Consider the following 264,543-nt stretch of genomic DNA (forward strand, 5'->3'; position numbering starts at 1 on the left):
GAGCAGGACCTGGCCAGCTGGCTAAACCATAAATCACAGGTTTGATCACATTTCTTTTTTTTCTTTTTCTTTTGTCAGGGTTTAAAATACAATTTTCGTGCTTTTACTCCTCTAAATACCTCCTATCTCCTGTTAAAACCAAGGTACCTTTGATGTTAATCATATCTATATCAATACAGCAGCATCCAGTTCTTCTTCTTCTTCTTCTTCTTATTATTGTTGATATTTTTTTGTTATAAACACATATGTTGAAAGCTAATGGTTTGACATGTCAAGCCATGCGAATAGTTTTGTTTATTACTGAAACATCCATCCGAATTTAAAAAAATTAAATAATATTATGTGCTTATATGAATACCTGAACATTTTCCCTAATCATTATCAACTTCCGTGTGTCTCCAGTGTTCAGGAAGGTTGACAGGATGTCCGAAGAAGAGTCCGTCTACAAAAAGAAGATCAACAGCGTTCAACAAGGAATAGATGGTAAATTAGCTGATTTTAGTTTTATATTGTTTATATTTTATTTCAATTGTGTTTTACTATATCATTCATTATCTCTTCAACAGCCTCCAGCCATCTTTATATACAGCTTATTCATTTTAAATTGTTAGCAACTAACAGGTCAGCTACAAGCTTGTATCTATATCCACTGTCTGTCTTTCATCCCTGTCACCTCCCCTCCTCATCCTTCGTTCTCTGACTCCTCCTCTCAGACCTGAGCTCCACCTCTAACTGTTCAGGATGTCTCGACGTGACTCTGTACAGCGAGGAGATCAGCAGGCTGAAGAGAGAGTTTGAAGACATCCAGAAAATGATCCTGGGACAAGAGCAGGTTTGGTGGATCAGTTCTCTGAGTCTCTCGCTTTGGTCAGCCAAAAAAATCAATGAAGTAAAAACAAAAGGTTTACCGCCTGATGCCTCTTTCTTGATCCCCGTCCAGGTCCTGGACCAGGCCTCCCAGTCTCAGGCCACTGTGAGGACCACCTACAACCGGCTGATGCGCGACATGCAAAACCACCTCACGTCAATCAAACTCCTCAACCAGTCCCTGGTGGGATACCTGGATCGGGTGGAGGCCTGGAAGGATGTGATCGAGGAAACTGAAGAGAAGATGAAGACTCTGACGGAGGATCAGTACGACATCAAAGCTACGGCACATCAAGTTAACACCACAGTGGCTCTCAGGTGAATGAAAAGCTGACAGGAGAGACAGATGAACACATCAGACATAATATACACTTGTACTTGTATACAGTGGTATAAAACATAGATATCGACCTGTTTCTCTCTCTGCTCTCTAGTACAATGTGGATAGACGCCCTGCAGAGGAAATCCGACGAGGAGACCCTGGTCCTCCAGAAGCTGACCAGCGACTGGCAGAACTACAGCCGAGTTCTCAGCGCTATTAAATCCAACACAAGCAGCACCACGCAAACTATGCGCTTCCTCCAAAACAACATCGCAGCAGACCACCAGAGAATCGTCATGTCCTCTGAGGTGTACTACGACCTGACTCAGCAGGTGGGGATGTGATTGTGTGCTTAGAATGAAAGGGTCTATCAGCAGTTTAGACTTTGACAAAACCCACCAGATGAATCCTGTCTTTTCTCGTAGCTGTCTTCTTGTACTTGTAAACCAAACTGGAGAACAATTTGAAAGTGCCCACAGTTTTGTAAAATAAGGATGTTTGGCTAGTTCTGACTTTGTTTACGTCTACATTTCGCATTAGTTTTAGGTTCAAGCTGAAGAAAGGGTTTGTAGTTACAATGGTTAAGTGCCAGGCAATGCTAAATGTCTAAATGAGGTCCCTCACAAGCTCAAAGCTACTGTGCATCATGTATGTGTCTTCTCCAGGTGTTGAACCTGCAGATGCAGCTTGACAACGTGACGTCTTTCATGGACGAACACGAGGAGAACATGCACGACCTTCACTATCATTCCAGGTAACACACACATGCACGCAAGATTGCACCATTATACTCGCAAGAACCTGGTGTATAACCAGCCCATGCTGCCCCGCTTAGGTACTACGAGAACCGCACAGGTGAACGTTTCTCTGCCTTGGACGGCCGTCTGAACTCCATTGAGATGGAGATCGACACGGTCTCCTCCAGCATCAATGCCACCGTCAGCCACGTCCAGAGCATGTACAAGTACATCAACATCGAGAGCTCATCCTGCCAGAGCCGACTGGGCAGACACACGGAAGATCTACAGGTTGTAAACACACAATAGCTCTGTCCTGACACAGCCTAGACTGTTGATGAAACTGTTGTATATTTGATAGTGCTAACTTCTCCATCCCTTCTTTATTCCCTTATTATCCTTCAACTCTTCTATTCCACGTCTTCTCTTGATCCTCACAAACTTTCTGCAGAATCTGAACAACACAGTCTTGTTGCTCCTCCACTTAGCTGACACGCTGAGGCAGCAGAATATGTTGTTGAATGTCCGACTGGATGTGGATGTCAGGAACCTGTCCATGGTGATGGAGGAGATGAAGCTGGTGGACGTTCATCACATCCAGCTCATTAAGAACTTCACTATACTAAAAGGTACAATATATTGTCGTGTAAAGATAAAATGTGACCATTTGTGTACACTCTTCTTATTAAAACGTCACCTTCCTGTCTTTTATCAACAGGTGCTCCTGGACCTCCAGGCCTCAAAGGGAACCGTGGTGAAACCGGTCCAAAAGGCCCAGTGGGACTGACTGGAAGCAAAGGTGACAGAGGCCCCGTAGGAAGCCGTGGATCCCTCGGTGAGAAGGGGTCTTTTGGACCCAAAGGAGCCACAGGTGAACTTGGGCCTAGTGGCAATAAAGGAGCGGTAGGGATCAAAGGAGCGAAAGGGGCTCTTGGTGTACCAGGGCCACGCGGTGAAAGGGGCCAGAAAGGTGACATGGGCCCCTCAGGTGAAGATGGCATCCCAGGATCCACTGGGTTTTCAGGCCTCCCGGGTCAAGCAGGACTACCAGGCATCATTGGGCCACCAGGACCAAGGGGAAAACCAGGGCCAGTAGGACCACCTGGACCACCAGGAACCCCTGGGCCTCCAGGCTTGCCATACCCTCATGATCAAATCAACACCCAGAAGCGGACCATGACACCTCCTGCTGGGCCTTAGAGGCAGTAGAGAGGTGGACAGAGACATGGACCAGAGACGATTTTGTTCAAGTACAAACAGACTTAAGAAACATAGTCTGATATGAACTGAAGTAGTTCATCATCCATTGTGACTTGGAACGTGATAACGTGAAGACAATGGAAAACTTTATGAACAAATTGGAGATGGGGCTTTAAAGGAGGCACTTCCCTGATGAAATAACATGGCCACAAGAAATGAACCACGGGGAAGAAAAGTAGCAAGCAGAACTGCTGCTGTAGATTGAACTGCAGCAGCACGTGAAGTTTGAAATGAAAGTACTCAAGGCGAAAAGTGGACTGTGTTGCGACAGACTTTTATATGGTGTAACTGTTTGTTGGTTTTTTTCTTGTATTAGACCCAAATACAACAGACCTTCCCACCTGGTTGTGCACATGCAAATAACAAAGTACAGAATGAACTTATAGCAGAGTTAGAAACGTGTCTAAAATGATGAGATTAAAAAAGGAATCACATCCATTATTGAATTTGAAGTGTTGCCTAGTTGAATGTACTGGAATTAAAGAATGTGTTTGTGGTTTTTGTTGAGCCACCAAAATCCCATGAGGCTTAATGAAAAGGAGTGCCATTAACCACAGATTTGGACTAAAGTGGTGTTTTCCCATCCAGACTGCTCAAAGGTTTACATTCCCATGCTCTGCCACATGGGCGCAGAAACAAAATTACTTTTTTGTTTTTACATTCTGTACCCTATGACACATGCTTTCTCTGGTGGATAGCACTTTATTGGGTTTTTTAAAGTGTAAAAAAATGTAGGTCAGTTTGCTTATATTACCATATGTCAGAGCAGGTACTCTGGTTTTTTGTGTGGTTTTTTTTTCACCTACTGGGCAAAACTGTCTTTTTATTGTCTGTGTTTGACGAAGTAACGTTGCAGCAGGGAGTATGGAGCCGCAGCCAGGAGGTGCTTAGCATATAGGCTAGCAAGGGGGAAAAGCTAGCTTGGCTGTGACTAAAGCTAATGAATATGATGTATCTTATTTGTTCTACTCTGCAAACATGGAAATGTAAAAACGAGTCACATGCTGGTCCTATTACTTCATGAGCGCCTTTTAAAACCACATGAAGAGAGCAAGGCTAGCTGTTTCATTTCGCTTCAACTTTGCTTTCACCATGCTAAGCTAAGCTAAGCTAAACTAATTTCCTCTGGCCCTAGGCTTCATACCCTATTCACTGACATGAGAGGGTTTTCCACCTTCTCATCTAACCCTTGAAAAGGAAGCAAATAAGCATATTTCACAAAATGTTGGACTATTCCTAAAGAGGTGTGAAACTTATTCAAAACAAAACAAAAAACGATGCTGGTACAGAATTACCGGTCAGTTAGAGATTGTCTTCCTGCAAAACAACATGTTTTTTCCCAAAAATATAATTGTGATTGTGGAGAGATTACTTTTGGGGACTTTGGGTCTTATGATACACACATAAATAACCATTTATTATCAAGAAAAAAGAAAAAAGCTTCACAAAAAGGGACACCTACATACTATTTTTGTAAACCTGTGTGTTGTAATGAAATGCGACTGGCTTGCATTGAACTTCAATAAATGCATTTTCAAAACCGTCCCGCTCTTAGTTGTCAGTATCCTACTGTACCAGGGCAGATTTCTATTGTGGCCCCCCGAAGGAAAGGGGGTGTTTTTTTGTCATTAATTCAAAACACATGTGGACCCCTCCCATCAAATTTTTGAGGTCTGCAGCCCCTGACTCAATATTCAATTGTCTAGATTCATTCCTGTTGTTTTAACATAGGCAATCCCCCATAAAAGTGGCCTATAATTTTTTATTTTTTTGCAGTTTATAGTAAGTATAGGTTACACAAAAAATAGGATTGAAAGGAATGGCGGGCGGGAAATCGCTATCTGTCATCATTAATGTGTGAGAAAGACTTGTGCAGAGGTGTCGTTGTAGTAAACAGCTGAAAACTTCCTGCGGCAGGTCGCGGCGACATCCCCTACCTCCAGCTGAATGCTACTGTCACAGCAGTGGGCTCCTTCTTAGAGCTGTAATATGACAGGGTTTGTGAGATGTTAGAAACCTGATCTCCAACAAAAACTTCCATACGGAATCCACTCAAATCCCTTATTCCTGCAAGTCCCCGTGGCTGAATCACTCGCTGTATTCACCTCCGCAAACTGAAGCAAGGCATAAAATTCCTGCGGGTTCTCAACCACGAAGCAAGAAAATGCAGTCAGACTCTTATTCTCACTTTAGACATCCTTTAGTCTGACCAGCACCATTTCTATACTGTTGTTTTAGCAGAATTGTGGTGAGGGGAAACCTATATCAGACAAAAACTATTACCAGGACTCTTGTCAAACAGTTGGGGGACAGATTTGCAGGGACACACTTTACCATAGATGTCACCACAAAGTGAGAAGGGGGGGGGGGGGGGGGGGGGGGAAGGAAAGGACAAAACTCCACTTAAATATGACCAATAACTGGGGATCATCCACCTTTACACATAGATATACACAGCTATGCAGTGAGTGCATTTAAGTTTAAAGACAGGAGTAGCCTTTAAATATGTAGTGATCACAAATCAGAAATATATGCATCATCATATATGATAGTTTGCAGGATAGTGGTCTCAGACTTTTGGCATCCATTGTAGGTCTCAAAGTTTCCAATGTTGATCAATGTCGTTGCTGATGTCAACTATCACCATTTAGACCCAGACTGGCCCAGACACAAGCAGACAACTCCCTAACCTTGACCAGTCTCAGCACTGTGTAAACTTTCACATCAGTAACAGAAACACACAGTGCTTCGTGTTTCAGAACATCAGACAGCCACAATCAACCTGAGGTTCACTTGAGTAATATGGGAAAAAAAAAGGGGGCAGGCGGACCGAGGCCTGTTTAAATTGGCAGGAATCACCTGTTCATTTTGGTTTGCCCTGCACACCGCACGCTTACTTGCAAAAATATACTTGAGAACTTCAACAATGCCAAAGGTCACCGCAGGGGGGACTTTTGGAGGAGTTTAATTATTGTTTTTCTACACATTACAGTGACTCGGCATCTCTAATCCTAGACCCCTGTAAACATGCTAAAAATACAAAACGCCACAAATGTTCATCAACAGTTGCCGTCGTATGAGAACCTCTGTAGTGTCGCCGTTCTGGCGTGTATTTGCCTTTTCAGCTTCGAGCTGAAGCCAGTTGTATAATTTTGTGAAACTTCAGCAGCAAATGAAGTGAAAACACTTGGATGTCCAACATGGACACGGACCAGCTCGTTTTGCCATGTCGAAGGAAGTGATGTGTGAAGTGTGAGGGGAGGCCGTGGTCCGGCCAGCATAAACCCTGCAGCCAGATGTGCTGTCAGCAAAACCTCTGGCAGGTCCGACTTCCCCAGGTGGGACATATTTCACCGTTTCATATATGTTCTTTTCACCCCACGAGCTTAGCGACACGCTGAAGGCCGTAACTTCATAATTCACATGTTATTCTTTCTCTGTAAATCATTAATGATGGGATGTAACACTCACTCCCTCGCTCCACACGGGCACTTCGGGGCTGATTGGCTGCGAAGTGGATTGAGTAGCTGTGATGTACTGTAACAGAATAATGGTTTGTTGCCTGACGTGGGGCCACAGTTGCTTTTCTGCTGACTCAGTCGTGTGACGTCATGACTGCACATTGCTCAAATCGTACTTCAGACTGTAATTGAGATTTCATCGCAGGGTTTTTTGTTTGTTTTAGACATTTGGACGGAGTGTTGGTCTGTCCATCCGTCAGTCCAACACACTCTGGTCCACAAAGACTCAAGCGATCCCAAAACTTTATTTCGCTTCATCTGCATCTACTTAACGGCCGAGCATCAGATGTTGTAGAGACATTCAGAGTGATGATGAATCGCACTGACTTTGGTGTGTCCCGTAGCCAATCGTCAGAGTTTCTTGACTGTTGATCGAATGGTTTTTTCGTCAAGGCCCCTCCCTCAACACATTTCTTGATATCGCAACAGAGTGGACCATTTTCCACAAATGTTTATAACCTTTTCGCAAACTCACTTCATGAGGTTGTCCAGCTGTGGGGAGGTGAGACAGAAGGTACGGCTGAAGAAGAAAAGTAGGTGTTACCTCTGTCACTTTTCGTGCCGGTGCACTGTTATATCCTCATATTTAAACTATATTTAATATATTACAGGTATCATATCTTCCTGTGACAGCCCTTGAGACAGGTCTGGATACCACGGCACACAAACCTGTCTTGAGTGGAATGTCTTGACAGCTTATTGGATGCATGCCAAGAAGAGACAAGTCTCCACTTCAGTTTTTCTAAATCGAGATTAAAAAAACGTCAAATCAACATTCACACGACGTCATCACTCTTCAAATTCCCTGATGATGTAACAAGTCGTCCAACTCATCCTACCAACTCTGCCGTATGTGGTAAAAACGAGCCGCGTCGACGAGATGAAGATTTACTGCTATTCACCGGGGAAAACAAAAGAGAAAAAAATAAATGACTTCTCCGTGTACAGTATTCCCCTTTAAAAGTTCATGCTTTCTCTCAGCTCTCCGTCACTTGAATTCCCAGGTTAGGTTGTGCAATTTCAGTCATAATGACATTAAAATCTGCCCCCGGAGAGGCAGGTGGCACAGTGAGACGTTACCTAACCCTCACACTCACACACACACACACACAAACATATATGCACATATATACACACGTAGGATTTGAGACGTGAGCTAACCGTTTGACTTGACAGGCCCCCGAAGAGCTCATTATGCGGACAGCTGTAAAAACACCCTCGGCCTTTCACTGTGGCTCAGGTAACTGTTATTGTGTGCGTGTGCGAGGACGGGGATCACACCTGTGTGCAAGGGAGTCGGCAAGGAACTGTCCAAATAAACAGGTTGTTGTACGCGTTTCTTTGCCCTTCATTTGCAGACTGTTAATCCCCTGACGAGTGTGCGTTCTCCCACCCCGTGGAAATCTCAGGCGTCTGGCTTCCCAATGCGGCGGGAAGTGGGACATTCCTCAGAAATCATCCGACGCAGTGCTGATTCCTCAAACACATTCATCCCCGGTGTTGGATCTATCGTCTCGTCGTCTATTGTCGCTGTCGATTCTTAAATAGCCATTTTTTTCACTGCACGCTTGCGTTATTTTTGTTTTCATTGTCGACTTATGAGGGTGTGTATATTGTCCAGAGCTCCAAACAGTTCTGCCCTGAACTTGAAGAAAGGCCCGCTCAGACCTTTTGAACCGCCTAAGTCATCCAGCCAGAGGCTCTATTTCTTTTGGCAGTGAGGCCAGCGAGGAAGGGGGGGAGGACTGGAGGCTCGCTCAGTGCACGAGAGCGCGTCTGCAGAATCACTGCGGACAACGGAGGAGCAGTGTGACCCCTGACTTTGTCTGCGAGGAGGCGCTCTACAGGTTTCCCTCTTGAAGTTGGGGAAAGGGAGTGGGCGTCGTCATTGTTTTTATCATGTTAGGGCGAACGTAATATACAGTAGAAGGCGGATGAACTTGTTGTTTTAAAGGGATAGTTCAACATTCCTGGGTAATGTGGTTATTTGCCTGGGGTTCTTTGCTCTTTTACATGCACTATGAAGCCCATTTCGCCTCCTAACTACGACCCTAGACTTTACATTTCTGTTTTTCCTATGAATTAGAGATACATGTTAATAACCCTAACCATAGAGGTGCTGGTGGGCAAGCATTTGAGAGAACCAGGCCACCAGCTCCCCACTATTTCCAGTCCTTATGCTGAGCGAATCTACTATTCACGCTTGGGCTCCGTACTAAAATGTTTGAACAATCTTCTTCACGCGTCTCCGAAAAAGGTTGAACTATAGTTCCTCGACTCTGACATTTTCCATCAACATTACACTGAACGTTGAAAGTGCAGCTGCAGCGAGACGCACCGGTGTTCCCTGGCCCCGCTGCCACGCCACGCCGAAACCCTCTGCGGTGGGATGCCTCGCTGCCTGAGAGCTGCTCCTTTCTCTCGTCCGGTCTGCTTACTTTCACAGGCAGATTTCACAGGCTTTATGTCTGTGTCACCGAGTCCCCAGACAGATAGAGTCGATAGGATGGAGCGCCGCAGAAAGAGGAAAGAAAAGCCAAACGCACGTGGCTTATCTCGCGTCACACACCTGTTTACCTTGAGCACCGGCCCAAAATCCCTAATCCCCCTCTCTTGGACTGCTTTTCCTCCACCAGGGGAAAAATGACTTTGCCTGCAGATCAGCTTCCTCCGGGCGCAGCTCCGAAGTGGAGCTATTTCAATGAGTAGCCTGACGTTTAAATACAGGGACTAGATCAAAATATATTGTGTAATGTTTGTTTGTTTTTCGTGGCAGCGGAGAGGGGAAAGAATGAGGTCTCGTATTATCACAACCATGTGTTTGGAGTTTGGAGTGAATGAGGAAGACAAGTCTAGGGATCATCGGCTGATTTGTTTTCCTTCATTACATCGGGCCAGTTGGTCCAGTTTGTCCCGTATTGGCTAAGATGATCTGGCTTGATTTCTTTTTTTAATGCGTATCTTTATTCAACACATTTTTGTAAAGCTTCTTCCTGTTAAGCCTGGCGAGAAATTGTAATGAGTAAAGCCTCAGAAGCATAAATCTGAGTCACCTGTTCGGTCGATTGAGGAAGAACAAATAAAACAGTTTTTCTTTTCTTATGTACAATGGAAAAGAATGACTATGATTCTGGAAACAGATAAGTAAATAAATAGTCCAACAATCTATGTTTGCTTTTGCAAAACTATATCCCAGTTATGGATCAATAATTCCAGAAATAAGTTGAAGGACAGATCAAATTCCCCCAAAAGTGTTTGGCTTACAGTGGAAGGGCGTCTTTTCTGCAAAATCTCAGGATGGTGTCAAGTTAAGTTGGACGATGATTCTCTGATCCTCTCTTTTGCAATCGGAGATGATTTTTGTTGACGGACTACATTCGCCATTCGTCTCTCTTCTCCAGCTTTACCAAACAGCCAGTTCAAGCTCCACAGCTCACACTCTGGGTCAGGGACACCATCATCGCAATTCAGCTGCAACACGATGGTGGTCTTGTTGTGGGTTGGTGGGTTTTCGCTCATTGCTTTTTCCTGTTTGGTAAAACGGGCCAAAACTGTGTGAGTCATGTGGGACCCCACATGGAAGACAGCTGTGGTAACCGAGAGGACCCGTCATGACGGTCTCTCAACATTAGGAACCAGAAATGTGGTTATTGAGGTAAAAACATATTTGTTTTTTCCTCTTTAACTTCATCTATAAATGTCCCTCAGTTTAGCCAACGTTTATTCATGACAGTTTACTAAAGTCTGGCACTGATCGATACAAAGAAGCAATGGAAAAGATCAGCGATTTCTGGTCCTGCTGTTTCTATTATCCAAGAATATTTTATCATCTCATTCCTCTTCTTTGTGTGTGTGTGTGTGTGTGTGTGCAAAGTAACTCAGTATTTTAACTTGGGTTTGTATCTCCAGATGATTAAGTCTTGGAGTGTATTAATATTTTGATGTTAACAGCTGATCACATCAGTATGTGTAATGCACTGCACTGTCATTATACTGAAATGACACTGCCAGAGATCATACGCATCACAAGTCTCCAACTAATTAGATCAACAGGTCATTCTTCATATTTAATGAACTGGTTTCTGCTTTTTACATTTTCGATCTCACTCGATGGCTAAACTGACAGCTTCGTCTGGATAAAACATGTGTTGCCTCTTAAAGAGGTGCACTCAACACATGACCCTGCGCAGACACACACTCGGGCCCCTGGGTCATTCAGTGGATTCAGGAGGAGCTGCAGTATAAGATCCTCTCTTCATTTCCCTCCTTGTGTTTAGAAAAACAGAAATCCAGCTGCACCGAGTGGAAACTGCTGCTTTCCGACGCTTTCCTCTGCTCTCACTGGGCTCTCTGTTTCACATCAAGAGAGGGATGTAGGCCATTACATATTTAAATGACCCCCCCTTTGTGTTACACTACCAGGCTATAGATCCTGCCTCGTACATCGCTGTTCCTGCAAACTTGGAACCCACCCTCGGTTTCATTTGCACAAGCTGGGGGTACAAGAAGCCAGAAAATCTGAATTCATAATATGATGTAATGAGTCAAAATTAAACGTAATCTGTCAAACAGCAGTCCAGAACCACACAGGGATTCAGGACACAGATCACCCACCTTGCTAATGTATAATTATACTCACCGTTTTCCTAAGATATGGTTTGTGTTTTGACATTGTTAAGTTTTGTTTTTTGTTGTATATAAAATAACAAATGTAGCTTTGTATTTGTCCTGTGAGCATGTATATTATGTTTAAACATACTCGTGTCTAATCTAATGGTAGGAACCAGGAATTGGGAATAAGATTTTTTTTTTTTAACTGCAACTGACTGTAAAGTTGCCCTCTGGTTTTCACTTCTATTATCGATAGATAACAATGCGGTCTTCCGCTCGTGAAATGAGTATTTTCATTCATGTGTGTGTTTATATGTCTGCAGGAACAAATCCAATCTTTAGTAGAACCAGATGTGATGTTTGCTGTGTGTTGCAGTCAGAACAGCATGTACTGCACAGTGTCAGTGTTTTGCACACTCATATTGATGATGCATTGTGTTATGAAAACAGTCGTTTTTGGTGCAAAGTACAAACGTGACAGAGGAGGGTATTATTTCACCCACGTTTCAATAATTATCTCCATGGGGAGCGGATTACTGCAAAGCTGTAAATGTGACAGGGCCTCAAATGCCGTGATAGCAGCTGCGGGTTGGTAGGAGTCAGGGGTCCCCGAGGCAATCAGAGATAATTATGGGATGTTTATAACGTCACCAACATGCACGCTCACGCAACTACCCACCTACACGACACATTCTTGTACTGTACAAACACACTCATGTAAACACAGAAAAAAGGACTCCAGACTGTCCTCTGAATGCAGTCGAACCCATTTTATTTGGGGAAATGGTTTTTAAAGGGTGTTTAGGCCGAAGTCTTCTTGATTGTTAAGGCCTCAAAGTGCCAGTATTCGTATCCAGAAGACCCTTGTATTCCTCAGGAAGATGGATATCCACTTACTGTACAGAATGGTTAATGAAAAGCCAAATTGAACCTTTTTTTTTTTCCGGCAGGAAATTCCTTGGTTGATGCGTCACACATCAGATTTTCCTTCATATTTGAACTCCGTCCTCGCTGTCCAAACATTCCTCCTACAGACTCGCAGGACCTGGCTCCCATTAGCATTTGGAAACTGTTCAGATATTTGTATCTGTGATTGATCGAGAAGGCCTGTTTACCCTGGAGAAGTCACGAGTTAAAAGTGTTGACGCATCCTTTTCTGGACCGAAGCTCCAGGAGGATGGAAGTGAACGTTGGCCACAGTCTGCAGCCCCCGCGTGACCCGCGCAGCCGCTATTACACTGTCAGAAAGATTTAGCAAATAAATGATCAAGTGTCATTTTAGTGTCATTTTAGCTGGAGGTGAAACACTAACTGGCTACACAATCACACGGGGAGTGTTTTTTGGAAGGAAACAAAGTATGTTTGTGGTGGATCTGTGCATTCTCCGTCGCGCTCACAGGATTTCCAATTCTGAAACATCAATCCACCCATCAAGTCCAAAAAAAAAAATGTTTTTAATGGGTCTGTCATGTTAAGATTTTCCCCAGAGAAAGAGAATTTATTGCTGTTTCCTACCTCAGTTGGGGGATTTGAGCAGCGGCATCAGGTTCGTACGGTGGCGCAAAAGTGTCGAACGGAATGCAAAAGCAAAAGCGACGAACACGAGTGAAAGCATTTGTTCACGTCTGAAAAAAGAGCTCATGATGCCTATCGCTGCGTGACAGATGAGCATGTTGTTCATGTTTGTATGTCCTCTGCCAATCTAATGATGGGCTATTATGAAGCTGTCATGTTGACATAAGCATAACGCAATTTTAGATACAGAACAGACAGATAATCCGCGCTATACTTTTAGCGATATCAGGGTTGATCCTCTAAACACTTTTGATTGAGTTATGTTTGACAGGACTTCAACAATCACCCGTCACATCTACTATTCACTTCGCGAAGTGACGAAAGAGCTGGCTCTGGACACAAAAGCTTCACCACGCGCGCCGATCACAAAAACGGAAATACGTTGCATGACATTGTGCAAGAGCCGTGTGAACATCTGTTGTCACCCACTTGTTCTGCGTTGGGGCTTTTTGCATTACGGGGGCGCGACCTTTGCATTCTGTTTGACACTCCCGGGCCACCGTAGCTGTATTTCTCCGCAGGAGGACACAACAGATTAAAGGTAAACGTGGTCTTCATGTACTATTTTTCGAACATCTTCCCCTTGGTCCCCCTTGTTTACATGCACACGCAGGGCGAACGTCACGCTTACAGACAAACTCGAACTGGGGCCAGATTGAACAGCAGGACGGCACATGCCGAGAAGAGAGACGGTCTCTCTGATCGTAAACATGGAGGAAAAACATGGACCGAAAAAAAAGTTAAGAAATAGAACTTTTTTCGGATGTTGAAACACAACTCTTCACCAAGGTGCAGGAGGAAATATGAATTCTTTAAAGTCGGTTTACTGTGTTAAAACGGTATAGATTTCACAGGGGATGGGGGGGCGGGGAACAGCGTATTTTTTTTATTACATTAGGGAGATGGTATGTACTGACGCTGGAACCTGGGTCTCATTTGTATACTGTACTGTTATTACCTCCGCCAAGGAGTTTGTCTGTCTGATTGTCAGCAGGCCTTCGCAGAAACTGCTGAACCGAGTTCCGTGAAATTTTGTGGAGGGCCGGGGATTGACCCGAAGAAGAATCCATTAAACTTTGGAGTGGATCTGGATGAAAGTGCGGCTCCAGGAATTATTTTTTTCACCTTCTTCAGCGTGGCGAGATTGGCCGTTAGCCTTGGTGGAGGTATGTGCTCCGAGCACCCTTCTCGCTATTTATCATATTTGCTTTTGTCATTTAATCATCCAAGTGCAGACATTACAAGGATGATTGAACCAAGGGTGTTGTGGTGAAGTGGTATGGGCCTTTGCTATTCAACTCAGATCTGTTCTATTATTATTATTATATCCTCTTTACGGCTGTGACAGTTCGTTTGTTGAACCAATTACAAGTATGATTTGATAACCGTGACTGCTTTAACTAAGCTGCACCTCTGGGACAGCTTGTGTTAGCAGTATACGGGGAGATTAAATCAGTGGTATTTGTCGATTCTTCTGACCCAGTCAACACCCAATTTTCTCATTACTGTAAGTAGTACTGTCGTAATTATTGTTGTAGGAAAGATGAATTTCTGACTGGAATCTGCACCGGTAAGGTGACACGCGTGAGCAATAGAGCGGTAATGTGTTTCAAAACGTATGAGTAAAAGGTTAAATAAAGAAGTGTTCAGGGACTGGGAATTATTTTATAGACCAGTTCGTCAAGTTTCGTTTCCGAGTTTTAATCTGACTTGATGTGGACAACATCATTTAGGAAAAAACAAATTTTCACCAGAAACACACAGTTGGCTGAAACAAGTGAGGGTCGACCTTTTAGACTCCACAAGGGCGACTGGTTTGCACGCACAATGAAGCATGTCTGTACACACACACACACACACACACACAAAAGCAAACACTGCTGTTAAACACAGATTGGTAAAGCACGAGTGTGTGCGCGCGCGTGTGTGTGTGTGTGTGCGTGTGTGTGTGCGTGAGTATGTGACACTATGTCCTGGTGTGAGGTAGGTCAATCTGGCCCGCACATGGGGTCGGAATGAATAATGACTTCCTTGAAGTGTGAGACAAGATATGCAGAACTACTCGAGGTATCCATGGTATTCGTGTGTGTGTGTGTGTGTGTGTTTGTGTTATCACAATGAGAAACACTGATTTAGTTCATTACACATACATGTCCACTTCACACGTGTGTGTGTGTGTGTGTGTCTGTGTGTGGTCCTGTTCTAACATATTCAACCACCAGCAGATGTCACGGTGGCCAACAGTGCATGCTATTTCCATTTTGTGTGTGTGTGTGTGTTTGAAAGAAAGAGAGAGAGAGACCACCACAAGGGTTATAGAGGTTATTGTGAGTAAAACAACATGGCTAACTGAGACCACCACAGACTCTTTCTCTCTCTCTCTCTCTCTCTCACACACACACACACACACACACACACACACACACACACACACACACACACACACAGTGTGTGACCTTTTGGCACGATGGGTAATTTGACTTTTTTACAAGGGTCAATTGAAAGAAATTGTTTTCTTTTGCTTTTGCACAAGTTCTCTCTGTCTCTCACTCCCTGTATGCAGTATGCTCTGCAGTATGGAGAAGGTGACAGCATGTTTCCTATACTGTACATGGACACAGACACACACACACACACACACACACACTGAACACACACTGAACACACACAATGAAAATGAAAAAAGACTGAACGCTGCACAATGAGTGAGACAGTCTTCAACCAGAGTAGAAACGCAACTGTCCCCCTCAGAACTTTTCTAATACATCTCTGGCTTTTTTTTTAAATTCCTTCTTAAAACTTTTATTTTTGTTGGCATTGGCTCTTAATTTCACTGAAAATCCCATTTACACATTTACATGATTTTATCTGTTATCCTTCTATTTCCTCTGCTCATGTTACATTTAGTGTTATTCCCACTTTAACTACCTGTCTGGCGTTATTTCTTCTTTGTGAAGCACTTTGTAACTTTGCCACTGCAACTTCGACTTGACCTTCTACTTTTACTGTTGCCGGTAATTCAAGCGAAAACATTACGAATTAAGGAACTTTATTTTTACAGGACTCGTCCAAGTGGCAGAGAGGGCCCAAAAATATCAAACACACGAGGAGGAGATGTCATTATGAAGCACTGAGATAAAGATGAATTAAGTAAAACAAGCAGTTGGATCAGGTCAAGAAAAAGACTTCATTTCAATTCAACCATAAATGTTCTGTACTTCAGCTGCTGGAGCCGACGCCCTGCGCCACAGAATGAAACCTTTCTTCTTCGCTTGTTCAGGTGAAAGTCTTCTCCACTTTCCTATTTCTGGCATTTCTGGATTAGAGGTTTTCCATTGGAGAGTGGCCACTATGGTAGACCAGACACTGACCCTGGGCTGAGTCTATACTAAGGTTTTTTTTTATTATTTATTCCTTAATTTACTTTGGACGAGCGAGTTGATGAGTGTCCCTGAACCAATTGCAAATGTGTCATAATATTATTATTAAAAGAAACTATATTGAGAAATAAACAGTGGGTGAAATCCATTGTGTAATGTTGGTTTTATGTTATGTATGAAGAACTAAAGCACTGAATATTTCCTTACTATCATTTATTCCTTCTTCAAATAGATCAGCTATATTTTAGCATATTTACCTGACATCTAATGAATTATTTCTATTGGAATTTATTTGAATTAATAAATGTAAGTGTACAATTTTTTTCTTTATTATGTTCCCCATTATCAAAACCAGATTACTTTTTCCCCCTTCAAATTAATGAGGGTGTGTTGCCCGATGAAATTTGATAATCATAGGGTCAAATGTAAAGAAAATATATAAATATAAGGTAAAGGAAGTGGGAATCAAACATGTATGATTCCACTGATAAATGACAGAGTATTGACTGTAATGAAAAATGGGCCAATATATGATCACATTTGATTAAAAAATCCATCATGTAGTCATCAGGCTGAAATTTTCAATATTTCATACAGTCATATAGAAAGATATAGTATTAGTATAAGTACACAATTGTGGCAGCAGTAATTATTCTACAGTGAATACAGTGATGTAAAGGAAAAGGCAGTAATAGTTGAAATGGTAATGGAAAGTGTGTTGCTGTAAAATTGGTTGTGTTTATGGAAGTGGCGGTACAGTGGTAGCTTCCTCTGGGAGGGGTCCGGGTACCGCATCCGAGATCATGACTGATCTCGGATCTCTCATGAGATATTTTTCCCAATTAAGTCTCAGGATTTCTTCTAATCCGTTCTGTGTTGCCATACGGGTGGAGGTCAGTGCTTTAGGATATTGGCTTTTACATCAGTTTGAATTGGTACCTGTCAGTCAAAAAACAAGCTATGAAATACATAATACTGCGAAGATCAGTTTGAAATGAAGTTAATTAACAGAAATCTTCCCTGACAGCTACCAAAATATGGCCTTATAGTGCTTCTTATTCTGATGTCTAACATGCTCCAGTGTGTAGTGGGGAAAAATAACTGTCCATAGGCAGAATAACATCCTGCTCTTACAGCAGTAAAATACTGGAAATGAGGAAGGGGGCTGGCTGATTTCCGGGGGGGGCAGTAAAACTCAAAATGACACGTTGTACAGTACATGCGCTGGAGACGTGCATTATGGAAAGTGTGGGTGTTTGACAGGACATCTCGTCATTGCCCCCCATGAATATTGAAATTAAGTGTCAGTGGCAGAGCTGGACCTGCTCCCTGCTGGGGGAGCAATTTGTTCTACCAGACCTCTGTGGCCCTCTCACAGCCACTGACAACACTTCCATCGAGACTAATTGGTAGCGGCCGTTTGCCCTCCTCGCGCCACTATTCTCAAATGCAATAAATAGTGAGAGTGACAGCTTGTTTGTAGCCTTGTTGCACCTTTTATGCCCTTTTGTCTGTATGTGTTTCTCCTGTATTTCTTGCCACACCTGCATTTCCCTCTCGGTCCTGCAGGAGGCGCCCTGCTCACCATCACCTGCTCCCCAGTCGATGTACCTGTCCTTTGCCAGATCGTCAATTGTTTTGTGTCAGATGATCTTTGATGATGCTTTCAACAAAAACATTTTTTTTATCAAGTTCTGGATTTGAATACCTGTTTTTAATAAAATGATTATAAAGAGTTTCCTAGATCTAGCAAAGTAAGAAAACTTAAATATACTCAAATTAAAGTTTTTCTGCAATAAAAATGAATCAAATGACTATTTGTAATTTCACTCATTGTAACAAGCTCATAGATTCCCAGATATTTACTTTCAGGAGTTGGTGGAAACCCGATTTGAACAGATTTAAAAAGCAGAGTGGATATCATTGGCCGGATGAAATTAATAATTCTCCTCTCTTGTCATCTGGATAGTCGGCAAATCTTTGCCAATACATCAACATTATGAGCTGTTAATGTGCAGCTGTATGATGTTATGGTAACAGCAGCTTGTTGCACCTTCCCCAAGTGGCCCCAAATCCAACTAATGCAGGACTAAAGTAACGAGTTGTGTGAGTTGTGTACTCGTGAAGCAATTTAGGTTCGGGTTTCTTGTAGAAAGTGGTTAACAATACTGTAAATGTTGTGCCCTACTTTATACGGAAATACTAAATTCACGCATATAAGCTACAATAAAATGTCAGAAAACAGCATATTAACTTATTCAAACTTATTTTTTCTCTCTGAACAACAGTGAAAAACCCAAAGCTGTTAAGTTCACGATCATAAAACATTGAAAATATTCACATTTGACAAGGCTTGTTTGGGTGAAACATTACCCAAAGTATGAATCAAATTATGCAAAGTTTTGCCAGTTAATTTTCTGTCCATCAACTCACAGTCATAAACATTTCTGGTTCATAGATTACATGTTTGGTTTATGGGACGCTGAGGAAATAATAATACTGACATGTACGGCGGGGGTCATGTAGGGCACAACAAATCTTTGCCGAGGCCTCCCCCCCCCCACGGGAGGTAAATCAATCCCTGCTCACAACGTCAACTGCTGTAACATAAATAATATTAAAGCCTTAAACGACAGTGTCTGTGAAGTGCAGGGCTCAGATTAACCCAAGGGTAAATTTAAAGGCTTTGCACGGCCGCACAAGTGTTTTCACTTATCTGTGAGTGGAGCTGAGGTCTTATATATAAAATAACAGAAAACACCTGTGTGCGTGCGTGCGTCCCTCTGCCTGATGCACGTGGTGCACACGCAGTCTTCAAAATAACATAACAAAGATATGATAAGAACATTTTTCTTTTACGGTCTCTTTTACGCTCTCTCTCTCTCTAAAAAAAAAAGAAGACATGAATCTCAGAATTTAAGTCTCATAGTGATGTGAATAAATGCAATCTTACTTAAAAAAACAGTTACTGTACATTTTACTACAATCTGGATGTGATTTCACAGTATGGAAAGCTAGGAGAAGATTGTAGTTGTAAAATTGCATAGTTTTGCAGTATGATTGTGGTCAAACTTAGTACATTAAAGGGAAGTGCTCCTATTATCTTGTGATTTATTTTCCATTCACTGTATATATAAAATATATAGCAAGTCTGCAGACAGCTTCTATTGAAACAATGGATTCCACAGCTCTTCAGTCACTAACGAACTACAAAGTGAACGGCAGGCACCAGTTTTGACTGAAATAATCCAAAACAAACTGCAGCGACATTCTAATTTTATGATGTTTTATAACCACATTTAGAACAAAGACCGTCTCTGCAGCCAGAATCAGATGCACAGATGCATTTCAGTGCTTTTCATATTTATGATTTAATATTATGTGCACTCTCTGTCTTTGGGAGAAACTGAAAAACATATAAATAATGAACCAGACACTTGAAGACTTCAGTTCAAGTGTCTCTGTCTCTCGTTGTCCTCTGTGAACTTTCTATAAAGAATTCCTGCACCACCTACTGTTGAAGGAGCAGACGCTACAAAAGTTGGAGGAACTGAAACCTGAATATATGTAGCTTTAGGATATCAGCTTCTCTTTTTGTGACCTACATTTGATTAAAAATTGGAAATAAAATATACTGGATTTTCATATAATCCATAAGAAAAAAAACATTTTTTAAACTCTGTACTTTATCACCTGCAACCCCCAAAAAAGCTTCAGACAATATAAAAGTCTTTCTGAACGTCAGCGTGCTCATCAGTTAATCTTTGCATGAGCCAGCTTCTTCCAGTAAACGCAAGACTGTACAGCGCGGTGGGAGCTGAGTCACAGAGCAGATGGAGGCTCCGAGAGGACTTGACCTGCAACGAGTGGATATCTTACTACAGACATCTCTGACGGACACTGAGCCCTAAGTCCCAAATTAAACAAATTTGGCCTAGTTTTTATACTGTAAGTGTAGGATTTAGTGTTTTAAGTATGTTAAAGGAATGTGTGAACCATTATTGAGAACTAGTTGAGTTGAGAGAGCTTTCTAATGAAGCACGCTCATATTCTTTCAAGTCTGTAACACCTGGTGGTTCACTGAGTTCATTTTACATTTCCACGTCTGGTACTATTATGTTAATTACTGTGAAATAAACGGCAAATGAATATGCATCCTCGTGAAATAACGGTTTAATCTTCTTGGTTGTTCTGTAGAAGATGTTCAGCCTGCAAACACAAAACACAACAGTGAGTAAGAGAACTGCCGTATTGGTTCACTGAGTTTGTGCGATTTCGCGGATCTACGGTGTAAAACACTGAGTAAGTTACCAGGAAGTCGACGGGGTCCTCCGGTCTGACCTTGCAGCCTTCTAACATGGCCTCGGAGAGCGAGGGCATCACGTACTTCATCAGGTAGTTCCTCAGGGGAAGAGAGTGAGCCTCCAGCAGCTCGTGCTCCTGTCTCTTCACCTCGGCCACGTTCTTCTTCTAATGAGTGACAAACAAATTGGGTGGACAATAACGTCACGTACACATAAAAAAATTTAAAAAACGCCAGTAGAACAACGCAGCTCCTCTCAACGTACGTACCCACTCCTCGTACGGAGCGGCCATCGCAGCCAGTGCGGTCTCGTTCCTGCGTTTATTCTCGGCAGCCTCTGCGGCCATCGTCTGCCTCCTCAGCTTTTCTTTCTTCCTGTCCACCTCCTCCTGCTCCTCTGGACTAAGCCCGTAGTTCTTGGGAACCCCCACCATCACTGTGATTTTCTTCACGACATCTGTGTACTCAAGGTCGTCTGTGGTGACCTCTGCAAGAGGAACGAAACACGGTTGCTGGTCAGGAACAGACAGTTTTCTACAATTTAATTTTCTAGATCTGGATATGGGTTTTCCTTTTTGCATCCTGTAATAATCTTTGTTTCTTGTTCGTCTACAGTACTTCCAGCCCCCCCCCGACATGTACGACGTGGCCTTTGGGGACAGTACCCATATGTTCTGGGTGAATCTCAAGCTCGTCAAAGAAGTCCAGCAGGGATTCCTCGGCACCACTGAGCTGTCTGTATCTCGTCAGCCGAGGGAGGAACTCGTCCTGCGTGTAACGCATCTTCTCTGCTACACTCTCCGTAAGTCCTTGTACTCTTTTGGTCAGGAAATCGTCAGATGCTTCCAAGGCGATCACATGCTCTGCAAAACACAAAACAAGTCGGATAATATAGAGCTGCAGTCTGGAAAGTCTAGATTAAGATGGTTCTGAAAATAACATAGAATTCGTATTATTTTTGCTAGTTTGTGGTGAATAAAAGTAATGAGTCTAGAATCAACCTGGAGTGATCTTCTTGTTGTAGCCTCGTTTTTTAATGATCACATCCTGGTCCTCTGTGTCCTCGTCCATTTCGTCCTCTAAAACAACAAGAGCACACCGCACACAATAAAAGGAAAGGAACAATATTAAGGATGATACAGTAAACGAGTGAATGGATGGAACTCACCCTCGAAAATAAATTGTGCTTGCGCATAGGTCTTAGGGAAGCCGTCAAGAATGAATCCTTGGTTCCTGCACGGCTTTGAATTCAGCTTCTCTCGGAAAATCTCAAAAACCAGGTGGTCGTCCAGTCGACCTGATGGATCAGAACACTGATTTAAAAAGAAACTAAAAGGCTCTCAGACATGTACTGTATGTAATATCAATCTATAAAATAAAACATCTTGGCCCACGACCAGGATTCTAACAGAGTACGTGTATAATTGTTGCCCACCAAAAAATATCTGCCGGCTGCTTTGCTCATTTGACTGAAAAATTAAGTCTAACTTTCTTGTATTTTATAACTAACCTGCATTCTTTTCCATGCTTTTGTTGATATTGTCCAGTTGTGCCTGTGCAGCAGCTGCGACCTCTTCACTGACATGTTCAGCGTCATTTTCATTCAATAGCTCCTTCTGTAAAAATACAGACAGGAACATGGCAGCAGCACTAAGGCCTTCAAATCAACATGTTCACTTCCATCACTTGAACTTAAAGAAGGGGAAATTCCACAAGAGGGCAGTATATTTCCTTTAGCTGAATGACAACAGAGTCAAATGAAAGTCTTGGCTTCTACTGACCAGTTGTGTGATCTTTTCCTCAATGACCTCTTTGAGCCGAATGTGGTGTATCTGGTAATGACGACAGAGCCTCTCTGCGACAGTGGTCTTACCCACAGATGGAGGTCCAACCAGGAAGATTCTAATGGGCTGGAAAGAAGGAAAAAAGGAAACTCAATTTCATGAACAATGCATAATTGTGTATGACTTTGTTGATGTTGCTAAACGTCTTTTCCACTGTATCACTGGCTGCCTTGTAGCCTGGTATATGTCCAGTGCTAACAGAAAACAAATGCAGTTTGAGATTTCCCCCTCATTCGAATCACTCGAACACTCACATGCAGCTGCCTGGTGTTTTTGTATTCCTCCACGACGACGTCCATGTTCTCAACCAACCCAGACTCAGATGTCCACTGGATGTTGAAGGACTCTTTTAAAATTTCAACGTCCAGCCGGAGGTTGACGCTCAGGAACTGCAGCTCCTCTGGCTGAGGAGACAAGACACAAGATTTGAAGGATTAACACCACAGCTGGTTTTATACGGAATAATTGCAAACTGAATATGCACAAAAACGTGAGAGATAGTGGCAGCAATAATCCAGACAAGATTGTAATTCCTGAATTTTAAAATAACAAAAAAATGACATGCTTTACCTCAAAACCCTTTGTGGCGATGGCTTCCTGCTCGGGTACATTGATAATTTCCCCTGGCCCAAGTGTATTACTGATCATCTAACAGTCGGAGAGAGGTAGAAAAAGAGAGATATATTATTTTGTGCAAGGCTGGATTCAAATCTGTGTTGGACCACTGTGGGGTTTTTTTTACTAATGTAATTTTACAAATGTATTGAGTATTTTCTTTAATATACATTCAAGGTTACCTTTATTATTTCCTCCAAAGTGTTCTTGGAATCGTCGACAGCAACAGTGTACTTAGACTTTGGTTTCAGTTCAATTATGTTTTGAATCACTCTGAAAAAAAACAAACTCAGTTCTGCTCTGCACATACAAATACTGTAAATGTATATTCTAATACATACACGTGTGTGTGTGTGTGTGTCTATGGTAAAATTACCCGGCAAGGTCATTTACATGAATCATGGGGATGTTATTTGTGCCCTCTCCAAATACAGGAACTTTTGGAAACTTTCCCATCCAAGATACCTGTTAGACATCGATAATATTGCAAATTGTAGTTGTAGTATACACCGAGAAATACAGTATATTGTGTGAAATTATAATTAATATGGTTAATATCTACCTTGAAAAAGTAGTGGAAGAGATTCTCCCCCATTCCGTACTGAAGGCCACTAGCTACAACATAACCGGCGAGTTTGGACTTTTTCTGTAAAATTGAGAAATCAGAGGAGTTTAATTCTTGTGAGGTCACAGACATTTTCCAGGCGCTGCCATCAGCTCAACCATTCAGTAAAGCTAATTCTAAATTGCCACTGTTGATGGAATATTTCTTGAAGAACGTCGAGTATTCTTGCATCCCCGTACTCTACGTACCCCTCTGCCTAATTTGAGCACAAGTTTCTCCACATCGTTGTGGTCTTTGAAGCTGGGATGAGGCCTTCTTCTCCTGAACTCTTCTTCCGATAGCACATAATCTGTCTCATCCTGAAGAGAGAAATTATAATCATGTTTTGTTTATGTTATTTTATTACACAGGACAAGTCGAAAGCTACTCTTAATGTTCTCTGTGCTCACCGGATCCTGTGGCTTTGTCATGGCCCAGGTCATCAATGTCGAGACTAAGATGAACATTTTCTGAGACTTAAAGTTTTCCTGCTCAGCATGGAGAGCTGAAATAAAAGTACAGGGAGGACAAAGGAATGAATCCTATACATTTTAGCCACATTAATTGGATTCAAGGGGATTAATCTCTTTCAGCTGTAAGAGATAAAGTTATACTTACAGTTAAGTGAATCCACCAAATGATTGAACCTACCTGTTATCGCCCAGGATGCCTTTGCAACCTGCTCTTGTGTGGCATTGTCTGAGATGTTGTACACGACCACATCACACTCCAGCAGGTGCTGAAGGAGCTCATCTTGACTGGGCGACTGCCAAAGAAGATCGTAAAAACTATAATGCTTTGTCTTTTAATGGCATCACCCAAGAAATAGATAGAATCATTTGTAAATTTCAAGATGTTCCCTGTGTGCTGTTTTGTAACAAGTACTCAGATCCATTTCAAGTCTTGTAATCAGATTTACTCATGTAAAATATTCTTAAGCATCCAAAAGTAAAAGTACATTATATGTATGTGTGTGTGTGCGTGTGTGTGTGTATAGTTAGATTATATATATATATAATACAGTTTTTTGGTCAACTATTTCACTCATTACTGGGCGGTTTAATATTGCAATTAATCCTATTGTACAACCTGATCTAATGCTTTGTGGTGTAAATGATTCAAAGAACAATATTTTATTTTCTCAATAGAAAGTTTAAAAAATGAAGTGACGTATATAATGGCATTAAATTGTAACAGTAGCTCAAGTAAAGTGTACGTAACTATATAAAGTAACTATAAAAGGGAACCTGAAATTTGAGTACAGTCCTTGAGTAGATGCACTTGTGTAGAGCTGCAAAACGTTATCGATTATGAAATTAATCGCCAATTATTTTGATAATCCATTACTGGTTCAAGTAGTTTTTATGGAGAAAAAAGTCAAAATTCTCTGATTTCAGCTTCTTGAATGTGAATATTTTCTGGTTTCTTTGCTCCTCTGTGACAGTAAACTAATCATCTTTGGTGTGTGAAGGAAACAGAACATCATCTTGAGGTTTTGGGAAACACGATCGCCATTTTCCACCATTTTATGGACCAAACAACTAATCGATTAATCGAGGAAAAGAGTCGAAAGATTAATCGATTAGGAAAATAATCGTTAGTTGCAGCCCCTAAACTTGTGGCTCACCTGTGGAGTAGGTGACCGGCGACTTGTGTATTCATCGGTCAGGACAGGAAGCAATACAAACCAATTTTTCTTTGATGGGCACATTTCAATGTAACGTTTGATGACCGTCTGACTCACTCACCACATATTGTTCCTGTACAAAGCTCGTCCTGTCCCTTTTGGAGGAAGAAGACACAGATCCCACTACCCGGAAAGCAGGTTCGCCCGGGGGGGAGGCCTCGTCCTCCTCCGGGGTCCCTTCGGTCAAACACGTCGACAAGAACTGCGGAAGTACAGTAGGCCAGACTCATTACTGTAAAAGTGGCGCATGACAGTTCATCTATTCTACACATGGTCCATTGTTGTCGTTCACTGTACCTTGGCGATGTGTTTGGAGGAGTACCTGTCGACGTCGCTGACGAAAATGCGTTGGGGGCCAGTCTGCTGCTGCTCGTCCCCCATTTTGGAGCAGGAGTGTTTGTTTACGGTAGTGATGTTACCCGCTTTGTGTCACCATGGTAACGCACCCTCCGCAGCGGTGGCCCTGTACTCGCGTTATCGAGGTAACTTCCGGTTTAACTCCGGGTTTTTCCGTCCTACGAAGCCGGTTCTCTTCTTACCGGGGGGTGGGGGGTCACCAGGGTAACATTTGGCTGAACGGTTAACCCCTCCGGAGCAGGTGAAGTTCGAGATAAAGAGATCGAAATCAGTCACCCTGTCCCAGCTACTGACCAATCAGATCACTGGAAAACGTCAGCGTCATCTTTCTACAGGATCCTGACCGGGACAAAAGAGTCGAGAGGAACGTGACAAATAATGAAAGCGCAGCTGATATTAATTGAGCTCAACAGCGACCGCCCACTTTTAGGAGGGCTCCGGTTCCGGAAGTGAATTTCCGATCCACTGACTTATATAATCGATGTTATATAAAAAGAGTTTTAAGCCAGGATCCAAGCCAATAATAGACAAAAGGAGTTGGTAAAATAATACATTTTATTCTGAGAAAAAAAAATTGTAAAACGTAAAAAAAGGCAAAGGTACAAACATTGTGAATGCCTTTCCTATAACTTCCAACAAAACCAGAGATGTCCATGTTACACTGAACTGACTCTTGCAACACCTTGAGTTTAATTTCACAATAAACACAACATTATTACATCTGGGTTTATTATTGCTATTATTATCATACTATTAAATTATTGTTATATTCACATATTCACTATCTTACTAACAATTTTTATTGTATTATTTACAAATTATACTACTGTCATACAATACATGTGGTCTTCCTCTTGTACTTTTTGTATGTGGTGTTGCAATAACATTCCTCCAATGCTCCTGCAGTTACAATGATCCCTTGCGCACAACTCAATTCAATCCAATTCAATTCAATTGTATTTATACAGCGCCAAATCACAATATACATCGTCTCAAAGCACCTTACATAGTGAAAAATAAACTTTAAAGTGCTAAACAAATTACAGAAAACTCACACGCCTAATCAGCCTGTAGAGCCCCTCATGGAGCGGGACAATGGAAACTTTAAAGAGCCCTATATATTTATAGAGCTGACACTATCTGAGAAAGAGCTCACAGTACTTGTCTGCTCTACACGGGTCTCAGCACTCAGTCAAACACACCTTGTCATATATATATATTGTGCATGGATGGTCTGTTCTTACCATGTATAGTAACCAAATGCATTTAAACTATCCAGTTGTTTTAATCAGTGTGCCACTTGAGAAAGTCTGTTCCCAACAAGGAAAGTTAAGCTATTTGATGAGGATTACATGGGAATTTTAAAGGTTATATATTTTTAACTGGCAACCGCATACAGTAGTTCATCCAATAAATAAGTTGGCCAACATCGTCACCTAAAATTAACTTATCTGAAATGTACTAGATAATATATGCACTTTAGTGGGCATGTCTTCTTTATATATGTCCACCAGATAGCAATTTTAAGTTTGTTTTTCAGCTGTAATAATGTTCCACTTATAAAATTTCTTGGTCGCAAGTAATTCTTTTCAAAACAGCTTAATGTGCATTTTTTTTTAATGAATGAGAAAAAACTGATTTTTTTCCTCTAACCCTAATGTTCAAATACCAACGCTGGCCTCAAAAAGCCAATATTTGTCAGGTTCTTTGAATCATATTTTTAAGTGTTGACAACGTTCGGATTAATGGAAGTGTATACCCCTGCTGTCACATCCTATTTCCTTTCTGGACCTCGCGTATAATAGTTTTAAATTACAAAACAGCTCCTGATGTGATTATCATGTCTACCAACACGCAGGTCATCAAACACAGCCGAGCCATCAGCTGTTTACAGCAGGCATGTGGCACGTTACGATGGCAGCTGTCAGTGCCGAGGGCTGCGCGGCAGCTCTACTGAGAATAGGATATTGTTCATTGTCAGGGGCTGTTTATCCCAATTCACTTCTCTGCACTTACAAGGAAAAACATGGTTTGCTTTAATAGTTAGTTAAACCCCCAGTTGTCTGAAATCTTCTAATTATGTTTGAGGACATTACCATTACATCTAATCCACAAATTTGAAAACCATTGAAAAACAATATGTAAATTCTAAGGTGCATCTCATATACAGTTGCTTAAGTCTGTCGTGAGCCATTTTGGCAGAAATATGGCAGAAGATGCACCAGCTTGGTTTTCTTTTGCAGTTTTTTTTTTCTTATTAGAGGCAACTTCGATCTTATGCTTCAGCAAAAACATGCATTGCAAATGGTAAACAAAAACTCTGTCCGAGTTGGACAGACTGTAAAGAAGCAGTTGTTTCTAACAGCTGCTTAAGTGTGTGCATGTGTGTGTGTGTTGGGGGGAGTGGGGGCCTGGTGGGGGGTGGAGAGAGGTCAGCTGTCAAGACAGACAAACCCGTGTGCTTCCTACAAGACCTTATAAGGACGAATGTCCCTCAAAACCATGACCCATTTAAGACCAAACTGCTTTATCCTGATAAAGACCTGGTGATAAAGATAGCGCGCTGCCAAAAAGTGCTCCTTTGACTTGAAGGGAGCTGTTGACAAAACACAGCACCAGCTTCACCCAAGAAACTAATGGGACGTCTCTGCTTCACACTTAAACCCCCCAGTGTGAAGAAAGTTGTTCTTTCACCGAACACAGAAAAAGTGTCTGCACTTATTGGGTTAAAATAATTCCGTATTAAAAGTAAATTCGTTTGGTTTGGTGTAGATGCTGACAAACTCGGAGGGTGAATTCTGTGAAAAGTATGGATTCAAAGCATCAACAAGTAGGGCTAAAAGAAATCGTAATCAATAATTCGAGCTGTAATTCTAATGAGAAGGAAATTAAGATGATGGTAATGTGCTCATGGATTAAAGTCAGTGGCCTGTATTGACTGCTGTAGCTGATCATCAGTACCCCTGAAAAAGTATATGTAAGAGAAAAACATTTAGTCTGACCACATACAGTATAATCCACGAGTAGCATGTCTAGCATCACCACCACAGGTTTGTCACATCATGCCTGTTTCGCTCTCTTTCATTAGGATTGACGAGATCACAGGCCATCCCAAACCGTAAAAGGATAGATTGTAATTTTATCAGAAATTTGTTTTGGTTTTAATGTAAACTTTCTTGTCTTGACTCATAAAAGTGGACGATGAAACAGCCTCTTGTACATGGAGATGGGATTAGCCAAGCATGAACCAAAACATGAAATCCTATTTACCTGTCTGAATTAGACACATTTTTTTGTTTGTATTAGGCTACTTTTTGTCTACACTTGGTCAACAAGAGAGACGACATGAGGTTATCCGTTACGTAGAAGCTCTGAATAGAATCAGACAAGTAGGTTAGTAGCGTCTCTCTGTGCGAGGTACATTGCAGCACATGGCTACAAATGGAGTATTTCAAAGTGTTGATGGTGTGGGGGGGTATTTACATTCTTACTGCACTCGCAGTGGCCCGACAGGCCTCCAGCCTGGGGGGCAGTACGAGGTGACGAATAAGGAGTCCTTAGCCCTCGTCATTCTACCCTCCATCTCTGGCGACATGCCGCCACTGGCACCTGTTACACTCCATTTCCCTAAAAGGAGACACTGGAGCCAATCAGAGCTGAGAGCCGGGCACTCGTCGCCCCCCGCACAGGCCGCCCCCGGGGATCTGTCGTCTGCTGGAGGTCTGGGCACTGGCCTTTGCTGCCTACCACCCCCTCTTACAGTATTTTGCCTCTCAGCTGTCTGGCATGTTTTTTTGGCCCCCCTCCCTCTTCACACATGCCACGACACTGGCAGACCCACTCAGCCAGGTTCCCCTTAGACGGCTCCTGAACCAAGTTGCTCTCAGACGTGGTCTCGGATTTCCTTCACACCCGCCGATCACCCACATCCCGAGTGCCCCGTTTGAGCTTAGTCATATTAACACATCCTTAGGGACCCAAAGGGCATCGGCACAAAGTATGAGTGGAAGCCAGATGCTGCAATGCATGAATGAGGAATTTAAACTTTTCATTACTGTCCCAAAATCTCTTACAGCTTTGAATTCAAAAGGCACAAGTTGATTTAAAGGTGAATATTCAATTGATATACTGAAGTCTAGTGATTTGACGTGTAAAATACAAAGATAAAGTGGGATAATGTACAAAGCACATATTTGTCTCAAATGTCGATATTGTGATTTTAAGATATCACCGAGCTCCAGAGTCACATTCAAATGAACATCAAATATTTACATCACATTTTTCATCACATATAACCCATATTTTCTATCCTAAATCAACCGCCCAGTCCTCATTCAACAACCCCCTACACGCATGTTCTGACTGTTATCTTTCATCTCCAAGGTAACTTTTCTCCAGTTTGGTGTTGTCCCTGACGCAGGAGCCACTTTACTGAACCATTTTGCTAAGCAGCACTTAATTTGGGCTTGTGTGAACTCCTGAGCCCGCCCACCGGCCCCCGGCCTCAGGACGCCGGGACGTATTTAAGGAACCCCCTTGCACCCTCGCACTTTGTCCCAGTGGAAATTCCAGTCTTGTGGTTTCAACTTGGTGAGTGCTTTTGCAATTTTGTGGCCGCGCTTCGGCCGTTGGTTCGTGGTGCACGGGGAAGAGGGAGGATGCTGTACGACACACGACTGCTGCAGAATGGATATTTTCTTTCTTTTTTAAGAGTTTGGAGTTGTTTCTGTTTCTGTGAGCAGAGTAGGTGATTTGTTGTTGGGAGAAAGATGAAATCTTAGCATAAGGGAGTACGAAAATTGGAAAGGTGGAACTTGGTGGTGTTGAACTGTTGAGAGACTATTGCTTTATATGAACATATCATCATTGGTTCATAACAGTGGAAATACTCAGATCAGGTTTGAGGTGCAAGGATGCTTAATGTGCAGTGGCAGGGATGCAGCTCTAACAGAGGTTACATACAACCTGGGGAAGTTTATGTAATTTAATAGGCCAATAGCAATACAGATCAATGAATTTGACAATTTGAAAACCAAAAAAGAAAAAGAGATGAAAATCCTCTGCAGTAGCATTTATAGCATTGTGGGAAACTCGAATTCTCCACTGAAACTAATGGGAGTCTAGTCTCTGGTCTAGATAGACACATATATCTAGACTCTTGATTGGGAGATTTTGAATCAAATAAAGTTAAAATACAAATTTCAAAAGAAAATATTGGACAAACTTAGAGTGACAAGACAAGACTGTGTTCACTTGTAAGCGAGTTGAACTGCATTCAGTTTTAATTGGTGAATAACAGTATAATGTGTACCTACAAAATTGAATTAGAATATGAATGTCATGGTCACGGTAGGACCTCACTAACATAGATATGGAAAAGTACTGATACGTCAGAATAAGGAGGGACTGTCAAGGTTTTTTTTGCAAATCACAATTGGATTATTACTAGAACAAATATCTTTGCAGTATTGAGGCTGACCTCCGTGACACCGTGTGCTAAATCCTACGGCAGCCAATCACATTGTACTCACAGATATTGATTTGAATGGAGGACGCCTGTTTGAATGGGGCTGAGATGATGCCACTTGGGATGCAGACTGTGGTCAGAGACCGTGGAGGGATCACGACACATGTTCTGGCTTCCAACAGAGGAGTCGTCTGTGTGGCGACAGCTGACAAGAGACCAGGGCCACTTGTCAAAAGACACACTTTACCTCAGCTGTTAACAGGCTCCAGCCCAACGATGAGATACAGAGGAGGGGTCTGTGAGGGCATGGGGGGTTGACAAGGGTCCCGAAGCTGAAAATAGACCCGTGAGTGAGTGTGTGCGAGTTTTAGCTCGTCTGGCAGCTGTGACACTCACAGATTAGATTAGTATTCAAACTAAACATAGTGCCACATTGTTTCTCGCCATTGCATGGCTTTGTTTTTTCAGGTGAAATGATCCTTTAGACATAATAAAGGTCTTATTTCTTTTCAAATGATCAGTTTGATCTTACAAAGTTTAACTGAATACTTATTAAGAACCTCGACACGTTAAAAGCATTAACTTCTCAGTGCTTTAATGTCAAATAGACAGATTAAAAGATGTCTATGAATATCGCAGACCAACGTTTTCCCCATCCTTCCGTGTGATATAGCAGGCCAGCCCAGAAAAGACCAAAGATGTGCGACGACGACGAGACCACCGCCCTGGTGTGCGACAACGGCTCTGGCCTGGTCAAGGCTGGATTCGCCGGTGATGACGCCCCCCGTGCCGTCTTCCCGTCCATCGTTGGACGCCCCCGTCACCAGGGTGTGATGGTGGGTATGGGCCAGAAGGACAGCTACGTGGGAGACGAGGCCCAGAGCAAGAGGGGTATCCTGACTCTGAAGTACCCCATCGAGCACGGCATCATCACCAACTGGGACGACATGGAGAAGGTGAGCATCGCAGATACTGTACATATGCCGCATATATAGGCGTAACAACAGTACAATTCCTAATCCCTGTCCTGGATTTGACAGATCTGGCACCACACCTTCTACAACGAGCTCCGCGTGGCCCCGGAGGAGCACCCCACCCTGCTGACTGAGGCCCCCCTGAACCCCAAGGCAAACAGGGAGAAGATGACACAGATCATGTTTGAGACCTTCAACGTCCCCGCCATGTATGTGGCCATTCAGGCTGTGCTGTCCCTGTACGCCTCCGGTCGTACCACCGGTGAGTCTCCATCCAGGATCTATTAAACTCCTTCACTGTGCAACAATGCAGGCTGATAAAAAAAAATGGCCCAGTTTATATGTTGTCTTCTGTCAAACTGATGTTTGTTTTGTACTTTTGTGCACAGGTATTGTGCTGGACTCTGGTGATGGTGTGACCCACAACGTGCCCATCTATGAGGGTTACGCTCTGCCCCACGCCATCATGCGTCTGGATCTGGCTGGTCGCGACCTGACTGACTACCTGATGAAGATCCTGACTGAGCGTGGCTACTCCTTCGTCACAACTGGTATGAAAAAATTATAGAAGCCAGAGACGACTTACTGGAACCAAAACGTGGAACGTTTTTGAAGGTTTAAGACATTTTTTTTTCTGGAGGTTTACACAACAGCAACTTACCATCGTAGCAACCGAGAGATCCTTACTTGAGTACATAAGCATTGCATTACATATAAGTATTTATTATAGAGATTAATCCCATTCAGGGGTTGCAGCTGGTTGAGATGAAGAACATTTTAAAGACTTTACATCCTGTTGGATATTGTGATTTAAGATTGTGCCTCAAAATTGTATTTAAGAACAGTACTAAACTGAAGTTACATAGACTCACATTGACCAAAATGTGCCTTTATAAACTCCTCATTGGAAACATAATAAAACACATTAGTTATTTCCACTTTCATAAATTACGGTCTCACTTTAAACAGGGAAATTGAGGTGATAAGGGATATAAACGTGCTGAGGACCTCCAGAAATGAAAACAGTATATCTGATGGTGTCTCATCTACCAGTCCGTGTTGTCATGGTGGACTGAACTGTGAAATGCCCCCTCCCTCACTTCCCCTCTCCAGCTGAGCGTGAGATCGTGCGTGACATCAAGGAGAAGCTGTGCTACGTGGCTCTGGACTTCGAGAACGAGATGGCCACCGCCGCCTCCTCCTCCTCCCTGGAGAAGAGCTACGAGCTGCCCGACGGTCAGGTCATCACCATCGGCAACGAGCGTTTCCGCTGCCCCGAGACCCTGTTCCAGCCCTCCTTCATCGGTGAGTCATGACGGTGATTAAGTCTCATGCATGCAGTGGATGGCTATATGTGTTTTTTAGGGCAGTAATCTTTAAGAATATAAAATAACATTTATTTATATTTAGAAAATATTTGAAGAGCTGAAAAAGAATCATATAACTGTGACCTTTGAAAGGCGATAATAAATAAAGAAAAAAACAAAACAATTACTGTACTATTTTTGTCATTGTCACTGGTGTAGTAGTTCCATATCAGCACGTTGTGTAAACACCTTTTCTTATCTCACCTGTCCAGGTATGGAGTCTGCCGGCATCCATGAGACCGCCTACAACAGCATCATGAAGTGCGACATCGACATCCGCAAGGACCTGTACGCCAACAACGTGCTGTCCGGCGGTACCACCATGTACCCTGGTATTGCTGACCGCATGCAGAAGGAGATCACCGCCCTGGCCCCCAGCACCATGAAGATCAAGGTGAGCCCTCGCCGACCTGTTTGAATCCAATTTGACATTTGTTGTCGTGAAATACTCTGGTACCAACATGCTGTGCCTCCGCTCCTCCTCCCTCCAGATCATCGCTCCCCCCGAGAGGAAATACTCCGTCTGGATCGGCGGCTCCATCCTGGCCTCGCTGTCCACCTTCCAGCAGATGTGGATCAGCAAGCAGGAGTACGATGAGGCAGGCCCCTCCATCGTCCACAGGAAGTGCTTCTAAATCCCCAGCCAGCCAGCCCCGAAAAACCCCAACACCAAACACACCAGCTCTCTCCTTCCGTATCTCCATTTCTACTGTGCCTTTTGCTGTATATACATGTACTGTTGTAATAAAAATAGTTGCTTTTAACAGTAATATGGAGCGTTTGAGTCTGTGTTTCTAGTCTTTCAACGTCCCGTTTGAAATCTGACCCAAACTATTTCAATAGACTTTCAACAAAAATGATTCACTTTCTTGCCAAGGGTTAGAAAAATTCAAAAAGTATATGGCTACGTATAATGAGTTAGTAGGTCCTGATATAATTATTTTTGTATCTTTTGACAGATTATTAATGTTATATTATTATTATTATTTATTTAGCATATTTACCAGACATATATTGATAAAAGTGGTATCAATCTGCTCAGGCAAGAAAGCAAATAAACATAGTTACCAAAATATATAACTGCTCCTTTAAAATGTTTTATATAAGGTTTAATCTCTCCTTATTATCAGAAATTTTAAAAAAAAAACTGTATATTTGGTCAAGAATTCTAAATGAAAGTAGCATGAGGTCAGGTACTGGAATTAAGAACAATTTGAAATTTCAATTTCAATCTTATACCCTACACTATATATGCCTCTGGAGTTCTGTGCCTTAAAGACTGATTTTCTTTCTCTGCATTTCATCAATTCAGGTTTTAGTTTTAGGATGGACATAGTGTTTTAAAGTATGTGTCTTCTACTAAACTACTTTTTCCACAAAACGATATTAAAAAATAATAGCAGCAATTAGTAGAATTAAAAAAAAATGGCTGTTCTGCCTCCTGAAATCTGAAGCAAGCTGTTTTAGCCTGAAAGCTCATATGTGCCTCCTTTTCCCATGTCACCTGAATGCACCACCTTTCCCTCAATTCTCACTTCCTGTGCCACAGGTGATGTGGATGAGCATAATAGGGGCTCACCTCCTCCACTCACCAGTGATCCTAACAGATCAGTGAAAGTTGCATGATATTTGAGTCATGAAGATTACAGACAGTAATGTGATCCGGTTCCACCTTCAAGTCCTCTATGGGATAACTGTGAAGAGCTCGGAGAAGAGAAAGGAGCGACTGTTCATCGGCGGCACAAAGATCTTTGGCGTTCCTCTAGAAAATGTGCCCAGGCAATACATCCCCGAGTTTGGACTCGTGCCCTGGTGAGCAGGAAGTGTGCTTAAAAACTTCTAATGCTATTTAAGACGGATCAAATGCCAGAGATGAACCACGAATGTGATTTGTGCTTCAGTTTTTTGGTGGACGCTTGCTCGTTTCTCCTGGAGCGTGCTGGGACTGTGGGCCTGTTCAGAAAACCAGGCTCTCTTCCTCGCATCAAGAAGCTCAGGGTAAGATACATCAGTATAATATGTCAACAGGAGCAATATAGTTTCATCAGGCGGTTTCTTTCCTGTCGGCTGAGTAGTTTAGACGGTACGTCTTGCTGAAAACAAGACCTGAACCGGCCCGCGTCCTTTTCCGACGTCTTGCCACATAACAGCATATTTATGACAGTGAGCAAACGATAATGCCACCTGTAAGCACTTTTTCCATCAAGTGTATTAAATAAATAAACTGCCATCTGAGGGCTTTGCAAATGGAATATGCGAATAAACATTCTGTGACGCTACATGCTGGCCAGTATTTCCCATGTGTCGTGTGAATCTCTGTGCAACGTCTGGTCTGTTCCAGGCCAAGCTGAACAGTGGCGAGGGGGGTCTGTCGGCGGCCATCTCCTACGACGTGGCCACTCTCATCAAGCAGTTCTGCAGGGAGCTGCCGGAGCCTCTGTTTCCCGCCGAGCTCCACGAGGCTCTGCTCAGGGCCCGGTCGCTGTCCGTCGCGCAGGACAGGACCTCGGCCCTCCAGCTGCTGTCCTGTCTGTTGCCTGCCAGAAACTCCTCCTGTCTGCACTACCTGTTCAACTTCCTCTCCAAAGTTTCCCAGAGGTATATGACTGCGGGGGTCATGACCCCCCAAGACCAGCTACCACTGGTCTACAGTGAAATGACCGCCTGTCTGGCTATTTTAACCATCTTTCATTTTGTTTTCTGGCTTAAAGGTTTTGGCTCTAGTTTTATATGTTTATCTCCTCATTCAGGTGCACTGAAAACCTGATGACCAGCTCCAACCTGGCTACAGTCTTTGTTCCGTGTCTTTTACCTCCTCCCAACAAGGCCGAGATGTCTGAGGGGCGACTGGAACTCAGAGTGCTCGTCCTGCGCACCTTCATTGACAGTCCCCAGTTGTTTGGTAACAAACCAGTCACTTTGTGTCGACCCTGTGCTTTGATTAAAATATGTTTGTATAGAATGGACATCTGCTGTGTTTTCATCTTCACTTTATTGCCCAGGCGTGATTCCCAAGGCTGTGATGGACAGCATGGAATTTCTGATGAACTTCGACTTTCCGAAAAATGCTCCTTCAAAGAAAGGTCATAGAAAGAGACATAGTTTAAAAGGTAAAACAAACAAAAAAACTCTTCAACTTTCAAACACAGATCAATGTAAAGGGAAAGAAAATACTCTTGAGCAATAATGGAGCTGTCAACCTTTCATCACATGCAGCGACGCGGCCTGTGAAGACGGTGCCCTGGATTCAGGGGAGGTCAAAGGCCACGCCTGCCGTCCCTGAGCAGAGCCAGGGGTCCACACCAGGAGGCAGACCCGCCCTCAGGAGAAGCCTCGGCTTGGAGACTTTCCCCAACGTCCTGCTGTTCAGGACTTGTATGCCTTGTACAGGTGAGAAGAAAAAGAAACCATCTGTAATGTTTACGAATTGTTTAAAAACTAACATGGTGCCAAATATATAAAATAAAATCCTTTTTATAGAACAAGGTTTGAGTCCTGCAGAGGCCTGCTGCAAAACACCGCAACAGAGACTCGGAAGGTAAATTATTAACGTCCATTACCTCAATCAAAAAAAACCTTTAGGGTATGTGATTTACTTAAAATCTGGCATCGTTGCCTCCGCCAAGGATGTCATGGGTTTGTTTTTTGGAGGATAACTCAAAAAGTTATGAAGGGATTTGCATGACAATGTCCTTGATTACATTTTGGGAGGGGATCGGGATCTTGATTTAAGGATTTATTTTGAAGATTTCTTCAACATTGTGAGATGAGGCAAAAACAACTCTGTGCTCATGTTTCATTTGAGAACTAAATGGAACATACGAGGACCTTGTGCTGTTGTGCACTTTTTCTGCTTTTTAGAAATTATGCATTGCACATTTAGTTGTGGACTCTGCAGATATCGGACTGTGGCAGCCATTTTGCACATTGTGAAACTGTGGTTTTGTCACCAGTGTGTCATGTTAGAAAGCTACATTTATCCCTCTTCGAACATTCTTGGCACAATGTTGTTGTTTTTTTTTATTTTGTTCGTTTCCCTTTTTTCTTTGCAGCGATCTGCGTTTGGGCCATTTCCCCCGGTTGACCAGAGGGCAAGGAGAGGACAGCTTGCCTGCGCTCACTGGCGTGGGGAAGCTGCAGCTCATGCCCTGGAGAAGACGCATTTCACTCTAATGTATATATCACGTATTAAGAAGTTGCCATGTTGGTTACCTCACGTCCGTTCAGCATTTTTAGGTTATGATTTGGCTGTCTTAGTTCAGATCACTAAACTTGTATTTTAACAGTCAACGTTTTAATCTTTTATAGCTATTTATTTCACAACAGACCTCTTTGTATGGATAGAAAAATGTACCATACGTTTTATATCAAGTGAATAAATATTTTTAAAAAAGATTCTCAAGTATATCTCATGTTACACATTTGTAAGTTTTTCTGTCTTCACTTCATCTTTAATGGAAATCAAAGCTCCAGACTCATGAAAGCCATCCAGATAAATTAAACCAGTAATAGCAACACATATAATAACTGTTGATAATAATAATACAAATAAAAACCAACATAATACTAGGAACAACTAATGAGCAGCATATTGCCGAGGTGTCAGGATGAAATGAAAAATATAAAAAAATGGACGTTTGATAAGGACTATAGTTACTGTGGTTAATTATTGTTTTCATGGCGCATGATGCGGAGACCCGTTGCGAGCAGCGTCTGCTCTCGGTGCACGGTTGTTGCGGAGCATTGTGCGAGGAACTGGCGCTTCAGCCAATGAGAAGAGAGGATTTTTTTTTGGTGTCCTAGCAACTGCATCTGAACCGTGAAGCGAGGCGGATCGCGCTCTCCTGCAGGGTTGCATAAGAGACGACGATGATGACACCGGAAGTTCAGCGTTGTTCCTTAAAAAAAATAAAGGAAGCAACTCTCTATTAAACCAGTAATTTTGAAACGATACAGTGCAGAAATGAATTATAGGATGTCAAATTAAGTCGAATCAGACTGGGCTTTGATTGAAAATCTTTTTTTGATTAGTTCTTTTTTTCATCGTGTTTGTAAAGGGATGTAACATTTTATTTTGAAAACCGGAAATGTACTATATGGGCAGCGTGACAGATTTCTGGTGCTGAGAAGTCAGGTCCCACCACCACCACCACCACCACCACGGTAAGAACAAACAAACGAGAGCAAAATCCATATTTGTGATCCCTCGTTAATTTTCTAGAAATTAAATCAAGTATATCATCTAATGCATTTCATTATATGCAGCTTTTATAGTCAATGTCATGTATTTGTCTGTTCCATAGATGTATCCTGTGCTATTTATAGACTATTTACATTTGTATTAATGGCTCTGTTTACAGAGGATTTATTCCATCTCAGACGACAGGCTCCTTTTAATAAATCATGACAGACATAGAAACCTCATAGAACCATACTATTGTCCATTATTATAACCTGATCATCCTGGTCCTGATCATCCGTCCGTGGCAGTAGACTGCAGCTGTGTTTGCACATGATCTCACGCCTCTCCTGCAGCCTCATATTCGTCTGCGTGTCTTTCCTCGTCCCCTCCGCAGATGACAGAGATGTGCTCGGCGGTGCGCCTGTCGTTGCTCGGCCTCCTGCTGTGTCTGCAGCTCGGCAGGGCTCCGGCGCGCAGCCCGCGCACGGCGGACCAGGTGTCCGAGGCCGACATCCAGCGCCTCCTGCACGGCGTCATGGAGCAGCTGGGCATCGCCCGGCCCAGGGTGGAGTATCCAGCACACCAGGCCACCAACATCGTGGGGCCGCAGAGCATCCAGGGTGAGTGGGAGGGGGGTTGACAAAAAAAAAACCGAATCAAGTGAAACCAAGACACAACAAAATTGTAAGTTTTAGTCAATAAAAGTGGACAGAAGTGATGGTTAAACACGTGTGAATTGTTCTCGGTGTGTGTGTGTGTGTTTGTGTTTCTTTAAATGTACATTTTATTTGTCCAAGATCATCTGTTTTTGTATTTAAATTAAATATACAAAGGCCTTTATATTTTTGTGTATGTAACCAAATATTTAGATAAATTCACAGTAAGAGAAAATCTGAGAGAAATTATATTACCTAATTTTTTTTTTCACACACTCAAATGTGGATTTCAAGTAATGTCATCAATACGAGTTACCTCAAAGATGATAAAGATCCTACTAAATGAATCAGGCATTGAACTAACTTATTAAATCTCACATATTTTAAACGCTACTGTAATAGGCGTAAAATGGAATACACGATGCAGGTTAATAATGTTCTGCAGCATCTTTGTCAGACCCGTGGTGATCGCAGTGTCTGTGTTCCTCCACCAGGGGGTGCACACGAGGGGCTGCAGCACCTCGGCCCTTTCGGAAACATCCCGAACATCGTGGCCGAGTTGACGGGCGACAACGTCCCCAAAGACTTCAGCGATGACCACGGATACCCGGACCCTCCGAACCCCTGTCCCCTGGGGAAGACGGGTGCGAACTCTCGCTCTATAACCACATTGTTGTTGTTTTTTGTAACTTATTAAATGTATGTTGAAGCAGCAGATTAAAGGACAGTATGCATCATAAATGTACTACTGAAATTGAAATCATGGTATTAGTCCCTGTTAAATACAAGAAGCACTTTTTGCTGATATTTCCCAGCATGCAGGGTAAGGTGATGCACTCTCAATCTTTCTGTCTTTGCCACAATTTTCTTTTGCACAGAGGCAGACGGTTGTTTGGAAAACGCTCCGGACACCGCCGAGTTCAGCAGGGAGTTCCAGAAACACCAGCACCTATTTGACCCGGAGCACGACTACCCAGCCCTGGCCAAGTGGGTGAGTACACCGCCGGTCTCCTTCCCAGATTTATCATCTCAGGTGTGAAAGTAAGGCATCTGTAAATTTTATCAAATTATTAATCGATTATCAAATGGCATCAGTATCACAGTTATCCAGCGTCCTTCACCTGTAAATCAGGTATGTGTGCTTTTAGCCACTGGAATACCTGAGACACTACGGTGTTCATGGGAGCCATCTCTGCTTAGAGGTTTTTAAAAATAGAATTTCTTTCATCTCCACCCGATCCTGTTGTTGGAATAACAGCAGCAGCAGCAGCAGCTTCCACATCTCTTCTGTCTTATTGTCCACTCATGCTGCTAAGTGCTGTCAGATGGAATGAAGACCAGACGTTTTCCATTAAAAAAGATCAAACAAAACTTGTTCACAATTTTTCGGCTTGTTTGTCGGAAGGGGTTTGGCTCAAAGAAGTCGCCACTTTTGAGGATTTTTATGCCTCTCGGCCACTTGGACTATAATTTAGGAAGACAGTGACTGGCTGAAAAACAACAGATACATAATTTTGATGTCATAAAACTGTTTTTTTTTTGTTTTTCTTCTTTTGCATTTCCTCTCAGAACAAGGAGCTTTTGTACCAAAAATTGAAGGGAGGACCGAAAAGAAGAAAAAGGGTATAGTGTTTCTTGGTTTGTCTTTTCCAGTGCAAGATTGTCTTAGAAACCACATCACCACATCAACTCCCGAGAGCATTTTACTCTCACAGAATTTCAAGTTTGCTCATATGTTAAGTCTTTACATTTACAGTATATATACACTCATATTTTTGTCCGCCTGTTTGCAGAGCGTCAACCCATATTTAATGGGCCAGAGGCTGGACAACGTGGTCGCCAAGAAATCTGTTCCTCACTTCTCTGAGGAAGAGGAGGAGGAAGCACCACCGACCGTCTCCGCTGCCACCAAATCCACCACCTAAACTCCTGCACCCGCAGCCCTCTCTGTAATATTAAAGTATATACTCTCAGATACAAGATTTTAACACCACATACTCAAGCATTTTGGCATAGCAATCAATTTAATGGCGAATCCACTGGACTGAAATAAGGAATGGTAAAATAAAGGCAAGATGAGCAATTTGAAATGTTGTTTTTTTCCTCATACAGGGGCGCAATAATTCGGATTTGGTCAACAGTTACACAGGGTTTGCGGGTTGGTCTAATTCAAAAAATATTGCTGCAGTCATCACTATGCCGGTTGCAATAGGATAAAAACCTTTATTTATCTCAGCTAATTATCTCAGCTGCTCGTCCTTATCAGATAAGTTCCCACCTTCACGCTGGTACTAAAGTGAACCTGCCTCTTCTCGCTCCCTCGCTATAACCTTGAAAGATGAAGCAGGAAAGGCTTTAAAGAATCTGTGGGTCAAGATGATCTTTTCTCTTCTCTCCGCACACTCAGGATCAAAGTAATACTACTTTAATATTACTTTATTGAAAACACATCAAACATCAGTTTCCTTCAACACTCAATCTTATTATTCCATGATGGGAGTACTGTAAAGTTATATTACTTTTTTTATGAGTGGGTCTTATCATTTTTTTTTTCTTTAACAATTAATAGATTGCAAAGAAAACTAGGATTTTCAAATTAAGGAACATATTCAAAGGACTGTTTCTGACCAGCAGAAAGAAAAACACCAAAGTGTTGAGTTTACTGTCATAGAAAACCAGGAAACAAAGACATTTTAATATTTGAGGTGGTATAAGAGCTTAAATGATTAATCAACATGTTTGCCAACTGTCTCTGAAAAAATCACAAACTTACTACAAGTATGTTGGACTTTTGTTGAAATGTCTTTGGAAAGCTGCATTTTTTGTTTGAAACATCAGAAAGTCCGATCCGTACAGCACAGTTTTAACTTCAGTAAACTGTAGGAATCTGATTAACCATAAGATGAGGTATAGTAAAAAAGTGGTTCTCAGTTTATCTTCACATCAATTCCTTACTTTTTCTAATAAATGACAAATAAATGGTGTAAAATAGTCCAATAACCCTTTGATTAAACCGTTCAAGCCAAAATACTGTAATATATGGTGTTAAATTCTGAACCTGACAGTGTAGCACATATCTACCACTGTATCATATAAGTTGTACAAAGACATATTGATGTTTTCGGAGGTTGAATCTGAAAGTTTATCATTATCCATGACTGTAAAAAGATCAATCTACTTACACTGATGTTTCACTTTTGTATGTGTTGATATGAGCAGCTGTTCGCCTCCTGTGCGTCTTCAAGCAGATTCAATGTTCGTTAAGTTAATAAGCTTTGCTTTGTCACGTAAGGGATGATTGTGAACCGTTTCACTGTACAGTGAGATGGGGAAAACTTTACAGATGATTCATGCCTGGGATTTTGGCACGTCACTGTACAGCATCAAACACTGAGTCTTCACTGAAACAGGGATCTCTTCATCTTGCCAAATAATCTTTGTGTTCTGTCTTTGTTCTGTAAAGTCAAATAAACGATTTATCTGCATAGACAAACTTTGGAGGAGGGTTTTTCTTCTTTTCAGATCAGTGAGGATCAGAGTTTAGGGGGGGCGTGTTCTGCTGAAGCTCTGAAACTCAGAGACAGTTTAGAAAACTCCTCAGTGTCTCATTCATAAAGCCACCGGAGAGAGAGACCTGGGACCTGGAGAAGAAACAAGTGTCTGACTGGATGAAGTTTTCTTGTGAGGCGTTTATAAATAAACAAACAGGTAACTCAGCTTTGTTTAATTTGGACAGAAAAGCTGATTAGATGGTGTTTTCGGCGAAAATGATTGTTTTACGCACAGGTTTTACGCACGCAAAAAACCTATGCGTAAACGCTCTCCATAAACAAACTGATTTATTTTTTGCTTTTCCTTCTCAGCTGCGATGATGAGGACGACACCGGCGCTGGTCCCCGTTGTGGTTGTGGCCCTGCTGCTCTGCACACTGCCGAGTACAGACGCCGCGACCTTCCAGGGCGCCTTACCGCATCCGAACAAATACAACCCCAACGACTCGGAGCGGTGTCAACAACAACAACCGCCCATCGGCGGACTAATCTCCCGCGGGCCGGGGCCCGTGACGTCCACCGACGAGGTGCTGGAGTCCAGTCAGGAGGCGCTGCACGTCACGGAGCGCCGCTACCTGCGGCTCGACTGGTGCAAGACGCAGCCGCTGAAGCAGACGATCCGCGAGGAGGGCTGCCTGAGCCGCACCATCATCAACCGCTTCTGCTACGGACAGTGCAACTCCTTCTACATCCCGCGGCACGTCTACCAGGACGGCAGCGCGTTCGAGTCCTGCTCCGCGTGCAAGCCCAGGACCTTCAGCACCGTCACGTACACGCTCTTCTGCCCGGGACAGACGCCGAGCACCAGGAAGAAGCGCGTGCAGCGCGTGAAGCAGTGCCGCTGCACGACGATAGCGACGGACTAGACCCTCGGTCCTGGAGGAAAAGTGCAGCTTTGCAAAACATATTGGGGAAAAAAGGATCAAGGTTGCTCGTGGTTATGATGGAGAGATGTTCACCCTCTGATTTAGCTGATTCAGGTGTCATGATCCATCTAAAGTGATAACTGGACCAGCAATTAACTGGACCACTTTGCAGTCATTTCATCCATTACATATTTTGGTGTAAACAGATTTAGTGGTTTTTCGTTGGCAGTTGCCAAAGGTTTAGAGTTTTAGTTTTGGCCTCATGACCTTGAGCCAAAGAGAATGAGTTTAAGTTAAATTCTTTATATTTCTTGTCCGTATACAGGCAGGTAGGTGGTCTTGCAAGATTCTACCTTATAGCAGGAAATGTAAGAGGACACATCTTCGAGAGGATATGGTGTCATTGTTTCCACTGTGTGGGATGTAAGTCAAAGGTTGTCATGATATATATATATATATATATATGCATATATATATATATATATATATATATATATATGTATATACATATATAAAATTGCACAGCTAAATGCCACTTCTTTTTATGACTGTGTATAATTTGTGTATCGTGTAATGTTGCTTGTAAATACAATAAATCTTTTTTCAAGCCATAACAATCCCCGTTTTTTTCTTTCCTGATCAGCGACTTTATTTGTTGAAAAATACTGTAAAAGATTCTCAACTATACATGTCAGCATTAATGCAAAATCAAGTGCAAAATAAGAATTAATACAGTTAAATCTATCTCTGATCTACTTATTGCACAATTGTTCCAGTCTTTAATCTCTAAAAAACACATTTTTTTGTATTTAATATACTTCCCAGCAATGTAAGAATAACAAATGAAGTCTGTTAAAAGGTGAGTCGTTGGTGTGGTACCACGTTTCCAAATCAATGACATCAACGTCTGAGATGTTGACACCATCCGGTCCAAGCAGAAGGTGGTCGTGTGACTGAAATGACCCAGATGTTGAAAGATGAAGTCTCTTAAGCAGAAGACATGTTGGCTTCTTTCTGACGTAGTCGTTCTTTCTGTTGGGAGCAAAATATGATCAAGACAGGAACAATTCTTCCCATTCTTCTGTGTAGTTTAGGATGTATTGCATCACCTTGGATTAGGATGTTAAAAAGCTCATTCATACACTAGACAATTGCTTGTTAATGGTTCTGTTCAATATTGTCTCTGTGTGATGCTTCCCTGTGCTATCATGGATCCCGTCTTACCAGGCTGTTGGGGTTGATCTTTCTCGTTTCCACTTTCTTCTCCGCAGTGATTCGCTTCACTGACAGCTGAGCTTCCTTTAACCTACAACAGCAAAGAATCAGCTTATTAATGCTGGAGCCCTTGACACGTCCATTCAAACTACAAAAAAACAACAACAACAACTTCATCGTTAGTTAAGTTATGAATTTGGGACAAACTTGTTTTCCTTGTAAAGTAAATGAATAACAAAAGTTGTCTACAGAAGTTCAGTTTAAAGAAAATTACCTAAAGACATAACATTAAATCCATCACCAAAAAAATCAATAACCTGCAGCTCTTAGATTGTGTCTGTCCATACTGTATGTGATCCCTCACTAGGCCTGTAACGATAATTACACCTTTTCGAACGGTACATGAACTCGATAATTTTTTTTGAATATTGATTGTGTTTGTTTACATTTCTCTCAGCAGCAACATAAAATCGTGCAGGAAAAGGTCAGTGACTCACACAAGGTGAGTCACATGGTCTTAAAATTACAATTTTATTGTTTATCGCAATAATTTCTGGGACAATACATCGCCCAACAAAAAGTTGTTATGGTTACAGGCCTGTCCTTCGCTCATCATTTGTTAGACCTTAAAAAAAACCTTGCTCCACTGTGGTACCAAAGTCACCGAGTTCACATTTATTCCTCATCCTGATGTTTGATGTGAACATTAACTGACGTTTCTGACTTTCGTCTGCATGGTTTTAGGCTTTGAACGGCTGCCACACGATTGGCTGATTGTATTACAGCGTTAATATGCAAATGCACAGGTGTTCATAATAAAATTGGCCTGCGAGTGCACGCAAACGCCACTCACCTCTCTTTGGAGATATTCTTGTTCTCCCTCTTCCACCTGTTTTTGAAGTCGGCACAAAACTCAAACCAGAGCATGAAGAAATGAGCAGCAGCCACGTCCTTCTCTCCAGATTTGGGCTTCAGTCCGAAGTACAGAACCAAGTCTTGAAAACTTTGCAGCAAGTATATAAAAGAGAAAAAATTTAAAACCCAGTTAACTGAGATGGAGGTGTACATTTATTTCAGTTAAACTTGATTTTAAATCTAGAACCATGTGTTGCATTTTGACCTTCATAAATAAAAGATATGATGACTTTTCAGTCAGGGGCTCGTAAAATATTAAATTCAGTTAAATGGAAAAAATATGGGACCTGGAGAAGAAACAATTGTCTGATGAAAATGAAAAATAATTAACGATCCAATACCAAAAATGACTCCATGTCAAAATAGACGATGGCACGAAAGTCAATTCTCATTCATGGTTGCACGCTTCCTGCTTTTTCCAGTAGATTTTTTCAGAAATATTTCCATCTACTGATCGCTGCAGAGATTTGAACGTCAGGAATCGTTTGTTGAATTCCAGACAAAGGCCACGATGCTGCACTTAAAACGTCAACATGATTTAAGTCTCCGAACCTTTTTTGCACGCTCATCAGCTGATAGGAAGCTTCTGCGTGTTCTTTCCGTGCTGCAAAGAAAACAGACGAGGAAATAGTTTAGTTGCGCTCAGACTGACTGACTATACTTTGACGAATCATAATCCATGTGGAAGAGTCTGTTGATGTTGTAGGGACACAATGAGAAGCTCTTTCATGATGATGTCAAATGGAGCCAGACAATCATCAGTTATGGGACAATGGAGCCATTCGTGTTGCTATTTTCACATTGCAATGCCATTATGATAAAAATAACAAATACACCAACTACCTGTGAGCGAGTCCCTGTAATGTTGTCGGATTCAGCTTTAAGATCCAGAAAAATTCCCAGAGCAACACATTTTAAATTTAAGTTTTCTCTTTGATAACTTTTTACTTACTCTTTTTGGTGAATAGAGAGACATCACTTTACAAAATTGTGTCATTTAGTTTGCCGCAGTTGTAATGCTTGTCGTAAAAACATCTTGAAACATTTTATTTTGCATTTCAAGAGGAAGAAAATGTTCCAGACTAATGTTCCCTGAGAAATATGAAAGCTTGAAAAAACAGTTTGAATGGCAGAAATGCTGTTGATAAACTACACACAGTCCTGTTGATCTGTAAGGTTTTACACCACATGAAGACCGATGGTTGGGTCTTTGCTTTTGAGACACAGAACAGTTATGACACTCAAAATAAGAAATACATTTTACCATCGGCGCCATTTCAAACACTGGGAATGGAAGGCGTCTCTATTGCATGATGTCTTGTGAGTTAGGATGAGTTGGGTTTTAAAACAAAAATAGCCTTGGCTGGTTGAAAGAATTTTTTTTTTCTGCAATGAAAGAGTTTCTGGTAGGGACCAGTGCCTGTGTGTCTCAAGCGGGAGTCTCTTAGTCACTGCCCAATCTGTCGGATCCTAATCTGAGTGTCTAGCCTCGACTCTGAATCCACGCTATCTACCGCACGGACAAACTAAATGAGAGATCAGCTGCTTCTTAATTATTTTATTTTTTTTAATCGAGAACATTTTAAAAGACACAAAATATTTTTTTAAATCTCTTAACTTGAAGTAATCACCAACAGAAACTTTACAAACTTAACAGCAACTCGAAAAAAAAGAAGTCATTCTGAACAGAGCAGTGTCACTGTCGACACATCTCATCTGTTTGACATTGCTAAATATCTGTTAATAAGATTATGCACAACTCCCTTCGGTACACACACGTGTGCACATAGCACCTTCTTCACCAGTTGTCTATATTGTTCTGTTGTTTAATGTCATATGTTGTGTTTAGATAGTGCATGTTTTTTTTTCACTCGACTGTCACAGTATGACTCACCACTGAGAACAAAAGTCTCCATCTTGTCTTTGAACGGCTGCAGGTGTTCTTCAGGAGAGTCAGAGCAAACCTTCTGCAAATCTTTCTCACAACCTGAATGAAAAAAGGAACAACATAAGCTATGTGACAAAAAATTTCCAGGATGTGATGCAAAAAATTAAAGGGTTGAGAGCTAAACAGTAAACATGAGCCACGATAATCACCACACAGGGAGGACATTTCAAAAACAAAAATCCCAGGAAGGAAAATATTATCACACAACTGGACAATCGGTCTGAATCATTATAGACAGAGAATAAAAGATGAGTTTTGGAACAAGACAGTATCTATTGGTGCAAAAATATCCAGCAATGCAGAAAGATTTATGAATATTTTTGTGCTTGTGTGAAGAAAATCCCCGACCTCTCAGGCAGAATTGGACATTTTTATGTTCAAACCGGAGCAAAGTGATTTTGCGCTTCAGCGGCACCTCGAGAGGCAAAAGATGTGGAAATATGACTTCAATATCCAGAAATCATGTCACACTTCACATTTAATACTTGTTCTCAGCCACAGATGTTGAGTCTCTGGACAGATTTCATCCAAACTTTTTAAAATCAGTCCTAGGCAGTGTTAATAATAATAATAATAATAATAACAATTTTTTTTGGGAAGCCTTTTCTTCTGTCTTGCAGCCAATATTTGAGATTTATGTTGATAAGTCATTCATTTTGTCTTTTTATCCTTACATTTTAGAACTTCAACTTCAAATAGCACAGAGGGAGAATAATTTCAGAGACAGAAGAGGAGAGAGTTCTGGGTTAAACTAGCTCCACCTGTGCCCGAGCAGGAGGTTATCAGCTCTACAAACGATTGCTTCACGATTCACCCAGAGATGGCGACTGCCGACTCTGCTCCCTCTCTCTCTCTCTCCGTCTCCCACTTCCAGTCTGCGGCTCTGAGTTGCTCTGCGTCCAATCAGCGGATCAGAGGAGCCAGTCTGCGGAGCCAGTCATAATAGAGGCTGCAGAGGGAGCCGAGCCCCCCCCCCCCCAACCCCCAACCCTGACGCTCGATCAACATCTCCGGGATAAGATTACAAAAGAATACTGTTTTCATTCGGGATTTGTGTAAACTGTGTAGGCGGGTATCTCCTTCTCTGCATTGTGTGGCAAGCCGTTCTTTCTCTTCTCTCTGCCTCTTGAGCCTGACGAGAGTTTGCTTATGTCGGGCTGAAGAGGGTTTTTAGAGCTTCACATAAACAGAGCCTGCTGAGGAGGAGTGTGGTGCATGTCAAACTGAAATTACACAAACTACACCGGGCAGTGGTTTGGTCTTATAGTGACAGACAAATGCTTTTTTTAAAGAGATTTAAGGGTTTTGGTGACGCTGTGTTTGGATTGATCACCTCGTAAATCACAGCAATACTCAGCACAGATTCCACAATGACAGTTAATCTATCAGAGGAATCAGAGTGAACAGAAAAGTCTTTGGAATGGAAACACTTTTGTCTTCATCACCCGTATTTCACATTAGAATAGAATAGATGTGCCAAGAAAGTTCATACATGATCGTGGAATAAAATAAAAACAGCAAGGGGATGAGCAAGGTTATTGGGATCCATCTTCTGGGAACCATGAATGTTTATACAAAATTTCATGACAACTCATCTAACAGCTGTTGAGTCATTTCTGTCTGGACCAAAGTGATGGACTGACATGACTGACAGATCTATGTTGCCCTTCATAGAGCCAGGCTCATGCTTCTAATATGGCTAAACACAAATTTTGGGAATCCTTATCATGGCTTATAATATTGTGCTGATACACTGTTATCATGTTTGTCTTTTTATGCGCTCAAATATCAATATTGTTATCCATCAGTATCAATGATACTGGTGGATGTCTGGACAAATAAAAGAAAATCTGCATACTGGATAGATGAAAAGAAAATGTGTTTTTTCATACTCATGTTAAATTTTGTTCGTAAAGCAGCATTTCATAAGCTATTTTCCAGACATTTGCAAAATTGGGTCCAGATATTTTCTGCAATTTGCCGTTCTCATAAGAAGAACGCTGCAGGAGATTGTCTGAGTCAGGTGCGTGCCAGAATTTCCGGAAGATTCAGGCGCTGTGGACTCTCCGGAGATTTTCCTTCTGTATTCTCACGTGGGCTCACTCTGGAAATTTTACAAGGGGACTGCCGGGAAAAGTTCCAGAAAACGGAGCAACATTTTTGGGACATTTGCCTTCTCACATACAGCCCCTCTGAAGAAGTTAAGGAAAATGTCCAGACTTCAGTGAGGCAGCTCAAGATGCTTCACACCATACTAAAGCCATAAAATAAAAATAAGAGGTAAAACCAAACTAATCTGGATCAGCTTTCAACTTTATACAGTGAATATTCTAATATGGAGCCTTTTAAAAAATGAAATACAGTCTCTGGTTCTCATTTCATTAGTCTCATTTCTCATTAGGCATCGTGGCTGACTTAAGAGAAACTTATCTCCCTTGACCTGTGTTTGGAGACATGTCATACCGAACAAACAGAAAACAAAGGGAGAGTGAAGTATCACAGCAGCAGAGCTTCAAACCAGGCATGGGGGCGGTTGAAACGGCCGGGACAAAAGGAACCTGCGACGGCAATCCAGATTGCACGGTGGTTTGGGACGGCGGCCCGATAAGACAGAGCCGCGTTGAGAGGTAAAGAAAGCTATCTGTGGCACACATCTGGGGGCCACACTGGAGCACAGGCGATACAGCTGAGCAGGTTAAGGATCCGTTGGACGCTGCAGAGGTCCGTGCAGAGATACTGCAGATACGAGAGGTCTGGAGATTACATAAGTGGAAAGCCACGGTCTCCCTGTGCCGGCGACAAGGGCACAAAGGCCCAACGATGGGAGATCTGATGGGGCACGAGGATTAGGAGCTGGATCTGAAAGGCGCCAGGCCAGTATCAGCAGCAAGACTCCTGCCAGTCTCCGAATACACGCACACACGCAGTGCACAAGGCAAAAACACATGTATACATAGGGATACAACAATGTGTTCAGTCACAATACAATACGTGTCAGCATTGTCCTCAACGCGACTTGTCTGGTTGAACTGGCTGGCATGCTGAATGGCGTCATATGGGCACACTTTGAGAGAGAAGAGAACAGGCAAGGAGGATAAGAAAGACAAGAGGACATCTTTTGTTCTGGGGCTTTAGCTAGATCCAGTCTGGTCAAAGAAGCAGGCCTTTAGCCCTGAGAATAAACATTTCCTCAATTGTGTTGGGGCCAGTGATGGGAAACCAGGGTGGTGAGATGTTGGGGGAGGGGGGTTGGAGGTTGTCTGAGGAAAAAACCAATGCCAGACTGGGACGAGGTTTGGTCTGGTCTGGTCTGTTGGGAGCCTCTCGAGAGCGACACAAAATCACAGTGATAGAGTTACACAGGCCGGCTGAGGTTTTCAAACAAAAACACACAACAAAATGACCACAAGGCGAGACTCTCCCAGTCCCGCAGTCACACGGTTGTCTGTCTGCTCGGAGCAGAGCCCATGTTTTGGGGGAATGCGTGTAACCATCCACAGTGATATTATGAAATGAGGGTGGGCCCAGAGAGAATTGGTACTTATTTTTCTGGAAGTCTTCAGAGAGAAGGAAGCTGGAAGAGATAGTTTGCAACTTGGTGACATCACGTACTTGTGAGATCCCGTGCGAGCTGTCTCAGGTCTCTGTTGAGGTCATCGAACTTGACCTGTGCAGCCAGGAAGACGTCCGGAGGTTCAGGAAGGGGGAATATACTCGTCTCTGTGCCGGCGCTCTGGTGGGATATAGACCCAACACAACAACACAAAACATCACAGTCAAACCAGGGACTGAGACAGTCAAACCAGGGACGGACCTGGTTTAGTATGGAACCCACCTTGTGTTTTGCTGGACAGTGTTTCCCTGTTAAACTGTGGATGTACAGTGTGGCTAGTAACCCAACAAGGGAATTCTAAACGTTCTATCTAAGATTGCTAAAACTTAAACTCTGAATTGTATTTTTTTACAAAGAATGAGAATGGTGGGATTTGTGCCTCATCAATTACACAGGAGTTCATGCGGAAAAAAACTAAGCATAAACGTCTTCTTCTACAATAAAGCAAACAAGAATGAGCTTTCGCACTCGTACCTTGTCCACATTGTGCAGGTAGTAAGACACCACATAATCCACCAGGCTGATACGATTGTCCTGAAACATTAGAAACAAGCGTTGACAGGTTTTCCCTGTTCAGATAAGGTCATGGTTGCAGACAGATTACATGCAAAGTGCGAATCAAACATGTGAGTGTCTTTTAGGCTGGAAAAACAAATACAGTTTCTTCTACTGAGCCCTTTGTTTCTAACCTTGTCTTTCCTTTATAGTATCTTTTGAAGTCATTTATGGCGAGAGCTACCACTGTTATCTCACACTGATTGAGGCCTTACTCTGCTCTTGACATCCTTGAGTTTAGGGAGTATCTCCAGGCCAAAGCCGTCCGCCTGACCTCTGGTCCTGCTGCCTCCGTTCATGTGGTTTCCCAGGGCCAACACAAGGCCCATCACCTCCCTCACATCGTTACTCTCCGCCAGTGCCTGAAAAAATAAAAAAGAAACAAGTGCAGGGTCATTCGACTCTTTCATGTTCAACATCTCATATGAAGGGCGTCGTCAAGGTACTTGAGTATTGAGTAGGTTTGCTGTCAGGTGCGTTGTCCGTATACCTTGCAGACAGAGGAGACTGTGTTGAGCTTGCGTTGGATGGACGCGATCATATCGACGAACGCTGACTGGAAGATGATGCAGTGAGCTCTTCCTGCAAAGTCCGGGATCTGCGACAGCTCATACAGGAACCTTGGGCCCAACCACACAAACAGTAAGCATACATCCCTCCAAGAACTGTTAACAGGGGCTAAATGTAGGTAATTCAGTAGGTAGGCAGGTCAGATATTTGTCTCTTTATTCTGCACAAGCACACGAGTCAACAGGTGCATTCTCAAATCATTTCTGTAAGCAGAGGATGCACTGACTGTTCGGGTTTGTCCAGCAGTTTAACTTCCTCTTCCTCCGACATCTCGTAGTGTTTCTTGATCCTCCCCAGCTCCTCGGGCTGCGCTCTCTGACACATTGACAGTAAAATGTTACTGATGGGCTCATGACTGTGCAGATGCTCTTGTACATGAAGCGCAGTGCGGTGTGCTGCGATACATACGTTTTCATACAGTGCTTCAATGGTCTCCAGGTCCACAACAGAGTGGTCCACAGTCAGTACGGCTTGAGGTGGGATGGTAACAGAGCAGCGATTAGCCCGTCATACACTAATGCACAATTTTTAGACGTGTTCATTTTGCTGAATGAATTCAAATGCTTCGTAACTCACCTTGGTGTATATCTTTCATCTCCAGGTGGAGGCTTGATATGAGAATGCCAACGGCCTGAGAGCGCTTACCGTCCAGCAGCTTAATGATCTACAACAGACACACAGACACATATACACAGTTACCATGACCACCTCGCCACTAGAAAGCATTAGTGAGTCATTAGCAGAGAGAGAGTCTATAGTGAAAAGAAGCAAAGGTCATATTAGCCTTCACCCTGATGCATTAGTGACTTGAGTTGTCAGGACGGGAGTATTTGATTGATTGACATAATTAACTGTCATTTAGTGGGAAAAGACAGAAAGCCACTAAAGCCTACTTGATGAGTTCATGCGGAAAACATAAATTACTTATTCAGTCGCTAGACTGCAGTCCTTCCTCAGGATTTGGATGGAAAATGAACTACTAGGAGAGCAAAAACAAAATAAACCCCCAAAATGACCCATACACTAAGGGGAAGACAAAAGCTGAAATGGCCTTAATTTTTTTGTCACCTTGTCCTTTAAAATACTTTTTTAGAAATCTATAATTATTGTGTCTGGAAAGGTCTGGATTTATAAATCCCTCCTAACTGGTCTAGAATAATGTGGCATCCTTTAACACAAAGGCATTAACGCCCTCAAGTGGTCAAAAGTCATATTGCAAATCTCTTGCACTACAAACTGTCCCTACCTCTATCGTCTTTCACAATAATCTGCTGCTTCAGAAAATATTCTCAATCTAGGAATTAGTTTTGTGTCATATCAAAATGATCTTTCCATGTTACCTTCCTGGATTTGGCTTTCTTCTCATAAGCCTCGGACAGCGGCTTCTTCTTGGTCTGTGTGGTGGTTTTGGCGAACAGATCCTCAAAGTCACCGGCGTTAATAATATTCGGTTCCTCTAAACCATCCCACAGTGTGTTGTTGCTGAGGGGGAGAAAAAACAATGTACAACAAAGTACAATTTAAAACTAATGCAGTCAAATCAAATTTTTTGTTGAAATTACTTTACAGATGTTGATTAAACTTTGATCATTTTAAAGGACGTAGTTTGTGATGCTGTTGAAGTGTATTGTGTCATACAGAGGTGTTTCTGTTCAGTAGCCTACCTTCATGATACAGTAAAATAGACATTATGAATTTTTTTTTTTAACTCAGCTCATTCCTTATGTTATTTTGTCGTTCAAAGTTTCAAGGTAAAAGAGTTTTAGTAGTGATTTTTAATGTCATTAAAGTTTAAGGTCTTCTTATCGCAATTTGGAAGTACAATAAGTAATTTACTTATTTCACTTCTTTTGTTTAATTTAAATATTTAACTGTATTTCATTTCATAAGGTTTTCAATATTCAAAAACTATTCAATAGGATTCATCAGGCCCTTTGGTTCTTTTAATAGTTTCATATGTTAGATAATTATTTCAAAAGCAAATGGCATCATCCTGTGTGAAAACAATACTAGATTTTGAAAGAAATAATATTTTTGGATGTGTTCTTTGTTACTGAGTAATCGTTCGTAGGGTATGAACATACTTGTTGTCCTGGACCTGGATCCTGGTCCAGTAAAGAGGCTTCATGGGTCGGGCAGGCTCCACTGTTGGTTTCCTGGGAGGTTTGTCCAATACGAAACCCCCACCTGGAGGAGGAGGAGGTGGGGGAGCTAAGCCAGGCATGGTTGGTGGAGGTGGGGGTGGCGGAGGTGGCGGAGGGCCATTTGATGTCTGCATGTTATTTGGGAATGATGAAAAACAGGGCGGGGGTGGTGGCGGCGGAGGAGGAGGAGGGGGATTGTCTGTTTTGTTCGGTAACGTTCCCTGAGAAGAGGCTGCTGGTTGTTCTGTTAGAGGTAGCGTGGCACCAACAGGAGGACGTGTTTGTGATGGTGGGACAGGTGACGAAGAGGAGGACACTGCATCGTCCCGCTGACTGGCCAGGCTGAGGTTGATAGAAGCCAGGTCCAGCTTTTTGGGGGTCACCTTCTGCTGCTGAGGACTCGTGCATGCCCTCCCTGTCCCTTCCCCATCCTCTGCAGTTTTGACAAAGGTCTCTCTGTCCGTCTGGACGCAGACGGTGCGGAAACACTTTTGTACACAGTCGTCTCCGGTGGATACGGCGACGTCCCGGAGTTCCCCTCTACAGTGGGTCCCGACCTGGGAGAGTTTGGCCCGCAGCTCGGCCAGAGATAACTCCAGACGGGCGACACTGTCCTCGTTGTCCACCCGGAGTCTGGAGAGTTCCTGACCGTACTCCTCCTGAAAATGAAAATTTGTATAATCCACACATACATATAATCAATAAACAATATATACAATGCTGTTTTCACACAGAACTGTGGAATTGATGAGAATATTAAATGTACACTGGATGACGCCTGCGGCACCTTTCCCTTCATACTGACCTGTAGCTTCTCCAGCTCCTCTTTGCATTCTCTCTTCAGCTGCAGCAGAGCGGCCTGATGCTCTGAGAGGAGACAGAGCAGAAGAACAGTGAGAAAGAGCTTCTTTTTTTCTTCTTCGTCTTTCTTGTACCACAAAGACATGTTCATTATTACAGCTGCGGTGCCTGAGAGTACATGAGTGATGTGGCTGCATGGGCGCGCGAGCCGCGGACACACAAGTTACAACAACTGTGAGACACTTGAGAGCTGGGACTGTTTTTTTATGTTTTCTTTACCACTGTGTGAGGCTGTTTAGGACAGACAGCATAAATCTCCATCAGGTGAGAGCAGCAGCGACGCGAATGTAATAAAAACACACTGGCTGTACTGTAGCTGGCATTGCAAACAAGCTATTTAAGCAAACATTTGTCTAACGCACGGCTGAATGTACTGAATGGTGCAGGTGAAAAGTATATTTAATGTCACCGTCTTGACAGTATTTACAAGAACTGTATATTTCTGAAAAAATAAATCTTAAGACTACTTTAGATAGTCAAGAACTACACAGCTTCATGTCGTGGATTAATTCAGATGTCGGAATTTTTGTTTGATCGAAGCCACAATCAACTTCTGTCTTTGCCAAACTGTCCCCTGTAACTTTGTCAGACCTTCTTGCAAATGAAGGAAGTGGCAAATAGAAAGCAGCAAAACTTACAGAAGTTCAACTTTGTGGAGTTTGTTCTAATCTAAATCATAGGTCTATACAGATAGAGGGCAACATATGCTCTACAGACTGTAGCGTGCCTTGAGAAAAATTTGTGATTTATGATACATGGCCATATAAGTTAAAATTACTTGACTGTTAATAATGTGCTTTTTTTGTGGTCAATTTGATGTGATCATTGAGTCCTAAATCTTTTTCTGTTGACGTCATTTTTTTTTGTTCTTCCACAGTTTTACCACTGGGTGGCACAAGAGTTGAACATTTTAAAACTATAAATACAAAGGGGCTTCAACCATAAAAGTTTCTTAGAGAGTCAAAATCTTTTTTCTCAAAAGAACGGACGAACAGCAGCGAGTGTCAGGTGTTCAACAAGTGTGCAAATGTTTCCACACGCTGCAGAAGGAACACACACCACACACAGGGCGGAGTTGTGTTTACTTAACGCATCTGTGTGGATTTTTATTTTTATCTTTTAGGGCGGTGATATCTACTGTATAAGTCATACAGTGCATTTATTTCAACGCCTCCTCTCATCCTGTAGAGCCAGGACTCACTTCAACAACACAGTTTTTTCAGTTTGACAGACTTTTCCTGATTTTTTAAAATATAAATAAAGCATATTTCACTTACACTATATTGCAATTCCCTCCCAAATCCCAAAGAATGTGAGTAACACAATTGTAAAGAATAGCTTCCATACTCTACATTTCTTGATCTGTGACTGTTCCTCCATAGCAAATATAACATATAAATCATGAAATATTTTCTGGTAAATTTTATGCTCATTCCTGTATTTTGTCCCACTCATCAAATATGCAGCTCAGTTTCTTGCAAAGGAAAAGGTTACAGCTTCAATTCTTTTTTATGAATCCTATTTTGATAAGGCCAGAGGCACAGAACAAAGAACACGTTTGAAGGGGGGAATTGGTCAATTTTGCAAAGTTAATGTTTTACACAAAATGTCAAGAATGTTTTTTATGACAGTAAATGTGAGCGTATTAATTAGCCAGTACCTGCTTCTGTGTACTTGAGCCCAACTTTTTCCTCCTTGATTGGAGGCCAGACGGCTTGTAAACGACCAGGAGTTCGCTCCTCTCCCTCCCCTGGCGTGGAGGCCTCCGACTAGAGAGAAAAGAGGCTTGTGACTTCCAAAAATACAGCTTGTCCATATCTAGAAATGTACATTAAAATATGTACTGTTGGAATTAAGTTGGTTTTTCTCAAAATAAGGAAAAGTGTTTTCTATAAGGGCCCCAAAGAAAGAACTAACGATTTAGAAATATTTTAATAAACCACTTAGATAATATACTGTTAAAATGCATACTTTGCTATCAGGTGAGTCTTTCTTCTCCGGCGTCTTAACGGAGGTTCTCTCAAAAATGGCTCTCAACACATCTTTATCGTTTCTTATCTTCTTCCTCACTGCCTCCAGGTCAATTTTATCTGCTGGGTCCCTTTTCAAAGGCTTTGGGGTGAAAAAAGCCTTGAAGGCATCAAATGCTGCCTCTGCGCTGGACACCGGAGATTTTTCAGAATCAAATGACCCCGGAGCTTTTACATCGTCCTCTTTTTCAAAGCCCTCCTCCTCGGGAGCCTCTTGACTCTCCTCATTTTCATCCCGGTCCCCCTCAGCCTCCATCTCCCTCTTCTCCTCGTTCTCCTCGTCTCCTCTGATTTCCCGACTAAGAAACTGGGAGAGCTGGTCAAGGAGGTTCCCCTGAACTCCAGCGTCCTCCTGCTTCTCTGGGACCATAGCCCTCTTCGCCCCCTGAGATGGAGGTTTGATCTGGGACACAACGTCGTGCCCGGGCCCGACCACACCTTTCCTCAGGACCCTCAGGCCGCTGAAGAGGGCCGGCAGCTGGATCTGCTTGTCCGTGGGGGAGCTTGGGGAGAAGGTGGCCCTGGTGAAGGTGGATCCCAGTGGAGGGTTGTTGCCCGGGGACGCTCTTGATATGGAAATATTTGGCGAATTATCTTTTGGTTTGTGAGGATGTTGGTGGAGCTGGACAGAGACGTCTAGATTTACAGCGCTTTCCTCTTCCTCTTCTTCTTCTTCTTCTTCCACCTCCTCTTCATCTGCAGCTTCCTCCCGTGTTGGTTCATCCTCTTCTTCAACAGAGGGTCTCGTCAGAGTCGCTGTTGGCACCGCTGAAGTTCTGGCTTTCGCCAACTCCTCATTCACATCTGGTGCGACGCAATCTGTATTTTTGCAGTCAGCAGAGCTGTGTTGACAAATTGGCCGCAGAGATGCCTTCGAGCCACATTCGTCCAGTGAGTTCTCTGGTCTGTGACAACCTTTAAAGTTGTCACGGTGTCGGTCTGGCATTTCGGAGACATATTCAGCGTTTATAGCTCTGCATTGCCACTCGGCTAGGTTATTCCCCTCCTTCTCAGTTTTATCCGAGTCATTTCCCTCTTCTCTCACCGAGTTAGAGGTCACCTTCTCCCCTTCATGAGGCAATATAACATAAGATAAGGAATCTCCAGAATGCTCAAGAGCATCTTTAAAGTTCACATCCTCACTTTTCTTTTGATTAAAACATAGCTCCTCCTGCATCACCTCCTCATTTTGCTCATCTGACAAGGTCCTGAAGAACTTAAGAATGGCTTTTTGCTCCTCCATTTCCTGACAGTTACAGTTGCTCATTGAGAAACCGGTAAAGGTTATCCAGAGAAGAGGGAGCAGAACGTTTTTGAGAAGCTGTCAGCGCAATGTCAACATTGTAGTTGCTGTTTAAACTGCTCACATGCGATATTTAAGTGCAACATTGTGTAATCTTTCATCAGACAAGTGCCGTCTAAAAAAGTGTAACTGAGGCGTCTGTATGGCATGCACTTATGAGTCTAGATGGTTCCAGGAACATGCAGCTTCTGCTCACTCTCAATATACGAATGCAAGTAAAATCCAACCTGTTTCTGCTCCAGCTTGCTGAAAAGAAATACATGTATCCTTTCACTGTTTCAACAGCTCCTTCGTGTTTTACCAGAGAACTGACTTTCCAAGCCTAAAACAGGACGCAGCCGTTAGTCACTTGGAGCAGCCAATGACAGAGGAGAGAAATCCACAAAGTCATGGAAAAGTGAAGTTTTCCACGGTCGGTTCCATGGCTCTGCCGGCCGGAGTGACTCAGCTCAACCTCAGTGAAGTCAGATCCAACTCCGGGCTCGGGCTTCCAAACTCTGCCTCCCTTTTCCTTTCCAGCTCTGTTAAACCTGCTGTTGTCGTTTGAGCAGCATCCCGGTCGCCATCCGGCAGATTGTCACTGTGTTATTAGAAGCAGATGGCGTCTTTAGCCACTTTTTCCAGGAACACCGCGACAGATCCGCGAGCCATAGGGCAAAGGAAAGCCACCCACAGCAGATGGAGGGACACCACACCCAGAGCTGAAGGAGGGTAAACAGACCTGCCAAGGGATCACTCCTTAGACGTTTGGGCCTGTAACTCCACAGTGACAGGGGAGGTCTCTCAGTTCCCCTGCAGGGACCGAGCAACACCCGGCTAATCTGGGCGCCTTAGGTCTAACCCCACCTACACCACACTCATAATCAGCTTGCATTAAATCTAACATACACAACTGACACACTTGGAGGTCGTGTCTGATTTCTGGTTGCCAGAAATAAAAGTGCTTGGTTTAGAGACAATGCCTTTAGCTTAGAATTAATTTGTATTTTTAATTTTTTTTTTTTTTTAAGTAAAGCGCTTTTGAATTGCCTTTGTGTGAATCTTGATACACATATAAACTGGTTCAAGATGCCTTATAAAGGGGGTATTACCGACATAGTGGGGAAATCTTTGCCCAGTGTATTTAAATGGACTCCAGAATAATGAAATATATAAATGAGAACCATCCCTCCTCCATCACTGGTTCATATTTGTGTTAAGTTTAGCTCTGAGGGGCCCACCCATGTTTACTCATGTTATCACAACCAGCAGGTCAGAGACAGATCACATTAGCCATAATGTTTTTTTTACTGTGTGTCATGACATTGTCTAACTTTCCCTAACAACTCTTGTACTCGGAGACAAGCCTGTAACCTGCAGTGGCGTCTTAACTGGCCACACTTAATCTTATGGGTACTGGTAAAGCATTTTTGCATTCCCAGCGAGGTACACTGTGGCCTTTATGTGAGCGGAGTTTATGTAATAATAAGAATTAATCCAGATAATCCCATGGAATAGCATTAGACTCTGAGCACATACACACAACACTCCTGAACAAACATGCTGGACCGTTTCCAGCATCAGATATAATATGTGTTGAATTTATAGATCACCAGGGCTTAATACATCATGACACCATAAAAATGGCCTGTATTTAATGGACACAGACACAAAATATATCTTCTAATTTCTCACCTGAGTTCTCACGACAGATATCAATGTCTCTGTGACTCTCACAAATATATTTTTTTCCACATTAGAGAACAATCCATCCTCTCTAATATACAGCATGTGGGATGTGTCTGAGAAGACTCCATATTATTTTGACTTGTAAAGATGAAGAGTTTCTGTCCATCAATTGTCTGGTTTTGGAAATAATCATCCAAAATTTAAAGCTGGGAAAGGATGATTGAAATGATGATTAATCTTCAAAATTGAAACTTGGAAATCTGGTGAGGCTACTTTCTAAAATGAAATGAGTAAAATAAAAAAATAAAAAATCATCTTTTAATTCAAGATATATCACCATTCATCCTCAGCTGTTTATTTCTAAACTTTTGATTTTGTTGTGGATGAAGGATATTTGATGATTGATAAATTTATCATAAAAACAACTAATTGGCTTTATTTGTTCTGGTGTCCTGTGTCACTTGAATGGCAGCTTTGCATTCTATTATTCTATCATTACATTAGCCGTCCCGTTGTATAACCCCAGGGAACACAGTGCTCTTTGTCAGACAGCACCAGTGCTGTGAGGCCACTGTTGTTAAAACCTGTACCACTATAATGTGGGTCGTTATCATGATGATGATGCAGCGTTATTGATATGAAGATTTACTTCATTAAATATGGTTTCCAGTACAGATTATATAGCCGTCAAAAGATTATTATTATTGTCATTAAAAAGACGAAGACGACGAAGAAAACTCTCCACTAGATTAGTAATTCCTCACTTCAGGCCCTTCATGCTACTCACCCTAAACTCCTGGGGGAGAGGTGTGGGCGTAGGCGTATCGACGATGTCATCCTCAGGAGCGGTGATGCGTAGGAAGTCAATGTGTTTCGGTCTGGACGGGTGAGAGAGTGACAGGCAGACGGAGAGCGACTCCTCGACCTCCTGCTGCCAGATCTCCTCCTGTCTCTGCAGAGCTTCGTCTGGGTGGAAAAGAGATTATACAACTATTATTATTATAATATCCCAAAATATAAATAATTATCAATTTCTCAAGCGCCAGTGAAGAGAAGAGAGATCGGAGATTTGTTTTCTTTAACATGCTGCTAAACATTAAAATATAAACAAACATATCCAAATCTTGTAGTGATTTAGATTGTAATAATTATCACGCTTATCAATTACATACTATATATTGTTATGAAACGATTAGATAAAGGGTGGATGATTGATGTGTGCTGCTGCAATGGTGACACCTACTGCCAATTGTGCTAATTGAAAAAACTGCTGGAGCTCAGAGGACCGAGTGCAGATGTGTGACACGAGGTGACATTGTCATTTATCTCTATAATCATCACACAGAACCCGGTTTTGACATTTAGGGAATAACCATATCAAGTGTGTAAACTTCATTCCTTTTTTTTTGCAGGGCTTGAAAAAGCTGAGTTGCCACAGTGGGAGGCAGGACGTGACTGCGTCGATGCTGTAAGTCGAGGTTAAGCTTCCACTGAAAATGTTTCATGCATTATTGATCCCATACTTTCATTTGAAATATCTAGCTAATACCAGACGGCAGCTCAACCTTGAGGAGAGGAGTGTTTCTGTCAGTATCATTTCAGATAAGAGCGCCAACAGAGATGCCAGTTGTGTAATTTCCAGCGGACACGTAACCAGATTATACAGTTTATGGAAATGTGTTATCTGTCCTCTGTTTGACCACATTGCAAACTGAACAGTGGATCGTGAGAATAACCCTCAGGAGGCTCTGGAGGCCTTTCTTCCTCTCCCACTCTAATCATCACCCTCTGAAGATTTGTTGTGTCTCACAAAGCTCAGAGCATTAATCCTGTTTGGACAGCCGGGCGTCCAGCTGCACGGCCTGAAAGTGAGGAAAAGTCATCGGAGTTTACTGATCTACTGTAAGTGAATGCCAGATTCATCTACCACACAGGAAATGTACTTTAATCCATTAATATATAGTTTTCTCTTTTTTATTTTCCATTGAAGCAGCCGTGAAGCCGTTCAAAGAATCTTATTCTACACTGTCTGACTATCATTTCTTCCAGCTCTTGCTTAAAACTTATTGTTTAAACTAAATGAAAATATTCCAGCATAGACTAGACTTTTTTTTATAGCTGCAACAAACAATATATCAATGTCCTGTGCACCCTTATATGTAATGTTATAACAACATCTTATTTTAGTCTAGTCTACAGTGAGTCATGTGAACACGCACGCACGCACGCACACACACAAACACACACACACACAGGGGAGTAACACTATTTTTGTTCTTTAAAGGCAAACAACAGGTCATTTCAGGTCAGTCGAGGAATATGAGGGTACTCACATCAGGTGCTTAACTTGTACTTCATGGCTGATCGAACACACACACACACACACACACACAAACACACACACACACACACACACACACACACACACACACACACACACACACACACACACACACACACACACACACACACACACACACACACACACACACACACACACACACAGTCTCTCTCACCACAGCAGCTGAATCCAATCTGAAGGATGTGTGGTAGTCTGTGAATAATGACCCCGTGCTGGCTTGACATGTGTGTGTGTGTGTGTGTGTGTGTGTCTGTTCATCAACCCAGAGGAGACTACGGCAGAGGATGAAACCAGACAGCACCAGACAGAGGTGAGAGCATAAAAAAAAAATCAGAGCGTCTTAATCAATGTGTAAATCTGACAGTTAGGACTCAGCATGTACCACCTCTGAAGCCGTCTGCTCTTCCTCCTCCGTTCACTTGACTAACCAACTGCTAAATGTCATGCTGTTGTGCGCTTGCACGCACACGCACACACATACACGACAAATATGTGCAAAATCACATGAATTATGTTCAACTGATATGCATTAACTAAGACAGATTTGTGGGAATAGTTTAATGCCACTGAAAGTTGATTACACAGAATTACTGCGGAGCCACTAGCAACTGTTGTTTTAATATAATATTTTGCTCTTTTTTTTTACCTGAGGAGAGCAGAAATTCTTGGCTGGCCTCTGTCTCTTTAGTGCATCCATATGCCTGCATCAGATTCGAATCACTCAGTCCCAGGCTCGTCCACTCAAACCTCTTTCCTTGATTCCTCTGATCCTTTTGTTCTGTTGCACCGGTGACTGTGGTGGCACTTCCACAGCCTCCAGCACCCAGAGAGAACAAACGGTCTTCTGAGTTCCTGCGCTCTTTGTGACTCCTACAGCAGTCGTCTTCGTGCCGATCTGTCTGGTTCAAAGGCAGAGAGTGATGGCTGTGCCCGGGGCTGCACAGGGTGGATGTCTGCAACAATGGCGACAGAATCGGGGACATACCTTCAAAGCTGCTAGATGTTCTTGGAGAAACATCCAAGACTGTGGACAGAGACAAAGACGGCACAGGAGAAGTTCCTCCACCAACTGAAAGTGACGGTGAAGAATTGTTTGGCAGTGCTGAGATGAAGTCGTAAGGATGTGATGGTAGGTTTCTCCTATTTGATCCCATTGGATTCTGTTCACAGAAGTTTCTCTTCTGTTTGTGCTCTTTGAGGGCTTCAACGTCTGCTTTCGCTCCCTCCATCCTCAGAGCCTGATGGAGGCACTGGGTCAGAGCTTCACACAGGACACGGAGTTCCTCAACCGGTGGGGGCTTGTCTTCATTTTGCCCCATGTTATTCGTCTCCTTTGGGGAATCAGAACTGAATTCAGGCCCGCGTCGCTGTTGCAGGATTTGCAACTGATCCTCACCAACGCATCCATCCGGGATAAACTGCTGTTCATCGCCGCCTCCACTACCCTCTTTGATCCAGTCCAGACTGGTGAGACTCACCCTTCGTATGATTCCTTCAACTTCCTCGATTTTGCCAATTACTCGCCGTGCTGCCGCCCTCTTCCCCAACTCTTCAAACCACCACTTAGGGGACTTCATCCCCTCAACTTCGGCCTTCTTTCCTCCGCGTTTCTGGCTTGCCGATTGGGTGATCTGGGCTTTTCCTGTTGTGTTCCTGGTTCTCTCTTCTGTCTTCCTAGTTGAGTCAGGACTAGGCTGAGTGATATACAACTCGTTGTCATATTCAGAAAGGTCAGTGTCTGAGTCAGCAAAAGCACATTCACTCTTTATGGGTAAATCCTTTTTGTGAGGGCCTTTTTTAGTGCAAGATCTAGGAAATTCTCCAGATGCAACATCGGGCAGCTTTACTCTCCACACTGGCTTTAACTCCTGTGTTGAAGCACTTTTATCCCACCTGTCTTTCACAGTAGCTCCCTTTCTCCTGGCTGCAGGAGCGTAGAAGATCGACCCGTCTTCCTCCCAGTCCCACTCCCCAAATGTAGGAGAGCTGGTCATCTGAAGCTCTGTCAGCCTCTTTGCCTTCGAAGGCGATCGAGGAGTCCCGAGTGTCATCTTGAGGTTATGGTGAAGTGCGCCCGAGTTAACTGGCCTCTCCACTCTTCTCCTTCTCTTCCGAGGGATCTGGATTCTGGGGGAGTTCGGTAGAGTATCCCGACTCTCTGCAGTGGGTTTCGCGCCCTGCTGGTTTCCCATGCTCGTGAAAGCCTGCCACTCCAGACACAATGGTAACAACTCTGTGAGCCCACGGCTCTCAGAAGAGTCATCTGACGCTTTGAGGGTTTCTTTCAAGTCTGTAAGGCCGAATTTGACTGCTTGACCCCGCTTCACAGTTTCAGCTGGACCCTCCTCCTCGCAGTTGGAGCTTAGTCCATGTTGGAAGCTGAGAGGGGCTTTAGAGGGGGTATACGCACCCCTGCGGAAAGAGGAGGGCGGACTCACGCGGCTTCTCTGGCTGATAGTTGTGTAGAGGGGTAAAGTGGTGAGACTGCTCTCCATGATGGTATTTTACTACCAGAGATAAAGCAGTTGATGGTTCTTTGACAGCATAAATTGAGACTTTGTCATGTTCAGACCTGGGAATACTCCGCTGTCCGACCCCACAAATCCTGACACAGAAAGGAAAAAGAAAGAAATAGAAAGAAAAACAATCAATATGAAAATTTCAATTTGCCTTTGGGATTTCTTTTCTGAAACATATTTGTGCAGAGAAAACATACAAAAGCTAAATCAAACGTCATTTCATGGAATAATCAGTGCACTGGAAACACATGAAAAGCTATTCCTGAACCTGGATCACAAACTTCACAAATTAATAACTTATATCAATACAGTTTATGACTGTACTCTCATTATGATTGTATGTGATGAACAACACTGTCCATCCACAAATGTTATTGTAGCAACTCAAAAAAAATAAAATTCACTTGCAAGTTCCTATGTGTAAGAAACAACCAAAGAAACAAATGGATTTTAAACATTCACTCACCCGTTACCGTCTCATCCCTCCACGCTGCAGCAGGTCACTTGCACTGTTCGGATCGGATAAAGATCATGACCACTAATCCCACGGAGGGCTGACAGGTACAGAGGGGGAGCACATAAACAAGCAGACGGCAGGCTCAATGGGCATTTGGACTTATAGTTGTAATCTTCTTGACATTAGTCCCCACTAAATGTCCTCCATTTAATAAACAAAAGATTTGTTAAGAAAGATTTCGAAAAAAGTACTATGGTTGAAAGTCGCATTTTTTGCTTTAACAATGGGACAGCTAATTCTGTACACACAGCCGTGCATATGGCTGGAATAGGTTTTGAAGGACATATGAAATCCCTTCACATTAGTAAAGGTAATAAGATGAAAGTCCTGCATTCAAAATCTTACTTAAGAAAATACAGTATTAAAAGCTAAATGTGTTTGAAGTACCAAAAGTAAAAGTACTCTTTATGCAGCAGCATGGCCCATTTTAACTTTAAAAGGGAATCTAGTATACCGTTGTCTTATTATTACAGATTGATTTCTCTGGAAGCAAAAGTTTCCTGTAGCAGGTGGAGGTAGCACCGATTTTAAACAACTTTAAATGTGGAGTTTAATCTATAACAAGACATATTATATAAAACCCTTGAGCAAGTTACATTCCACCACTGTCGAAGAGATTAACATGATGTGAAATGCTGTTGCTCCCTGAGAGTTGAGGTTTGCGGGTTCATGCCAATGGATACAGTACGTGCGATTATACACCTGGAGCGTGTAAATCACATCTGCCCTCCAGCCATTCACTGATCATGAACTCTATTTGGGTCAGCGGTCCACCATGCTGAGCTGCACACTGGTCAGTGTGGCACGGAGCTAATCTAACCTGCCGACCAGCTGTCTGTGATGGATTACAGAAGTTTAAAGAAAAGAAAAACAGCTGTCGGTGTCACTGACACCACAACACTGACATCTGTGGACTGCAGCAACTGTCATCCATGCTTAAATTTATAATTGTCGGATACGTTTAAAGTGATTACAATTTTAAAACAATATTCTGTCACAGATTACATTTTAAACATGCAAAACTGGTTGTGGCGATGAAATATGGACAATGTACTGGACCAAACGCCAGTTTTGATTGACATCTTAAAAAGAAAAAAAGCCAGCAAACCTAATTTATTGTGCAGCTCGTGTGACACTAGTTCTATAAACGGATTCTTAGGAAGGGATTTTCAAATTTTAAAAGTTCAAGTGTCTGTGAATGTAGAAACATAGCATGGCCAAACTGATATTATTATGGCACAAATATTAAGGCATGATTGATTTACTGGACGAGAACTGCATTCAAATTCATGTTCACTGCACAGGTGCATCGAAAGTTCTCTATCTGACCACTAGATGTCATCAATGTCTTTTGGGAACTGGTTCAGATTCAATTCAAATGGATCAGGAGCAAGATTTTATGCACGTACTGAGGGGTATATTTTACATCAAGATTTTTTTGTACGAAATAATATTAGGAAATTTGACTGTCTACTATGGTTTTCAATTCATTCAAAGTATAGAAACAATATTTTTTTTCAGCTAACGTCATAAAAAATCTTACAAATGCATACATTTGCTCAAATAAATACAGTCAGTGTGGCCAGGTATAGGTGAAAATGACTTGCTATAACATGCTTTAGTGCTTTTTCCGAACACCAAATCACAACTGTATTGTATATTGTTGTAACTGCTGCCTAAATACTAACTTCTGAAATAATTACATGAAATCAAACAAGTAAGTGAATAAGCAAGTGGGCAGGATATGTACCTAAATACATGTTGCCAAATATGCATTTATGTAAGTTTGCTTAATAGGTATAAAATGAGCCCTGTCACAGAAAGTGAAAGTGAAACCAAACAGATGGTTTATGTGAAGTAAAATAATTTCTGTCTTCAGATTGAGTGAAGTGTCTGTATGGATTGGTGTGCATGGGTGCAGACAGGGAGACTGATCCACTCTTTACTTCCCATTCAGCCCCACTGCTGCCATTCATATCGACCTTCTGACCGCCGTGCGTCATTGTCCAACACCGGGTCCTCAGAGCTGCTGACTCAATTGACACAGTGGCTTCACCGCAAACATTCTAAAAAGTTGTGTTATACTTCTGAGCATCACCATCATCATCATCGGCAGCACAGCAGCCATCATCATCATTATCATCAGCAGCAGCAGCAGCGAAGACAGCATCATCATCATCATCATCCAAACCGGGAGCTCGTCCTGAGACGCCCCGGCTCCGAGCGTCCACTGCCGGTCCGCACTGCTGCTGCTGGCGTCGGGTCGCGGGGGAGGGGGAGGGAGGCGGGAGGAGGAAGGGTGGATGGAGGGGTAGGTAGGTGGGAGAGGGAGAGGAGGAGGAGAAGGAGGAGGAGGAGGGGATGAGGGGGGTCCTCGCCGGGCTGCCCTATATGGCTGTGGATGAGCTCCATGCTAATATCGGCTCGAGAGGCACAGCATCGCGTTTCTGCCGGCAGTCAGTGGTGGCTTCCAGAGTCTGAGCAGGCTCCTTCGCAGCCATGGCTGAGGGCGGAGAAGGGGAAGATGAGATCCAGTTCTTGAGAACTGTAAGTAAAAGACGACGCCGTCGGTGCGAGTGGCTCCATGCGGCGCGTGCGCTCCGGTCTCCCGTCGCCAATTAACGCTTTTGCGCGAGGCGGCGCCGGCGGCGCGTGAATTAACCCGACCACCGATCCAAGTTGGGTCAACGTGCGAGTTCCTTTGTCGTTTTCGTCGCCGCTGGTTGATTTCTGGCTCTCGCCACTGCATGGAGGAGGGTTTCTGTGGAAGTTGCCGCAGGTTGCACCCTGCGGTGCCACGGCGCACCTGTCGACGGGACTCCTGACGGGAATCTCAATGAGGCTCCCGTCTGCAGGTGCAAGGGCAAAAACGACTTTACAACCCTGTAGCCACCCTTCTTCTCTTTCTGTTTTTCTCCTCCCAGCAATGACGCCCTATGCATAAAAAACAACAACAACATCAATTTCCCATATCTCCTTAACGCAGTGATCCACTGCCATCATTATAAATGTCACTTTCTACGGATGCGCAGTCTCCTGCTCGGGGGACAAGAGTTCCAACAAGTTGTGCCGGCCTCACGCAAGCCTCCCCGCGCGCAGACTATTTCGGTTGTTTGTCGCAGGCTGTTGTGCTTGTAAATGATACGACAGCTTGTATGTTGGAGCCGTGGGAATATCCGTCGCCGGCGGCTCGACCGCGCACGCATTCTTTGCCCGCGGCTCGCGGTGTTGCGTGAAGAGACGCAGACAGCTCGCACAGCGGAGGACGCCTAACCTGCTTCTGCGCCTCGCAAACGTCAGTCCGACTCTCAGTCTGCCTCTTGATTTCCTCGCCGAGAAACATATGTGGATTCATTTGAAATTCGCATCATCTCTAGTCGTGGGCCCAAGTGCCAAAGGCCCCTGGGATCCCCTGGGCCACTTCTCCCAATCACCACAGATTCAAACCTTTTTTTTCTTCTTCTTTTTGCTGGATGGAATCTGTTACTGGTCTAATGTTACTCAAAGGACCATATCAGTGGTTTCGACAATTCGCTATAGGAATTGCTTGTCTCGTACCGCACACGAACCATTTCGCACACAATGCTGCAGTGATTTAGGAACAATGATATTTACGATGTTTTCATTTCAATACAGATATAATAATCTACACCCTTGGGACCTTGTTGAGTCTGCATTGTTTCTTGTCAAAGGCGCCGCGTTACATTGAGGCCATTGCAGACTAATATTGTGGCAGGTTTGAGGGATTATGTTAAAAGTGTCAAGGGAGTGCTAAATAATTCATTTTTTTTTAAAGAAAATACATGTGAATAAATGGAAACCAATGACTTGGAACTGTAGAAAATGATTGTCGAGGTACAAATTGGTCAAAATCAAAGGGGCCATAAGATAAGATAAATAGTCCTTTATTAGTCCCACTACAAGGAAAGTTTAGTCCTTATAGTATGAGCGACACCCTCACCAACCTTGATCCTACATCTCCCACAATGCAACGCTGTATCTTCTTTCATGTAGACCCCTCTTGCCTTGTGAACTCCTGCATCTGTCAAACTCCACACAGCTTGCTTGTAATGCTTTGTGTTCAATGTTAAAAAGTATCAAGCCAAAACAGAGATGATGTCATCAATGTTATTTTTTCTCAAACTTTGGAAAGCTACCTCCAAAGCCACAGAAGACAGTATACAACCATTTTCACAAGCTGTGTAATACTTCTCATGACGAATGAAACCAACCTTCACTAGTAAAATGGCTGAAGTGATTTATAAAGGAACTAAAACTTGCAGAAACACTGGTATGGTCCGTCAGTAACATCCAATTAAGTGCAGTTCTCTTTGTTTTGGATTACCATTGACGTCCATTAACAGCATATTTCTCTCTCATGGCATTAAGATGTTGATCCAGTGTTGTTGATCTATATGTAACCTCAAAGGCTCGGCTGGTTGTCGGTGGCGGGCGGGACCCTGTACTTAACAGCTCCTACTATTTGTGATGCCAGGGAAATGCTGACCCATGCCTCTCAGATTCTACTGTCACATTGGCATCCTGGTTATCTGATGACAACAGCGATCTGAGAGGGGGGCTTTCCCTGAGGTCCACAGGGCCTTGTTATCAAACCTCAGTGGTGAGCGAAGCGTGCTCTCACAGGAAGCCTTGAAATAAGAGTGCTAATTGAAATACACTATATCACAATCTGTTGAACATTATGGAATTGGCCGGTGTACAGCTGACATGTCTTCTGGAGATGGGAGTTGGTTAATTGAGTTTGTCAGCAACTACGTTCATTGCATTATGGACATTTGGAGTGTTGCAAGTAAGCTGTAGTTTAAGGCCAATTTATAGCTCTTGTAGGATTTCTATGTTTTTTGGTAGTTTTAAATGGTCAGTAGTGTATTCTTAATCAAAATGGTATATGATTCTACTGTACGGTGGTGACAGAGGTCCAAAGATTGTGATCCAGTTACAGCGCAGATCCCGTTGAGGTGTAATGTTGGGAAAGCTGGCAGCGATGACAGTTTCTCTGTCAAAGAAGACGGTAATGAAAAGCAACCGAGAGGAGGAAAATGTTACAGCTCTACTGCAAGGTGAAGACAGCAGGCCATCCTTTAACTTTATAGTCCCATACTGAAGCTTGTCCTTTGTTCTGCGATTTAAATTTAACATCAACACTCATCATCAATGGCAGAAAACTCATTTAAACTAATTTAAATTCATAATGTGCTCACTGAGTAGGATAGACTTTTGTTGGACAGCTCATTAACTCTCCAGAGATTTAATTTTGAATACAAAATAATAGGAATGGTGTGGCGTAGGCCGCTCAAGATTAGTATTGTTCACTATCATTCTTCGGTGCATGTTGAAACAGTGACAAAATAGTACTTTACTTCAGTGCCAAGCAAATGCTTCTGGTTTTATTTTTGGAAAATGATCAGTGTTCAGCTTTGGCTTGTACTGCACAGGACACTGGGGGTGCATTGTCTTGGATTTAATTAATGCAGGAATCACAAAATATGCAAGTAATTCCATTTGCTAAATGAAGTATTATGATAACTCTTAATTACAGTGTCATTAGATGATGCTGTGCAGTCACCTGCATTATGTGGTGGTTTTGCTAATTATGTTGCTGTGTGAGATAATGATGTTATGCTCCCACAAAGAAGAAATGTTTGATTTCTCCTACTGAAATTACTAAATGATTGTTATATTTTAACTGTAAATTGTAGATTTTCAGGTTGGTCTGGCTAAAAACAAGTGTCCTTATACCTATTCCCCAAAAAAATAATGTCCAATCCTGGCAACCGTAACCAGGAATGGCAGGTTCGTCAAGCTTTGGATTTCTCCACAAGCACAATATGTACGGGGCAATGATGAGGATGATATTCAGCATCTGAAGTGTTTGGAGGGTTTTAATCTTCACAGCTAAAAATCAATTGAGCAAAAGTGTAAAGGATGAACAACATTAGCGGTTGTGTCCAGCATTTTCTTTGATTTGGGGTAAGGTACACTTCAGCAGCATTACCTGAAATAGCATTACATTCGTCTGTCTGGGATTAATAATTGGCGAGGATGTTGACTTTGTGCCTGGAACACGGAATTTAAGTCTTTTAGCCCATTATCAAATCAGTTGGAGTGTTTTTTAACTATTCCATCAATTCAATTCCTAAAATTGAGGAGACTTTTGTTTACCTCTGGCTGTTTTCAAGTGCACATTCTTTCTCGAAGGAAGCGGTCAATCCTGCTCGATATTGTTGAATACAAATGTAGCTTACATAAGAATGAAACAGGCATAGCCTTTTTTTTAGAGACATTAGGTTTATTCCTGGTAAGAGTATACATTTATTTTACCCTGCATTGCCCAGGTGAGCTACTGTTACACCTTTTAAAACCAGGTGATCGAGGCTTGTGATCCTCCAGTAGCCCCTCAGGGCTTATTTGGAGTTTGTGTTCTGGAAGCCTTCTGCATACCAAGGCGAGGACTCTGGAGGTTTAAATTTAGCCTTTTTAAAGATGATGCTTCCACAGCACATACAGCTCTGCTCCCCTGACACTAAACCACACCGGGGGCCGGCACAAGACCAATGATACTTTAAACTTAAACTTTATCACTGTAAAAAGTTTTATAGGGATAAAGTAGCATTGGGAAATCAAAAGCTTGACACCACCAAGTAATACACAGCATTATCTGAAGCTTAATTTGTCAACGTAATGGACATTGTCAGCTAGAGTTTCAAGTGTTAAGCTAAAGTGACAAATATTAGATAGATGTGGTAAGACTCAATGCATTTCTAGTTGTCTGGGGCTGACGGATGTGATTATTTTCAAGAGATTCTGGTGGTCAGTTAGGTTTTGTGAAACTGGTTTGATAAAGCAGTTTTGTTGATCACATGTCCACACCAAGTCAAGCATATGGAAGGCAAGATTGAGGTCCTTACCAATGGATATTTGGGGGGAAATGAACTGTGGTAATTTGAAGTTTAATTATTGGATATCATTGTTTAAGTTGTGTAAAAAGGTCCTACCCTAGGTTTGGATCTTTAATCACGTGCTAAGAGGTGAAGAGTGTAAGTTAATGGTTTTAATGATTGTTATGATAATGGTAGGTTTGGTTAAGTTTAATAGGCTAAAGGTCTGAAAATGTATGACGAGATTGAGTGTAGTTAAGTGTCAGTGAAAATGAGTGTCTCAGTGTTCACCCTAACTTGATGTTAAGTGCCCCAGCTAACAAGATTGGCCAAACAAAGTTGAATGGATTCTGCAATATGTTTCTTTTCTTCCCTAGAGGACTGTTGCATTTTTTTCTACAGATGTCAGGTGATCGTCAGGAAGCAGTGTGATGAAATTTGATGCTCATTGGAAAGGTGGTTTACTCCTACATGCTGAAATAATGCAGAAACAGAAATAAAAGCAAAATAACTGGGTTTTGACAATGAAAAACTATCTGTTTTTTTTAAACTATCTTCAACATAATGTTCAATCATGTTGTAATACTGTTCACTGCCAATCAAGTGCCAGTTTTACTGTAGTAGAATGAATCTAATCAAATGGCTTTTATTCTGACTGTTGGAAAATGAGCTCAATTACTGTATCTGCACAATGCTATCGGTGTGCAGACACAAATAATCACAAGTAAAAGGAGCACTATGGACTCGTAATAATAATTTACCGTCTTGAGTCATCATTCCAGTATGCAGCATCTACTATATTTTACTAGTCGATGCCCTTGCAAAGTTTCCCTCTTCAGTGCGAGTTGGAAACGGAGACAGAGAGAGAGAGGAGGTTGCCTCACGGCCTCAGGTGAACCTCCCTCAGCTTGATCTAAATTAAATGGGAAGGATTTCCTCTTATTGATTTAGCAAGCTTGTGATGGCAACGCAACCGTGTTCTCTGGAAACTCCTGCTCTTTCAGTCATCAGTGCTGAATGACAGCGAGGCGGCCGCCATGCTCATCATTCACACAAACTTGACGCAAAGGTGGCAGCACCCAACATCACAAACTGTGCTTCAGTGCATTTCATTCATGAATTAGAAATGAGGGTTTCGGCCATGTTTCGTTCAATAAAACACAAATGATCATCTGAGCTGACACTTCTGACATTGTTTGTTTAAATATTTCATCCGAGACGAGCGCCTTGGGGTATGCATTAAAATGTATGAATTTGTACAAAAAGCTTATGATACCCTGATTTGAAAGGAGATTAAGAACTTGAATATGGAAACATTTATATTCATCCAAAGTCTGCATCAAGTTGGTTCTGAATCAGAACAATATAAAATGTAATGTAAAAAGTATAATTTTTCTCTAGTTGCTTCTGCCTGTAGGAAAAAGGTAAAAAAAAAAATGCCTTCATCCTTGAAATGGCATTGTAAAGCTTCTGAAATACACATAAATTATGAACAAGGTTACGACAAAGCTGTTTCAGGCCACTTCAGCTACAGTGTGGGCTCATGTTTGTCTTCACCTGCAGGTGTTCATTCCAAAAATACTACATACTAATATGGAAAAAAAAAAGTAAAAGTAAGATCAATACACATTTATTTGAATTGATTATGAAGTATTTTCATGCAAGCACATTCAATTGTTTGTATGCGCGCATCTAACAATATTATTTCATAGTGTGAGCATCGAGTTTCATATAATACAATTAAATTCAACTTGTATCTCTAGTGTATTGATATTTCAGTTTCAGCAAGAAGCGTTGTGCAGTATATTGCTGTGAAGTAAGAGTCAGCAGCGGCGGCAGTGTGAGCGGACTCTAGAACCCAAATAATTACCTTCATTAATCAACCAAGCACTGAGAAAGGTGCAGACAGTGAGCTTCTCAGCATTTGAAGTATCCCTCAGATCACTCGGTTCATTTTCATTTAATGCCATCATGGTTCGGTTTGTTGTCAGCTCTTTGGCCATTTGGGGTTTCTTCTTTAAACCTGTTTGCATTGTTTGTAGCCTTTATTAATCCACTTTAAAGGTCCTGAAAATGTTTTTTCTCAACCACCTTCTTACTACGAGAAACACAATCCTATATGATCATTGTATTCTTTGGTTGTTCCTCATGAGATATATTTTTTTCTTTGTGCTGATATCTTGTGACCGCCTCTTTTGCTCCCATCATAATTTCTACGGCCACTAGAAGTTGACGAACAATACAATTTAACTATGGGATGTAATAAGTGTTTCACAGATATGGGGTTATTTCTTTTAGGGGAGGACATTTTTAAGTTTTGATATGTTGAACTTCTTAGAAAACGGTTGCATATTGACACATTTTGCAGTTGCTATGAAATTATATAATTCATTTGGAGTCATGTTTCTGACTACCTGGTTATAAGTCCAATATTTACGCTTTTTTTTAGCTTTGCTCTTGGTCTCTACCAACTTCTCAGGGAAATATCTGGCTAAATTGCAAAATTCTCCATTTTCTTCACTAGCTAGTCTCTTATTCCATCTTCCTGCTGCTGCTGAAACTCACCATTAAGAGTCATAAAGCCAAGGGGAGCTGCAGAGTCTGATGATAATATTCTGTCGGCTCATCACAACAAGTGAACGTTATCACATTCACATTGTTTTCATGTAAGTTGATAAACTGTCATTGAAAAAAACATTGCCGCTTTGAGATGTGATGCCAAATGTTGGTAGGTAACTTCAGTACATGAGAGACTTTACCAGAACACCTTGCTATATAATCACTGAACAGCACTGGTGCAGTGTGTGAAATTCATAGTATTAATGAGTGAGGCTCAACCACTCAATCACTTTCACAGCCATTTTTCCACATTTACTGCTAACAATCTATTGTATGCATTTCTGACCCCATTAAAATAATTTTCTGACAAGATGGGATTTGAGGTTGTTTTACTTAAAAAAAAAAATCATGATTCTATTTGTCATTTTGCACGTAATTTACTCACATTTTTAGTTTTTCGACAAGCCCACCGACATCCTAGAAACCCCCCTTTTCTATTTGCTGCATGCATCCAACCATGGCAGCCGCGTCTGACATCTTGTAGCTTGACGGATCTGGGAACCGTTTTCAGTACTTGTAGAGAGGGGGGTTTACCTTGTAACAGATTTGTACTGATGGGTTGCAAAAAAACTTGAATGCTCATTGAATGAATGAATCTTGTGTCAGGTCCTGTGACCCATAGCTATTCCATCTGTCTGAGAAATCTATTCTTAAGAAACGTTGCTTTTCTTGCCGTGCTGATGTCTGCTGGGGATTTTGTAGCATGAGAGCTCAAATCATCTGAAGTGTGCATCATAATTGGACACCCACCGCACTGACAAGACAAAGGGCAAAACAACTGTTGGCCTGGGTCAGAACTAGCTGAGAGGTTAGAGGGAGAAAAGAGGGCTCAGGTTTACTTCAGGTGAACGTCTTCTCCTCACCTGATTTCTGCACATCTCTTCCACATACACACACACTCTCCTCTCAACCTCTTCACAGCCCACTACAGACAGGATGATGGACATTAGAGAGGCCCCAGCTCCATCCCTGACCAGAGGGGCCTCATTTCTCAGTGCTTCTGCTGAGGTGGATGCTTCGGCCTTGCATGCACGGACACCTTTCATTATTTGAAGCGCCTCTAAGGCAATATGCATACAAACGAGGCAAAGAAAATCCAATTTGTTATAAGAACACCATATAAATCTTGGAGTCGGTGATCCATGGCAGTGTACTGCGGGGCAAAACTTGCTTGACTGTGGAATTATTATTAAATCTTTTTTTTTTTATATATATATATAGAGCTCAGATGCGCATTGCATATCATTCATTTTGACCCATCATGTTGTCTCACCTATTCTACTAATAAATGCTTAAAAAGGTCTGCACAAAATAAATTTGAAATGGACCTTAATCTGCAATGAAATCAAAACATTTGGTGAAATATCATCCAGAATTATCTCAGTGACTGGAAAGTCTGTCCCTGAGCAAACTTTTAAAACAGAGGACATTAGAGCAAACGCCCCAGAATTTTGAATGTTGTTTTGTTTTTGTTTTTAAGGAAAATACATCTGCCAGTGCTTATTAAATCTATCTTGGGAAGAAAAAAAATAGAAAAAAAATGAACCTTAATAAAACTTGGCCACGTTCAGGAACTGCCAGAGAGAAACCAAAAGAGCTGCAGAGCAAGAGTCACCTGTCAAACCACAAAGGGAGACAAAATACTGACAACGGGCACGGCACTGAACATCATGCAGACTTTCAATACTTAAACAGATTGGGTGACAGCAAAGCTTGATAAAAATTTACTGATGTGGCTTTCCATCTCTCTCGGCACAACATACCTACTTTTTGCAGAGGGGTTGTTCTATCTGAGCAGTCCCTAATGTGTGTCTCATTGGCATTCAGGAAAAACACACAATGATGTGAAATGTCGTTTGTCTTCTGGAGCTAAATGGCAGCTTGGTTTAAGCACGTGGGTCTAATTCTTAATCGTTTTGAAAGCCTCATTAATCAGTAATGACGAAAAGCTGTTTGGCGTTGGTAGAAAATGACTCAAAACATAGAGTTGCCCAGTGTAACTGCTACTGCTGTATAGACACAGATGTGAGTAGATAATGGAGTGCTATTGTGCAGGGGAGGGTTGTGGAAGTTTAAACTTTGGTAAATTGACATCATCTTTTCATCTCCTTCTGTGTCCTGACTTTTTCTTCAGGTAACATTACAACTCAATATGATGACCACATTTTCTATCATTGACTAGGAGGAGGAATTGAAGCTTTCAGTATCTACAACACATCATGTAACTTTGTGACAGTTACAGTCAAGTCACATTAGCTTTCAATCAACCCATGAGATAATTTTTACATTCATGGCCTTCTGACTTCTGAGATACACTCAGGTGACATCTTAATAGCCCTGTAAGAAATCCTCCTTCGTGAAGGTTAGAAGGTCAATTGTGTTTAAGCTGTTTTGTGATCATTTTTGATACAGTTTGTGCTGCGTTATATATAGACAGGCATTCCTATTATTTTGTCCACCCCATTTATATCAATGAGGGTAGACTTAAAACCAGAAAAAAACACATCTCCAAACTGACCATACAATTGAATCAACACCTCTAAAACTTTTCAATAAAAAAACCCACCTGTAAAGCTATATGACAAATTGCTAAACAGTCAGTTTTTCATTCCTCCTCTCTCTCCCTCTGTTTCTTGTTTACGTCCTCATCCGTTACTGCTTTTCAGCTTTGAGTACTATTTTTCACTGTCACTGCACTTTTTAAAAAAAGTTCTCCTTTGCCTTTTAATCAGTTTTTCACACGTCCGTCGTTTCTCCCATTTCCTAAGGCTCTACAAGGTTTTAAAAATTGAACATTAGCTTGGAACTTTGCGGATAATAACTTCATTATTTGTAGCCAGGTGCTGATGTTTGACAGATCCCTTCTGAATACAAAGAATCTTTGATGTAGGTACTGCCACAGCATGCGATTTAAAAAAATACAGGCAATAACAACAATACAGGCTCTCTAAAAATTCCTGCATTCCAGAAAAAGATATGTTTGGCTTTGAATCGCGGTGCTCTGATAGACAGTAACTTTAGCCCTCATCCACCTTATCGGGTTGTACTTCTCACATCTACACTGTATCTACTTTGCTAAGCTAAGCTTCACTAAAAACACGTAGCTCAACCTGCACTTAGCACCCTGCTTGACATTTATGAGAAACACGACTCCTGAGGAGTCGGAGCGATTTAGACACACTGAGACAGTGTGAACAAGGAGACAAACGCGCTGGAATTTTCTTTATTCGCTTCAGTTTTTAAGCCCCGTCTTGCCTGTATTCCTTCTCAAAGACGCGCCTGTTGATTTCCACTGAGCATGTTCAAAGCATGCGTGTCAAAATAGCAGTGCTGAGGGATTGAACAGATTCACCTTTTCTCAAGTTCACATTGGTGGCAGCGCCGGGTGAGTTGTGGGAGTGTATTTGGCACGCTGGAGCACTGGGAGCTCTCGGGTTTCGGCTGGTGGCTGCATCGGGCCGCGCACACAGGAAGGCACCTGTTGCTGTCTGTCGTGGCACAGAGAGGCCGACTGGTTGGTGAACGAGGCAGAGGGCAAGAAAGGAAAGCAACAGAGGGTCAACGCTGAGGGGTCTTTTGAGGAGCAGTGTCACATCCAGCAGTGCCAGTGGTTCGACAAGTATTGTTGGATCTGTTTGTCAGAGTGGAGAAGTGTTGGTTCTGCAGGATCCAGAGGCATATCGAGGGGTAGTGAGAAAATGGGTGGGGCCGGTCATGTTGCCGCTCTACACTTGGAAGGTGGGTTAAAAAGCGGCCACCCAACCCTCACTTACCTCCTCCTGCCGCAGGCCAGGACCCTATACATAGTACTGATGCTGCTCTTTAACTGTCTAGCAGATGGTCACACTGCTGCTGCGAGGATCACTTTGCCTCAGATTCACCAGATTCTCTGGCTTGGGATCAAGTCAGGGGTGCAGAGGGTGACAGAAAGTGTCTTAAGTAAGTGTCTTGGCTGCGGGCACACACGGCCATTTCATTAGTTCTTGAGATCTGATCACAGAGATTGGAGCTTTTATGAGATAATGCCACTGTGCATCCACTTTCAACATCCGTAAACAGGGTCCCCGGAGGCTTTATCAATTTATTCTGAACGATGTTGGCATCATCATCCATTCTGCTCTTCCTCCCATGGCTTCACAGCGCTCGGATGACCGGATGGCATCTAGGCTATGCAGTGTTTTGATTCCCAGTGCAACTCTGACCACTTCTGGTTCTGAAGTTGCACTAACAAAGTGGGGGGGGGGGGGGAAATGTGCATCTCAGCTTTTCAGAATGGTTGCCCATTTTCAAGTCAAGTACACATGAATACGCACTCAGCTGGCATTAGGCTGGTTATTAGGTGCACCTAGCTCAAACGAATGCAGTGTCACACAACACTTCTTCATACCTTCATGAAGGTCATAATGTTCAGTATTCGTTCCAACTGTTTTAGAGATGTGCTGAACGTTTTGGAGGCTACAGTTTGTGGTGTTGTTGAACTGCATTGTGTTATACAGGGAGGCTCACTGATAGAATAGGAGTGGACAAAATAATAGAGACGCCTGGCTGTTCTATATTTAAAGTGACTGAACAGTTGAATCAACACCTCTAAAAAGGGTTTCCACAAAATGCTGAACGTTATAACCGTCATGAATATAAATTAGACTCACAAGTTAAACTGCTGCTTCGGAGGATTCATGTTGAGAAATAAAACACTTGGTGAAATTCGTCACTTCATAGCATCATTTTGCACTAATGATCACCCATTAGCCTGTTCATTAGCCCAAAGAAAGGCATGAACACACACATATTTATAGTATGTCAGTAAAGTAATGGTGCCAGGACCTGCTGGTTTCATAAGGCCTCCAGAACTCCAAACACCTGGAAAGAAAGGGGTGTATTTACTGGATTTTAAAGATTTGGCAAGTCTTCGGTCATCCCGTGGCCATATTGAGTTTCCTTGTCTGTAGCTTGAAACAACAAGATGTGTTTCCTCCATCACGCAACTGCCGGGAAAGCTGCAGCGGTAATTTGGAGCCAACACTTTCGGCCATCAGTAATCACCTCCCTGAAGCCCAAAGTTGCGTTGTGGGGTATTTAAAACACTGCTGGCGTGGGCTGTTGTGCCAGCTCAGCTCCTCATAGACCTCACCACTGTCGTCACTGTGCTTTATTTCATCCATTAATAGTGCTCCCAGATACATTTTAATTACCCTGCAACACAAACTGACCAAAATATACTTCATCTTTAAAAGGTTGTTGATCCGTCCCAAAGATTCAAGAACCTTTTTTATGGGATCCTTATCCTTTTAAACCTTGATTTGTTTATTCATCAATTTCCGCCATGTTTTTCTCTTCAGGCAGCATTTCTGCAGGCTAATACTGATTAAATTCCTGTGAATAGAAAATACTTGGTCAGTTTACTTTGGGTATCATACAGTATTAACTGCTGCCAAATAACATCAGCTGCTCAATTCTCTTAGACTCCAATTACAGGGGTAAGCTATACTTTTGAAAAATAGCACAGGTGTTGACTTATTCCAATCTTGAACATTTCGTAAGATTTCATTAGTTTTATATTGCTCGGTAAATTCATTTATTCAAAGTGTGTTCGTTGTGGCCTTAACGTGTAAAAAACAGAAAGACTGAGGTTCTAATTTATGGTGCAACGCCAACACAAAATGGAGCATCATCAAAAGCTGTGAAACAAAGTGACCGACTTTTATCCTCCTACAGTGTCTGTTTGAACTTTGAATCTCCTGAGAGAAAAGAAAAAATATATGTTTCGATTTCCCAGAATTATTTGTTGGATACAAGGGATGGTAGTGAATACTTTCTAATGCAGAAAAACATGTCACAAGTTATATTTAAAAAAACAAACATATAATATCCTATTACATGATTTACTTCACACAGGGGAGCTTACTGTGCGATCACAGTAAATGTGCTAGCTTTGTTTCAGCGTCTTTGTTTGGGATAACGTCAGGGTCTGTTATCTTGCCTCCTGAGTCTGTGTGTGCTCGGCAGCCTGTATCTAAATCTATTGAATTAATACTGCCGTGACGGCGGTGGGAGCCAGAACCATGGCAACCATCCTCTCAGATTAGTGTGGGACGTGAGCTGGCAGGAGACATGCACACACCACACACACACACAAACCAATCAATATTCCTGCGTGTGTGTTGCCAAATAGAGCCCAACCCTTTCCATCCTGACAGATACAGATGTTCATTTATTGGTTGCACTCATTCAATCGAGGTCTCTCCCTCTCTCTCTCTCCCACAGAGATACCAAAGTCTGTGTAACGAGTTTAGAAATGATATTACTCAAAGCTAGATTGGACTCACTGCTATTGATTAATGTCGTTTTTGGTGTTCTCCTTTTGCTTCTGAGATGGTTGCGTGATCTTATTTGACAACAAGGTGTTTCCTTTTCACTCACAATTTATCTGCCAGAAAATTTGGGTTGCAATGTGTCTCATAAATGGTTCACCTATCTTCTTATCCTGAGAGGAGCTGTTATTCAAATGTACAGATGGAGGTTACCCAGTCAGCCTTCACCGCATAACACAAAATGTAACGGTTTATCTGGTATGCTGCTTTCACTTGCATCAGTGACATCTATAAGTCGAAGGTGCATATCTGGGTGTCAAAAGACGCAACACAATCGAGCTAAAACAGATTATTTTCTTCTTGTCCTGTGTTGTTTATTTTGGATAGGTCACTGTTTTGGCTTTAATGCTCATCTCTCCTTTGGCAGGACGATGAGGTGGTGCTCCAGAGCGTGGCCAACATCCAGAAGGAGCATCGCAAGTTCTGCCTGGCCGTCGAGGGACTTGGAAACCGTCTATGTTATCTGGAATCCACTTCAGAAGCTAAGGTGAGGACGGGGCACAGCTTTGTTCAAAGTGTGATATTTGCTGTACTCTGAAGAAATGTCAAGGCAGCTATAACGGTTACAACGTATTGGACCTTTAACCTAGGTCAGTCCTCTGGAGATGGTTTGTTTCTGAAAATACTTCAGCTGACAACTAGTGCTGACCACTTTCTTTTAAGCTAAAAACGTGTAGTCTTTTCCTAACTTTCACTATTTATATGTTGGCGCAGTAGTTCCAAACGTTTTTCTGTCTTCGTGACCCCACAGCTGTTTTAGATGAGCTCCAGCTCCCCCTCTATTGACACCAGCCACCAACATTTAGGTCCAATTTGCTTGAACTATCATCAATTGTAGTGGAGGAAGCTGGATATTTCAACCATTTATCCATTACTTTTACCTAAATAATTGAACTGTTAACCATTACGTGTAGCTATTTCTATCATTTATCCAAAAAAATAATTGAACTGTTGGAAATACAAAAAGTTGGAGCTGTATTACTGTGTCGTCTCTGTGTATTCTGTACAACAATAATTACATCTCCCAGTAGATGAATCCTTGAACAATTAAAACGGGACCTCTCTCATTGCACAGTTAAATATAATGAACAAAATAAAGTTGCATCCAAACAGAATCTGCAGTCCAAATTGGCTCCTTGGCAGTGTCTCTTCCTCATAAGAGTGTAAATCAAAGAGACTCTTGACTTTTTTTTACTGAAACCCTTCTGTTTACCCCATTTCCCTTCCACCCACGCTATTGAGATAATGGGGATGAATTTAAGTGCAGATTCTGACTCACCACAGTCTCTGTGGTGTAAACTGCAGCTAATTCGATTTTTTTTTTTTTTAAACCACACAAACACTATCTCAAAACAGGTGCCTTGGTGATGCAGAGGGGGGAAAAAACACTGCTGCAGCGATCCAGGCTCAATTGAGGCTTTGGTGCTTCCAGCTTGGCCATAGTCCCAACACACACAACTGTCAGTGTTTATGGGGTCAGTTAGGGATAGTGCACTTGTTTCTGCACCGGCGCATCCCGGTGGTTGGTTTTGGAGCCCGGACGGACAAAACAACAACAAACATGATGTATGAGGTATAGTTGTGATGTTGTGGTTTTTGCTGTTGTTAGAGGAGGGAAGTTTCTCATTGTGACAGAACGATGTGAAATTGAATCTTGCCGTTTCTGGTGCTGATGCAACACAACAGAGCTGTCAGTACTCTGCTACAGGTCTCATTAATCTTCTTTTTGACAAGACATGTTAAAATGAAGCGGATCATTTTGGCTCTAGAGAAAAGAGTTCTGAATAGGGACATAATTGTTGCATATCATTATGTGCATCATTAGTCACAGTATCTTCAGTGATATTGCTGAGGTATTTAAAGTGTGTTGTCAGTAATGCAGATGTCTGTGGTACAGACAATGCAACGCATACATGCATACTGATAATGTTCTTGTTTTAACTTTGGCTTCACACTTACTTTACAGGACACAGTGATAATCACATGATCACCGCTCTAAAACACTCCACTGCCAGGTTCAGATGTTTTTATGAGCTGTGCATATCATGTAAAGGCTGGTTTATCTGGGCCGCCGAGCAATGGGACTGTAAATAAAAATTTTGGGGACGTGAGGGAATGTTATTGGTCCCCCACCTGGAACTGTTATTCAGCTGGAGGGCAACAACCTGCACAGCTCTATGGACATCGCATCATAAACGCCTCTCTCCTCTCACCTTGGTACCGGCGACAATGCTTCGGGTCTCCTTGTTCGTGAAATGTGGCCGAGTGTTGAGGGTGACAGCTGTGGTTTGGCACAAGGGGAGGGACTGTCGTCTGTTAGCTGATCTCAGGTGCTGACACCTCATTTCCCAGACTCTAATGAAGCCAGGCCCCCTTTTGCTGTAGAAACTGATGTAGAGAGAAATAAGACCAGAGTTAAGTCAAATTAAAGGGTTAAGAGTTCTGAGACAGAGGTTTTAAATTCAAAGTTTGCATTGTTCCACATATGATGCACTACAATGGCACATTGTAAAAAATGAAAAAACTGTCCAAATACTTATGGACCTGACGTATTATCAGGCATTGTCTACAATGCAAAGGTAGCAGGATCATCAAATTTTTTTTGAAGATAAGCAAAAAAAAATCTGGATTATCACCAGACTGATCCTCCTTTTGAATATAGCCTGCATATCATGTTAATATCTAGGTTTCCAAATAATACAGTTGAATATATATATATATATATATATATATATATATTTTTACAGCTTTATATCATGTATTGCCTCAAAACCCCTTTAGAGTATAGATTTTTACTTTCTGAAAGGTCAGTGTGACCACTGAGACAATAGATTCTATCCCCAGACCTGGCAGATTGTTCAGTATGCTTGCCCAATCCTGAAAGAAGTATGATAATTGGAAAATTGGCACTGAATAATTCATAAGAGGTGCGAGGTCTGCAGCAGGTTGCGAGTTATCGCTGTAGAAGGTCGTATGCCACCGTAGGTGTAGCTGCAAGCTGCATCATGTCATGTTGCGTTCCTCCTAAAGGCAAAAGTAAATATTTAACCTTTCCCAAGTTTTGTGGTGAGATTATCCGATTTTGGGGCTGCTGGACCTATTAAACGTGTCTTATTGCAATTTAAACAATGAGTGAATCAGAGTGCAGGCAGTTATGTCACACAGAAGTGGTCATAAAAACGTACATGGGCAAGCACAGTGTTGCTTCCCATGCATGTGTTGAGTTACAGAGCAGCGCCATCCTAATTATCACCCAGCAGCTCTCCCCTCTGCTCACATTTCTCACTTCACTGCAGAGTTCAAGGGACAGCGGTTGTTACCGAGTCAGCGCAGGCGTCCAGCACCTTAAATCATTCCTCGTCCTAGTTTGGGAGAGATGGATATTGATGCAAGTTTATGTGAGGTCTCGGGTATTGTTATGAAATGCGAGATAAACTATTCAATGTGTACTAATATTGGATAATATCATTAGAATCACTTAAGGATATGAGTGTTAGGGATGTGAAATGATACCAAGGTGTGAGGGGAAATTGTTCACTCTTTCGTTTACGTACATGTTGTTATATGTTGGTGTACTGCTAATCAACAGTGCCATCTAGCACAACACCAAGTAAAATGATTTTTCACACTTTGACCAACAGATGCAATCAATGACCAATTTCCCAGGTTTGCTTCTGCATTGCTTTAAAGGAGAAGGTCACGTCAGATGTAACACACACCCGTATTCTATCACTGTCCCTGGTTGTGGACTCTCTGGTCACAAAAGAAAATGAGGATCATTATTTATCATTACATTTATTGAATTTTAAAAGCCGTGCTTTGAAGCTTTAGAGACAAACACAAGCAGTCTGCTAAAATTAGAAAACGAATCTGCAGCGTATTACAGCAGCGAGCCAAACAACCCTGTGTGCTGAGGATTAAGGCATAACCAAGTTAATTATTGGTCAGTGCAGCCAAACCTTTTGACAGCCCTCCTCATAATCCCGGCTACTTGTTAGCAGCACATCAGGATGACAAAGAAGCTGGACATCATCAGAATTATTTATGAGCACCACTCATCACTGAGAAGTTTAATCATTTCAGATCAGGGCCTGCAAGTAATTCCATAACCAATTGCTGCAATGGAAATATTTATTAAATATGAGAAGGGAGCTCAAATGTTTCATGCTTTATGTATGTGCGCATGTATTTAAATAGATCTAAACTATTTTGCTCTACTGCATCTCCCTGCTTTTATAAAGTCTATTCTCTTTCATTTTGATAAAATTTAAATAAGAAAAATGGATCCCTGCAAACATCCGCATTGGAATAGAAACCTGTGCATACAGCATGTGGGCATTAAAATGAAAGTTATGGCAATGTGTAGTTGTCCATACACTCAACTGGTATGTTTATGGAGTTGGTAAAATAGAATTTAAACATATTTCTCATGTCAGTTCAAGTTCAAGTTTTTTCCAAAAATTTGTTATCAGATTTGACTTAATTACATAGATTGACATCTTCCTCTCAGAAATCAGAGTACCATTGACCAGAGACGTTGGGTGGAACTGCAGCAAAAGGGCTGAAAAGTCTGTAAAGGAATTTCAAGGAGGATAAACTCTGATAAACTGTTTTTTTCGCAGTAGAGGAAACTTTTTTTTTTTTTGCTTAAAGCAGCTAGTCATTGCCTCTTCAACTTCAAACTGTTTTTCCCTCCGTTCCCTCCCCTGGCTCCCTGCCTCCCTTCCTTCCTTCCTTTTCATTCTCTCTATCCCGCAGTCTGTTCCTCCAGACCTGTGCATTTGTAACTTTGTGTTGGAGCAGTCCCTGTCAGTGCGGGCCCTGCAGGAGATGCTGGCTAACACTGGGCAGAACAGCGAAGGGGTGAGTACCTGCCTCCTACCCACTGATAACCCCCACCTCTCCTCTCCCCGTCCTGCACACACACACACAGCGCAGCCCAAATATCTGAGACTCCTTTCACATACGTTGTCTCAGACGTTTGGACTGTACATGCACAAACACGTTTAATTCTCTATGATCTAATATGAGCATAAAGGGACAATATTGTTTTCAAGTGTTTTCTAGTTACAGTAAGCTGAAGGGATAAGCTGAAGTCACAGTACTGTTAGTACAAATGAGACAGAACCTGTTTTCTCAGTTCAAGTACTGAACACTGGCCTGACTAAGAAGTTCAGAGGTTCTTTTGAAGCCCGAAAACCAAAGTCCAGTCAAAATCTGATGCTCACTAGCAAGTACCTGCAAGCTCTGCTCCAGTCGCCGGCTCTTGATCATGTTGGATGTCCCACTTTTCCAACTTGGAAAAGGGCACATTTGATGTACAGAAGAACGTGTCATCAACTTGCAAAAAAATAGATAGATAATAAGTGAATAATTAAATTCAAACACTAAAATATATGATCTCACTTTATGTGAATACTTGCCTTAAGGAGTAATTTGTCACATTACAAAAATAAGAGAAAGTGACATGAGTGCTTACAAGTTACTAACCAAATTGGCTGAACTACAGATTTTGAAGTTGCTCCAAACTGTTTCTGCAGGAAATTTTGACTTTCATAAGCGATAACGAAAAAAAAAAAAATCCCCCCCAAAAAATCAAAGAGTAGGTTGGATCAAATTGCAGTAGCATTTAGGGACAAGGAGACTTAAATGTAACACCAAGAACTGTAATTGAATTCTAAGTAGAAGCTGTCTGTTTTCATTCTCTGCAACAAGTTCTTGTTTTGCAAAAAAACAAAAAAATCTGAAGGCTCTGATAATGAAAGCCCATTGGTGGTCAAGAAAGGGGGGGGGGGGATTCTCTGTAAGCTCTTCTGCATCTACAGCCTCCTCTCTCTTTTGCCCTGCACTCTCTTGAATTTTGCTGAACAGTTTGAGTTCCATTCTTTTCAGCTCCCCTCCAGCTCACTTGGCATGTTTATTAGAGAAGGTAAGTAATCTTTGATCGGGTAGATTCTCTGCACTGCCACGGGGGTGTCGCCGACGGCAACAATGCGCCGCAATGTAAACCCCTATCAGACGCTCATAATCACTCGCTGCTGTGCTCTCCCAGAGTCATTTCATGTGTCATTTAATTTCATCACCCAAGACCTCTAGGTACAGAGCCACATGGAGATGTCAACAGATTGTCTGGATGAAATGCCAAGCCCTTCCTGCTGATATGTTTTGGGGAAAAACAAAGAGGAAACATTGCTTAATTCCTAGAATTGAATTTGTACAAACCACCACAAACAAGAAATTGCTTCTTTGTAGCATTTTTTCTCTCTCATCCTTTTGGATACAAATGGTCTGAGAGCATTCCTCGATTTAAATAAGATACTGAGAGACCACTTGTATCCAAGGAACAGAGTTGACAGAGCTATAGTAGCATGAATCATTGTGCAGTACAGATGCAGCTACTAGAGAAACTGGCAGTGTTTCAATGCTGTTTGTAATATGAACGGAGTAAAAATAAAAATATTATAAATAGATCACACAACCCCGATGCAATAAAACACAAATTGTGTGCTGCGTGGGGTTGGTCTGGCTGCCGCTGCTGTACTTAAATGCACAACATCGCCCTCTGGCTCGGATGGTTCTTTAAGTGTCTTATTCTGTAGACCGCTGGGGTCCGTTCCAGTGGAAAAACCAGGCCCCCGCGTTGTTATTAGCCTGGGAAGCAGCTTGGTCTTGTGTTCTACAGTGCAACATTGTTGGCCGGCCTTGTTTGGCAAAGACAACATGATCTTGGCTAGAATACAAACTCCTAGGTAGCAGGGCTAATAAATTACCCTCCTCTTCCTCGCCGCAGTAAGCACCCATTTCTCTCTATTGTTGCTATCAGATGTGTGTAATTGACTGCCATACATCCCGATAACACATTCTTTGCATTTGTATTTGTGTGTTACTAGAGTGCCGACCATGACAAATGGGTAGGTCCATCAGTTCATTCATCCATCATGTTGTCAGTGTGCATGACAGAGATATACTCGACTGGCCAACGGAAGGGTTTAACTTTCGGCACGTTTCACTTGAAGTGACGCCTATTTCTTGATTGTCATATAAGCTGCAGTCAGAGCTTTTACAGCATTTAGTTTATGTACAACAGACACTACATTGCAAAGATATATTAAGCCAATGGCAATACAATTCGATTTTTCCACCTGACTTCATATTATGCAAATTTATATTATAAGACATTTATTTCTGTGAAGACAGATCCATAAAATAGCTCAGCATATTCTCTCTGGCTCAGCTAGTCTGGGGACACTCAATTAGCTCATCACTATAACTTATGACAAACTTGAAATAGACATCCATCGGTGCCATCACCTTGTGAACACGCGTCAAATGTTTTGCCCGGCCTCTTTGACGACTACTTCGTGTGCAAGTTTGCCCGCACTTTCAAGTGATCATGCCGTGCTTCTTCTTTGATTTAAAACCGTCCACTATCCCTATTTTTTTTGTTGCTTTTAATACAATTAAATGGAAGTCTTACAGCTTAAAATGTTTGTACTGTAATACAGACGAGTGACACGTTAAAGGAAAAATCTGAGTAAACGATGGGAGAAAAAGAACGGATGCAGTTGTTTCCACATAGTGGCACTGCATTTAATGAATTAAGCAGTTAACTTCAGTCTTTTCAAAGGAGAAATGTTGAAAATAATTAAATGAATTACTGGACATCTAATATAGAACATAGCCTAAAAAGATTGTGGACACATGCGTCCCAGACCACCTCACAATGTGGTCTGAGTGATTGGATTTCAAATGCATCCTCTGTAAAAAAAAAACTAAAAAAAAACCTTGGTGATGCTTGTACAGTATAACATTAGGAGGAATTTTGCAATAGTGTTTCAGTGCCATGTAGTCACCGGAATAGATTGGAAATCTACTTGAGCAACTATGGGAGATTTTTGACTGACGTGTTAGACAGCGCTCTCCACCACCAGCATCAAAACACCAAATGCAGAAATATCTTTTGGAAGAATGGTTTACATCGCTCCAGATAAGACTTAGAGATGAGACTTACTATGCCAAGGATCATTGACACCGTTTTCGTGGCACACGGTCCAACAGATTGCTAAGACACTTGACTGTTTGTTTCTCCTTTAATTTGTCACCCGTCTGTACATATATTATAATGAAATGTTGCTTACCAAAGGTATTAATGAACTCCCCTAATCTATCCCATTTACTGAATACTAAATAAATAAAAATGATCTGAAAACCTACATGTTGGCACGAAACTCACTTTGTGGTTTTGGGGTATGTTGCTCTGTTTTCTCCGGGTTTGGTCTCTAACAGTAATTCCTTCACATGCATTATATTGAGCAAAACTGTTGGGAGATGATGTATCTGTGTCGCCTCGAACAACTCACACAACACACTGGACTGCCAACATGCTAAACTTTGTTTATCTATGGTTTAAATATTTAGTTTATGGTGGGTATTTACTTCTCTGCAATTACAACATTTTGAACACCATCACAGTGCACATCATACTGTATCTTGATTGACCGTTAAAAAAACTAAATGTAAATTGAATGGTGCTCTCTCCCATTATCCTGATGATTTGAAGGACACGGTCTTGAATATGTACACGAGAACCAATATATCAGATGGTACTTAGCAAATTAGTCTGGTACGAAATCTCTTCCTTAAAGGCCTTGAAAAACTGATTAGTGTGCTATTCTCCATGCTCACACAGGTCCATATAAAGACAAGCTATTGAAATGAAAGGAGCATTTATGGTAACTTACTTAGTCATGGTTTGATGTAATGGCTCTGGCAAAGACACAGCAGACACAGCAAATTGTTGTTAAGCCGAGCAGGCACAAAAAATTAAAACAAGTGCTGAGGAGATTGGTTCATATACGTGATAGGAACACAGGGCGCCAAAAATCATTCCTGTCTTTGGACTATTTCACTGGCTCATAACAATGCTGCTGAAGCCAAACTTATTGATCTGAATAAATCAATAAGTTCTGTGATCATCAAAGAAGTTAAGCCAGCTGTCATGTGGACTGCTTTTTGTATTGTTGGCGCGATTTAAACTTACATAATAGAAGCGGAAGTGAGGCACAGGCAATGTAGGCCACATTAAAAGCTTTAACTGACACAATTTGTCACAATTTAAATCTGTCTAATCTCAACACGCAGAGATAACATAACACAAATATTTCTAAATAACAATAAACGTCCACTAGTCCGCTTAGAAATCATATATTAATTATAATAATAACACACGCTTCTTGTAACTACAGAACTTGCCTGAGAATCTTCGTGTTTTAAAGTTTTCTTCGGTGTCGAGGTAATCCAGTGACAGTCGTCGGTTCATCCAGGGATACACAGTAAACACGAACTGCTACTGGCGAATTCGGCGTACTTAGTTTTTTCCAAATTTAAAATGGTCAACTCGTGTTTTGGCTTCAAACGTAACTCAACACTGAATCCATGGGAAAATTGTACTTCCGGTTTGGTTCGGGTGGTAAAAAAAAGAGAAAGAATTGAATTAATTTTAATCTATTCTCGAAGGTAAATAATAACGCCGTTTAATATGGCACTGCCCGACCAAGTTTCTAAAAATTACGAGTATTTAATTAATTAAAAACCGGTTCTAAAATAAAATCTGACAAACCTGTCAGTCAAATTTGGCTCCACTCCAGTGGCCATGATTGATTGCGCGACACCGAGCACCTGTGTGGAGACGGAACTCACCCGTGACTCACTCGACAACAGGTAGAAAACAAACAAAACAAGAGGCTTTAAACGGAATTATTCGCAAATGACTCTTGCTCGAGATGCTAGGTTAACAGACGTTGTTGTCAAATGTCCGTCGATAGAACGGGACTTGTCTAACGTTTGAGAGCGCAACATGAGCTTTGAGGCTTTTGGCGCTCATTAGATGCTGGAGTCGAATATTTAAAACAAAGTGCAGATGAACTGAATGACCTTACAGTAAAAACATGTCCTCGGCGTTTTACGGTTTGACTGCTTATTTCATCACAGTGGTAATGGTGATGATGATTATATTAAATGTTGTCCCTCAGGCTCAGCAACACTAAAGTGATAAAGCTATGTGTGCATTAGTAAGATAATCCAAGGTGATATTTAGACGTCACTCAAGTTCTTTACCTAATAACTTACTACTGAATGAAACTAATATTGTTTATCGAATTCTACTTATTGTACTGAAAAAAAAATACCCTGCCCCCTGGTGGTGTTATGTTTCAAAAAGATACTTCCAATAAGCAACTTAACTGCCATCTGGTGCATGAAATGGGTGCTTCACTGGGAAAGCTATCATGGACTATGATGACGTGCATTACAACGAATAATATTCAATTTAAATAATATTGATATTACTTTATTTAGTGTTACATTTTGACATCTACCGATGTCTCCATGACTAAACAGGAAATGTTGACTAATGAGCCTGTTGAAATAAAATATAGAAAATAAACTTGGATCATCAATTCAGATGGATCTTGCACTTCCTTCCCAACACATATGCATATAGACACATCTGCACAGGCGTCTCTGTCTCCAACACCAATGCGCTCAAAGCTCTTTCGGATACAGCACTCAGTGTAGAACGGGAGGAGCAACAAACCAAAGGTCACAGTTCCTGACAGTGATGTGTCAGCATGACACCAGGCCTGAAATACAGGCTGGCGCTCTCTCTCTGTACCCCCCTCCCTCACTCCCAGCTGCTGCTGGGTACTCTTCTCATTTTTCTTTTGATTGAACCCTCAGTTTCCTATTTTTGTCTCTCGTATGCACGCCGCCTGGGAGAGACTTTGTATAGCCAAGAGCAAATCAGCTGCGGGTTGTATTAAGGGGACAAACGGGGGTTCCCTTTAGGTTAGTTTAAATGGGGCCCCACAAGCAAACATACAAATTAACGGTGACAACTGGGCTAGGAAGAGGATGACCTCCACGTACTGTATTGCTAGTTGGATACACACTGCAGTGTGCGGCACATTGCTTTGCCGTGTCGAAGTGTTGGGCTTGGTCCCAGCTGTTTCTGTCAGGAGCTGAAGTATTGTTTAAAAAAAATTTTTTTAACTGAATGAAAATTAAACTTTTGGAAAACCAACAAAAATGTATAGAAACTTCTGATGGATAAAAATGGGCACAATGCCAAAATCCAAATTGCACTTGGAGTTACAGAGATGGTTTAGATGGCACTGGTTATGGTATCCTTTTTTTTTTTTTCTTCTGCTGCTAGAGGTTGATTAAACGGGTAAGTAGAATTTTCTTAATTCTTCACAGTTCTGAAGAAAAATAACTCCTCTTCATTCTTGGTTGCTCCGACGACTCTCTCACATTTCCAGAGGCATTGTGCAACCGTACCTCACAGTTATTCTTGTTGTTCGTCACAAGAATGGGCAAGCCGTCTGATGAGTGTGGTCCTGTTTGCGTTTGTGAGTTTGATTGACTTGTGAATGTCGTTTTTTGTGTTTTCCCTCGCTCTTTTTTCTTTTCTTCTTGCACTTTGAATCGTGACCCCTGAAGTTACAGACACTCGATCCATCCAGTTCCATGCAGTTTACCTGACTGGGTCCACAGGTGAAGGATGTACATGATTATAATCTGTTTTCTGTTTATTTCCCCGACAGGCGGGTCAGGGTGGCGGTCACCGGACCCTGCTCTACGGTCATGCCATCCTCCTACGCCACTCCTTCAGTGGTATGGTGAGTATCCCAAGACATTTAGATTTATAATGATGCATAACAGCTCCATATCTTCACCATTTGAGAAGTGAGAACAAAATCAATTTTCGTCGTTTTTACTTCATAGATAATTTGTTTTCTTAATAGACTAAGCAGTCAACTAGGGATTGGTGTAGTTAAGATTAGAACGGCACCGCTACTCTTAAGCCAGGACTTTGAGGAGACTCTTATTGGTTCTTGGTTATTTTTAAGAGGAAAGAGACACAAATTGAGAACAGAAATTACCTTTATTTTTTTCACATGTACTGTGTATAAAGGAACATTCTGGGTAGCAAGTAGCAACAGCATTGTTTTAAAGAAATCACTACTACAATATGTTACAGCATTTACTTCTAAGTCCTAAACTGTTCATGTTTTCATTCATAAGCAAATACTTTGTCCTATTTTATTAGCCTACATGTTTTAACAAGATACTAATTCCACTCACCCTTTTTCTTTATTTACTTTTTTCCTTTGACTTGACACTAATCTATTTTTCACTCACCAGTACTTGACCTGTTTGAAGACGTCAAGGTCTCTGACAGACAAGCTGTCGTTTGATGTCGGGCTACAAGAAGATTCAATAGGTAAAGTGTGTCTAACAGGCACTTTACAGAGTTCACATTGCTTTTAGCCCCTTTTTTTTTAATTGAATTCAGTCTCCCTGAATTGTCACTTTCAGTCGACCTAACCTTGAGATTGGATCAATACCCGTGGACGAAAAATACAGTAACCGCTTGCTTGCTTTGTGCGTACAGCAATGATACATTTGACATTTGAACTACAGAAATACTTCATGGCATTTACCAAGTGGGAAAAACAATGGTAGAACTTTTCCGTCAATCTTTAATGATGGATATTTATATGCTTTTTGCTGCTCAGAAAGGATGAACACTTAAACAACTGAGAAGAGTCAGGATGATCTCAAATGGCACTGTGGTGAAAAATTGATGTGCTCAGATGCTGTAACTTTTAATACATCTTTTATCACCAAGTAACATCTAATGTTGTCTTCCTTTCACGCCAATAGGAGAATCCTGTTGGTGGACCATCCACCCTGCGTCCAAGCAGAGATCCGAGGGAGAGAAAGTCCGCATCGGAGACGACCTGATTCTTGTCAGCGTGTCAACGGAGAGATACCTGGTAGGTCGAGTCTGACAGTTTCCGAATAGACTGTCCTGTAACTGAGGAGTTTCAGGTTCAAATAGGAATTCCTTTTTAAAGAAAACTGTATTGCTTGTTTTTTTTCCCCCCTCTGCAGTTGTAGCAGCAGTTTGCTAACCAGATTAACAAAAATATGTGGATTTTGTAATAATCACATGAATAATTGATATAAATATACAAATTGTATTAAACAAAACACTCACAAAGCTGCTAACGGGGATTATTTCCAATATAAAATGTTAAATCATACACACATTATATAATCTTTACATTCTTATTCCAGATGATTATTCATTGTGGAGGGTGAGTGTTTTTCATTTTGATGCCATTTATTTAAATACTCATGGCAACTTATCTTCAGAACGTAGGAAACAACATTAATATCAGAGAATTGTCTCTCAAAACTCAATATCACAGAAACAGTTGTAAAAGATGACGGCTTAATTGCAGCTTATACAATTGTCATTAAATCAGCAGGCCTCCATTCAGTTTTCCTCTTCCCGATGAGGTTTTTCACTCATGATTGTTTACCCCTTTTTTCTCGATACATCAGATACAATCTCTTGTTTTTCGATGCCCTCTGTACCATTCTCTCATTTCTCTTTTTTTTGGTTCCCTTTTGTTTTCATGTCAGAATGAAATTGTCCGCCTCTAAACATGGAAGAATATTGTACAATTGTACAATAGATTTTTTCTGAATTATCTGCTTCGGTTCACCGTCTGTCTCAAAAGGCACTTTGGAAACTTTCGTAGTTGTTGGATAGCGCTGATCCCCGTCTCACTCCACCCACTTCAGAGTGACAAGGCAATTCAAGGGGAAAACTTTGAAGCTCAACGCTGCTATCTGTAATGGAAATCTGAATACCTGTAAAGCCCTACTCTGCGGATTCTTTTATTAAAATTATTTTCAGGAAAGGCATCCATCTGACTTATGGGTTTAGAGTTAATGTCGTCTCCTTTATGCAGAGCTATACACCGGACCTCAATTAACTTACTTGGTAAAGAGGGTGGAGAGGGGGATTTGAAGAGGGAGAGGCAGAGAGAAAAATGGCGATAGGGAGGGACAGACATGGGGTGGTGAGGAGCGTGGCTTCGAGTGGCTGCTCTGGCCCTGCAGGGAGGGAAATGTGCAGTCAAAGCTGAACTGGCAAAGAACCAGACTTTCATCTCCTCCCCAATGGGAAGTCTTCACCTGATTTGCCCAGACGGCGACTCGACTTTTTGACGAATTGGACACATCAGACATTCAGTGCTCCATTACTGTGGACGGACACTTGGGACGCCGTCTTTATAGGACAAAGGTATTTGTGTATTTGTGTCCGGTCCAGATGAATCGTGTCAGCAGTTTCCTTCTTCTTCATAAGCCTGGTAAAAAATATTATATTGGGGTGAACTACTGCACAAAAAGTTTGACATACATTTATTTTCCACACAATGGTTTGCCTTTTTTTCATGCTTAACACACCTTGATCCCCACCTTGTCATTTGTCAACAAGGGAAGGCTGCACTGATCTGCGTACTGTGCATTTCTTAAATACCAAGACAGACTAATGAAAAACAACAAATTCATGCTTGTAGTTGTATCACATTTACATATTTTTGCCAATTAACACATTCACTCTCATGAGGATAAAGCTGAAGCCCAGGTTCATTTGGTGCTTGCACCAGCCTCTGAAACCTGCCTGTGGGGGAACAGGAGCCGTTCCAAGGACGGAATTACTGTTATCATCTGGACACTCCTGCATAGAGAAACACTGATGCAGCAGGTTTTTAGTCCACAGTGTTTATAAGCGCCAGATGAGTTTTAATCTCCTTTTTAAAATCCTATCACTGAATCTCAGTGTTTGTCTTTGTTTCCCTCTTGCGAACACAAGTACGTTGCTGGCTCCACCCTTGTTTCTGAAGCTCTGTGTCACCTTCCTCTCTCTTGCAGCACCTCTCTATCTCCAATGGCAATATCCAGGTTGATGCCTCCTTCATGCAAACTCTGTGGAACGTCCAGCCCACCTGCTCGTCCGGCAACATGGCCGTAGGCAAGTTCATTGACAGCAGCGACAGAGCAATAACCGCAATAACAATCTCCTCTTATCCCCCTTCTCTCAAGGACATTGAAATACATTTTGGATTTTATTTTCAAATGGTACTGTTATTATTTTTTGACATGTAAGCTTTTACGGAAAACCCAACTGAGTTAAATCTGCAAACTCACTTGTGGTATTTGCACAGAAGATCAACCAATGATCAAAAAACCCAGACGTAGATAAATCCTACAACAAGCCAGATTTTAATGTTTTTAAATCCCCTATGTTTCATCTTCTTCACCTCAAGGTTGATCTCTGAAAAAGCGAACAACCTCCTTATGGGAGGAAAATTAATATCTTTTTGTTTCTGTCTTATTAGGTTTTTTGGTCGGTGGACACGTGATGCGTCTTTGTCACGGGCATGACGAGAGCTTGACCATCCCTGGAGCAGACAAAAGTGAGGAGGAGCAGAGGTTAGTGGATAATTACTGTTATTCAACTAAATTTGGATATAAGTTGTCCAGTCGATTTTATGTATAATTTACTTTTTGCGCATGAATTTAACTTAATAAGTCATCCTTGTTAATATTTCAATAAACTAATAAGATTGGTCTTCTTTTTTTTTGCAATACTTCAATCAGCCATGGTAAAATATTTTGACCAAATGCTTGAGCTGTGAGACTGAATAAACATTGTTGGTATTCCCTGTGCCAGAACTGCAGCAGCTTAGCAGGAACTCTTCAAGTTATTATTTTATTCCCACTGTGATTTGAAAGACTGAGAAATAACAGGAAACCCCCCAACCTGCCTCTCTGCTTCCAGGATAGTCAACTATGAGGCGGGTAAGGGAGCGTCGAGGGCCCGCTCACTGTGGAGACTGGAGCCTCTCAGGATCAGGTGAGGGAAATTACAAAACATACTGTACAACCCTGACATAGATTTCACACAGAAAAACCCAAAGGAATGGCCTTATTTGAGTGGTATCTCTTAATGAAGAACAAAGAACATGTTCTTTATGTGGAAATGTCACAGCCACTGTACTGTAGGTTGTGTATAAACGTCACCTCCTTCTGCTCTGAGCTGCCAAGACCAATTAGTTGGCGGAGTCCTCCAGAAACCGAGCTTCTGTTTATCGTCCCCTTCAATCTACCTCCATCTCTGTGTCTATCACAATGTCTCTTTTTTTTTTTTTTTATTAATTGGCCTCCCACACAGTTTCCCCCTCAAGTCACATCGTCTGCCAGCTCTCACTGGAACTGCCTGTCAGATTCTGTACACTTTGAAATAGCGCAGGTGTATCTATTAAGGCACATGTTCTCCTTCGGGGAGAAATTTTGAACGGCATTTTCTGCACTGCATCACACGTGTAGAGAAACTTAAGCCAAAAACAAAAAAAACAACTTTATGCTTCTTAAGTCTACTTATTCACTCAACTTTCTTATGTTTTACAAACATTTTGAGTTATAAGCGTTCTAATTGGGTTTTGTGATCTGCAGTGCAGATGGAATCAGCATAGTACATGTTACTTAATAATTGTTATCATTATCTTGTGAGGTTTCTAGTGTTGAAGAACATCCACAGTCCAGTGTTGTAAGTTTGTTGACAGCGGTTCTCTGTGTGTAGCTGGAGCGGCAGCCACATTCGGTGGGGCCAGGCCTTCAGGCTACGTCACCTCTCCACTGGCCATTACCTGGCCCTGACCGAGGACCGTGGACTGGTCCTGCAGGACAGGGAGAAGTGCGACACCACGGCCACCGCCTTCTGCTTCAGGGCCTCCAAGGTCAGTGCTCCCCATCCCTGTTCAAACATGAATATTCTATTTTTACAACCCGCTTTGATGGGCCCATTGAGCGAGGCGGTCGCAGCACCAGAAAGCTGGCCTGGGGTGTAAATGTAAATAAATGTTTGAAGTCAGCTTATTAAAAGATGATTAAAATCCCTTGACCACTTTATCAAAGACTCCTGAGACGGGTCTGTAAGCTTTCAATCAGCTCATGACCAGCCACAATAAATCGACCTCCTCATAGCTGCTGAGTCGACAGCACCGTAAACGCTGGAGCAAACGTTCCTGTTGTCAACCGGCCTAATTGCAGCTGGCTGCGTTACAGAAGTCAAGGGAAATTAACCACCAACGCTACAGTACCGTTAAATTGGACGTAATTCATTGGGGGGATTTTCAGGACACACACTTTTGGAATCTTTCGTTTGCCTTTGCTTACTTCTATCCATCTATTACGCATCCTTTTTAAGCCCACATTTTGTTTTGAGCTGTCTCTCACTTCGAGGGCACTTCAGTTTGTCTGTATTCCAAAAATAAAGTCTCACTGCCAGAAATAACTCAAGCAAATAGTTCACTTGAAATTCAAACTGAAAATAAGTATTTAACTGATTCTCAGATATGTTATATTTACTTGTGAATTGTGCAGTTGACAAGTGACATGTCTAGATTTTTTTGCTGTCCAATTTTCTGCTCCCTTAATCAATCTTCTATCAAAATTAGACCTGGATCAGTCCTAATCGTAATACAATAACCAATTCTTTCATGTATACGTTTTTTATGTTGACCCCTCCTCACGTTGCATAAATAATCCTACGTAATGATCCTGTCCCTGAATGGCTACAGCCACATAAATAGCACAATGGCATGAGTCACCTTCACAGAGCACCATTGTGTCCCTGTAGATGTGCCTGTTATCTGCAATAGGTACAGTTTAAAATCCCCCAGGGTGCTGTGCACACACTGAGGCTTTAATTTTCCAACCCCTCCCACGCCTGACAACAGTGTAATTACCCTCAGTAATCACTATTCCTGCAGGACCCAGAGGCTTTTTATATTTTTGACCCCCCAGCATGTGATGCAGGGGATATAGTGGTCGGTATGTTCTTCCATCCATGCGTCTGTAAAGCTTCATTTCTGTAGCAATTTTTTCATGAAAGGTAGGGGTGGCTCCTGTTAAGAAAACTGGGAGTTCATGTTTTTTTGAAAAACTCTCTCCTTCCACCCACTGTACACACAACCCAGTGGCAGTCCAGTGGCAGTTTTTATATCTAGAAAAGGTCAATGCTTTGCCATGTTGAACATTGGTGTTAATATGTTCCCCACTACTTGCTGTCAACTGCAATCAGCTGCATCGCTCCATCACCACTGGGCCAGAAATGTAGTGGAGGTAATGAGGCAAGCGGCAACCTCCTGGCAGACCAGTGAATGCACTCTACTCAACCTGCCCCTCTGATTAACACTTATTCACAATATATCTTCATTTGTCAATTTTCATGCCTTTTTGTTTGTGTATGTGCGTATGCGCTTCCTTTCTCCGTGTGTGCATTTTTAAAATGTGTTTATGTGTCTTTAGGAAAAGGGTGACTCTGGCCCAAAGAGGGACATTGACGGCATGGGAGCGCCAGAGATCAAGTACGGAGACTCTGTCTGCTTCATCATGCATGTGGCGACGGGTCTGTGGCTGTCTTACCTGGCGCCTGATGCCAAATCGTCTCGCCTAGGACCCCTGAAAAGACGGGTAAATACAACGAAACCTCTCTTTTGAAACTCTCACTTTACAGACATTTACTCGCTGAATCATCCAGAGGGCACGTAATAATGAATTGCTTCAGAACTTATATTTACCAAATGATTCCCATTGACGTAAAGAAAACACTTTCCATTCAGCTGTCATAAGAAGTATCTTTTTAAATGCAGAAGATGTAGATGCCTCTGTAGTGCTCAGCCCACTTTGACTTATAAGAGACCAAATAATACTGTTGCACTAGTGAGACATTTATGAGACATGAACTTTAACTTCTTAAACTAAAGTTTCATTTTCGAAAACAAACACAAATAATACATCCAGAAGCACCTTTTCAAATTTAAGGACATCTTGATAAAAAGAGGAGCCCTTGAATCAACTGTAATTGGGCATTATCTCTCATTATTTCAAAGTGAGTTTGCATGCATTTGCCATATTGTGCATTTGCCATATTGTGCATTATAGTACATTAATATTGAAAATTTACAATATTGCAACCTTGGTTTTGGTTCCCATAATTCAGAATTAGTGACGGTCTTCCTGATACGCTAGTTTTTAGGAAAATTTTGCAGGCTGAAAGAGTCGTCTGTATTGTCATATAGTGATACCAGTATATATGTATATCATACACTAGTAAATCACACCCAGTCAAACCAGTGTGCCATTTAAACACCTATGCCACCAAGGCAAATATTCAAGCTCCTCTATACTATCTGTCTACCTTCCATGGATAGTGATAATGGGCTTCATAGAGGGTGACGGTAGTTTTGGTTGAGACGTCGGGGATTAGGGCGGAACTTAAACGCTGTGTATCGCTTGGCACACCTCCAAGGACACTGAACGCAACCTCATGCCTGTGCCAGGCAGTCCTTACAGCCCTTACTGCCCTGGCAACATGCCAATGCACCTGACATGTTGGACGTGATACTTAGTCTACACTCGATTCAGGGAATCATCCCCCCTTCCTTCCTCTTGATTATGCTGTGTGATTACAGTGAGTCAGGTTTCACTGAGCTGTGTTGGTGTAGACACCTTAGCTGCAGAAGACCACTCTTCACACGGACCCATTACACACTGAAATAGCTTCTGGTTCTTGTATGTATCTGCTCCGGATGTGTTGCTCCTTCTGTAATAGTAAAATGTGCGTCTCTGTCCCTGGTATAGGCCTGCCTACATTCTGAGGGCCACATGGACGATGGGCTGACCCTGCAGCGCTGTCAACACGAGGAGTCCCGTGCCGCACGCATCATCCGCAACAGCACGTTTCTCTTTACCAACTTCATCAAGTAATGACGGGGGAGACAAAACTCTTGTTAATTCTCGCTCGGGTCCATTTCAAGTTCTTCAGCTCCTTCTTCTCGATTGTCCTTGTCTTTCCCTACAGGGCTTTGGACAGCACTGCGGACGGCGAGTCCATGGCGGTAGGCGGGTACGTCGAAGAGGTGCTGCAGACGCTGAACGACCTGATCGAGTACTTCAAACAACCCGACTCGGAGTTGGAGCACGAGGAGAAACAGTGTCTTCTCCGGTCGCTCATCAAGCGTCAAGATCTCTTCAAAGAGGAGGTAAGAGCGGAGAAAGTGGAGGCATCGGGCTTTTGTTGATTTTGAAGTTGTTTGGATTATTAAAAAACCTTGACAAACCAATGCATACTTCTTTTACCCACTGAACCAGCTTTAGTCTAGAAACTGTATTGAGATGGCAGCTGAGAACATTAATGCTATAATACTGTTCTCTTTATAGCTTTTTGAATGCTTTGGATTTATTAGAGATTTTGTCAGTGTAGAGTTGACAGGAAATGAGAGAAGAACAGCAAGGGTCCTGGGAAGAAACAAAGAAAAAGTGTTCATCTTTCTTAAAATGTATTTCTATTTTCTCAGGGTATGCTTGCCCTCGTGTCCAAATGCATCGACAGAATGAACCTGTATGACAGCGCTGCCCACTTTGGAGAGATGGCTGGCGAGGAGGCGGGCGCCGCATGGAAGGACATCCTCAACCTTCTTTATGAGCTCTTGGGTAAGCGAGCCTGAGCTGTGGATCACATAAAATATCCACATCTTCTGTCAGCACTGTCAGCTGTTGACCCTGTGTAGACGTGCAATATTAATCTTCCCTTCTACCGAATCCTCCTCCTCATCTCCTTTACACTTCACACTCTACACCAGTGATTCTCAGCCTGGGGGGGTCGTGACCCATATCATATATTCAAAATAAAATATCCTCCTCACTTTCTTTTTCCTCCACAAACTTCCGCGACTCCTCTTGTCTTCTGTATGCCACATCTGCCGTTCACAGCTGGTGACAGTCTTTAAATGACATTTATGTCATGACTCTGCACTGGCGACAGCCACGGCTGGGAATCATCCTGCCGTTCTTACATCCATCCCATTCTCATGAAGGCGTTGAGAATATTTGTTTCTCTATTAGTTGACTCCTGAATAATTTTGGTGGTCAAAGGTCGAAACAAAAAGTGTTTTCTGGCCACTATCTTACGCTGTGACTCAGGAACAGAAGGGGAGATTGTGAAGTGACGGGATCTCGCCGTTATCTGTGACAAGGGAGTGGAGAGGGAGGCGAAGACAGAGTACCTCTCGTATTCTTCTTGTACAATCTGCTATGCCTTCTGTCTAGTGCACATCCTCCTTTGAAAGCGATGTGGATACATTACAAACCAGTCAGCTGAGTATTTGAAGAAACATTGGCGTCATTAAAAGAAAGCCAGCCGTCACAGGTGCCGTTCGTTCTCGCAAGGCCCGTGTTGAGTCATGAATACTAAAGCTTTGACCCTGAAAAGTTTTGTTTCGGACAACTTTCTCTCGGGTAGTTTGTTTTGCTGTCATTGGAGCTTTCCCATCAACAGCTTTCCCTCGACTCACCTTGGCTGCCCTCATATTTATCATTACCTCCCCAGCATGTACTCTCCACATGCACACGCATACGCCTCAAAAAACCCACAAATACACTCTTTGGAGTGCACTCTCACCTACCCCACAGAGGGGTCACCCCCAACGATGCTGCGGCAGTCTGGTGAAGTGAGTACTGCGTGATGAATTGTGCAGCGGTCTTGTTAGTCCTGACCTCCACTGCTCTCTCTCTGCCGACTTGTTTTATTGACAAAGTAAACCACAGTTATTTACTGTAACTTAACTAACCAGTTGGTCAAGTGACATATTAAAGGACATGGACATCAGATTCTTTCGTAATGTATGTCATTGTTTTTTCGTGCACCTGGGCAAATAAATTATTGAAATCATTTAACAATTAAATCTACGTACATCAGCTTTTTAATTATTGGCATATTTCTACATGTTTCTTATTGTGAGCTTGTGTTGAAACTGGTATTTTGGAGAATTTCTTGCAGAGCTGTATTAGAGATTCACTCAATCTTGACCTTGGAAACAGCAGCTGAGACAACGTGACATGTTCAGGTCTATTTCACTGTTAACCACATGCCTTGGTGCAATGAAAGTGAGCACTTGTGCACCTTTAACCGTGATGTAACAAGTTCCTGTTGTACAAGTTAGATAAAAGAGGTTTTAAGGGGATGTTAATTTATAACTATAATACTTCATACAATGTAGGCGTAATCACCGTCTGTAGTCTGTGTACTGTAGGCTCAGGTTCTCCTCTCCATCTCTGACTTTTAATTTCACATTCACATCATTCACAGTGAAACCCCCCCGTGCCCTTGTCTTGTGGTGCAGCTATACCCACGAGTTCGTATTCAGCTTTCCTGAAAGAGCAGAATTAAAAGAGATTAGACGCCCATCAGTATTCCTTTGGCACAAAGTGCTGTTAAATTGTTTCGTGGGCGTATCTGTCGAGGGTCCCTGAATTCTAATGGTGAAAAATGAGAGATTTAAGTCATAAGGATACTTCTTAATGTCACCATGGTGGCAGAGAAAGGGAGCGAGGGAACACACCTTAAATTTATATAGAGCATCGAGTTCCTGTCTTCACTGTGGCTCCAAAGCTTTCCACATGTATTTTCCATCAGAGAGACTTCATTATAGAAGGTGTCGGACGGTTTCAGAGAATTCATTAATTTTACTATCTACCTGTGGACCAAAGTCAGAACATTCTCTTCACAGGAAGACGGTGGACTATTTATCATTAAAAGTCAAACTGTCTGCAACGTCCATTCATCAACCAGTCAGCTGAGACTAATTTTACACCTTTAACCCACATCATTCATCTGTTTGTAAAGGTTAAGCATTGTCTGTGTGTGTTATCTTTAAACCTCGTATAAACTTTGTCCTTTGTTCAGCCTCACTGATTCGTGGGAACAGGAACAACTGCACCCAGTTTTCCCGTAACTTGGACTGGTTGGTCAGCAAACTGGAGCGACTGGAATCTTCATCAGGTATCATAGGAAACCTTAACCCTTATAGCACTACAGTGTGGACTTTTTACTATACATTTGTTCTGATCATTAATATTTTGTCTGACCTCTTAGGGATCCTGGAAGTCCTCCACTGCATTTTGGTAGAAAGCCCGGAGGCTCTGAACATCATCCAGAGAGGGCACATTAAATCCATCATCTCTTTGCTGTATAAACATGGACGCAACCACAAGGTGCGTCCATGTTTATACTGTACTTAAAACTCCATGTGTAACTATTAAATTTTTATCCGGTCTGATCTAAAAAAAAACAAAAAAACCATGGTAACAGCCAGTGAGGCTGAAAAGGAACGGGGAAAAAGTTGTTCAATGGATGAAAAATGGAGATACAACTTGTTTGAGATCATTAAAATTTCGAGTGGAATCCCAGCAAACCAAGCGGCTGACTGTAAAGCCCATAGCTGCAGACATTAGCCTTTATCTGAGTCTACAAATCCTTTCTCTCTCTCTCTCTCTCTCTGCTGGGAGAAACCCGCAAAGCTAAACCCACCAGAGAGACGTTAGAGCCTGAGAAAGAATTTACATGTCATTTAAAAGCAATATTTGTAAGTCTTTATTATGACTGTGTTTGAGGCCTTGTATGTTTGGTTACATTCGAGCCATGTGTTTAACATGCAGTATTAAATGTCACAGACTCCTAATATTCACTCTGTAAATTGTAGCATTGCACGGAAGGGCATCCTTTTAAAGTGGGCAGGTGGAATTCTTCAGCCCTGTTGGCTTGAGAGCACTTTGTACAGGTCTCTATCATACAAGCACTGCAGCTTACAGAAAGTCAGATTTTGTAGCTCTTAATGTGACGGGCAAAACAAGTGTTGACTTTCATGTTGGAGTTTGTGAACACACTTGTTCTGTGCAGGGTATTTACAAGATACAAACAAATAAACTAAAGCGGAAAAAATAAAAAAAAATGCCTGACACAAACTTTTCTCTCTATTTCAGATCCTGGATGTCTTGTGTTCCCTCTGTGTTTGTAATGGAGTGGCAGTGAGAGCCAATCAGAATCTGATCTGTGACAACCTTCTTCCCAAAAGGGACCTGCTGCTTCAGACTCGACTGGTCAATGATGTTCAGAGGTAAAGAACGAGAAAAGTGTTCATACAGCCTCTTGATGATCTTGAGATTCACCAGAAAATACCCTACCTGTACTAGCTTTCTCATCCTCCGTTTCCCCCTCCAGTATGAGACCAAATATCTTCCTTGGCGTGGCCGACGGCTCAGCTCAGTACAAGAAGTGGTATTTCGAGCTGGTGATCGACCAGGTTGACCACTTTGTCACTGGAGAGCCGACCCACCTGAGGGTGGGCTGGGCCAACACTAAAGGCTACGCTCCGTATCCTGGTGGAGGAGAGGGATGGGGAGGCAACGGCGTCGGGGATGACCTGTACTCCTACAGCTTTGATGGACTTCATCTTTGGTCAGGTAGGCATCTCGGCTTTTGTCCCCAAATATGTTGCCAGGAAATTTGTAAGATTTGAAATAAGGATCTCAAAAACTTTAAAATTGTAAACATTTTAGTTCTTTTTTAAGTTTCCTATCTCGCAAACCAACAAATAAAGTAAAAGTGTGACGTATTACTTTGGGATATAATTTGTCTATTTTACTTGTATATAACATTAACTGGTAAAACCTTTCCTTCTAATTTGCAATACTGCAGTAAAATAATATTCAAGTTAGTTATTGTGTACAGGTCAAAGAGAAAATCTTAAAAAGCTTTTTTAATTTTCTGGTTATTGAAAGACAAAGTCACAGAACTGACACTGATTAAAAATCCCATATACTTTGCTGTAACTTAGATGCAAGGCCTGTCATTGAAGGCCAGCTGACTCGAGATATGCAGGTATGTTGTCTGCCTGCTGAAGAGAAAATAAATAGTCAGTAGTATTTATTTGTATGGCCAACGGTCAGCTTGGTGCTTTTTAAATGTTAAATCCTTCTCTGCTCTCCCCCTAAAAGCATGAAACCTATTTAATCTCTTACCTTTTTTATATCTACAGTACAAAAAGACCCATCACCTCCCGTTTCCTGTTTCATTCCTTTTTAAAGCACCCATCACCCATCCCTGCCTTTTTCTCTCTTCGCTCATCACCCTGGCCTCCATTCGCAGTGACTTTGCTGTGGCTCTAAGAGCAATCCACCCTCCCTCTCTGTTTCTGCCCCGTGTTGTCTAGGCCGAATCCCGAGGGCTGTGGCCTCCATCAACATGCACCTGCTGAACTCGGACGATGTGGTCAGCTGCTGTCTGGATCTGGGCGCCCCCAGCATGTCCTTCAGGATCAACGGGCAGCCCGTCCAGGGCATGTTCGAGGACTTCAATACAGATGGATTCTTCTTCCCTGTCGTCAGCTTCTCTGCAGGTGTCAAGTAAGGCTCCGCATTTATAATTGTAAAATAAGCTGAGAATCGTTCCCACCAGAGATGCTTGTTTAAATTGTATTTGCTGAGGGAAATTTCATACTAGAGATGCAGTTACAGTTTGTAAGCCTTTTGAAGCTTAAGATATCAGGCGGGGATGTAGTATTAAATGAAATCTAAATGAATTGTCAAGTCAGTGATTATCATGAGGCAAAAAAAAGCTGTTATAACTTTAAACAGATTAATAATATCTGTGACAAAGGACAAAAGGATTTTGTGACACAAAGATTCATGTCAGCGTAACAAGGCAGATAATCCTTGCCTTTGGGTGGCTTTACCACAACACTGGTATTATGTAATGACAGAGGCGTACAAAGCTTTTTCTTCTAATGGTGAAAGTGCTGCTAAGTTAATTAATAAACTTAGTGAAAAAGGAACTCTTTAAAAACCCCACAGTGAAGTTAAAACTCAAAATATAAATATGCAATGTGACAGAATAATATATAACTTCTCATCTCAGGGTGCGTTTCTTGTTGGGCGGACGCCACGGAGATTTCAAGTTCCTGCCACCCGCTGGTTACTCTCCGTGCTACGAGGCGCTGTTGCCAAAAGAGAAAATGCATGTGGAGCCTGTGAAGGATTACAAAAGGGACCACGATGGGATCCGTAATCTGCTGGGAACCACCAAGTTCCTCTCTCAGGCCTCCTTCATCCCCACTCCTGTGGACACCACCCAGGTGAGGATAGTGCTGTATTTAAAATATTAAGAAAACTCACTTCTTGAATTGACTTAATAGACCCATCTGAAGAAATCTAAAAGTTACTATACAAGATTTAATTTTTTTAATGTGTCGTTACTAAATTCATAGTTTTAACATTTGACAGCCGACATTCACACTGATGCTGGTCGGCTGCTCTTCCTTCAGAGATGGTTTGAAAAGAAAAGAAATCTTGTAAATGTTTCAGCCATCAGGAGGTTTTAGGAATTTCTCATATTAGATTAATTCAGTTTGTGTTAAACACCTTTCTCATAGTGCTCCGTGCAGCAGGGACCATTAAGCACAGATCCAAAATAAGTGCATCAGTTTGACAAAACCAAAGTAATTCTACTATTCCTAGGAATACAACAATTGCATAGTCAGGAGAAAAAAAGCAGTTCTTATTTGTTGGCGCCTCTGGAATTTGTTTGTCATCCAACTGTACCATCTGTTTCCCCTCTCACGCTGCAGATTATTCTTCCCCCTCACCTGGACAACGTCCGGGACAAGCTGGCAGAAAACATCCACGAGCTGTGGGGGATGAACAAGATTGAACTGGGCTGGACCTATGGCAAGGTAACCCTGCTATCCAGCATTACGTTCAACACACAAAAACACGCTGGGTGTGATAAGTAACAGTGAGTGAGGTCAGCTGCAGCCTACTCGAGTAGAATGCAATTAAAAAGTTAATTGACTCATTCATATCGGTCCATTTGAACTACATGATGGTTAAGCTTTAATTTGCTCTGCTAGTTATATTTTTGTATATGTAAGATGAAAAAACGGAAAATTCAATGTACTTTTCAGGACTAGCTTGGCTTTTTTTCATTTTCCACACCTGTTGCCAGCATCTATTCACATACTGTGCCACACTGTATAGATGCTCAGATATGTAGTTTAGCGTTGGGATGTTTAACTGCAGTTTCTTTCCCATCCATGTAAAGACATTTCCCGTCTCAACTCCCTCACATCGTTTCACTGTCAGTGAGTCGCTCCTCCTGTTCACTGCAGAACTGGCAGACTGTTAGAAGTCTGATCACACACGCCGCCGCCTCTGTTATACTTTAGTGGTTATCACAGAATCATTTCCCACTGAGGCCGATGCCACAGCGGCCGTTTAGCAGGCTTAATGACTGTCCTATCCTTCAACAGAATGACATCTACATTAATTTAGAATAGGAGAAAACTTCACTAAGGGGAGGGGGGTTGACACAGGTCATATAGTTCATTAAGAACAACATTTAAGTGTGAAAAGGTTGCTTGGTATTTCATTTCGATGTAACAAGCCTCTATGGGCTCAAAGTGACATTGTACTGAATACAAGACAGGTGCGGATACATGGCAGACAGCTAAACACAATGAAGCCATACCCAATTTCATTATCATCCCAAATGCTTGGCTTTACTATATATTGGTCGAACCTTTTGAGCACCTCAGTTGTATTTAACCTTTTTCAGCATCATCAGAGAGAGAGAGAGAGAGAGGAAGTCACTGGCAGCTTCTTGTTAAGAGTCTGGGTGCAGCAGCACATTTCTCAGGCGGCGCCCTCACAGACACCTGAGCATCTTGCCACTGCGACTCTCTTCTCGTTCAGTTTCAAAAACAATAATCAACACATCCTTACTGAACATCACTGAGCCACACTTAATCATATTTATCTTCAATGGGGTGTGTTTCCCTTTAGCAGTTATATATACTGTATAGACAAGCTTATAAGTGAAAGAAAATGAGTCCAGTTGTTGTGAGAGGAGTCGTATGGTAACGACGACGACAATGACTGCTTTCTCTTCAGGTCCGTGATGACAACAAGAGGCAGCACCCTTGCCTCGTGGATTTTGCCAAGCTGCCTGAAACGGAAAGAAACTACAACCTGCAGATGTCCAGTGAAACGCTCAAGTAAGGTTCTGCAGTTTGCTAAATGAACCAATTACAAATTCATGGAATGTGCAGCCTCTCCCTGCTGAACGCTGCACAAAAGCAGACTAAGGCTGAAAATGAAAGCAGAACTCGCTGTGACTTGCATCTTCTGAGCAAAGTCCAGTATTCATTTTTTTTAAATCTCAAAGAAAGAGCCAACTAGTGAGTCATCTCACTGTAAAAACGTTTGGCTCGGTGAAGCGTCCTCCTTTTTTCAGCGAGTCTCATTCAGCTATGAGGTTTGTTAATTACAAAGTGCTCGGGCCCCAAAAGCCATAATTCCATTCGGCCAAGACCGACTGTGTTACTGCTACGTTTGGCTGAGATTTATCAGTGTCTAATGAGCTGTGTTAGAAATGTAGGAGTCTCTCAATGGATTTTGCTGGCGTAAGGCCGATACATTGTCATCCAACAGAGTGTAATGAGGCTCGAGTATCATATCCGTTATGTCTTTATCTCTCCCTCTGTTTCCATTTTTCTCTTTTTGTCATCAGGACCCTTTTGGCACTGGGATGCCACGTTGCCCAGGTCAATGTTCACGCTGAGGACGATCTGAAGAAAGTGAAACTTCCAAAAGAGTAAAACATGTTGCTATACATTTATTTTAAATAACAATTTTCCAGCTTGTGGCATATACCATCTTTTTGAAGCAACACAGATATTATGATGCTATGCCTTCATCTTTATCCTTTGATGTCGTCTTGTTATATCATCTAGCTACATGATGTCTAATGGATACAAGCCTGCGCCACTGGACCTCTCTGATGTGAAACTGACTGCAGGTCAGGAGGTTCTAGTTGATAAACTGGCCGAGAACGCACACAACGTGTGGGCCAAAGACAGAATTAAACAAGGATGGACCTATGGCATCCAGCAGGTAAAAGTTTTTTGAATCTAAAGTTTGATTAGATTCATTTCATTTCTCTTATTTGCACCTTAAATAATTGTCTATATTTTATTAACCCAATCCTTGTCTCGTCTTGTTATATTTTCCTTGTGTGGGTCAGGATTTGAAGAGCAGGCGTAATCCTCGCCTGGTGCCGTATGCTTTACTGGATGAACGCACAAAGAAATCAAACAGAGACAGTCTGAGAGAGGCCATCAGGACCGTGGTTGGATACGGTTATGACATCGACCCCCCAGACCAGGAGGGTGAGACCCAAACCCAAGTTTAATTTAATTTTGAACTAATAGAAATAATGTATTAAAATTATTAATTTACAGATGGATGTTACTTTTGGTTTGGCTTTTCATTATTCAGTATCTGCAAGTCCAGTTAGCATTGTGTGGATGTTGTTGTTCATTGGTGCACTAACTTCTCAACGCCTCAACATGAAGTGCAGATTCAGTGTCAATCCCAAACTGAATCGTCTTAGTAGTATATTAAAGTGCTATGTTAATTACAACAACCTTGTATAGAGATTTTCTTTTTAAGTATTTATGTCCCTTCACATTTAAAGCCCTATGTTTCCCTTTTTCCTCTTGGCCGCAGTTGTCCACTTGGTGGATGATCAGAGCATCGACACCATTCGCTTCTTCCGTGTGGAGCAGACATACGCAGTGAAAACCGGGAAGTGGTACTTTGAGTATGAGGCCCTGAGCGGAGGTGATATGAGGGTTGGCTGGGCCCGACCGGCCTGCAGACCCGACGTGGAGCTGGGAACAGACGACCAAGCCTTTGTTTTCGATGGATACAAGGTAATCCATATATGTCCTTGACACTTTGTAAGATGACTAACTACATTTTGGGAAATATTTTGAGTTCTGAATTTATAGTTTAGATTTAAAATGTCATGGAGAGAAAAGCTGCGTATCTATACTGATGCAACTGATCAATACTGATTCAAACAGTTACAGAAAAAGAAATGTAGTGCAGGAAGTTGTGCACTTAACATATTGATCGATATTTTTGAAAACTTGTATCATAAAATTATGTTATACTGATGCTTTTGCACCATTATCTTTTTTTTTCCCATAAGGGTCGTCGTATGCACGCAGGCAGCCGCTACTTTGGACAACCCTGGAAAACGGGCGACGTGGTCGGTTGCATGATCAACATGGAGGACAAATCCATGATTTTCACGCTGAACGGAGAGCTCCTGATCACCAACAAGGGCTCTGAACTTTGCTTCACTGACTTTGAAACGGAGGAGGGTGAGGGCTCTGTTTTCCAGTGAACTTTTGTGTTTATCTATTAATTTATTCTGTGCGTGTTTCCTCCACATTGTCTCCAGAGGTACAGTTGGGTTTGTTTGGCAGTTAGCATGAGGTCAAAAAATGAAAACTGTAAAAAATGCTAAATATTTTGTTCAATTTAATGAAGTCCATTGTGGCATTGGCCCATTACTCTGTAAATGAACTTTTAATTAAGAGTGCAGGGAAAAGTAAATCGAGAAAATCAAAGAATATCAATATTTTCTCATGTGTATATACAAAGATAAACAATGTTTGCTGTTCATTTCCTACTAAGTGGTAAATCTAGGAATGTCCTTCACCTCCTCCAGGTTTCATCCCTGTGTGCAGCCTGGGAATGTCACAGGTCGGCCGTATGAACCTGGGCAAGGACGCCAGCAGTTTTAAGTACTACACCATGTGTGGTCTCCAGGAAGGCTTTGAGCCCTTTGCCGTCAATATGAACAGAGACATCACCATGTGGTTCAGCAAGCGCCTGCCCACCTTTGTCAACATACCTGAGGACCACATGCATATTGAGGTAAAGAAGTTTTTCCATTTTAATTGGGTTTTTTTAAAATTAGGAATTCCACCGGTTGTTAAGGCTGAATATGTACAACATTATCTCAAGCATATGCTGGAGTCCTGCTTAGTGGTTAAGATGCATGCAAGTTCGTCTAAATGCTGCCCAAAGAGACATGCTTTCCCCACGGTCTGCTAGCTGTCGGTTCTGTTCCCTCGGTCTGGGTTTCCGTTCCTCACGCCTGATTTGATTCCTCAGGTGACGAGGATCGACGGAACGGTGGACAGTCCCCCCTGCCTCAAGGTCACCCACAAGACGTTCGGCACACAGAACAGCAACAACGACATGGTGTACTGTAGAATGAGCATGCCTGTCGAGTTCCATGCTGCAGACTCGTTTCTGGATGAATCGCTGAAACTCAGGTCAGACATCAGCGCTGCGGCGTACCAGCAGAGGCAGCGATGCAAGTAAAACTATAATTATGAAGGGGCTGCAGTGGAATCATTTTGTTGCTCTTAAACCCGCTGCTGTGTTTTTGTTTCTGCAGCCACACTCCAAAAGAAGACGGAACTGTTGACTATGGAAGCATCACAACTGTAAACCAACCCACATTTTCAAAGATACACATGAAAAAAATTGTTATCAATGGCTGTTCTCTGCTCAATAAGAGTAAACTACTGTCCTTTATTTTTTATTTATTTTTAAATGGCAGTACTACCACTCAGTGAGAGTGTTTGCTGGACAGGACCCTGCCTCAGTGTGGGTGGGCTGGGTCACACCAGACTATCACTACTACAGCAAGAACTTCGGCCTCGACAAGACGCGAACAGTCACCGTCACCCTGGGAGATGAGAGGGGCCGAGTCCACGAAAGGCAAGTTCCCTGTTTTCTTCATAACTGGAGTTTATGTGAAATTCAGAGAGGTGTGGTACATTTGTGGGAGTCAGCAGATTTGCTTCATCTGACAAAATTAGGGAATGTGCCATCGTAGAATGATGTAGGGAAGGTCATATAACATTGTTTAGGGCCACAGTGTGAATATTATTTTTGCACAGACCCCTTTGGACACTGAGATATTTGTTTTTTATTTAAGCATTTTTCTTGGGATACTTTTGTCTGTTCCCACAACACCTGTTCTATTCCCTTGCATTACTTTTTGTTTTGACTTGAAAAATGTTGAAACTTGAAAAGTGTGGTAAACTTCCAATGTTTCTATAAGGCATTAATTTGACCTTGGAATGACACTATCAAGACATAAAGACATAATGACCTGTTTTTTTCAGCTGGTTCCAAACCTCCCCCATTATTCAGGGGAATAAATGCACAGAGCCTCTGTGCGTAATAAAATGAATATGAATGAGGACGGAGCCACAAATCAACACAGATCGATGAACATGGCACATAATAATAATTAAAAAAATATTGAGCACAAGTTCTTTATTTATCTGTCGTCTTTGTTGCCCTGTGGGGTTTTACCATTCACGTAGATTTATTCTCTGCTGATTCTGCTGCAGTGTCCAGAGGAGTAACTGCTACATGGTGTGCGGAGCAGACGCTGTCGGCCCGTCGGCCTCCAGCCGCAACAACTCTGACCTGGAGATCGGCTGTCTGATTGACCTGGCCACTGGCCTTGTCTCCTTCACTGCCAACGGAAAGGAGCTGCCCACAACATATCAGGTAGATAAATATAACGGACCAACAACCTAAATATGTGCGTGTCATTTCGTATATCTACTGAGAGATGGCTCAGAGTTTGTGTTTTCTCAATCTATCTGAAAGAGCAAAAAGAAAAGATTGGGTTACTTCTTTGGGCACTCGACTCCGTAACTTTTGAGTGTTTTTTTGTTTTTATTCACTCTTTTGGAAAGGTGGCACTGTGATGTGTTTGTATTGTCTGCAGACACTGAGGAGATCTCTTTGCAAATAGGCAGCTAGGAAGTTTTATACGCCTAAATTCTAATTTGTTTTCAGTAACAGAGTCATAATAAACAGAAACATCTGCTCAGTAATGTTCGTCTCGCCTTACTGATGTCAGTTTTCTAACGCATCGTATTGAATACCTGACTAGACACTGAAGTCTTCTGTCAAGTCTTGTTCTGTATTTATCTCTGTCCCGTCTCATTTTCCCTCTTTGCTTCTTTTCACCATTTGATTTAGTTGTGTATTGGCATTTTTAAAAAGGAGCTTTTAGCCTGATGAAAAGCTTCTCGTCATGTTACTGTATCAAAGCACCGTTTTTTTTCTCTCTCTTTTTTTCTCTCTCTCTCTTGGTATTTATCTTTTTGATGGTTGTCATCAGTACACCAACTAATATTCATTGAACATCAGCTAATCCATGGAATTAGAGGTTAAAAGGCTTCTGAGAGTTTTTGAGTTTGAGAATCAAGACTTTTTTACATAGAATGACAATTATCGCCTGTTCCAGATTCCACTAACTGTGTTGCAGTGCTTGCAATTTTAATTCCTATCCTATGAATCTACTGCGAGTACATGATGTGGGTGACTAAGCTTTGTGTGTTTTCAGGTGGAGCCAAATACAAAGCTCTTCCCAGCTGTGTTCGTACGCCCCACCAGTGCAAACCTCTTCCAGTTTGAATTTGTCAAGATCCAGGTTTGTTTGTTTATTCACTTATCTAACACTGAACGGTTTATTGGTGTTGTGCTAAGTGGTTTTAAACTGAGTTTTAATCACTCTCTCTTGACTTAATACAATTACCATAGCCATACATTTCAGCTTCCTCACAGTGATTAATTACTCAGGATAATATGTAGAACAATTTTGCGTGGAGCTTCTTTTTTTTATGTCACTCAATCCTCATTAGTCACGCACTGGTTAGCAGACCCTCATTTAAACTCCCTGACCCATATAGGAGGTTTTCGTGATCATTAATTTATCATCAAGCTCCATCTCCCTCGGGAATAGCATTAGGTGGAATTAGGCTGTGATCAAAGTGCATGTTTTTTTAATATACAAACTACTTGGGATATGCATGGATAATAATTACCTCCACCTTAAAGTCTTATTTTTTTTGTCAGTAGGATTAGGCAAAAGTGCTGAACCGATCTGAACCCCGGGCATGAGTCAGTTTCTAATGATCTTCATCTTAATTATCTTGAATTTGGTCTATATTATGAGAAGCCTTTTTTCCATCTTTATAATTGCTAGACTGACTTGTGCAGGACTATTTGGCCTTGGCAGAGACAAGCGCTCTACTTTTTTCCATTCTAGTCGTGAATGAAATGTTTCTTATTCTGCTAAAACCTGGATCTTAAAGCACCACATTAATTACCAAGAGGTGTTTATTCCAACAAGTTGGAAGTTTTCCTTGTATTTATTTCCATGAATTAATATTATCTTTTCTCGACTCGCTCCTCGTTTCTCTCTGCTCCCAGGATGCCATGCCACTGTCATCCGCCATATTCAAGAGTGAGCACAGGAACCCGGTGCCCCAGTGCCCGCCGCGGCTGGATGTGCAGACCATCGTGGCCGTGCTGTGGGCGCGGATGCCAAACATCTTCCTCAGTGTGGAGACGGCCCGGGTCAGCGAGAGGCACGGCTGGGTGATCCAGTGTCTGGAGCCACTGCAGATGATGGCTGTTCACATCCCCGAGGAGAACAGGTTAGCTGAGATCTGAGCTTCTCATATACAAAGGCATAACTGTAAGATTCACCGGGCAGAATATGACGTTTGACTGGTTCTGTCCAACGTTGATTATACTGTGAGAAAAACAAAATGTTATCGGTCCACAATGTGGGATTCATGAGTGCAGCGCTGCTGCTGTTATGGTTATGATAAACAAGTGGTTTGGAGATCCCATGCTTATTACTAAATGAAAAGCACTCAACCTTGGTAATTAATCACATTACGCAACACAATCATTAAGGTGATTACTAGTCTCCATGGTGCTGGTACAGTAAGTGCAGTGTTGCCATCATTAATATCCTGTAAACTCTCTAGATGCTTTTAGATGAAATCTGACCTGTACCTGTGATGTTTTTTTATGTAATTTGTTCGTGGTCTGGTTATATGCTTTAATTAGTTAATGACTTAAAAAATGTATTGTTGTAAAGATTAAGTGATTATTTCTATTTCAACTTTGATAAGTAGATTTATTTTAATTTTTTTGTTGCTTAGAGGTGAGCACTATGACATTTTCTATTGTTACATAAGTAATCATATACTGTAATATCAACATGTATCATGAAATTGTACATTATATAGAGGTTTAAATTGAGTTGACTCCAGATTGTATGACCCCTTGCTTCTTCCATCCTCCTTCTCTTGCCGTGTCTTTCCTCCAGGTGTCTGGACATCCTGGAGTTGTCTGAGCATGATGACCTGAAGAAGTTCCATTACCACACGCTGAAGCTGTACTGTGCCCTCTGTGCCCTCGGAAACACCCGTGTGGCTCACGCCCTCTGCAGCCACATGGATCAGTCACAGCTCCTCTACACCATCGACAACCAGTACCTCTCTGGCATGTTGAGAGAGGGATTCTATAACGTCCTCATCAGGTGCGTAAGCTTTTTTTATTTTATTTTTTTGTCATGTCATTTTTGTCTTATTTGCAGACATTTCACTTACAGAGGAGTGGAAATTGAAAAAATGAATAAATAAACACAGTCATCAGTAATTAAAAAAGTAAAGTTTACAATTCTGAAAGTGTTAAAATTCGACCACCTCCACATTCATGCTCAGAGATGAAGGCTGGGAAAAATTTTTGCACATCCCATAATCTAATGATAATATATGATAGTCACCTCCATCACCATTACTGTTAAAGTGATGGAGCGGAACACAGGACCACAAAATAAATTTGTCATATAAATCTTGATAATCGCCTCTGTGATGTATTTGTGTTGCTTGCACACATCCAGTGAAATGAAATCTCTGGAATTTTTAAATGAATCATAGAAGGACATAATTGGGATCAATCATACCTTATGAATGTCATCTGGTGCTTTGAATACTAAGTGCGTCCCTCCATTATCTCTGATAATGCAGTTTTAAGTGGAGAATGATAATATCCCCGGGTGGAGAGTTACGTTTTTAAAATTGTGATGATGGGCCACAAAGTATTGAAGTAAGTAAGAGAACTCAGAGCATCATAAGTGAGGTAATCGGTGAGTCATGCCTATTGATTACAATCCTGTGAATTCCCACACATATATTGTTGTAATTTTGTGATGTTTGGCCACAGAAATCTGCACATTTACTTTTTAAGCTATTTCCTAATGTATCTATGAATGTATAATAGCAAAGGACACAAGACAAATGTGACAATATAAGCGATTCTTCTTCGTTGCCAGCATCCATCTTGAGACAGCGAAGGAGGCTCGCCTAATGATGAATAACGAGTTCATCATCCCTGTGACGGAGGAGACACGCTCCATCAAACTGTTCCCAGATGAGTCTAAGCGGCACTCGCTGCCCGGCGTGGGCCTGAGCACCTCCCTCACGCCTCGGGTCAACTTCTCCCCAGTCGGCATCATCAACACACAACGCCACCAGTACCTCCAAAGCCCCCAGATCCCTCTTGGCATCCTGAAAGAGAAGGCCATCAGCATGCTCACCGAGGCTGTGCAGGGCGGCGGCCTACACATCCGAGACCCAGTGGGTGGAAGCGTCAAGTACCAGTTCGTCCCGATCCTGAAGCTGATTGGAACGCTGTTAATCATGGGAGTCCTAACCAGCGAGGAAGTGAGGCTGATTCTCCTCCTGATTGACCCCAACGTGTTTGGAGAGGACAAGGAGGGTGAGGAGGGGAAGGCAGACGATGTGGCAGGGGAGAAGGAGGAAGTGAGCAAGAATGAGGAGAAGGCCGTGGAGGCGGGAGAAGAGGAGACCAAGGAGAGTAAACCAACGGCTAAAGGTCTGCTGGAGAAGTCACTGCCCGAGTCTGTCAAACGCCAGGTGATTCAAAATCATCCTGAAAATCATCCTTTTTTTGGGGGGGGGGGGTTAAAACATGACACTGAAAGTAGTCAAATAGAATTACAAAGTCCATGAATTATTTGACAAGGTTTTAATTAAATTTGATTTGGTACACTAGTCCCTTATTTGTCAGTGGTTCTGAGCTATTAGGAAGAGACGACTGCAAAGAAAGGCAGTGAGTGAATACTAGTTTAGCTGTTAATGGCAAAATGATCAGTCGCTCAAAAAACCACATCAAATAATACAAACGGAGAAAAAGAGAAACGGTTGAATTCCACATTGGTTTAACGTTCCTGCTGAGTTCATCTCTCTGAATGGGTTTTCGTGAATAGGTTTTTGTTCTTTTCAGATGTGTGAGCTGCTGCACTACTTCTGTGACTGCGAGCTGAAGCACCGCATCGAGGCCATTGCCTCGTTCTCCGACAGCTACGTGTCGAAGCTGCAGTACAATCAGAAGTTCCGTTACAATGAGCTGATGCTGGCGTTCAACATGTCCGCTGCCGTCACCGCCAAGAAGACCAAAGAGTTCCGCTCTCCGCCACATGAGCAGGTACAATTCTTTACCTCCTGTTTGAAATGTAATTTATGTTTAACCTGTTTAAGGTTTTATAATGGGAAAACCCCCAGATTGGGCCTTGGGGTGATAAAATGAAAAATCTATGTCTATGACTGGAACAGAGTAAGCACACCCTAAACCCAGGGTTTTATAGTTTTAGTAGTAGCTGCTTTCTAGAGTAGAGAATATGTATAAAAGAGTGCTGTTTTTGTCAAATTTAAGTAATTTTACAGTTCAAGATGCATACACCAGTTTACTGGTCAGCCTTTGAATTGTTTGCAAGGTTCGGTGCAGGTTGAAAGAGAGACAGAAAATTTAAAAGCAAACGTGAACAAAAGAGCAAAGTAAGCCAGAGCATGCAGTTGGATGCTGCTAGAAAACTTGAATCAAACCAGCAGACAGCCGTCTGTTCCATGTGAAGCATTCAGACCAAAGTATCCCTGGAGGTTTAACTCACTTTCACAGCAGATGCTGAAATAATTGGCCCCTTTTCTCCGAAGAGGTCAGACTCGGGTGTCTTTGTGCCGTGCCATTTGGGCAACTGTCAGTCCAGGGACGGACAGGAGAGACTGTGTAACCCTCTTTGTTCTATTTGGATCCACATTAGCAGTTACTCTGGTAACAAATAATGTCACCTTCAAAAAATAACAGTAATTTTGCAGACGCTTAAGCATTATTTATAGCCTTAACATTAACGGTGTAAAAAATCAACTCGTCAGCTCTCTGTGGTGTCACTGTTTCTAAATAAACTCAAACCTAGTTTGGAATTTTTGTGCCACTCTACTTGACAGCTGACATAAACCCTGACAAGGATATACAGTGTCTTCAAAAAGGTAATATCCGCAGATGTATTGACCTGGTTGAATTATCAGTCTAACTTTGCTATTATGTCATGTGTATGCACTGCAAAAACATTTCTGTTTGATGGTAATAATAAAAAAGTTTTCAAAATCAATGGATACCAACTCTTTGAGACTGTGAAGTATCAGATCTTACTGGTCATTCCCTCAATATAGAACAAACTAAAGCTTATAAACAGCCCTTCCTTCCACCACATGCCTTCAGTGTTTCTCTGGCTCAGTGTGTAATACACTCAGTCTGCTCGGGGATCAGATTGTTGTATCTAATGAGCAACCTCCACATAACACTCTTTTTTTCTTTTTAGTTTGTCTCAGAGCCAAACTAGAGAGATGAAAAGAGGTACAGCAGTATTCTTTGTGCCAGTTTCGGCTTGTGTTCAGATCACTTGTTTATTTGGCAAGTGGCGCTCTTGCAAACAAACACCGCAGCAATCTGCGATGTGCATGAAGTCTTGCGAGTAGGCAGCTGCACTCCCTGAAAAATAAGTGGTAATGGTCAGCAGCCGGTGAATACTGTAGGCAACATTCTCCGAGATTGCTGTGTTCCTCCCATGGTTTATTAAAAAACAGTGACGGAAATAGACACCGGAGTAGCCTGAACTGGACATTGAATTTTCTTAGACTGAGGAAGCATCTCATCTATATTTAGTGATTTATAGTTGGCTTCTGACACAAAATGGAATTGCGACTGTCTAGAATACTCGGTCATAATTTTGCTTTCGTCCTTTTGCATATTTGTGAAAAAGAATGATTCTTCCTTCATTCTTTTCTCTTCTCCCTTGTGCTTTCTAAAAAGATTTCTTGTTTTGTTTTTATTCCCTTCCCGACTCTCTGCTCTTCTAATCTTACTGATTTTCTGTTCCCTGCAGATCAACATTCTGTTGAATTTCAGTGCAGGTGAGGACTGCCCCTGTCCCGAAGAGATCCAGGAAGAACTCAACTCCTTCCATGAAGAATTGCGACTGCACTGTGGTACAAATATTTTTTTTATTTGTGTTTAGAAATGATGATGCTTTCAATTGCAGGCCAAATAATAGTACCTACTCAGCACCTATGTGTTTCCTCTTGTCCTTGGACAAAAAGCAACAACAAAGCAATAGTTTTTGCATGGATTCTTCCAGTCACAGTGACTATGGCCTGATCTGGTATCAAAAATATTAAAATTCAATAAACTGGTTCCTAGACTTACTACACTTTGCCCCTTTTGATATAGTGTAACTTGAAGACCAGTACCTCTCACTGTAAACACTTGATACAAAATGTTGAAATTTTGAGCGTCTTGCAGGAATTCCAGTGGAGGAGGGAGAGGGAGAGCAGGACACGTCGATAAAAGGCCGTCTCCTTGCTCTGGTTTACAAGATCAAGGGTCCACCTCAGAAGACAGAGGAGGAACCGGCAGAGACGGAACAGGCTGCTCCCAGTAAGTTTGTTTGTTGTTTTTTTTTAAACAAAAGAGAAAAAAACGTCCTGATCCCTAGAAGCTTGCTTAGGGGTTGGTAGAAAGGATCTGTTTCTTTTAAGTTGTAACTTGCAAGAGAAAATCCCAAATGAGGGTTTTACATGTCGCAGAGAAAGATGAATATGTCCACTATTTTACTAATCTCTCAACGGCTTTAGTTGAACAGAGAATGACATAGGTTCATTGTCAAACCATGTTTAACGTGTTGAAAAAGGAATGGTAAAAATCACAATGAACTCAATCGTGGCCAAGTTTCAAATGATGAGCTAAACATCATATCACATTTATGTCGAGGTAATTCCTGTGGTACAAAAGCTCAGGCATCAGACTGCTCTGGATGCTAGCTTAGGTCAGCTTGTCACGTCTTTTGAAAATAATTTGCTAAAGCACAGCTCTACTTGAACAGTATTCTAGTTTTCCACAAGGAGCTTCTTCAGTTCTCACTAAGATGTGGTTGTGTGTGCAGTGCTCGTTGGACTGTTTCAATGACAACATTTTCAACGACTGTCATTGACACAGTCCAACGAGCACTGCCCACACTTCACCACATCTCAGTAAGAACTGAAGAAGCTTCTTCGCTCTGAGGTGAAACGTGTTTAACAATCTACAACCAAGTCCAGTTGCTCCTGAAAAGACCATAACAAGCATTGTTACATTTCTGTTTCCCAACCTAAAGTTAAGTACAAAATTCTTCCTCATTAATCGTGTACAACATCCGACACTGTCTGGTTAGTTCTTTGCTTTGGTCTGAGGTCAGTGGCTTCAATATTCTTTTCGATGTCCTTTGCCGAAAGCACGGTTATGTTCTGTAACAAATGAAAGGAGACTAATGTACAGCCTCTGCAAGACTGTCCGCTATAAATTTGAATGCCTCACTCCAGCCCCCCACACCTAGCCTGCATTATTGAAAAGCTTTATAAGTAGACAGGTGATTCATGATGACACTGATATGACATGTATGCCCTTTATACATCATATTAAGATCATCATAGAGTTGGTTTATTATTCATATGTGAGGAAATAAGCTGCTTTTCTTTCATATATTGAAGGGGCAGTAAGTGATTCTAAAGCAATACAGGTTTTGGAAAAAACTGAGAATTTTTCCTCACTGTCAATAATCTAATGATATGATAATAGTAAAAAAGTCACAGGGGAATTTTTTCTACATTTAATTTAAAGGCCTGAGTTCCATTTTTTGTTATAATACATACTTTAACCAGTACAATGTAGGACATTTACTTGTGATGGATGTTACGGTTGTGTAACTGATAAAATTGTGAAATACCATATACCAGGATACTGTTATACCATGAAACCATGATGTTTTCTGAGACCGTTATCATACTATAAACAATATCCTGTTACAGGTATAGGACTATTTGATGTAAACTATTTGATGTACATAATAATATTGTTATCATTTGGAGAGGTGCAGCAATAAGCTACAACCCTCATTAGTCACTGCACATCACTGGGTTCCTTTGTAGTGCCTTGTTTTATTGTTGCTTGTCATCCGTAAGATTAAAATTTGATGAGAGCTTTTTGAAATTAAATTTCAAATGATCGCACAGATTTACAGCTTCCAAACAACACCTCCCCTCCTGGGTTGCAGTTTAATTTTAATCTAACTACATAACTGTCTTGTATTGCTATAAATGTTGGTAAAATGCATGAGGTAGTTCCATGTTATTCCTCTTTTTTTGAGAGCCTGGGCCAACAGCTGATTGTCAACAGTCCTTGGAAACAGTTTTTTGGGAGTTTAATTTTGCAGAGGAGAACAAAAGGTGATTTTTAATGCATCGCATTTGTCAGTCCTGGTCTTATGTAATGCTTAATGTGTTTGTCTCATCTGGTTGAAATTTTCCTTTGAGTTATTATGAGAAAAGGAGATTTTTCTTCCAGTTTGGCACTAATGAATAACCCGTCTGTCAGATCTGTGTGTGGTAGGATGAAGAATTGCTGACACTAAAGTAATCAAATACACACAGGAACGCTCTTGGTAGTGTTGTGCCACCATTAGCCTTTGAGAGCAAAGCAGCACAGATTTTCTACCTCTGTAAAATGTTTGACTGTGTTCCCGTTTCCAGCCAACCTGAAGGAGCTCATCTCACAGACCATAACCAGCTGGGCCCAGGAGTCTCACATCCAGGACCCAGAGCTGGTCAGAGTGATGTTCAGCCTGCTGAGGCGGCAGTATGACGGCATCGGGGAATTGCTCCGGGCCATGAAGAAATCCTACACCATCAGTGCTGCATCCGTGCAGGATGCCATCACCCTGTTGGCATCTTTGGGTCAAATCAGGTCTCTGCTGTCAGTGCGTATGGGCAAAGAGGAGGAAAAACTCATGATTGATGGACTCGGGTAAGAAAATGTCTTACAACAGATGCAGTGACTTTGTTTTCTTTAAGTTGTTTAAGGCAATGTAAATGCTTATGTAAAATATGTTTGCTCAAAGTTATCAATCATACATTTTTCCAGCGACATCATGAACAACAAGGTTTTCTACCAACACCCCAACCTGATGAGAGTGCTGGGCATGCATGAGACTGTCATGGAGGTCATGGTCAATGTGCTGGGAGGAGACAAGTCACAGGTAAGTGTGTCACTTCGACAACACATCCTACCTCTGCAAACTTTCACACTGAAGGTAGGGACGCACCAACGCGGGCGGTAGTTTGTATACCTCATTCAGAAAAAGAATGGCTCATATTTTGTTTTTTAATTGTTGCCAGGGGATATTTTAGTTTGAGTTTCTAAGTGTCTACTTTTATTCCAGCACACATTTTACATTTGTGTTTTAATTTGATCATCCACAGGAGATTGCCTTCCCCAAGATGGTGGCCAGCTGTTGCCGTTTCTTGTGCTACTTCTGTCGCATCAGTCGCCAAAACCAGAAAGCCATGTTCGACCACCTGAGCTACCTGCTGGAGAACAGCAGCGTTGGACTGGGTATAATTAGATACATTCACTAAATGAGATGGTTTTCCCTCCTGGTAACTTTTATTTTCCTGTTACATTGTGAAAGAGGAAGACAGGTTTAAAAAAAAAAATATGTATAAATATGATAAGCAGAAGAAGCTGAAAGAAAAAAAGTTGACATACTGGCTTTTCGGAAGGGAAGGTGAGATACTGAGAAAAAACCTGGAGAGGTGTAGTGTAAGAGAGAAATATTCAGGGTAGTATTTATAGGGATACATGGAAATTTTGAAATTCCTCCACGTATTTGCCAGACTGTTGGAAATGAAAAATTGCCGTCTTGCTGCTCTGAAAACAATGCAAAATGAAACCAGTAGGTGCCACTTGCTGGAAGTTTTCAGCTAATTAAAGTGCAGACGCAAACTTTGGCACAGTATGAAAAATGGCTGGCGAGAAAAAAAATAACAGGCTGTTATTCAAAATACCAGAGTATCAGTCTAAGAATAAAAGTGTAAAAGGAGGCGGCAGCAGATGGAGGGAGATGAACGGCAGTGAAGGAGGGAGGACAATCGGGGGAGGGAGTATTTTGTCATTCAAGGAAGGACTGATGAGTCACCGGGGTCTGGGTGCTGCTGCTGCTGTAAACTAAAGCTCCTGCCTGTCGAAGAGGAGAGGGTCACATGGTCTGCAGAGGACAGATGAATGCAACTTATATGATGCATTTGATATTTGCTTACTCATGAGTCATTTTTTTACCTTGAATGTGTTGGGAGATGTGCCGTGTGTTTTCTGTGGGTAAATTTCATATTGGTGCTAATCGCCCCAAATGATAATAATAATAATTTGGAAACACAAGCGATTAATGATAATTTGTTAAACTAAACTGCTCTGCAACACTGTGGACAATTATTATGAGAGTAGGTGCCCCCTGGGAATGTTACCATTCATGTGGAGAGGGAGTGTTTTGTGCACATTAAGTCACACATTTTTTTAAATAAACTAATATACAAGGCTGTCATTTTTTAGCCTTTGTTTAAAGATCACCTGGTTTATCAACACTTAAAAACTGCTTTTCTGCGATGATGAACAGAGAGAGGTTAGAGAGTATCAGCGTTGCATATGCAGATACACTGCCCCCTGTTGTTTAGAATTAAATGCCTTTTGACTTTTCTGGTTTCACTGTTTGTGTGTCTTTAGCCTCTGAAGCTATGCGGGGCTCCACTCCGCTGGATGTCGCAGCGTCTTCAGTGATGGATAACAACGGCCTGGCTCTGGCCCTGGAGGAGCCCGATCTGGAGAAGGTTCATTACTTGTGCACTAAAGCAGAAGCACGGCAGTGAATAACATCACTCACAGCTGCTAAATGACTGAATAAACAGACATGGAGTAAAACTACAAACTAATTGACTCTTGAATCCACTTTGTTCAAACTAGGTTTGAATTACAAAGAACAAAAATATTAGCACATATTTGCTTAGCAGAAATCTGCAATGTGAGCAGTAGGCTTTTTTATAGTGTGCCATTGAAATACCCAAACAGAACTTTGTGTTTGTGTCTGAAGGTGGTGACATACCTGGCAGGTTGTGGTCTTCAGAGCTGTGCTATGTTGGTTGCCAAGGGATACCCAGACCTCGGCTGGAACCCCATAGAGGGCGAGCGTTACCTGTCCTTCCTGAGGTTCGTTGTCTTCTGCAACGGTATGTGGACTTTCATACTGATTATGTGGAGTTGATTCATTTTAATACATTTTGTCTTTTAAAGCTATCTCGTGAACTTCTTGTTCATTAGTGGCGCTCGAGAGTGGTCTCACTGAACAGGTCCATCTTTTGTTTCCATGGCATTCTGTGTCTAGGACAGCAGGAATCAATGTTAGCCATGTGACAGCAAAGATGAGAAAGTTTCACATCAAGGTTGTGTGTATGGGGCAGTGCATGCATTCAACATTTTTATTTATCTCTTAAAGAAAACATGCTACAGTATTTGTTTTACCTGCAAGGGTAAGATTAGTAAGACTCTCCCTGAATAAAGATATAAAATAGTCCATGTCCAGGATGTACTACAATGTATAATTTTATCTTCACTTAATGAATGCCCATCTGTCTTCCTTCTGTATTTGTATACCAGGTGAAAGTGTGGAGGAAAATGCCAATGTGGTGGTAAAGCTGCTGATCAGACGCCCGGAGTGTTTCGGCCCCGCCCTGAGGGGAGAGGGAGGCCAGGGTCTGCTGGCTGCCATGAAGGAGGCCATTAAGATCTCTGATGATCCTGCCCTGGACCTGCCAAAGACCCCTGCTGTAGTCACTACTGGGTAGGAATCCATACCAGTTTCTCACATATCTTTGCTCCCAGCAGGGTTAAAAAAAAAAAATCCTCCAAGATCATCATGAGATATAAAAAAAAACAACCTTTGGGCCTTTTCCTGCACCCGGCTTGGTAATTCACCCATTGGAATAAGTCTTAAAAACTGAATTTGAGACATTTTAATTGCATTTTAAGACACAAGTTTAACTTTAACTAAGGATACACAGGTAGCGAAGCTTGAACATTGATCTTGGGATGTGGCCAGCTTGTAGAAGGTGGTGGTGCATACATTATTATGCAAAGAATTTTAATACGCTGGCTGCATTTCAATGGGGGAAGGATATAAGTGCCTGAAGTGACAAGAGAAATTGGGAAGCTGATCCAAATCAATATGTGTATCATGGTGGCTTTCAAGGAGATCATGTATTTACCCAAAAGACATTGTTATAAATGTTCACAATATTGGCCAACTACAACTCCTCTTGTTTCTAGTTCATTTTTAAATTACACATATTAGTATATATGCAGTATTCAACAAAAGTATTCATCACAATTACAGATACATTTTTGTGTCCGTGTCTCAGGTCTGGTGAAGAAGAAGGAGAAATTATCCACATGGGCAACGCCATCATGTCCTTCTACTCGGCTCTTATTGATCTGCTGGGACGTTGCGCTCCAGAGATGCATGTGAGCTGAGGAATACATTGGACTACCCAATTTGTTTTCAGCTTGTACAGACTTACTCTTATGTAATCACACCTTACATTAACCAGTGAATATGTCTCTTTGTCTCTGTTTTCATCTGTTACAGCTTATCAATGCTGGTAAAGGTGAGGCGCTGCGTATCAGAGCCATCCTGCGTTCTCTGGTTCCCACTACAGACCTGGTGGGCATCATCAGCATCCCCCTCAAAATGCCTGTGGTTAATAAAGGTATCGTCTTTTAACGGCTCCTGTTTTCTTCATGTGCTACCTGAAGTCATGCATGCAAACGTTGATGTTTGAGCAGCAGATAAAAATAAATGAAATGGATCCAGGCAGGGCAACAAAAACAAGCAGGGTGCTCCGGGTACTGGGGGGAAAAAAACTTCTTCAAGCTGCCAAAAGTGAGACAGAAAATCATACAGCTGAGACAGAAAAAATGTTTGGTCTGGATTCAAAGAAGCTGTGCTCAAACAGTCCTCGGATAAAACATTTGAATTAAACAAACACAAGCCTAGATATTTTCTGCTGCCTGCCAAACCAAAATGCCACATTACTTTACATAGTCTTGAAATTTTGAAAAAATGTGATTCTCCTGTCACAGTGTAACGCTGCCAGATCAAAGCAAAAACAATACTTTGTGGAATCACCTCGGCTCTGCCATATTGATGAAAATCATGTCAACTGCCCAGTTTGTGCTTTGCCTCAAAATGTGTAATTATCATCTCGTCTCAAAGTTTTCTTTATAACATTTTCTAATAATAAAAAAAAGCAAGCTGTGTTAAATGGATTTTGTTTTTTACCAAAATTCTCCACAGTTTGCTGGAATTAATTTTACCTCAGATAAACCCCTAAAGCCAATCTCCTATGTCTCTACTTCTGTTCATAAATCATATATTATTCAATGCTGTATTTAAAGATTAACTTTTGTTTGTTTCGTTCTTTTGTTTCCATTTGTCCCTCTTTCCCTTGTTCCTCATGAAGTCTACTGCTGAGAATACTTTTCTTGCAAGCACATTTGTTTTTTCCATTCCTACAAAACAAAATCTATTTTACAATGCGTATATTCTGATAATATGTTTGAACCTGAAACCTTTTAAATGTATTTAAACCTTCAGATGGCACAGTGACAGAGCCAGACATGTCGGCCTGTTTCTGTCCGGACCACAAGGCCCCCATGGTGCTCTTCCTCGACCGAGTGTACGGCATCGAGGACCAGAGCTTCCTGCTCCAGATGTTGGAGGTTGGCTTCCTGCCTGACCTGCGAGCCTCAGCATCTCTGGATACGGTGAGTCCTGAAAAACCTTCTTCACATATCCCTAACTGTCCTTCACCTTCAACCCCCATTTTGTTATACAGTAGCTTCCAAAACATTTGTGTCCGTTTAGCTGCTGTCAAGTGTAATATCTTCATAATTGTTTTCTATCGCTATTATATTTCTGACTGTTTATGTCATTTAGTAACCATTTCGGTGCACACAGTTAAGTTTAGGTTTCTACTTTGCTCATTAGAAGTGTGACAAGCAAATAATCTCAGGAAACACGAACATTGATCGATCCCTTCTACAATCAGAATAAAGTCTTGTCGTGTCTCAGAACTGGCAGAAAAACATTAACAGAAACATTAAACATCTGCTCATCCTCATGAGCCTGAGTAATGTGATTAGTATTTTTCCAGAGGAAAAGTTGTAATTGTTCATATAAAATATCGACCAAATTAATTAATTTTCTTAAACTTTATTCATATGGCACTTTTCTTCACAAAATTAAAAAGTGATTAACAGGATGAAAAAATTAAAGGAAAAGTAATCAAAACAAGAAAGAGAGAGGTCCTAAATCAGAGGAGAATAGAAAAAGGTTTTAAAGAACAGATTCAAAAGATGGTATTTAAAAGATTTTTATTAAGGATGTTGACTGTCTGATCTCAATAGTTAAACTGTCCCACACTTCGGGGGTTTAACTAGGCCCGGTCACATTCAGTCACCACCCGTGATGTGGGAATAACCAGCAGATCCAGCATTATACTAATTTTGACACGTGGACATTGCCTGTACATCCTTCAGCTACATGTGTTGTCTTCCGTCCCGCAGGAGGTGTTGAGCACCACTGAGACAGCGTTGGCCATGAACAGATACATCGGCTCGGCTCTGCTGCCTCTGCTGACCCGCTGCGCCGCGCTCTTTGCCAGCACAGAGCACTACGCTCAGCTGATCGACTCCACGCTGCAGACCATCTACCGGCTGTCCAAAGGCCGCTCGCTCACCAAAGCCCAAAGGGACGCCATCGAGGACTGTCTGCTGGCCATCTGCAAGTAAGACCTGTTGAGCTTTGTCTAGACTCAGCAGAGTGAAGATATGAGAGGGGCTAACCTTAGTGGCTTTAGTGTGTTCCGCTTGCTAGAGCACGTAGCTCTCTTAACCTGGAATCACAGACTACAGGAAACAGTTATTTGTAGTATGTGGATGAAGGTCAAAATTACTTATATTTTAATCCACCTTTTGTGCAAGTTTAGACTCCAATAAGCTGCATATCTTACACAGTAACAACAAATTTGTTTTCTAGGAATTCATATTCTTTCCTATTTAATGTGTTTTCATCTATACATTAGGTCTCCATTTAAATCTTTTAGATTATGTTTTATCTATGATATCTAGATAATTAGACACTGCATTCTTTTGTCGAAATAATATCTCTTCTCCAACCATTTCAAAGGCACCTGCGTCCCTCCATGATGCAGCAGCTGCTTAGACGGCTGGTGTTTGATGTTCCCATGCTCACTGAATACTGCAAGATACCTCTGCGGGTGAGACGCAGGGCACAGTTCCTTGTCGCTGTTGTTGGATGTGTTAGTTGAAAGAGTAATGGGATAACTAAAACGGTCACAGAGGCGTCTCGTATTTCTTGACCCATTTATCTTCCTCCTGTGTGTTGGAACACTCGGAAATATTACTATTTTTCACCATCCACCCAACCATTTCTTTTTTTATTTGGCATGTTGCATTTTGCCCTATAAAGATATAATTTGTAACTTAATTATGATTTTGCCCAGAAAAATTTGATCTTACTTGACTTTTTTATGTAGGAGTACTCTCTCATCATTGGAATGTAAGATGTTCAATTAATTTTGACCAAAATCCTTACATTGTATTTCTGTTCCATAGCTGCTGACCAACCACTATGAGCAGAACTGGAAGTACTACTGCCTGCCGTCTGGTATGGGCATCTTTGGCACAGCCTCTGAGGAGGAGCTGCTCCTCACCAAGAAACTATTCTGGGGAATCTTTGACTCCCTTTCTCAGAAGGTACAACCAGAAAACCACGTTCTTCGGAATATTTATCAGCCGACAGTCTGTGCATGGACCAGAAATTCCGAATAGCTGGTATACCTCTCTGTATTTTCTGTAGCTATTCTTTTGTGTCTGTCCTTTTCCATTTCTGAGATAACATCTCAAGTGTCGGGAGACAAGGCATTTTTTCTTATATGCCTCTCTGTTGCATAACAAAATGTAGTGGTAATCTCGTGGTTTTTGCTCTCATAAAGCTTTCCCCTGTCTGCTGCTGTTTTTCATGTTCAGTTTTCTGAAAATCTTGACACCAGAGTGCGCATCTCCGGAGAGCAAAGTTCTTGTTAGTCAGAGGTAGTGAAGCGAAACCTCAATGAAGTGAGCAGTGCAGCTGAGGCGAATCCAAAAAAACTGATGAATCATTTATCAGTCTGTGATAGTCTGTCACTTGGTGCAGACTTTTCCAGCTTTCTGTCTTTTAATTTCCCCACATTTTTTTTCTTTCCCTGGCTTGCTCCACTCAATCTAATGATGTAAACAGACATGTCTGTTTCGGTCCCTTGTGTGTAGAAATATGATGCTGAACTTTTCAAAATGGCCAAGTCATGCCTGTGTGCCATCGCCGGAGCCCTGCCTCCTGACTTTGTGGATGTCAGTCTTGGGGCAACACTGGAGAAACAGGCATCAGTGGATGCACAAGGCAACTTTGACCCCAAACCCATCAACACTGCCAAGTGAGTGGTCAGGAAAAGTAGCTACTGTCTAAGAATCAAGGAGATATAATATTCAAGCAAGAAAATGTACTAATGTTTAAACATTATCTCTACTTTCCAGCATCTCCCTTCCTGAAAAACTTGAGTACATTGCCAACAAATATGCAGAGCATTCCCATGACAAGTGGTCTTCGGAGAAGGTTAGTCCGACTATGGAAGGTTCAGTACAAAATACTATGAAATAATAACCTGTAATTGTTTTTATCTTGTATGGTACAGTAGCATGCACTGGCCAGTCGGGAACGCAGAGTATTTTAGTATTTATATGACTGGTTTTGTATAACTGAACTGAATGCACCCAACTACATGACCTACAACTAACTTCTGTTCCAGGTATCAGCGGGCTGGAAACATGGAGACATTATGGACGAGCAGACTAAAACACATCCACTGCTGAAACCTTACAAATCACTGAGTGAGAAGGTACATGCACACTGGTCACTAGAGAAAATAAGTATTTTTATTACCTCCAAAATGTTGGCTAGATCATCTTTTGCGAGTGGATAAAAGTTTTAGTTATAAAAACGACTTCTCTCAGTTGCAAAGTTGTTGTGGAGACTAATGGGCCAATGCCAGAGTGGCAAAGTTTTTTCCATAGAACCAATACATGTGAGAAAAATCGACAGAATGAAACTTACTTACTTACCTAATGTGACTTTCATGTGTTGAACTGTCACAGCTGGGGAGGACACAGGCCTGCATGGATTTGACAAGAGGTGACAAAAGTCAAACTGCTGTGTGTGTGTGTTCATTATGTAGGAGAGAGAAACATACCGCTGGCCAGTGAAGGAGTCGTTGAAGAGCATGTTGGCTATGAGCTGGGACATTGAGAGGACCAAGGAGGGAGAAGCCATGTTCCAGCAACGAGAGAGCGAAAAACAACAAAAGATCTCAGAGACTGAGGTGATAATACTTTTAACCAGGATTATAATATTTTTGTCACAAATGTTTTCTTTGTAATAGCCATTTACAAATTCATTAATTGACATTATTCACAAGTGTGAATGTGTTTTGATCATCAGTGTTTTGATCATCCTCAGCTTCTGCTGTGGTGTTTTTGAACTGTGCAGAGATGGCAAAAAATGGATTACGGAAACCCAGTAATAAATAAATGTGGGCACAAAACAAATAGCTTGAATCAATAATTATCTCATTTAAACCTCTACTTCAATATGTCATGAAATATGTTTTTCTTTCTGTAATCATTTGGCCACATAAATACAAAAAAACATCACTGTTGCTTTGGACTGAGAAGTAGCTGCTGCAGTTTTAACTTAAAGGATTTTACTCAGAGATTTTTCAGAATATATATATCTTTCTTTCTTTTTTCCCAGATCAATGTCACCTTCCAGTGTGTGTTGCAAAAGTTCCAAAGAGCAAAAGTCCTGTCTAAAATATGATTCACAACAGATACATTCTAAGTTCTAAGACTTTCTCTGTCTGACTTTGTAGGTTAATGGATTCTGTCCTGCTCCGATGGACCTGCATAATGCCACTTTGTCTAGAGAGTTACAGGTTGGTTTATATTTGACTCATAATACGATTCGTCACATAGGAAAATGTTAAAAATGTGGTGGTACTTCAATTTTGGTGTCTTACAGGGCATGGTGGAGGTGGTTGCGGAAAATTACCACAACATCTGGGCCAAGAAGAAGAAAACTGAGCTCATTAGCAAAGGTGCGCAAATGGAAAGTTTGAAAACACACTTGACTTCTTCACTCCACATCCTGGTAGAGATCTGTGTGAAATGTATGTCTTTGTCATTTGATGTGACCTTCCAGGAGGAGGGACCCATCCCCTGCTGGTTCCCTATGACACCCTGACAGCTAAAGAGAAGTACAGAGATCGAGAGAAGGCCCAGGAGCTCCTCAAGTTTCTTCAGATCAGTGGATATGCTATCACAAGGTCTCCTTTCAGCAGTTTTAAAAGTTTGATCATTATCATTCATAATTTTATTGTATGTATATATTTACAGCATCTTGAAGATAAACATTTAAATTACAGCCTAATTATTTTTCTTTACATTGACTTCATTGTTGGTTGTGTGAAAGAAAAATCATTTCTGATCTTTTCATGTCACAGAGGTCTGAAGGATATGGAGCAGGAGTCGTCCATGGAGAAACGCTTTTCCTTCAAGTTCCTCAAGAGGATGCTAAAATATATCGACTCTGCCCAGGAATTTATTGCTCACCTGGGTGAGTGTGTGGCGTTTTTTTAAAAACACAGATACACTTGAGTACTAAGAGGTCCAGTGCATTGATTCAGAACTCTTCCATGACTCTGAACTTGCTGCCCAACTTTTCTCTGAATATAGAGGCGATGGCCACCAGTGGGAAGACAGACAAATCACCTCATGACCAGGAGATTAAATTCTTTGCCAAGGTCTGGAAGTCCTTTAACACCTCATGCTAATGAACCACTGAAATATTGATAATTGTATTTTACTGGTGTTGATGTGTTCGTCTCATAATAACATTTCCTCTCTCTCCAGGTTTTGCTTCCTCTGACAGATCAAACCTTTAAGAACCACTGCCTCTACTTCCTGTCCACACCCAACCAGAACCTGAGCAGCTGTGGCTGTGCCTCCAACAAAGAGAAGGAGATGGTCACCAGGTACTGTGCAAAAGAAATGGATCATCTGTGTAATCAGTTTTTTTTTCCCCATTCTCAGGGTTTTCTTGCTGTATGTAACAACCCTTCCTTTAATCTCAGTGAAGAGTACATTCCAACTTCATAGTTTCATCAAAGCTTGCCTTCCTCATGTTTTTCTTTGTTCTCTCTAAACGTTTTGCTCAATGCTTTTCCTACTTTTCTTCCTTCCTTTTCCAGCCTGTTCTGTAAGCTGGCAGCCCTTGTCAGACATAGGATTTCTCTCTTTGGTAAGGCTGATGTTGCCTCTTGTCCGTGCGCTTGTGTGCCTCTTCGAATCACCTCATATCTACAGTAAGCGTCTCTCTTACAGGCAGTGACTCAGCAATGATGGTGAGCTGTCTGCACATCCTCACTCACTCACTCGACACCAGGTAAGGAAAAGTCATGAGTACCTGATAAAGTAGACATTTCTTCTGCGTGCCTGTCCAATTAATAACACTCCCTCATCTTTTTCAGAACAGTGATGAAATCTGGCTCGGAGCTGGTCAAAGCCGGGTTCCGGACTTTCTTCGAGAACGCAGCAGAGGACCTGGAGAAGCTGCTGGAGATGCTGAAACTGGGGAAGTTCATGCAGTCCCGTGCCCAGATGAAGAGCGTCAGCCAGAGCATCAACTACGTGACTGTGGCACTGCTGCCCATCCTCACTGCCCTTTTCGAACACATCACCACATACGAGTTTGGACTGGACCTGCTGTGTGAGTTTGTATTTTCATATGCACACACCACTTTTGCAGATGCTCGTGGCAAAAACATGAAATACATGAATAAACAAATAAACAGATAAAAGAGAGTATCAAATGAGGGTCAATGCACAAGTTTATGAATATTTGTGGTGGGTTTACTGCATATTATGCCTTATATTTCCAACTTTCACTAAATAATAGAGCAAATCTTTGTCCTTGTATTAACACATACTCTGAAAATATGTTTTCTTTTTTTGATATGCATTTGATTTAGTCAGTCCACTGCACTTTACATGCCCATCATGTATTCAATTCCTACCCAGTAGAAAAACACCCTCCATCTTCAATAACAATCATTAACTCTTTGTCTTTCTCCTCGTGTCATCTTTAAGTTCTGATTATATTCACACAATTTTGATTTTCAATAGATAAATGTTTAATGTTTTTATGTTTCAGTGGATGACATGCAGCTGTCCTGCTACAGAATCCTGACGTGTTTCTACTCTCTGGGAACAGGAAAGAACGTCTTTGTGGAGAGGTACAGTAGGAGGCCAAACTTTGCAGTAGGACATAAGATGGTTTGTGCTTCTACACGTGAGCGACACTGTGTGTTTGATCATTAAGTTTAAGAGTCTTGGCAAGGATGAATACTTGCCATCGTTTTCATGCTCTATAAAAACTGGTATCAAGGGACTGTGAAATGTCAGTACATAAACTACATTATGCCTGTAAGTGTTGATTAGAATATTGATATTGAGCTTTTAAATTAACTCATGTTTGACAAATGTAGTCAGAACTTTTAGACAGATTTATAGTTGCTCATGTAGTTTCATATGCCACATTTTATACGAAACACTGTGTGTTACACGTTGAAACAGAGGTTTAGACTGTGGCCAGGTAAGATGACAACAGTATAAGTAATAATAATAATATATTGGATTTATAAAGCGCTTTTCATGTACCCAAATATAAGTGTATATTTGTAAGAAAATCTATTATAAGAAAATGGTTTAATGGCCCAAGTGAGAGGACAGAACAGAAACACTTAGTCCTGTGAAATGGCTTTTCGTTAAAACCCACAATTTTGTGTTATTATTCCCCAACTGGCAATAAAACCTCCCAAAACTGTAGTGGAAGAGAAACGTTCTCACCTGGAACAGACTCTGGCTTTAAAATAACCAGTGAGCAGGTTTGACCTTAACTTTAGATCGGCTGTCTGGTCTAAATTAATCCTGACACCATCTGGGCCGCAAAAAGCACTGTGTTGAACAGTGTCCTTACAACATCTGGTGCCTGAAAACAATGAGGGCATTTTTAACAATTTCTTGCTGGTGTGCTTATTTTTTATTCTATTTTTTTCTATATATCTATTATGTATACATTATATACATGTATTTATATTGTTGTATATTCAGGCATCTTCCTGCACTGGGGGAGAGTCTGGCAACCTTGGTGGCAGCCATGCCTGTAGCTTTCCTGGAGCCCCACCTTAACGCCCACAACCCTCTCTCTGTCTTCAACACCAAGACACCCCGAGAGAGAGCCAGTGAGTTTCCTCCTGATCCTTCTTTTAATTTGAATCGTCATATTGCTGTGAATGTACTTTACTTTTAGATTTTTGTCTCTCAGAAACTATTGATGTCTGATTTTTCTTTCTTTTCTAGTTCTCAGTATGCCGGACACAGTGGAGGAGATGTGTCCAGAGATGCCTCGTCTTGATAGACTCCTGAAAGATGTCAATGAGGTCTCCGGGTCTGGTGCTCGATACAGCGACATGCCACAGGTCTGAGGGGTTGATGGGATAATTGAATGTTTACACACTGCTGCATGTCTGAGGCGGCTGGAACCACCAAAAGGTTCACTACATTATCTGCCAATTGATTTGCATTGGATGTGGAGGATCCAGAGTTTTGGGATCATAGCTCAGCCTCTTTTTCATCAGTCTTGACCTAACTCTTTATGCCTCTCTGCTAACAACATCTGTGGCTGGAGGCATTATATTTTCTTGTATACAGGATATATCAGGAACACCTGGGGGTAATTTCAGTACATCGGGCACTGTGACCTCACAAACCCATTTTTGGCCAAAACCCAAGAATGAATATGCTGTTTATGACACAGCTTCACATAAATGTCTTATAGGATAAAATGATGACAGTTTATATCCAAAGAGTCGAATGTCAACTTCACTGCGACATCATTACGCCCTGAAAAAAACAACACTTTATCCCATTATCCGACACCATAACTCAGAAAGTAGATTGCTACTGTATTTTATGTGATTTGAGCCAAAGGCTGAGTCGTACAATGGCAAGGCAGTAATTCTAATCCTTCACCTTCTACTTGTGGTGTTATCTTTGTAAAATAATAACTTATTCATGGGGATGTAATTAATTTTTTTTGCAATGAGAAATTTGGAATATAGAAACATTTAGAGACACAATTTGTGCACGTAAAAGTGGAATATATCATGGTATGAATGCAAAATTTAAATCTACATTTATAAATGTACATATGTATACTCTATTTTATAAATTCAAACCTAAATAGCATATTCTGTTCAACTAAAAAGGTGATTTTAAATTGTAGAACAAAAGTTACACAGATGAGTACAAGGATCATATTAGAAATCATTAGTGTGTTGCCTTATGGAGATGTGAATTAACTTGCAAAACAAGTACACATATTGTATTTTGTTACCTGAAAATCAATTAATTAGGATGTTATTGTACATATATATTTATAATGTCAATGATCAGTTCTTCTTTGATCCATACCTTCTGTCATCCAGACATGTAACCCTCAGTGTGTCTGCCCTGCAGGTCATTGAGGTGATCCTCCCCATGCTGTGTAACTACCTCTCCTACTGGTGGGAGAAAGGTCTGGAGAACTCTCCTCCAGAGGCCCAGTGCTGCACCATGGTGACCTCTGAACACCTCAGCATGATCCTGGGAAATATCCTCAGGATTCTCAACAACAACCTGGGCATTGACGACGCGCCCTGGATGAAGAGGATTGCAGGTGGGCGACTCAAGTAGCTGAAATCCGATCTGGCAGAGTCAGAGATTGTAATGAGTTATTTGGGGTACTTTGGCGTCTTTAAAACTCAGACTGCAAATCCATCCAGACAACTGATTTAAAATTTAAAGCATCTGTCACTCATTTATCGTATTGTCTCTGTCTCCAGTCTACTCTCAGCCAATCATCTGCAAGGCTGGAGCAGATCTGCTGAGAACCCACTTCCTGCCCACACTGGACAAATTAAAGAAGAAGACGGTGAAGGTGAGATCTTAAAACACACTGTACAAGTTATAACAGTTTTGACTTTGTATTCACTGCTCAATGGTACCTGTGGTTAAACTTGAATTTTCGCAGACGCCATTGAACCTTTAGTCTATTTATGAAGCAACCTGGAGCTAATCAGAGAACATTATGTTGTTGTTACACTTGCTGAAAGAGGTCGCAGAGATGGGATCATCGCCACGTGGTTGGATGGGGTGGTGTTGGTGTGTGAGGACATTTAATCCACTGAATTGATTGCCAAAGCTGAACTGTTGATGTGCTGCAAACATAGGTCGTGGCTGAGGAGGAGCTGCTGAAGGCCGACAGTAAAGGTGACAACCAGGAGGCCGAGCTGCTCATCCTGGATGAGTTTGCTGTGCTCTGCAGGGACCTCTACGCCTTCTACCCCATGCTCATCGGCTACGTGGATATCAACAGGTACGATACAGACTTAGCTAAAGGGGATTTTTATTTAAGGAGGATTTTGATTGGTGTTCATTGGGGAGTTTTTATGTATACAACAGATGTAGACTGTTGATGTGATGATGCTTGAATATGATAATTAAATCCGGGAAATAAGTAATTATTTTTCATGCATTATAATTGTTTAATGTATTGTCACTTTTTCCTCCACAGATGTAACATGGCTTGTTCTTGAACAACTAATTTGTCCTTGATTTCTGTTTTTCCTCCACTCCAGGTCTCGGTGGTTGAAAGAGCCTGACGCCTACTCCACTGAGCTCTTCAGGATGGTGGCTGAGATCTTTATCCTCTGGTGCAAGTCCCATGTACGTTTCACTGTTTAATCTATTATTCATATCACAATATGGCGTTTGATATTGGTCTTGAGGGTTTGTTTCCTAATTCATCTTTTTGCTCTCTGTCCTCGTAATGCAGAACTTTAAGCGTGAGGAGCAAAACTTTGTGGTTCAGAATGAGATCAACAATTTGGGCTTCCTGACTGGAGAAGGCAAGACGAAGATGTGCAAGGTAAAGATGTGGGATAATACTCTCTTTTTCACTCACGCACACACAGGTTGTGGGCCAGTACAATAATACAACATTTTACATATTTTCCTTTTTTTTTCAATTGACAATAAATCCTATAATAAGATCAACACCAAAAATGAATGTGTCCAAACTATTAAAAACACTACAATTAGCCAGTCAAGGCAATGTAGCTCACAGGCCTTCCAAGAATTACTCTTTCCCTTTGGGGGTGGTTGTCTTAACTTTGGATGAAACTGTCCGGCTGTCGTGAACCCAGGAGATGGGGCCGACTACATCTCAGTCCCCTCTGGGTTTAATTAGGATTTATCTCACTTCTCTCCTGTTCTCCTCACCACTATGTCAGCACTTCCTGTGTAGATCCCCAACTGTTCCTGGTCTTCAGACACGCTGCTTATGAAAGGAAAACGTCCCTATAAGCAATTTTCCTGTGTTTTGTGCTGAACAAGTTGAATATGAGTTTGCACCCTCTTAAATTCTACAAAAAATTGTTGGTATTTGTCATGGAACAGTCAGATAATTTATCTGGATGTAGAAAGTGTTTTTGCTTCAGCAGCTGCTCAACTGCCTGTCACTGTGAGACCTTGTTGTCTATTTGTTTTGGCAGTGCTGCGTACCTTATTTATTTGCACTCTTTGGGTGTTTTGACGTGATCGATCACAGTGGAGGAAAAAGTCCTGTAGCTCTCCATCCTGGAAAACTGCTTTGTCACAGATTTACTGTGTGGTAAAGCAGTTTGGAATGTGATTTATCTTAGCCAGTGTTTTAAAGGCTAAACATACTTTCTGAACCCTGATAGCATAATCGTATCATAGACAACGGTGCCTGTTATGTTATTTCAAATTGAACTTGATGACTTGAACTGTCTAAATGCTGCGTGATTGGTAGAGGCAGGACTTAAGTGGACTAAATTTGAAGGAGAAGTAGCTGGGTTATTTTTTAAACCACAGTGATGATGTAGTCGAATAACCCTTTATTGTGTGTCTCTTTAGTCAGGTGGGGACCAGGAGAGGAAACACAAGCGTCGTCGTGGTGAATACTACTCCATCCAGACCTCACTGATCGTCGCTGCCTTGAAGAAGATGCTGCCCATCGGCCTCAACATGTGCACCCCGGGCGACCAGGAGCTCATCTCTTTGGCCAAGATACGCTACAGCCTGGTAAGCTGAAGGAATGTTAGCTGGTAGAAAGGATTTGGATTTTGAACACAATTATTGTTTAACTTCATAGTGATAATTGGTTATTTTTTTTGTGCAACTTCTCTGCATTACAGAGACCTTAGCTTTTATTTCATCATGTTATCCAGAAGGAGTTAAACTAGATTAAGAAGGACCCTAGTCCTGATACAATTAAAACCTTTACCAACTTAAATTAATTTTCTGATGTAATAATAAATAAATGAATACAATACTTAATACAATACTTCATTGCATTGTATCTATTATGATGAATACCCTTCCCTTCATAGAAAGACACAGATGACGAGGTGAAGGAGCACTTGCGTCAGAATCTCCATCTCCAGGACAAGGTAAGTCATAAAGGATGTTTTAGCATTGTGAATGTATAATGTGCTGTAGTTTATTTATTCATTTTATTTGTTACTGTGTTGCAGTCTGACGACCCAGCGGTCCAGTGGCAGTTGGATCTGTACAAGGACGTGGTGGTGAAGAGCGAGGAACCAGCAAACCCAGAACACACGGTGGACCGAGTCCAGAGCATCTCTGCTGCCGTTTTCCACCTGGAGCAGGTAAAAACCCAACTTTCAATGAACATGAAAAATGTGGTAGCACGTCAAATGTATTTGTATTACGGATGAAGTGGTGAAAGATTTTGTTGATTGTTTAATTAATTTGCCAATTTTAGCTTCTCAAATGTGAAGATTTGCTGCTTTTGTCTGTACTTTTATAATTTTCGACTTCGTGAAAACCCTCTGGGCAAACATGACATGAACTGAAAAACTACATGGCAAAAAGTGACAGATTAGTACGGTTCTGAACTTATTTGTAATATCTTCGTCCCCAAGGTCGAGCAGCCTCTGAGGAACAAGAAGTGTGTGTGGCACAAGCTGCTGTCCAAACAGCGTAAACGTGCTGTGGTGGCTTGTTTCCGTATGGCTCCACTGTATAATCTACCCAGGTGAGGTTTTTTTTTTTTTTTTCTCCCTCCTTTTTCCTCCTAGAATTGATATACAATGTCAATAATTAAAGACATTGACATTTTCTATTTAAACAGCCCAGTTAGAACATTGCTTTGTCTCAATCTAACCGTATATAACAAGAAATCACCAAGTAGCCGCGGGGTATGGGGCATTTTCTGTTAATTGTGTGCCCACGTAAACCCATCATCTTGTCCCTAACGACATTCTCTCCTCTGTGTTGTTGTTTTTTTTTTGCATAACACTACCTCATCTCCCTCAGATACAAAAATAATAATTACTTCCTCAATGGCTATCGGGAGGTTTGGCTGGAAAGGGCATTCAAAGCCTCCAGCTTTGACCGCCTGTTCTCCTTGCTGACGGTAAAGTGAAACTACGGGGCGAATGCTTCATCTGTTCAAACCCACCCCCCCTCTTCATCCACCAGGCTGTGGACCGATCTCTGCCTAGCAAACAGTTGTTTCTGCACTGTTGATTCTGATTGGTCAGCTAGTATGAGCCCAAGAATTGATGGAAACAAACTGATTTGGAAAGTGGAAACGCCCTGCGAGCTGCAGGCCTCTGTTTCCTTCAGGTGAACCTTTAAAGAAGGAATGAAGAAAGGAAAGAAGACAAAAAGAAAGAAAGCAATCTATTAAATACAGTCTTGACTTGGATAAGTTTGGCTGCTTGTTTTATAACATGTTTAGTTAGAGTAAATTATAAAAAGTCGTTTTGTCATTTTGCTTCCTGCTATTATTGATGATTTTTTTTATTTATCTGCCATTTTGCCAAAGGTTATGCAGTTTTTTAACACATCTGTGTGAGAAAAATATCAAAAAGAAAATAGTTGTTTCACAGATCTGCTGACGTGTTGGAAAACTGCATATCCCCCCTAAAGTGTGCATGCTCTAATGAATTTTACAAACCTGACGGAAGTAACTGCAGTTACCGAATGTGACCAGTCAGAAGAGCCAGTGGGTCCCGCATTGACCAATCACCACCCTGCCTGAAATGCACTTCCTGTAACCCCTTCCTCCCCCCTACATCTCTCCTTCCTGTTTCCTCCAAAAACTCACCAGAACCCGCCCTAATGCCACTGTACCTCCCTCCCCACTCCCCTCCATTCCTCCCCACCTCCCCTCACCTCCCCCTTCCCCAGGCATCGCGCTATCAACTTCTTCATCCCGGCCTATCAGAGACTTTGGATAGAGGCAGAGGAGTACTCCTTTGAGGAGAAGCTAGTTCAGGATCTGGCAGTAAGTACTGGGCCCGCCTTGCCCTCGCCCCACGTGCCCTGCGTTGGCACCCCTCTGCCAGTCCTGTCTGCCGAATGCTTCTTTAGCTCAGCGCCTGTCGAGCCTTGGGAGCACACCCGGGTGGGGAGCGCCCCCAAAGCGCCCAGGGGTTCCCGCTCTAGGCGTGCAAAACCCTTCAAACAGCGATCCGTCAGGGGTCAGAGGCTGCATGACCAACTCAAGAGACACAGAGCCAGCTCCGGCGCTCACAGCTCTAGAAAAGCAGGCTTTGCCTTTCTGACAGCAGTGGTAAGGAGGGCCGTTCACTACAGTAGGAGACTGTCACTAGCTGTTTGGCTGTCAGATCTGGATCCAACCCATCAGTTGTCGTGCGCTGTCCTCTGTAAGTCTGTAGTGTGAGTGTGAAGGTGACGTTACAGTACGTTTTGTGGCCGTGACGTCAGTGGCATGCTCGCGTAGTCATGTGAAGACCACGTTTCATATTAGATCTTTGTATTCAGGTGTGCAGCAAATTCATCAAAAACTGTGCCATTGAACAAGATTAAAAGGATGGCTTTAGATATAGTAACACAATAATCAGATGTACTGTTCTTGTGGGGAAGATTATTTTACTCTTATTTGACTTTTATTTTTATTCTACGACCCGTCAGATTAGTTTGGCCCCTCGGACAGTAGCTGTGATAGTCCCTCAATGTCTGACTCCTTCACTGTCAGGATCATTATCCATGTTCAGTCATATCACCCAGTGGCTTACTGCTTGCTAACATGCATGTACAGTATTTGAGAGCTGGTTCCAATTTTGTTTCATCCTACACTCGTGACCTCCTGGTCCTGCCCTCTCCACGGATCACCGCGTGACAACAAAAACTCATCTGCATGCTGGTACTAGTTGAATGACTAATTTCAGTATTTTTTGATGACTGGGCACAATTATCGGTGAGTTTGTGAATATTAAGAAGAAGAAAAAATGTTGATGAATTGAAGCTATTGGTCCTAAGGGTTAAAACCTGTGGCCTCCTGCAGAAAACCCCCATGAAGATTGTGGAGGAGGAGGAAGAGGAGGTGGCTGACATCCAGCCCGACCCTCTTCATCAGCTCATTCTCCACTTCAGCCACAACGCACTGACAGAGAGAAGGTGGGAGAGTCTGTTACAGCGAGCATGCATTTAGAATTCTACGTTTTCGAGTAAAGTAAAGTACAACAATACACAAAGTGTAATGTGGTGTGACTTCACTTTTCTTTACAGTCACTTGGAACAAGATCCTTTGTATATTGCATATGCAGACATGATGGCAAAGGTATTGGACTCTTACGTTATTTTCATCAATTAATAATTCTGGTAAAACTCTTGGTAAATTAAATTAAACTTGAGCTCTGAATTTCTACCCTTGTGTCTGCAGAGCTGTGCGGAGGACGAGGAGGAGGAAGAGGAGGAAGGGAAAGAAAAGACATTTGAGGTACTCGCGTTCACTAATAGGTCTTTGTAGTGATTCAAACACACTGTGGAAAAAATGGCCCTTTTTTCCCCCAATTACTCTACATCTGTGTGTGTCCGTGTGTTGGTTTTCAGGAAAAGGAGATGGAGAAGCAGAAGATCCTGTATCAGCAGGCGAGGCTGCATGCGCGTGGGGCAGCGGAGATGGTGTTGCAGATGATCAGCGCCAGTAAAGGTGATAATTATCTGACCATTTGTCATCCACTCAGCTACACTGCCATTTTACTTTACTTGTGTCCACCATTATCCTTTAAAGGGATTGATTGTTTGATCTTTACGCTCTTTATCAAGCACTTCAAGCTGATGAGTGGCCTTCACTGTAATGTTGGATTCCAACCACCCTTGAAATCCAGACATGGAGTTTTTTTTTTTCTTCAGCCACGGCTCAAAATCCTAAAACATTGTAATTTTTTTACGATTGCCACCTCAAAGGTTTCCTTGAGGTCAAAATTGATATTTTGACAATGATAAAATGCTGTTGGAAACTTTCCATTGACAATAATTGAATGTCACAATTAGGCCAATCCACAATTTAAAAATATACATATTGATAATAGTATAAAAAATCCTGATTGATAAAACATTTTTTTTTGCATAACCTTATGAATTACTGCATCACTGTTGCCGTCTCCCTTGTTCTTTATGTTCCAAGTTTGAAAATGATTCTTCTGTCATCAGGTCGTCTTGGCCCCATGGTGACCTGCACCCTCAAACTGGGAATCTCCATCCTAAATGGAGGCAACGTGAAAGTTCAGCAGGTCAGAAAACGCAGCTGAATAATTTTATATTGATTCATTCATCCTTCTAATTTTTCTCTCCTATATCTCAATAATATCTAGGCTGGGGAAGCATGTGATGTTTTATAGCTTTTCATCTCTTTTATTGCAGAAAATGCTCAATTACCTGAAAGAGAAAAGAGATGCAGGATTTTTCAAGAGTCTCTCAGGATTGATGCAGTCATGCAGGTGCTGTGATGTCACTGTCTCTGTGCTGCAAGAACCAGAAATCTGTGCAGACGTGAAGTGCTTTTATTTTACTCATGAATTTTTTTCATCAGTGTCCTGGACTTGAATGCATTTGAGAGGCAGAACAAAGCAGAAGGTCTTGGCATGGTGACAGAGGAAGGGTCAAGTAAGTGAAGAGCAGTCTTATTAGATATTCAACCTGCTTTCTCTTAGACTTATGAGCTCTACTTTTTTTAATCTACTTAATAGTAATTTTAACATAATTTTGTCCTGACGTTCAGTACCTTCCTGTTGGAACCCCTGATTTTACTCTTGGTCAGGAAACAAAAAAAACTATTCAACCATTATCCCTTCGCAATGCTAATGCTGAACCATGACAACTTTATAACCCCAGTGTCAAAGCTGTTATTAAATGCTAGTTCCTAATAAGTAGAGTCTGTATGTCCTCAGTAGTTAGAAGAATCAAAATTGCATTGCTATTATTAATGTGAATTTTGATTCTTAAAAAACAGTTTGCTGCTTGTGCTACAGTCTTGAGGTCACCGAAGTCGTCAGTGTGGTGTCTTTAATGTTGTCTTCTGTAGTCAACGAGGCAGGAATCAGCCTGAAATATTATGAAATGCCATAATCAAGCTTTTCCAGGGATTTAGCAACGATAGCTTAGCCTTCTGTCAATTTCTAATGTTAGGGGGCGTGAGGGTTTATGTCCAATCGTCAGAACAAAGTCACAGACAACATGGTCCAGCATTAATACCAGAGCTTCTATCTCAACACAAACACTCACCCGACGCTTTTCACATCAAACAATGTCCGACGTCTTTTCATCATTCAGCCCTAAACATTTCAACGAGTTCTGTGTATAACAATTCACTTGTTACTACCCGTGTCTCTTTTACCGTTCTGAAAGTTTCACCTTGACTTAATTCTGATTTGATAACTCATCTCATTAGATGTAACATAGACACAACCCAGGCCTATAATTTCTCCCCTGTCTAAAACAGTTTTTATTCTTTAACTGCATGACTTGGTTTTTCACTCGTAGTCGATATATATATTCATATCTCTTGTAACCCGATGTCCTCTCTTTTTGCTTATGTCTTCGTGTATTGTTTGTCTCCTTCCTGTCATTTTAAAAAACCCATCGATGGCAGTCCACACTAAGCGGGGTAAATAGAAAAATTTAGATCATGCTGATATTGCTATGCTTCCACGGTGAATGTCTCCTCCATATCTGTGGTCCATACTCCCTGCTTTATTTTGGTGCCACGCCCCCCTCCCCCCCAACATGTGTGGGACAGACATGTGCATGCCGACTGCTGGTGTACACGGACCGAGGGTCATCAGAATCCATTGCCTGTTCTTGTGTGATATTTGTTCCCATTCCCTCCATCTTAACTTACTAACGCAGTTCCTATTACTGATGCTTAAATCTGTCTTTCTAAGGCTATCAGTGCCACCTCCCAAGGGTTTGACTCAAGCTTTGTGGACTCATCCACAGCCTAAGCAAAGCTTTGTCTTGCTTTGGCCTATTTCACAAAGCTGGTTTCCATACAGATGTCTAACTTTCACATGGTTTTTATCTGCTCATAGAAATGGTTTTTTTTTTGTAGCCCTGCTGGATTATCTGGTCAAAATGAATTCTGTAACCACGTCTGTCCGCTGCTTTTTTTTCTGAAATGATTTCCGTCAACGGGCCCAATTCTGGCCTGCATGTGAAAGTTGTCAGGCCTCCTCCAGCTTATGGAAATGTCCTAGTATTTCACTGTTGTTTATTGTAAGAGCGTATTTACAAGACGCACTTTGGATTCACGTGACGTATTCACATAAAATAAATAAAGACTTAAATTAACCTCTGTGGGGTTTTTCTGCTGTATTCACCCATATGTATTTTCTCTCAAGGCTCCAAGGTGCTTCAGAATGATGAGTTTACTAAAGATCTGTTCCGGTTTTTGCAACTTCTGTGTGAGGGGCACAATGGAGGTGAGGTTACATTCATGTGTGTTTTAATCAGAAACAGGAGCATCGTTTATTTAGTGCGCTGTTTCATGAGCGAACAGTCCATAAGAGGATGAAAGGATTTGTTTCTGTCAGATTTCCAGAACTTCCTTCGAACCCAAACTGGAAACACAACCACAGTCAACATCATTATCAGCACTGTGGACTATCTGCTCCGTCTTCAGGTGTGTAAAACACACATGCAATGTCACAAACATCTACACCACATCCATCTTTATTATTTTTTATCACCTTCATTGTTATTTTTAAAGCATTCATGCCCTTAGTCGTTCATTTCATCAGTTTGTAATTCGACCCTCCTCTCTAGGAATCCATCAGTGACTTCTACTGGTACTACTCCGGCAAAGATGTCATCGATGAGACGGGAAAAATCAACTTCTCCAAGGCTTTGTTTGTAGCCAAGCAGATATTCAACTCTCTGACTGAGTATATTCAGGTGAGAAGCTGAGCCATCAGTCAGTAATTTCGAATCTGAAATATAAAAATGTATCGAATATTTAATTTCCCCCCCCCCTCTGTCACATCAACACTATGTCCTCCTCGTCCTCTCTCAGGGCCCGTGTATTGGGAACCAGCAGAGTCTTGCTCACAGCAGACTGTGGGATGCCGTCGTGGGCTTCTTGCATGTATTTGCCAACATGCAGATGAAGCTTTCTCAGGTACACTGAGCCCTGCATTCTTCTGCACATCCGACACATATTTATACAAAAAACTAAAGAGGATATATAGAGATGAACATCATTCTGTCTTATGTTTATAATATATACATATTTAAGGCTCATTTTCAAAAATGTATGTTGCTGTGCGTGTATCTGAAGAAATGGAAAACAGCTATTTACCCTCCGGGGTTTTGGGTCCACTGTGTTGAAATGCTATATTTTAAAGTGAAAAATGAATTGTCTGGTCAATTAGGCAATGCCAAAATAAAGATACCAAACATGGGCAAGTTACACGTATTTTAATGTGGTATATGAAAGTAAATTATGAATTTGTATGTAAGCAACTTTGGGTCCCAGTGAAAAGCTTTAACAACATGTCTGTATTTTAGGATGCCAGTCAAATTGAGCTGTTGAAGGAGCTGATGGATTTACAGAAGGACATGGTCGTCATGTTGCTGTCTCTGCTGGAGGGTAAGAGCCTGAGAGGGAGGGTACAAATCATCTGAGATGATTCAACTACATGTCTATATATTTTTGAGTAAAAGTACCAGAGCACATAGTGCATTTTGTGTTTGTCTTTTGTTCCTGAAATGTCGTTCCCTCCTCAGGTAATGTGGTGCATGGTACAATTGGAAAGCAGATGGTCGACACTCTGGTGGAGTCGTCCAACAATGTGGAGATGATCCTCAAGTTCTTCGACATGTTCCTCAAACTGAAGGATCTGACGACCTCCGAAAACTTCAGGGAGTACGACCCCGAGTGCAAAGGCATCATTTCAAAGAAGGAGTTCCAGAAGTCCATGGAGAGTCAGAAACAGTACAGCCAGTCTGAGATCGACTTCCTGCTCTCGTGCGCAGAGGCCGATGAGAACGATATGTTTAATTACAAGGAGTTCGTGGGGCGATTCCATGAGCCGGCCAAAGATATCGGCTTCAATGTGGCAGTGCTGCTGACCAACCTGTCGGAGCACATGCCCCACGACTCTCGACTCGCCACCTTCTTGGATCTGGCAGAGAGTGTGCTGAGCTACTTTGAACCTTACCTGGGTCGCATTGAAATCATGGGCAGTGCGAAGCGCATAGAGAGGATTTACTTTGAGATCAGCGAGTCGAGCCGCGAGCAGTGGGAGAAGCCGCAGGTCAAAGAGTCCAAGCGTCAGTTCATCTTTGACGTGGTCAATGAGGGCGGAGAGAGCGAGAAGATGGAAATGTTTGTGAATTTCTGTGAGGACACCATCTTTGAGATGCAGCTGGCCTCGCAGATCTCTGAGCCGGACGTGGTCGAACAACCCGAGGAGGAAGACGATGAGGACGGACACAGCATCCTGGAAGAGCTGGCCGCAGAGGAGGAAGGCGCCGCGGAGTCGGCCTCCGCCTTCTCCACCGCCTGTTGCTCAGTCAAGAAGAAGTTTGCGCAGGTCCGCCAAAAATGTTCCTTAAAAAACGTACGCAAGCAGTTCAGGAAAGTCATGAAACTGAGCATCAAGGAGATAATCACAGGCGTATTCTCCTTCTTCTGGATGCTCTTCACTGGCTTCTTCAAAGGAATCTACAGCCTCATCTTTGGTTTCTTCCACGTCATCTGGTCCTCCATGTTTGGCGGTGGCCTGGTGGAGGGTGCCAAGAACATTAAGGTGACGGACATCCTCGGAAACATGCCCGACCCGACCCAATTCGGCATCCACCTCGACGTGGTCGAAGGAGAGAAAGTGGAGGCCATAGAGTCATCGGGGAGTTTGGATATCACCATGGCACCGGTAGGGGAGATAGCAGAGGTGGACATGATGATGGAGATTCTGACGGGGCCTAAAAGGGAAGGAGGGAAACACGTGGAGCTCGGCCTGGGTGACGTGTCTGAGCTGAGTGCCGAAACATCCACTGCCGATCAAAAAAAGGTTTGCGGTCAAAATTAAATCACGTAATCTGTGCGATTAATGGTTTCAAACTTGCTCGTCAAACTTTTATTATCACTGCCATTCAGTCTCTCAGCTCACTGAGATGTGTAACACTCTTATGCAGAAAGCTGCTGACAAGCCCTTCGAAACCCCCGAGAGTGAACCCGAAAAAGCAGAGTGAGTAAAACTGCGAGTCAAAAAAATCATAAAATCATGCAGCTTAAAAAATGACTTTAAATTAAAAAACTATGATGACTAATACAGCACAGAGAACCAGGAGAAGGAGGACAAGCCGAAGAAGGAGGAGGCGGCTAAGGAACCGGTGACTGAGGAGAAGCCCAAGACCAGAACCAACCAGCCTAAAGAGGCCGCGCCCGCCTTCATGTCCACTGTCTTTGCGGCTCTGGACGTCTTCACGAACAAGATGCTGGTGAGCCCCGACTCTGATCTTGCATTTGGTTTTGCTTGAGACAAATTCTTCAATATAATTCTTTGGGAACTTGTAAAGAGTTCATCTGTTGGTCCCTTGTTCTCCGTACAGAACTACCTGGCTCGCAACTTCTACAACCTGCGTTTCCTGGCTCTGTTCGTGTGCTTTGCCATCAATTTCATTCTGCTCTTCTACAAGGTAAGTTCATAACCAAAATAGATCTGCAACAATTAGTTGATAAATTGATTGGCTGATCAACGGAAAATGAATCGACAACTATTTTGATAGTCAAATGCATTTTTTTATGCAAAAATGCAGAACATTTGCTTTCTCTAGTGCCTCAAATGGGATTTTATCCTTTTTGTTGTCATGCATGACAGTAAACTGAATATCTTTTGGGCTTTGGCGAAACAAAGACATTTGAAGACTTTATGCTTGGTCTGTGGGAAATTACTATAGGCCTTCACGTTGTTCTGCCATTTTATAGACAAAATAAATGATCAACTAATCAAAAAATGTAAAAGATTTTAATAATAATAAAAATATTAGATGCAGCTATTACCCTTTATTTCAATTTAACGGTTACTTACAACCAGCAATTTACTGAAAATGTAAAAGAAAAAAATAGATAGAAAAACTCCAAATGGCTCAGATATTTCATTGTATACTTGGGATACTTTACTCTTTAGGTCACTGGTGAAGTTGACGAAGAAGTCGAGGATGAAAGCAGCTGGACTGAGGACGAAGAGGCGGACGATGAGAACACACTTTTTGACATGGATGAGTTTGTGCTTCAGGAGAGCAGTGGTTACATGTTACCAGCGCTGCGCTTTTTGGCTATATTCCACACCGTCATCTCCCTCGTGTGCTTGGTCGGGTACTATTGTCTGAAGGCGGGTACATTTAGTGACATCGCATTAACAGTCTGTCTTCACTAAGCTGAGAATAATATCTTTCCACGCTGGTACCATAAAGTTATAGTTTTAGTTACACATCTTAATGTTTTTGCGTTTAGGTTCCTCTGGTGGTGTTCAAGAGGGAGAAGGAGATCGCCAGGAAGCTTGAATTTGACGGTCTCTACATTACTGAGCAGCCGTCTGACGAGGACATCAAGGGCCAGTGGGATCGACTCGTCATCAACACCCCGTGAGTTGTTTACCTGGATCATTTAACAGCCTTTGCCAAAAAAAAAAGTTCTTATCTTACACAACACTGGTAAACAGCAATAAGTCAATTAGTATCATAAAAAATCATGTTTGCTTGTTATCAGCACTCATCTCTGGATTTGGTTTAATTCAAAAATCACAAATATCGGATATCAGCTGACAGCTATTGGCAACCCAGCAGGGACAGACTTAAAAAATTTAATCTACACACTCGACAACATCTTGTAGCTAGAGATAATATCTCTTCCACAAACACAGTTCAGATCAGTGTCTTTTTTTTTTTAGTCCAGCCCTCTCATAGATGCCAGAGAAAAATGTATTTAAATAAAAACAAGACATATAAATCAATCAGTAATGAAAATACAGTCATTAGATGAAGCTTGAGTAGCAGCTATGCTTCATGTAAACTCTGACAAACACATGACATCTAAACTGTTGTTGTTTTGATGTCAGAAGAATTAAATAATCAATGGACTAATCAAAACTCTTCTTATCACAGCTGAACTAAGTCCGTACTCTCTCTGTGTGTGTGTGTGTGTGTGTGTGTGTGTGTGTGTGTGTGTGTGTGTGTGTGTGTGTGTGTGTGTGTGTGTGTGTGTGTGTGTGTGTGTGTGTGTGTGTGTGTGTGTGTGTGTGTGTGTGTGTGTGTGTGTGTGTGTGTGTGTGTGTGTGTGTGTGTGTGTGTGTGAACCTCACTTACCAACACCTTAAGAGACATTCGTGGCCTCTCCCGTTACACCACTTCTATTTTCCCATTTCAGGTCTTTCCCCAGCAACTACTGGGACAAGTTCATCAAGCGCAAGGTGAGTGTCTGAGAAGCCGACCCAGTATTTTATAAGAGTACATCACTTAAACCTGTAGTTATGAACTTGTGGAAGCTGACATGGTCATACACACAAAAATATAAGCTATCTTTAAACCTGTTGTAATATTATACCTGTCATTTTGGATTCACATTAAGATGACCTAATTTGATAAAGGCTTGTTCCATGAATCCACGTTAAAAGATTCTTGTTTACATATGAAGTGTTTACCTGCTATGTGAAGGTGATTGTGGAGTTACATTCTCTGAGGTAACAATTCAATCAAATAGCAGTGAAATTCAACTTCGCTCTGGGTGCATGAACCTTAAAAAAAACACTGAAATAAAAAAAAATTCAGATCTGTATTTTGTGTCTTAATATTAAACTGGAGGTTAGTAGTCCCAGTCTGATTCAGTGATTACGCTGACTTTTGCTGTACCATGTGTGTGTTTGTGGGTGTAGGTGATCAACAAATACGGTGACATGTACGGAGCTGAACGCATCGCTGAGCTCCTGGGCCTGGACAAGAGCGCTCTCGACTTTGACCCCACAGTGGAGACTGTGGAGAAGGAAGCCTCCCTGCTCTCCTGGTGAGAACGCACTCCTTGTTTACCGAATTCTGTTCTCCAATATGGACATGAACAGCCAACAAATGTAAAAACCAATGCTGTTGGATTCAGGAATAAAAAACAATTCCCTCTACATTACAAGTTTTTATCATCAAATATGTAGAGTGATTGAAATGTTTGCTCACAATAGACCAAAAATTTATATCATCTGATATTACTTAAAATATCAGCTATATTAAGAAATATTAATTTTTTACGTTTGATATGTCAACAACCCCATTTTGTCTTTCATTCACAGGCTGAGCTCCATCGATACCAAGTACCACATCTGGAAAATGGGCGTGGTTTTGACCGACAACGTGCGTTTATTTTATAACGTGTACTAAAAGCACTGTGCTTGACTGAAATTGTAAAAATCATTCAAACTGTCATGTGTCCGTAATGAGTCTCCTTCTTTTCTTTGCCAGTCCTTCCTCTATCTGATCTGGTACGCCACCATCTCCATTTTTGGACACTTCAACAACTTCTTCTTTGCTGCTCATTTGCTGGACATCGCCATGGGCATCAAGACCCTTCGCACCATCCTGTCTTCTGTCACTCACAACGGGAAGCAGGCAAGTGGTTCAACCACCAGAGGGAGCAAGAGTACGGATTAGAAATTCCACAGCAGTCACTACATGCTAAACGTAGTTCGGCATAAAAGCGTTTTTTCTTAAAACTTCCATTTTCCCCTTTTTTCTGAGCTTCTACTCAGAATTAGAAAACCTTAAAACTAATAAATCCTTGATGAGCCTTTGAACTTTTACAACTTCAGGGAAAATGTGGAGAAGTATTGAACTCCTGTCTTGATCAACTGTGATTCGTCTCACATCTATGTTGATACTTCCTTTCTGTGAATAATTAACATCTGCTCTGTGACAGAAAAACAACCAGCGTCATGATTCATACTGAACACCAACCTAATCAAATCAAGAAATTATCTTCTGGGGGAAAATAAAAAGGACCAAGGCCTTGAAATAGACACTGGATGTCTACACAGACTCAATCATCCAGAACACAGGACATTTGGAAGTCACGAGGAAGAAATTTAAATACAAAAGTCAAAGAGGCAAATGGAATTTTCCATTTTATTCACAGTTTGGTGTCGCTCAAGGATTGTTGTGAGAAACTTATTTCATGTTATAAATGAAACCAAATATGTATTTTTAAACCAGTAACTTCCAACCAGGGGTACATGGAAAGATTGGACAATGGGTCTACTGATTTGTAAAAATACCTATATATTTACCTGGAACATAATGTTTGCAAAAACTAGTTTGACTAGTTAGATAACAAGCGAAGTCTCAACAGTGAGCTACAGGTTTGCAAAAAAACAAGTCTGAAATAGGTCTGTAAAAGTAATTAATCAACTTATTTAATCATTAGCTTATCTACCATGTATACATGTTAGATAGTTTGCTAAAAGTAATGTAGAGATGGTAAAAAAAAAATAGATTCTAATCTACAAATAATAAACTAATAAACAGATTGAATAACTAACTTAAGGTAATGAATAAATGGTTTAAAAGGGAAGGAATAATGGATAAAAGGTGTAACGTCAGGACACAAGGTAGGAGTATGAATGCCACTTTTGCAATAATTTCCACACTTATATAATCAATAATGTTTAATAACATCAAACTCAAATTTACCACTCATTAGAAGAATGATTGTTAATAGTATTTGAGATCATCTGTGGGGAAACATCAGACTGAAAAGGTTGAGACGGTCGTTCTGAGAGCCGACTCAACAGGAGCTGTTTAAGAAAAGTTAAATAACAAAGATGTAAATCGCAGCGTATAGATTTTCTCCAGTGATGTGAATTTGATTTCCTGGAAGTGTGAAAGTCATTGACAAACTGATGAAAGCTGCTTGGTGAAATCCTCTGTTCAGCAGCAGAAGACTTGACAATGATGTCGTTTCTTTTGTGAACCACTTTCCCTTTGGGAAAAAAAAACCCAGACATATATTTATCTCCAAATGTCACCGGGGGAATAAATCAAGGCAAACATGGTGTTTTCACAGTATCATGATAGAAGGTACGGTTGATGAAAAGATATGTGAACAGAGAAATGGAGCAGGAAGAAAAGGATGTAGGCTGGAAGTGATTTGATCAGTTTTACGTCTGATAAGATTTAAAACAGTCCGACACGTGATGGAGGCGGAGCCGCCTGTCATCGATTTCCCCGTCTTACGTTCATCATTCACAATTCAATCAAATCAAATGACGACTCATCTACTGTACTGTTGAATTCACGTACATTTCATCACTTCCATTGGTTTCCTATTAACGTGTGATCATTACAGAACCAGATTTTTAACCAGCGGACCTCTTCCTCTCCTCGTAGCTTGTGCTGACCGTGGGTCTGCTCGCCGTGGTCGTCTATCTCTACACCGTGGTGGCCTTCAACTTCTTCAGGAAGTTCTACAACAAGAGCGAGGACGAGGACGAGCCGGACATGAAGTGCGACGACATGATGACGGTAAACCACCTGACCATCTCTGACATCCAACGTCTTAAACTTTACTTACTTAATATGAATTCATGAAAAATGAGAGACGGGGAAAAAAAATTGAAAATAGTTGAACACACAAGAAACGAGGCTGCAGCTTTGTGCAAGGGCAAATGATTGCAGCTGAAAAAGATTCCTGAGGCCGTCTCTCTGAATGTTTGGCCTTTGTCGGGGCATAAAGGCAGGAGGAGACGACTGAGCTGAGCGGAAAGTATTTTTCATTAGTGAACGTCTTGGTTACAGTCAAAATAGTTCATGCAATGTTTTCAAACAATTCACCTCCTCTGAATTAACGCCGACGCTGTGTAAGACGTTTGTTAAATGTATGGGGGGGTGGGGGGGGGATACAAAGGAACAGCTCACAGATTCTCAGAGTCCGTGTCATTTTTCTTAACTTTTGTTTTAAGACACATTCTTCATCTGGCTTTTTACTTTTTCCCAACAACAGACTCTGAACTCATTGAATCCTTGGCAGCACGGCACATTGGATTTTTACGTTTACGGACTACAACCAAACTCTTTCTCTCCGCCAAATGCTCGACTATAATCACAGTGGTTATGTCACATTACTCCTCTCTAGCACTGCTCAACCATTCCATGGCAGGCGTACTGCACAGAACCTAAGACAGCAGTTTAAAGTTTTTTTTGGATGAACACTTCACAAAAAAGCCAAAAATTGGCTGCACTGGTTTAAAGAAAATTGTGAAAGGACCATGAAGCTGTGAGCTTCTTTCCCTCTGTCCTCTCACCACAGTGCTACTTGTTCCACATGTACGTCGGCGTGAGAGCTGGAGGAGGCATCGGAGACGAGCTGGAGGACCCAGCTGGAGACCCCTACGAGCTCTACCGCATCCTGTTCGACATCACCTTCTTCTTCTTCGTCATCGTCATCCTGCTGGCCATCATTCAAGGTGCTCAACCTTTTCTCTTTTAACGGTCATGTCACATCCATCACTGCCAATGTGAAAGCATCAAAATGTGAGAATTAGATAAGGAAGCGTTTCCCCACGTACATCAGTCGTGTCACGTGTTGTATAGTCTGTGTTAAACACTCTCCTGACGGACTGTTGCACCTCCTTAAGGTTTGATCATCGATGCCTTTGGTGAGCTGAGAGACCAGCAGGAGCAGGTGAAGGAGGACATGGAGGTAAGACTCCAGCCAGGGTGGAAACTACGGGGAACTTTTCAGCCATAAAGGTTTAAAAAGGCACACACAGATGTTGAGGAAAATACTGACACACCTGTGATCTTAATGTAAATAAATAAATCCATCTGACGACCATTAGAATGTCTAGGAAGTGATCTGATGAGATATAGTGAATAGTTTTTATTTCAGTTCAAATTCATAAACAAAGTGCAGTAAACACACAAATACATCCTGTAAATTAGATCAGTGTTTGTATTTAAAACCGTGCCCACTCTCCGTGCTCCACGGTTCTTCAGTGGGTTCAGTCCGTCTCAGTCTCTTCATGTGATCTCACACCGAGAGACTCTGAGTCTGTGAAGTTGGGATCAGAGCTCCGTGGGAGTCGGACCATCTGCTGCAGGACTCCTTGTTCCACTCGTTACTCTGAAGACGGTTCTTTATGAAACTGTAGGTTTCGGCCTCGTCGTCACGTGGCAGAGTGAATAATGAATCTGTGGCAGATCAGATGCCTCCCTGATGATAGTGCATGATGTATAAGATCGGCTTGGGAATCTCAACATCTGAGGTCAGGTGCAGACTGCACGATGTCATCCCAGTAATAATTTGAACAGACAGACTTTTGGAACAAAAATGGGCATCGGGTGCAAAATTCATTTGTCAACAGAGGAAAGACTGACTTCTCCAAACACAGAGTGGAGAATATCACAGAGCTTTGGATGCCTGTGTAACATGAGGAGATAATGTTGGTTCATTTCTTTCTTTCTCATCAAGATTATGCAAAACTTACTGAAGTGATTCACACTGAACTTGGTAGAGGGGCGAACCCAATACACTTTGGTGTGGATCTCGTGAAGGTGGTGGCTCCAGGAATCAGGGTTATGCAACATGGACCAGCTGTCAATCACACTATCCACGCTACAATGCATGCAGTGCTTTATCGTCTATTTAACTCTAAATGAGAACTGGATTTACGAAATGAACATCACGCTGTATTGAAGAAGACTTGAAACTAGAGATTGAACGATAAAATGTTTAATGACGTTATAAATCAAGTGAGAAGTGGATTAATTTTCTCATAAACTTGTATAAAAACAGAGCAGTCAGGTGACGTGCCTTCTCGGGTGTGTTAGTATGGTCGGGGATGATTAATGATACTGAGCTAAAACATAAGTATGGTTGTAGCCTTAGTCATAAACCTATAAACTGAATACAGCATTAATAAGAGTCTTGTGTGTCAGTGGAACTTCCTGTATGGAAGTGTAAACATCCACTCTTCTTCTTCTTTCAGACCAAATGCTTCATCTGTGGAATCGGCAACGACTACTTTGACCGGACTCCTCACGGGTTCGAGACTCACACCTTACAAGAGCACAACCTGGCAAACTACCTGTGAGTGCAGCAGCAACACGCACGCACACACGCACACACGCACACACACACACACACACACACACACACACACACACACACACACACACACACACACACACACACACACACAGCAAACCCATTAAGTTGCATAGGTTTCCCCTCATTCAGTGTGTGAGCGTTCTTTCCACCTCACCCATGTCGTCATCCTCCTCCCACACGCAGGTTCTTCCTCATGTACCTGATCAACAAGGACGAGACCGAACACACGGGTCAGGTATGTGACAACAAACATAATCCAGCTAAAAGTTTTGTTTCAACAAAAACGGAAACAAATCACATCTGATCAATCTCCAGGAAGCAAAGAAAAACCTGCTCACGAACTCTTTTAGGTTTTTACTTGTGCAACACCTCAACCCACTTGATTTGTTGCGTAAGTTCAGCTGGAGGACAAAGCGATGCGTGGGTTTACTTTGACTCTTTTTGAGATATTAACTTGTTATCGTCATGCACCTGAGATTCAACTTGTATTTTTATTTGATGTGCATGTTCTGCTCTTATGTCACAAATACAGCTGAAGGAAGAGAAAAACTTTCAACTGTTTTCTCTGAGTAGAATAAATCAGATCTATTCCTCAGTAGCTATTAATTATTGTTTCTGTGGAAAATATAAACGCGACGTGGATCTGGCGTTGATCAGTGAGGCAAGAATCTACTTGAGATGTTTTTTACTCATTATATGATTCCAACATCGTATATGTCCTTAAAACATGTATTTATCATAACACCATAAAAGCTGCAGCACATTACCTGCCTACAAACATATTTTCTAATTTCCCTCTTGAATCCAAAAATGCAGACAGTTGTGGTTTTTGCGTGTTGAGGTTTTTTGACATCCATCTCTGAGGTTTCCTGTGTGGGCAACGTTCAACTACGCTAGAAATAAACTAATAAACCACATCATTATAGAGTTATTACCAGATAAAAGTTAAGTTCCAGCTCTTCTTCTCCATGACGTGGCCTTTCTCTCTTCTTGAGGAAATAAATTATGCTTATATTTCTGTATCACCAAGTTCATTTCCATTCCTGACAGAAACAGCAGTTCACTAAAATCGGGCAGTGACAAAAAAACGAAGCCCTGTCATGTTCTTTCCATTTTTACTCTGTGCCATTAAAAACGCACGGATATATTTTGAAACAGAAATGTCATTAATTATTCGTGCCATCCTGTATCATCATCTACACTTTTTGTGGACCTCATCCTCCCAGATTTTAACTCTCGGATCGAGATCCGTCCAATACAGATACAACCAGTCAGACCAAAAACGGAATTTGCTGAAACAATAACATGAGCCACATGTTTCAACAAGTGTTTTTTAAACGTGTATTACCTGCGTTTTTAGTGGAGCCGATTGGAAAATAGCCAAAAGATCTTGACACTGTTGTGTTATTATTTGTTGGATAATAACAAATCTACTGAAACTTTCTGCGGGTTGACTGACATGTCTCCGTCCTCTCCCTCCTCCAGGAGTCGTACGTGTGGAAGATGTACCAGGAGAGATGCTGGGACTTCTTCCCGACCGGAGACTGCTTCCGTAAGCAATATGAGGACCAGTTGGGTTAGAGGAGGAGGAGCCTCTCTCTCTCCTCCTTCCCGCTCTCTGAAAAGAGACAATGACTTTGACTTCTTCACAGACCCTGAACACTGGACTCTCTTCTCTGCTGCTATGGTGTCGAGAAAAGAAAAAAAATCAACATTCATTTTCAATTTAAATAAAAGAAACCGACGATTTGAAGAAAATAATTTTAAGAATTCTAACGATCGAGTGCATCCAAGTTCCTTTTCAGTCTCTTTTATGCAAACTCTTCTGTTGATTGTGAGACACATTTGCCTTTTCACTTGTTCAACTCCCAAACCTGTTGCACAATTTGTTGTGTAGACGTTTGATACTCGCGGCGGGTGACAACATGACGACTGACTGAATGTCCGAATATGCATATTTTCTAGATTTAACGCCAGGATGTTAGCGTCACTTATCAAGAAAACCAATGAATGGATGGATTGTGTGCTGCTGGTACTGATCTAGTTACCATCAGAAGAAAAACGAGCGAGACCTGATCTGCCTTTCTGAGCTGGTTCACATCCGTCTGATGAGATGGAAACGGTACCTCCAGGACCGGATAACTCACCTTAGGTGTTTATCAAGAGCTAAACGTGCCTTAAAGAGAAACTATGCACAAAAAAAAAAAGAGAAACTAATTTTTGTCCCTCCTGACACAAGCAGTGCTCTGGATAAGCAGATTTAGCTCATGTTTGTTTTGTGGCTTTTAAATTTAAAAATTAAAAAAAATAAATAACTAGAGAAACATTTGTTGTATAAAATCTAGATGACCCTCTTGTGTAAATGTTGCTTAGTTTGGTTTTGTTCCTAAGCTGTGGTGTCCTGCCTGCCTGCACTTCTTTCCACAGTAGAAGAACCCCACAACAAGAGGGAAACGTGAAAAAAAACAAAACCTTGTTCAGGGATTTATTGGCGACAAGATGGTTTAACTGCTATTGTACGGCCATTTGTATGTATGTAGTAGCTTTGGTTAAAACTGCATTTCTTTTAATGAGGGGGAGGAAATGAATAAAACGAGTTGACGCAATAAACCAAAGCGTGTTGTCCGTGACCTGCTCCGCCGTCCGCGCCCGTCCCTTTCGGCAGCGGGGATCCCCCTTGGCGATGATGACGACGATGATGATGATGGCGACGCTCCCTGCGGTGTGTAGCTTTCCAGATCTCACAGGGAACAGAAAATTCTTTGTTCGTCTCCGGAGCCTGAAGTGCAGAGGGATCGCGGTGACACGTTCTCATGGGGCGTTCCGAGACGTTCTGCCCCGTCCCTGCACCTTCAAACTCACAATGTCTCATTCAGATCCGGAAACTAGGCATGAAAAATAAAATAAACTGTCTCTCTGCTTCGTCTGGTAGTAGTTATTTTTTTTCAAGGGAGCAGAGAGGGTTGGACTCCAGTTTCCTGGACGCGTTGGCGGTCAGGAGATCATGCTGTCGAGCCAGTCCTCCAGGTCTTCCTCTGTCATTTCCTGCTTGACGGAGGCCGACTCTGGAGGTGTGACAACTTCGTCTTCCACCTCCTCCATCTTGTCTTCTATCACCTCTTTCATTTCCGCACACGCTGCGAAATTAAAGAAGGAACACGGTGAGAGGAAGATTTTGGCTTGTGCGAACTTTTCAATCCACTTCCTGGTCTATTTGAAGGAAGTGTTCTTACTGTTTTATGGGCAGAGAGCTAGATGAGACAATTGATGTGATTTTCATATCTATAGTTATGGTCAAAATATCCTCTAATATTACAGTATATTTAAGTGTTTGTGACGACACTCACCTTTCTCCGGACCTGCACTCTCCTCCTCTGTCACAACGTCTGTCTGGTCTCCGGAAACGTCCAGCACTGGTTTTTGTAAACTGAGCAGCTGGTCCAGCTCTTCGTCGTCGTCGACTGGGCTCGTAGACGCGGGAACCTTCTGTTTGGGGTCGAGACCTTGAAAAGTTGCGGACGCAGGAGTGAATGTGGACATTTTGGGCGTTTCCTGTTTAGTTGCCGGTTTCATGGTGGGCAGCTCGACCGGAGTGAACACCTGAAATGTCGGGAACAAACATTGAATGGTATTAAAAACATGAATAACCTGCAACCAAAAAGGAAAAAAGAAACACATTTATTTTCAACAGAGACACATAGCGATAATTGTGCAATATAAATAAAAATGAGTTTCAACCGTTTTTTTTAATCTTCAGCTTTTGGATTGACAGAAACAAACATGTCACTTTTTTTTCTTTTCTTTTTTTTCAATTCATTGATTCTTAGTGATGAATCTGTACTGAACATGTTCCGCCCTACACGAGAGCTGAACTTGTAAAAAATCGAGATTCGGGATCAAACGTCCTACAGTACCTGAACCAGCTCGGCCTCCAGGTGGAGTCTCTGATGGAGAGGAACCTGCTGAAGCGTCTGGGCGAGAGCCGGGAGATCCACGAACACCGCGGACATCTACAGGGGTGACAACAGAACCAAGAGTAAAAGGAAAACTCCAAACTTAGATCACACTGGATTTTCATCAGGACGTGGAGTCAAATCAACTGCATGAGATAATGCACTTATATCAAAATATACATTTAGCATTCGGAGAATTATTCTAACATGAGGGTTAAACAAAGTATTCGTGTATTTAAAAGGCTTCTTTGTGAAACCCTCGGGTAACGTGCTCAATCCTCTGTTCCTGTTTCAAGTCGCAGTGAAACTCGTCTGTACTATAAGAGAAACAAAACAAGAAATGGCAAAGAGGTCAGGAACCCGTTATATAATCTGACAATGTTTGTTTCGCTGCTTTACATCCACAGACGCATACGAGTGTACCAGAGCACCTTTACATTCTGCTCTGTGCTACGTGAGGCTTCACAGGAACACTAAAAGCAGTCGACGTCATCCTCTGGTTTTTACGGACGTCCGTGCCAAATTTTGTGCAAATCCATCCGACAGCTTTCAGGATATTTCAGTTTGGACCAAAGTCTTGGAGCGACCACGACACACGCGGTGCTGCACTAGCGCTATGCACTTTAAGTCCAGACGTAACGTTTGCTTGAGGAATCCATATCTCATGAAGTGTGTTAAAATCAATGACGGGAGAACTACGCTCGGTGTTGCAGATTGAGTGGAGCGTATGGATTTACCTGACCGGCCGCAAATGAGTCCATCTCCCAGTCTTTTTCTTCCAAAAAACGGAATTGAGTGAAGGAATCCCCTGAGAGAGAGAGACACACACAGAGAAACAGAGTTTGACTCATCACCGCAGAACTGTCGGCATCGACAACCATCTGTCTCGGGCCAGATCAGAACTAGTCTCTTGGCCGTGTGTGGTAGATCGATCCGGCTCATGTGAGCCGAGCGAGAGGCCTTCGCATCTGCAACGCGGTGAACCGGTGTTTTCTCTGGGAGGCAGTCGATCGCTTTGTGTAAACTATTGATCAGCGTGAGAGTTGAGGCAGCGCCAGCATGTTTCGTTAATGAGCACCAAGAAACCGCAGCAGACGACGTGAAGACTGAACCTGCCGACCTCCGTCGGACACGTCAGCAGTTTGTTTTTATGGAGAAAAAATGGAAGAAGATGAACGAATGAGAAAACTAGAAACCTCTGCCAAGGCCCAACAGTCCTCTTCAATTCAATCAAGTTTAAATATGAATTTCCCCTCCCCCATCAAGATCCATGAATTATTCTCCAGGAAACTAGTTAAAATGTAAAGCTGCAACAGTTAACAATTAATAAATAAATTAATACATTTTGAAATTGATTAATCGATTCAAGTAGTTTTTATTAAAAAAAATCGTGAAAATAATCCACAGATTAATCGACAATGAAACCGTTAGTTGCTGCCCTATTAATATGTCAAAAAAACACAAATCTCGCAATATTAGAGTGAAAAAATCAATAAATTTGGAGTTGGCATCTGCGCAAAAACAGAATGAGTTCTTTCTTCGCCCATGTCCCATCCCTCAACCAAATCTTTGTATAATCCCCGTTGAGGGGTGAAATCCTCCCCTCCGTGGCGAAGGACACTACAGATGAGTTCGTATGATGGAGGCCGCGTGTGGAGCAGCACAGTCACAACACAACACCCAGAACAACGGCGCAGCGGGGACGCGGTGTCAGGTGTGAAGCACCACTCATCGCCTGCTGGACGTGGTTTTTCCTCCGCAGTCTAACAGCCGTGTATAATTTTGGGTGGAATAACAAGGTGGAGGAATATTTTTAGACGTGGCAGAGAAACACTTTGTTCAAACAGTTGGTCCATTTCTGTCGAGAGGGAAGTGGGAAACTGCTTTTGAAGGGATGTGGGGGAAGAAGAAAACATCACAATTGCTCAATTTCGAACAGGAAACAAGACTAAGAGCAACAGGCAGTTAGCGTAGCTTAGCATTAACACAAAGAGCAGAGGAACGCTGGATGACAACATTAAAACCACCTCTGATCAGTAAACGATATATCAATATAGATCTGCATTTTTACTTTCAAAGAACTTTGACCAAGATAAATACTGGGTGGGTTGAAAAATAAAAACCACTGCCCTCTAGTGGACAAACTACATAGTAGTAGGACTAAAAAATGTCCGGACGTTTTCTGGAGTTTGCCGTTCACGTAGGAACGCAGCAGGAATTGTTTTTTTCCCCCTGAGTCAGACGCGTTCACACCAACAGGAATATTCCTGTGGCGTCTGGGCAGAGCAGGCAGGAGGCGGGACATCACTGTGTTATCGTTCACATCAACAGGTCGAATCACTCGCTGTAAATTTCCCCGCTGTTTTCTAAAAACGCCACTATTCAATCAAAGACAATGACCTTTTTTATAATAAATAACCCTTTTAAAGACATTAACCTTCAATAAAAGCAAACAAAAGTGAAATTGTACAGTCTCTCAGGGGCTATGGCTTCTAAAAAAAAAAAACTGATGGTGAATCTTAATAATTTTCAGGGAGGAAATGCTTCCAATAAATAGCCTTTCTTTTTAATTTGTACGTCCCCTTCATGTAAAACCTTCAATATAAATAGAATTGCTGACTCCATTATGTGAGATTCAATGAGAAAGTCATGCTAAATAGATTCTTCCTGCTCCACTGTTATGTAAGGAATCTTCTGAAAAATTCAGAAGTTTCTGACTGGATGACGCTTTAGAGAAGATTATCACCTCGCAGACAAAAAGAGGAAAAAGAGCCCAAAAACAAAACAATATGCTGAGCATTAAACAACGGGGACCTGATGTGCACGACACCCTGTGGCTGAGATCACAGCTCACTGATCATGGACATGAATCGGGTGCGGCAGCAGCAGCAGCGACGACGACTTCTTCTTTGTCAGGTGGAGTGAGGGAGCCTCGTCGGACTGTGGAGAGTCTGCCACACACAGATGGACGACCAGCGGGGGATCTGACGGAGGAGCTGCAGTCGGTCGCCGTCCCTCCGCCCTGTGCTTTGTCTCGCAGGAGCCTCCGCACCATCTGCGGTTGTCCTTGATTGCTTGGCTGTACGGGGGGAGTGAAGGGGGTCAAAAGGGAGACGCCGCAGGAGGGGGCTTTTTGTTTTCGTGTGTCTGCAGGCCGAGGGTCCCTGCTGTCAAACAGGCAGAGGAGATATGAGTTATGAATAGGGGCATTATGGAGGTCACAATGCCGACGGCGGCGGCGGAGAGCAGGAGGGAACGGGAATGTCAGCTTTATGTGACGGGCTGAACGGCAGGATGCCGGTGTGTGTGTGTGTGTTGTTTTTTTGTTTTTCTCCGCACTCTGTCTTCGCACTTTGACCATTTTTCCTGATTCTGAAAATCAAGATGGGAGCGACAGGTGACTGGTGATTTTTGACCCATCAAAAAGGTTGATCCATCAAATCAATCCATACATAAATACATGCAGTATTTTCATCACTGTACAAATGCACACTAACGTCTGACAGATATATCATCATTGGCTGATATTGGCTAATCAGATTTGTATCAGCAACCTTGATTTTTCTTAATATTTTTTTCTGGTATTGATATTTCAACAGAGTGACGTATTGTAAATAAAATGAAAATGATTCTTAAATATCAATGTCGGTATCCGTCTGCAGTTCCTCCTTGATTCTTATGGAAACAGAATCTGTTTCTGATTTGAGCCTTAATTTGTGATTCACTATGACGAGCGGGAAAAAAACTGTGTGCGCGCGTCATTGAGTTGCTGTTATCATCACATCCACTCCAGTGTTAATGGAACCGCTCCAGGATTCAGTGAGCGACTTCCCCCTGGCTCCTCGCTCCGTTCCTCTCCCTTTGTTGTTGTTGATGATGAATCTATAATTATAATTGAACGACTCTTCTGTTAAAAAATGGGGCAAATCTGCATCGAGGTGAAAATTACCACCTCACGAGTGGCGAGAGTGAACCCCCCCCCCCCCCCGCTTCCAGCTCTAATGTCCCCCGTCTCCTGCTCCTTCTGTTTAATATCTTCCCAGACTCTAATCCTCCTCCTCCTGCTGTCTCCTCTTCATCTTCATCCTCCTCCTCCTCCTCCTCCTCCTCCTCCTCCTCCTGCTGTCTCCTCTTCATCCTCCTCCTCTTCATCCTCCTCCTCCTCCTCCTCTTCATCTTCATCCTCCTCCTCCTCCTCCTCTTCATCCTCTTCATCCTCCTCCTCCTCCTCCTGCTGCTGCTGTCTCCTCCGGTCCGACTCCTCTCCAACACACAGAACTGCTGACACCTGTGACCTGCCTCCCTCCTACACCTCAGTGCCCGGTGTCATCCCGATCTACGCTTGTGGACCTACCGTCGTCCCGGGTAGTTCGGGAAGGCGCTGACACAACCATGGCAACGGCTGCCAGCGAGGATGAGGGAAACGTCTGTCGAAACGCCACAGGACGGAAAGAGAAAGAGAGAGGGGAGGGGGGAGTTGGAGGAGGGGGGAGGTGAGGAAAAATGAACGAGAGAGCAAAGCAGACTCTTCACCCCTGCTCTTCCAAACATACACCCGAGACCTAAATCCCTTCTCTCCGCGCTCGGCCCGACTGTGTTTTAACATCCACGGAGAAACGGGCGGAGAGAACGGGGGCCATGTGGTTTCTCATGTTATGTTGAATTCAACTTTACATCGTTGAATAAACAGTGAGTTCATACGAGGGGCTGAAGAACCTTGGCAGGCGCTGAAGACGGTTGAGTTGGTACTAGAGCAGGGACAAAATGTTTGAGTCATCGATCGGCCGATAATTAATCAGCAGCCACTTCGATAAAGACGCTTTCGGCGTCCAGAAGTATAAATGTTCAACTTACAGTGAGATACAACCAGAGGGGTTTTGGCATTCACTCTTGACACGTGACTTAAACGATCACGTATGACTCAAATATCAAAACTGTTGTGACGAAGTTGAAGGTCGTCACAATGATCCACAGCCACAAGACGACGTTGTGGACGCACTCATCGAGCGTCCACAGCTCATTTCTCATTGACACTTGTGCAGACGTGTTATGTCATTTGCGAACTTCTCACAGTCGCCTGTGAGATTTTGCTTTGGAATGCTTTTGCCCTTTTTCATCCTGTGCAGGGATTTCTGTGGAATTAACTCTGACGACCCGTCCTCCCTCGGGGCCGATTTAAAGATCAATTCCACGGTTTAAATGACGAGTGCGTCCGTGGCAGTTAACCGGGGCCGGTAAACCTGGTGAGTTCTTCTCCCGGGGGAATAAACAGAGCATCACTCATGCGTCCTGCTAAGTGGCTCGGCTGGCATTGTGTAACTCCTGTAGAACGTGGTATCCTGTCTCTTGACATCTCGCTGGCGGAGCCCTTTATTTAACAAATGTGGCTCTTATTTTCCTCGCTCGCAGCCTCTGCACCGCTGAGCTATCTACGGCTCGCTGATGCAGAGTCTCCTCCTTTTTTCTTTTTGAATATACATATATCTGGGAAGTGTTGCGCGGCCTCTCGCTGGCCTCCCTCTCTCCTGCCTTTTGTTCTGTTCCCGCTCCACTCCACTCCTCTCTGCTCTGCTCTCACCCCCGCCGCTGTTCATCTTCACCCCTCTCTCCTCCGTCCTGCCCAGCGAGGCCCAGCGAGCGCTGGCGCCGGGTCAGGATGAAGATGATGAGGAGACCCCGCTGGGGTCTGCATCGCCTCGCCATGAGCAGAGCGAGGGAGCGAGGAAACGCGTACAGACTGTTTCAGGACGGCGAGGCTGTAACTGTCCTGTTCGTCATGGCAACAAGAACAGGCCACAGGAACGATAATGCCACTAACAGCTGTAGTTGTTTTGAGAATAATCGATAAATCTGTCAAATTTCCTCAATGATCGGTGAAAGTTATGACCATTTTATAGTCAATTGATCATTTCTATCAATCAAAATAAAAAGTTTATAGGTTCATGGCTTCCAAATGCGAGGACATGACTGTAAATTGAATATCTGCTTTGGACTGTTGCTCGGCGACGACTTGGTATTTTCCCTGTTTTCTCTCGTTTAGTCGACCAACCGATTACCCGAAAACTGGGTTCAAACATTTCCCCAGAGTTTGTCGTTCGCATGTGACGAACGCATCAGGAGATTGTCAAGAGGTCAGACGTGTTCACACCAACAGGAACATTTGTGGATCGTTCTGCGGTGACTGTGTCGAGCGCGCGGGAGGCAGGACATGACCATGACATCAACACGCCCACTCGCTCGCTGTGAATTTTCCGGAGATTTTCCTTCTTTATTCTGTGTGTGTGTGTGCATGGCCCTGCACGCCGCTGGTACTCTGGCCCACGCCGACACCACAGACGTCCCAGATGCACGCCATTGTTGACTGGGCCACACCCTCAGTACACAGCCCGCTGCACAGATCCAATCCACTCGCCGCATAGCGCTGCCGTCTGGACTTAACCTCGGTCCTTCCTTCTTCCTCGGAGCGGCGTCTGGCCGAAGCAGAGACAGGAACAGGAACGCTGCTCAGTCTCCACTAACACCTGCGGTGAAATGTTGATATTTTATGTGACTGGGAGATTAAAACACTACCTCTTCCTCCTCCATTTGCCAGTAGAGTAATGGTGAGTGACCGGTGAATGATTACTCCTCTTCTAAACCAGCTGTCGCAGCGCAGAGAGGATCCCTCGATAAGAAATGAGATGGATGCACGGCGGCCGCAGAGAAAAACTTGAGAGCAATCGAGTGTTATTGCTGTCGTGGCAAGTCCCATCGGATAAGTGTTTGGTGGTGCTGACTGTGGGGACGGGAGGGAAAATGAACAGGAAAGAGAGAGTGAGATTGAAGGAAAAAGGGAGGGATTGTGGCAGGGACGGAAAGAGGTTCGCTGCGTTTCACGAAGCCGGTCCTCTTTCAAGGAAGTGCGGCGCCTCCAGCGCTCCCTGTCACGCCTTTTTAGCCAAACCAATTAGCCCGACGCGGCGCCGCACTGAAACCCACCACGCGTCGATAAATCACTGTCTGCGCTAATTGCAATTAAAATCCCGAGCAAACCAGGCGAGACAATGAAGAGGAGCTGAAGCTATTTAGGCTCAACTTTTTAATGGTGATTGTGTGCGGCTGTGTGTTTGTGTCAAAGTCATATCAGGAGGTCCGCAATCCACTCGAGGCCGCCGCCGCCGCCTCCTCCTCCGCCGCCTCCTCCTCCTCCTCCTCCTCCCCCTCCGCCTCCTCCGCCTCCTCCCCCTCCCCCTCCCCCTCCGCCTCCTCCCCCTCCGCCTCCTCCCCCTCCTCCGCCTCCTCCTCCGCCTCCGCCTCCTCCTCCTCCCCCTCCGCCTCCTCCGCCTCCTCCCCCTCCTCCTCCCCCTCCTCCCCCTCCTCCTCCTCCCCCTCCTCCCCCTCCTCCTCCTCCGCCTCCTCCTCCTCCCCCTCCGCCGCCACCGCCGCCCCCTCCTCCTCCCCCTCCTCCGCCTCCTCCCCCTCCTCCTCCCCCCCCTCCTCCCCCGCCTCCTCCCCCTCCTCCTCCCCCTCCTCCTCCTCCTCCTCCTCCCCCTCCTCCCCCTCCTCCTCCGCCTCCTCCGCCTCCTCCCCCTCCTCCCCCTCCTCCCCCTCCTCCTCCTCCGCCTCCTCCGCCTCCTCCCCCTCCTCCTCCCCCCCCTCCTCCTCCTCCTCCGACGTGTGTTTTACTGCCGCGCAGCTTGTTCGGAGGTAAGAGGCCGCACCTCTCGCACTTCCTGCCCGGGAATCTTATCAATCATATACAAACATCTGATATTGACGTTGGCCGTAATTGGCCCTTTGCGAGGCACTATTAGCAAACAGCAGGTGTTGTTTTTCGTGTTTGTTTTGTGAAATAAAAGAGCTGCAGAGATCCGCTGCGTCAAATAGAAATATGCGATTTTACCGAAGCTGGGATCCACTGTAGTGACAACAGCCACGTCAATACATTCATACTGTAGCGCATGATAAAACATAACTGAAGGACAGTGAACACAATTATCATGTGAATAGTCTGGTGTATAGTTTGTGTTTATACAGCCAAGTATTGAAATTCCATTTCAAGTAAACAACTGAATCTCATACGCTCGGTTGTCAGTTCATCAGGTATAACTAGACTGGGGCGATTAATCTTATCTTCATCCTGCTGACAGGTGTTTCTATTATTTAGTCCACCGAATGTATAACCCTGAGGTTGGGCTACACTTCATCAGCACCACAAGCCGCATCCTTCATAATGATCACAAAGCTGAATCACCAACACCAACAGTTGGTGATCTCATTACAACCTTCGTGAAAAGAGGATTTCATTGTTGGATTAGGCCGCATCTGATTTAACCTTGGCGGAAATTGAAAATTGAATTTTCCTCCCTGTTATAGAAAGAGCTGTGATGTGTGAATTTGAACACTCTCACTTGAGTTGAGATTAAAATTCACTTGTCACATTCGGAGTACGCTCGTCTCATTATTCAAAACAACTGTTTGCACCAGTAGTGACTCACTGTAGTGTGTATTTGGAATATTTCACCGCAACCACAACATACCGGTGAAGTTTTGATCAATTTAAACGTGGACTAGTCTGTATGCTGAAACTTTACAAATGTTTTCCGTCTGGAAACGAGTTTGTCGTTCACATGTGACGAAGGCAGACGTGTTCACACCAACAGGAACATTTGAGGCTAATATTGATCAACGCGGGGCTCGAAAATGAGGTCAATTGTGAGTAACAAGCAGCCTGTAACATACAGAACAGTTGAGCCGTTTGGATTCTTCAAACTGCTGAGAAAGTGCGACGCAACATTTTATTTGATGGGGGGGGGGAAATGTGTGAGGATTGTTTCTCACAGGCGAAGCGTCAGCAGTGTTCTTTTTTGTCTTTACAAAGAGGCACTCAAAGGCCACAGGGAAGATAAGAACAACGCACCCACTGCCGGCTAAATAAAGACCTGTGCATCGACTTGAATAAGCACCAAACAGCCGGGATGCATGAGCGTTCCAGTCCTATTGGATTTCAGCGCTGTGCTGATAGTCTGTCACATTTCATCCGCTCGTGTGTTCAAACAAGTCGTCCAGACGAGCCGCGTGATGCATTCCCTCCAGAAATCCCAAGTTCCTCTGTTTCCGTGGTAAAGTCGTCAGAAAGACGCTCGTAACTGTCTGGCTGAAACATGATGAGGACACACACGGCCACCCGCGCTCTGTAAAGACACACTGACGAGACAAATACGCCGCAAAGGATCTTACTTTTATCAAAGAAAATAACAGTTATGTCTACTGGCGAGGCTGCTGTTGTACAGCTGTGTCCGAGCCTTCAGTCTACTGGTGTGTTTGAGGACTGCAACAGTTACTTTCACTGATCATTTCATCTGTTGATGAACTTCCCAGAGCGACGACTTCAAACAACAAATCTAAAACCTCAAGATGTTGGATTTTTTTTCAGACTCAGGTCTACGATTTTTTTTTTTATTATTTAGTTTCAAAAGTAATTTACTGATTATTGTTAATAATCTATGGTAATCTATAATAATATGGTAAATGCTATAAAAAAAATCTAGTATTTTCGACCACTCAAAGTCGCATTCACACAATTGCCCACAGCTCTTTTTCACACTGGAATTAAAATAAATTACATTAAGTCACAAACCCACTACCACCCCAACCAACATCGGTTCCATCAGTCCATTTCTCTCAGTTTTCCAAATCCACTTCCTGCCATGGTTGACCAGATGTGTGGAGGTGAGAAAGGATTCAGTGTCCGGCTTTTGTTACACAACCACAGTATTTCTGTCACTTTATGATCAAACAGTCGAGTTCAGGGGCTGCTTATGTCGTCCAGGACGGACGTTCGCAAGTTTCCAAACAGGTATAGGCATGTTTCTATTTCCGTTGGTGTCGCACAACATGTTCTCATTGAGTTTTCTCCAGCACTCAGTCCATCCGGACATTATCACTCGTAGCTGGGGCCAGACATTTCTGTACTGCAATTACTTCTCACTTACAGTGCACACATGTTTACTCTGTGCCTCGAATCATTATTGGTTTCACTGAAATTCTGCAATCTGAGAAAATGATGGTCGGTCAAATTACAAAAAAAAAAATATCCAGCACCTGGCAAATGACACATGCGGCGAGAAACGTCGACAGCTTGAGTCACTGTGAACCGGCTGGGTGACAACATTTAACTGACACATCCTCAAATTGACGAGATCCGGAGACACATATGCTGCGTGTGACATCTTTCACCAACAGGTGCCATTTGAAGACCATACCAAGACGACGTCAACTGACAGTTTCCAGTCTATTCATCACTTGATGTTGAATAGATTTTGATTCAGTGAAGCACTGGATGCATCCGTGTATTCATGAGCTATTGGCAACTTCATCGACACATCCACGACGCACACGCGGACGCTCGGCAGCCACAGAGAGGTCGAAAGGTTTCCCATCAATTAACAAACGTCGATGAATAAATCGGGCGTATGGTAAATGAGGAACAAGAAAAGCTGGAGCAGCTGAATACATTTAAGGGCAGTTTTCGTCACAGTGAGGCACAAATGCCAGACAGTCAGACCCTGTTTGCATTTCAATTGGAGCTATAACGACTCGCGTTCATCTTTTGTTTCCAGTCACATTCCTTCTCCAAGGCACACTAAGGGACGAGGGGAAAAGGACATATGCTCAAACCCTGAGTAATGGGGCCAGTTAAAGGGTGCACCATTACAAATGCCAATCTGTCAATCAAATGTTATTGATCGCTTCTAACAAAATCCCACGAGATAAATTATCCGCACTTCAGGGAATTTTAGATAAATGGGCCTAAGTAGTTATAGCCCATTCAAATGCAACTTGCAGCTTAGTTGGCCAATGTCAGCAGTGTTTACAGGGAACTGGGTGAACATTGTTTGGTTGGTTGGTTGTTTGAATAAAGACAATTTGACCGATGACAAAAGGCTACGCTTGGATTTTCACAGCTAATTAGCAGCTTGAGTTGACGCTGGATGCAAAAAAAAAAAAAACAACAACAAAAATGTGCAGGCAGGAGGAGGTTGACAACCAAACATTCTGGATGCTACATGTCTGGTGCGAAGCTTTATGTGCCATTACTATCAGCTCTGCTATTGTTATTTACCACAACGCAGGCAACACAGTGTGGGAGGTGTGAGGCGCACAAAGCAATTATCTTTAATTGAGGCGGAGAAGCACACTATTAAATGACTAATAGGGTTTTTCTTTCCAAACCGCACTCTTTTCAAATAATTGGCTCAGCTTTGGGGATTAAAGGTTATTTGACAACGTAGCACTGACACAGTTCCGCACAGTATATCGTCTGTGGGCAAAAATCAATGCTCACCCACAGTATCAATATTTTGACAGCGTTTCAGAGGCATGGATTTTAACAGATACGTTAGCTTGCTGGGTTTTAGGGGGAATTTTTCACCCGTTACGCCCATTTTGGAACTGTCAAAGGAGATTGGGGTGTGTGATGACCCAACGACGACAGACAAATAGTTTTCAAAAAGACTTCAGGATCACAGGGAAAATCCTGGCAACCTGCTGCACTGTGGACAGTCGTGCCCTCCTCAGTTCCCACTGCCAGGGAGATGGGGAAAGCAGAACCCAACAGCCCAACATACCCGTACGTACCCAACATCTCATGTCACTATAGCAAAGTTTCTTGGCTGCTTCTCTCTTTTGAGTGAAGCCAACAGTAAACTCCAGTCACAGTAGAAGTGGTGGTTAACAGCCCAGTAGCCCAGTGGCCCAGTGGCCCAGTGGCCCAGTTGCTGTTGTCACAAGGGCCAACTGTGTAGGTGGACGCCTGTGATGAGTCCATTCACCGGAAATCGAGCAACGGCGTATATATCTGTGTGCCTCATTACATGAGCTCCCTGGGGGTTATATTAGACATTCTTCAGATCCTTCGTATTGCATTATCCTTATAATCAATAGCTACCCTGAGGCTTAGTGGTCTAAAGGAAGATGTGGAATACTGTATATTCATATGAAAGAAAAAACAGTCCAAAGAAATGCGCAGCAGCCACTCCGCTGAACCCATTCTATCACACAGAGTGAAGATGACACTGATGAGGTCCTTTCAAGATGCTCCGGCAAGATGTGATTTCTGAAGGAGACGGGCAAATGATGGAGCATCGGTGGTTCTTCTGGAAGCTGTTGGAGCCAGAAGACGCAAGCAACCATATCCTCCACTACAATAACTGCACAGAGCCGCAACAATTTCCGACGCTTATACCTTTGTTGTGGTAAAAAATTGACTGATGTGATGTGAAAATGCTGTTTCACAATACACCAATTACATTTAACAAAATATCAGGAGCTACTTGGATTTCAACCATTGTCGTTTTTGAAGAAACTTGTCAAGACGGATGCTCGCTCATGATATTATTTAATTAGAAACATAAGTAAAGTATGTAAATAATAGTGTGAGTTCACACCCTATTTGTATTTTCATGCACCTGGGAGCTTCTCCTCGGTGCTGACAACAGTATACAAAATATTGCAAACTCAAATCCATGCCGCAACTGAGCAATGTTTTTCTAGCAGGGTCACCAGTCAGAACATTTTGAGAAACCAGGTCAAAATATCATTCCACCAAAGCTGAGCAGTTTTGCCCTCACCATTTGCAATGGTAAAGAATTCCTGTATCCAGATCTGTATCCATGTATACCCAAAATTGCATCACCTATCTCCATGCCCAAAGCCTATATGTGATAAAATCGTCAGGCAAATCTGTCCATAACTTTTTGAGTAATCCGTCTAACAGACAGACAGACAGACAGACCGGACCACTTGCGTAACCTCATCTTCATCATTGCTACGAGCTGAATTAGGCTTCATGTCTGTGGTTGATGGCGGGCGCGGATGTCACATAACATGACAAAGTCTTAGTCTCGTCGCATTAGCAGTAGTCACCAGGTTCCTCTTCGCTGGAGTGGACAGGTGCTCGTGAATCCGGCAACAAGCAGTGAGCTTTTCCAAGTGTTGAGCGTAATGACATGAAAGCCTGACTTTGCAACAGCAAGCTAAAAGGTGCTTGTAACCAGGCACAGCCAAAAGTCCTAAGCATTGCATGTTGAGTATTTGCTGAGGAGTATTATTCATGGCTGGTCTTTTCAGAATTTCAGAAAGTTGATTTAGGACAAAACATATCGGCTAAAGTATAAAAGTAAGAGCCTGAATTTTGTATTACTATTGTGTCAATTAATCTGAGTAACTAGTATTATATGACCTGGACCCAGACATGAGGCAGAAAACGGATGAGTGGGTTAAACTATAAAAAATTATTAGTTCATTCTCACTTAGACGTTTGCTAGCTACTGAAGCTAGCAGAGTTTGCTTCAGGTCGCATGGTGCGGACTGAGACCACGCCAAAAAGAAATGAGCAGCCTCCTTCACAAACAGTCTACTGTTGCAACAATCCTACTTTTGGATTATTGCAATCAGATTTAATAACATTTTTTTTTATTTTTTTTTAAAGGTATGAGAAAAAGGCTTTCATAAATTAAAGACTTTTTTTTGACGTAGATACCCTGATTTTGGTAAAGGTGGTCATTTATTACCATTGAATTAATTTACATTTCAGCAACTGAACAAGTTTTTTATTTCATGAGGAAGTTTCTTATGAAAGAGAGAAACTTTGTTAGCTCCCAAGCTTATTTGTGCGGGGGAGGTTATACCAGAATCAGAAAGCAGACACTGAAAAAGGACAGATGCAGGTGAGATTGCCTTGCAAACTGAAAGCGGGCTTGTAAAAAAAAAATCACCACTGCTTCAATAGTCACTCACCCTCCTTTAAAAAGAGGGTCCAACGCGTTGGGGATTAACTGATCAAGTCAGGAGTCTGTTTCAGGAGCCAAGAGTTGTGTGAAAGCATTTCTGATGAAGACAGACAACCATAATCAATGCAAAGGCAAACACTGGCGACTCACATCCACGTCGACTCCTCCTCCGGCTCCTCCGGCTGCTCCCCCACCCCCCCCCCCCCCAACCCTGCTTCATCCTCTTCCTCCACCTCTTCACCTCCTCCTCCCTCCTCTTACATGTTGCTCAGTGCTCGGATACAGAATGAGGCTTCCGGCATTGTGGGAATTTCTCCTCAGAGTGGCTCACGGGTGAACCTGCGTGTTGGCGGGGATGTTAGTGCGGCATGTATTCAAGCACCCTTTTCATCCGCAGCAAGTCGGAGCCTGCTAGGAGACAAAAAGTCATTCAACCTGTGCAGTGTTGAGGATCCAAGAAGCTTTTCTCCTCTTCCTTTTGGAGTTGCTCAAACTTTTGCAGGGGAAAAAAGTGAGAAACATCAAGGTCTGCCGATTTCTTAGACAATGCTGAGCTGAAATCTTTTGTCGTCTGTGGGGGGAAAAGAAGAAAAGAAAAAAAGGAAACGCTTTGACGGGATCTCCACTTCATTATCACTGAGGAGGACGGGGAGTCATTTCCAGTAATTTGCCCTTCGGTGAAAAAGGTTTGAACACCACCGCCGAGGCTGCTCCGTCACATGGACACTGACACTGAACAGCTGCTGTCCTGACCATCCAGTCTCAGACAGAAGCAGGACCGTTTAGGAGCAACAGTGTACGACGCGACGATGCCCAATGACTCGCCGAGTACTTAGCAACTGGTGAGGATGAGAGACGGTGTGATGACCTACCTGTATTTGACAAGTGTGTTTTTCACCTCATTGGAGAGAGGAGCGCAGAGGGAAAAAAGACGTGGAGAGGGAGCAGGGGAGGGGAAGAGAGAGCCAGCGAGGGAAGGTGTGAACCTGTGAGAGGGGCAACAAGGGAGCGAGGGAAGAACGCTCAAAGCTGAGAGAGACAGAGAGAGATAAGAACTCTGCCAGACTGAAGAAGGAGTAAAAGGGAAATCGGCGAAATCAAAGACCATTTAGCGCTGGAGGATCGTGTTTTGTCAGAGCCATACGGGGTGAGTGTGCATTCTGTTTGATGTGGCCGTGACGGCAGGAAATTAAACAGTGCATAGGAGCAGCTGTCAACTGTACCTCTAGTACTTACTGTTCAGCGACCGTAAGTCACTGAATAAATTCTAGCGTTGTAAATTTTTTAGGACTGAATAGGCAGCCGGAGTTTCTAATGAATCATGGAACAAGTGCTGCGGTTCATCAGCTGTCAGCAGAGGTTTTTATAGTTCAGACTCGGAACTCCTACGGGCACATTTTGTACAGCGTGGATGTTGAATTGTGGCTTTTCACACCCCACACAGAGGTGATCAAAATCGTCCCGAATCGTAAATATGTGGATTTACATTTTTAAAGGACGAATGTGTCGGAGTGAAAAAAAGTGGGAGTGACAGGGAGGAGAAGATGATTTGATTTCAAGAGTCATTATAAACCATGGGGGTGACAAGTCACATGACATCCCGTCACTTGGGGGGGCAATGACAATGATCAAATAGTTCGTGGACTGTCAGAAAATTAACCAGCAGCTATTTTGGAGAAAAAAAAGATGCCAAAAACTCTACTTTCCTAAAAATGTTCAGATGTTTTCTGCAAATGCTGCTTCTAACAGTTATTTTCCTTATCAGTCAAATGTTCTGTTATTTTGTCAACATAAAGAAAAACAGGGACAACTGCCCATCACACTGCGAGAGCACAGGGTGACGTCATCAAATGTCTCGTTTTGCTTGTGAGACCCGAAAAATATTCAGTTTTACTTCCATGTGAAAAGCAGCATGTGCTCACATTTGAGAACCTGGTGCCATCAAATGTTTGGCACTTTTGCTTGAAAATTCATTAATAAATGACCCAAATATTTGTCAATTAATATTCTTTCGATTGATTACTGGAGGGATCGCTGCAGCTCTACGGTAAACTGGATGTAGTTGGGATTTGGTCCGTTAATTGGACAAAACAAGCAGAGCTTCAGCTTCAGCCCTGGAAAACCAGATAAAATGAATTAAAAATAAAAAAAATTCAACAATAACAATAGAGGACATAACTGGTAGCTGCAGCTGTAATTCTGATAATCGGGAAAACCGTTTGAGGTCATTTGCCAAGCAAAAAATGTCAGTTCTTCCAGTGCAACGATTTGCTGCTTCTCTCATTTTCCTTTCCTCACAATTATAAGCAAAATATTTTAGTTTTTTCAACTTTGGTATGACAAAAAAATGTAAAAAAACATATGGTTCAGGAAAATGTTATGTCCATTCTTTTCAAATATTTTCTTCCATTTAATCGATCTAAACCTGAAATGAACCCTCCGATATTAAAATAGTGGCAGTCAATCATCATCGGCCCAGGTATCTAAGGCTCGATTGTGGGTCGACTGGTCTGTGGGATGATCCCAGTCAAGTGCCCGTGGTCCACCTGCTGCTTTATTCAGCCATCCTCCATTAATCACAATCTGCGATCGCAAGGGAAACAAACCGAGCACTTGTGACGCTCTCTTTCCCCCCATCTTCTGTCGAGCCAGACGGTACATGACCGGCCTCATTCCTCCGCTTTGACGCCAGCCTCCTTCCAGTGTACCATGGCCAATCAAGTATCCATAACAACACCGGAACACATAAATTAATGGAATGATTGGGAATATTTGTCTCAGTTAGGAAAACATCCTTGTGTTTGTCAATCTGGTTAGCTGAATCACTGAAGCTCTAACGCGATTTCCTCTTGTCTCATTATGATTGAGCCCTGATAGGTGCCCATTAGCAGCCCTGGTAAACTACGGCTGCGGGGGAGGAGGATTGATCCTTGTGTTAATGTGTACAGATAGATGGCCATGTTAGGATGTAAATAACTGCCCAGCAATAACCCCCCCTCAATCTTGCACATACATGGACACAACAGAACAAAGGAATTGCACCGTGTGTGTATTACCCCCTAGCAACGGCATAATCAACCCCCAACAATGCACGGGCTGAGGCCTGACTAAATAAAATTGCCTCTGGCTTACAAACAGCAATTTGTTCCTTGAGGCTCAACAAAATGGCGAGCAAAATTCAATCAAAACAGCCTCAGTTCACACACACAAAAAATCCTTCCTGTTCACGACCACAGCAGATCTCGAGGCAACGACAACCTTTCTGCACAAAAGAAACCGTTTTTGAAAAATGCCCCGAAATATTTTGAGTATCGGAGGCGTCAAGGTTGCAGCCTCAGTCTGGAAGTCGCAGCCGGTTGCGTCCTCGCCTCTTGACACTGTGTGAATCCTCAGTGGTGAATGTAATAGATGATGCAATCAGAGTCAATCAAATCATATGAATGCTAAAAGCACTTGGGGATGTTTGGACAGGCACGGCGGCTAGCCGGCTACACAATCGTCATCCATGAGGCCACGAAACAGCAGAAATCAACATGACCTTCAGTTCAAATCAAACAGTCTGTTTACATAATTGCCCCGTCAGGCTCCGTCGTTGCTAATCACACCGTGTACAGTAGAGACTTCAATAGAGCGTTTGCAAACAGACAGTCAGCCACTGTATTACCCCCCCCCCCCCAAAAAAATTGTATTAAATAGACATGCAAGGAAAATCCACTTTACAGCAGCTAGTCATTATTGATCTTGTACTTTAATTAATTAAAGTTTGTGAATTTACTTTCCTCTTATAAGAAAGCAGAGTTCCAGCACCAGCAAGTGCATTTGGATACATTAAACAGAGGAAAAAGTGAAAATGAAATATAAACAATGTGAAGTTATACAAATGGAGGATATATAAACATCAGTGACAGGTAAAATGAATGACTGAAAGGAATGCGATGTATGGACTGTAGCATTACTCAAGTACTCAAGACGTTCTATATAAGTACAACCGCTCACACTATATAGGAATACTGTGTCTCGAGCAAAAGAGCTGCATTCAAAAATGTACTTAAAGTACCAAATGTAAAAAGTACTCATTGTATAGAATCTTATATAGTTGGGATTATAATTATTGCTGCATTACAGTGTTTCCCCTAGGATAACTGGTCTGGGGGGAACTTTTATTCACTTATTTCAACTAATAATAACAAAAGTTTAAAAAAATAATGAGGTCGCTGTCCTTGAGCTTTCCTGGACATCGTGAGAGTCAGACGCGTTCACAACAGCAGGAACATTTAAAGTAATATTTGTGGACACTCACGTGCAGCCCCTCGGAACGGAAAAGCTCAGGAAAACGTTCGGACTTGCATGTCTGAAAGCAGCTACGGAGAAGGGTGAACGTGAAACAGCCCAAAAAAAACTCTTAGATCTGTCACTTGGACGTGGTTCTGGGTAAGTCCAGGAAACCAAACTATGCAGACCGGCCCCCACAACAGACCCAAACACCACCAGCTTCTTTCACCACCTACACGAGAATCCAGTCAAACACCACAGCGCGAGTCTCCAGATGAGAGACGCAAAAGTACAGTAGAGAGCTCGAAAACAAAGGCAAACTCAAATGATGCAAGAGGCTTTTTGTCTGAAACACAACAACATATGACAAAGAATCTTGAAGACGGAAGGAGGAGGCGGCTGCTGTTACTTACATCTACAAAGACATGGCCCCAATTTACACAGTCGAGAAAAGTTACAAATAAGAAACAATAAACAATAAAACAAAACAATACGGTGTATAAAAATTGCCTCTATCTGGATATGAGATTTTGATCATATCAAAAAGCCCTAATATGACCTGATGCCAGCCAAGTTGATATGGAAATGTTTGAATTTCCAGTTTTTCCTGAGCACCTTCAAGACACGCTTTTAAAAATGTTGACATGCAATAAGTTTATTCACGTTTCAGATTGTGTAATCACATATTTAATCAAGATGACCATGGAATCAGATGAATAACAGCTCTGATTATGGTCGTTCCATCCTTCCTTCAATTTTTCAGTCACGTGCCAACACGCTCTCCTGTAAAAGCTCCAAGAAGCATTTGGTTTTTTGCGACCGCGTAAAGATTTCCTCCGACTGTCAGATTTGGAATTATCTGAAATGAATATATTCTTGCGTAAAATGTTGTATTTTAATTCTAAAATTGTCATCTAAAGCCTCAGTATCCTCACCTGCTATGAAGCACACAGCTACTGCATTTTTTGTAGTTTATGCAATTACTGCTTTTCTCTATCTGCTACTTCTGTTACATCTGGTAACGGAGAAGTGAAGTAAGAGGGACTTTGTTATCAGTGTTTTCTCTGAGTTACTCAAATGTCATTTATTTTCACATTGTAGAAGGGGGGAAATGTCAGATGTGGGCAGCGATTCAGAGTTCTTGAACCAGGCGAGTATTAAAAAGTGTTGACGTGCATTTTCACTCCCCTGGGCAGAAAGAGGAGGCACTGATACAGTAGAGATATTTATATTATCGCTTCATTCCACCATCCATCATTGCCAAAAACTCAAAGCTTGAGCTTGTTGTTTTTTTTTCAGAAAGACAAGACAACCTGCTGTGACATAAAGTAATATTCCTGTGGGCTGTGAAAACAACCCAACACAGCAAATGTGTAGCAAATCTAACCCAATTAATACGCAACATTAAGTGTAACAGTCCTTTCCTCTGCCATCTCATTTATTTACAGAAAATGTCTACAGTGTAAGAATATCTATATTATCATTTCTAAAGCCTGCTAACATTATCTGACATTGGCCACAATAAGCTCCTGATCATACCAGACCCGTTTGAACTGAGTAAGGGTGTTGTGGGTTGTGTTTGTGAATGCCACGGTGTGGAAATGTTCCCAGCAGCTAATAAACCCTTGACAACACCAGTGTTACAGATTACACCAGACAGCGGAGTGTCGGCTCAGTATCTGTGGGGAAATATTTGACGTCAGATTTTGCCGGGGTGCACAAGTTGTGTGCAGTGTTTCCCTATTAATTACTAAAGACTGTGGCGGTCAAATTCTCATAATAATATTGAATATCTCTCAGTTGAAGAGTTTTTTGCAGTTGCTTCATCTTAGAGCTGTGTGCAGTGCTCGGCGTCGCTGTCGCTCGCTCGCTCGCTCAAACACTTTGACCCGTCTGTCGGTGAACTCTCCTCTCGTCACATGATCATACACACTTTCACTTTCAGTTTATAAGTGCAGCATCAGACTAACTATTGATAACTAGTATTTTAATTAATTAATTTTTTTATTTTATAATTAAAGAGTTCTTTTTTTTATGAAGTGGGTGCTACCACTTCATACACAGACATTTACCAAATGTCTTTTTTTAAATGAAACAGACGCTGGGGTCGCGGGCAGGTTATGTACTCGTTCAGTGCTTGAACACTGTGTAACACCGGTAACACTGACTACCGTGTCAACCCTAGTTGTGTTGACTATGAATTTAACTCTTCATTTATAATAGCAATTTCTTCATTTTTGATTAATCTGCCAATTATTTGGTCGATAAAAGGTCAGGAAATTGTGAAAAATGTGAATCATAATCGCACAGAGAGCATGATGACATGTTTGAATCTCTTGATTGAGTCCAAAGAGTAAATATATTCGGTTTTCTATTGTTGCAAATTAAAAGAAAAACGGCATAGTTAGACAACTGAGAAGCTGGAAAAGTTAAATTTGACCAATTCTGGCTTAGGTGAACTAAGATTATTATCAGAATTGCTGCAGATAATTTTTAAATTGATTAATGGATTGTTTCAGCTCTTAAGATCTTCTCTCCAAAATGTGCACAGTCGCTGTGTTACAAAGCTTTCTGCACCCAAATGTCACGTCACGACAAAAACTATCACCACCCACTCAGATATATATTTACACACTTTGGGTTTTGGCTGTTCCCGTGTGCTTGGCTCTGAAATCACACGACAGAAACATTATTACATGAAGTGTCCTGTTATGACAGGCTGCATCCTTGTAGTTAAGAGTATGACATGCTGCATGAGAAAAACATTGCGCCTATGTGATTAAAACGCCTCCACCGCGCTGTAGGTAAAGCTCTGCTCTCAACCTCTTTGCTCCAGGATTTTTTATTTTATTTTTTTTTAAATCGCAGAAGAATTGCACGATACATTACAAAAGGTTAAGAAGCACCGCTGTGGGCCATCTCCATCCCGAAAATACATAACATGTGTTCATACTTCTGACCTGTACATTCCGCCCCATCCTGCCAATAAAACAAACAGAGCACGTCCAACACCTTGGATATAAAAAGTAATGATGATATAACGCCACGGTAAGACGTACTTACTTGTTTTGACAAAGAGGAAAACGGGAGGTTTCCGTGGCGAATTCTTGATTTCATGGCTACCTTAATTGGCCAGAACAGCGACTCTTGAAAGCATCGCCTCCCACGTACAATTAAGTATCCTCTACAGAGCCGCAGCCTCTTGCTGTACGGCATGACTAATCTGACAATGTGGGCAAAAAACAGGGACGAGAGATACGGGTCAAACAACTCACAAAAGGCACCTTTGGCATTCACGCTACAAGAGAACGGGAGAGACAACGCGGCGCTGCAACACTCTAATGGCGTGAGAAGAAGAAAAAAAACACAATCACAGTTAACTGCTCATCCCGAGTTAAACATGGCTTCATATATGATCTTTAATAAGCTTCATTTCTTTACATTTCTGGTATTTAAAGTCATTCTGAACTCAAAGCAAATTAGATCTTTGGTCCAAATGTTGTTTATTCACTTTTCACATCTGTCTCCAAAACAAATGCAGAATTTTACAACAGGCTGATAAAGAAACCAATATTTTCAGACTTTTGAGCTGATAGGCAATATGTATTAATAATATCTTGTAAATTGATAAATTTCATGACATACACTTTAATATTAGTAATGTGAATCACTTTGTTCTCATAAATATAAACTAAAAACTAGACATTTTTCTAGTTCCTGCAAACCACTGCACCGGTTCAATGTAAGAAAACGTAGTGGGATGCAACAGGCCTTCAGCAAAACTAATTTACCAAAACAAAAATTGAATAAATAAAATGTGCGTACAAAGTAAAATCTGATTGAAATGCTTATCAATTCACTTATATGCCATTTTTCGGTTAAAAAAAAGAACTCAGCATTACTGGTTGAAATTTGTGAATGAATACATTGGTCCCAGTTTGAGTAACGTCATCTCAATCACAATCAATCCCAGTGATTCTCATCATTCTAACACTTGATTATCTATTCAGATTTCTATACCTGACAGTTCTGCACGGTGAAGGACTCGACTACCTGCAGCAGTGCGTTACGAAACCTACTCAGTCATGATGAAAGCAGACTGGGTGAAAGGGAAACAAAGAGAAGTGAAATTTGCTGAAGCTTTTCAAATCACTTTTTTTTCATGTCCAACTACCTTAACACCGGCTGAGGCCTTAACTCCAGTTCTAAGTGGCTCTCAACATATTCTACATACACAGTAGAGGATATACAATGAGAGCAAACTTACATGAACACTGTATACCTATATATATTATCGCAAGAGTCTATACGCTGGTCAGATTATTTACTATACATATATGGATGTGGTACAGGCGTAAAGTGGAAACGATGCAATGATTTTCGGAACCATAGGATTCAAGCTGTTGACTGTTGTAGCACCACAGCAACACTAGATGGATGTGCCTCGCTCTCACATCGTCAGGCCGTGAGGCGGATTCCTCATGAGCAGGAGTTGATGCTGTTTGGTTTCTTAGACACAGCATGACTCAGAGGTTATGTTTGCACTGAAAATGCAGACAGATTATGAAACCTTTTTTTTTTCTTGGCGATAGTGAAAAAACCCGATGACCTCGTCCTGGATCGCAAAACATGAGATTTCCATATGCAGATGATTCTTATCCGGATTGAATCTTTTTTAACAACTGCATTAGGGCTGCAACTAACTAATCTGTCAATTATTTTCTCGATTAATCGATTAGTTGTTTTCATTAAAAAAATCAAAACAGACTTCATATTTGTGTCCTCAGTCTGCGGGCAGAGGAGTTGTTTAAAATATCATATAGAAGGACGAACTCGCTGAAAATGAAAACATAAGCGTTCAAAGCAAGGAAGAGAAAGGTAGGGCGGCGGCTGACCATCTGCCCCGCGAGGCTGATCACTTTACGGTCTCTATCAGTTCCTGGTCAGTCTTTCGTCCGCATGCTGCTCAGAGAGTGAGCGTGAGGATTTACTGGATGTTTCTAAAAGTGATTTACTCAAGAAAAGGATTGTGGATCATGTTTTTTCTTCCAGAGTTGAAGTTCATTGTCAGATGAGGAGATAACAGCACAGAAATGATAGCTGGCTGTTAATTAAGACAGAGCCTAATTATGCTTTAAGGTTTATTTTCATATTCTAATCTTTATTTTAACAATGTCTGACGTTTGTATTCTTCACTTTTGGCTCTATGAAGGATGGATTTTGTTGGCAAAAGTGCATAAGTTACTGTGCTGGCTGAAGACTGAGATGCTACCTCAGTAATGGTAGCTGTAACTGGTTTATTCCCACCAACAACTCAAACTTCTTTATAGGTTTCAAGCCACAGAAGCTATATTTTCAGCTCCTTAACAACTGCAAGACAATTACTTTGGCTGAATTACTGCACTTTTATGAGCCGCTCAAATAAAAGTGCCTGCTTCACCTTCACTATCTGTCTCATTTAAAATGTTGGCAGCTCAGTTGACCACTTGGGGTCTGCTTTATTTAACTCAACTTGAGAAGTGAGCTAAATGCGACAGTCCGACATCGGGGCTCTCTTCCTAGACGCCGTCCTGTATTTGAAGAAATCCCGACTCTTCTGCTCTAACAGAAACACACGAGCTCTCTCGCTGAGCTCCTTTGGGGGAAAGAAATATCAACACACACACACACACACAGAGGGATGAGGCCGTAGAGAGCCCAGGGAGCCAAACACTGACCACTGAGGCTGAAATGAGCAAACAACGACAAACATCCGGCAGCAGTGTCCATACAGAGCAATTCAAGTCCCTTAAGACCACAGACGGTTCCTTTTAACTAATTAGGATGAAGAGACAACCTCGGCGAGGTACAATCAGACTACAGAGGAGTATTTGACAGAATGTATTTTCACCGAGGTTGATAATATCTCCGTCTGTCTGTCCTTCGTTTTGCACAACTAACACTCGTCCGATCGGCTTCAGACTCGGCAGGCATGTTGTCGAGGCTCCGAGGAAGAGCGGTGTCGTCTGTGAAGTTAATTGGGATGAGGAAACGAGAATCTAATATCGAATTGTTTTAGGAAAGCTCACACGCCTGACTTGACTCCTCCTGAGAGCCGACACAGCACCACAGGTGTGGCTGTCAAATCAAAGACAAACCCTCCCAAGCGGCTCCCTTGCCCACATCTTATCCTACCTGCCGACTCCAGCAGGACGTGGAAATCTGCTCCTCTCTGAGTGGGCGTGTCGTCATCGGGCTGCTTTCTCTCCGACTCCTCGTAACGATCCCAGTTTGACCCCAGTTTCCTCCTGGAGAAAACCTCCTGCCTGTTGTCGTCATCCTCCTCAACGTTGTCGTCACCTCCATCTTGATCCTGAGAGAGAGAACAGGACAGAACACACAATGAGCAACGTCCGATCTTAAATTCATGCCGAGGAAACTTTCACTCCTAATTTGAGAGAGGGTTGGGACTCGTGTCTCATTCAGGGAAATATCTATTGTTTACATTCTTATTCATATAACTGGTAAGGACAGTGAATGACATTAATAAGGGTACAATGTTTGATACATTTGTAATAAGGTGACGCCTGTTAATGGCTGGCAGTTCTGTCTCGTGCAAGTTACACTTACAACCCCACCCACACCGTTTCCTGTCTGCTCTGCTTTTTTTTCTGCTCTGTAATTCAGACAGCACCTTAACCACAGTCTAACTTGGAGTCCAATTAAAAAGCCATATCTAAACCAATCTACAAGGAGCTTCAATGAAATGTCACGCTCCCACGATTACAATACAACATTTCCTTTTTGAAATAATGTTATGATCAGCCAAAGGGATTTAGAAGCACTTTTCACGAGTCCTTTTCACGATTTGGCCAAGATTTGGCCGTGACAAAAAGAAAAATTTTCACTCAAATACAATTCAAAGAGCAGTTTTTTTTAAAAACCTTTAATAATATAGGTTAATGGTCTGTAGCTTAGTCTAACCAAAGGGTCGTGGTGAAAGGAATGTCCCAGTGTATGACGATGAATAGACGCTGGTGCCAAAACTGAAAACTCATTGAATTAGTAAGAGTCAAAGATTTCCTCCTGTTTCGTCAGATACCTGCAGAAAAACCTTTGAATTATGTTGCCATAGAAATGTGCAACATAAGTTGTGTATTTATTCTTTTTCTCTTTTTTTAATTGTGCCCTGCTCATTCCCCCCTCAACAATATCATCAAAGACTACATGGTAGCTATGGGATGCACCAAAGGAGATATTGGTGATTGCAATCAAGGAGCCCATATGAACCAAAGGGGATTTTTTTGATTGCAATCAAAGAAAGAGCCGCTATTGGTTTTTTTTCCCTCTTGTAATTCTGTAGTTAGCGGAGTTGCAGGAGCATCAACCGACTGAACAGCCTGGTGGAAATGAAGCTGAGCAACTCCTAGGGTCACATATCAGAGTGAACAAAGACATTATAATGCTGTGGGAGGTCACTATAATGATACTGCTGCAGTGATATTTCACAATCTGTGCAATCTGGCTCTATACACAATGACATGATGAAAGTATGTGCATTATTCATGTAGAATAGACGAGTGTGCATGGAAGCATCATGACATAACAACCACTTAACTAGTGCAAAGTGGGACCATTCAAACATAAAGACTAGAAACCTGAGGCTGAGATTTGACTTTCGGGATAAAAACATCACGTGTCTGCTCGCCTCATCACTTTGCATAAAGTTTTTTTTAACTTATCCATGACGCATAACTTTATTTCCCGCGGAGCTCCGCACAAGCCTCTATCCGCTCTGCTAATGAGGCGGAATTGAAGAGGAGGGCCAACTTAGTTTTACTTCATCAACTGAGACTGAATGCGTTCTCACATGGAGGAGAACTCTTCAATTCTTGATTTTTCTCAAAGCAGTCTGGCAGAGCGGAAGCGCCTGTGTGTGGGTTTCTAAACACAGCGTCCTCTCACCCGGTAATGGAACGCTGCATGGGCGCCTTCCCCGCGTCCACGACCGCGGTAGTGGTCTCTTTTGCCCCGGCCACGGTGGTGGCCTCCTCGGCCTCTGCCCCGGTGCTCACCGCCCGAACTGTCACCGTCGTGTCCGCCCCGGCCTCCTCTCTTCCAGCTGCCTCCCCTGCCTCTGCTCGGTCTAACCTCCATTGCTGTTCTGTCTACTGCGGCCGGACAGTTTAGCACGTGACACCTCACAGTGGCGCGCTATCATGGATTGGGTGTTACATTGAATGGTGTCCCTACGATAAAATGGCATTTGAGTGGTTCCGATTTTCATTTGGACAAAAATGTATAGAACAATATACATATTTTAACACGAACCTATAGAGAATGTTTTTTAAAATGTCATATATGTTTCCCATATCAAATTGATATTTTACAATAATTATCCCAAAAATAAAAATTAAATCAATTAAATGTTATTATCCTTAAAAGTATTTAATTAAAAATATATTATCAGTTTTTAAACATATAACAATTAGCATATTACTTGATGTGGCTCTGCAAGACCGTGAATATTTGAGGTCAATGATAATAAATTATAGTAGAGTTTTAAGAAATATTTTAAGCACTAGTATCTTTCTTGTTGCTGATTTCCCTTCTAATTCTGTTAGAGCATCAACTGACTGAACAGCCTCGTGGAAATAAAGCTGAACAACTCTAGAGTCATATCCAACACCCTATGCTGTGGGAGATCACTAATATATCTGTGTGCAATTGTGTCTCATTACTGTTCTTCTTTTCATTTCAGGAGAACTGCTCATTCTACAAGGAAACACATTGACCTGACACCAACAGCACATACAGATAACGCAGCACCATGGATAACAGCACCTTTGGCAACACATCGCATGTCCAAGCTGTTCGCCACAACCTTTGGGAGGCTATAACCATTGCGGCAGTGTCCGCCATTGTCAGCTTGATAACTATAGTTGGTAACGTGCTAGTGTTGCTCTCTTTCAAAGTGAACAGCCAGCTGAAGACGGTGAACAACTACTACCTCCTGAGTTTGGCGTTTGCTGACCTCATCATAGGAGTGCTGTCCATGAACTTGTACACCACATACATACTGATGGGTTACTGGTCCTTGGGGAACCTTGCATGTGATCTGTGGCTTGCAGTGGATTACGTAGCCAGCAATGCGTCAGTTATGAACTTACTCGTTATCAGCTTCGACAGGTACTTCTCCATCACAAGGCCGCTGACTTACAGGGCAAAGAGGACTCCAAAGAGAGCTGCTATCATGATCGGTCTGGCATGGCTGGTGTCTTTTGTCCTATGGGCACCACCCATTCTTTGCTGGCAGTACTTTGTAGGAGAAAGAAAAGTGCCTTTGGACCAGTGCCAGATCCAGTTTTTAACTGAGCCTGTGATCACATTTGGAACAGCCATCGCTGCGTTCTACATCCCAGTCTCGGTTATGACTATCCTGTACTGTAGGATCTACAAGGAGACGCAGAGACGGACCAAAGATCTGGCAGAGCTGCAGGGGCTTGCAACAGAAAATGTACCAGAGGGAACTAAGCCGCAGAAAACTATTATTCACTCTTGCTTTCATTTCACCAGAGAGAGGAGAGACCGGAGTCAGGCCTCCTGGTCCTCATCTAACCAAAGTAACGCAACAAAGATGACCACTAGGTCAGACGAGGCATGGGCCAAGGCCGACCAGATCACTTCCTTTAACAGCTACACCTCATCTGAGGAGGAGGAGCATCACGCTTCATTGGAAACCCCACAGGGGTCTTTCAAAGAGCAGAGCAGTGTGCAAAGTAATAAGAATGGGCAGGTGACTGATTACGCAGAGGATCCGTATTTTTCCTCTCCTCAAAAGAAGACCAGTAAAAAGTGCATCTCTTACAAGTTCAAACCTGGCTCAAAGGATAAGGATAGCGACCCTAAACCTGCAACACCCTGTCTGGCTGAAGCAGAACAGCCTGCCAAAAACGCCTCTCCCTCCGCCTCCTCCACCACCTCCAAGCCCATGGACCCGGTCCTGAAGAGCCAGATCACCAAGAGGAAGAGGATGGTGCTGGTGAAGGAGAAGAAGGCCGCCCAGACTCTGAGCGCCATCCTCCTGGCCTTCATCCTCACATGGACGCCATACAACATCATGGTGCTCATCTCCACGTTCTGCACCGAGTGCATCCCCACGTCCCTGTGGCACCTGGGCTACTGGCTGTGCTACGTCAACAGCACCATCAACCCCATGTGCTACGCCCTCTGCAACAAAACCTTCCAGAAGACCTTCCGCATGCTCCTGCTCTGCCAGTGGAGGAGGAGGAGGAGAGGCGAGGACAAGCTGTACTGGTGTGGACAAAACCCAAATGTCAACAACAAAATGACTTGATGTGGCAGTGCAACATGAGAGCAGACTTTTGCCTACATGGGGATTTTCTTGATATATATACTGTAGTTGGTCTTCGGCATGAAGTGCTGCATGTGATTTTTGTGTTAGAAATATGTGTTGGTGGAAAATGTGCTGAGTGAGATTATTCAGAAAAAAAAACACCTACTGAAGGTGGCTACACATACAGTTTAAAGAACATGTTCATTTTTTTTTTTTATTTCAAATATTGAACGGCAACTCCATTCCATCCAGCGGAGTGAAGTTTGATAAATTGCTTGCATTCTGAATTTTTCACCACAACATCATGTTGGTGTGTGTGTGTGTGTGTGTGTGTGTGTGCGTGTGTGTGTATTTGTGTTTAGGTTCCCTGGTCAGTGAAATGGTCCATGTTCAATAAAATGTAAAATGATTGTGAAAAAGACTGGTCACAAGTAATCCTTATATCTGAGCAAAGCCATGGCATGTGCATGTGATCCTCTTCACCACAGCCATGCCAGCACTATTATGTAAAATCAAAGTGGTGTAGGAGGAGTACTGTAGCCCAAAGAGGACATTTGGCACTTTGGCTGCTGAAGCCTGATTTCCACACTTTTTTTAAAGACTTATTTTAAACATTTAGAACAAATATATGGAAAAGCACAAAAGATAACACACGGTAGGTTTCCAGAGTATCACATAAACGACCGTACATGCTTAGACAGGCAGTATATCCAGTGTCCGTAGCCGCCGTGATGGAAATGTCCATACTGGTTGCAACTGTCGCAGAGCACAAATATTAAGGATGATGTAAAAAATATTAGTACATCTCACTCAAACTTTCCAGTAGGCCTTTGTTGCAGCTGATATTATCAATAAAGGGACTTACCATATTTAAAATATGAGTTGGATGTGCGACACCTAATCTCCTTTGAGCTATAACCACACCTGCTGGGTCTCATAGGACAGTTTTAGAGACCAAAAGCAGCAAATGCCTGAACTTTAACTTTATTTGTGCACAGAATGAGGCTGATTTTGTCCACATCTCTAACACTGGCCAGGAGGAATCATTCGGGGAATTTGCCACTGATGGGCATATTGTATGTTCACCTAAAGTATGTAATGTCAACAACATACGTATGTTGTGAGTAAAATCTCTGAACCTTTTCTTTAAACATCATCTAATCCTCTTTCATTCTAATGCTCACTTGCACTGTATATAGAGGGCTTAATGTAGGCTTACCCATTCAAAATAATGTATAGTGTAAAGAACACATAAATATAGGTAAATATAAATTGATTAGTAAATATAGAATATATATACATACATGTACATAAGTGGTCTAGTGAATGTTTTTTCCTTTTCGTTTCCTGCTCCTCGCTATCGATATTTGATCTGGTGTTCAAGGGCTAATCTGTGCATTTCTGTGCATTCCCTGCATTAGTTTGACTGTGGTAATAGGACATGAGATTGTTTATGGATCACACCTCTCTGCTCTTGTCAATATTCATGTAACTGTAAAAAAGGAAAAGAAAAAATGTATTCGAAGCTCGACTGCCACCATGTCTCTCTGATGGATGAGCGTCGCTGCTGTAAATTATTGCACTTTCATGTTGTTTATGGTGTTTTTGTCAAACGCATCTCCCTGAGCTCTGTGCCTTTTGTTCTGCTCGGACGCAAAAAGTGCTACGTGAACAGATATGTGCTCATTGTCCGTCTGTGACTTTTTGCGAAAGTGTGTACTGATGTGAAACAGCAGAATACGAAATTCCGAGGCAGAATTATGTTTTTCGTCAACATGATCATTTTTAGCGTCAAACATGTAGAATCTGATCTGATTTGTACTTTAAGATTCTTACCCATTCCAAGAGTTGACTAATAAGATGAATGGGCCATTAATAAGATGATACAGAGCTCACCATGTTTGCAATTATTAAAGAATAAGGCTGGTGATATCATATATTTCTTGGTCAACAAATACCCTGAACAATGTATTGATTGTATTCCTCTTTGCCAAAGACCTCTATTAAAAACTCATGAGTGAACCAAACTGTATTACAGTGAACATGAACACTACAGTTTGTTTTGAGTCAGTTCCACATCAACAGTGCTGTTGCCTTCAATACTCCTCAGTTGAAAATAGTCCCCAAAAAATATGGGCTTAGAGCCACAGAAAGGCTGGAGACTTTGGAAATATTGAGACAGTCCTGGTCATTTTGTGGGGATGTTGAACAAAAGAAAAGAAAGAATCTGGGGTCCCCGGCTTTTTTTAACTTGTGACTCCTATATTCAACCAAAAGTCCATTTGTGATCCCTCGTCACTATTTAGTGCCTCAGTGTGCCTGAGGAAGCTCTGCTCGATCAATTAAATTACATCCAATGAGCTATTGGAACAGTGTGGAACCTCTTTTGACTCGCCTCTGCCTTCATCTGATATTTTAATTTGATTCATGTTTTGTCATGCACTGTGTTGAGACAAACACAGCTCACGTCTGAACAAGGCCTCAGTTTGAATATCAGCCTTGAGCAGTTCTTCTAGCAGATTTTTCGAAATCCACCTTTGACGAGGTGAGTTCTACTGCATGACCTCCCTGTTGTTTATGTAATGTGTTCATTGAAAGAAAAAGCAGTGAAATGGAATGTTAGGCTGTCCTTGATGGTTAAAGTTAACTACTGAAGGGAAAAACATAACTTACTTTTATGCTGATAAGTCAAAAGATCCATCACCATGACAACTGAGCAAATACTTGACTGATGAAGAAAATTTAGTAAATTGACCTTGAGATTATAATGAGGATGAAGTCATTCATCATTATTTCCTTTCAGCCATTATTGTTAAGTGAGGCCATTCATCACAGACACATTTTATAGTGACTTTAATAAGGTCTTGGCCATCTGCTTTATTCAAAGTAAAGCCAGTTACACTCGCGAGATCTTGAAAGCAAACACACAGCTCCTATTACTCTTTGAATTGTAAAGTAATTATCGTTTTAATTTTACACCTTGAGCACGTATGAACATGGAGAGAATTCTGGCCATGTGCTCACTTTCAAACAAATAAGACGGTCTGAAATAAAAACACAGTTGTTATATAACCATTTCAATTTAATTAGCTAGGTTTTTTAAATAAGAATTTATCAGTCTTAAAAATTCAATTCATCTGCATTCACAGTCTTATTACTATAAGCAAAACAAGAAAAAAAAAGAACAAGAAAATCTCTGAGTATGTATATATGTTCTTCTTTTCAGGTAGTGGAATTAGCAGCAGTGGAAAAATGCACAGCAGAGGGTTAGCAACAGACAAGATTGATGAGTAGTAGAGCCACTTGTAGAAAGTACAGAGCAAATGAAGAATTACAGCTTTTGTAGAGTTTAAGAAGTTTCCATCAGTGCGGTATGGGAGAGAGATAAAACTCTTGTTTTTATGCTCAGTTTCCAATAACATAATAGAAAACACGATGTGCTCAAAACATCTATTAATAAAGAAAACTGTACAATAGACCCAGAGGGGAAAATTACACTTTTTAAAATCTTGCTTCCATGGCATAACTCGTGCTTCTTCAGGCAGCTGGAGGAGGTGTGTGCAGTATAGTACTACCTCCTCTTGACAGCTGGCCTCGTGCCCTTGCTGCTGCTGCTGCCTGCCTTGCTGGTGCCCTTGGAGCCAGAGAAGAGCTTGGTCATGAGCTCAGAGACGTCGGGAAGCTCAGGGTTGGGGTTCAGCATGTTCATGGACTGTTCCATTTCCTGTAAGGACAGCGGCGAAATGGAAATCCACGTCAATTTTTTAAAAATCCATCACAATTTTTCTATTAATCTGACGTTTGAACAATATGTCATTAAAGTAATCCCAAGTGTTCTTTTGACTACTGACTGGAACTTGTGCTATATGTGTACAATATTTCTGGAGGAAAAAAAACAAAACACTGGGGTTTTTAAAGATTCTTTACCTTTCTCATCTCTGGGTCATTGGTGTTGACCACTTTGGGCAGCAACACAATGATCAGCAGGGGCAGAACCATCATCATAACCTGCAAGAAGAGCAAGTACATTACGTTTAAAAAAGAAATTCAGACACACTATAGTTAATTCATATTTAAAACAAGCATGTATATATAGTCTGGATAGACTTTTCTTGCTGTTAAACTTCCCAGGGAATTATCGACAAACTAAGCTTTGATTTTTTTCATTTTTCCTTTTGGAAAACAAATGTTTTGACCTCTTTTTTTTTTTTTTTTTACCAAAATGTATCAAGCAACAGCATAAACTATGAACAGCATAGTTTGACTGGTTAACAACTTCTAAATTGAGAAATTGAAATAAGAGCCTCAGAAACATTGAACTGTACTTATCTTTCTTCACATTCCACATCATGGTTCATTAAATCATCAGGGTGTTCATTATTCAGTACAGGGCATTGCAGAAAAAAACTCCAGGTGAGGTTGTTTGTGCGCTTGAGTTAATAATATGTAGACCACAAGAATTATTATCTAATGTTTTAGTATCCTTCAATTGTATGGCCCGTGGACTCTGGACTTTCACTAACCTAAACTCATCGGAAAAAAAACGTAACGCACATCATCTCCTCACACTACAGATGTATATGAACCAAACAGATTGTACATATCCAGTATGCTTATACAACTCCATTAATTATTATTATTATTTTTTTTTACCATTGGGTTCATAAGGAAGTCTGTCCAGCCCCAGGTCTCCCTCTTCATGAAGTAGGTGTGAGGGCCGTTGGCCCGGACTTGGAGAGGATATGGCTGGCGAATTACTTCTGAGGTCTTGATGTAGTTGACGAGACGCGCCCTGTGAAATTGACACATGGACACTTTGCTGGAACAGAGTAGCTTTACGACTTACTTACTTTTTTTGGGCTCCTCACAACACAAAGGTCTTACCTCATTTTGCCCTTGGTTGTGATATCAACACGCACTGGTTCGAACCTATACGTCGGGGTGACAACTTCGATAACGTAAGATCCCGAGGGGACGTCGTTCACGGCAAAACTCCCGTCAGTTCTGTAACGAGACAATTGTCAACATCAGCTCAGGTAGCCTGCACATTTTGATTTCATCTATCCTAATGAGAGAACAACCGTAAAAGGTGCGTTGGTTGGTGCGTTATTACGATGCCACAGATCACGTCCTCCCTCATATTATCCACTCGGTAAAAACAAACAACACGGACTAATAAGGCAGTTATGCAATAGATCCTCCCCTTCTGTGATGGTTACAATGTTCAATCTTCATCAGCTGTGTTAAAGAGTTGTTGATTCAAGTGTGTGATCCGTTTGGAGGATGTAGTTTGTGGTGCAGTGTGACTACATCCTGTCATGTTGACAGGTGTTTTTATTGTCTTGAAGTCAACAAGGGCTCAAACAACAGATAGACACAATGCAGTTCAACAGCAACACAATCAAGCTCCTCTCACACGCTCACCCATCTTTCAACAGTCCCAACAAAACCTGAACACTGAAACCTTCGTGATGGAGGAGGATTTGCTGCATTGGTCTCAGCTAGGTGTTCCTTTTCATTGATTGTCTCTGCTGTTCTATTTGTAAAGGCCTTTGTGTACCTGTCTCGAACCCGTGGATAATAAAGTTAAATTTGAATCAGAAAAAAAGACACCGTTCAGGAAGCACGGATGTTTTAATCTGACTGAACCCCTTCTCCACATCAGAGACGGTCGGACGGCAACAACAGACGAGTCCCCTGTGGTCGAGGTTTGTTTTGGTAACAGCTGACGAAGCGAGACTCTCGGCCTGCGTGGGCTGGTGATGAAGAAAACACTCGTGTCCTCGTCCCGGGTGGCATGAATCACACCCGCGCTTATTAAGCTGTGATTGGCTGTCAGAGCGTGCCACCTGCCAACAGCAGCAGCAGCAGTTCGACCAGCCGCTCGGGGCTAACCGGCTACGCTAATGCTACCTAGCCTCGCTAGCAGGCTAGCAGGCTAGCAGGTGCGCGTAGCCGTGGGGCCGGCTCCTCACCTCAGGAAGCCGACGTAGTCCTCGCCCTCCACCTGCACCCTGGCCGTGGACACCCAGTCCTGTGTCTTCACCCCGGGCACGATCGCTCGTCCCTCGATTTTGAAGCGGTCGCCGTTCGGCTGCGTCGCGACGCCCGCGCCAGGCCCCGTGTCCATGTCGGAGAAACACCAGGAGCACGCGACGAGCGCCGCCTGCACGAACACCCACAGCGGCGGCGGCATCCTGTCCCTGCGCGACATGTCGTCCGTCTTCACCGGATTAAAACCGCTTCTGACCGGAGGTGAGAGTCAACGTGCGGTCAGGAGCAGTCGTCGGCGAAGGAGCAGCAGAGCAGAGGAGTCGGCGCATCAGCTGTCGCGCTGCGGAAAATGACGTCACAACAAAACCTCCCCAAAACTTTATTGTACAAACGGACAATGACAATTCAGTGTTTTCACTCACACGTCACGTGTCCTTCGTTATTCTCAATGTAAAGATGTTACATTTGATTCAATGGTAAATATGATTTTAATTTTAAATTCAAATAGCTGCTTACTCTTTTTTCCTTCAAGACTACTTACTTAGGATTTCGGTGAGATTAAATAAGCTCTTCTTCTTCTTCTCAGTCCTTTTCGAACATGTAAAGCAGCAAGTGTTTATATTGTTTGTGAATATCACTCTTCTATGTGTCTTCTTGTTTCATTCTTTTCTGTTTCTTTTTTTCTTTACATGTTCCGAATAAACACATTTTCAATTCAATATTTGATCAACTGAAGTGACAACTTACTTTTTTTAATTTACCTTTGTGTCGTTGTCTTTTCTGTTTATTATATTAATCTATTTTAACAGGATTTAATGATTTAAAAATAAATAAATAATTTTGGGGCTAAAATTAGCTCTTGGTTAGTGTGACTTATTGTAACAACAATATGAAAACGCCTTTGTAAATATATTTCAAGCCTTGTATAATACTTTCCTCTAATGTATTGAGGGAACTAAATTCACTGCTTTCAAAGACACTGAGACCTGTTGAGGCAATTTAATGAGATGATTGTACCTTTTAGTTTTACACTTTTCTCAAACAAGAAACTTATCTTGGTTAAATATTTTGAAAAAAAATAATAACCCTTCCGCCTACAAGAAGACTTAAATAGCTTTTTTGGCCACTTTGAAACAATCATTTACCACGTGCACTTAGAAAATATAAAATATGTATGTTTACTTGAATGTATTTGTTTTATTACAAGTTTTATTTATGAAATGTTTTGCCTGATATCTTATAATTTTTCCGGGCCTCATTCCACCTGCAAAAGTACAGCCCATTATCTGTATTCACAACACAAAAGAAAGAAAAATGAAAGAATCAACTTTCGATTTTGATGAAATTTATTTAAAAGAATTTTAAAAGAATCACTTGTTTTAACGGTTTACATAACACAGTCAAATGTCATATGAAGAGGCGAAAAATGAAAACGAGCTCTAATAACTTAAGACTGTTGCAGATTCAAGTTCCTGATTCCGGAGAACCCAGGTTCAAAACAACAAAAAAGAGCGGAGCATTCATTACATCAACAAGTGCATGTGCAATCCATGGCAAAGTGTGATGTAGTGAGAGACCACGAGCTTGGCACTTCATAGAGCGACGTTGCATCCAGTCTCACGGAGGTCCACTAAATATGCCCCTTCACAAGACGAGCCACTTCAATGTGAAGCAGTCATTTGCCGTTTCCTTAATTGTTTTGTAGAAAGGCTCTCGGAGCCCTCCTTAAGAGTCTCCAGCTCTCACCGAGGGGAGTAGTCTGAATTATCAAAGTTCAGTTCCCAGTAAGAGGTTTGAGTTTAACGTGGCAGAATGAACCAGTCCGTTTTCTCTGGCGTCATTATCAGTTCGAAAACAGCCATGATCCGGCAGTAGTGGTCACATCCTCATGAGTGCTACACCGACGACTGTCAGGGCAGCTGTGATAGATAAGCCTCAATCGCCTGCAACATGAAGCGAAGACACCACATTAGTCGTTGTCACAGCTAGTGAGACAACCTACATGCAGTAAAATAATCTCTGTTTTTACAATGAATTAATCAGAGGACTATCAGAATACTGTTTTCAAGATTAGATTGTTATACAAAACATAAGATAATAGATCACTTGTACACTGAACCTTCCATATACATGTTATTCTTTTTTTATGCTTCTTCAGTAAATTCTTCTTTTAAATGAAACGGCTCCGCAAACATGATTTTCTTTGGTTTTATGTAGTTTAGTATGAAACAGGATGTAAAGATCTTAACAAATGAGCCACAATAGAAACTCTCAACTCATGGTGGCTCATGGTAAAAGTTTTTTTAGTATGGGAGTGTCCACCCAAAATCAACAGAGAGCAGAAAACAAACAGCTGCAGGACCTGTATAGTCTGGTAAAACAGTTCTGTGATAAATCTCTCTGCGTCACAATCATCATTTTACATACATTTCATATTTTTAGTACAACATGCCGTTTTACTTTTTTTTCGAACTTCCCTACTCTTGACAAATCTTTTAAAGCTACTACATCGTAAATAAATCATGACATCCTTTTCACCTTTGCCAGCTCTCCTGTGGTTCCTGGAACCAGACATAGTCGGGGTCCTTCCTTCCACAAGTCCTTCAGCCGCTGCTTCATGACTTCAATATTCCTGAAATAAATCATGAAGACATGACCATTGCAGACAGAAACTCAAAGCAAGTATATGGCAAACTGTGATACTACACCAGCACCAACTAGAAAAAATTGGGGACAAATGTTTAATACAATGAATTCTCCAGTTCTGTTACAATTATGCTGATTAGCAGCATTTCCAGTGAAATGCCATACATTGGTTGAACAGATAAGTGATTGATAAAAAATAGTTGAGGGTCAAAATTGGAGGAAATGAAATTTGAAAGTAGCAACAACAAGTCTTGTTTGTGTCATGGAGGGACTTTTGGGTTGAATCTAAGCCGGCAGTACCCACCTGTCCTCCGAACAACTGTCCTGCAGTCTTTTCTCGTTCTTTGAAAGTTCTGGCCACCATTTCCTGATGACGGATTGAACCCAGTGTAAACCCACCATTATGTGTCTGTAGGGGCAGATACATCAGACCAGCTAGTTAGATAACTATGTTAAATAGTATCATATGATATTTGAAAGTGCTACATCCAAAAGCTTCTGGTTTTTGTTGCTGTATAATTATTGAAGATATTTCACCACTGATCCATTAGGTTTCATAAATTATGCGGCTTAGATCAGTGACGCATCATCTTCAAGACTAAAACAGCCAAACAAAAATTGCTTTGATGCCAGTACTTCATCAGCTCATCAAGCGAGTTTGCATTTCCTCAGTGCCACTTACTCTTCGTATTTACTGGCAAGAATCACTTTCACTTGGGGCAGGAGGTCAACACAGCAGCCAAGTGACAAACATGGTGCTTCAGTTTGAAGACTGATGAGACACAAAACACATAAAAGACGACAAAAAGAAAATGAGGCAGCTGTGTGTTGGTAACATGAGCGGACATTAAAATGTTTTGAACTGTAGTTTAATTCAGGGCTCCGACAGTCATTGGATAAAAAAAACAAAGCAGCAATGTTAAACATCAACACAAGCTGACGAGAAGTTACAGGAAGGAGGATACAACCTCTAATCCCGAAACTTAAACACACGTGTGGATGATTTATTGGTTTATTCTAAACTTTAAAGACAATCTGTTGGTATTCAAGTGAACTTGATTTCAATGTATAAGCTTATCTTTAATTCTAAGCTTAATACAACAGTAAGGAAAGAGGCCACAAACATAATTTTGATCACAACGCAGCATGCTCTCGCAAAAGGGGAAAATATCAAAGAACCAGATGAGACTCACTCATTTGTTAAGACAGGTAAGCAGTCGAGCAGCACTCCCGTGTCTTGAATTCTGGGAAACCAAACAACACGATTGAAAAATTAGGCGTGTTTCAGGAAATTTGAGTGTGAAAAAACGTTACTATATCGTAGGGTTAACTGTGCCCATTTTACCTTATTAGGTAGGCCACTAATTCACAGGCGTTTCTTCGCCATAGCGTTTGGGCTACTTTAAGTCGTAGATTCCTTCCAAAAAGGACGCGAGTCAAAGCTTCATGGTCCTTTGATAGCTGTAGAAAAGGACACAAAATAATCTAAAGAACTGAGTTTTCATTACAAGAGAAAAGCACAAAGGTGCATATCTTCTAAGACAAGCAATCGGCTTATCTCGGACTCTCACCTCAGTAAAGTCGCCGTACTTGGAGCTGGCCCCTGCCATCTTGGAGGCCTCTGCAGAGTTCACAGGGAGCCCACAGATGTCATTGTAGAGAATGCCCCGCGCGTCTTCGGAGCACGTCAGCTCATTCTCTTTGTTGGCCATGCCGGGGTCACGGGCACGGCCTACATCTGATGCTCGGCGGTGCAGCTTCACGCCCACCTCCACCTGCGGACAACCCTTCCTCTTGCACGATGACAATCGCTTCGCTGTGCCCGGGCTGCGTACTCCGTAATGCACTTGAAATCTGCCGAGAGGGGGAAATCGAGATGGGCCGAATGCAAAGCCGTCTCACTTTGGAGAACCGTAAAATGCAAAACCCACAGACATGGTGAAGAAGAAAAAAAAAGGGTTATGGCAAGGTGCCTTAATGATCCAGTGACTGAGAGAGGGATGATCTGCGGGACACAGACAGTGAGTGGGTGATCACAATTAGATGAATCCCAAGATGTGGATCAGACACTCACCTTTCTTTATCTAATTCTTCCTTATTTATAATATCCACCTAAAACAAAAGGATATGGGATGAGGCCACTACTACAATCTCTACGTCTTCAATACCACTGAACTAGCAGTGACCAGCATTAACAGTAAGAGGCAACTAGACTAGGCAATAAGCCCCCCCGCGCCTCCGTACCTGCTGCTTCATGTTCTTGTCAGCACAAAGATGCAGGCAGGATCACAGAAGGCCATTGGATTGTTTCCTCCCAGTTCACCTCGAACACTCCCCGTCAGCAGCTGCCACAATAAGGGACACTGTTGGACAAACAAGGGTGGGACGATCGTAAAACATTTCAAGTTCGGAGGAGTTGCGACAAGTCCCAGCATCCCTGCGTGGCCTCCACGCCTCAGACAGTCGTGCTCTGTTGAGCATGCGACACAAGGGGCCACAGTGTGATTAGCAAAGAGTTTTACATGAGATAAACAAAACATAAACGCCACTTTTCTTCTTCTTCTTTTTTTTTTGAAGTCAAGAAGGCGTTGGCTGCTGCAAGCTAGCACAACACAAGCGATGACGTTAGCCAGCCGAGCGGCTACTCAGGTCATCACAGTGCCCCTGCGAGTGTATTGAAAATGAAGACAATGGGATCGAGCCACTCGAGGGTCGGAGGAAGCGCGACACTGCTCGTCTGTACGTCTCTTGGCTCGTGTTCCCGCAGCTAGCATCAACCGCCTTTAGCCTTTTAGCTCAACGACCCAGCATACGCGGCGCGAGCGTGAGCTAGCAGGGCCGCTAGGTGGGAAGCTAGCTAGCTCCTAGCTAGTTAGCTAGCTCCTAGCTAGTTAGCGCCCCCAACTGTGTGGGGACATATGGCTTAATAACAGGTGGCACCGCGGACATTATACTCCACCGTTACAACACCAACGTTGAACAACCAACCGATTCATTCTGTCAGGTGCCGTGATGGTTCCCCGCGGGTTGTGTACATCCAGAGCGGGTCCGACTCCTCTGTGTGCGGGGTTATAGCTCCTAGCGTCTTCACAGTGTCACCATTCAAATGAACACACCGCCCGCCGGTGTGCGTGCGTGTGTGTGTGTGAGAGTGCGTGCGTACGTGCGCGTGCGTGAGAGAGAGAGAGGATTGTGGGATTGATTTTGGCAGGAGAAAAAAAGCCAAAGGAGATTTAGCGACCCCTGCTGGACGTTATGGGGATTTAAATGCTCACCGTGCTCACCGGCGCCACCTAGCGTCCTGTGTCTTTTTAGACTCTTGAACAACTGAAAAGCTTAAGTGCACCAGAGGAGCACGGAGAGAATATTATCATGCCATCGTGACTATAAAATTAAACAAGCCGAGTCAAGTCAACTTTATTGTCAATTCATGCAATATTGTTCCAGACATGCAGAGGAATTGAAAAACCGTTTATCTCGGACCCATGGTGCAATAGTACAAAACTAAAAAACAAAACTAAAAAAATAAGATAAGTAATGTACACAATAAATAAAGTAAGGCAAAACCACACGCTGAAGAAAAGCTAAAGAGATTGAAATGTGCAATAGAAAGGAAATACTGTATAGTATGTGTAATATACAGGATACTAAATAAATTGAATACATTGAAAATGTGCAGTAAAAAGGACAAATGAAATATTTCACAAAAGGTAAACTTTGAAAATCAGCAGATTGACCAGATTCAGAATTCAGTGCACGGAATTCCAATTAAATAAAAAAAGAGTCCCAAAACAAAGAAAATCAATTTACAGTATTTTAGTAATTTAATCTAATGGAAATCACGATAACTTTACCACGCTTTGGTGACAACATTAATAAAATTAAAACATCGATAATGAACCCATCATGCCAATGTTTTCCACCAGATTTATTAGTTTTGTCTAGTAAATTGATAAAAATCCCACTTTTAAATCATAATTTCTTGTACAACATGCGTCTTACTTCCATTTTCTCCTAAATTACTTCTCATACAATATATTTTTCTCATGAAGCCTTTTTGAATATGCCTTCCTCAACAGCCAAAGGAGAGAATACCAGTTCTTAACTTGTTCAAATGTAGATTCTGGACATTTCAACAATTAAGCGAGAAGATGAACGAAATTATTCAGGGTCATAGTTTCATTATGTCTATTGTGGAAATTTAAATACAGACATTGTGCTGCACAAAAGGTGTCAACCGAAATTTACTGGCCGCCTTACTGCCTTTTATCATTCAAATTTTTCACTGTTCTTCTTACAAAATTAATCAGAAAAGAAAGTAACTTGTCAAATTCTGAAAAACGAATGTACACAAGAATATGAAGCTCCTGAAACTGCAGAGAGTAAAAAGGCTCAAACTGCTGGAGAGGTGCCAGGCCTCTACACGGCGCTATCACATATCCATATATATCACAGTGCAATTTTAAATCTGGGATTTATTATAAGCTTTGAATTATCAGGCGGTGTTAACGCTTTGTTTCGAGTTGCCTTGAGCTCCGCAGCCTGGTCTCACCTGCATGCAGTTGTTTATTATGACACACACGCGAGGTTAAAGTTCTGCCGGTGACAAGGTTTTTCCATGCAGATCATCCGCACGTTTTGGTGTCTCACAATGGAATGATCTGGTCTTTCGGTCCCAACACCCTGAGCGATGTTCCTTGAGAGAGGAAACAGACACAAGTTCGACAACAGGAGAAATAAGGAGCCAAGGCAACAGACAGTAATGATTTTCCTGTTTCAGCCTCTTTGGTCTGATGTGGTCGGGATTTAAAAAGTCTTTTTTTTCTTGCTTTTCCTGCAACAGATACGACTTTGAAAATACACGGAGGACGATATGCAAACACCAAACATTAAATAACCATTAAGTCTGATTATTTTACTCACTACAACGTTGCTTCAGAGGTCTATCCCGATACCTTCAACAGGACACTAGTTGATACAGAACTTTGCTTTCTTTTCGCAGGTATATGCAACAAAACCACATTGTGCACTTCACAAAAAAACAACTTAATAAATAAGATTAATTTTGCTCTAATCTGAGTTTGCCTTTTAAATCTGAGCTTGATTTATTTTGTTTCGCTTGCGACTGAATCATTCATGAATCGAGCTCTGAGCCCTGGACATTGTTCAGGGTCATCAAAGTCTTTTCACTGCAGGGACTTAAGCTGAGTTTGAATCACGAATAGGATCTGGCAATTTAGGATTTGAATTTGTCAGAGAACTGTCTCCGATAAATGTGTTTTGTCTGCTTATGGCTTTTTTTTTTTGTTTTGGAATTTTTTAGGCAGGTTTATTTTCAAGGATATTTGCAGTTGCCTGACTCCCGCACTCTCTGCCACACTTTAACTCAAAATGAATTGAGTGAAGGAATTTCGTTAAAGCAAATCTGCAGCTATTTGTGTGCTGAAGCACGACAACACATGCAAAACAAAATCACCACATTTGTTTTTATCATTTTTGATGAACAATTTCAAACCAACACTTGTGGTCCCACATTTTTTATGCTGGTTAAAATGGAACAAAAAAAAAGATTGGGGGGGGGGGGGAGGCCAAACAGTTTTTACATACCAAACTAAAGAGGTGGGAAAAAAAGAAGAACAGTGTGGTTAGTCATGAAAGCACGAGTTTAACATTTAGGACACAAGCGTGCTCTTTCTTGACAGGCTTGTGGACGCAAAATGTAGCCGCACTTCGCAGCCTGGCTCTGTCCAAAGTTTTTAAAAAAGTTGGATACAATCTCCCTCATCCCTGATCTGTTGATCAACATGTTGATGTTTAATCTGTGCAAGATGGAACGCTGCTGGCTCGAGCACAAGCTACATAGCGAGTGTACAGACATGAATGGCCTCCATCTCCTCAGTGTCGGCAAAGAAGTGCCTTTCCCGACAATGTCAAACTATGTAAGGTGATGGAGGGGCCACACTCCCAACACGTAGAAGCTTTACAGAGGGCCTCGTCCATTGTCTGAGACATAACTCGTCCTCTTTCGCATCAAGTTCTTGTTGGCGCGGATGTCGTCCTTCATCACAGACGTCTGGATGGCACCTTGGATCCCCGCGCTCTCCCTGTCAAGGTGGCTCCAGCAATATCTCTCGTTTCACAAGGCCGAGTGAGACGTTGTGGCTGCTCCGTTACGTCGCAAAGGAGGAAAAAAAATTCCTGGCATGTCTGGGATACACTTGAAACCCCTTGGCGGGAAAATGGCAAAAAAAAAAACCCACATTCTGAGTGATTGCCGTCATCGCCTCATGGTGAAGCATTTATGCCCTGACAGAGGTGGATGATATTGTCTCTCTACGGGCTGAGTGGTCATTGAAAGCGTGGATGAAAATGAAAACAGTGTGAATCACCGTCTCTGTCGGTGTGAATATGTTTTCTGAGACTTGTGGAATCAATGCCGAGGCACGTTGATGAACCTGACAGCGATCCAAACCCGGATTATACTTAATGGCGTTCCCTTTTGGCAGCGACCTGCCAGTACCTTTGTTCAAAACTGCGGTTGTCTCTTTCCTGAGACGGCCACAGAAATGAAAATGCCTGATTGATAGTTCTGTTTATCATGTCCAAAAATCAGAGTGCAGTGGCACGCACCAACCCAAACATACCGAATCTCTAGTCAAAATAAACCCAAGTAAGAGGAATTCAAATCATCGTGGTGTTGGTGTACGCGTGAACAACATCCAAACAAAATGTTCCCGTCGTTTGATGGAAGCAAAATTCGATTTTGGTAAATATTTTGTACATTCGTGGTAGACGAAAGAATTTAAATCACATTTAATGTGGATCAAAACAACGTTGCTTTTACAGGCATGTTAGACAGAATATTCAGACTCCAAGAACAAGATCCCTCTGGAGACAATGTGGCCACGCATGCATGCCAGAATTTAAACTCTCGTTGCAAACCCGGTATTACATTTGTCGTGCAGAGATCTGTTGGGAGGTGACTGCGCAGTAATGAAGCAGGTGAAATACAGGCCCGAAATGTGGGAAATTGACACAACCGAGACGTAAAGTGACCTCTTTGTACTGAGCCGTATTGTGTCTGCTTTGTTATTTTCTGAAAGCAAGTGGTAAAACTGTGCGCACACAGTCGGCTTATGACCAACCCAGGGCATCTGCAGAGAACACAAAACAGGTCATTTGTTTTCACAGCCCCATAGGCCTTGAACAAAGACACTAAATAACTGTCTTTCTTTATCTACCCGGAACAACACAGATAAACAATGAGACATGGGACTAGAACAAATGTGAAAAAGGTGTCTAGCTGGTCAAGGTTTTAATGCAGGTTCAAACCAAGAGCCCACCCACCGTGACGCCACCCATTGGTTTTGCGAACTGCCGTGTTGAAGCTGAAGGGGTGGACTGACCGAGGGCCCCGGTGCATACGCTGATTTATCGTCTATTTAACTCTCAATGAGACGTTGTATTGAAGAAGACTTGTCGCTGGAAGTCCACGATAAAATGACTTTCCTTATTGTTTGATTTATAATGTCACTAAACATTTTTCCTGCGGAGTTTGTGGTCTCAATATCTAGTTTTATAGACTTTTTTTTGCAACTGGTGGAGTCGCCCTCTACTGGTCCTTTGAGAGAATACCAGTTTCAGCCACTTCCGCATTGGCTCCACTTTGAGGACCCGGTGATTTTATCCATTTTTATATACTGTCAATATAGATGCATGTGTCTTTTTTGTGTTTTTATTGTACATGACGGTGTAGGTATTGACTTGCTTGAAACAATATTGTGTATGTAAGCAAGTGTACAGTTATTGTATACATATGTATAACACCTAAATATCAATATGGGACAGATTAATATGACCAAACCTCATTTTCAAGATTAGGAAGTAATGCAGATACAGACCAATCCAGGGCAACAGTTTTGTGTAAAAAGAAGAAGAAGAGGGATTTAACAATTAGAAATAGAATAATGACATATTATTTTTTTCCTTTTCATGCCAAACGTGGACATCTGGTCTGTAGAAGTGTTGATGATATTACCCCCCATTGTCTACTTCCCCATTGTTTTACTTTGAAACAAATTAGCACACACATGTTTTAGCTCAAAACGGAGGCAGATTTCATTATCATAACTACAACAAAGCAATGCATTCTATGTTTAACCGTCAGCAAGTTACGAGGGCGTGTCTTCGGTATTCCAGAGAATAGAATTATTAGCGTGCACAAGCAATAAAGGGTATAAAATCTATAGTCCACAGGTAATTTCTAATATGCACAATTTTTGAATGCATTTCTTTATGCATTAATACTGATTGTAAAAAACAATATGATACAAAAATACAGTACGTGCTGCAGCCGTAGTTCCTCTGTGCAGTTCAAAGTGCAGTACTGACAAGATGATTTATGACAGAGACTCCACAGATATTGTGAGATTATGTTTTTGATTGGGTGACATGTTTCTTTGGAGATAAGTACAGAATCTTTCGATTTCATTTAACATTGTGCAGTGTGTTATTTCGCCTACTCTATATTAATTTGAGAGGCACAGATTGTGTTAATTTCAGTCCCCTGGTCCTTCTCTGTAAACATCTTCCTTCCAAAGGAGTTGGAGATAAACATGCAGAAATCAGATTTTCTCAGGATAAAAAGCAGCCACCCACAAAGTCAGTAAGAGTATTATGAGATTTACATTATGAAGGAAGGATTTATATGACAAGGATTTCCTCCAGATGAAAACAGAGTTCTTGTTAGGGTCTGTGGGTGTTAAAAAATTAAGCTGCAAGGCGCAGGGGAAAAATTCCCTTCATACTCTTGAAAGGCTAATTCTCTCTTAGCAGGATGTGCTTATTGCCAAGAAGCAGCATGACTTGTAATGGTCGAAAAGCTTTTGTTTGCGGCGAAACAAGAATCGAACTGTGATACCGAGGAAAGTGAAGGCTGAACGTGAACACATATTTAATTTGATTGATTTTTATGAACCCACCAGATTAGAAATTAGGTAAATGAATTTAGTCAAAACGATCAGCTCAATTAACTATAAGTTGATGCGACAGACTAGATGAAACTCAACAGTTAGTGTAGCCGACAATTTGGACTCTTTAGAAGTCGGTGTAATCAGTTTCCTCCAGTACTTTGGTGACATCATGTAAAAAGGATAGTTTGAACATTGCTATTGTTGAATGTTCGGAGCATTTCAACCAGCATGCGGAGCTGAACAAGCCCACTCAGAAGTCAGGACAAAGCACTTACAAAAGTATGAAACAGTGGAAGTCATTAGAGAGTCGAAGCACAGAGCTCCTTCCCTCGGGGCCCGCCACAACCAACAAGCAAACTAATCTGCTTCTTTCTGTTATCAGGAGAGGGAGAGGACACGCTACTTAACTTGCTAAAACCAATCAACTTTGCTCCCTAATTTGTCCTTTCCTGTCCATCCCCTCCCCGTCCCTCCATAAAAAGCCCTCAGATCAAGGGGTGCAAGAAGACCTGGCCTGTTGCGCTTAAATTGACTCGTAGCCACCAGAGCTTAATGTGGGTAATTGTGTTGACATTATGTAAGACTGTTTATGTAAGACTGTTTCGAGAGGTGCTTCAACACACAGCATCTCTGTTCTCAGGGGCGGCTCTCTGCCACGACGGAGGATTCTGGGATCCTCTTCCACAAAACTGCTCACCGAATAAAATCAAAGGGATGGCGGAGATCTCAGGACGGGGAAAGATGGCAGTGATCTCAGCATTCCTGTCGAGTGTTTCGAGGACAGAGGCCCAGGACGGAGCTGCTGAATTTCTCGAAACCGAGCTCGTGTTCAAGACCCATCGTACCCGAGGTGATGTCCCCTCGGGAATACGACTAAGAACCGTTCCAACCAACAGAGCCGCTCCTCAGCTGACCCTCTGCAGCATCTACATCGACACTATCCAGAGCAGATCTTTGATCTGCGTCGTATCCACGGAGGACCAGCAGGGAACATGCCTGCGTAATTCTATTGAAGCAATGATGTCTAACACGCATCAGCTGTACGGTTGCGTGTGGGAACGTTTCCATACCTTGTCAAACAGTCAGGGACTTCTGGGACTCACTTGATTGAATTTGCTGAGATTCAGATTTTATCTCGCACGTCTGATGCAGCAACTCTGCCTTTTTAAATGTTACTCATGACAAAGAATACACTCGCATGGGAAAAAATATGTAAATGTCCTCAAACCTGCATATAATTAGGGCTCATCTTTGATTTATTTGTAACTGGACAAAGGTTTTTTGCATTTATTTGTTCAAACAAATACTGTTTGGTCATTTGACAGATTTATACATTCTTTTCAACACTGCAGTCTCTCGTGTACTGAAGTCTTTCTTTTTTTGTTTTTTTTGTTTTTCCCTGACCACAATTGTTCATGTAAAAAAACCAAACACATGCATCAAGTGTCTCGGCCTCAAAAAAATCTACAGAAGGCCAGAGAGCGCGGGTCAAACGCTTATTTCATCCTTTAAGAGTAACCCGTCATCCGGCCCGTCTGGTTCTGTTTGTTTGCAATTTCAGGGGCGAAGTGCTGATTTATTTGAGCCTCTCATTCGTTGGGGAGGCACGTTTGGATGAGTGGCAGATCCCCTGTCAGGACATACAGATCTCCATGTAGGTGGCCCCCTCACGGCAAACAGATGCCGACGACGGTAGGATCGCCACCATCCTCTGAGAGCTCCTTCCAACGCTAGATGGCAGTGTGCGTCTGCAACTGCTCGACATCTGGCTGGGTGTCTAGACAGAAGGGTTTTTTTGCTGCCAGCTACTTCGGGATCCAGTCATTCAGTCCACCTTGGATGGTCTCACAGAGATTTTTAACTCCGATGCAGCGTCGCCAAAGTCTCGAAATCCCAGAGAAGCCACAAGACTTACGCAAAAAAAAAAGAAGTCACAAAGTGTACAGAGTGAAAGAGGAGGCCCGCTGCCTCACAAGAAACGGTGGTCTGATGTGTTCTCTCATAGACGCCGTGATTCTTTATGAGGTCGGAACGTGAGGTCTGGAAACCTTATTGGTGTTGAATATTTTAAAATTCTTGTTGTGTTCCTTGAAGGATGCAAATGGGTGAGATCCCCTTTGACAAGGGGGCAAGGTGTCCTGCCCCTAATAGGTGCAAACAAGACAAGCGGCGGAGTCCCTGAGCTGTCAGTCAAGCTCAGTCTGTAAACAGCGGCACAGTTGGTGCGAGAAGAGGCGTAATCACGCAAAAAACAATCGTCGCAAACACCGCGCGTTGGGCGTCGTGTGGGTGAGGAGAGAGGCCTTCAAAGCCCTGTAATGTGCAAAAATACAGATTGTTTGCTTTTCATTATGACAGCCATGAATTTAACATGTAGATTTTAGATTCCCTCCTTGGGGTCTTTGTATGCTGACCTAAAAACAAAGTGGTACATTTATAACAATTGCCCTGCTGAGAGGTGTTGGCTCTCTGCAGGCCGCGTTCATACTCGTCAGAATTGGGACGAATGAGAAGCCACTAATAATAAGCCGATGCGTGAAATGTGCTGTAAGCGCTCGGACGCCTTCCATTATCGCTTACGACCGGGACAAATTGGTTGTTTTTTTCTGTCATTCAATTGCACCACAGCACGACATCAGCACACGACACGTGGGCCCCTCCTGACGAGTGATAACTCCGTCACAGGCATGTTGACGCCCACACAGTCACCCTGAATCACAGCTGCCCCTGTCATGCTTCACCTTTGACCCTGGACTGCCAGTCGAGCCTCTTTTACCTTTGACATGTTCCATATTTCTACTTCTAATGGTTTATGTGTACCGTTTTGCTATTGCTACATAGCTAATGTTAGGATTAACAGATGTTTACTGACCAATCTAGCAGAAACATTATTTCTATCACTTCTACCACAGTCCCGCTGCTTAGAGGGTGTATTATTGTAACCTCTCGTGTCATAAATAAAACAACGTCTGACACGCTTCACGAGCAACCGCCACCACCACCATTATCTGCTGATAATAAACCTCAATTTGAGCACTTGCCTGAGCAAGGTAGAACATTGTCAAATGCTGCATAGCACCATTTCTTAGCTCGGATGGAACATGTGGCCGCACTGCGGTTCTCCTTCAGTATTTCTGCTTTTTCAGCCAAGGATTTATAGGTTGAATTTGTCGAATGCATGTCTTGGCTTGAGGTTTTCAGAAAAGGTCTGTACTTTGGTTCTTCAGAGAATAAAACTTTGACGCTTGGACTCAATGGGGAGATACCGTAGTCTGCCCTTAGCAGCGACAGAGTAACCCCCCCCCCCCCCCATCCCCCACCATAGAGTCCAGACACTGGCATTGATGGTGGATGATCACTTGCTAAGACTGATGAAGAGATGACTCTGAAGAGTCTGCGAAGACTCGGTGGTGAAGGGAAGGTGGAGAAGCATGACAGAACTAAGGCAGCGAGAGAAATCATATTAATAAAGACAGCAACGAGATGATAGGCTCACAAGGCAGGGCTTTAGCGATGCTATTGGAACAGCTTATCACTAAAACGAGGGCCCAGCATGACACTTGGAGTGCGAATACGCGAGATGACGAAAGGCAGGGGGGCGATCAAGTCGATTTGACTTCACTTTTGAGGAGCTGTCATGTCTTCCATCTTCACTCTAAAGGAGGCCCCCGACAACTAGACCGAGGCTCGACATCAGACGGTTCGCGAGAGCTGCGAAACATACAACTCTACCCACATACCGAGGTTGTTTGGCAGAAGCAACTTGTTTCCACCAAAGGTGAACCCGCCGCTTCAGGCTCTGCGGTGACTGACAAGGGCCGTGCAATTTCCATCTTAACCCCTTCCCCCTGTGGCTCCCTGTCAGTGGCCTCCTCAGTTCACCCCAGGATCCCAACATCCTAACCTACAGGGCCAAAAGGAGACATGCAAGAGTGGCCCCACACAGGCGGTTAGTTGTGCCGTTCCCAGCACTCATGAGATGAAGTCAATATTCCACGAGTTGCATACAGCTGACTGAACGTACGGATGAATAAACATTACTCGCGCCCTCTGAAAGAGTGATGTGCACCACTGACTACACAACAGTCTTTAATTTAAAACATTTTGGACAGGAAGAGTGCGTTGGGTTGTGTGACACTGATGGTCATTGTTGCTTTGCCAGTCAGGATTTTCCTCTTCTAAATGTGGCTTTGGATGATCGCGGCATCATGATGTATGCATTCATGCATGCGTGCAACCATGGACTCCCAACACACCCGACGGCATGAAGTAGCGAGAGGGCGGGAAGAGAGTCTTGTCTGTCAACGGAAAGTTACCACTTCGAAAAAAAACAAAAAAAAAACGAATTACAAATATTACGCGTCAGGAGAAAACTAACCGAAGAAAATATTGCACACAGTCTGCCAGAATCTGGGTCCAGTACAGTGCAACAGTGGTTATACTAAAGAGGAGTGTGGAGCAGAATCAGGTTCCTGCCTTTGTAGTATTTTGCAATCAGATTTCGCAACATCTATGTTATTTCATATCCTCACACTTGCCCTGTTGACCTTTTTTAAACTTTTTACGAGTGTAGTCTTTTTGTAGGGCTGCAAATAATATGGATAATATTCATATTCTTTTCCAGGCTTGGTCTGAGGGAGGCCCACAGTCTCCGACTTTGAGACCCCCTGGGCTACATGACAGTCGTGCAACGCTGGTTGGTTTCCTGTGAAGGGTGTCATGTAAAAAGAATATGGAAGATTCATGTTCGATGGCTTTTTTAAGCAGAGCCTGGTACTTCTCACCTCCACGGAACACAACCCTCCTCCCCATGTGGTCGAAGTGTGTGTGTGTGTGTGTGTGTGTGTGTGTGTGGGTGGGTGTGCGTGTGTGTGTGTTTCCCTCAGAAAACATTTCGAACTAGTCGGAGAAAGTTTCCATTTGGCTGCTTTATGGATACCTCCCCACTCGTGGTCCGTGCCCTGCCTGACAGCTCCGGGGTCTCTGGAGGGAGCAACCATTTACATGTTCAGGTGCTAATCTCTTTGGCCGAGTTAAGTCTCAAACTGGACGGGGTATTTCAAAAACAAAAAAACAGCCCGCCATCCAAACTAGAGCCGGGGAAGAGTGACATACTGCGCTGCGAGACAGCAACCCGTCTGTCAACTCTTCAACTTGATGGAAAATCACTTTACGACATAAGAAAAACATACGTGCTCTCATATTCTATTCTAAAATGTCGAAAAAAGCGTCTTTACTGCTGAGAAACAAGATGCTGCTTGGTGGTCTGGGGAATATCCTCGAAAAATCCAACCTCCTAGTGCAACTCGGGTTGCACTTTTGGTGCATTTCAGGTATAAATTGGAGCCACGTGCGTCCAAATCATGATAGATGTTTTATTCTTTGTAACATCAGCTGGAGCTTGATTTCCTTTTTAAAAGGAGACACACGAGTCAATCAGTCAGTCATTCTAGTTTCTCCCGAGTGAAAAAATCACTTCACCATTACAATGACATCACAGTTACTCTACCTGTCTGTTTGTTGGATGCACTGACAGCAATCAAGAAAAAAAAGAGGGAAGCTAAACTTGAAGCTAATGACGTGTTGTTCAAAGCAAATATTCTTTTTGGTTAACTTGTCACTATCGTTATAGCCCCATGAATACATTTTAGTTTTAAAGCGCCTGCCTGTTGCTACGTTCACACCTGGCGTCCGCACTTCTCCGGGGTTTTCGAGAACCGGAATCAGAGAACTGTTGAAACGCCGCCGGCCCGTTTTAGTTTGAAAACTCAATTAATTACTCCAATTGCTTCACATCGAAAGGAACCATGAGGCTAATTTTGCATGCACACCAAATGCGAGATGAGATCACATTCAAAATCACTGCGAAGACGCGAGGAGACGCAAATCACAGCTGGTTACATCCACTATCTGAGCACGCCGCGCCTTCCCAGTGCGGAACTGAAGAGCCCGGTCAGCGAGCCACGTGGACATATCCGGAACAGCTTCACTCGCGCCGAACGCCGTCTTCGCGAGCGTGCGGATGAGAAAACGGAGGGAGCATCTGGACACGTGTGGGCGCGACACCGAGTTCCTCTCTGACCTGGTCGCTCCGCACCGGTTCGCCTCGGTGCACCGTCACCGGCGGCCACTGGACAGAGGACGGCACAGCCTCCCGCTGGAAGTAGAACGCACACGGCAACATGCGGAGCAGATGTGAGAAACCTGCCGGTGGCTCTGCGGTCCAGCTGGAACAGCGCTCAGCACATCGACACAAGGCCACGCGAAGACGACGAGGGAGAAGAGAACACTGGTCACGTTTTCCTGTAGCACGCCGAGCCGCCGTCCCACCGGGGGGAAAGGGCGGCCGAGAGAAAGTCAGGCCGATACTATTATACTATTTTCATAGTATAGAGGTGAAATATTTTATAAAGGCACAGTTTGGGTGCCACGCCCCCGCGTTCCATCCCAGACAGCAAGTCTTCCATTTGGAGGTCAGGAGGTCATGGTTACAGTAATAACCGCAAAGTTTTTTCCTCATGTCATCTGACGATTAAGGTCTGGCTACATTATTTCCACAGGAAATAAATGTGGCGGATGATGAAGGTAAAACCAAACAAAACAAAAATCACAAACATCAAAATCTCTATTGCTTCAACAAGTTAATAATTGGCCACTGGGAAGACCTCCAGTCGTGGTGGCTCAGTTACCGGGACATATTTTCACACTGTTGGTGACCGAGTATAGATCACCAACATCTGACTCTTTGAATTCTGGCTTGATATTTTACAGTTAAACCATAAACTTTATCCGTTGGACTCTAGTTTGTGTCTGTTTCATGTCACTGTTTTCACTTTACAACCTGCAGCTTTACATGTCTTTTAGTTTCACTCTCATTGAAAACCCAAACAGTTAATGCTTTGAAATGTGAATTAGCTCTATTACTGCCTGTCAAAGCAACGGGTGGGTCGATTCCATATGAACAGTTGAAAATATGAAATGATAAAAAAAAACAACATGGGCTTGATAACTGGAAGTTTGAACACACACACCCTCGAATTTGATGGCAAACACACTCTCACTCGGAGGATTAGCTTCTACACATACAGTACATAGTTCTGTACAATCAGTTCCTCTTATGTTGGAGCGGAGCTGCCAAACTCCCACCTTTTCTTCTCACTTTGTCTGTCCTACATTCCTGCTCGCCCCGAGTAGTCACTAAGCCTTTTGCTCTGTTATTATTCCAAGAGTATCTCAGGTCATGAGACTTAAACACCAGCGAATTCCTGCCCTCTGGACCCCCCCCCGTTCCCCCGTTACGTTCTGCCGTTTAATGCCGTGAAATACCCAGCTATCTCAAGCACGAGAAGAAGGGAGGTCCAGACGTGGAGCTTGTTGAAAGGTAACAGCTCCTGCACAGACGGCCATTAAAACGTGACACGGGTTAAATGTGATTGGTTTTAAGTCACCTGCCGTGTGGGTTGTTTCAAGGATCTGGGAATTAATTTTCATTGGAAGTCTGTACCTACTTAATAACCAAAGGTCACCTGTGGTTTCTGTGAGCGTATACAGTTTGTCCTGGAATTTGATCTTATGTGCCGTGCATCGACAGGCACTCATAGCGGAGGAATTCAAGTGTCAATCAACAGGTGAATGGATTTCAGTTTCATTAGAACTCCAAAGATGTGGTCCATCCCTGTATCTGGATGTTTCGGTTTCTTAAATCACCAATAAACAAGAGCTTGTTTACAGCCGTCGAGATCCCTCCCCGTGCAATCATCTCTCGCGGTAAGTTCATCCCTTAATTACGATTATTAAAATTCTTCCTCAACCGACTAAAAGAGTGACTTACAGCATGACAGTGCACACTGACAGTTCCTCATTGTTGCCTCGGCTAAATGCCGCAGAGTCGCACACGTGCGGAGAAAATGCATGTTCATGCACAACCAGGACCACAGCTGTCACACACACAGATAGTAAATCAGGCAAACTGCATAAAAATAACAGCACAGCGGCCTCACACTTACTTTCCTGCCCATGAAGATGAGAGTGTTGCCGCTGATAAACTCACTAAAACTCAACTAAAATACTGGGGAGTGAGTTATCGCGCTCTCACGTTACTCTCGCCCCTGTTGGTCTTTGGGCTGAGAACACACGACTTAATCATTGACCTTCATGGAGCGGGGACTTTGGAGTCAGGGGCTCATATTACCCAGGTAAGGCCCGGAGGAATGTGGCATATAGCGTACATGTTATCGACTTGCGACCACGGAGCCGATGAAAGGCCGACCTTTTTGATGATTAAACGTGACGTAACCGACGACAGTGACAGTCTCGAGGGCCACGTGAAGGTGGCGGGGGGGGGGGGGGCTCCACGGGGTCTGCAGCTCGCCGTGAGGAGCGTCTGTTCCCCACGCAAACTGGGAACAAGACTATTTCTCAATCAGATTGGACCACAGGCTTGAAATGAAGTTGGACGACACGTCACCACTTCCTCCTGTTGTACAAAAATGAAGCCTAAACACGCGCTTACTCCCAAAAGTCATTCTTAGCAGCTAATAATGCCAATTTACCGATTTATAGTGTGCCGAGGAAATTAACACTTGGACATACAACAATGTGATAACAGCCAAAAATCACAGAAATGTATTATACTTCTCATCCACTTACATGGAGGAGGCAGGGTTTACGACCCAAACTGCAGCCAGCCACCAGGGGGCGATCAAGATGATTTGGCTTCACTTTTGGAAGGCTGCCATGTCGTCCATCTTTACATGCAGGCTATGGATTTGACTGACAGCGAAAAACATGACTCCGATCCATGCAGTTATTGACGCGTTTGTAAAAAGTCTGGCTGAAAAGTCCTAAATTGACATGTCAAGTGAAAATGATGTTGGAGAAGGAAATGGTTAACACTTCCTTGCCAAGATTTGTGATGTTTTTCATCAAAGTCGAAGCCGATAGATTTTTCTCCTTATCTTTAGTTTGTTGTTTTGACTTTTGGCAGAGAAGGGGGAACGCGGAATCGTGCCGAAGACTTTGTTAAAGGTTGTTTTTTTAGGAGAGTTTCCACATTCGTACAGTTATTCTGCACTAAAACCCACCGATGTGACACTGTGGCTCAGTTTGTTTAAAAGTAGCACGTTACCCTCCCAGGGAAACGTCGACTGATCCTCATGTGGAGCCCGTGAAGGAGGCCGGGGCCCCCTGTCCCAACTGAGGAGCTCTTTGAGAAGACATCTCCCCTCGTCCCTTTCTGTCTGCGGGTCTAATCTCCCCTGTCTGTGCTCCAATCAGCTCAAAGCTTTTGCTTATTTGCCGGCTTTCGCTGTTTACCTTCCATCAGAGATTCAACCTGCGCTTGTAGAATTTGCACAGCCGGGCTCATCAAAGACTCACCTTTTCTGCCCCCTTTCTCGTGTAAACATTCCTGTTTGGTCGTTTATGCAACACTCCGGTGACTGCATCCTTTCATAAAGGCGAAAACTATGTGCAGAGATTATATCATTTTGTTGTGGGCGAACAGACAAACATGAGAGTCGCTATCAGTGTGGCATGTTTTTCACTGTTGACATATTATAGTTGGGCCAACATTAGCATTAACAAGACATTTCAGTACAGATTAACTAGAGATTTGAACACTAACAAGTTTATTCTTCAAATTTCTTTTTAAATGAAGGGATCCTTAGAATAGATTGTGTTCATATTAAAAATATGGAAATCAAGTTTCTACCTTATATTTAAAATTCTACACATCTACAGTTACATCTCTTTGCACCTTCTTGTGACCACATATTACATGACTAAACTGAATTAATTAAAGGAGAAAAAGCCAAGAATTATGATAAATTAACAGTGTTGTAATAAAAAGGGGGCCATTTATATTGCATTAGCATGCATCATTCCTTTGCTTCATTTGATATTTGAAATTTAAATATTGTTTTATGCAAATTGCAAAAAGGCATCAAAGAGATTGCTGGAACGGCCTCGACTTTCCTTCTTCAGTGAGTGGCTTGTTTCACTCCACCAGCTCCCTCACCCTGAAAGTGTGAGGACACACCGCAGCAAACGGTGATAGAGAGCATTGTGGGAAAATCTTGACATATTTCACCCCATCTACTCCAGAACTTACACAAGATCTTCACAGTCCGGTTTTCATGAGGAAATCAGAGCAGCGACTGTCCGGGCGTCGGAGTCACGGTGGTCAGGCCGCAAAGTCTACAGAAACACCCAAGATCTGTAGTTCTATGTATAGTCATTCATGGCATATCACATAAGCTAAATCAGATCTTGAATTTAAGCATTTTATGGAATATCAAAACTACAAAAGTAACTGCAGTAGTTATTCTTCATACTTTTTCCACCAAACAAAAAGTCAGTCATCCAACTGAGACCTGAGTAAAACCCCATCTGTCTCCAAGACTCCAGCCTTGAAGATCAATTGTGGTTTTGATCATTTTTGCGTAAGACAAAGAGCTCTTTCAGACAAAACAGAGCAAAATGAGAGAGGGTTGCGTACATTTGCATGTTTGGAAGAGAAAAAAACTCATTTATAGTTCCTAGTACCAATGTCAGGCCTATTGATACAATGGCGTGATCCAGGGGGGTTACCACATGGTAGGCAAAGCAGGCAATTGCTGGGGCCCCGAGCCGAGAGGGGGGCAAAAGGGCCCAGCTCCCTTTTGCCTGGCACCCCATGGTCCATTGGAACGCTCTTGCGTGCGTGATGATAAACAACTTTAGATGATGTCCTTCAGAATCTCATCAGAATTGACAGGTTGATTATTTGTCATTTGCATTAGAATGAACAGAAAATAAATATTGTAACTCTCTGCAGATGTGTATTGTTCCCGTAGAATTGATTCATTATTAAAAAAAATTGTTTTGCCTTTTTAATACCCGGACCTCCAGACGCAAGCAATAGTGGGTTCTCAGACTAACAGCTGTGTTATGGGAAGTGGACATCAATGACCTCGTTCATGTGGTAATTTCAATATTGATCGAATTAAATGACTAACTCCAGTGGAGTCAAACTCGCGGCTCAGAGCATAACAATGGGATTTTAAATTGTTGTTCGCCGAGCATCAGGCGCCGGTCCACAGATCACCAGGCCACGTGATGTGTTCCCGTCGCGATCGGCCAGACAGTTTTGACGCATGGCTTGCGGCAGACACCTTGCATCATCTGGCACCGACGCCTCTGGATATAAAATCTGAAGGTTAACGTTCTCTGTCAAAACCCAAGTGCTTTAAGGGGCTGCGTAAATCCTAAATATTGAATTCCCAAGGATCAAAGTTGAACCGTCTAAATTTACCGGGGGCTCCTCGATGGAAGGGGTAGGCCGAGGAGTCTGTCTGAAATCCTTCCCTCAGTGCTCAGGTGTTCCAAAACAGGAAAGGAAACCTTTTCCAAAACCAATAAAAGTGATCGATTACAGTTAAATCATACTGTCATCCAGTCGGGTCAGTGGTCTGGGGGAAGCAGCTGTTAAATGGAGGAGAGAGAAGGGAGAGTTAAGTGATACAGATTCACGGCAGAGTGGATACAAGGAGAAGGTAGACTGGACAGGATGTGGGGAGGGTTTCTTTTTGAGGAGATGGCCTTTGAATTTGAAATGTCGAGAAGGAAAACTCAGAAATACATCAAATGAGGCCCCATTTATTGAATTAATGTTATCTTGTGTAATGAAGAGAGGCCAGACGTTGAGGTACGGCGCGAGGGAGGGTGTCAGGATTGGTGTGGGTTTGTGTGAGTCCACTCGCACAATGCCCCTCTCTGTCTGGACTGCTCCGCCAGCTATGGTCTGATACTCCCTCACCTACCCCGTCACCGCCCCCCTCTACCACCAGATATGCTGTGCGGCTACACAAACTGGGGGGGCCCAAGGCCCCTGCATACTTCTTCTTTTTTTTTTGGTCCCCTCAGAGAAAAAAGGGCTGTCTGGTGACCTTGTGGTCAAATGTACGTTTCCTGCTCTGGCAAACACAACTTTATCCTTCCAAGGACCAACGTTATCCACCTGTACTGTACATACAGTGCGGAGAGTCACATGCGCCGCCCCTCGGGCAGGAAAAGGAAATATTATTACAGACTTATCAGGTGCAATAGGTACCAGATGGATATAAAGCAAGACAAACGAGTCTCTTGTTTTGAGGGGAAGTTACCTGGGATTTCCCCCCCCCATCGTCTGAGGTGTTGTTGTGTTCAGTGCTGCCACAGGTGGCTGGAAGGTGAATAGCAGTAATACTGATGGAGGCCCCAGGGGATACAGTTTTGTGCTAATAAATACTTTTCCAGGACGAGTTTGTCAGACTTCCTTGTGCCAATTACTTGTAAGATGTCAAAGTTTAAAAAATGCTCTCTCTCTTTCCTTTCGTTAAGCTGTCATTTCAGCACCGCAGGACCCAACCTCCACACCTGCACCACCTCAACTCCAGATGCCCGGTCATGTCCCATCAAACCGTCCAACCGGAAGCCCTTCGTGAGACGTCCCAACTCATCAGCTCGTGGCTGCGCGGGGGGGGGGGGGGGGGGGGGGGGTAAGCGTCCTTTATACATGAACCACCTAATTTAAAGTACCGTTTCAATGGTGTTCTACTTCCCGTGGCTCCGTCTCTCCTGATTGAAATACATTCGTACCCTCTATTGCGGCTCTTCCCATTCATAAACGAGGGCTTTTCCTAATTGTCTTCTTGCACACACCCACCACACCCAACTCGCGCTTCCACCTGAGGACTCGCTGTGCCTCACCAGGGCACGTTCAGCCTCGGCCACTCTTTGCAGAAAGGGAAGAAATGTTCTCAGGTGGACAATGGAGCTTTTCTTTTGACTCCAGCACAGTCTATTCGTTGGTGGACGCCGACTTTGAGCAGCTCAGCCCTGGTGGTTTCCGTCTTTATGAAAACAGCTGTAAAAAAATGTTTTGATATCATAAAGAAAAATTTTGGTCAAGATTTAACTAAAATAATGACCATAGTGTCTTCGAAGGACCCTCCAGCTTGAATGTTGCCTCTATTCGGTTTAAACGACGGTTGTATCAACATGTAGTCATCTTTTATATGCTTATACTGGGGCTACATTTTGCGAGCCTGAAACCACGTGCACTCCCTCCGCGCCACTACTCCCTGCCACCTCGTGCGTTCTCATCTCAATGCGGCAGACAGGACGGGACACACCTCAGCCGCTCAGTATCAGGTATCTTTTTCCAGGCCACCTCATAATTATTCCCCTGAATATAAAGATTATTGTAGCCCAGCGGCATTTAAAGTGGCAGAGAGTTTTTTTTCATTTCATTTAAGAAATGTAGTGACATAGGAGACACGCCAGCTTTAGGTGAATTCCCCACACAAGGGCTTCATGTGACGCAGCAGTTCCTGGGGACATCCGTCAGGGTCCATTAGCGAAGCGGCGGCGCTCGGTGAACGCGCCGTCACACTGAGCATCTGTTGAGCCGTTACGTAACTTGTAATAAGGTCTGCGGTTTCAGAGTTTTGGCTCCTGACGGAGCGGAGCTGTGCTGAGGATGGAGGAGGAGGAGGTGAACTGGCCTGTCGTAGCTGGCTTTGTGCCCCTCTGCAGCTCCCCGTGACTGACGTGCACAGATACACAAAGACACAGTATGTAGACGCCCACATTAGGACTTTTACGGGCTTTTCTTTCCCCTCTCGTTGCACTTTACTTTGCATTGTTAGTTATATGTCCTGTGCATTGATCCATCCATTAGCACCTCCCGCTGTTTTATTGCTGTTTTATCTGCCATCCTCCCCTCCTGCTCCGGCTTTATCCCCCTCCCGGAGTGTTGACAGATTTCCTGTTTGGTCTCGTCCTCCGGAGCGGAGACTGATAACGGCGAGTCCGTCTTGTCCCGGCCCCTGTTCCCTGGCGTGCTGTCATCTGCAGATGTCCTCCCCAACTACTGAGGAAGATCCCTGCCCCTTTTTCCTATACGCCATGAAACCGTGAGGAGTCAAATACGACCATAACATGACCAATAAAGGGCAATTCTGTGAAATATTGAGGCTTCTGTAAGCTTTGCACTATTCAGCGAGTCCATAAAGGACAAAATAGACAACTTTTACTTCAGGTTCATTTAGGTGTTAAAGTTTTGCGCCCAAGGAAACCTGAATGGAAAGAACATCCTAAAAAAATCACCAAAAAGGATTATTATCATTAAAATGTATTATTATTATATTTAAATTAGCTGATAAGAGAATATATCTGATAGATATTCTTGCCTATTTACAGTTTAGATGAGAGATTCTGTCTGTGAATTATTCCTACAGTGCGTTCACATGGATACACGTGCCTTTTTCGTTTTGTGTTTTGTCCAAGCGTTCACTGCAGTTATGATTCAGTAATCCCACGTCATGGAAACCTTTTTCCAAAACTTTGGACACTGTGCTCCGACATTGTGCTTGTTTTCTTATCGCTGCCTGTAAAGCCACGGGGGCTGTCAGAGCAGACGGGAACAGAAATTGATCGGTTTCTCTTTCTTAAGAAGAAACACTTAAAGAACGCTTTAAAATGTGTAATTTTTGTTAAGCATTTAAATGTAAAACACTGTATTAATGCAAAAGCATTTTCAGCATACCTCAATATATGGGGATGTCACAGCTCTCACTAACATGTAAAATGTAACACACAACTGTGCAGGTTTATTGCAAACAGCTTTAGCCGTCAACCGCACTGCGGCGTTTCTACCAACTCTGTTAAATAAGTGCGCGCGCCGTCCTCACGTGCATTTATTCTGTTTATATTCACGATAAAACACGGAGGAGACAACCTCACACCCGGGTGTTGTTAGGCGCTGCATAGTGTCAAATAACCAAAAACAAACTACAGCTGGCATAGCCGCCATGCAGACACCGACCTCCCTCAACTGTACGCTCCTAATTTACACCTCCAAAAAACAGACGCCCACAGTGTGTGTTATCGTGTGAATGTCACACGTGCACTGAGCCCCTGGAGCTCTGAAAACAGACTTTGGAGGTGGTCAGCTTGGAGGAGAGTGGAAAAACAAATGTGACAGACGCGAACACCGGGGCCGATTCAACGAGGCACCAGTGTTGGGAAAAGCTGAAATAGTCACAGTTGAATAAATCTAAGGGAAACGATAACTTTAAGTTACTATATGTGTAGTCTTATGTGATTATACAGCATATTTCAACCTCAGATGGAATCATGTTTTTTTAAGAAGAAAAGTGTTGGCGTCAAGCGCGTGCGCAGCCGCCAGCATTACGATTTTCTACAGTGTCGTTATTGATATGACCACTGGGTGGCACCAAAGTAAAAGATTTTCAAATCCTGCGCATAGCACACGTTTACTATTTATAATCTAAAAGTATCTTTTTCTAATATCCTCTTGATCACCAAAGAGAGAATTGTCTGTTCTTGATCGAGTTCACGGAAGGACTCAAGTGCATGGTGTACATGATGCTGTGCTCAAGTGGAGATTTGCTGGTTGGAAATAACCGCCGCTGAAAGTTATGGGCCAGGGTGGACAGAAGACAAAAGAGGGGTCATCTCATTGAGGGGAAAAGTATAAAAAAAAAACTGAAAGCGGACGGAAACTTCTCTGGCAAACAGATCACAGTGACTACGCAAATCATCCCTCACTAATTCTGTTAAGTTTGTTATAGGCTGGACCCAAATGCAGACAAAGCAGGCAGGTAGCGAGGTGAATCTAATAAAACTAAATAGGACGGCTTACAGTCTTGAAGGCAGATGAAATAAAAAAAAAAAAAACCGAGTGGCCAATAGCAAGCAGGAACAAAACTGGGACAGGAAGTTAACATGTAACTAGAACAGGAGGGAACAGGAGACATGAACAGACGGACTGATAAAGACACATCAGGTGTGAGCAGGCAGCGGAGACACAAGAGGAAGTGAAGTCACCGACAACGAGACAAGGTGTCAAAATAGAACAGGAAATGAGACAACACGACCCGCCCAGCGTGAAACAAGAACCTCTAAATCACGGCACTCAGAAAAGTACATGGCAAAGCTTCTCCATCAACAGTGTCCGGGAACTTTTTTTTTCCATCAGATTCCATCTCCTCTCTCTCGTCCAGGCGACAGAGGCCGACCTTCAGGCTGCTGCACTGATGCCTTTGGATGGGCGATGGTGTGTGTCTCTCTCCCTCTCTCATCTCTCTCTCTCTGGATGCCCCCTGGCCCACTGCTCTCTTTTTTTCTTCTTCTCCTTTCTAAACAAAGTGGGTAAAGTCAACACATCTCACGGAGGAGGAGGAGGAGGAGGAGGAGGAGGAGAGGGCTGCTGGGTAGAGCTGTGAGACAGGCCTGTGGTTGTCAGCTGGCAGAGGGACGATTGCCAAAGAGTTCCAGGGTGTGAGTGAGCGAGTGAAGGAGTCACTGAGTGTGTCTGTATCGGAGGGAGAGAGGAGTGTTGTATCATGCAGCAGGCAATCGCTCACTGCAGTACATTGCTTCGTCTGCTGCGGTAACGACAAATATTTGCAGCCGTTTTTCCAGCCGATACCACGGGTCAATCAGTGCCAGATCTGACCCCGTGAACCCTAGAAGTCGTCCTGTGCACGATTTAGCCTTTTAGAAGTATTATTGCGTATCAAAAGATACATATCTACGTCTAAATTATCAATCAGCATTACTGATGTTTGAGTTAGGTTTGTACTCTCAGGCCTTGGTGGTCTTCGTACCTTTCTAAAGCAACGGAACAAGACGTAGAGTCCCGGGGATCCAGACTTCGGCACAAACTGCGGGTGTGTCAGTGTCTTCGTGTGAGCGTGCGAGTGCGCCCTGGCCCAGTACCAGTCAGTAAATACAACACAGTGATATACTGTACGCCACAGTAACGGCGCCGCTTGACCCAGATATTGAGACAGACGGCCTCACAGGTACAGAAACCGATTCAATATGCCGTTCATGCCGTACGCAGGAAGATGGTTTGAGGGGCTGAGCCGCTGCCACACCACAAGGACGTGATCGTCTGCTCCGACGGGACTCCAAATCAAATGAAATGGGTCTTTTCACTTCGCCTCCGGAGGTAAAACACGGATTGGATTTCATCGAATATGTGATGTTGATCTTTTGATGGACTTTGACCCCAGTGCACAATTTATTAATTCAATTGTTTAATCTAATCTGATTTTGAATTTTAAAGAGATTTTGGGTCAAACAATGGTCTAACTGAAGGCTTTTTTCAGAAATGTGTCTCCTAAAATGAAAAGGGCCACGTTGGTTGAGACAGGCCACAACAACGGCAGGAATACAACATTTACATTAGGATATACATTATCAACTGACTGATTACCAGGTGATGTGACAATTTGTTGCAGTAATTAACCTTTACTGGCTCTCAAAAACTCGTCAAACTCTGAATGTCCACAGTCGACTGTTGAGTGCAACGGGGTGACCAGGAGGAGTTATTGGTCAAACGCCTGTTAACACCTTGGTCCTCAAAGACCAACCACCAATCAGAAAACAACCAGTGCAGTCACTGACAAATTACGTTTAAAATGTGTACTTTTTGGGGGCAAAAAAAGACCAATAAAGATATTCATAAGGATCACAAACACGAACATAAAACAATTGTACGAGTTAATATGGAAATTTCTTTCAGTCGGATGTGGCTACTGTGGGTAACGTTGTGGTTCCTGTTAACACCGACTAGAGCGATCAACACCGTGATCAAACCCCACAGTCTCCACACGTGTTACTTGTTTTATACGGTGTGAGATTAAATCATGTCAGAGGCTACAACCCGTACTTTCCAACACTCCTTGACATCTGGTAGCACTTTGCCGATGGTTTCAACGGGAGAAGAAGCTGAGGAGGCCAACTCACTCAAGGTTAATGTCAGCTGCATTAACTTTGGGGTTGTGGCCGCTCTGTGGCCCGAGACACACTCCTGTCACATGCCAGAGCTGACCTCTTCAATAAGGAGAAGCCTCGCTTGGCTTCTGCAAGAGGAATCCTCGACCTCCTCCTCCCCCCGCTTCAGTTATCTGACCCCCTCCGAGTCTCGGGCCTTATGCTGCCACTGCCGCGTCGCGCCGCGAGCAGCTGCTGCCGTTTGACAACCGCTCCGCTTGTTCACCGGCACTTTGACCTTTCACATACAGCGGCGAGGTCCAATGCTGCCACACGTCATACCAGCCGAGCGCCGACGTCCTCTGCAACACCTACCTGCAGCGGGTAGGCCGCTGCACGTGAAATTAGGCCAAATCAAAGAGCCAATCCGGCGGCGTGGTTTCCCGACAAAGCTGCCGTTGATGCTCGCGGGCCAGAAGGCACTGGCACGGACGGATGTTTGGCCCGGGGAGAAAGCCGAGCTCTGTCTTCTCTTAGGCACCGTTTGATTTCTAGAGTAAACCCTCCGCTATGGCGATTCCAGGTGCTGGAGTCAATGTATTCTCCCTTCGCAGCCGTCCACAAAGATGTGTTGTAGCTCTTTTATAAAAGGTCTCTGTATTCATATTACACTGTCCAGTCCTATCCTGTATCATTTGCATCAATATGGAAAATCTTCCATCAAAGTAATTGCTTGCAATGGAGGACTACTTTCTCATTTCCCCGTTGGATAATGTGAGGGGCTTTGCTCTTAAATCACATCAACGTGTGTTAGAAATAATGTTTTAGCCTCCAACACATAAATGGATATTGGCGATTATGATGACATAGTGGAAGTATTTTGGCAACGTCTGTGTTTTTGGCACTTTCTCCGTCTCTGAACTTGGAGACCGAGCAGAAAAAACGCTGCCTCGGTCCTCTGCCTTGTTTAATGTGCACGTAAACGTGAGCGCTTTTCATCTCGGGACAAAGACGAGGCCTTTCTGTCTCCTACAATAAGACACTAGAGCTGCTGCTGCCATGTTACTTACTCCTTTACATTGGTAGTTGATTTGTCAGCCGTGGCAGCTACGGAAATGTATATTTATCTGATGAAAACCTGTATTTTGGCCCTTTTGAGAGCGATACCTGACATTTTTTTTCGTGGATTCTGGAAAAGTTCAGGACAATATCTGGTTTCCATGTCTGGAAGCAGCTAATGACACTCTGCTAATATCACTCTGCCATAGCTTTACACAGAAAATAGTTGTTTGCTGCGATATGCATCTTTAAAATCTTGTATGTAACTTTTAATTCAGTTATTGCTGAACTGAAGAATACATTTACAGTAGTTGTCAGTAGTAGCAGTGTCACTTAAAGGTCTGCTGGTGCTGACTGAAACTCCACGACAAGCAGTAGGGAGCAAGGGGTCAACTGAAACAGGGGTTAATTTGTGGTGGGACACTGCCGATCTGAATTTATACCTCACACCACGTGGGTCCTACAAACAGAACCAGGCGGTTTCAGCCGAGTTCGAGGCTTTCTAGAAACATCATGCAACAATACCGCTTCTTTGGACTTAAAATAAACTCCCGCAGCACAAACTGCTGTCTTATGCAAGTATGCTAATCTTAACACACGAGGAATGACATTTATATCTACAGGCGTTTTGGGCTTATTGGTGGGCAAAGACAAATAAACCACTTCAGACAGGTTTTCATCAAGTCTTGTGTGTAGCATTAAAGGATCTGGGGCAGCTGGAGTCTAAAAATATGACTTCTAAAAACCTCAACAGCTGACGGTCCCTGAACGTTGTGAACCAGGTCTGTTTTTTGAGCTGCAGGAAAGCTCTTGGCCCCGATTGATTCGCTGCGAGGTTCAACTATTATTCTTAATTCGGGCGTCAGCAGGTCCATGTCTGTTCAGTCGGGCATTCTTGATGGAAAGCTCCACGTGGATGTGCAGCTTATTATGTAAAAGTCAAGCGAGTCAGCACAGAACGTACTATTCCCTGCTGTGTTCGATTTGAAACGAATCGAAGCAGGCGTCCAAGACCCAAGTGCAAGATTTATTTTTATTTTTCTGCCTAGTTCAAGATGTTTGATGGTACATTTAGTGCTTTCGAGAATTATTCCCAACGGTTAAGTCTCTCCTTATTAAAACTTTTGTTTTGGTTTATGACAAGTGCACCAGAAAATATCCAGAATGATAGTTACTGCTAAAACAATAAAATAAGTTAGTTGATGCGCAGAAAATCAGCCATTCTGAGTATAAATACCAAACATCGGCTACCTCACATCTCTTAAAGGGAAGATTTTGCTGATATCTTTTCTTAACGCAATTGTTAATTGAACATTTTTGGCGTGAGGACTCTTGTTCAGACTAAAACCAAAGTGTAATGATTTGACCTTGAGGTCTATGGACTTGTGATGGATATGTTTCCACTACAATTTATCACGTAAAATAATTCATACTGATGTTTTACCGGGCATGGTCAAATTTGATCGTGTCAAATTATATACAAAGAAAGAAACAGCACAGAAGACTGAAAATATTCCTAGTTTTTTATTAGCCCCTTTCCAAATATTTGCAATAAAGGAGCAAAATGAGTTGCACATTTTGTAACTTTTTGGGGGGCTTATATTATTTTGACTGTCTAAGATGTTCCCATGATGCACTTTCTTTTACGGTTCTAATGTGCTGTCTTGTGTTAACTTCTACATAATTATAGAATAAAAGTGTCGTAATTAATATCATAATAACAATCATTGTTGAATTTATTATTGATCGCAATCAATTATTCTATTGTACATAAAGAAGGGAAGTGCACAAACAGTCATCCAAGCGTCACGCAGAGAACGATTGAGAAAACTACTATGCCGGAGATAATTTCCACAGCTGGACAAAGTAACAGGCCTCAGCCACAGACTCAGCATCTGGATTTGAACAACCGCTGAACCACAAGGGCTCGGCACAAATGACAGTGATCCATGTGGACACTTGTGGCCCTTTGTTTCAACTGTGGCATGTGCTGGACAAAGAAAGACAAACATCCTCTCTGTACTTGTGGCTGCGCTGACGTGAAGGGGACAGTTTGTGGAGGCGCTGAGGTGGATGTCACCGCTTGCTGGTAGCACTAATATTTACATTCACCCACTTTAATACAGTGATTATGGGTTTCTATGTGATGGAGGGAGGAAAAAAAACACAAATTTGCATGCCTGTTGTCTGTCTCTGGATTTCAGCTTTTCCAGCATCCTCGACTTGTCACAAATTCAGTGGTTGGAGAGTTAGATGTGTGCTGGGAGCGCTGACGGCTCTGTGTCCCCCCCCCCCCCGTCTGCGACAAAATAAAGGCACAACAATGGGGATGAATTGCACATAGAAAGAAGGAGGAAACATAAACAAAGAAGGGGAGGAGGGAGACAGAAGTGACAGAAGTGTGACTGCAGGAGCTCTAGTGTGGCACCGTATCTGTCTGTTCCATGCATCCTGGTGTCACTAAGATACTCTTATGTAGACTGTGAACTCCTGGGCTCAATGGAGAGGGAGAGGGATGAGTCTTGCCCCTGTACACACATCCAAATATGGACTAAACAAGTTTTAATCAAGGGACGTGTTACATCTGAACACCTATCAAGGGAAATGGACATACCGTGCAGTCTGTGGCCGACACTTCACATTCGTACAAAAATAATCCGTGGTATTTTTACAGAAATGTTACACCTTATTGCTCGTTACATGATACGGATCTTGTCCAGCACATTAAATAATTCACATTTTGTTATTTTAAACCTCCACTGGCTGGTGCCGAAATCCTTCCGACACAGGAAAGACGTACAGCACATATAAGCGGTGGTGATGTCAAAGAACGATTAGATTAGGCTATTTATTTTATATACGTTTTCGTTTAGATGTTCTTCAGCTGTACATTTTCAAACCGTAGTCTTTGCATTTGCGGTTGATCACAGTCTCCGTGAATAAAAGTGTTTGCGACAGCTCACATTTAGCTTTGACTCATATCCGAGCAATTAGGTTTCGCTATTCAGACGTTCGCGTCCTGTAGACCGGGCCACTGAGACCACCACATGTTTCTGTGCAAAGGGCAACACGCTTATGAAAACACATAAGAAAAAGTGTATCACATATAGAAATCCATTAAAAAGGATGTCAGCGTCCCGTTTGATTGACTGGTGATCGGTAGGATGTGTCGCACATGTCCAATAGATTTTCATCACTGTCACAAATACTAAAAGTATTCTTTTGTGTTACAACGCTGACGAGACGGAACAATTAATCTCCCATAACATTATCTTAGGTTAAGAGTCCAGATCGCCCCCCACCCCCGCAGGTTTAGTCTGATCCTCCGATGGATCAATTAAAATCCCGGCATTCCAGAGAGAGCCGTTTCCCCAGCGCTCTGCAGGAATCCCGGGCTCAGGCACCGGAGGAGGGGGCCCCCCTGCTCAGGAATGTCCTGAGACATCTTATCTGATGGGACCTGGGTCTGTACCACTGGCGCATGGTAAACTGACCCACGTTGGCCCTGGCCTGAGGGGCATTTAGTGCCCTTGGAGGCCCCTGTAGACTTTGCGGACCCTGAGGCTCCTGGCCCAGAGTTTGATAGCAAGACAATTTTAAGGATTCACACAGAGACTTCCCCACCTGCAGAGGAGGCTCCTGTATGTCTTTTATTTTACCCATTTGTGACCAAGTGATGCAGATATACATACCCAAACACCCACATCAGGTTTTGGTCGACTAGAAATATTGTCCTTTGGAGCCTGCGCAACTATTACTGTCAATCTTTTTTTCCTTTGCAGACTATAGTGTGATAAACCACCAAAGTCATCCGAGAATAAAACCCCAACAGAGCATCTTTACAGATGCCCCGTTGACCTCTGCTCAAAAATCAAACAAGGGAGAGGAAAACATGGCTCTCCTTTTCAATTCTGATTAGATGGCGAGAGTGGATGTAGAATGGAAACAGCTAAATTTACATTGACGTTTTACATTTATATACGCCGCGTTCCAAGAACTGGATGCAGAGCAGAGATGAGCATGGATCCAAGGGGAACCACAGAGAGTGGAACAGCCAAAGGCTTGGGACGAAAATACCTAAAACCCCTCTGGAACTGTTTGTGACTTCTACTCGACTTATTTTGGCGATGATAAATCTTTTTTTCCATTTCAGACTATACTGACTGTACCTCGGTCTGTCATTTCATTATGTAACACACGAAGGCCTTTCCTGTATAAAGGAACACCCTGCTCGCTGCGTGCCAAAGAAAATCTACACAGGCAGGTAAATGCAATTGAATTGCCCTCCATTTTAATTTCACACACGAAAACACACTGAGCGAGGAAGTGGCGGATTAGGATGACTTAAAAACACATTTCCTAAGAGTTTAGACAAAATAAGTACGGGGGTGACGATGTTCGGGGACCCAGGTAAGAACCATTCCTCTCGTGCCAGGACATGATGAGGCATTTGCTTGAGGGACTAGCCGAGGGACCGGGAGGGTGTACCGAGCGCTGAACTCTAGCTCACAAAGGCGCCATTCTGTGGGCGCAGAGAGAGAAACACCAGCGCCCGAGGGAACCATGACACTGGATGTCCAGGTAAACCTTTCCACATGCTGCCAACAAGTTACATGTCAGCTGCCGTGCGCGCTCTTCCTCGGCTCTCCTCTTGGTTCCCTAATGGTCTCAAGCACTCTCTTAATGGAGATTTGAGTGCCGGGGCGTTGGTATACGATGGTTTATTTTCCCACCGTGTAAAAACATTCCAGGCGAGGGTGAAGGCGGACGAACGATGGGGGAATGAGGGAGAATTAAAGGGATTGTGAGGCTGTGGGGAGGCGCGAGAGACAAAAAAAGAACGAATGTGCATTTAGTGGTATGCATAAGGGGTTGCGTGGAGGAGGGAGTGCATGGATGTGGGGCAGCAAGCCAGGATGGGCAGACCGCGAGGTCTCCCTCAGCAAACAGACAGCCGTGTGTTCAATAGGAACTGCCGCGGGGGCCTCCGGCTCCATGAAAGCTGCTTCATAAATTGGTAAACCTAGAAGGCCGACAGCTTTTCCCCCCACGGTGCTTATTTTCTCATCCCCGATACCTTAATGATGAAACGGGCAGAGGGCAAACATGACGCGCACAGACATCTCTTTATGAGGCCGACGCACACCTGCAGAGGAGCCGTACTGTCCATCAGGGGAAGTGGGCGGAGGAGTCTGGGGTCAACATCCTGCCACAGTGGACCTGTATTGCTCTGACTGCAGGACACAGGGGCGGCTACTGTACGTCCCGGCCCAGGTGCTGCTCGCTGACGGACAACACTGGGTTCAGTTCATCAGGTGAACGGATCGTTTCGCTAAAAAAAAACCCTCCTCCGAACGGCGATAGTACAATTATAGCCTGGCAACTTCAATGACACTGAAGCAAGAGTGCAACGAATGAATTAAACGTGGGCTGCAAACACTGCCATGCCAGAATAAGCAGCTCACAAGAAGCACGGCGTTACATTCAAGGCAATTTCATTAATTGGCAACATTTTGTACGGTCGAAAGCTGCATGAAAAAAAACTTAATGGATGTATGATCTTACTTGTGGAAGCTGGTGCCGGATGCTTCTGTATCAGGTGTAGGGATTCGCAGCTCCGTGTTGGATTTGGGGGAAGTCTTAACTTGAGCGACACGGCCAAACATGTTATCTGAGATTCCCAAACACACACATCTGTTTAAATGATGACTCTTGAAACATAAAAAATTATACGGAAATATGTACCGTATGTAACCTGAGCTGCCAAACACTGGTATTTTGGAGTACAGTAACAAGTTGTCCGTACATCTCTCCAAACGTACGCATGTATCAAACTAACGCGACGCTGCAAGAACGAGAACAAAGCTGCGTCTTCATTCCTGTGTCTCTTCCACATGAATCGGCTGGTGATTCTCTCAATCTCTCAGCGCGATAGCAGACGGTGTACGTGGCCATCAAGTGTATATAAACAGTTTACTGAAGAACTAAATTCAGTAAACTGAATTTCAGTAACAGAATAACCAGACAGTCCAGCATGTAATCACAAAAAATATTATTACCAGAAGCGTCTCAAGTCTTTTGCTCGTGGTCAGAGTCCGACTCTCAGACTGACAAAAGGCATCACGGCCTCGCGGACTCTTCTCGTCTGCCAGAAAGTCATTTATCAGTGGAAGAGACAAATCTCCCTCTTCACCCCGGAATCAGCCTCCAGAGATAAATCCGTCTTCAGCGGAGAAGCTTCGAAAAAACAAAAGTATGTAATATCTTTTTTTTTTAATTTATTTCCGTCTGGCAAAGCCTCACATGCATGAAGTCAATCTCAGTCGTTGTCTCTCAGCCGTAAATCCTTTTTTCACTTTGAAGAATAGCAGGCAAACAAGCCAAAGGACAAAATACCTAAATCACACGTACATCTCATAAAGATTTGGTAATTTCACACAAACTGCTCTTTAAAAAGCTTCTTAGTAGACGTAGATCATTTTCAACAGACCTGACAAGTGCGATGACACTTATTTGAATCACGGGATTGATGCAAGGAGAAATACGCTTCACTGCCCCATAACTCACAATGACCATGGCGTGTATTAATGTGGATGTTTAATGGGGTTGTTTATCATTATCAATGACTCAACGTCAAAGTGCTTTAGCAGGTCGTGAGATTTCTGGATTTTGAAATGGACTTTCCAGGCTTTCTTCTGTTATGGAACAATTTCTTTTTTTTAATCCTTCAGCCCATCAACTGCTGGTGGTTCAGGGGCTCATGACCAAAAAAATCTCCGTCCAACATTTTGAATCTCCAGGTTTTGACGCTCCACTTTCAGGAGAGATGGAGAAGTTCCAGGGGAAATGGTCTGGAAAGAAGTTAAAAATGATGGAGGGACTGGTGCTATTCTCGTATGAAATTGACTCTCCCCAGACAACATGCAATCGTCAGTTCAGTTCTTCTGAAATCAGCTGCGGAAATCCGACATCTGAAATATCTAATTTGTAACGAGGCAGTGACAGAATAACACCGGATGCTCTGCACATTTAAAGGACACATATCGTGCTCAAATTCAGGTTCATCATTTTGATTTTGGTTATTTGCTTGAAAAGGTTTACGCGCTCTAATGTTCAGTAAACACATCCGTTTTCTCAGACTGTCCATTCATCCAGCTCCTCTTTTCAGCCTCTGTCCGAAACGCTTGGTTTTAGCTCCTGTCTCTTTAAGGCCCCTCTAGCGATGACGCCCAGACTGCTGATTGGCCAGCCCAACCACTTCCAGATTTGGTTTAATGAAAATGCAATGATGATGTACGTCTTTGCAGTTCAAAAATATTTGTCTACGGTAAGTTTGTCTGGACTTTAGGCTGAATGTTACACACAGTGAAGTGAACAACACCGTGGAACACCACCTTACGTCTCCAGATGCAGCAGAAGATAACTGGGATAAAAACAATCCTATTATGTGTAAGGTACAATCATAGACATGCCTTAGCTCATAGCAGGTTAGAGTGACTCTTTTGAGCAATGAACCAATATGTTGCCTATGAGTTATATTAACGATAAATACTTCTCTTTCCAAGAACTCACTCTCTGACATGAAACGATCACGTTACTCTTTCTTCTGCAAATCAGCCTGATCAAACTGGATGACATTAAACGTGCAGCAACACGTGGCCGTCTCTTTTTCAGGCCACAGGATGGAATGGTTGCATCGCTCAGCATCGTGACACTATCATCTTTTATCGATTTTCCTGACAGGCAAAAAACCCCCCAACAACCCTCGAGACAATAGCTTCGGCATGCCTCAGCTGCGAACACGGACCGCATCACTTAACTATAAAGAGGCTGGCTGCTGCTTTCACAGTGGCAAGAAATGAATATGAAACTCTGGCCAAATAAATGACTGCTAACCTTGAAGAAGAAAAAAAAAAAAAACCTGTAAGGGAGGCAGGAAATGAAAAGAGAAAGGACGAGTAAAATGAAAAGATGGCAGGCGAACGAAGTCTGTAAACATTAAGGAAATAAACCATATCAGCCAATAAAAAGAAAAGAAAAGAGAGAAAACTGCTTTCAGGAGAGAACGAGCCAATTTGTTTAAAGTATCAGGGGACGATTATTAGAAGAGACAGAACAAGCGATACGTCTCGTTGAAAGGACGTGTTGTGTGCCGCGGCTCCAGAATAACGGTGAACGAAGCCAGTCTCAGGAAGAAGGTCAAACCTCACATATCCATATGGAAATTAAATTCTTTTTTTTCCATCTGTTGCTTCCTCGGTGCTGATCCAACACCCAGGACGACCTCCCATAGGTAACATCACAGGCCCGAGGGCTCCGCAGAGAGGTTCTGATCCGGTTCCGGGGGGGTTTTACAGGGACCGAGCCAGCGGTCTGGAACTATAGCGCGTACAAATACACGTCCCTGGCTGTCGGATGCTGGCAGAGCCGCACAGGAACTGCTGCTGGATGTGGGCTCCGAGTCGACGCTGTGAGGCCAAATAAACCCGAGTACACGGAGGTTTTTGTGTTTGGTCTGCTTACCTGTAACAGAACGGCTTCACACTCGCTGTACCTGGAGAGGGACACGGTATCATTCTGTATCATAACACGAGCACGATTGATTCATTAGCTGTAGAGATGCTTTCTGTGAAATCAATGGTTGGCTGAAGCAGAACGACGGCCCGGACTAAAAGCTCGCTTCCGAAATACAGGAAAAAGAAATATTTGCCGTTCCTTGACTCTCCCTACCCCTCTCTCTGTCTTTATCATTTTCTTCTCAACTCCTTTGTTTCAATTTTTGACTTCCAGCTCTCCTTTATCACTCTGCGTTTCTTTCCACAAAAATGACAGAATAGCCGTTTGCAACCACGGGGGAAGAATAAAACACTTAACCCAAAAACTCCTCCGCGAGCCCGTGAGAGAGGAGGCAGATTTCTTGTTGAACGAACAGCTGTAGCTCATTTCCACAGCAAAAAAATGTTTTTTCAATGGGACCAGAAAGTATTTCAGGGACTCGTGAACCTTTGCCCGCATATCGATCGGACAAACCAAGGCCGGAATTCATCTCCTGAGACTCTCCATCCTCCCGGGAATCACGCAGACCGTGTGACTGATTACAATTTGTGTGCTAGATGTGGCTAATATCATTATTCACGCAAGGTACGGGCATGTCAAACAAAATCAACCAGTTCATAAATTAAAGGCAGAGTGCGCGAATGAGCTGAGATTACAAGTGAATGAGAGAAAAAGAGGCAAAGCGAGACCAGCCTGTGAACAAAGGAAACAAACTCCCGGCGCTGAGCAGGTAAAACACACCGGAATCACCCACGCGCCAGAGATACAGTAGCGCGCTGGCTTGCGGTGACCGGTGGCAGATGTCTGGGATTATAACCAAACAAAGACACTGGATTCTGTAACGTGAGCAGGGAGTCCACATTCCACGGTGGCACACGGGAGGACCTCGGTGTGCCTCATGTGCACAGGTGACCTCGCTTACATTCTGGTTCACTGGAGGATATTCATTATTTTCAGATTACTGATGTAAATGAAACACTCATAGCTGGGAGGCTACTCATTTCTTCTCTTATTCAGCTTTTGCCTGAGACATGTCTATTCATAAGGTTGATGACATTTCAATATGAAGACTATATTGCTCCAAAATATGAAGAAATCAAATGCATTATACTGTTTTGTTTGTTTTCAAGATGTTGTTCCTTGCGTATATGGGATCATCCACTCAGACCATTGTGGTCGTACAAAATAATGTGGCCTCCATGTCATGTATTACTTTTCAATAACTGCCCAGCTCTGTGTATGGGATTTCCTTATTAACCACAGGACAATGTGTGCATCCCCTCAGGGCCAGATAAAGAGCTGGAGTTACTCATTTTTGGAGCTGTTTACAATGAATGAATTGTGCTTGTTGCCCGGAGTTAATTAATGTACACAGGTCTATATGTATATGTATAAATGAGCGCCTTATCATTCAACAGGATCCAAGACTGGGGGGAGATGTCTGCGAGATGTTTTTCAGCAGGACCCTCCTTCGCACACTGTCCCCCCTGTCCTCCGCAGGCCCCCGACGCTGGGAAAGTTAAATCCACCCTCGCAGACGAAGCGTCACTCCCCGTCGGACGGACAGGACCCTCTCTTTGCTGCTCGTGGAAAGTATTTTGCTAACCTTCGGCAACTATATTGAGTCAACATCTATTTCCAGTCGAGATTGCAACGCGGGTTTTTTTGGCCGGTCACAACGATCGCTCTGTCCCGTCTTATCGAGGGGATGCCGAGTAGAAACAAGCAACATTTCAGACTTGGCTGATTTCACTCGGGTGGTTTGGAGGAATCTGAAGATACGTGTACTCTAGGCCTACTTCAGAAAAGTAGACCGAAGGGGAAACTTCTTCAGGGCACCACTCTACTCTAGAGCAGGAGACTTTTGATCAAGAAGGGAAAATTAATCAGCGACTTCTTGCTTCTTGGATAATCGCATCCCATGATGCTGCTCAGCGGACAATTACCCCAGAGACTCTACTGTCACAAATCATAACAGTGAAAATGAGAAACCGTGATTAATGAATGCACCGTGTTACTCGAGCAGGCCTCAGGAAGACGCTGACAAGTCCGCAAAACATTCTCCACCCTCGTGTTCGGCTGCACAGACGCGTACAGGCGGTTAAAAACACTGTGGATTGATTCCGTCACGGCGTCTTCTTTCCCTGAACTCCGGACTCCACGTGTGATGAGTCCGACTCGTGCGGCATCACTTGATCCCGTGTTACGACTGAGCAGGCGCTCCACGGCCCCCGTGGGGAGGAGACGGGGAACGGGCACGACGACGACGACGGGCTACGGGACGGCAAAACCCTGCATGTGAATCAAACCGCGGCGGGGGCTGGCTGGGAGGGCTTCGTCACAACATCTGGAGTTAATTCGTCAATTTTCTCATTGAACGTAATTATTGCGAGGGAAAGAGCGGTGGACGACCTCTATCATATCCAGCCAGGCTGACAAAACTAAGCCCTCTCCAAAAACATGAGTTTTTCTGTGCGAGGAGACTCCAGTTTTGCCCCCAAGGCTTTTTCCCCCCTTGTATTTCTTCTCTTTTTTGGAGAATACCTTTTGCTCGTCCTTGAGGGATTTTGTTGATGGAAGAAGCATTTTTTTTTCCGACAGCGGAGGAGATCAGACTCTCTCATTTTTATCTCATCTGCAGGGTCAAAAGTGAAAAACGCAAGTGGAAAAAAAAACATGTGTCGGGCAAGTTTATTGGACTTTACTGAACGAACGCATTTCGTAAAAACTGGTTCGAAAATGTCGACGCTTTGCTCTTAGCTCACCCAAAATCATTAGATCCCCTGGAAGAGCACACAGCTCTGCAGAGAGGTCGTGTGGGGGGGATTAGCTCCACAGAAACTCCCACTACCTCACTGTTTCAATTTTACAGCTCCTCGACTTTGCTCCTTTGGTTCCCTTGCTTATTGCTGTCATCAGCATAGTTTCCATCCACAGCAGGCGGCTGATTACAATGAAGAAAAGCTGCTCATACCACCTGCCAAGCATGGGCACGGACACGGACACAGTAAGCAACTAGCCGGCCAACGCAATGGAGCATTCAGCAGCTTAAAGTGCCACATTTTCCTCTAGTTGTCGGTGGAAGCCAATAAAACAGAGATTCAGATTCAGAGGACATCAGACGTAACCTGTGTCTAGACATGAACTCCGGACATTCTCCGGAGTGTGCCGCTCACATGTGAAGAGCGCAGGTGGAGTTTGTCGGAGGCAGGCGTGTCGCGTTGAGCGGCGGAGCGCCCACTCGCTCGCTGTGAATCTTCCGGAGAGTTTCCTGCTGTAGTTCTCACACGGGCTCCCTCGGATATTCTCTCGGGAATTTTTTACAAGGGTTTCAGGCAGGAAAAGTTCCAGGCAATTTCCACAGCAAAATGGTGGACATTTGACTTCTCACATACATGCAAGAACTATGCTGATTCAATTACTTGATCTCCGCGGAGAATTTGTGAAGTGTGTAATCACGCCAGCTTCCTCAACTGTAGTAGCCAATCTGCAGACATCCCGCCTGTATCTCTTTGAGTTATAAATTCTTCCCATCATCTCCCTCCCCCACATGTCCGGGTTCAAACATCTCTAGGCTCGAGGATTATCATGCATCTGCTCTGTCTCTCCATCTCCTAAATTGTGCGCTGCTACTCTTTGTCTCCATCTTAAAACAATAGGATGAGGAGCGGGGCCTCATAAAGTTAAGCCCCCGCCCCCTCCAGCCCCAACGCCGCCGAGTTGTTCCCCAAGCAAGTCTTCCCCTAATGGGAACCTGCTGCGTGTTCAAAGACGGGGATAGACAGCCCTGCCTGGGCAGATTCCTCAGGAAAGCCTTCGCTTTACTATCAAAAGACGGCAGCAGGGCGAGTGGGTGTCATCAGAATTGTCTCATCAACATTGGATCAGGCCGCAGCCACTGAAGGAGGAGGAAGGAGAGGAGGTCTTAGGCGTCTGACCAAAACATCTTCCTCGTGGGTTTGTTACGGGGCTGGAGGGGGGGGGGGGAGACCGGAGGGAGTGCGAGTCATGTGCCCACACAGATTTGCTTTGATCGCCTTTGCCACCTTGGCTTTGAAATGTTTCACACACGGAAAACAACATTCCCCATCAGCATGGCGCTTCAAAGGGAAGAGAACACGAGAGGCACTGTAGTTGACCCTGCCCCGGTGGAAAGGAAAAAGGCCGTCAGAGAGGGTCTGGGTGGGGCCCGAGCGGGCAAGCTTGAACTGCACACAGCGTCCCTTTGTGACCGTAAATACTTACTTTGAATTGTAAATGAGATGAAGGAGCCACTTTGCAGGGGTGAGGAGCAATTCTCCACGGAGTCGTCAAACCACGTATGAAAAAGTATGAAGGTGCTATAGAAATCCAGCTTGGCCTCGGAGATCTTAATAAAATGTTCTCTATTAAGTCATTAGGCTTGCATTCAAGTTCATGGCCGTTTTGTTGTTTTTTTCCCCTCCGCTGGTTATTGTCAAATAAAATGCTCTGGCTATTCCTCACAAAGTGTAACCAATAACCCGGGGTGCTCCCAAATCCAGCTCTTCAATGAGTTTAATTCAAACTTTTCTCGCAAAAAACCTCGCTGGCATCCTGCAAAAGTAGGGCCACATACTGAAGATGACCATACGTCACGAGCACAATTCCATCTCGCGGGCGTGTATTATATGTGTAATGTGACACGTGCTGCCACATGTCTGAGACGCAGCCAGCCATACACATTAACAAACTCCTACGCCTCAGCGAAATCAACGAGGACAATCAAAATCCTGCTGCCGGTCCACCGTTTTATTCCCCGGTTTTAATACACTGGAGGATCTGTTGTGGTGGGAGTCCACGAGGATGGTTAAAGGCTTTACTGCTGATAAAACCAATATGGAAACCATCAAAATATTCAAAATGTGTATGTTTTATGTAAGAAAAAAATGCTTACATGTTTGATGGCCTCAAGGATACACACAACACACAAACACCTGTATATTTTAATAAGTGGAAGGTTTAAGCTTCTTGCATGGAAACTGGGACACCTGTCATTACTCTATAAATTGAAATTCCAACCAAGTGAATCCACACCTCTGAATCCTAAGGGACAGTTATGATGTGACTATAAATCATCGAGTGGCCCTTCCATGAAAAATATTAAAGTATATAGTGTTCCGGGAAAGCAAATAGAGGATTCATTTATGTTTTAGTTCTGATCGGAGTCCAACTCTCTGAATATTACAAGAAAACAAAGTCAGTAAAGCAAATATTTGGACTTGAAAGTCGGGCTTCCGTAGATTTATTTTGGATCTGGCTGCGCGTCGAATGTGTCTCTCCAACCCAGCATGTGCAGATTCTGATATGAATCGTTTGGTATGAATAACTTTGCTTATGGACACGAGAGCATAAAAATAGAGCTCCAGACAGCCATCGGCGTAATCATTGACCAGGAGTTAGGCTGGTGACATGCCTGAGGAGACATTGTTTGACTGCTGTCTCACGGGGGGGGAGAACGACTGCTCACGCCAAATATGACACTCAGCGTGCCGGTGTGGAAATCACTGTTCGAGTATCACTGTTTGTGTCTGAATCAGCCGCGGGGAATGTGAACTCGTGGCGCATGAGCGCTGCGTGGGGTTCACCTGCTGCCCCCGCGTGCTCCCTCGTCTTTGTTAAACTTTATCTCGGCCGTGCTTTGGCGCTTGCTGTCAACCGAAACCCAGCAGAACCGGAAGAACACGTTGCCAAATAAGGCACTTAAAGATTTTTACTGGTTTCCAGAGAAGTCGCCTGATTCATGTGAACGAACACATCGTTATTTATCATCAACTTCTCCACAATGTTTACATCATTGGCAGCTTCAGTGATTCCTGCTGGGTTTGGACTCACTGTACGTGCGTACTGTATATATACTGTACATCCAATTTTGGCAGGCGGACCTCAAAGTGTAAATCTATGGGGGTTTTGTGTTACACAGAAATGGGCCGCTGAGTGGTTTATGGACTGTGTCATTGCAGGGAGAGAAAAAGTGGAACTGCAGTGAGGCTGAGTTGTAATGACCCTGTTGACGGAAATGTAAAAAAAAAAGAAAAGAATACTCCACCAGCTCCAACTAGAATAATTTTGGACAAAGAAGAGGCAACAATTTCGCAAAATCTCATATAACGTTCAATTACATTTTTTTTGTAAAGCGTATTATTTATTTTTTTATAATTCTTGTATCAGTTCTACTTGAATTCGGATGGTCTCGTATTTAATATTCAGTGCACACATGAGAATTCATGAGCCCAGTATTCATCCCGTGCTCTGTAAAAAGTTTTTCCTGAGAAACTAAGCAGCCCAGTCCATGTTCTGCAGTTCTACTTATTGTTCTAACCAGGACTATCTTGGAAAACACACAGATTTTACATGACTATGGTTTAGAATCTTTTAACTGATTCAAAATGTTGACCATGTTCACATTTGTTGAATAACAGTGGACACAAAGTACATCCGAGGAGGATGGGGATGTATTTTTGCATAAGCCAAAGTAAGAGAAAATTGGAGGTGTGCTATATCATAATCGCCACTGGGTCTAAATTTTATTATTTTATTAATTTATTTTTCCATCCTCTGGAGAACTGGAGGTGAATTTCTGCACAAAATTCGATGAAAATCCAACCAGAAGTTATAGTTTAGTCTGAACCACAGTGGTGGACCACACAACAGACCGACATGGAGCCAATGACCGCATTGCTAAAATTCTCCCCCTCCAATCTTTGACCTTGTCATCACCTCACTTCTCTCCAAACTCTCCAAACAATGACTCTAAGACTGCACGACTCTGTAACAGTGAAAAGAAGTCATCCTTTCTGCTGCAACAAAGACTCAGGCAGCGGGGTCGTTCAAGTTCCTCTGGGCGGACGCCGTCTCAGCTGAGCGACCTCTGTGGGAAAAAGGGACAGCTCCTTTTTTGGCAGCCGGCTCTGCCCTTATATGGGCAGGAGGGCTTTCCAACCCTCCAGTTAGCTGCGTCGAGGAATGAGAGCAGTGTCGGTGTCATCCTCCGAGAGGAAGACGTCAATTATGCCACAGCTGAGTGAAGCTGCAGCGTGTGTGTGTGTGTGTGTGTGTGTGTGTGTGTGTGTGTGTGTGTGTGTGTGTGTGTGTGTGTGTGTGTGTGTATATTTTTAGACGGATATTCTGCATCAGGCTGATTTTGTGATATCAGTGTTCGCATGTTTTCCTCCTCAGATAGGGGTGAGCTTCCTCTTTGACCACTGCTGCATAATAAGGATTAAAAGCACGCACAAGTTTCATAACAAAGGCATCTATTGGGTAATTTCATCGCCCAATTCAAAGCCTATTGTGTCACAGTGGGTGAGACACATATGAGATTGTGTTAATGTAGATTTGGCAGCATCGCTCAATATTCTACCGCCCGTTTAGGTCTGTGTTTCTGATGGTTGCAAATATAAAGCCTGTAAAGTGCGGGACCTCGTCGACAGCCTCGACACCGGGCAGGCCATGTAAGATCCACATACTTTCAACAACAACTGCAGTCAACAGGTTATATATTTCCTCAGCGTAAATGTCTCCATGTCTGTTTACGACCATCTACAAACTCTTGAGATATACATCTTTTATTTATTTCTAGGTGCTCATTAGCCAAATGTTTTTCTCAGTCGTCTACAATTTTACTCTGGAAACAATCACAGGCTTAAAGTTTCTCAGAGCTCCCGAGTGCAGTGTTGATTATTGATGGGTGGGATAGGCATCTCTAGCACCCCTTGATTTAATCCAAATCTCTATAGATCACGGAAACTCTCGTGTAATTCCCAAACCACAGCCCTTTAGATGTGCCGCATGGCAGGAACGCTCGCAGACCGGAGCTGCAGCAGGTGATCACAGAAAACACAGTGAGGCTGACGAAGCTAAACCCCAAAACACAATGAGTATTGTTCCCTCGACACTAATCACTGACGTGGCAGAAGATATTTAAAAAATTACCAATTCAAAACCAGACAATTTGCGTGCGTTGTTGGGCTCCGAGCATCATGCCGAGTCAAAACAGACAAATCACCCGTCCACGGTTCTTAACGTGCTTCCTTTCTCCATAATCCATCACAGTTGCTATTTGATTGACTTGATTAAAACATCCAAGATGGAGAAACAACTCAAACCATATTCAAGACTTGATTTTTTTTGTGTAATAAAAAAAAAAAAAAAAGGACCGTAGAATAATTATCCCTTCATGGCCAAGCCTCTCAGAGTGGCGTACTTTGGAGGAAGATGGAAAACACCCGTGAGCCATGAACGCAGCCCACTTGGCGTTTGCTCCAGCCTGCCTACGTCAGGGGGACTTCATCTGAGAGCGCTTTGACAGAACGTGGTGGAAACCTCGCTTCCCATCGCCGCTGATGTTTGGCCGAAGCTGATTAATATCTGGCAGCGGGTACTCGTAGTTCATCGGGGGGGCCTTGAATCTGGCCCTTCCCAACGCTTAAAACAAAAGTTCACCTCAGGGGGCTGAGCATTTGGATTGGGCTTTTTTTTCTTTTGGACATTCAACAGACAGATGATTTAGAGGAAAATAAATTGATCGGCCAATCTATATAGAAAAATACTCTGTTGTAGTGGCAATAACAGCAATCGACAGTAAGCACAGCTTTTTCTGAGTTTCCATATCAGGGAGTCCAAGAAAAGTATGTGAGGGAAAAACACCACAGCTCCAATCTGTGATATGAATGCCTCGGCCATGAGGAAACCTCACAGGAGGATCAAATGGTCCGAACGCTGATTAACAGACTAATCAGTGACATCATTCAGTCAGGGGGGATGTTGGAGGCTTTGAGTCGATCCAGCCGTACATACCAGAAAAATACACGAGGGGAATCTGTGAGTCTGTGTTTTGACCTACTGTTCTCACACCAACGTACGGATACACCAAGAAAACGTTGTATTTGGACAGAAAAATAGGGGTCAAATGGTGAAGCACATTTAGTATTACAGATTTAATAAGCACTGCTATTAATTGAGCTCCTCTGAATTAAAACTCTCAAGTACGATTATACAGATCCTACATATATGGCGTCAGATAACGGCCAGAAAAGTGTTTTTGCAGACTCTTATGATGTCGCAGTGAGGCAGACCTTTGACCTTTTGCACATAAAATGTCGTAACTTCCTTATTTTCATCCCATTCGACATTTGTGTGGAATTTATTCACGATTAAAGTCTGCATTTTTTGAGTTGTGGTGGAAAACGTGTTTGTGGGAGGTCACAGTGACCTTTAACCCCTGACCACCACATTCTAATCAGTCTATCTTTGAGTCCAAGTGAATGAACGTGCCAGACGTAATGAAATTCTCTTTGGGTGTTCCCGATGTACGTGAGGTCCAAAGGTCCGATTCCCTCAAGTGGGTCTTAAGGTGTCGCACTCGAGAGGTCAAATACCTGTGGTGTGAGGTCCCAGTGACCTTTGACCCCAGACCACCAAAATCTAATCAGTTCACTCTCGAGTCCGAGTGAATGTTGGTGTCAAACGCAAAAGGGATTACCTCGAGTCGTGACTGAGGTACTGTGCTCACGGGGACGGGATGGATGGACAAGCCAGAAAAAAATGAAGCCTCCAGTCACTGGAACATTGGAATTAAAATCTCAAAGCAACTACAAAGATATGGAAAACAACCACCAAAAGACATTAAGAAAATACTTAGACATGTGAATGACTACAAAGAGACATAAAACAACCACAAAGATGAAAAAATTGACTGCAGAGATGCAAAACAGCCACGGAGATACCAAATGACTACAGCCGCATCAAAAAACAAGATGCAAACAGCTACAAAGAGATGCAAAGTGACAACACCGAGTCGTTTGTGGGATGTTTCAGAGTCAGAGAGTTCATGTTCACCTACAATAAATGTTTCTTTGTGTCTCTTTGAATCTGTAAGATAGAAAGCAAGTGAAAAAAGCTTCGCCTCACAGACTGGATCTCCTGTTTTGGAGGCTGCGAGTGGAAGGAAAACGAACAGTGGAAATCATTTCCACTTCTGCCCAACTCAAATAAAATTACATTTAAATGTAATGCAATAAGATGAGACGTCTTGGAAAAGATCCCTTTGTCATAATTCTTTGAGCCACGGCGATTTATATAACAAAGTCACACACAAAAAAACATGATAATATTGTCATCCAGTACAACATAGAAAACACCGTGTTTTCTTCAGATCTCATAATCATAACTGCAGAGTTAGACCTTCACATGTGGCTGCCCTGAGTGAAATTAATGTCAAGGTCGTCCATGGAAGAAAGCTACATATGACAAAGGCTACATCATGTCCCTATGTTTTCATAACAGAACAGGTTTTAAAACAAAAATGATCTCCGTCCAGACGAGCGTTTTTAGCTCCGCATCAGTGTTAATCCTCATCTATACAAACACACTGGGCATGTGTATCTATATATCTATAATGTATTAGAATACAAAAGCATTGACATTATTATTGACAGCGTCACATACTTAACGTGGGTGTTTATAGGCTGAATATCTGTGAACAGCCAGCGGCTCTTGTCGGCTCGTGAAGGATCAGTTCCTCTGCCGATTTCCCGTTTATGCCGTTTCACATCAAAACAAACCGCAAAACACATGTGCAACATGACAAACCCTCCAATCAAGCGTGGCAGAAGATAAAGCCGGGACGGAGTGTTTCGTAGGAGGATTGGACGGCGACATAAAAAGTATTTGGCTTCCTCTTCATGATTGACGTCAAATTGTTTTCCTGTTTCGACTTCAAGTGAAGCTGCAGTAAAATATCGATTGTTGTGACAAAGTGTTTGAAAGAAAAACACACCACAGCGGAGAATATGTAATTCACACCCATGAAACTGGAGTTTTCTTTTTCCGGCCATCTGACTTTGGTCATAATAAGGAAAGCGGAGTTTGGTTATCGGACGATAAAAAACATCGTCTGAGTTCGTAGCAGTAAATCCAGTCAACGTGCTTTATGCTGCCTGGCAAACACTGACAGCATCAGCGGCATTCGCCAAAATCTTCTTTCTGTTTTTCCTCCATTGTATTCCCAGATATCTCCGACTAAAATCTTCTTTTTTTTTCATTTTCCTCCAAGCACAAAAAAGCATAAGGTAACGTTTTATTTTTACTGGTCTAATATTTTTTCCAATAATTTCCCTGGAAACCTTCCTTATGATCGTCAAAAGATTTAGCTGGTGAACTGATTGTAAAGGTAATGGAGAAAAGTGTTAGATGCAACAGTTATAAAGAACAAGTTGTATTCTGAAATGTGTTAGACCTGCACTTTTAATGTCCAATTGCCTCATTGTGTTTTTGTTGAGTTTGTGACTAATGGATTTTGCCTTACTGCAAAAAAGAATTTCCTCCATTGGGACATTGAAGATATTAGCTGGGCTGAGCTGAGCTGAACCGGACAGATTGTCTTGTCATCAACGAAAACGTTAAAGATCGTCCTCTTCGGAAATGTTTTAGAAAATCAAATAATAATTTGTGTCTGACGTTGACCCAAACAAAAAAACTTTCCATCCTTCAGCAGCTGGATATGTCGAACTGTGCACCGTCATCCTTCCGCGCAGTGAAGGTCAAATAGGCAAAACACATTTTGGAGTGTGGAGGGACTGAACGCCTACAACATCCCTGTTCTCTAAACCATCTGACAAACAACTCGAGTCTCATAAAAACACTCGGTCATGTGGAGGAGAATCCACACAGGTCACCATGGTGACTTGTGTTTACCCAAACGACGGCGTCCACCACAATCTAATCGTCCCTCCGGAGAGATAGAGCTCCCTGCATTTATTCGATAACCCCTCCCTTCTCTGATCTGTCTCTTCTCCGGGTGAGGAGAAGCGCTCTGGTAGCAGCCGCCAGACGGCCTCCTCCATCCCTCGCGACTGAGACGACGGATCCTCCTTGAACTCATCACGCGCGCCCATCAAATTCTCCTGACAGTAAGTGGAGCCACGTTCGGTGCCAGAGACGCATGAAACAGCGCTTGCTTCCTCTGCCTTTGACAGTCGCTGACAATCTCAAGAGTTCGTCCGCGTGGACCTTTCCATCGGCTCTCGGCGGCGAGGGGCGGCCAAATGTCGGACCTCACTCGAAGAGCAAACAGTCCATCACGTGCTCACGCGGCGGCGGAGAGGAGCTAGTGGAAAGGCAGGCAGGGGGAATATTTTTGATGACGATACGGAGAACGTACCGTATGTTGCGCTGGCGTAAGTTAAACAAGCATCCACACGTATATCACAAGTGCAAATACGACAACACACATGTACTCAAGGAGAACGCTCTCAATTAGACTCCTATCATTTGGGTCCAACGCATTTACATCAATGAAGCTACATAACTAAGGGCGCTTTCACATCTTCACTGTTTGGTCGGAACCTTCAGACTTCTCAGTTTGAAAGGTGCCTTGGATCACGGTCCAGAGAATTTTGAGATCAAGACTTCTTCAGTTGTGTTCTGGCTTCAAAACTTTAGGTCACATTTGAATTTAATCACTTATTAACCGCTGATCAATACATTAAAAAAATAATATTCCTCTGGGCTCTAAGTTTGTATTTAACAAAATACTTAATATCACAATGAAATACTGAGACAAATCTATACGTGACACTAAAAGGTGAAAATATGATCTACCAGAGCATTTTATCTCAGATGAAACTTTAAGTTATGACTGTCCAAACTACTGGGCATATGGATCAATTTCAAAAAAGTGTATCACGCTGCATGAGATATTTTGGAGCGTTTGATAAGTTGTTGTTTCCCCCACAATGTACTGTAAATTGCAGAGCTGAAAAGTTTAAGGTTTCCACTGGAGTATTCCTTTAACACAGCGAATTACCAACATGGTCAAATCCAAAACCTCTACAACTGACAACTTTTCCTCAACTTTTCAGACGGTCGCTCCGCTTTCTACCTCAAAACAACATCCAGCCGCCAGTATTTTGGAACAGATTTTTTTTTCCGGCTGCGTGTTTAGCATCGCTGTAATTTCACCCTTCCATTCTTGCCTCATGTCGAGGAAGCGTGTTGTGGCTGCCGCTAGCCTCAGTTGGATGCCACCAGACCAAAGTGAAATCCAGCTGATGAACAGAAAAGGAAAACACGACATGAGCTTTGATGTGCCCTAAAGTTGTGTACTGCCGGTTTAAGTGGCCTTGGTGATCTCTCTCTCACACACACACACACACACACACACACACACACACACACACACACACACACACACACACACACACACACACACACACACACACACACACACACACACACACACACACACACACACACACACACACACACACACACACACACACACACACACTCTTATCTGGTGCCTGTGTTGCTTGGCACTGCTTTCCTCCGCGCACACACACACACACACACGCGCTCAGCGCGCTCCGCCCCGGCCCACCCACTGCACCGCCGAACAAACCCGACTCTGTCAGATGTTGGTGGCAGCGTGGCAGTTTCCTGCTCCGCGGCCTCGCACTGCAAACCCACAGGCAATTATCTCAGCATGGGCAAGCATGTGAAGGTGCGAGCGGGGCAATGTCCCTGAGCAAAATTTGTTAGTTTAGTGTTGGATCAAAGGGGAAGGGAAATAGCATCGGTGAGAGCTTTTTCGTCTGGAGGGAAAAAACAACCGTTCTCTTCACGGTTGCCATGTCCGTATGACAAGAGTGACTGTCAGATTACCAACAATAAAATACCACCGCAACATTTATAGGCCGTAAATCTCAAAGCTTTTTAAAGATGCCATTGATCCACTTATGATCTCAAGCCAAAGACGTCAAATTACGAAACAGGATTTACGGTGTTTTCTTCATGTGTCCTCTGCCTCCTTCCCCCTCAGCTGCAGCTCGGTCCAGATGCTGCGTATAGACTGCGCGGCAGCTGCCTGTAATCCAAGGCATCCTTGTCTGGCACATGCACACCGTGGGCCGTTTTTACCCCGAGGATGTTTTTCAGAAGAGGGAATCAACCAGATGGACGGCGATGACACAAAGAAATTAGAGATTCGGGATTGGAGGACGGAGGCTGTGGAGGATTGGACTGTGTTGTGGTCCCACTGCCGTGGTGAAGTCTCCACCAGTGCCTCTCAGGGAAACTTCGTGAATAATGCGAACACGCGAAATTCACCTCATTCACTTCACTTGCTTGGATTTAAAATATATTAACTCACTCTGGCAAAAAAGACAATAATCATTGAGATACTACCAACGTCACGGACGTCTGCGTCTGAAAGGGAACGGGCTAAAATTTGCGTTTTACTCGCACAAGTAAAAATCATCCTGCGGTCAAATGCTCGCGAAAATTCACTTTGTGTTTGGTTGTGAACGCACCACTACTGACATTAGTCCACTTGAAACTCATTTCAAATAAGTGAATGAAGAATTTTTTTCCTACGGGACGATGACGATATTAACTTAGCTGCGCTGAACTGAACAGGACAGATTGTCTAGACGTCAACGAAGGGTAAATGTTTCCCTCCAAAAATGTTCTAGGCCATTACATGATATATTGAGACGGTTATTGATTTTCCACAAAATACATTTCAATTATCTTATAATAAAACGTTCTTCTCTGCACCTTCATCATTCTGCACAATGAAGGTCAAACATCCAGATAAAGCAACAATAAGCAAAACACATTTTGAAGTGGAGACTGAACCCCTACAAAATCCCTATTCCCTTAACCAAACCAATGATCTAGCACCGCTGCTGTCCAATGAAAATCATCCATGTCCACATTCCAATAACCGAGACTCATATCGTCACGATGCAGCACAGCGTGAAACCAAAAAGTTGATATGACAATTTAAGAAATGGTTAAAAAAACAAAACTACATGATTATGTAATTGCACCCAGACAAATATGAGAGTGGGAGGTAGGTGCAGTAAAAGAAAACTGTTACAGACCGGGCGAGCCAAGTTATGTTGGCAATTAATCCCAATCTCAAAATATTTAACCGTCTCATTATCACTTCATAACAAGTGTGATGGCAGAACTACACTGAAGCCGGTTGGTCATAAAGCGAAAACAAAAAGCTCCAGTCATGCGAACATTGCCAAGAGGCAGCAGAACAGTGGCAGGCACAAACAGCCAGATGTGCAGGCACATCGCATGTGACCGGCTCAAAAAATAAACACTCCTGGAAAACAAAGGGCTACACAACACATGGTCAAAGAAAATGAGATTGTTCCTTTTTCCTTTTGTGGCTGTAAGCCTCAATGTAAGGTTCAGTTTTGGCTAATTGTTTTTGCATGCCGAGAGTTAAACAAGCAAACTTATTCATAACCAGAGTCAGCAGGGCAGAGGTCGGGAACAGGAACAGGAGGCGCTAGAAACCATCAAGTAAGTTAGGAGTAAATGGTCTCGAAGAAGAAAGAAGGAAAATCACATTAAAGCCGTCCAACCACTGGGTCCAGCAGGGAAGTGGATTTTGTCAAAAAAAAAGCTGGTGATCTGCAAATCTGCCAGAAATAAGTTTCCACATGGGGAAAAAAAATGATGTAACATGTCCAACTATCTCTCTTTTTCTTCAGCAAAAGTGAAAACGAGAGGGGCCCAGGCCTGCTCCAGGCACTTTGTCTGGTCAGATAGCAGAAGAAGAAGAAGAAGGAAGAGGAGGAGGAGAAGAAGAAATAGGAGTGAGGGATCTAAGCACTGACTTGACCAGGAATAAGAAAAAAACAGAGTCACAAATCGATCTTTGATTTTCTCTCTAGAAAATGAACTTTGGCCTCCGCAAATCTTTCAGTAGTTGTAGTTTCTGCCATCATTTTTTTAATTGATTTTGATAAATGTGATAACTGTGATTGTACTAGATCATTCCTGAGATCTTGGAACAACGAAAATAAGACTAATCTATTTTTTTTTTCTGAATATTTAGAAGGAAAGTGATTTAAAAAAAGCATCATCTGTGAATATAATCAGAATATATGATTACGTTATCGAGCGGCATTTAGTTGTGAGGTAATTTACAGAATTACATTCCCAGCCCCTGAAGGGAAAGACATGAGACTCGAACCTCCGGGCGAAGAGTCCTTGAGGAAGACATGACATCTGCAGCAGCTGCAGAGGCAATGGCAGCAAACTGTATCACAGCATCCCGATCTTCTTTGACAGAGTTACACTGTGTGTTGTGGCTTCCACACGTGTTAGTCGTTAGGTCAGGCTGTCCTGACAAAGCGACGATCGTGTTTCCACATGCAGGGCTCACCACCATCGTCACTGTGTGACAGAGACGGACACTCTGCTCTGCCGTGGCCCCCATCGGAGAGTGTGCTGACCCTGACCACGTGGATCCATGTGGCTGTGGAAAGAATGACATCAATTTGATCAGATTTGAAAGTCACACACAAACACACACGCACTTCAACGTAATTTATGATGCATTGTGAGTAAAACTTGGCATTGGGCAAAGTGCAATTATATGTTAACAACCCTTTTAAAGCCTCTCTACAGACGTCATCATTTTGTGCCACAGGGCGGTAAGAAAACATACGTATTGACCCTTTAAGGTCAGGCTATTTTTTTTAAACATTATACAGAGACACATATCTTTAAAGGTCCATAATATTTCTATAGTTTTAGATTTTAAAAAATGGAATACATTTTTATCAAGCTGGCAAAGTACTGGTAATTTAAAAAGTGAAAAACAAAAAACAGTTTTTAAAAAAATAGAGAAACAAAACAATAAATAGCATGATACACAGATGTTATGCATAACCCCCCCCATAATAATTAACATAACTGTCTCTATTTTACTATCCAGCCGTAGTGCTCTCGTTCAAAAAACCTTTACGTAACCATGTAGATTCCAAATCCCCTTTACAAGACAGACCTGGCCAGCAGGGCACCACGTTTGCTTGTGGCAAACAGTTAAACAGTATTTAAATATCCATGATTTAATGACGCTGCAAGTGATATCTCTGTGCAGGAAGTCTGAAGTATGTAACAATAGCAGGCAGATCAGTCGAAGTGCTGACTGTGCCCGGGACCTCTGCCTCCCTGCATCAAAGGCATACTTGTCCGGTCTGGGCAGCAATACAGTGATTTTCTCCAGCTCCTGCGATGCATTAGGCCCATTATGTAACAACACTTTAGAGGACTTAAGGGAACTTCACCCAGTTGTGTTGCAGCGTCTTTCACTTACTCGGGAATCTTTTTCCATGGCGCCTTAATCCTAATTGACAGAACCAGGCCAAGGTGGACTTGGACATCCTAAAAGAGCAAATATTACAATCATGGAAGAGGTATTAAGGTAGAAAATGTGAAACCCAGACGTGAAAAAAAAAATCCAGCCTCCGCCGTAACATTAGCCTTGAGAATGTACCATTTGAGAACATTTGGCAGGATTCCCTCCTCCGTCAACCTACTTTTCAATGTCATTGCCGTTCCGGGACAGAAATATCAGGGGCAGAGCTGCTCGGTTTAAATCAGCAGAGGTATGCACTGACAGAGCCGTTACCCCGTCAGACACAATAATAACTCGGAGCAATTAGGCTGCATCTGATAAGTGGGAAAAGTACGTCTTATCAGTCGGTAAGTACCCGGGACTCTGGAAATGATCAGGGAAGAGTGCTTCCGTCTCAGCTAACTGGGTGACTACAGAACTGAAGTGTGGCCTACGGAGAAAATGCATGGAGGCCAGACTCCTCCATTGAGCATCGGAGATAACAGATCCCCTGTGTGACCCCTCTTCCTGCTGCTCACCTCAACAGTATTGTAGAGGAAGTTATTGAAATAAACTCAAATGAAACCTGTGTTCCCTGTAATATGCAGGCGACCTGTCCAGGGTGTGAGCGGCCTCTCGCCCAATGTCAGCTGGGATCAGCTCCGGCCGCCCACGACCCCTTAAAAGATAAGCGGTACAGGAAATGGATGGATGGATGGATGGATAGTTGGCATTCGGTTCATGCATAGCACACAAACTACAAATATTTCACTACTGAAACAGATTTAGGTGTTATGACATTCAAGTTGTTTTTTACAACAAAGATTACCAAGACTTCAGTGTAACTCAAATTCAGGTACAAATAAAAGAACTTCGGCCAAGCTAGTTTCTTGAAGGGCTGCATTAACTTCACAATCACTCATATTTGAACAACGTGGTCTAATAAAATTTAAAAAAAGATGATGTATGTCTGTTATTCCATATTCATTTAATCAGTTGACTGCACGGAAAGAAATTATTTGATCACAGGAAATGGCGCACTTGAAGCGGTTCCACTTCAGAATCACGGTGAGGCCGCAGGGAGAGATTGTGTATTTTCTTTATGAGTAAACTGCTTCTGCCAACTCACTGGAGATGCATTTTGTGGAGCCCGGTACTTTAGCGTACCCCGTTGGAAGAATGTAAACCAGAAATGACCTAGAGTGGTTGACAAACAATCTTTTTTTTTTACGCTGGCGCACAGACCCACTCTCAACCACTGTACAGTGGTATAGTTGGGAGAGCAACGGGGGGAAAAGGAAGAAGAAACCCAGACTCCGAGCAGAGGTGCAGTCAGATTATAAATCATTTAATTGTAACCAGAAAGGAGACGCTCCTTCTGCAACAACACCGACGCTTTTCCACTGCAGCTCCGGCCGCCGGCGTTTAGTTCCACTTCAGAAACATTCACGGCGGGATGATGGAGGAGAGCTGCGTCAAGACGACGAGACTTTGTGGAAAAAACTTGAGGGAAACGTCAAGACTTCACCTCGCTTTCCATGAACCGTGACACCCGAGATTAAACACTGTCCACACCTCCCGTTTCCTCAGTACAGTTTGAAAACTGAAATCTCCAGAATACCCTGCAACATATTTTTACTCGAAGAGAAAAAGTTGGGCTTCCTCTCCGTCTGTCGATCACGTTTTTGTTTGTTTATTGGCTCGCGTGGTGGGAAAGCTTCGAGGATTGCTAAGTGGAAGTCAGAAGTCTGGAATCAGACGCCTTTTGACTTTGGCGAGTGGCGACAACCCAGATGTAGTGAGAGCCCGAGCAAAGCCTCGCCGCGCGCGGCTCCAGACAGAAGCTTGGAGAGGGACGGTGGCTCGACGACTGCCATGATGACAGTGAGTCAGAGGGACAAAGACAGAGCCAGACCGTCTGAGCGATACCACCGGGGGGAATGGCGCTTTTCATCTGCCGGAGATCCTCGGCCATTCCCAAGAGTATCACTCTCACAGGGGGATGAGGCAGTAATTCAAGCATTCGCACAGACAGACAGCTCTTATTCACAAAAACCTCAGAAAATATTTTTTACAAACCAAAACACTGTACATAAACATCTCTGGGCAGACTACATCGGGTTTAGGAGGCGTTCTGGACAGAGGGCAGCACACATGTCTGCGGAGACGAGCAGGTGTTGGTCGTAACAGTTCCTCATAAAACGAAGCATCACACGTGCGATGTGTGCACGTGTGATTTAGGCTCAAAACAACACCTCACAGGGAAGGCGAATCACCACATGTGCGTTTTGAGCTCATTTTTGTTTGTTTGCAGAGGATTCGCACTTCGTGTGGACTTCGACGAAGCCAATAAGGTGTGTGAATTTAGTTGTGGGGTTTTTTTAAGGTTCAAAGAAAAACAAGAAGTTACGCAACAGCATTTTCCATCCTCTGTTGGCATTCTTTCAAAGCTGCTCGTTCGTGGACCTCGAGGCCCGCGAGATGCTGGAAACGTCCGAGGATTGCCAAGGACATTCTGGTGATAAAAGCGAACCAGGCCCGGAACGGCTCCTTCAACTTCTAGGAACCGCAATCCTGACGTAGCGTGAATCAATCTTTAGATGACATGACTGATGTAACCATCAGTGAAAACTTGTCTTACATTATTTTTTACATTGCAAGACCAGTGTTAGTAAAGACCAGTTGGTGCAACCGGCCCAGGCTGTAGTGTCCTGCTGTCTGATGAAGTGATTGATTGGTGAACATAGTGAAACCTTTCACAAATAAATACCTGTCCGAGTCCCAGTTGGAGGAGATCAAAACTGCAGAGTGCAGACCTTATTGAATTCAAGCCTAATAAAATCGGTGTTGGAATAAATCATAATGTCACAATGCAAGGAAAGATATTCAGTTTTTACAAGTTAGGAGAAGAAAACACAAATGGTCCAGTCAGTTACCAAATCACCAATTTACAACCGTATCCAATTTTCTGTTAGAAACAATGATCAACATCACTTCCAATCCACAATGTGCTGTGGTTCACAAGTGAAGAGTGAGTCTCACTGGATGCCCAACTTTCCCTTTTTCGTATAAAACTCCCCTGCGACCCTCTGGAGGCCCTCGTGTATTGTATAAAGTTGCCTAAGAACATTATTAATTACACAAATGTTACCGCGGTTGCCGATTTGTACAGTGTGTTCAGCGACAGCCGAGGGCGCGTCGCCCTGAGCAGTACACGGCGTGCGAAGGAGATGGCGATGGAGATCATCCGCCAGCTGCTTCACCCCTGTGATTACAGCCTTTGATATCGCAGATGCTGGAGGAGACACTCAATCTCACAAGTATGTCGACGCTGGATGCCGATCCCGGTCTTCTCGGCAACAGGTAACATCGTAGTGTGACGCGCCTCACAAGCGCCCGAAAATCGAGAGGAAATCCAAGACAAGCAAAGGCAGAGGAAGCCGGCTAATGATTTTTTGGGGTGAAAACTCCCCCGGAGGACGTGTTTGTTTTGGTGTCGGACAGAGAGAGAGAGTAAAGATGTGAGTGGGCGTGATCTGACAAGCCTGAACCACGATCCTCCAACTGACGGAGTCATGCCAACGACTGTGAGGTGGTTTTTTTTTATCTTCCTGACTAATGTTTTTCTCTTCTTTTTTCTGCTACTTGTCAATTCTATGTTGCTATGTTTTGGTTTCTTCTGAGCAATTAGATGTAACAATATGATGACAGCCATAATGACTCCTCAAATATTAAGAGAGAGAAATATTTTTGCCACAGGATGCCCGTGGATACCACAGTGACACGGCTTTGAGGTATTTAACTGAGCATCACTGGTGTGGTGTGACTATTAAAGCTCAGGCTACAACATTTTGTCCAAACATCTGAGAGGTTTGGGGGGTTCACATCGTCGCAAGAGGCTTTGAATCTGAAGCTTGGAAGTTTTATGACATGAACTGTTTTGGACCCACATTAATGGCTGCGTGTTGAGTTATATTGGGGGGACAGTAACTTTACACTGTTATACAAGCTGTACACTGACTACTTTACATTGTAGCAAAGTGTAGCTTCTTCAGTGTTGTCCCATGAAAAGATATAATAAAATATTTACAAAAATGTGAGGGGTGCACTCACTTTTGTGGGACACTGTATGCCATGTCTGAAGTCCTACCACACACTGATTCTGAAGAAGTTTGTAGCATGCCGTGTGTTTACTGTAGCCAGTTTAACATCAGCACTGCTCGTACTAATGCCATGCAGACAAAGCTAAGAGTTCTTCACAAGCTTTACTCGTTACGGTTCTTATTTCTTGTACATTGAATAGGTACAATGGTCGTATTGTGGATGAAAGTCCCGAGGAATTTTTGGAGCATTTCAAAACATGCGCCAAAAATGTGGGGGATTTTAGAGAAAGCATTTAGGCTCTCAAACAAAAATCAGGCAGTGTGTCACTGATACCCTGGACCACTGGCATCCGCAGCCGGTGGATTTTCTGCCGTGTTTACACGTTTTTTGTTGACAAGAATTCTGCAATTCGTGATGTAAGGACGGAGACGCTAGATCCTGTAAAGATCCCACATAATGAGAGCAGGATTTTCCCCTCTGGCAAATTGGACGCACATGAGATTAAATGACAGCAGACGGAGTATCAGAGCGCTCGAGCAGGCGCGTGCTGTACATCCACTGTTGGAGTATAACACAACTGATAATAAATAAGGTTTTAATGTGAACAAAATTCACCTTGAAGCTTCAACTACATACTTCATTTCAAGCAGCTATTCAATGAGTAATAACAAGGCCCCGTTACATTTCTCTCAAAAGTGTTTAGTGAGTCACCAGTAGTGTTAATACTCGTACGCCCACGCTGACACACACGTAGCACTGATAAGGTGCTAACAGTCCTTTTCTTTCAATGCTCAGTCACAACACTCTTATGTCTGGTGCGAGTGTCTCGGGAGAGAGAGGGGCAGGAATGCGGCCGTGGGTTTTTTTCCTGTTTTTTTTTTTTTTAAAGGAGCACCGTGGTTTTTGCGAGGTCTGACCCCGAGAAAAATCGGAGGTAACACGGCGTCAATATTTGGCGGCCCTCTCTCTCCTCCTGCCGCCCCCACAGTGCTCCGTCACACGCATGTAAACACAGTGCGCACGCACAGGGGAACGGCACGCAACACACACGCTTGACGGCTCTACCGCTAAGCCACTTGGTAGCATCACTTCCTAATGATAACTGTGAACAGTAAGCTGAATTTTCCCACAGAAGTCAGGACTGGAAGGAAAAAATGAAACACAAGTGGCAATAAATTGTTTCTGATGTTTTCTGTGCGTAGACAGAGGCGGAGGGTGAACTGTGCTGACAAGCCCTCAGGAGTCACATCTGGCCACTCTTCGTATCATGTCATTCTCTGGCCTCAAGGCGTTGTTTCGTTGAATCATCCGGTGCTGTAACACTATCAAAAACGCTCTACAATAAACCCGCGGACTTTCAGTGGAAAATAATCACTAATGAGCTGCCCATGGGACGGCGGAGGGCGTGGACCACCCGGTGTCTTGTTACCCTGGCACACTACCCTTACGTCTCGTCGGTCGTAAAAAAAAAAAAAACAGAGAGTGAGAACAGGGAAAATGGCACCAAATTACGACGCGTGATTTCGATTTTGCCTGCTGTGCCTGTGTTGAGAAAGGCAGTCGATTTGACAGTGAAAAAGCCACAATAATGAGGCCCGATTGTAGAATTTACGATTGCTGGATTTCGGTTCCAGCCCAACGAGTTCTGACCCCTGGCCTCTTGAAGTTGACATCATGAAGGGGAGAGGTGTGTCTTCTCAGCTTGGATGCTGAAGCACAGTGAGACTTTATTCTATTTTATTTTTTTAAACATGGCTTTACCTGTTAAGTCAATTATTTTTCGATGGTATGGTCACAGCAGGCAGTCGTCGCCCTCCTTCAAACTCTTGCACCTCAGCTGTGCTTTGAATCTGGAGCATTTCAGGCCTCTCCGATGTCTTTTCCATTTTCTTGTTACATAATGAGAACATTCAAACTGAAAAGACTCTATTTTAGGCTGCTAAAGTTAAGAGAAGATCCGCACAACCAAAGGATTTTATTTGCCGTCGTGACATTTCGAGCACAAGGAGAAGAAATCTGAGGAAGAGTCTTGTGCTCGACATGTCAATTGCATGGAAAAATAAAATCCTTTAAGAGGAGCCTTGAGGTATGCAGATCTTCTCTTGTTGTGCAAGTTCTTTTCTCTTTTCTCTTCTTGACGCTGGAAGTTTAATAATGGCCTCACCACTCTCGGTTTTCTGGGTCCAGATCACACAGTCACCGAAACCCCAGTGGTTTAGCACAGCAAGCGCCATGGAAAGAAGACATTATTAACTTCTGGTTTTTCTTTTAAAATCTGTGTTTAAATGCTCTAATTGCAGCACATATAATCATATGCATGTGCATATGCAGCTTCCTCGCTGTTTAAATGGAATATTTCAGTAATCCTGTTACAGATCTCTGCAGGGGAGCAATTGCTCAACATCTTGGCGCTCCCGGATGAGCAGCAGATCCTGAGTGTTTCTCATCTCAAATGCTTGAAAAGCACGCTGACACGCAAATATTTGGACAGCTGATGTGTTTCAGCTGAAGAGACTCCAACATTCACATCTAGCAATAACACAATAATGGACTGACTAGTTCACTCGATCACCGAAAAGCCTCCGACGGCGAGAACAAACTTTCCATCCACCTCTGCTGCGTCAAAACATAAATCATATCAGCGGGACGCACACAGGAGCCGGCCTCAGTCAGGACCGGGGCCGCATACAATGTGACTTGTGTGAAAAAGCCCCTGGTGTGAAACACAGACATAAGTGAAAGTCACAGAGGTATGCCAACCATGCAAACACAAACATGGATCATGTTACCTCGAGTGGCTCACAGGGATTCTCCCACTGCTCCAAGTTTGTGAAATTACATGTCTGGAGCCGGGACGGTTTGTTAAAAGGCCCATGTGAAATAAAATATGTTTCCAGTTTTTTGTCCCTGTGCTGAACGTTCACTTACCTCTTGCGAAATATAAGTTAAAAATCCCTTTTCTCTTCCTGCAAAATTGGTTTCAAATGTGCGACTCCATTCTCCATTTCCTCCCTCTCCGATTCATTGGTTGACTCCACAGGCGCAGGTGCTGGCGAGAAGTACTCGACAACGGAGCGGATGGTTTTCTATGTTGAGCAGTTGGCAACTGTCAAATCTGGTGCAGGTACATTCAAAATCCACAAATTTGTGGACGGTAAAACCAAAACCGTGGCTGAAAGTAGCTTAAATGCCCCACAGAGCTGCAGAGTTGGTTGATACGCCTCTGTGGCCTTATCACGACAAGCGACCACTTAAAATGATATGTGGTCATTTGTTTTGTTGGTAGTATATGAAAAAAACGATTGGGCCTTTCACCCAAGACTTTACATTCAGCATAGCGCTACGCAGGCAAGACTGTGGACTTCATCCGCCCCCCCTCCTCAGGTTGTCCACTACCTGATGTTCCCTCCAGCATCTGCTGCACATTCCCAGGACCCCAGAAGATCAGGGCCTCTCGGTGGGAGGGGAAGTCACATTATGTGTGAGCCTGTCTCGGAGCGAGGAAGGGCTTCACAGAGATCTAACTTTGAAAAGGGCAGAAAACAGAGCCAGGGGGAAGCTCCGCAGATTTATAGTGATCATTGATGTCGGTCCTGCAGCAGATTGAAACAGATGGAATTCTGCCCAAAGGACAGAGGGATTCCAAAAGCTTCTAGTTTGAAGGTGGCTTTGTGCCAGACTGAGGATCAATCGCGAAGGAAACGCAGAATTTAACAGGAAGTAGATTGTAGCTTTGGCATTAGTATATCTCACATATATTTCTGTGCTACTGATATCAGTGTAAGCTGCGACAAAATGGTGGAATCAAGTAGAACTTTTTACCGTACTAAGACACAGCCTTTCGACTTACCTTAGCCTACACTTACCTTCCATTGACCTTCCTCAGGGGCGACCTGCCCTGCACATGTATGCACCAGAAGCTGCCGGGATGCAAACCTGGAAACTGGCCGGGATTAAACTCATTTCCTCAAATAACAATATCATGTGCAGCAGTAACGCCAGCGAGCACAGGCTCACATTCATCACGTTACTATACAGTCTCACTGTGTCAGCGGATGACAGCATGTACTGCTCGCTAATGTACGGACGCTGTGAAATGAGGCTGAAGTGCAGGCAGGAGCCTCATTAGGTAGACTCCTATAAAAACAGCTGTATATAAAAACTGTGATTTTTTTGTGCATACGGGCTGATCTGACGTTGGCTATGGATATGAACCATAATATTAACAACAAGCATGGTCTTTTGTTTGCTGGTCAGAAAACCGCTTCATTCAGGCTCACAACCACAAGTCTCAGGCTACTTTCAGACACGACCTCCGAATTCTTTTCCGGAATTACGAAAAAATGTCCAGGACCTAAGTGCATGTCAGAATCCAGCTATACAGTCAGACAGTCCACAGACAGCGGCCTGAACCACTTGCAAAAATGAGGCCGTTAACTCAAACTAGACGATTGTATGATGCAACAAAAACAGAGATATCACTGGTACTAAAATGTTGAGAAAATCAAAGCATGCCGCACTACAAAGTGCACTCAGTCGCTAGAGGTTTGAGAAATCACCTCGGTGCTCTGTGGAGATAGAAACCACACACACACACACACACACACACACACAAACACACACACACACAGGACCTCCTCTGTACTCAATGAATCCAGTGTGTTCCCTAAAACTAAATGAGTCGGCATCTGGTTCATCTCAGGAGTGTGTCCACCAACTCGACCCGTTCCTCGTTATGTAATATTTACGCTCTGGGATAGATTACATAACAATCACCTTCTTTACCTTAGATCTTAGATGAATGAACATGTTTGTTTTTTTATGGGGACCAAATAGTTTGTTTATTGTCAGGGTTATGTTATGTATGCACAGTAGTGTGTGAACACTGTACTTCTGACACCTTATTGCTTTGAACCATTTGAATTTCTGGCATAGGAATAAATGAAACGTACATTTAATGGACGAGTTGGCAGAACTGTTCGGCCTGGCGTTGGATCAGTCCCTATAGATGTTGGAGGGATTCGTCTTTCTGATGGAGAGCCTTTGGGGCTCAACATCAAGGACATTTGCTTCTTGGTTTGGAAATGACTTCCAGCATGTCGACAGGTACGGGAGACGGGATTCAATGCTGTCATCAGATGGCCCACTTGCCACTTTAAAATCAAATCGGGGCCAAGAGTAATGCTACTGTGCAGCTCAGGCATCACGGCTGCTCCAGCAAGATTAAATAATATAGACACAGTTATGCAAGTGATTCATTAAAAAGTGAAATTGGGTTTTATCTCTTTTCTGATTCGCTGGCTTTCCAGGACAGAAGAACGTTATTGTTTGGTTAGATTTCCTCCAGTCGAACATGGAGATCGGCTCTGCTGCTTCAGACTAACTCTTCCCACTAACTCTATGATAGCTCATGATCGTAAAACCCGTGGCTGAAACGACTCTGGAAATTCTGAAGGGGAAAATAAACGTGCCAGTTCATTTATAGAGAAGCGTTTTCTTGAGGAATCTTCTGCCAGTTTAATGTAAAAGAGTTTGAGTAACAGTGTTTTAGAGGACACATGCGATGAGATGAGATGTGATGTGATGACGCAAAAGGACGCTGTGATATTAATGCACATGACAGGAGACTAGTGGAAAACTCATCAGGTCACTGTCACTGAAAGTTAAAGATGACCTTCTGCATGGACAGGGGAAGAGGATTTTTCATGTTAAAATAAAAACGTGAGGCAAACATATGGATGTGGAGCTGATGATGCTGACATTTCATTTTTGTTTAGGATAAAATTGCATTCGAGAATGAGATAAATAAATGGTAACAAACTGTACGCTACTGTATATAGTAGAATAAGACAGTAACACTCAGGCCTCCCCAAAAAGGCCAGCACAATTTAAAATGAACAAAGGCTGCAGCTGATTCATTTGTGGATTATTTTCTCAATTAATCGATTAGTTGTTTGGTCCATAAACTGTAATAAATGGTAAAAGATGTCCACCGTGTTTCCCAAATCCAGAGATGATGTTTTGTTTTGTCCACAAACCAAAGATATTCAGTTTACTGTCATTGAGGAGTAAAACAAAACAGAAAATATTCACCTTTAAGAAGCAGGAATCAGAGAATCTTGACCTCGTTTTCATATAAAATTGAATAAATCAATTATCAAAATAGTCAGATTATATGATTACTAGTCCATTCATTGTTTCAGATCTACAATGAACAATGTTGGACATCTCCACAGACTCTAATGTTTCTGAGTGGGGGGGTTGTTATTTACATCACTGTTGTGCACAAGGTAACTTCTGCAGCGAGGTTTATCCTGACTAGACTTTCTGAAGAATTTGTGTAGTTTCCCTCTGGCAAAACTGGCGCTACTTTTCAGAGATGTGAATTTATATTAATTTAACTAATCCCTGTGTTTCACTCTGCAAAGTGCAATTATCACTCTGCATAATGTCCCCATGGAGTGCAGGGTAAAGGGAACTGAGCTGAAGTCAAACTGCAACTTTGAAATCGAATGTGTGATATGTTATTTTATTCTCTAAAATAACCCCACAGCTACACCTAATTAACTCAACTGGAACTGAAAAGAATCTCCAAAAAAACTCCTCAAATATGTTTGCTTTAATGAAATTTGTTCGAATACTTTCACGCCTGTGAAAGTGGACCAGGCCTGAGCATCTCCCATGACATGTTTTACGATTTGAACAAATATATCATGAACTCTAATATCTGTCATTCTGCAGGATTCTGTTACAGGCATGGCTCAAATATACAATAAAATCACTAACTTGAACTTGGCACGACAGTTAAAATTCTTTTTGCCACTGAGTGTAAATCCCTCAGAAGTGTGAGCTGCACCAGCTGCAGCACAGCAGATAGAGAGGTGAAGGCTGACAGATTTAAAGCTTTACAGATTTCTTTTCTTCTTTCTGCATATTTGATTAAAAAAAAAAAAAAAAGGATTTGAAGGAGCTTCCAAAATCCATCACACAACCTCTGCAATGGTGTTCGTGAGGATTCTGGAAAGTCTCATGATTCCTCCCTGTTTCTTTTACAAAGTCCATTATCCTCTCATCTAAATTAACCAACAAACTGTTTTTTTAAATGATGCCCTGAACTCAGATCGAAGGAACGAGAGTGAGCACGAACACTGCTCGGTTGCTGCTGCTCCAACACCGGTAGCTGTTTTGGTTTTGATAGAATCACACCGGGAGTGTTGAAAAGCTCGCATTCCATCACATTTCCTCGTCTGCAGGCTAATCGCGGGGGCCGCTGTGATTTGTTCTGTGCCTGGTGTTATTAGCTTTTATCTGCAACGGGCCTGCCACTGAAATATGCTGCTCCTCGGTGCTACCGAGACCTCGTTTGCAGATACGATCTAGACTAACTTAACCCTGTGTCTGCGAACCTGAGCATCGCATCACCGACAGGGCATCTGAGGCTAATGGAAAGGCTGTGGACAGGATCGTTTTCAGCGCTGGACAGTTTGGTCCGAGCAGTCTGGCTGCAATAAGGACCTTTAAAGATGCATGGATTTCTTCTACAGCGGCAGCAGAGGGAAGTCCTACACTGAAAACCTTTGTGGTATGAAATCATGGACTATGAATACGCTTTCACACCTACATTGTTTGGTCAGGCCTATCTGACTTTTCATTTAGTTTAGTCCGAACCAAAATAACAGGTGCGAAAGGTGCCACGGAATGATGACCAACGGAAACCAAAAGAGGTGGTCTCAAACGGGCGCATTCAAACGAGTGTAGAGTTCTATGCCTGAAATTGGTGATGCTCGTAGTAATACCATAATGACAGTGTCAACAAAATGAAGGAAATGAAGCAAATTGACAACACCCCAACGTCAGACGCACGCAAGTTTGCAAACCAATCAATGTCAAGTATAGGTAGACGCAGCCCACGTAGGTGATGACGACAGGACGAGCGTATGTCATACAAACGTCTTTACAGGGCTCCCTAATTTACAATGAGAAACCAAAACTAACTGGATCAAACAATGTAACCTCGGTCCAGACTCTCGGGTTTGTCGGACTTCTCTCTCCTCCGACCCATTTACCCCAACGCAGGGTAACAACAACTCAAGAGGTCTGAAACTTCATTAAGCCACTAAAGATGTCATTAAGGCTAAAGAGGCGGTTGCACAATCCACCTCCCACAGCACTTTCACCTCCCAATCCAGATAATCCTTCCAAGTTACTTCAATGCGGATTAAGGGAAACTTGCAACACTTGTCTGGTTTGCAGATGTTAATTAATTTTAATTTTTTGTATGGGGGGGGGGGGGGGGGGGGGGGGTTTGTTAATTGTCTACTGTTTTTGTTTTTCAGACAATGAATCACATTTTGCGCTGCATGCAAAAAAAACAAACCTCAGCCTTACAGTAGGTTCTGTTGGCTGTCTTTGATGAGCCGTTGTGAAACAAAAGATGAAAAGAGTTACAAGTATGGCATGGGGGGAGGCGGGAAATAATTCTGCTGTGGTTTTAGATATTTGTGTTCTGTGTTCTGTGTTGGTGCGACCACTGCGGGAGGTTGTAACAGCTAAGTGCTTTCGATTACAGTAAATGTGAAGCTAAGGGATTTAAAGTCCGGGCTGCGTCTCGTGGCTTTATGGGGTGTTCACCTTCAACTATCCAGC

The 264,543-nt window shown here is 42.8% G+C and overlaps 11 protein-coding genes and 1 long non-coding RNA gene across 22 annotated transcripts in view; 6 read left to right on the forward strand and 6 right to left on the reverse strand.

The window, feature by feature from the left end:
- The window catches only part of scara3 (scavenger receptor class A, member 3), a 15,456-nt gene extending 10,727 nt beyond the window's left edge, over positions 1–4,729 (forward strand). Inside the window, exons 5-12 of the mRNA XM_035617201.2 lie at positions 403–483; positions 714–832; positions 941–1,185; positions 1,302–1,521; positions 1,855–1,943; positions 2,025–2,217; positions 2,378–2,555; positions 2,645–4,729. Of these exons, the coding sequence (XP_035473094.1) occupies positions 403–483; positions 714–832; positions 941–1,185; positions 1,302–1,521; positions 1,855–1,943; positions 2,025–2,217; positions 2,378–2,555; positions 2,645–3,126 (1,607 nt within the window). The 3' untranslated portion in view covers positions 3,127–4,729. The remainder of the gene's footprint in view (positions 1–402; positions 484–713; positions 833–940; positions 1,186–1,301; positions 1,522–1,854; positions 1,944–2,024; positions 2,218–2,377; positions 2,556–2,644) is intronic.
- A 14,638-nt stretch (positions 4,730–19,367) lies between these two features.
- Positions 19,368–25,984, reverse strand: ak7a (adenylate kinase 7a). Its single transcript, XM_035617974.2, has 18 exons — positions 25,624–25,984; positions 25,388–25,528; positions 24,291–24,405; positions 24,050–24,144; positions 23,849–23,959; positions 23,598–23,681; positions 23,412–23,500; positions 23,218–23,308; positions 22,991–23,068; positions 22,675–22,824; positions 22,358–22,486; positions 22,087–22,192; positions 21,745–21,873; positions 21,578–21,655; positions 21,242–21,439; positions 20,846–21,063; positions 20,585–20,743; positions 19,368–20,482 (listed from the first exon to the last, which is right to left on the reverse strand). Exons 1-18 carry the CDS (start codon positions 25,705–25,707, stop codon positions 20,447–20,449), a joined length of 2,091 nt encoding a protein of 696 aa, XP_035473867.2. The 5' UTR covers positions 25,708–25,984; the 3' UTR covers positions 19,368–20,446.
- A 4,156-nt stretch (positions 25,985–30,140) lies between these two features.
- actc1a (actin alpha cardiac muscle 1a) lies at positions 30,141–34,261 on the forward strand. Of its 2 annotated transcripts, none has more exons than XM_035617975.1 (7): positions 30,141–30,273; positions 31,824–32,106; positions 32,191–32,386; positions 32,514–32,675; positions 33,238–33,429; positions 33,704–33,885; positions 33,983–34,261. In XM_035617975.1, exons 2-7 carry the CDS (start codon positions 31,849–31,851, stop codon positions 34,124–34,126), a joined length of 1,134 nt encoding a protein of 377 aa, XP_035473868.1. In that variant the 5' UTR covers positions 30,141–30,273; positions 31,824–31,848; the 3' UTR covers positions 34,127–34,261. The 2 variants fall into 2 exon arrangements, with proteins under 2 accessions (XP_035473868.1, XP_035473869.1); XM_035617976.1 differs by having other exon boundaries at positions 30,254–30,273; positions 31,827–32,106.
- An 849-nt stretch (positions 34,262–35,110) lies between these two features.
- LOC118289758 (neuroendocrine protein 7B2) lies at positions 35,111–41,419 on the forward strand. The gene is made up of 13 exons (XM_035616750.2): positions 35,111–35,303; positions 35,393–35,489; positions 35,833–36,089; positions 36,242–36,393; positions 36,494–36,601; positions 36,708–36,881; positions 36,972–37,029; positions 37,544–37,650; positions 39,027–39,293; positions 39,824–39,973; positions 40,208–40,320; positions 40,899–40,952; positions 41,123–41,419. Exons 1-13 carry the CDS (start codon positions 35,128–35,130, stop codon positions 41,252–41,254), a joined length of 1,845 nt encoding a protein of 614 aa, XP_035472643.2. The 5' UTR covers positions 35,111–35,127; the 3' UTR covers positions 41,255–41,419.
- A 1,451-nt stretch (positions 41,420–42,870) lies between these two features.
- Positions 42,871–44,363, forward strand: grem1a (gremlin 1a, DAN family BMP antagonist). Its single transcript, XM_035616755.2, has 2 exons — positions 42,871–43,037; positions 43,193–44,363. Exons 1-2 carry the CDS (start codon positions 42,998–43,000, stop codon positions 43,744–43,746), a joined length of 594 nt encoding a protein of 197 aa, XP_035472648.1. The 5' UTR covers positions 42,871–42,997; the 3' UTR covers positions 43,747–44,363.
- On the reverse strand, positions 44,364–87,229 carry fmn1 (formin 1). 3 transcript variants are annotated; one of them, XM_047328892.1, is made up of 21 exons: positions 87,094–87,229; positions 84,069–84,243; positions 65,916–68,900; positions 63,577–65,535; positions 61,356–61,534; positions 57,228–57,336; positions 55,512–55,573; positions 54,647–55,365; positions 53,903–54,044; positions 53,139–53,226; positions 52,971–53,032; positions 52,789–52,877; positions 52,483–52,612; positions 52,208–52,354; positions 51,912–51,971; positions 51,437–51,557; positions 47,771–47,863; positions 46,429–46,480; positions 45,815–45,964; positions 44,971–45,052; positions 44,364–44,778 (listed from the first exon to the last, which is right to left on the reverse strand). In XM_047328892.1, the coding sequence occupies exons 4-21, from the start codon at positions 65,423–65,425 to the stop codon at positions 44,734–44,736; spliced, it is 4,179 nt and encodes a 1,392-aa protein (XP_047184848.1). In that variant the 5' UTR covers positions 65,426–65,535; positions 65,916–68,900; positions 84,069–84,243; positions 87,094–87,229; the 3' UTR covers positions 44,364–44,733. The 3 variants fall into 3 exon arrangements, with proteins under 3 accessions (XP_047184848.1, XP_047184849.1, XP_047184850.1); XM_047328893.1 differs by lacking the exon at positions 87,094–87,229 and adding an exon at positions 85,133–85,219; XM_047328894.1 differs by lacking the exons at positions 61,356–61,534; positions 63,577–65,535; positions 65,916–68,900; positions 84,069–84,243; positions 87,094–87,229 and adding an exon at positions 57,539–59,617.
- ryr3 (ryanodine receptor 3) lies at positions 68,344–159,907 on the forward strand. 5 transcript variants are annotated; one of them, XM_035616756.2, is made up of 107 exons: positions 68,361–68,513; positions 82,223–82,342; positions 86,614–86,718; positions 88,746–88,766; positions 93,459–93,533; positions 94,060–94,138; positions 94,582–94,694; positions 96,649–96,748; positions 97,116–97,209; positions 97,559–97,633; positions 98,360–98,516; positions 100,090–100,254; positions 101,425–101,546; positions 101,645–101,825; positions 102,141–102,276; positions 104,528–104,623; positions 104,717–104,835; positions 105,604–105,737; positions 105,842–106,083; positions 106,833–107,025; positions 107,537–107,753; positions 108,246–108,350; positions 109,567–109,670; positions 110,186–110,269; positions 110,409–110,568; positions 110,699–110,843; positions 111,184–111,389; positions 111,671–111,845; positions 112,196–112,404; positions 112,645–112,808; positions 112,934–112,982; positions 113,099–113,259; positions 113,901–114,063; positions 114,911–114,997; positions 115,780–116,006; positions 116,690–116,902; positions 117,698–118,301; positions 118,672–118,872; positions 120,608–120,710; positions 121,024–121,158; positions 123,285–123,558; positions 123,676–123,790; positions 124,014–124,146; positions 125,311–125,414; positions 125,675–125,810; positions 126,238–126,421; positions 126,999–127,101; positions 127,226–127,346; positions 128,234–128,403; positions 129,205–129,425; positions 129,827–129,917; positions 130,276–130,416; positions 130,969–131,132; positions 131,233–131,311; positions 131,505–131,594; positions 131,931–132,074; positions 132,624–132,686; positions 132,773–132,848; positions 132,953–133,076; positions 133,254–133,366; positions 133,486–133,553; positions 133,663–133,784; positions 134,001–134,050; positions 134,134–134,194; positions 134,280–134,518; positions 134,963–135,044; positions 135,922–136,052; positions 136,171–136,289; positions 137,329–137,527; positions 137,694–137,788; positions 138,081–138,226; positions 138,489–138,576; positions 138,686–138,778; positions 139,789–139,956; positions 140,265–140,324; positions 140,409–140,543; positions 140,820–140,932; positions 142,093–142,189; positions 143,213–143,325; positions 143,437–143,488; positions 143,591–143,647; positions 143,761–143,860; positions 144,364–144,443; positions 144,574–144,650; positions 144,743–144,816; positions 145,802–145,816; positions 146,550–146,630; positions 146,742–146,830; positions 146,974–147,102; positions 147,221–147,325; positions 147,715–147,796; positions 147,934–149,219; positions 149,344–149,396; positions 149,484–149,649; positions 149,761–149,847; positions 150,339–150,542; positions 150,665–150,795; positions 151,577–151,619; positions 152,082–152,209; positions 152,487–152,547; positions 152,656–152,802; positions 154,576–154,710; positions 155,495–155,651; positions 155,823–155,887; positions 157,176–157,276; positions 157,481–157,532; positions 158,783–159,907. In XM_035616756.2, exons 1-107 carry the CDS (start codon positions 68,466–68,468, stop codon positions 158,876–158,878), a joined length of 14,565 nt encoding a protein of 4,854 aa, XP_035472649.2. In that variant the 5' UTR covers positions 68,361–68,465; the 3' UTR covers positions 158,879–159,907. The 5 variants fall into 5 exon arrangements, with proteins under 5 accessions (XP_047184846.1, XP_035472649.2, XP_047184844.1 ...); XM_047328888.1 differs by lacking the exon at positions 145,802–145,816; XM_047328889.1 differs by lacking the exon at positions 88,746–88,766.
- LOC124849611 lies at positions 156,053–158,639 on the reverse strand. Its single transcript, XR_007030118.1, has 2 exons — positions 158,233–158,639; positions 156,053–157,496 (listed from the first exon to the last, which is right to left on the reverse strand). It is a non-coding gene; the product is annotated as an uncharacterized LOC124849611 (long non-coding RNA).
- On the reverse strand, positions 159,769–187,472 carry aven (apoptosis, caspase activation inhibitor). The gene is made up of 6 exons (XM_035616760.2): positions 187,239–187,472; positions 185,469–185,646; positions 161,988–162,058; positions 161,212–161,307; positions 160,645–160,897; positions 159,769–160,434 (listed from the first exon to the last, which is right to left on the reverse strand). The coding sequence occupies exons 1-6, from the start codon at positions 187,428–187,430 to the stop codon at positions 160,292–160,294; spliced, it is 933 nt and encodes a 310-aa protein (XP_035472653.2). The 5' UTR covers positions 187,431–187,472; the 3' UTR covers positions 159,769–160,291.
- On the forward strand, positions 175,324–191,652 carry chrm5b (cholinergic receptor, muscarinic 5b). 2 transcript variants are annotated; one of them, XM_035616758.2, is made up of 2 exons: positions 175,324–176,169; positions 188,035–191,652. In XM_035616758.2, exon 2 carries the CDS (start codon positions 188,104–188,106, stop codon positions 189,628–189,630), a length of 1,527 nt encoding a protein of 508 aa, XP_035472651.2. In that variant the 5' UTR covers positions 175,324–176,169; positions 188,035–188,103; the 3' UTR covers positions 189,631–191,652. The 2 variants fall into 2 exon arrangements, with proteins under 2 accessions (XP_035472651.2, XP_035472652.2); XM_035616759.2 differs by having other exon boundaries at positions 175,324–175,864.
- An 826-nt stretch (positions 191,653–192,478) lies between these two features.
- emc7b (ER membrane protein complex subunit 7b) lies at positions 192,479–195,989 on the reverse strand. The gene is made up of 5 exons (XM_035616767.2): positions 195,606–195,989; positions 194,515–194,634; positions 194,284–194,422; positions 193,558–193,638; positions 192,479–193,354 (listed from the first exon to the last, which is right to left on the reverse strand). Exons 1-5 carry the CDS (start codon positions 195,842–195,844, stop codon positions 193,202–193,204), a joined length of 732 nt encoding a protein of 243 aa, XP_035472660.1. The 5' UTR covers positions 195,845–195,989; the 3' UTR covers positions 192,479–193,201.
- Positions 195,990–196,952: 963 nt separating this feature from the next.
- Positions 196,953–202,966, reverse strand: katnbl1 (katanin p80 subunit B-like 1). Of its 3 annotated transcripts, none has more exons than XM_035616765.2 (10): positions 202,823–202,966; positions 200,515–200,633; positions 200,345–200,382; positions 199,842–200,124; positions 199,616–199,731; positions 199,464–199,514; positions 198,953–199,042; positions 198,575–198,679; positions 198,163–198,256; positions 196,953–197,567 (listed from the first exon to the last, which is right to left on the reverse strand). In XM_035616765.2, exons 2-10 carry the CDS (start codon positions 200,524–200,526, stop codon positions 197,535–197,537), a joined length of 822 nt encoding a protein of 273 aa, XP_035472658.1. In that variant the 5' UTR covers positions 200,527–200,633; positions 202,823–202,966; the 3' UTR covers positions 196,953–197,534. The 3 variants fall into 3 exon arrangements, with proteins under 3 accessions (XP_035472658.1, XP_035472659.1, XP_035472657.1); XM_035616766.2 differs by lacking the exon at positions 202,823–202,966 and adding an exon at positions 201,259–201,423 and having other exon boundaries at positions 200,515–200,615; XM_035616764.2 differs by lacking the exon at positions 202,823–202,966 and adding an exon at positions 201,259–201,423.
- Between the last annotated feature and the right edge of the window lie 61,577 nt (positions 202,967–264,543).

This window comes from Scophthalmus maximus, chromosome 18 (genome assembly GCF_022379125.1).
Source record: "Scophthalmus maximus strain ysfricsl-2021 chromosome 18, ASM2237912v1, whole genome shotgun sequence".
In the NCBI taxonomy this organism is placed as follows: Eukaryota; Metazoa; Chordata; class Actinopteri; order Pleuronectiformes; family Scophthalmidae; genus Scophthalmus; species Scophthalmus maximus.

What these genes read in the sequence shown, in the direction of transcription:
- LOC118289758 (XM_035616750.2), top strand. Translation starts at nt 35,128, where the DNA reads ATGAAGATTACAGACAGTAATGTGATCCGGTTCCACCTTCAAGTCCTC. An exon ending in GAGTTTGGACTCGTGCCCTG is followed by an intron (nt 35,304 to 35,392) that starts GTGAGCAGGAAG and finishes TTTGTGCTTCAG; the next exon opens with TTTTTTGGTGGACGCTTGCT. An exon ending in ACCCAGCCCTGGCCAAGTGG is followed by an intron (nt 40,321 to 40,898) that starts GTGAGTACACCG and finishes ATTTCCTCTCAG; the next exon opens with AACAAGGAGCTTTTGTACCA.
- fmn1 (XM_047328892.1), bottom strand. Translation starts at nt 65,425, where the DNA reads ATGGAGAGCAGTCTCACCACTTTACCCCTCTACACAACTATCAGCCAG. An exon ending in CTCTCCCCCAGGAGTTTAGG is followed by an intron (nt 57,337 to 61,355) that starts GTGAGTAGCATG and finishes TTTTCTCTCTAG; the next exon opens with TCGGAGGCCTCCACGCCAGG. An exon ending in CAGTCTCCTCTGTCTGCAAG is followed by an intron (nt 52,355 to 52,482) that starts GTATACGGACAA and finishes TTATTTTTTCAG; the next exon opens with GCACTGGCGGAGAGTAACGA.
- ryr3 (XM_035616756.2), top strand. Translation starts at nt 68,466, where the DNA reads ATGGCTGAGGGCGGAGAAGGGGAAGATGAGATCCAGTTCTTGAGAACT. An exon ending in ACAAGTGGTCTTCGGAGAAG is followed by an intron (nt 131,312 to 131,504) that starts GTTAGTCCGACT and finishes CTTCTGTTCCAG; the next exon opens with GTATCAGCGGGCTGGAAACA. An exon ending in TAAAGAAGAAGACGGTGAAG is followed by an intron (nt 137,789 to 138,080) that starts GTGAGATCTTAA and finishes CTGCAAACATAG; the next exon opens with GTCGTGGCTGAGGAGGAGCT.
- chrm5b (XM_035616758.2), top strand. Translation starts at nt 188,104, where the DNA reads ATGGATAACAGCACCTTTGGCAACACATCGCATGTCCAAGCTGTTCGC.
- grem1a (XM_035616755.2), top strand. Translation starts at nt 42,998, where the DNA reads ATGAAGTTTTCTTGTGAGGCGTTTATAAATAAACAAACAG. An exon ending in GTTTATAAATAAACAAACAG is followed by an intron (nt 43,038 to 43,192) that starts GTAACTCAGCTT and finishes TTTCCTTCTCAG; the next exon opens with CTGCGATGATGAGGACGACA.
- aven (XM_035616760.2), bottom strand. Translation starts at nt 187,430, where the DNA reads ATGGAGGTTAGACCGAGCAGAGGCAGGGGAGGCAGCTGGAAGAGAGGA. An exon ending in ACTCATTTGCGGCCGGTCAG is followed by an intron (nt 161,308 to 161,987) that starts GTAAATCCATAC and finishes TCACCCCTGTAG; the next exon opens with ATGTCCGCGGTGTTCGTGGA. An exon ending in GAGTGCAGGTCCGGAGAAAG is followed by an intron (nt 160,435 to 160,644) that starts GTGAGTGTCGTC and finishes TTAATTTCGCAG; the next exon opens with CGTGTGCGGAAATGAAAGAG.
- katnbl1 (XM_035616765.2), bottom strand. An exon ending in GAAGAATTAGATAAAGAAAG is followed by an intron (nt 200,125 to 200,344) that starts GTGAGTGTCTGA and finishes CCCTCTCGGCAG; the next exon opens with ATTTCAAGTGCATTACGGAG. An exon ending in CTTGCCAGTAAATACGAAGA is followed by an intron (nt 198,680 to 198,952) that starts GTAAGTGGCACT and finishes CTGCCCCTACAG; the next exon opens with ACACATAATGGTGGGTTTAC.
- actc1a (XM_035617975.1), top strand. Translation starts at nt 31,849, where the DNA reads ATGTGCGACGACGACGAGACCACCGCCCTGGTGTGCGACAACGGCTCT. An exon ending in ACTGGGACGACATGGAGAAG is followed by an intron (nt 32,107 to 32,190) that starts GTGAGCATCGCA and finishes TGGATTTGACAG; the next exon opens with ATCTGGCACCACACCTTCTA. An exon ending in CCAGCACCATGAAGATCAAG is followed by an intron (nt 33,886 to 33,982) that starts GTGAGCCCTCGC and finishes TCCTCCCTCCAG; the next exon opens with ATCATCGCTCCCCCCGAGAG.
- ak7a (XM_035617974.2), bottom strand. Translation starts at nt 25,707, where the DNA reads ATGGGGGACGAGCAGCAGCAGACTGGCCCCCAACGCATTTTCGTCAGC. An exon ending in TCGCCACAAAGGGTTTTGAG is followed by an intron (nt 22,825 to 22,990) that starts GTAAAGCATGTC and finishes TTGTCTCCTCAG; the next exon opens with CCAGAGGAGCTGCAGTTCCT. An exon ending in AAAACACCAGGCAGCTGCAT is followed by an intron (nt 22,487 to 22,674) that starts GTGAGTGTTCGA and finishes CCTTCTTTCCAG; the next exon opens with CCCATTAGAATCTTCCTGGT.
- emc7b (XM_035616767.2), bottom strand. Translation starts at nt 195,844, where the DNA reads ATGTCGCGCAGGGACAGGATGCCGCCGCCGCTGTGGGTGTTCGTGCAG. An exon ending in ACAACCAAGGGCAAAATGAG is followed by an intron (nt 194,423 to 194,514) that starts GTAAGACCTTTG and finishes TCAATTTCACAG; the next exon opens with GGCGCGTCTCGTCAACTACA. An exon ending in ATGACCCAGAGATGAGAAAG is followed by an intron (nt 193,355 to 193,557) that starts GTAAAGAATCTT and finishes CTGTCCTTACAG; the next exon opens with GAAATGGAACAGTCCATGAA.